At 46.7% G+C, this 288,358-nt stretch overlaps 2 protein-coding genes and 2 long non-coding RNA genes across 6 annotated transcripts; 2 read left to right on the top strand and 2 right to left on the bottom strand.

The window, feature by feature from the left end:
* Nucleotides 1-75,721: 75,721 nt before the first annotated feature.
* On the bottom strand, nt 75,722-150,886 carry LOC147737601 (uncharacterized). Its single transcript, XR_015299841.1, has 5 exons — nt 150,753-150,886; nt 133,914-133,964; nt 130,316-130,434; nt 80,120-80,276; nt 75,722-75,906 (listed from the first exon to the last, which is right to left on the bottom strand). It is a non-coding gene; the product is annotated as an uncharacterized LOC147737601 (long non-coding RNA).
* LOC147737602 (uncharacterized) lies at nt 75,900-79,567 on the bottom strand. Its single transcript, XM_086936747.1, has one exon. It carries the CDS (start codon nt 78,900-78,902, stop codon nt 77,343-77,345), a length of 1,560 nt encoding a protein of 519 aa, XP_086792873.1. The 5' UTR covers nt 78,903-79,567; the 3' UTR covers nt 75,900-77,342.
* A 427-nt stretch (nt 150,887-151,313) lies between the features above and the next one.
* On the top strand, nt 151,314-189,461 carry LOC147737600 (uncharacterized). Its single transcript, XR_015299336.1, has 4 exons — nt 151,314-151,550; nt 167,222-167,272; nt 171,194-171,263; nt 189,077-189,461. It is a non-coding gene; the product is annotated as an uncharacterized LOC147737600 (long non-coding RNA).
* Nucleotides 189,462-190,449: 988 nt separating this feature from the next.
* LOC147737599 (uncharacterized) lies at nt 190,450-199,897 on the top strand. 3 transcript variants are annotated; one of them, XM_086937017.1, is made up of 3 exons: nt 190,450-190,615; nt 190,904-191,071; nt 191,240-199,897. In XM_086937017.1, exons 1-3 carry the CDS (start codon nt 190,485-190,487, stop codon nt 192,570-192,572), a joined length of 1,632 nt encoding a protein of 543 aa, XP_086793143.1. In that variant the 5' UTR covers nt 190,450-190,484; the 3' UTR covers nt 192,573-199,897. The 3 variants fall into 3 exon arrangements, with proteins under 3 accessions (XP_086793143.1, XP_086792990.1, XP_086793057.1); XM_086936864.1 differs by having other exon boundaries at nt 190,450-190,819; nt 190,904-199,897; XM_086936931.1 differs by having other exon boundaries at nt 190,450-191,268; nt 191,353-199,897.
* Nucleotides 199,898-288,358: the final 88,461 nt, after the last annotated feature.

The raw sequence follows: 288,358 nt of genomic DNA, 5'->3' as shown, positions 1-288,358 counted from the left end.
CAGAATGGAACGTGGTAATTGCGTATGTGCCGATAAAGACTCGCAGATCTTTTATAACCGTTCTAGCGCCAGCTGAGCGCTGGGGCCACATCCATATGAACCTCGTACAGGAATCCACTGCTACCATGATAGATCTATAGTTGCCATCCCTTTGTAGGGGACCACAGTGGTCCAGGTAAACACATGCAAATGGTTTATCCGAGATGAGAAGGGGTGTCTGCGCTGGTCGTTTTACTGTTGATACTTTTATCCTTTGGCATATATCGCATTCCAATACATACTTTTTAGTTTGTATTCTCAAGCGAGGCCACCAATACCTCTGTTTTAATAGTGATATTGTTGCTGAAACGCCAGCGTGTGCAGAGGCAAGCCCTTCGTGTGCCGCTTTGATTAGTCCTAACCTGTGTTCCCTGTTTGGAATTACCCTATCCCCCACTCCAGGGATTCGAGCAAAAGGAACATTATTCGTATCTGTTGAATATAAGTACTTTTCTGGAAAGCTTTTTGGGAGTGTTTTCTTATCATTTTTTACTGACGCACTGACAGCTTGTAGAATATCGCTGTCTATTTTTGTTTGTGACCGAGTTATCGCAGCTACGGAAGCCGTTTGCACAGCTGCCTTCGCGGCTTCATCAGCCAATGAATTCCCTGCAACGTGAACGCCATCACGTTGATGACTCAGAGTGTGTATCACGTGAGTCTTTTGTAGTTCTTTCTGTAAAAGAACTACCTGTTCCCAAAGCATTTTATGCTTTATTGTGCCACCTTTTGCATCTTTGAAACCATTTTCCACCCAATTCTGCAAGTATTCATTATAAGATTGTACGCAATAAAAAAATCGCACACTATTAGTGTGGGGAATTCGCGATCGGTATTTTCTAGCGCCATCTTAAATGCTACAAATTCAGCTCGTTGAGCCGAGCAATCTCCTAGAGATTGTGTTTTGGTGACCATTGGTCTAAATTTACCTTTGTGCCAGCGACCTTTAACAATCGCGCACGCAGCACTGTAAGCTTGCTTACCCCCAACTGCGGGTTGTGCTGATCGGTCAGTATATATAATACTTCCGTATTCTTCGAGAGGCAGGATTTCAATTGGCAGAGGACATTCATATTCATATTGTAAAAATTCCTGTGTTTTTAAGTTAGGATCAAATTCGTAAACTACGTCTGTTGCAGCAAGAGAATTAACCCACTGAATCCATCTCGGATGCAAAGCTTTAGCATTCGGAATGCTTGCTTTAGTTACCGCTTCTAAAGCCGGTATAGGTGTTACGATTACTATTCGTTTACCTTGTGCTAGGGGCCTTTCTTTTGCTACAGCAGTCTGAACCGCAGTTAGAATTTTCTCTGTTGAACCGAATTTTATTTCAGCCTTTGTGTACAAATGTGATTTGTAAGCTATTGGTACCTTTTCTCCCTCATTAGAGGTTAGGTATGTGAATCCGCATCTTCCTGGGATGACTCGGATTACAAGATCGCGTGTGTTTTTTTTTTTTTTTAAATATATTTTTATTGCAGAGTTATAAACCACAGGATACAATTAATCAGCTAGTTCACTCGTGATATCCCCTCGTTCAATAAGAAATCCAAATCGTACACAGCCATTCAGCCCGCATCCCGGAGGCCGGGCGGCATATTACTTCATTCAATAGGACAACATCGCGGTGCACGTCCCATAGGGACCCTGGTTGAAAGGTCGTTTTGCGTATCTGCTTTTACCCCCCCTCCCACAACAACATTCCCTTCAGCCATCCCAGTGATAATCAGTGGTACCGCCCTCGTCGGGACCTGCCCTGGGCGCTATGGGTCTGTCACGCCTGACCGCTCTCCCCAGCCATTCCACTCTCCACACAGTGCTCACCTTCCTAGTAGGTCCAATGTGCCCTAACGGGCTACCATCTAATGGCTTCCGGCCCACCCCCAACTCCCATTAACCAAACCCCCCAAGGCCCCCCCTCCCCTGGCAACTGCTAGGTGTATGCCTTATCCTGTCGAGTTGGATGGGTCCATTACAGTGCGGGGTACAATACTTCTGTGTTCGCCCCGCGGTGTCCACCGGCTTAGTTCTCACCCTCCTCATCCTCTACCAAAGAATCACGCAAGGCCTGTACTACTAACTCCCATGCACGCGCCACATCCAATGCCTTCTCATTCCCCATCTTGACAGCCTGTTTCATCCGGAGCACACTCTCGCAGTCAGACCACCGCAGCAGTTCATTCTTCCATCTACGCAGTGAGGGTCCCCCCCTGGACTTCCAGTGCCACAATATTTCCCTCTGCGCCAATATCAGACCCAGGTCGATGAATTTGCTGGTCACCTTGGTGTTTTTCGTGTGCGGGAACCAGAGCAGCAGGCACGCCGCCATATCGAATTCCACCTCCCTGTCAGTCACTTCGTTCAGGAGTTCCCCTACCTCCGCCCAATAGGTCCCCAAGTGTGAGCACCCCAAAACAAATGGTCCATGTCTGCTCCCAGAGACGAGCACCGTGGGCATCGGGCATCCGGCACCTGAAAGTACCGCTGTAATTTCTCAGGAGTTAAATAAGCCCTATGAAGCACATAGAAATGTACTTGCTGAAAGCGCGCATTTCTCGTGCCCTTCCACGTGCGCCGCAGGATGTGGCCCCATGCCGTATCCGGTATGGGTCGGCCCACGCTCTCCTCCCATTTAGCCTTGAGCCCTTGGAGCGGTTCCAGCCCCTCATTCAACATCCTATTATGGAGGCACGTCACAGCTTTAAACGTGCCTGCCGCCATCACCACGTATTGACACGCCATAGTCGTTGTTGGTTCCGCGAGCCCCCCTTTCCAGTGTTTCTGTAAGGCAGCCACCACCGCCGCGTGTAGGAGGAACCCCCCATCAGGCAGCCCGAACTGGTCCCGGAGCGCTTCGAACGGCGCCAAAGCCCCGTCTATGTATAAGTCGCCTACTACCTGCAGTCCCGCCTCTTCCCAATCCAGCAACGGGGACCAATCTCCCCCGTGCGGCAAGGCCGTCAGCATTCCGATCGGGATCTCCGGTGCATAAGGCCGCGAAGCCTTCGCTCTCCGGAGACTCCTCTGCCAGCACAGCCGGAGCGTCCGCTCCTCCATGGTGAGGGCCCGCAACTCGAGCCTCTGTTGCATGATGATATAGGACAGCACGTGGCGTTGTATCCCCCGGTCCCGGCCCTCCTCTGGACCCCGAAACACCCTAGCTACGTTCTGCGTCAGGACCTGCAACTGCGCCGCTAGATAATACAGCTCGAAGTCGGGCACAGCCATGCCCCCTTCTAGCTTGGGGCGAAGTAGCGTGCTCAGGGCCACCCTACGGCGGCCATGCCCCCATAGGAAGCCAATAATCATTGACCGCAGGTCTCGAAAGACCCCCTGGGGAATCCAGACAGGCAGCGTTCGGAAATAATAGAGGAAACGGGGGAGCGCCACCATTTTCAACAGTGCAATCCTACCCAGAACCGTCAGCGGGAGGGTCGACCAGAAAGACAAGCTGCCCCTCAGTGCCCGGACACAGCGACCAATGTTGCCCTCCAATAAGTCCGCAGTCGCGTGGTAGATGCGAACACCCAAATAGGTGAAGCAAGAGGGCTCCCATAACACGCCCAAGTCACTGCCAGGGTCTGGCGATCCCGCTCGCAGCGGGAACACACAAGTCTTCGCCCAATTGACCTTAAGGCCCGACAGCCGGCCGAACTCAGACAACAGATCCATTGCTCCGACCAATGCCCGTGAGGTGTCAGCGAGGTACAGGAGCAAGTCATCCGCATATAGCAATATATAATGCCATTGCCCGCCGCTGGCTATCCCCGCGTACCTGTCACCTGACCTCGCATGGACCGCCAAGGGTTCCATCGCCAGAGCAAACAATAGGGTACGCCAGGTACGCCGCAGATACCAGGCCGCCCAAACGCACTCTCGCCGTTGCCGAGGCATATAAGACCTTCGTCCATCTGCGGAACCCCTCGCCCATGCCAAACCTCTCCAACACTCCATCCAGGAAAGACCATTCCAAACTATCGAAGGCCTTCTCGATGTCCACAGACAGGACCGCCGGAGCTCCCTCCTCGTCCAAGATGGCATCCATTATTCCCACTAGGCGGCGGATATTCAGCGCCGTACTCCTCGTGGGTATAAACCCGGCCTGGTCCCTGTGTACCAGGCCCGTCATATGTGGGGCCAACCTGGTGGCTAGGATTCGGCTCAGAATCTTATAATCAACCGTCAGCATGGATAGCGGGCGATAAGACCTCACATCCGCGGCATCCCGGCCGGGCTTCAGGAGCGGTACAATCAAGGCCTCCCGCATGGACCCAGGCAATGCCCCAGCTTCGAAAGCTTCCGTATACACCACCAGCAGCCTGGGGGCCAAGCTGTCCACATACTGTTGATAAAATTCAATCGGCAGACCGTCCACCCCGGGCGTTTTGTTGCGGGCCATATGTTTGATGGCCACCCGTATTTCTGTGAGCGTGATCGGGCTACCCAACTCCTTCGCGTCCTCCTCGTCCAGGACCGGAAGCTGCCTCTCCCCCAGGTATTCGGCAATGTCCTGAACCCCCACTCCCAGCTGACTCTGGTATAATTCCTCGTAATACCCCCTAAAACGTTCTAGCACCGCTGCCTGGGAATACACCATTTCTCCCTGCGCATTACCAATGCTGAGGATCGGGCAACCCCTAAGTTCCGGGTTAGCTAGTCTGGCCAAGAGGGTGCCCACCTTGTCCCTTTCTGCATGTACCCTGATGATATACTGCCGGTAGTCATAACACCTTAAACGTTCCATCTCAGTGGCAACCACTTCCTTCGCTTCCAATAACTGGGTCTGTAAATCTGGCCTAGCCGGCCTGCGGCGCTCCAAGTCCCTCAAGGTTTCTTCCGCTTTCATAAGGTCATTCAACACAGTCGTGCGAACATTCGAGAACCTACCCAAACATACCCCTCTCACCACCACTTTCATTGCATCCCATTCAGTGGACCTACTCGTGGCCGTGCCCTCATTCACTCCGAAATAGCTATCAATGCCTTGCCGAACCGTGTCGCTGAACACAGAATCCTCAAGCGTCTCCGGGTGAAGCCGCCATGTTGGTATCACTGAGCGCTCTCTCTGCCACTGGATGTGTACCAATAGGGGGTTATGATCGGAGATAGTCCTAGCCAGGTACTCCGCATGGGAAATCAATGGGGCTAGGGATCCGCCGCAGAGCACCGAATCAATCCTGACATGCAGATCATGGAGAGCAGAATAAAAGGAATAATCCCTGGCCCCCCTGTGCCGCTCCCTCCAGACATCCAGCAACCCCCATCTATCCTGCCAGTCCTTCCTGTGCGCGGCCAGCCTGCGCACTGCGGAGTCCACCAGGAGGGGATGGGACCTATCCAGAGCCACGTCCGTGATCGAATTGAAGTCCCCCCCTAACACTATCGGGCCCACCAGGAAAGAGGCCAAGGACCCCGAGAGGCTATCAAAGTATCGAGCTTGATCAGTGTTCGGTGCATACACACAGCAGAAAACCACATACCATCCATACAACCTCTTCAACTCGATCGTCTCAGGGCCAGCTGTCCCCCAGCGCCTCACCGATGGTGCCCAGCTTTCCCCTTACACTTCAGAGGGCAGGAGCGTCGTCTTCGGGTCGCCTAGGGTTCCGAAAACAGGAGAATTAGTGGGATTCCGCGCGGAGCTGCGAGCTCACGCCGCCATCCCGATCGGCGTCCAAGCCACGCCCCCAAGATCGCGTGTGTTGTTGCGTGTATCTAATTTTGTTTTTGCTAACATGTCTGTTTGCAGTGATCTCAAAATTTCTGTGTGTTTTTGAGTCCAATTGATTTGTTTAAAATCAGGTTTAATTAGTTCGTAGAGAGGTCTAACCCTCTCTGCGTAATTTAGAATGTAAGTTCTTCTGAAATTCAGAAAACCTAGGGCCTTATTTATGAAGGACTTGCGCCACTGGTGCGTCACTTTTAACATGGGAAAAAGTGACGCACCGGTGGCGCAAGTCCTTCATAAATAAGGCCCCTAGAATGGATTGTAAATTCTTCAGCGTTTTTGGAGCTTGGAGTACAGCGCACTTCTCTAAGAAGTTGTCCGCTAGGCTTTTTCCTTTACTTGATAATTCGTACCCTAAGAATAGTACTGTCAGATGGGCAATTCGAGACTTTTTAAAGTTGAATTTGTAACCCTCTGCTGCGAACCCAAGTATAATGGTGTTCACTCTTTTCAAGTGTGTATCCAAGTCATCGTCTGTGAGATAGATATCATCTACGTAAGATAATGCCTCATCATCATATATTTGTAGTCACTCTGTTACTCTAGCTGAGAATAGTCCTGGGCTGTTCTTGAACCCCTGTGGGAGTCAACAGAATTTTTTCTGCGACCCAAATGCTGAGAAAGCGGTCAAGTATCTGCTTTCTGGTGCAATGTTTTGACAAAAGAAACCATTAGATATGTCTAATGCCGTTTTATATTTTTCCTAACTATGTTATTCATTAGGGCTGCACTATGCGAGTTTTGTACTGCAAATGTTTTACAAATTGCATTAAGATGTCTGTAGTCCAAAACTAGACGATATGAATTGTCTGGCTTGGAGACAGGAAACAAAGGATTGTTCATTTGAGAGGTGCATGTTTCAATCACCCCCTGGTATTCAAGTTGATCTAAAATCTCCCTGACTTGTTTTTTAGCTTCTTGCTTAATGGGATACTGCCGTTGGGCAGTTGGTTCACTTTTTAATTGGATTTTGTGAGGAGGTGAGTCCTCATCCCATCCTACATGATTTTTATATAATGCTGGTGCCTGGGCTACTGCCCATTTCCTTGCATAAGTATATTTTTTGTGAATCGGAATGTGATTCGAGAAGGCAGGCATAATCACTTCTTCGCCACGAGGGCACTCCCTGACAAACTCTGGGGGCCAATCTTTTTCAGCTAACAGAATATCATAGCCTTTTGAGAGTTTATCCCAAAATAGACCCCTTATTTTCCTAGTCTTATCACCCTCTATATGCAATGTTATTTCGTATATTTTATGGGGCTCGCTAAGTCTGGTGTCGGCAGTTTCAACCTGAATGTATTCATTCGTGTCCACTGTCTCCAGATGACTCATCAAGATCTTGCGCGCTATACTGATTTCTGCTGCACTGTCCAACATTGTCAATGCCCACTCCCCGTTTTTCAACTGTGTCCTCAGTATTCTCGGCATGGTTGATTACTCTAATACTGGCTACCTTCTTTTTTGAAAATTGAGATTTTTTACTCTGAGCAGGTTCCTTGTCTTTGGACTTGGTGTGCTCTCCTGGGTCTGACCGTCCTCTTCTTTCCGATTTCTGCGAAAAAGATCGAGAGGGACGAGTATCAATACTTTGATATCTATCAGGTTTTTTCAAATTATCCCTATTTCTAAGGTTATATCTTTTCTCAGAGGGCTCCCTCTGGGGAGACTGGTGTTCTCGAGTCAGAGTTCTTTCCCTCCGTCGAGGAGACCTTCCTCTGGACTGGAAAACTTTTTCCTTGGGAGTGGATTGTTTATTTCCATCCCAGCTCTTTTTAGGAGTGTTTGAATTATTTTTAATAAATAATTTTATTAGCTCTCTATAAGCCTCTGTTAATTCTCTGATGTTAACTAAGAGGTCTTCCCTTGACATTTTTGCAATGTCAGGATGTGGTGTGTAGCTGGCTAGAACCGGCCACGTTGCTCCTGGTCTACCTAGTGGACCGAGCCTGGTTATGTGATCATTATGTTTTAGGGCGCCATTAAACCAGAGCAGGTGCTCTTGGAATTTTAGTGGGATTTCAGTCTCCTCGAAAGGAGCGTACTCTTCCGGTGGTTTCTCTATTTTGTAATAGTGAAACTCTTTTGTTCTAGCGTTTGCCGCTGGAAAGTTTAGTCATGAATAGAATACCTCTGTCTGCCGATATTCGTGTGCCTCTATCACGAAAATTACTGTACTACCTTGAGGTGTCAGTCCGTTTTCTCTAAGTTTTAAAGTTATAGATTTTCTCAAGTGGACCGGGATGATAATAGCATCCGGATCAGTGTGTTCGGGACCCTGCTGAGTCGCATCTGCTGCGGCCCCAGTGGTTCCGTTCTCTCCTGGCATTGTATAAATGCAAGGTTTGCAGAGTTGGTCTCCAAGGAGACAAAGATTAGGTGCACAATATTTTGGAACACTGTATCCTTCAACGTTGAATAAACCAGAGCTTTACATAGGAATCTCTTCCTACTAAGGTCGGGCGGATTTTAACCTTTCACCCACTCCAGACGTCTATTGGAGTATTTACGGGAGAAAGGGGTCTGTGTGAAATATGCACCACTGAGTTACTCTAACGTCTTGCGTTAGTTTATCGCCTTACCAAACGTTGGGCGCCATGTAGTGTAGTTCCTAGTTTCCCACTAGGCCCTGCGCATTGGAATAACATAAACAGTAGTATCGACGTAGAAGTGCGGATCTTCCAGGCCTCTACTGACTATGCTAAACTTAATTGGGTTTGTTACCAACTAGCTCAGAGGTCACTGGAAACTTTCTTCTCTGCATAGGGAGTGATCAGCTTCCCTGGCACAGACAAGAAGGGATTCAGTTTTCCAACAACCGTTCAACATGACAACTTTGCTCCTCAGATCAAGAGTCAATCTCTAGGGTCGTGTGAAACAATAGACAGTTATTTTACTCAGTCAGGTTGGTGCAGATTACTTTCACAATATGTAGAGAATAGAGAGACGGGCGTTTGTCAATAAAGGGTTAACATTTATTGAACAGTCTTTCTTCTCGTACAAGAGAAATGAATTGCCACAATTGCAAGACTTGTTATTATAAAAAGTACGTACAGTAAGATAAGTATTGCGAGATAATACTGTAAAACCATTGATATGGTTTCTTAGCCATACAATGGTTTAAAAGTAATAAAACATATATACATTCATATATACATTAGGCTAAAATACTCAACTGGTGCTTCTAACTACGCCTACCCCAGTGTACCTGACCTAAGCCTAATACGTGGGAGGGGAGTAAGTAAGTAGCTTTAAGTTAAGTTGGTTTTGCCAAGGTTTGCTTCAAGAATTCTCACTAAGGGTTTAGTCAACACCATACCTCTGAATAGAATGATGGAGGTCTGGTATCTTCTTCAGGGGAACTCGGTATCCCAGTCACCCGCAAGGGTAGACCAGAAACGCTGGAGCTGGATTTCTCGGCAGGAGAAAGGCAGCGTCTCTCTTCAGCGCGTTGAGGAGGAGGAGGGGGGACAGCGTCCGCGGGCAGCTGGCATCTGCTGGGCTCTTCGCAGAGGGACGGCTGTTCAGCTCCTAGTTTCACCACACCATCGTTCGCGCTTTAGCAGCGATAATGGTATCAGCAGCTTTGGGACAGCAGCAGCATCAGCGTACTGCAGACAGCTAGCTACAACAGGCAACAGGCAACAGGGCAGCAGACAGCGTTTGCTTAAGGCCACGTTGGTAGTATTTATACCTGAAAGGTGCCTTGTTTGACGTAAGTTTGCTGGACATAAGACGTCAATTAAAGATGTCACTAGGAAGTGATAGCTATCAGTTGCTCATTAGAGTTCCATTACTAATCAAAACATAGCAAGCGGGGATTTCCAGGTTTGCTGAGTTTTTATCTTGTTGAAGAACTCGGAGTGTTAATCTAGGAATCTCAGATAGTGACTTCTGCTCTGTCATTGCACTAATTGGTTGCAAAGGAAGTGGCAGAGAAAACTATTCTGGAATGTGGCTCTGTTCGTGTGAGGCCAGAGATGACTTTCTGAATATCGCACTTGAACGGTTATGCCAATATAGGGAATAAATGGATTTATAGCCGAATAGGGGCATAAGGTCACAGTATCGATCAGGATCCTAGATAAGCACGCAACAGGTGGTTTGATTCTTCCTTGATGATGGCCTCCCTCAATCTACAAAGGGTTTTGAGGCAGACTCCTAGAGATGGTTCCGATATCCCCGGGGTCGGTGGTTTGATTCTTCCTTTATGATGGCCTCCCTCAACCTACATCGGGTTTTGAGGCCGACTCCTAGAGATGTTCCCGATAGCCCCGGGGTCGGTGGTTTGATGCTTCCTTGATGATGGCCTCCCTCAATCTATATCGGGTTTTGAGACAGACTCCTAGAGATGGTCAGAAGATACAAGAGCTTAGAGTCGAGTATGAAAGGTCTCAGAATAGGAAGAAAAAAGATGGAGTATTAGGGACTGGGTCAGTCCTGTCGGATGAAGGACGCTACAACTTTCTGGAGGATGGTGAAGGATATTGGCTTCCTGGATGCAAGTATTGATGATGCTGTTATTACCACCATCAGCCCAGAGGCTTAGGTGCCTTATATCGCTCGGACTTGTCTCAAATGGGCCCGGAGGTAGCGGCGAAATCACCAATCAATATTAATTTTTCTATGGATGAAATTTGGGAAGTTATTGTGAAGTCTCTATCGAATAGGGCTCCAGGGCCAGATGGAGTCCCGATGGATAATTACAAAGCAGTCCCAGAATTATGGGCCCTGTTATTAAGCAACTGTTTCAAAACCGTTACTATCACTGGCCGCCCCCCACTCGTGGTACACAACCACTACCGTGCATATCTTCAACAAGGGTGATTTGTAGTCTCCTAGTTGTTATCGCCCAATCTCCCAGTTGTATTCTGCTGTTACAAATCCAGGGAGGGTGGTGTTGTAGCGTTTATTGTGTTGGGCCAGGGAGAAGAACCTACTGTTGGATGTGCAATATGGGTTCCAGGAGGGGCTCGGCACCGTAAAGCTTTGCATTTGCTTATTAGCAAATATAGCATTGCAAAGCAGGGCTCCCTTTGCCTGGCCTTTATGGACCTGTTGCGCGCCTTTGAAAGTGTGGTAAGATCTAAACTGTGGGCCTTGCTGGAGGGGAATGGGGGTGGATCAAGGGCTTGTCTAAATCTTGCAGGCCTTGCACTTTGACCTTTCTGCTTCTGTTAGATTTGGCCCTGCTGGGGAATGCGCTAGTAGTTTTCTGCTGGAGAAAGGTGTTCGGCAAGGGTGCAAATTGGCCCCTATTTTATTCTTATTGTACATCAATGTTCTTGAAGACTTGTTATCTACTAGCAACACTGCCCTATTTGGGCACAAAAAAAGTCCCAGCATCCCTTCATGCAGATGCCGCTGTTTTACTGGGAAGAACACACAAGAACCTTAATACCCTTTTTCAGGTGTTCGTCAACTTCATGGATGGATTCCTTGGGGTTAGCCACAAACTGTTCTAAAACCTTCACTATGTTTTGTGGCCCCAAATCCGCGGAGATGAAGGGTGTATTCCTGCAGGGCCGTCCTGTTGCTACTACACAAGATTTTCCTATCTGGGAGGGGTTTTTAATGCTAGAGGTAGTTGGGGCCCCTGTAAATATAAAACTTCTCAAAGGTTTTCCAGTGCTGCGGTCTATATTTATAATTTAGCCTCATGCATTGGAAAAAAACCTGTGGCTCCTTTTTTGGAAGTTTTTAGCAGGAAGTGTTTACTGATCCTCAATTACGGGGCTGGTATTTGGGGCTTTTCCAACAGCCTTGCTCTGCAGACAGAATAGGGGTTTGTGACGTATCTTAGGTGTACCCCCTGCTTGTGCTGCATATATTGTTCATCAGGAGTTGGGGGTTCAGTATGATGAAGATCATGTTAAACTGACCCCCTTGGTGTTACGTTTATGTATTTATTTGAAAGTTTTATAGAGCGCGGACAAGACCCTTGCGGGTATCAGAGCGCTGTACAGTAAATGAGTTTAGTTATGGCATACATATAAGATATGAAGGACCAAGATACATAAACATAAAAGTGAAAACAAAAAGCAAATCAAACAGGATGCAGAGCAGGAGAGGCCTGATGAGTCATGAAAGTACAATAAGGATAAGTAAGTCAAATATATAAAACAACAAAAAGCAAATCAAACAGGATGCAGAGCAGGAGAGGCCTGATGAGTCATGAAAGTACAATAAGGATAAGTAAGTCAAATATATAAAACAACAAAAAGGAAATCAAACAGGATGCAGAGCAGGAGAGGCCTGATGAGTCATGAAAGTACAATAAGGATAAGTAAGTCAAATATATAAAACAACAAAAAGCAAATCAAACAGGATGCAGAACAGGAGAGGCCTGATGAGTCATGAAAGTACAATAAGGATAAGTAGGTCAAATATATAAAACAACAAAAAGCAAATCAAACAGGATGCAGGACAGGAGTGGCCTGATGAGTCATGAAAGTACAATAAGGATAAGTAAGTCAAATATATAAAACAACAAAAAGCAAATCAAACAGGATGCAAAGCAGGAGAGGCCTGATGAGTCATGAAAGTACAATAAGGATAAGTAAGTCAAATATATAAAACAACAAAAAGCAAATCAAACAGGATGCAGAACAGGAGAGGCCTGATGAGTCATGAAAGTACAATAAGGATAAGTAGGTCAAATATATAAAACAACAAAAAGCAAATCAAACAGGGTGCAGAGCAGGAGAGGCCTGATGAGTCATGAAAGTACAATAAGGATAAGTAAGTCAAATATATAAAACAACAAAAAGCAAATCAAACAGGATGCCGAGCAGGAGAGGCCTGATGAGTCATGAAAGTACAATAAGGATAAGTAAGTCAAATATATAAAACAACAAAAAGCAAATCAAACAGGATGCAATGCAGGAGAGGCCTGAGGAGTCATGAAAGTACAATAAGGATAAGTAAGTCAAATATATAAAACAACAAAAAGCAAATCAAACAGGATGCAACGCAGGAGAGGCCCGAGGAGTCATGAAAGTACAATAAGGATAAGTAAGTCAAATATATAAAACAACAAAAAGCAAATCAAACAGGATGCAGAGCAGGAGAGGCCCGATGAGTCATGAAAGTACAATAAGGATAAGTACGTCAAATATATAAAACAACAAAAAGCAAATCAAACAGGATGCAGAGCAGGAGAGGCCCGATGAGTCATGAAAGTACAATAAGGATAAGTAAGTCAAATATATAAAACAACAAAAAGCAAATCAAACAGGATGCAGAGCAGGAGAGGCCTGATGAGTCATGAAAGTACAATAAGGATAAGTAAGTCAAATATATAAAACAACAAAAAGCAAATCAAACAGGATGCAGAACAGGAGAGGCCCGATGAGTCATGAAAGTACAATAAGGATAAGTAAGTCAAATATATAAAACAACAAAAAGCAAATCAAACAGGATGCAGAGCAGGAGAGGCCTGATGAGTCATGAAAGTACAATAAGGATAAGTAAGTCAAATATATAAAACAACAAAAAGCAAATCAAACAGGATGCAGAGCAGGAGAGGCCTGATGAGTCATGAAAGTACAATAAGGATAAGTAAGTCAAATATATAAAACAACAAAAAGCAAATCAAACAGGATGCAGAACAGGAGAGGCCTGATGAGTCATGAAAGTACAATAAGGATAAGTAAGTCAAATATATAAAACAACAAAAAGCAAATCAAACAGGATGCAAAGCAGGAGAGGCCTGATGAGTCATGAAAGTACAATAAGGATAAGTAAGTCAAATATATAAAACAACAAAAAGCAAATCAAACAGGATGCAACGCAGGAGAGGCCCGATGAGTCATGAAAGTACAATAAGGATAAGTAAGTCAAATATATAAAACAACAAAAAGCAAATCAAACAGGATGCAGAGCAGGAGAGGCCCGATGAGCCATGAAAGTACAATAAGGATAAGTAAGTCAAATATATAAAACAACAAAAAGCAAATCAAACAGGATGCAAAGCAGGAGAGGCCCGATGAGCCATGAAAGTACAATAAGGATAAGTAAGTCAAATATATAAAACAACAAAAAGCAAATCAAACAGGATGCAGAACAGGAGAGGCCCGATGAGTCATGAAAGTACAATAAGGATAAGTAAGTCAAATATATAAAACAACAAAAAGCAAATCAAACAGGATGCAGAACAGGAGAGGCCCGATGAGTCATGAAAGTACAATAAGGATAAGTAAGTCAAATATATAAAACAACAAAAAGCAAATCAAACAGGATGCAGAGCAGGAGAGGCCCGATGAGTCATGAAAGTACAATAAGGATAAGTAAGTCAAATATATAAAACAACAAAAAGCAAATCAAACAGGATGCAAGCAGGAGAGGCCCGATGAGTCATGAAAGTACAATAAGGATAAGTAAGTCAAATATATAAAACAACAAAAAGCAAATCAAACAGGATGCAGAGCAGGAGAGGCCCGATGAGTCATGAAAGTACAATAAGGATAAGTAAGTCAAATATATAAAACAACAAAAAGCAAATCAAACAGGATGCAGAGCAGGAGAGGCCCGATGAGTCATGAAAGTACAATAAGGATAAGTAAGTCAAATATATAAAACAACAAAAAGCAAATCAAACAGGATGCAGAGCAGGAGAGGCCCGATGAGTCATGAAAGTACAATAAGGATAAGTAAGTCAAATATATAAAACAACAAAAAGCAAATCAAACAGGATGCAGAGCAGGAGAGGCCCGATGAGTCATGAAAGTACAATAAGGATAAGTAAGTCAAATATATAAAACAACAAAAAGCAAATCAAACAGGATGCAGGACAGGAGTGGCCCGATGAGTCATGAAAGTACAATAAGGATAAGTAAGTCAAATATATAAAACAACAAAAAGCAAATCAAACAGTTGCAGAGCAGGAGAGGCCTGATGAGTCATGAAAGTACAATAAGGATAAGTAAGTCAAATATATAAAACAACAAAAAGCAAATCAAACAGGATGCAGAGCAGGAGAGGCCTGATGAGTCATGAAAGTACAATAAGGATAAGTAAGTCAAATATATAAAACAACAAAAAGCAAATCAAACAGGATGCAGAACAGGAGAGGCCTGATGAGTCATGAAAGTACAATAAGGATAAGTAAGTCAAATATATAAAACAACAAAAAGCAAATCAAACAGGATGCAAAGCAGGAGAGGCCTGATGAGTCATGAAAGTACAATAAGGATAAGTACGTCAAATATATAAAACAACAAAAAGCAAATCAAACAGGATGCAGAACAGGAGAGGCCTGATGAGTCATGAAAGTACAATAAGGATAAGTAAGTCAAATATATAAAACAACAAAAACCAAATCAAACAGGATGCAGAGCAGGGGAGGCCTGATGAGTCATGAAAGTACAATAAGGATAAGTAAGTCAAATATATAAAACAACAAAAAGCAAATCAAACAGGATGCAGAGCAGGAGAGGCCTGATGAGTCATGAAAGTACAATAAGGATAAGTAAGTCAAATATATAAAACAACAAAAAGCAAATCAAACAGGATGCAGAGCAGGAGAGGCCTGATGAGTCATGAAAGTACAATAAGGATAAGTAAGTCAAATATATAAAACAACAAAAAGCAAATCAAACAGGATGCAGAGCAGGAGAGGCCTGATGAGTCATGAAAGTACAATAAGGATAAGTAAGTCAAATATATAAAACAACAAAAAGCAAATCAAACAGGATGCAGAACAGGAGAGGCCTGATGAGTCATGAAAGTACAATAAGGATAAGTAAGTCAAATATATAAAACAACAAAAAGCAAATCAAACAGGATGCAAAGCAGGAGAGGCCTGATGAGTCATGAAAGTACAATAAGGATAAGTACGTCAAATATATAAAACAACAAAAAGCAAATCAAACAGGATGCAGAACAGGAGAGGCCTGATGAGTCATGAAAGTACAATAAGGATAAGTACGTCAAATATATAAAACAACAAAAAGCAAAACAAACAGGATGCAGAGCAGGAGAGGCCTGATGAGTCATGAAAGTACAATAAGGATAAGTAAGTCAAATATATAAAACAACAAAAAGCAGATCAAACAGGATGCAGAACAGGAGAGGCCTGATGAGTCATGAAAGTACAATAAGGATAAGTAGGTCAAATATATAAAACAACAAAAAGCAGATCAAACAGGGTGCAGAGCAGGAGAGGCCTGATGAGTCATGAAAGTACAATAAGGATAAGTAGGTCAAATATATAAAACAACAAAAAGCAAATCAAACAGGATGCAGAGCAGGAGAGGCCTGATGAGTCATGAAAGTACAATAAGGATAAGTAAGTCAAATATATAAAACAACAAAAAGCAAATCAAACAGGATGCAAAGCAGGAGAGGCCTGATGAGTCATGAAAGTACAATAAGGATAAGTAAGTCAAATATATAAAACAACAAAAAGCAAATCAAACAGGATGCATGACAGGAGTGGCCTGATGAGTCATGAAAGTACAATAAGGATAAATAAGTCAAATATATAAAACAACAAAAAGCAAATCAAACAGGATGCAGAACAGGAGTGGCCCGATGAGTCATGAAAGTACAATAAGGATAAGTAAGTCAAATATATAAAACAACAAAGAGCAAGTCAAACAGGATGCAAAGCAGGAGAGGCCCGATGAGTCATGAAAGTACAATAAGGATAAGTAAGTCAAATATATAAAACAACAAAAAGCAAATCAAACAGGATGCAGAACAGGAGAGGCCCGATGAGTCATGAAAGTACAATAAGGATAAGTAAGTCAAATATATAAAACAACAAAAAGCAAATCAAACAGGATGCAGAACAGGAGAGGCCCGATGAGTCATGAAAGTACAATAAGGATAAGTAAGTCAAATATATAAAACAACAAAAAGCAAATCAAACAGGATGCAGAGCAGGAGAGGCCCGATGAGTCATGAAAGTACAATAAGGATAAGTAAGTCAAATATATAAAACAACAAAAAGCAAATCAAACAGGATGCAGAGCAGGAGAGGCCCGATGAGTCATGAAAGTACAATAAGGATAAGTAAGTCAAATATATAAAACAACAAAAAGCAAATCAAACAGGATGCAGAGCAGGAGAGGCCCGATGAGTCATGAAAGTACAATAAGGATAAGTAAGTCAAATATATAAAACAACAAAAAGCAAATCAAACAGGATGCAGAACAGGAGAGGCCCGATGAGTCATGAAAGTACAATAAGGATAAGTAAGTCAAATATATAAAACAACAAAAAGCAAATCAAACAGGATGCAGAACAGGAGAGGCCCGATGAGTCATGAAAGTACAATAAGGATAAGTAAGTCAAATATATAAAACAACAAAAAGCAAATCAAACAGGATGCAGGACAGGAGTGGCCCGATGAGTCATGAAAGTACAATAAGGATAAGTAAGTCAAATATATAAAACAACAAAAAGCAAATCAAACAGGATGCAGAACAGGAGAGGCCTGATGAGTCATGAAAGTACAATAAGGATAAGTAAGTCAAATATATAAAACAACAAAAAGCAAATCAAACAGGATGCAGAGCAGGAGAGGCCTGATGAGTCATGAAAGTACAATAAGGATAAGTAAGTCAAATATATAAAACAACAAAAAGCAAATCAAACAGGATGCAGAGCAGGAGAGGCCTGATGAGTCATGAAAGTACAATAAGGATAAGTAAGTCAAATATATAAAAACAACAAAAAGCAAATCAAACAGGATGCAGAGCAGGAGAGGCCTGATGAGTCATGAAAGTACAATAAGGATAAGTAAGTCAAATATATAAAACAACAAAAAGCAAATCAAACAGGATGCAGAACAGGAGAGGCCTGATGAGTCATGAAAGTACAATAAGGATAAGTAAGTCAAATATATAAAACAACAAAAAGCAAATCAAACAGGATGCAAAGCAGGAGAGGCCTGATGAGTCATGAAAGTACAATAAGGATAAGTACGTCAAATATATAAAACAACAAAAAGCAAATCAAACAGGATGCAGAACAGGAGAGGCCTGATGAGTCATGAAAGTACAATAAGGATAAGTAAGTCAAATATATAAAACAACAAAAAGCAAATCAAACAGGATGCAGAACAGGAGAGGCCTGATGAGTCATGAAAGTACAATAAGGATAAGTAAGTCAAATATATAAAACAACAAAAAGCAAATCAAACAGGATGCAGAACAGGAGAGGCCTGATGAGTCATGAAAGTACAATAAGGATAAGTAAGTCAAATATATAAAACAACAAAAAGCAAATCAAACAGGATGCAGAACAGGAGAGGCCTGATGAGTCATGAAAGTACAATAAGGATAAGTAAGTCAAATATATAAAACAACAAAAAGCAAATCAAACAGGATGCAAAGCAGGAGAGGCCTGATGAGTCATGAAAGTACAATAAGGATAAGTACGTCAAATATATAAAACAACAAAAAGCAAATCAAACAGGATGCAGAACAGGAGAGGCCTGATGAGTCATGAAAGTACAATAAGGATAAGTACGTCAAATATATAAAACAACAAAAAGCAAAACAAACAGGATGCAGAGCAGGAGAGGCCTGATGAGTCATGAAAGTACAATAAGGATAAGTAAGTCAAATATATAAAACAACAAAAAGCAGATCAAACAGGATGCAGAACAGGAGAGGCCTGATGAGTCATGAAAGTACAATAAGGATAAGTAGGTCAAATATATAAAACAACAAAAAGCAAATCAAACAGGGTGCAGAGCAGGAGAGGCCTGATGAGTCATGAAAGTACAATAAGGATAAGTAAGTCAAATATATAAAACAACAAAAAGCAAATCAAACAGGATGCAGAACAGGAGAGGCCTGATGAGTCATGAAAGTACAATAAGGATAAGTAAGTCAAATATATAAAACAACAAAAAGCAAATCAAACAGGATGCAAAGCAGGAGAGGCCTGATGAGTCATGAAAGTACAATAAGGATAAGTAAGTCAAATATATAAAACAACAAAAAGCAAATCAAACAGGATGCAGGACAGGAGTGGCCTGATGAGTCATGAAAGTACAATAAGTATAAGTAAGTCAAATATATAAAACAACAAAAAGCAAATCAAACAGGATGCAGAGCAGGAGAGGCCTGATGAGTCATGAAAGTACAATAAGGATAAGTAAGTCAAATATATAAAACAACAAAAAGCAAATCAAACAGGATGCAGAGCAGGAGAGGCCTGATGAGTCATGAAAGTACAATAAGGATAAGTAAGTCAAATATATAAAACAACAAAAAGCAAATCAAACAGGATGCAACGCAGGAGAGGCCTGATGAGTCATGAAAGTACAATAAGGATAAGTAAGTCAAATATATAAAACAACAAAAAGCAAATCAAACAGGATGCAGAACAGGAGAGGCCTGATGAGTCATGAAAGTACAATAAGGATAAGTAAGTCAAATATATAAAACAACAAAAAGCAAATCAAACAGGATGCAGAGCAGGAGAGGCCTGATGAGTCATGAAAGTACAATAAGGATAAGTAAGTCAAATATATAAAACAACAAAAAGCAGATCAAACAGGATGCAGAACAGGAGAGGCCTGATGAGTCATGAAAGTACAATAAGGATAAGTAGGTCAAATATATAAAACAACAAAAAGCAAATCAAACAGGGTGCAGAGCAGGAGAGGCCTGATGAGTCATGAAAGTACAATAAGGATAAGTAAGTCAAATATATAAAACAACAAAAAGCAAATCAAACAGGATGCAGAACAGGAGAGGCCTGATGAGTCATGAAAGTACAATAAGGATAAGTAAGTCAAATATATAAAACAACAAAAAGCAAATCAAACAGGATGCATGACAGGAGAGGCCTGATGAGTCATGAAAGTACAATAAGGATAAGTAAGTCAAATATATAAAACAACAAAAAGCAAATCAAACAGGATGCAGAGCAGGAGAGGCCTGATGAGTCATGAAAGTACAATAAGGATAAGTAAGTCAAATATATAAAACAACAAAAAGCAAATCAAACAGGATGCAGAGCAGGAGTGGCCTGATGAGTCATGAAAGTACAATAAGGATAAGTAAGGCAAATATATAAAACAACAAAAAGCAAATCAAACAGGATGCAGGACAGGAGTGGCCTGATGAGTCATAAAAGTACAATAAGGATAAGTAAGGCAAATATATAAAACAACAAAAAGCAAATCAAACAGGATGCAGAACAGGAGAGGCCTGATGAGCCATGAAAGTACAATAAGGATAAGTAAGTCAAATATATAAAACAACAAAAAGCAAATCAAACAGGATGCAGAGCAGGAGAGGCCTGATGAGCCATGAAAGTACAATAAGGATAAGTAAGTCAAATATATAAAACAACAAAAAGCAAATCAAACAGGATGCAGAGCAGGAGAGGCCTGATGAGCCATGAAAGTACAATAAGGATAAGTAAGTCAAATATATAAAACAACAAAAAGCAAATCAAACAGGATGCAGAGCAGGAGAGGCCTGATGAGTCATGAAAGTACAATAAGGATAAGTAAGTCAAATATATAAAACAACAAAAAGCAAATCAAACAGGATGCAGAGCAGGAGAGGCCCGATGAGTCATGAAAGTACAATAAGGATAAGTAAGTCAAATATATAAAACAACAAAAAGCAAATCAAACAGGATGCAAAGCAGGAGAGGCCCGATGAGTCATGAAAGTACAATAAGGATAAGTAAGTCAAATATATAAAACAACAACAAGCAAATCAAACAGGATGCAGAGCAGGAGAGGCCCGATGAGTCATGAAAGTACAATAAGGATAAGTAAGTCAAATATATAAAACAACAAAAAGCAAATCAAACAGGATGCAGAGCAGGAGAGGCCCGATGAGTCATGAAAGTACAATAAGGATAAGTAAGTCAAATATATAAAACAACAAAAAGCAAATCAAACAGGATGCAGAGCAGGAGAGGCCCGATGAGTCATGAAAGTACAATAAGGATAAGTAAGTCAAATATATAAAAACAACAAAAAGCAAATCAAACAGGATGCAGAGCAGGAGAGGCCCGATGAGTCATGAAAGTACAATAAGGATAAGTAAGTCAAATATATAAAACAACAAAAAGCAAATCAAACAGGATGCAGAGCAGGAGAGGCCTGATGAGTCATGAAAGTACAATAAGGATAAGTAAGTCAAATATATAAAACATCAACTGAGCAGACAAAAAGCAAAGCCATGAGGTATGTATAAGACATCACCTGTGCAGACAAAAAGCAAAGCCATGAGTTATGTATAAGACATCACCTGTGCAGACAAAAAGCAAAGCAATGAGGTACGTAGCAAGGGCGGACTGTTGAAGCATGGTAATGTCCATTATCTTGGTTAGATTGACAAGTTTGCTGAAGGGTATGGAAGTTCTTGCGGAAACAAGGTACTTTGTTTAAGTGAATTTTGCCATAAGGATGCTTTTTACTTCCAATTTGAAGGATGAGGTGGAGGGGTTCAGTCTTGTTTCCGGGGAAAGGATATTCCAAATCCTGGGTGCCATTCCTGAAAAGGATTGTTTATAAGTTTTTCTCTTGTTGAATTTTTGTGGCTTCAGGAGGTAATTTCCGCACTTCTTGTGGACCTTATCCCACCGGATATTGTGAGTTTTTGTGTGAGATAGCTGGGTGCATTGTGATGTAAGGCCTTATGCATTCTATTTTCAGGTGAATTCTGGCTTTGAAGGGCAGCCAGTTTAGAGATTTTAGGTCAGGGGAGATGTGGGTCCTTCTTTTCGAGCCAGTGATGAGTCTTGCTGCCGCATTGGTAGAGGCTCTGAGGGGAGCTGTAGCAGGTTTGTGGAAAACGCATAGCGAGACACTACCATAGTCCAGCCGAGGTAGGACTAGAGCTTGAACCGCATCTTGAAGTCATTGGCAGTTAGAAAGGGTTTCAGCTTCCTTAGTGTATTAATCTGAAAGTTTGCTCCCTTCGTTGCATTACTAATGTGTTTCTGCATATTGAGGGTGCAATCGACAGGTATACCGAATGATTTAGCTGACTCCACAATGGTTGGTTGGACGTTGAATGCTGTAAGGTGTTTGATCCAATCATGCATTATGGGGACTTTGGCAGGTGGGGCAATTAGGAGGAATTCAGTTTTTAAAGCATTCAATTTGAGGTGATTCTCTGCCAACCATGTTTGGGTGGTCTTAAGAGTGGTGTTAAGCAAGTTGATGTCGTCAAGGGTGTTGATCTTAAGGTACAGTTGGGTATCGTCAGTGTACATGTGAAATTGCACGCTGGACGGTTGTAGCAGATCGGTGAGTGGCTCCATGAATAAGTTAAAAAGTGTTGGGGATAGCGAGGAACCTTGTGGGACTCCTAGCGTAACTGTAACGGGTTTGGACAGGGTGTTGTTGATCTTGAATTTTTGAGTTCTGTTTTGCAGAAAAGAGGTAAACCAGTTAAAACTGAACCTGAAAGACCCATTCTTGAGTGTGTGAACTAATTTGCTGACTGAGGGTGTACAATGCTTAACACTGCCTCACTGCTTGACCAAGCTACCACTTTAGAGAGTAAGGTTCTATCTAACTTTAACCTCTGCCTACCTCTGGAGACCCTTGGACTCTATACACACTGAACCTCACTTTGGAGCAGTATACAGAGCCAGTTTCTTACAATACCTCACTGTATGTCTCTCCCAATTTACATATGATGTTGTTGCCTAGTGGAAAGAGTAAGCTACTTCTGGGTAAACTTTTACAACGCAGGAGTTACACACTCGGATGAGGGCTATATCACTCTGCTGGGGTCTGTACTTCAGGATAGCATCTTGAAAGGTCAGAGTTATCACTACATTTTTTTAACAGGAGATTTTAACACTCATGTGTGTGGGGACATCAGGCAAGGAGGAGTGGAAGCTATGGGCTGTGCACGGCAAGCAGGCTTACACATGGAACATACTCCCCAGGGTATTGAGCTTAACTCCATCTTGCTTGAATTTGATCTGACATCTGTAAAGAATACGCTGCCGCCCGGGAAAACAGGCATTATTAACAGCCCATTTCTATCTGGAAATAATGCGAATTGGCTTGGTAGTTTGGTCTGCCCTGTTCCCATGATGCACTGGGCCAGGGACAGACTAATTTGCATGTAGCCAGGTTCTGAGCTGGGATGGTGCAGTGAGCTAAAAAACAGTGATGGATCAAGCCCTGATCTGTTGACTGGGTATGAGTGTTCTGTTTAATTCAGATACTCTGTCCATCACCACCCCCTTTTCTGAATCCCGGGAAAACAGGCATTATTAACAGCCCATTTCTATCTGGAAATAATGCGAATTTACTAGATGTCCACATCACAGAGGATAATTGGGTACATAATTTCGAGGGTATCTTCCAGTCGGATACCCCTCCAATTGAGGGGCAGGAAAGATTGGAAGGCAAGTCGGAATTTATTTTCACCATGAAAGAGGTGAGAGGTGGTATTCGGGGTCTGTCTAAAAATAAGGCCCCCGCGCCAGATGGAATCCTGCCAGATCTCTACATTGCCCACATAGAAACCTGGGTGCCTGTCCTCACAGCTGTTATCAATGCTGCAGTCCAGGTTGGCCACCGAGATTCTTGGGCTTTATCGAATATAGTCCTGTTATTTAAAAAGGGAGATCGGGACAGTACCTATCGTTATAGGCCCATTTCTCTTCTGGACTCTGTGGTGAAGGTGTTGGGCCGCATGGTACTTGACACACTTGTATCCTGGGTTGATGAAAACAATTTGTTTTTCGGATATCCAAAACAGCTTTTGCCCAGGCCGTTCCACTGTAGAACAGTGTTTAAGCCTGTACATGGTTCTGAACAAATACACTGTGGCTCGTTCCTGCCCCATGTACCTAGCCTTCATGGACCAGTCCTCAGCGTTCAACTGTGTCAATATGTCCAAGTTGTGGCAGTTGATGTCCTCCATTGGCATTGACAGTAACATCATTTTATTTCTGAGGCATCTTCATCGTGATTCAACCGCGGTTGTCCGCTATTCAAAGGACCTGAAAGTGTCCAGTCAGCTTGACATCAAGAGAGAGATGCGTCATGGGTGCATTTTAGCACCTTTTCTTTTTAACCTATATATTAATTCCTTAGAGAAGGCCCTTTTGGCCACAAATGCGGATTGTCCCCAGGTAGGCAAGCATAGCCTACCAGTCCTTCTATACGCGGATGACGCAGTCCTCTTGGCGAGGACAGCTAAGGGCCTACAACTTCTTGTAAAGCTAAACAGTTCACTTTTAAACTCTGACTTTTGTTTAATACCGAAGACCAATGTTTTCTCCTATTTGGGAGTAGTGTTTGACGATTCCTTGAGTTGGTGCCCTTTGCTTACTTGGAAGAAAGGGGATCTAGTGAAAGCTTTTGCAGCTGTTTTGAACTTTGCTAGCAGAGTGGGAGGGAAGCCAATAGGGGCTCTTTTGAAGACATATGAAGCTAAATATATCTCAAAGGTTAGTTATGGGAGTGAGATATTGGGCCACATTGGGGTAGGGGCAGTGCACAGTGCTGAAAACTCTTTCCTGCGATGGGCCTTTCAGTCCCACAAAGCACCCCATTTTATGTCGTGCATGAAGAGTTGGGGATGCCTTTCCTCTCAGATGTACTGACTTTCCCTCCCCTGGCTTTGTGGCTTAATATTTGGGCTAGGTAAGAAAATACAATTCGCAAAGATGTCCCATGGGAATGCCTTTCAATTGACCATGTCTCAAGCATCCGATGGCTCCAGTATATAAGAGTTGGCCTTACCAGGGTAGGTGGGAACTATTCGCTAACCCTGAGCGCATATGTAAGAGGGACCTTTTTCTGGTCAAAGAGTGTTTTTTAAGAATGAGCCGCTGTGATAGAGAGGGAAATGAGCTGTGTAAGCCTAGTGTGCGTAAGTACATCGTGTCAAAAACTGTACCAACCATCGAACCTTATCTTCTAGGGCTTAAAAGCACCCATGATTGTTTTCTATTGACCCGGTTTCAGCTCAACCTCTTCCATTACCTCTTGGCACACCCTTGCAGCCTTGGTTTTTTCAGTGAATATATATATATATATATATATATATATATATATATATATATATATATATATATATATATATATATATATATATATATATATATATATATATATATATATATATATATATATATATATATATATATATATATATATATATATATATATTTGCATACAAAGTGATCCTTCGAACCCTGGTTGTGCTCCACTACTGGTGCTCAGCATAGGGGCCGGATCATGGCCCAAACAGCAAACTTTACTCCAATGATGCGGCACACAGGCTTGGGTGCTTTCAGCTCGATTTATTCAACACAACACAACTCTAACCAACGCGTTTTAGTCTGACCTCGGCTTTGTTCACGGTAAGTGAGTAATCATTACTTTTTACTTTTATATCCTCAGCTACCATTATGGGGTATTGTGGGATATGTAGTGCAATGACATATTTACAAATATTTACAGTTTAATCCAGGCATTGGGTTCTTATGACATGCATAATTTTGTTTGCTTTGCATTTATATAGTTCGTGGGTGTAGTACCCATTGTTTTCCTTGGTTGACAGTCATAATGTTAATTTAATTGTTGTAATGTCTCGGGGATGTAGCATTGCCTTTTGGTCACCACCACTGTCTCTCTTCTCTTGTAACCAGCAAGTTTGTTATGTGAGATGTTGTTGCTGTTCTTCAATTACACGAGATGTACATAAAGTTCATTCGTCATTGTTCATGCCTCTCGGCACCTTGGTTTTTAATCTGATGATGAGGCGTGACTCCGCCTGCCTCAGTTTATTTCGTCTGTCGCCTCCTCTTTCGTTAGGTTTTATCATGAGAATCCCATAATATGTCATAGCTTTCCAGTTGCTGTTTTTACATGATGTCATGTGTTTGGCCATTGTGTGGGACATGTCCTTGTTCTTCACCGCTCGGATGTGCTCTAATATTCTTTTCTTTAGCATGCATGTTGTGCTTCCGATGTATTGTTTCTTGCATTTGCATTCAATAATGTATACCACATGTGTGGATGTGCAATTGATTTTTCCTTTTATTGGAGTCATTTTGCCATCTGGTTCCTCAAAGCTGTTTTTATTTTGTCCACAGGCTTTGCATACATTACATCTTCTGAAGCCTTCTTGTTGATTGGTGAGCCAGTTGGTTTTTCCTTTGGGAGTTTTTGTTTCAAAATGGCTTTTGACAAGTTGGTCTCGCAATGATTCCGTTTTTCTGTAGCTGAATAATGGTCCATCTCCTAGCATTTCTCCAATATCTGGATCATTGGCTATGAGGTGCCAATATTTCCTGATCTTTGTAGCAATGATCCCACTCTCTTTATTTTACGTGGTTATGAATCGTGGTGGGCTTTGTGTTGCCTTCAGTGTGTTGTCTTTCTGTTTTAGGATATCTGATCTATATATATATATATAACGCTCAAAATCCTCTTACTTCAAAAAGGACAACAGCAGTCCGGGGGTGGCGAATTCCAAAGCGGTCTTTTTAATTTTAATGAAAAGCAAACAAACGCGTTTCGGCGTAAGCCTTCGTCAGTGTCAATGACATTTGACACATGACCCAACTTAAAGCTCCATGGTGGGAGTAAACCTAGACAAGGGACTTTCCCAAATGTCGATTATCGACGCCATCTTGTAGAAGATAAGGTCAAGCACACATTATATGTATATGCACACCGTGCAAGACAATAGTACCGTCAATCGGTAAAAATACAAGAAAAGTATGGGCATAAATAGATATATTTACAAACTGTAACAAAATCAAGCCGTGGAACGGCATGGGTCCCTTAACAGTCAATCTACCGCACTGGAAGCCATATATGAGTCAGCGAGACATTGTATAAAAGCTAGTACATAAAAATACAGAAAAAATGGTCATCAAATTGCATATATATTCTATACATCATAAACTCCAAGGAGAAAAGGAAAGGTAACAATCTAATATCATATTATACCCTACAGGAGGGTTAATCAGTGGACCAACGCAACAGTCCCACCCATGAGAATGGAGGAAAAAGAAAAAGAAATGGAAATAATAACCAAATATATACATGCTAATGATGAAAACAAAATGTGTGTGATAATTGCAAAAAATCATCATGAAACATCCAATAAGGCCCCGCCATGAGTTTACTATGCAGACTAATCCTATACAATAAACAGCCGTACCCCAGTATCATCTGTTGTAATTCATTTTCCTAGGTGGACGGTCATTTCCTCCCCTCTGTTCAGACCCCCAGGATGTTTAGTGGCTAAATCGATGATATATCTCGATTCCAGCCGTCTGAGTCGTATTAACCTGTCACCACCTCTAGCATTGCTAGGTATAGAGTCCAACCCAAAATATTGCAGTTTCCTACGATCTCTATTGTGATTTCCGCAAAGTGCCGGGCTACAGGATAGGAAGGATCTACCTTGTCAATAGCCCGGAGATGTTCCAACACCCTCATTTTCAGTTGATTGATGGTGCTCCCGATGTAGCGGAGGCCACACGGGCACACCAAACACTACACTGCATACACAGTACTGCATGTAATGAATTTCTGTAGTTTCATAGATCTTCCTGTATCTTGGTTGTCATAATGGAGAACTCTCCTACTGGCCGCACAGGCTTTGCAGCGGCCGCACGGGTAGAACCCACTCATTTCCTTGAGTGTATTGGATTTGACAGTGGGTCTTTCTAAATGGCTTCGTAACAGCATATCCCCTAATGACCTACCTTTACTGAAGGTCATCAGAGGATGTGGAGGCAGATCCTCCCTCAATACGCTATCTGTGCGCAGGATGTGCCAGTTTTTTCGCATCATGGCCCTGAGGTGGTTAGCTCCCGAGGAGTAGGGTGTAACCATCCTAAACTTACCCTCTTCAATTGTGTTAGTACTAGCAGGTTTTTCTTTCTCTTTAAGCAATTCTACTCTAGGGATTCTCCTCACTCGCCTAAGTGTGTTCTGCAGTAGTGTGTCATCGTAACCTCTAAGTCGGAAGCGTGCCAGGCATATATATATATTCGTTCCACCACTCCCGCAATCCCCTCGTGCCCGGGACTCCACATGAAAAGAAACGAGAGCCGACCCAAACGTGCAGGTGAGAATTTTTATTTTAGTTTTTCAGCAGCCTGCCCGCATAACGTTTCAGCCTACAAAGAGGCCTTGGTCACATAACGCCCAATGAGAAGCAAACAACATTTAAAGTGCAAAGTGCAAGAGAGCCAACACGTGATTGGTTCTCACTAAAACCAGCAGCATGGGCACTGAAAAAATACTTACAGGTTGAATGAATGAATGAATGAATTTGGGATTTGTATAGCGCATGGCTGCCCGGAAGCGTCCCAGCGCTGAGATTGTAGACCAACAACTGAGGGTAGAGGCTGAGGGGGAAGAGAAAAGGTTATTGTGGGAAAAGGTGAGTTTTGAGAAGTTTTCGGAATTTCATATGATTAGGTTGAGACCGGAGTTGGATTGGGAGAGAGTTCCAGAGTGTTGCGGCGACCACCGAGAAACAGCGACCACCAGTACGAGCTCTTTTGGTTCGGTGGACCTTGGCCAGGTTGGCTTGTGCTGACCGTAAGGGCCTGTTCGGGGTGTATGGGTAGAGCATAGATTTTAGCATTGGGGGTCCTTGGTTTTGCATAGCTCTATGGGTGGTACAAAGGGACTTGAATTTGACCCTTTCGCGTATCGGCAACCAGTGCAGTGTCTTAAGGGCAGGTTTGGCTGAGACTCTACGGGGGGTGCCTGTGAGTATCCTTGCAGCGGCATTTTGTGTTCGCTGCAGGACATTGAGCGTGGCTTCAGGGGCACCCAGAAAAAGGGCATTGCAATAGTCCAATCTAGATAATATTAGACCTTGCATAAGCATTTTCTGGGAGGTTGCGGGAAGTAGTGGAAGAATCTTTCTGGTACATCGAAGTAGACCAACACAGGAGCCGGCTGTTTTTTTGGCTTGTGTTGTCTTGGAGAGATTTTGTTCCAGCCAGAAGCCTAGACTTTTGATTTCAGTTTTAGGCTGGGGAATGGGTCCTAGGCATGACGGCCACATAGCAGTGGGGAGGGATGGTGGTTGGTGTCCCAAGAGCATAAGCTCAGTTTTTGACCCATTGAGCTTAAGCCTTGAGTTAGACATCCAGGCATGTATACCTTCTAGGCAGTCATGAAGATTTTTGATTTTTTCTTCCTCGAGTGAAAATGATACAATCATTTGGGTGTCATCAGCGTAGGTGACGGCTTTTATCCCAAATGGGGAGACCACATCCTCCAGGGGGGCCATGTATGTATTAAACAGTGTGGGGCTCAGTGAAGAGCCCTGGGGGACCCCACACTGGAGGGAAAGGATATCTGATCGGACGTTCCCTTCACAAACCTGGAAGGTACGGTTTTCTAAGAAGGAGGAGAGCCAACATAGTGCCGTGCTTCTCACTCCAAGTTCAGATAATCGCTGTATTAGGATCTTGTGGTCCACCGTATCAAATGCGGCGCTTAGATCCAGGAGGATCAGTAAGACCGATCCCCCTGAATCCAAGATGCATCTAGCCTCCTCTACCACTTTCAGGAGGGCTGTTTCGGTCCCCTGGCCTGGTCGGAAGCCTGTTTGTGAGGGTCGAAGAAGATTATTGGATTCGAGGAAGGCTGACAATTGCTGGTTAACTGCCTTCTCTGCGATTTTGCTCAAGCCAGGCAGGAGAGAGATCGGTCGAAGGTTGGATAGGTCTGATGGGTCATGTCCTGGTTTTTTCTGTAATGCCTTGACCATGGCATGCTTCCAGCTGGGGGGAACCACTCCTTGGCCCAGCGAGGTATTAATAAGGTTAGTGGCCAGGTGGGATATGGTAGGTCCAACTTGTTTTAAGATTCGAATAGGAGCAGGGTCGTTGGGGGAGCCGCTTTTAAGGTCTGATAGGGCTTTCAGAAAGTCATCGTTAGACAGTTGGTTAAAGTTGTCGAGGGTAGGTCTTGGAGTAGGGGGGGGCAGCAGGGGGGTTGCTGTCTGATTTGGGCGGGAGTGACTGCAGAATGTTGGTGATCTTGCTTTGGAAGAAGCCCGCTATTTGGTTGCATCTGGCAACTGAGGGTTGTTGAAAGGAGGGAGGGGTGGGTATTTTGCGAAGTTCTTTGACTATTTTGTAAGTCTCTTGGGATGAGCTAAATGCAGCTTTGATTTTTTTGTCAAAGAATGAGGCTTGGGCTGCTTTCCGTGCTGTTTTATAGATCCTCATTGCAGTTCTATACCCTTCCTTGATAAGGGGGTCCCAGTTTTTTCTCCACTTTCTCTCGTGGATTTTACAAATTTTTCGTAAGTTCCTGAGTTCTTGTGAGAACCAGGGCGACTTAAAGGATTTATTTTTCTTTTTTTGATCTTGTTTTGGGGCGATAATGTCCAGAGTGGACGTGAGCCAGTTGGTAAAGTTTTTATCTGCATTAACCGGGTCAGGTGAGTGGCGGGGGAGCGGAGCGAATTAGCTCCTGAGTCCATTGCTCAAATGATATTTTAGACCATATTCTATTGTATTCTCTGGGAGTTGGTGTGTGGGCCTTTTATACTTGAATTTGCCAGATGAATGGGAGGAGAAAATGGTTAGTCCAGGGGAGAGGGATCGCTGGTCGAATCTCAGTTTTGGGGAGATTGGTGAAGAGAGGGTCCAAAAGATGACCTTTGATGTGCGTAGCCTCTGAGTTGATTAAATGAATATCGAGTGCTTTTAATTGTGAGGTGAGGTCCACAGCCGTTTTGTCTGTGTTGTCCTCGAAATGAAAATTTAAATCACCTAGCACGATGAAGTTAGGGGACGAGATGCAGGCGGAAGTAGTGTACTCAAGCAATGAGTTAACAAAATTTCCTGGGCTGCCGGGTGGGCGATATATCAGAGTGCCCGTAAGTGATTTGTTAGGGGTTATCTGGAGAGAGAAATGGGTGCTTTCGCAGTCATTTATTTCTCCTTCTTGTAACCTACATACAAAGGAGTTTTTGTGGACGATTGCTAGTCCTCCTCCTATTCCCTCCTTCCTGTTTTGATATTGTATAAGGTAGTCCTGGGGGAGCATGTTAACAATGTCCGCTTCGGAGTGAGATGTTAACCAGGTTTCCGTGAGGAATAGAATATCAAGTTTTGAGTCTTTGATCAGCATTTTGATCTCTATGGCGTGTTTAGGGGCTGATCTGCAATTCAGCAGAGCTAGGTTGATACCATTGGAGGACTGGTGGGTGGGTATCTCTGCAGACTCCTCATGGGGCTTAGTAGATGGTAAGGCTCCAGGGGAGGGAGTTTCCATGCTGAATTGAAGGAGGTAGTCACGTGAGTGTCTGATCCGGGGGCTGTGTAAAACGGGCATAGTGGATGGCCCTGTGCCCGGCCTGGCCCGGACGGGCCCAGACGGGCTTGCCTCTGGCGCGCCTCCGGCGCGCCAACGGCGCGCCCGCTGCGCTCGTCCGCTGCGCTTGCGTGGAAAGCACATTTGGGAAGAGAGAAAGTGGGCGTGGCCTGGCGTGTGGCCGTGGCCTCGCGTTCGAAGCGATGGCGGCCCTGGGAACTTGCCCTCGGTGCAGCATGCACCGAGGGCAAGGTTCACAGATGTATTTAAAAACCCAATATTTATAAGTAAAAAATGTCACAATAAAACCACTTATTATTAAAAAAGGCTTATAAGCATTTTTAAAAGACTAAACAATTGGAAGTATTAATGAATAAATTCATTTTTTTAAAACAATTCCTATATGTGCAAATGTAATGCAGATGTGCAAAATAGAGCAAATACAAAAATAGAACCCAAGTGGGTTAATATGTCCTACCAGTGCCCCAAATCCAAGGTATTTTGGGCGACTGCGCCTGTCTGGTACTTTAGTGCAAACAAAGTGATTTAGTGCAGAAATGTGCAAATTTAATAAAAACGTGAAAAAAGAAACTCTTTTGAAATAAGACATGTAAACAGGTATATTAAAAACAATGTGATCTGCGGGAGAAATGAGGGAGCACCATTGCCCATCCCAATGTCAGGTGGTTATCAAACAATGGGGAATTTCCAGTTACATTCAGCTAACAATGGGCTTCTGTGCTAGGGATTTAAACTAGAGACAGGTTAAAAATCTTCACTAGAGTTCAGGCCTAGAGGGGTCAATGTACCTAGTTTCTAGTGCGCGTAAGATGGGCTCGTAGTTTCCTCCCCTTCTAAGGGCGGAAACAGCATCTATAACAAAGTACTTTAACAGCTGACTTTTATGTTGATGATGTTCTTTGAAATGACGTGCAACCGGATAAGCGGCATCACTAGTGTTGATTGCCCTGATGTGCTGGAGTATCCGTTTGTGGACCTGCAATTTGGTACTACCAACATATTGCTGGCCACACTGACACTCCAGCTCATAAACCGCGAATTCAGTCTTGCACGTCAGCTGTCTGTGGATGAATCGTGGAGTGTCAGAAAAAGGAATGTTGTACTCAGTTCTGCTAACCCCATGTTTACAGGCTTTACAAATAGAGCATTTCCTGAAGCGCTTACTGGCCTGCAACCATGTTGTGTTGGCAACAACCTCAGACTACACTTGACCAGAGCATCGCTCATTGAGCGTGCTTTCCTGAAAGAGATTTCAGGCTTGACTGTCGTCAGGTCCCCAATGACAGGGTCATTGCGCACTAAGCTCCAGTTTTTATTGGTGATCTTATGGAGAGCTTGATGCTGTCTATTATATGTCAATATGAGTCTAGCTGGGTGGATGGCTGTGTTTGGGTCTGCTGCCGGAGTTTCATATAGCAGGGCCTCTTTCCTAGGGATGAGGTTGGCCTTCCTGATAACAGTGTCTACTGCTGTAGCAGTATGCTCTAACTAAAAACCATGCTTTGCTGGCCTCCTGAGCTTGCTGGCATTCAAAATCAGTGCTGCAAATGCGTCTGATGTGCAGCATCTCTCCATAAGGGATACTGCATATCAGATGAGCTGGGTGATGGCTCTTGGCATGCAGCACTGTATTGCTTGCCGTAGGTTTCCTGTAAAGTACTGTCTCTAGTTTGTTATTTTTAGCAACAATTTCTACATCTAAAAAACAGACATGTTCCTGGCTAATGTTGGATGTAAAAACAAGGTTCAGTGCATTGATGTTGATCAAGTCAATAAAATCCAAAGCCTGCTGTTTTGTACCTCGCCATATTAAAAATATGTCATTAATATATCGGTACCAATGCACCACATGTTCAACAAAAATATCGTGATAGGTGCCATGGAGGACCTGCTCCTCCCAGTAGCCCATATGCAAACAGGCATAACTGGGAGAAAAGCAGGCCCCCATAGCTACACCCCTGATCTGTTGAAAATACTGGTTGCTGAACATGAAAAGGTTATTGAGCAAACAGTAGGAGATCATGGCTAGCAACATCTTGTTATGCTCAGACATTTGGCTAGGTCTACTTCCCAAATAATGTTGAAAAGCCCTCAGACCGTCAAGGTGGTGGATGCTACTATATAAGGATGACACATCCAATGGTATTAGCCAACAATCTGAGTCCCATACTACACAATCTAGTTTCCTCAAAAAGTCACCAGAGTCCTGTACATAGGATGGCAAAGCATTGACAAACTCCTGGAGGAAAGAATCAATATACATGGTGGTGTTTTCCAAGAGTCAACTGCGTGCAGAGATGATGGGTCTGCCTGGGGGTTTCTCAGAGTTCTCGTGGACTTTGGAAATAAGGTAGAACACGGGAATTACTGGATGTTCATTTTTGAGGAATTTAATTTTGGCTTAGTAATCCCGAGCTTCTCCAAGCCAACAGTTGTGCGTAGAAATCCGCTTGAGCTTCTACAACAGTAATAACATCACACCGTGTATAACAGTGAGAGTCATTCAACTGAAGGTAAGCCTCCTCCATGTATAGAGAGCGTGGCCATAAAACATTACCCCTTTGTCTGATAGGCGGATTATGATGTTATTATCCGCCTGTAGTTTTTTGACCAATTTTGCATAGCAGTTGTTTTGTGCAGAATACTTGCGCTTTTCTCTCAGTGTTGTTGCATAAAGGTTTTTAATTCCTGTGATGGCCAGTTCATGAAAAATATCGAGGTTATTATGCAACATTAATGGAGTGAAGGTAGATTTGGGTTTAAATTTGGTGTTACCTGGAGTGCTTAAAACCAAATGTTCTTCTGACAAGCCAGAGCTGGGGATTTCATTGCGCAGTGCTTCCACATCCTGAATCAGTTCTAAATCATTAAAATTAAAGCCAGGTAACAAGTCGGTGGTTGATGTCATATTTGCTTTGGGCTGGAATTTATTACATATGAAATATTCTGTAGCTTCAATTTACGGGTATATTTAAAAAGAGTGCAGTGCAGTGCTGCCATTAAGAGTATATGGTGCTGGGAGTTTGTCTTTACGAACTCCACAGCACCATAATGGCTACACTGAAGACTGGGAAGTTTGGTATCAAACTTCTCAGCACATAAAACCCACACTGATGCCAGTCTGGGATTTAATGTAAAGTGCACAACAGATGGCATCTTAGAGATGCCCCTGAAACTCAACCAACTCCTAGTGACCTGACTGAGTGGCTGCTTAGGCTGCCACCACCAGACATGTTTCGGGACCCCTGGGTCGAGAACTTGCTGCTCTCGGGGGCCTGAAACAATGCACATCCTGGGACGAGATGCCATGCCTCCACCCCCAGGATGAGCAGGGCTCATGAAGGGGAAGCTTCAGAGGAATGCCATGCCGCCTTTGTGATCCTCTCCAGACCATTTGCCGCTTTCAGAAACTGTTCCCCACTGGTTCTACCCCCCCCACTTTGGGCGGGAGAACCAGCGGGGAAAACATGTGAGGAAGAGAGGTGTGCCACCTCTGCGAACTCCACCCCTAAGGTGGGGGAGGCGAGGTGAAGCACTACCTCGAGTCCCTGCCATCTTGAGGATGGGGGACCCAGCCAACCAGGTACAGGCTTCAGCCCCACTCCCACTGGAGAGTGGCAGAATAGAGGATGTACCCACCCCAGGGAAAGGACCCATTAGTCCCTGCCCCTTACCTACCTGTAATGCCCCCAAATTTAGTATTTAGGGGCACCCTGAACCTTCTTCCTCAGATCCAGCAACAACAAGAAAAGAAGAGAAGATGAAGGACGAGAATCCACGCAGAGCTAATAAGAGGACGACGCCCACTGACTTGGCCCCAGCCCTACAGGCCTGTCTCCCCTAGAACCTGCTCCTGCGAAACCCCGGCGTGTCCAGTAGCCAGCAACCTCACAAACCCCGGAGGACCTGTCTTCACTTTCAAGACTGTTTCTCCTGTGAACATCAGACGTGTTTAAACTGCAGCTTCTGGTGCCAGCCAGAAACCGCGAATCCAGCCCACTGTGCACCCGCCGGACCTGGCACGAGCTTGAGTGGAAAAACACCACGAGGTGGTCCCCTCAGCAATCCTGACCCGAGATCCAGTGACCCTTGACCTGCCTCAAGCCTCCAGACGACGCCTGCAGCCTCAATCCAGAGAACCCCCCTACCGCGACCAGAGCTGGTAAAAAAAACTGATGTCCAAAGGTCCCCTGCACTGGACGCCCCACGGCCCAGTGTGCCCAACCCAGCGGTGCCTAACCATCCCTCAACATCCCAACTTACCCCGCGAAGTGGTGGTCGCTCCTAGAAGATCCTCGTCCACAAGCCTGCAGTGTTTCTTTGTCCCGGAGAATCTCCATTGAAATCAACAGGGCACCCGACCTCAAAACAGCCCCCTGCGCCCGGCCGCCCTAGTGCCGCTGAGGGTGCACCTTTGGTCCCCAACTTGCCCTGAGCTAAACCCTAAGAGTTTGCTCCCACAATCCTGTGGGCCGCTTGCCAACCGCCAATAACCGGATCCCCCTATCCTCCATAGGATAACATTGGGCCTCAACAGTGTGCAACCAGCTGTCCTAGTGCCGCTGAGGGTGTAACAACAGTGCATCACTGACTCTGGGGGACCCCAGAGTCTAACCCCAGAACCTTAACTTCCACAGTCAATTACTTACCTGAGAACTGTTAACCTGTTTTCCCTCCAAAGGATAACATGGACACTTTTTCTCTAAAATGTTTTAAGTGTGGAGCCAACCGGAGGGGGGCAGGGGGCACCCTGAACCCAGTATCTTCTCAGTCTCTGCAATCTCAGGGTTTCAAAGTGGGTGGATTATACAGTCCCGATGATAGGCGTGAAGCTGGAAGACACTTTTTCTCCAAAATGTTTTAAGTGTGGAGTTTTGAAACCTCAAAATAGTCTTAATTGCACTAATAAGCAAAACATGTTTACTTACCTGTTTCTAGGGAATGTCCCAGTGCTGAATCTAGGAATCCAGCATTGAGTTAGAAAAGTAATGTGACAAGTAACTTACCTGCAATTTATTGTAGAAGACCATTCATTTCAATGTGCTGCTCCAAAAAGTTTCCAAGTGTGGAGTTTTGAAAACTGAAAATATTCTTTAAAGATCATGTGAATAACCAAAACGTGAGTGAGTGAGTGAGTGAGTGATGGTATTTCTAAAGCGCACTTATGCCGAGGCGTCTTGGCGCTGTGCAGGGTAACTGAGATTGCGCTGTCCAGTGTCCTATTGTGTAAAAAGCCAAGTCTTGACCTCCTTCCTGAACCTACTGTGTTCAACAATTTGTCTTAGCTGCTGAGGTAATGTATTACAGAGCCTGGAGGCTAGATGGGAGAAGCCCTTCCCGCCCCATCGTTGTTTTTTGATCTTAGAGACCATAGCCAGCTCTTCCGAAGCAGATCTCAGGGGTCGGGTTGGCAGGTACCTCATGACTAGATGTTGAAGATCTGAGGCTCCTACACCAGCCAGGGCTTTATGCACCAAAGTGCTTTGAAGTCTATCCGCCTCTGGACGGGGAGCCAATGTAGCTGCCTGATTGCCTGTGAGGTGGAATGGTATTTAGGTAGGTGAAGGAGCATCCTGGCTGCTGCATTCTGGATTGATTGCATCTTGGCCAGTTGAGCACACCCTGCTCCTAAATAGAGGGCATTTCCATAGTCTAGTCTGGAAAGAATGGTGGCGATGATAACCGTTTTCCTGAGATGGTAAGGAATAAACAGCAGGATCTTTCTCAGCCCCTTAAGCATGAAAAAACAGGCAGAAACCACCTGATTCACCTGGGGCTTCCATGACAGATCTTTATCAAAGATAAACCCCAGGTTTCTTGCATTAGTCACTGGGACCGGACAGATTCCTGCCAATATGGGCCACCAATTTTGATTCCAGATAGACTCTTTCTGTCCAAACTCTAGGACTTCCGTCTTTTCAGTGTTTAATTTTAAGAAATTTGAGTTCATCCATTGCATGACTTGGGACATACAGCCAGCGAAGTCAGCAGCCATGGATTCCACAGAATGGGACACGGAGACGATCAGCTGAGTGTCATCAGCGTATGACACCAGCTTAAAGCCCAGATTCTTTATTAGCTTGTCCAGGGGGGATACATAGATGTTAAACAGGGTGAGCGATAACGTTGAACCCTGGGGGACACCACCTGGGAGGAAAAATTTGTCTGACTGAAATCCGTTCCAGAAGATGGTTTGTTCCCTATCAGACAAGAAGGAAGAGAGGAGATCTAACGCTAGGCCCTTGACACCGATATCCTGCAGCCGCTGGATGAGTACCTCGTGATTTACGGTGTCAAAGGCCGCCGTGAGATCCAGCAGAACCAAAGTGACCCTGCCTCCCTCATCCATCCCCTTCCGAATTTCTTCAGCTGCCATCAGTAGAGCGGTTTCTGTGGAATAATTCGCACGACAGCCATGCTGGGTGCTGTCGAGAATATGCCATGTCTCCAGATAGAAAGATAACTCTCTGTTCATGGCTTTCTCCACTAGCTTAGCAGGCAGCGGCAGGCAGGAGATGGGACGATAGCTTTTCTCATCAGAGGGGTCTAACTTTGGCTTCTTAAGCAGTGGCCGTATACAAGCCTTTTTCCAGGCTAGTGGAAAGATTCCAGAGTTCAAAGCCTGATTCAATACAGGTAGTAGTAAACCGCTTATCTCTGCCGGTGCCAAGTGGAGTACAAAAGGTGGACAAGGGTCCAAAGGAGAGCCTGACTTAGTAGCCAGCAGTAGATCAGTCAGCGCGTTCACATCCAGTGGGGAGAACATTGACAGGACACTTTGTGCTTTACAGGTACCATTGTGCCTGCTCAGCTCGTCCTGTGAAATTTCCGCTGCTCTAGCCAGATCATTATAGACGGATTGGACCTTGTTCTGGAAATAGGACGCCATCTTGTCCGTAAATAATTGATCTGGTGTAAAGCTCACACCGCGGGGGCAGCTCTGTAGAGAGTTGACGGTGGAGAATAGTTCTCTGCTAGAGTAGGCGGCATCTTGAATCTTCCTAGAATAATAAGAGGTTTTGGCCTGAATGATTAGCTTCTTGTAGTCCTCTAGTGCCGCACAGTACATTTTCTTCTGGGCTGGATCATAGTTTACTCTCCATACCCGCTCTTGCTGTCTGCATTTAATTTTAGCGGTTTTTAAATCGGGTTAATACCACGGGGCAGACACCCGTTTTTGCCTCACTCTAAAAACCTTCTCCGGTGCTACCAGGTTGGCAGTATTTAGAAGGCTGGCTTGGAGAGCCATAGCCGCCTGGTTTGCATCTGGGCAGGTCACTACTCTATCCTAAAGAGCACCCAATAGGTCCAACCTGGTGACTAATTTCCAGGCCTGATATTTCCTAGGGGGACCTAAGTTGCCTTCTATGAGGGGAAGTGATGAACGAAATGGTAAAAAACACAACAAAGTGATCAGACCATGGCACTGGTGTTACCTTGTTTATTGCGGCATAGGGCATGTTGGTGCAAATGCCGTCCAGAGTGTGGCCAGCCTGGTGGGTGGGTTCGTTGACTATTAGTTTGAGATCATGACAAGAGAGAATGTCAAGGAGATTGACTGTCTCTGCATTGTTTGTGTCCTCCAAATGAAAGTTAAAATCCCCAAGATTGGTGTGATAGTCGTGCTCAAGAGAATTTTCAAGGTAGGTGTGGATTGCCGCTAAAAAGGAGGCTCTCGGGCCAGGGGGCCTATAAATTAGTAGGCCAGAGAATGAGGCGGTATTAGCTAACTTAAGAGTAAAGCTCATTGCCTCTGCACCCTCAAGGATATGGGGAGAAGCCTGCAGCGTGAGGGCAGATCTATAGATTATGGCTAGGCCACCTCCTCTGCCATCGGCTCGGTTGATGTTTGCAACTGTGTAGCCTGAGGGCACGCCGATATTCCAATCTGGGGCGCTGCTGTCATTAGCCCAAGTCTCTGTGAGAAATAATACATCCTGGTCTTCTGTCTGTATTAGACACTCAAGTTGGTATTTGTGTTTGATCATCGATCTTACATTGAGTAGCAGGCAGCTGATTGCCCTGTTATTCTCCCTCACTGACTTAGTGTAGCCCTTTGAATTGTTCGGAAAGGGAGAATCCCCGCAGTTTCGCAGCATGGTGTTTGGCCTCTGCCAAGGTTCTCCGTTCCGAGCAATATCGCTACCAGACCCTGTCAGCTTGTCGCTTACCTGACAGTTACACATCCCTGTGTTAATTTTTATGAGGCAGTCTTTGGTGTAAGTTGTTGTAGAGGGGGGACCAGGGGATAAGGCGCAAGGCGCAATCCGGGCGCTGACGGGCACAGACGGGCTTGCCTTTGGCGCGCCTTTGGCACGCCACTGGCGCACCCGCTGCGCTCGCCCGCTGAGCGGTCGGTGCATCACTGCTTATGTACAGGCTGGGGGAGGAGCTGCCAGGCGAGCCCAGGAACTGGAACGCTACTCTTCAGGCGGGTCGGTGAAAGAAGCCGAGCCCCGCGTTAGCGATTCCAGTCCGGTTCGAGCCTGGTATATGAATGAGTGGGGAGTCTTAAAATGCAGCAGTCTGCTAAAACGGTAGGCGCAACGAAAGAAAAACAAATTATGCTTTAAAAACAGAGGGCAGTTACATCAGCAGCAGCCCCGGTTACCTTACGTAATTACTTACCTGTTTCTAAGAAATGTCCCAGTTCTGAATCTAGGTATCCAGCACTGAGTTAGAAAAGTAACGTAAAAAGTAACTTACCTGCAATTTACTGAAAAAGCCTATTCATTTCAATGTACTGTATTTGCTAAGTGTTAGATACTACTGCTCCCCTGTAAATCAAACAAAGTACAATTTCTACTGCATACTTGAACTGTGTTCATACAAGTAAATTATTACTGCAAAGTATTTTTATGCTTACCTGTGCCAGACTTGCTTGGTTCTAGAAATAAAACAACAGTATATTTTTTTATACAAAAACAATTGGCCTCGAGTTCATTTCTTGAGTGTGTGAATTCATTTGCTGACTGAGTGTGCACATCAAATGCTTAACACTGTCCTCTGATACTGTTTTACTGCTCGACCACGCTACCCTTTAAGATAGTAAGGTTCTATCTAACTTTAACCTCTGCCTACCTCTGGAGACCCTTGGACTCTATACACACTGTACCTCACTTTGGTGCAGTATACAGGGCAAAATAACTCTGCTGGGGTCTGTACTTCAGGATAGCATCTTGAAAGGTCAGACTTATCACTACAATTTTTTTTTTTGGAAAAACTTTATTTACAATCCAAAGCACACAGCTATTCAGCCTTACATCCCTGAGGCTAGGCAGCATTGTAGAGAACGGATGAAAGGTGCGCACAAATCAGATCAAAGAAACATGTCAGGTTTAATTTTATAATATGAGAACAATAAACCTATAAAAATACTAACGAAAAAGAAACACTAAGAACAAGGAATTGGCAAGGAAAAATACAAAAGCGACAACACAAAGTCCCGGGAGGTAGGTAGGGCCAAACGGCTTCTTAGAGTAACTATACTGTAGAAAGCAAACGAACATGGGGGGAAGAAAGCCAGGATGCCAGCTAATTGAGAAGATGGTTGGAAGGGAGGGCTAGGGAGAAAGACGAACCTCTATCGGATCAGCATCGGGAGGTAAACAAATGTCGCCCCTATATTCGTTCCAGGCCCCCCAAACCACTCTCCACCTCCTGGGTTTACCCCGGGCCACGTACACTGTCTTCTCACGGAGCATGCACCAATCCATATTGGTCTTCCATAGTTCCACGGAGGGGGGAGATGGGGCCCCCCACTTCTGGGCGATATCCCGCTTAGCCACCATGTTCCCCAGCGTGACCCATTGAGTTTGGGCATTATTGTAGTCCGTAGGACCCCACACATTTAACAAGCAGCGCCGGGCCTCCGCTGGCAGGTCTACCCCCGTTACCTCACTTATCACTGCATGCACACGTCCCCAGTAAGAAGCTATAACATGGCACTCCCAGATGGTGTGTAAGAATGTGGCCAGTTCTCCACAGCCACGCCTACAAAGACCGTCTACTGAGAGTCCCATATGAATTAACCTGGGGCCAGTCACATAGACCCTGTGGAGAATCTTCAACTGAACCAGACGCAATCTAGCCGAAATTGCCACCTCTTTAGGGGAAGACACCGCACACTGCCAGTCCTCATCGTCCAGCTCAATTCCATCACGCACCCACTGGTCTCTCACACCCAGCAAAAGATCCGTGCGAACATTGATCAACTTTTTATAAATCAGGGAAATGGCACTGTCTGGCATGTGACCGTCCAGTACCCTATCCTCCAGCGGGGACGATTCAGGGACCTTCTCTCCAACCGGCAGTGCTGGCGCAAGGGCGTGTCGCAATTGAGCGTATCTAAAATACTCTGTGGCTCCCAAGTGAAATTCAGTTTGCAGAGCGCCAAAAGACTTGATCTCACCTCTGGCCATCATATCATCGACTTTGGAGATTCCAATGAGGTCCCACCGGTCAAACCCCTTCGTATGCCACATCCTGCCTAACAAGTCAGAGTCAGAGTGGAGTGGCCATAGTAAGCCTACCCTGCCACCCCTGTGCTTTCGTAATGGCCCTCCAAATGTGCACAGCAGTCTTGGTGGGGCCAGTCATACTTCCATCCAGAGATCTTGAATATAGTGCTCTGTAGTACTTCCCATCGTCCAGGAGCCACCGATCCATGGCATACCCCGGGCTATCAGCCGGTCCATAAAAGCCATGGTTAAGAGCGGCCAGTTGAGAGGCCCAGTAGTACCTCCGGATATCAGGCAAAGCGATACCGCCGTCGTACCAAGGGATCGTCAGCTTGGCAACAGCAATACGCGGCCTGCCCTCCCATAAGAGGGTCCGCTGCAAACCTTCAACCTCCTTAAAATATTTGGAAGGGACGGGGTCCTGTGTGTTCTGGAGCGCATACAAGAATCTCGGCAGAGACATCATCTTAAACAATGCCGCACGTCCGAGCAAGGACAGCGGCAGCCTTCTCCAACCCTCCACGTCGCGCCGAAGGCGCGCAAGAGGGGGAAGCAAATTATTAGAGTATCGTGTCCGGGCATCAGTTGATATATAAATACCCAGGTACTTGAATCCCTGCAGCGCGATCTGTATAGCACAGCCCCTAGGAAGACGTGGGGTCTCTCCACTAAGTACATAAAGGTAGGATTTCGACCAGTTAATAACTAGGCCCGAATATCCTCCAAAAGTACCCAGCACGTCAAAGGCAACAATCAAGGACTTACAAGGGGAGGTAAGGTAGAGCAGGATATCGTCCGCGTACAACGACACGCGGTCCTCGAAGCCCGGTGACCACTTAATCCCACAGATGTCTGGGTGGGTGCGTATCCAAGCAGCGAGCGGCTCAAGCGCTACAGCAAAAAGATGCGGCGACAGAGGACAGCCCTGCCTAGTGCCCCTGCGCAAGGCAAAGGAAGCTGATACACGGCCGTTGACCGTTACATTGGCCAGTGGGGAGGCGTATAAAAGTCTAACCCAACTGAGAAAGTCGGGCCGAACCCAAACTTAGTCAACACTGCCCACAGGTAATTCCATTCGAGGGAATCAAACGCCATTGTTGCGTCCAATGATGCCAAGACGGTCGGCTCACAAAGTTTGTTAACCCGTGCCATGGCCGCGTGGAGCCTCCTAAGATTGAGGGCGGTGTTGCGATGGGGTATAAATCTCGATTGGTCCGGGTGGACCAGATCAGCGATCACACCCACCAGCCGGTTGGCCAATAACTTAGCCAGAATTTTAGACTCGGCGTTCAGCAGGGAAATCGGGCGGTATGACCTACAAAGGTCCCTGGGCTTCCCCTCCTTGTGAATAACCACAATAGTAGCCAGTTGCTGATCCAGCGGGAGCTCACCGGCCTCGCGCGCCTCCAGGAACATACGTCGCAAGGGTACAGCAATGGTATCAGCCTAAATCTTATAGAGCTCTACCCGAAGACCGTTGGGGCCGGGAGCTTTGCCAGAACGTAAGGAGCGTATCACAAGCGCCACTTCGTCCGCCGTAATGCCTCTGTCCATGTCGTCACGCTCGGCGTCCGACAGGCAAGGAAGCTCAATCCCATCAAGGAAAGAAGCCGATTCCGACTCAGTCGAGGTAGAAACCGACATATAGACGGACTCGAAGTAGTCGGCAAAGGCCGTGACTATAGCGTTGGGGTCAGTAACAACCACCCCGTCGTCACCCAGCACCTCGGGCACCACACGGGAAGCCATCTCCTTCCTATCTAGCCAAGCAATAAGCTTGCCTGCCTTATCCCCTGCGTCGTAAATCCTCCCTTGTTCTCTGCCCATCACCTTGGCTACGTCAGTAACAGTGGCCCGGTACTCGGCTTGCTTTAGAGAGAGAGCATGTAACAGGGCAGGCGTCGGATCAGTTTCCAGTTGAGAATCAAGATCCTCAATCTCTGACTCCAACCGCACCACATCCTCATCCCTGCGTCTGCGCACCTCGGATATTAAGGAGAAAGCTTCTCCTCTCAGGACAGTTTTGAAGGCCTCCCATAGGGACAAGGCCGACGTCACCGAGCCCGTATTCTCGGAGAAGTACAGGTCAATGGCTTTAGCCAGGAGGTCACGAGTTTTAGGGTTACGAAAGTACCATGGATTGACCAGCGCTACCCTAGAGGCTGCCACGATACCAAAATCAAATGACACCCAGACCGGGGAATGGTCCGATATGCCTCTGGCCATCAGGCGGGCCCCCGAGACGGCCGAAGCCTGGGCAGCTGGAGCCAAAATGTAGTCAATCCTGGAGAGGCTACCGTGCGCACCCGAATGAAAGGAATATTGCCGTTGGGCGGGATGAAGAAGCCTCCAACAATCAATAAGTCCCATGGTACTCAGGAAGTCAGGGAGCCAAGATTGCGCACCACGAAGATCTCTGGATGGAAAACGGTCAAGGGTCCCCGACACAACTGCATTGAAATCTCCACCAACTATGAGCAATCCCTCAGGCAGGCCCAAAATGGCGCTCCCGAGATCCTGAAAGGTCGTCGATTGTAAGCCAGGGGGGACATAAACAGAAACCAAAACCAGGGTACGCCCCTCCCACCTACCCGTGACGGCAACGTAACGGCCTCTATCATCAATTACACTAGTCTCCACCTCCAACGGGAGAGACATGCGCACCATAATCCCCACCTCTCGGGACCCCGAAGAGAACCCCGAGTGTGCCACCATTTTAAACCCTTTCCTATTGAGTGCGTGGCACGTATTACCAATGAGATGCGTTTCCTGTAACAATATGATATCGGGCACACACCTTTTAAACATTTGCAACACCACCCCACGTTTTATGCGATCCCCCAGCCCATTCACATTCCAACTCAGTACGTTTAACGTCTTACCCCCCATCATCAAAGCACGGGCCCCCACCCCCCCCCAGAGAACAGTCACCGCTACATAGTATTCAGAAGAATGGTCACCTTGCCTTGAGAAAAAGGAATAAGGAAAAACACAAAGCAATCAAGCCAACCACCCCCACCCTGCACCCCTGCATTAGACTAAAAAGCCCCCCCAACTAGCAGTGTGCCTGTCGCCCCAAAAAACTACTCTACGGAAAGCCCCCGGAGGAGATAGGAGTCAGCCTACCCCCCCCCCGTATTCCCCGATCCTGAAAAAGAACAATAATAAAAAGACAATAGTCCGCGACTGATTGCATGTGCAGGCCCATCCACCGAAGGTAGTCTGAGAAAATTCGCTCACTCCTGAAGATCAGGTCCGCCCGACGCCCCCTCCGACTGATCCTCGGGGGCACTCTGTCGTTGAGGCAAAGTGTCCAGCCAGTCCCCAGCCGCCTCCGGCATGTCGAAAAACATCGCCCGGCCGTCGTGTTCTATCCGAAGTTTTGCCGGGAATAACAGAGTACTTCATCCCAAACTCCCTCAACCTACGCATGACTCCCATGAAACTTTGCCGACGTTTCTGCACTGCTTGAGTGAAGTCTGGGAAAAAGTTTATATCAGCATTTTGAAACTTTAATGGTCCACCTTTCCTCGAGGCCTGCAGGATAGCGTCCCGGTCCCTAAAATTGAAGACTCTGGCAATAATGGGGTGCGGAGAGGCTCCCAGTTTCGGCTGGCCTCCAGGTAGTCTGTGCGCCCGCTCCACCGAAAAGAACTTGCTCAGTCCACCGGGAGCTAGGTGATTCAGTACAAGGTTCTCGACAAAAAGGTTGGTGGCATCTTCCTCGGCGCCCTCCGGCACACCTATGATACGGACGTTCTGGCGCCTTGCCCGTCCTTCGAAATCGTCGAGCCTGCAGGCAAACAATGTGTTCGTGGCCTTCAGGTCCCGAATCTCCGACTGCAGGTCGGTCACGTCAGAAGTTAAACTCGACGTCTTTATGTCGAGCGACTTGACTCTGTCATTAGATTTGCCGAGATCGGCCCTGATGAGGTTGACTTCAATCACCAACGTGTCGACCTTATGCGTTAACACTTCATGTTGTTTATGCATTTCGGCCTTGACGCCCGCAATGGCTCCCATGACATCCCGGAGGGTGGGTTCCGAGTCGTCCGGTGACACATCTCGCTGCGTGTCTTTAGTGCGACCTGAAGCTCCAGGCGATCCCTTCGGGAGGGTGAAGCGCTCAGAAATAGTGGGCTGCGAAAGGGAGGGTTTTCTGCTGACCCTAGGCTTCCCTTTGTCCGGATCACCCCTGCCCGCCATGTTGGGTGACGGGGTCGCCCAGTCCGGAGAAGGACCCAGACGTCCCTGCAGCCCCAAGTCGGTAGAAATCAGTACTCGCCTCCACTGCCTCTCCAGCACTTCAATCCGCTGGGTAATCTGGTCCGGCCGCTGTTGCAGAACGGGGCAGTTTCCACCTCATCAGACTGCCACCGCGTAGAAGCACCGCCGCCGCCCACGTAATGCCAGGCTATTTTGGCGTTGTCGTCCCCAATCTTCAACACGGTTTAACTCCGCGTAGGAAACTCGGATCTTCGATCAGAGAACGGGTCCCGCATCAGCAACAGTTCAGCGACAGATTCCCACTAATGTGGGACAGGATAGATAGCAGGATTAATTCAGAGGATCGGAGGGTCTACGGAGCTCCGAGCTCACGCGGCCATCTTGGTAGCCCGCGAAGCTCCCCCCCCCCATCACTACATTTTTTACAGGGGATTTTAACACTCAAATGTGTGGGGACATCAGGCAAGGAGGAGTGGAAGCTATGGGCTGTGCACGGCAAGCAGGCTTACACATGGAACATACTCCGCAGGGTATTGAGCTTAACTCCATCTTGCTTGAATTTGATCTGACATCTGTAATGAATAAGCTGCCTCCGGGGAAAACAGACATTACTCCCACCTTTATTGGGAGAGGATCTGTGACCTTTATTGATTTCACCTTTGTATCTACCCCCTTTTACTATCTGGTTACCGATTTTTCTGTGCAGGCGAGTGAATGTAGTGACCACAACCCAATTTGTGTCTTAACAGGCTGGACCCGAACACTCGGACACACCAAGGTGGGCGAGGGGCTGGTGTCCCCCTTAAAGAGGTGGAAGCTGGAAGGAGCGTAACATGAGGGTGTATTGTCCCAGAGCTACTCCACGAGTCCCTTTTAACTCTGTGTCGCAGCGAGTTTGCCACCTGTCTTGACGATGAGGCAAGTGCTCCAGACATCATGGGTGCATTTGGATCCATGTCTACTGTCATAGTTACTACAGGCCCCGGGCGGAGGCCGTAAGCAACCAGGTCCACGATGGTTTGACTCAGGTGCTCCCACGCTTCCAGGAACCTGAGACAGGCCTTGGGTGTTAAGCCAAGACCGGGTGGCGGTCAAAGGCCTACGAAGAGCATATAAGGCTGCCCTAGCAACTCGCAAGTCTGCCCTGAAGGAGGAGGCCTGGATCGATTTGGTGGAGGCTAGTACAATGCGTAATAGTTCAAAGTTCTGGGGCATTCTAAACAGCCCATTTCTATCTGGAAATAATGCTAATTTACTAGATGCCCATATCACAGAGGACGATTGGATACATCATTTCAAGGGTATCTTCCAGTCGGATACCCCTTCAATTGAGGGGCAGGAAAAGGTGGAAGGCAAGTCAGAACTTATTTTCACTTCACCATGAAAGAGGTGAGAGGCGGTATTCTGGGTCTTTCTAAAAACAAGCCCCCCGCGCCAGATGGAATCCCACCAGATCTCTACATTGCCCACATAGAAACCTGGGTGCCTGTCTTCACAGCTGTTATCAATGCTGCAGTCCAGGTTAGCCGCTCAGATTCTTGGGCTTTATCAATTATAGTACCGGTATTTAAAAAGGAAGATCGGTACAGTACCTATTGTTATAGGCTCATTTCTCTTCTGGACTCTGTGGTAACGGGGGTGGCCCGCATGGTACTTGACACACTTGTATCTTGGGTTGATGAAAACAACTTTTTATCCGATATCCAAAACGGCTTTCTTTCAGGTCGTTCCACTGTGGAACAGTGTTTAAACCTGTACATGGTTTGAACAAATACACTGTGGCTCGTTCCAGCCCCATATACCTAGCCTTCATGGACCAGAAAGATTTTGCAGCTGTTTTTAACTTTGCCAGCAGAGTGGGAGGGAAGCCAACAGGGCCTCTTTTGAAGATATATGAAGCTAACTATATTTCAAAGGTTAGTTATGGGAGTGAGTTATTGGGCCACATTGGGGTAGGGGCAGTGCAAAGTGCTGAAAACTCTTTCCTGCAATGGGCCCTTTCAGTCCCACAAAGCACCCCGTTTTATGTTGTGCGCGAAGAGTTTGGGATACCTTTCCTCTCAGATGTACTGACTTTCAGTCCCTTGGCTTTGTGGCTTAATATTTGGGCTAGCCGAGACACTTCGCAAAGACGTCCTACGGGAATGACTTTCACTTGACCTTGTCTCAAGCATCCGATGGCTCCAGTATATAAGAGTTGGCCTTGCCAGGGTAGGTGGGAACTATTTGCTAACCCTGAGTGCATATGTAAGAGGGACCTTTCTCTGGTCAAAGAGTGTTTTTTAAGAATAAGCCGCTGTGAAAGAGAGGGAAATGAGCTGTGTTAGCCTAGTGTGCGTAAGTACATCGTGTCAAAAAATGTACCAACCAAGGAACCTTATCTTCTAGGGCTTAAAAGCATCCATGATCGTTTTCTATTGACCCGGTTTCGGATCAGATTCTTCCATTACCTCATGGCACACCCTTGTGGCTCCCACAGAGGCCAGTGCCTCACACCCTGTGGCTGCATCAGTGAGTCTCCTCAGGACATGATGCACTTTATAATGTTTTGTAGTTTTTATGCTGTTCCTAGAAAGTTATTGATTGTTCCCATTCTCAAAAAAGCGGGTTTTAGGCGGGTGAGACCAGCTCTTATCTTTTTACAACTGCTCTCTAAGGACACTGTTTTGCATACGCTTAACTTTTTACTGGTCGCTGTTAGACTCAGGTCAAGCTGAGATGAACTTCTGTACTGTAATTCATGAATTTGTATCTTGTGTTTTGATTAACTTAGACATATTATATTGGTCAATCTGTAACTTGGAAGATGTTTTATCATTTTATATATGACTTTTTTTGTTTTCTTTTATAAAACCGAATAAGGTTTGTTGATAATAATCACTAGGGGATTCATTTACAGGGTAGCATGGTATCCCTCACAATAACTCCAAGAGTCACAGTCCACACAATGTACATGCATTGTTCCCCAACTTCCAACCTTACATATACCCCCAATCACCTGCCCAAACCTCTCCCTGCTGATGCCAATGTGGTCCTCCGTCATCCCGCAGACCATATTTTTGGCCCCTTTGAAAGTGCCCATACAATAAAAATGCTGCAGTTGTAAATACATATCAACTACCATTTGTTGTGTTTGAAACATTTTATTGAATAATAAAACCTAATAAACATAAGCTGATTATTAAAGCAAAACAAAACATCAGTTGCTATACACATAAGAGACAAAAGCTGTACATAAAAATCAAAATACTGTAACATAGCAAAGTTATGTAGAGCACAATTCTTAATTTTGGGCAATCTTTAAAGTTCAACAATAGAAAAGTTCATAAAGAACAGGAAATACTAATTATTTTCCTTAAGCAATAATGTCTGCACACTAAAATACTACGAGAAATATATTGAACAATGAACATATCATGTGTATTTTGAATTCAATTTGAAAATTTTAACCCCCTCAGCATTATTTGACTCATGATTACAACCTGAATGCTTTCTGGAAAGGAACCGCTTCATGGGGTTCAAAATCACATCTTTTCCAACAATAGGATTCAAATGATAAACTTGAATTTCAATTCAATTTATTGATTTAGGCCTTTTTGGAGATCAACAATTTTAAAACTAAACAAAATCCATACATTTTTGTGAAATTGTCACCTAAACTTTAATTCAATTCACCTTCTAATCAAACACTTCCCATTCCAGCAAGCATCACAGGACCACTTGTTGTAATTTTCCTAATTAGTGATAATTATACGGATGGCTGGGTGCACCCTGATGCCTCATTATGTACGAGGGCCTTTGGTGTTCGTCTGTACTACGAGAGTGACAGAGTTAGTGGAGTGTTTATTGCTCTATATGTCACTCTACTTCTAAGCACCTAAACAGCTTGTACATTGGTTACTGTCATCTGCTCACCTACATTATGCTTAATGTAAATAGTGCACAATTTCGGCGTTTGAGTCTGCCTACAACGTGGACCTGATACAAATAGCAGTACCTACAAGGTGGATGGTACAATTCAACAAGAGTCTAAGATACTTCAGCACAACTGACTTTGCATCAACATTACAGGGCATCAGTCTTGCTGGCAAGCCAACTTAAAACTTATTAGTATTGTATACATTATTATTAGAGACTATACTTGCCTCTTGGATACCACTTTACAACGGAATTTTATTAATTTTCGTATGGTTGTGTGTGTATAATAAAACAACCTACCCACCATAAATGATCTATCTATTCATCTTTTTGGATTCTGGAGAAGCATGCTACTCGCGCTTCAACACTTCATCAGGGGTAGCAGGCGCTATATAAATGCAAACCCTTCCCTCTTCTATACCTCCGCTATCTTTTTGAATCCAACTAACAGACCAACATGTCCAGCTCTCAAATTAATTTTATATTTCCTTATACTAATTCGTCACATTTTTGGATCCTGGAGTAGTGTGCTACTCGACGAAAAAGCGCCTCAATGTTAGTCAGGGGTAGTAAGCGTTATATAATTGCCAATTCATTACAATTGCTGTTTACATTGAGCTGCACTAACACGAGGATAGAAGTAGAGAGGGGCTTAGAGTGGATCTGGCCAGAAAGTAGCATACAACAGAAAGTGTGTGAACAGTCTATATGTTGTGCGCCTGGCAGAGAAAAACACAGCATACAATATCTATCGAAGAGTCTATTGGCTCAGTCAAGGCTTGTATTATTAATACAATTCATGTCCGCAAGCACAAAGATAGGAAAAAAGCTTTCTAAATATACAAAAGAAAATTGGATGATTTTTACACTCCGGCCAAACCCATCTCCCATGTAGCAGGAAGGATACACTGTGAATGCGATATCCTTTGTGGAAATGTGCGCCTATACAGGAGTTACATCTGAAATATCAAAAACATACCTCCCCCCAAAAAGAAAATGTTACTGGGCCAACTGGAAAGTAAATTTAAAGAAATAAATAGGCACTGTATCAATACTGAAGGCATTTTGGACAAACCGTGGTTAAAAGTTTCAGAAGGCAACAATTCGAGGAACCAGGCTACCAAAGCAAAGAAATGCGGCGGGAGCTTCCAGCTCTGGGTCAGATTCCTGGAATGATGCACGCACCGCAGGGAAGAGATTTAGGGGGCACACAGCTTTCTCTTAAACTATCTTGACTTACATGGTGCAAAAATCTAGGCGCTTTCATTATTTGGTATTACAACGCATAGATATAGAAAACAGATCCCACGCTCCGGACCTCAAAAGAATGGATTCTTAGGCATTCTGAATTTTTTTTGTGCAAGGAGGGATTTAAAATTAAATATGTCGCCTGCAAAAGGTCAGAGGGCATGGCGTGCTCCGGAGTGTGCATGATTTGGTTCCCATAACTCCTTGCAGGAAGGAGCTTGTGAATTTGAGTCTCCACAGATCTGCCGTGGGATCTCTGACGGGTCAGTTTATCTCTCCAAGCTATCACGCAATTCATTTCTTCTTGGTTACTGCTCAGAAACCAGCAGACGAGGTCCATTTTTCATGGGTTTGTCGTACTCCAATCTGCCATAGCTTCCAGGCACATGGTGATAAAACAAAACGCCTTATTAAAAGAACAAAGATCGGTCAGCAGGTTTTACAGCTTTTTGTTAACCATTGAAAAGGTCCCAAACCAAGAGGGAAAGGCAGAAAAGGAGAAGGTGATAAAGAGAGACAGCAAGGATAAACAAGCACAAGCACAAGCGTGTGTTCAGAGTTGAAAGCCCTTACTAAAAGCCTCGCAGAGCAGCGCATCCGGGCTGGCTCCAGCGAGACCTAAAAATGGTGTTCGAACCAATATAAGTATAAAGAAGGGTTTTGATATACAAAACCATCCAGTAATCATATTATTCTTCATAGAGTGGTGAATTCACTGGTGGTACCTAAAAGAATACATACATAGGAAATATAAGAATGGTTTGAAAAAATCTAGGTCAGACATTTGAACAACTGTGCTAGCTTTACATTTCAAAGCTATTCAGTCCAGGACATACAAACCTGTCCGAACGGGACACAGCCATATACTGTATAGTCAATGTCTGTTATTCTTAGTATAGGTGAAAAATAAAATAATTTTCAGACAGCAAGATTCACTACAATAACAATATACTGTAGAAAGTGTTAATCCGCTGACCTCGGGAAATGTGCCTCATCTCACAGTGGCAGGCGGCTCATGGTGACTCTCTGCCCAGTAAAAGAATTATATGAAGTGGAGCATGGTAAGAAAATAAGTCTTTAATATTTGGAATGGCTTTTGGTTGAATTTTATAAAATGTGCAGCAGGTGTCTTCAACCAGTCGATCGCGGGCTACCAGTAGCTCCCAGACACCACTGGATTATCTCACAGCTTTGAGTTCATTTTTAAATAAGAACAAGGTCATATTTTCCTTTTAAGTTGGAAGGCTGTGTTTATTTTATATTATCATCAGGCTGCAGCTAGCAGAGTCTGATAATGTAAATGTTAATTTTTTTACCAAGTGCACGATTACCAAAAAGGCATCTTGGCACTAGTGTCATTTGAAACCTGACAGTACGGGATATAAAATACCTAAGCATTTGCCTAGCAGTTAGATGAGAACATTAAACTATGGGCTGAAAAGAAACGTCTTAAGTTCCTTCCTGAACTTCAGTAGTTGAGGCTGACCTCAAATGATTGCACAGAGTTCCACCATTTGGGGGTGGAGTAGGAGAAACATCTTCCTACCCAATGGACACTTTTTATTCTGGGTAAACATACCTGCCTAGTATTGCTGGACCATAGAGTACGAGAAGGGGCATGTCATTTGAGCATCTTGTAGGAAGCGAGGGCCAACCTGATGCAGTGCCTTGTGGGCACAGCATAAGGCTTTGAATTTAATTCCGGTCCTAATGGGCAGCCGATGGAAGTCTTAAATGGCTTCAAAGGCTGAGCAGAATTTGGGGAGGTTCTTCAGCACTCTTGCTGCCACATTTTGGACTGTTTGCAACTTATTGAGAAGACAACTGGGAGCCCATATAAAGATCAATAAAATAATCCATTTTAGATACAACAAGAGCCAGGATAACACTTTTCCTAAGCTTCATGGGAAGGAAGGGCAAGATTTTCATTGAGTGTTTTAACATAAGGAAACAGGAAGAGGTTACCTGATTGTAGTGGTCAATAAAAGTGAGGTTTGAGTCAAGACGACTACCCAAATTTCTAGCCTTCTGCACTGGGAGTGGAAGGGGCTTGAGACTGTGTGGCCACCAAAAGGTGATCCAGAAGGAGGAATCCTTACCAAATAGCATCCAATTAGCGATGCTAGTCATACTCGTTCTAAAATCTTTTGCCACTTTTTCAGGTTCTACAGTAACCAATACCACTATTTGGGTATCACTGGCATAAAAGAATGTAGAGAACCAACAGGATCAAACTAGTTAAATAAATTGAGTTATGTATGCATTAGGCAAAGTCAGCCTTATTGAAGATCCCCGAAACCCCACAATGAAGTGAAAATGGAGCAGAGGTCAAATCTTCCAAAGATACCAATTGTTCTCTGTTTGACAAAAAGAACCTGGTCAGTTTGAGAGCAGTGCCTTTAATGCTTACACTTTCTAAACGGCTTACCAAAGAGAAATGGTAACCGTATCAAATGTGTCCGAAAGATCCAATAGGATCAAGGCTGTATTAATCTCCTCTATCCACAATGGATCTGTTCTCTTAAGTTACTGCCGCTAAGGTTGACTCTGTACAGTAGTAGGGTCTAAACTCTACTGTTGAGTAGGATCCAGACAGTCAGTATTTTCAAAAAAGGTGGTGATCTCCTGATTCATGGCCTTTTCTTTAATTTCATAAGGAAGTGGAAAGACCAATTTGAATCAGTAGTTCTTTACATCTGAGGGATCGAGGGAAAGAGTCTTTAGAAGTGGCAAAATCGATGCCTTTTTCCAAGCTTCTGGAAAAAAGCCGGACTTGAGCACCATTGTAATAACAAAGTGAGATGAGCAGAAATGGTGGCTGAAACTGAATGGAGGGCAAGAATCTGCAGGGCTCCACATTTCATAGTGTTGATAAGATTAGAGACTTTCTCTTCAGACAGTGGGGTGAATGTACTCATTACCAGGAAATGGTAAGTTAGTTTATTCATCGTACATTACTCCACTGTATCTGTCCCTAAAGATTATCTGGTATTATCTTAAAATTCAGGAATATTTTATTTACTTTGGACAAAAGAATTTGGTTAGTTCATCACAGCTTTTTGGCTGGGAGTTGCTAAATGTTTATAAGCAAATGATGAAAGTGATTTAACTGTGTTTGAACAATAGGCTGTAATTCTTCCTCCAAAATTGTTATTGGTGCCTACATTTTCTTTTCCATTTCTTGAGATCATAGGAGTACCATGACGTGAAAGGCGCAGACATATGGTTAGTCTTCGATCTAAAAGGCCCAACTTGACAAACTGTCTGGTAACAATGCGCGAGATGATTAGCCTTGAGTAGCTCAAGATTTTCACTGATCAGAAGTAGCTCTCACTACAGAAAAGGTTTAAGATCCCTGTTGTAAACACTTAATATCCCCAAAATCAAATAATTTGAAAAATGCAAAAAAAAAACAGAAATGTGCTACAAAACAAAGAGTTTCCGTTGGGCCAGTCCTGTGAAAGGGGGCTCGTTTTTACACTTGCAATAATTGTCTAGGATAGATAGGACAGGCATGATGCAAATTGTGAAAGGGAGATGGGCACACGTTACTTACACCCTTTTCAAGTGGGAGTTCAAAAATATGGATCCAGCCCACAAGGTTATGAGTTTCCCAGAAGTGTACTGAACCTTAAAGCAGCAAGAGTATTTTGTAGATACCAGACAGCCCAAGAGCTCTAGAACCAGCAGAATCTACCCTCCAAGACTCTACACAAGAACAACAAGCATTGAAAATGCAATAGGTCTCGGATTTATTTGAGTTAGAGCAAATGGCATTGTAAATGGCAATGTCTTTTAGCCATGTGTTATGGAGTGTATGCATGTGGTGTGTAGTGGAATTATGTGGGTTGGATTGGAATTGTTAGTTGTGGAATTGTGTGGCGTGAAATTGGTTCATTGCGTACAAACCATTTCAGTATGGCATCTGTGTCCACAATTTTGATGAAGAGCAATTTGTATAAGCAGGATAGTCAAAAAGTCCACCCAGGTGTGGATATCCGATTATCAAGTAGTTACATTCCTAAAGGCAGGGGAGAGTTCACCCAGTGCAATGCAATAGGTCTCGAATTAAGTTTGAGCTATTGGCATTGCAAAATATTGCAACACCAATTGCAACAAAAGTCTATAAATTGTAGGCCAAAAAAATGTGTATTTATTTTTGTAGCAATGGTGGCATGCTGCGCTTTAGATGAATATGTTTAAAAGTAAAGTGCAAAAAAAAAAAAATGGGGTTCGCGGAGAGCACTCCTATTATCCTTGGATTAATCCTTGTATTCTATTGGTGCTGAGACTGATAAGGGGCGTCAATCCTTGAAATTGTATGAGTTTTAGACCAACTGGAGTGTTGGTCCAGTCTCGCACTGTTCATATAGTGTTAACCACACCTTGTGTTTTTGTCAATATAAACTCCAATTAATCAAATACTTTTCTTTGATTTATTTAACATTCTGTTTTTGCGATCAAATTCATGTTATATATCACATGATATTTCCAAAAAACATTTGTTATTCAATACATTTCTTATATTCTCTCTGATAATCACATTTACTATGAATAAATCACAAGCACATTTTCAATCCTTAACACATCCTAATCACACGCCCAATGCATTTCGGCACCTTAAGTGCCTTCCTCAGGGGCTGCCTCTACAAGAAAAAATAAAAAAGGAAAACCAATTGTTTATCATGTCTGCACATGGATGCTAGAGTTTTTGAATTATAATATTATGTGCTCATACCTCCTGACTGTGTTGGGTCAACGTCTGCTATCTGTAACAAATGTATGTAAAAGTATGAATTATATGTGCCTTTTGATTTCACTGTGGAGGAATAATCACCAGTTGGTCCTAATCTTACCGTTATTATTTCGGTGAATCTGCTTATATGCTGTAACGAAAAAACATATATAGGCCGTATGGCGATAACTTGCGCTGGGTTTACAATGTTTTTATTCAAGGAATTGTTCCATGAAGATGTATAAACATACCTGTGATTATGCGTCGTTTCTTTTTAACCTGGACAATAAAATGAATATGCGGAGTGACTCATGGATGTTTGTAAATCTCCATGTTATGTAGCAACAGGGTTATATTTTTATTCTTCACATACCTGTGATCGAATTAGTAGAATGTATCTGAAAAAAGATACAAAGGAGATTCGTTTAGCAAATAACCGCCTTTCTATGTGTAATGACCGCAAATGCGCCATTTGCACGATGTTAAAGCGCTCTATGTTCGTAGTTAAAACAAACCCATATAAGTTAAACTGCGAGCGTGATGGTCTCCGCTAAAAGTAAAGTGCGCCATACTGCGATTGCTACAATAGTTACTTGTGGATGTGTTAACAAATGATGTGTGCACGGATGGCTGGTGGTGGGTGTGCCTGTAGAAATTGTGCACTGATGGCTGGTGGTGTGTGTGCCTGGTGGAAGTGTGCACTGCCGGCTGGTGCTTTGTGTGCCTGGTGGAAGCGTGCACTGACGGCTGGTGGCGTGTGTGCCTGGTGAAAGCGAGCATTGACGGCTGGTGGTGTGTGTGCCAGGTGAAAGCGTGCATGGACGGCTGGTGGTGTGTGCCTGGTGGAAGTGCACTGACGTGTGGTGGTGTTTGTGCCCGGTGAAAGCGGGCACTGACAGCTGGTGGTATTTGTGCTCGATGAAAGCGTGCACTGACAACTGGTGGTGTGTATGTCTGGTGAAAGCATGCAGTGACGGATAGTGGAGTGTGTCTGGTGAAAGTGTGCACTGACGGCTGGAGGAGTGTGCCTGCTGAAAATGTGCACCGCCTAGAGCACCACTCAACCCCCAAAGCCTACATCACCACTCAACCCCGACCGCGTTTAGCACCGCTCAACTTCCAACACCTACAGCACCGCTCAACCCCACCGCATACAGCACCAGTCAACACGCAACGCCTACATCACCACTCAACCCGCAACGCCTACAGCGCCACTCAATCCCCACTGCGTACAGCACCACTCAACAAACAACGCCTACATCACCACTCAACCTGCCACGCCTACATCACCACTCAATCCCCACCGCGTACAGCACCACTCAACCCGCAACGCCTACATCACCACTCAACACGCAACGCCTACATCACCACTCAACCCGTAACGCCTACAGCACCACTCAATTCCCACTGCGTACAGCACCACTCAATCCCCACCGCGCATAGCACAACTCAACCCGCATTGCCTACATCACCACTCAACCCGCAAAGCCTACAGCACCACTCAATCCCCACCACGTACAGCACCACTCAACCCGCAACGCCTACATCACCACTCAACCCGCAATGCCTACAGCACTACTCAATCCCTACCGCGTACAGCACCACTGGCACTTTGGAGGACACCTGTTCTTTCCTGCCCGAGGGTCTGGACAAAACCAATACATCACTAGACAGCGTCTCTGGGCTGTTATCTTACACTGTGTACACAAAAATGAAAGCGGAATATTGGTTTCTACCATGCTCTCCAGACGGCCATCTTTAGTTGGGTTACGTTTCAAATGCTGTTATGCTAAGATCAGAAACATGTTGAGCAAAACAATGAAGAGCAAAAAGATGGCACTGCGAAAGTCACATAATAAGGCACAGGGAGGCTATTCCTAGCTATGATTTGACTGCATTGCCCTCTCTGACTCCAACAGCTTAAACAACATTGCATCACTTGGCTAGCATCAGTCATTGAAGCTCTGCCATGTATAATGTTAGGTTACAGTGATTCATACAGCACACATTCTGGTATTTTCAATTTAGGGAAACAACGGCTAATCAGTATCGAGAAGTGAACTGCTGTGATCCACAGACAATTAAAACCCAATAGCAAAGAATAACTAAACAGAGAATATATTTTTACGTTTTTTTTATATATATATATACATATATATGTCCACCGCTTTGCTCCCTTTCCCTTCGCTAGGCGCTCCTTTGTTCTCGGTCGCGTTACTCCTGCGGTTGAGCCAACCGCTGACAATTACAACAGGTTTTCCCCGGTCCCGGGGAGAAGTGGAGTCGCTGAAAAGACGGCTCTGACACGCTTATCTCAGTGAAGATTCAAGATTTATTTTCATCAATCCATGTGGGGGATTTCAAACAACAAAAAGCAACCAACGCGTTTCGACAGCGTCCGCTGTCTTGATCACGGTCAGTTTGGTTCGTGAAGCTCACAGTTTTATGAAACAATCAAAACATTGAAGTTCCACCCCCTCAGTCTCTAGAGCCCGCCCCTTAGTTCTGGGTGTTCTGGGACTGGTAGTCTGTGAATTGCCTGCCTTGCACTGGTAGAGTTGTTTTAAGCATTTTCATCAGCGAGTACCTGGGGATGCATTACCTTTCTTCATTATATATAGCATGCTGTCCACATTTGTTCATTTTAACATTTTAGCATAAAATAACAATTTCATCGAAAATATCATTTTTTGTTATGGGAAAGCCATAGAGAACCCATTAGTATTGAAATCCCGCCCTCCAGTGGGCTATGGTGACGGATATACCGTGTGGTGCTTGATGGGACTGGTAGTTGCCAAGAGTTTACATTTTAACTGCGTTAATCAAAAACCTGTACTATGTCCTTTGGGATTTTATACAGCTTTGGCAAGTCATAGCGTTTCCTATGGTTCACGTTAATCAAGCAACAATGCAGTGTATAAGCGGCACACATTTATCCTTATACTCGGGTTCTAGTTAACCGATTCCCATTCTATTGTCAAAAAAATACTGCAGAATGGGAATCGGTTGCCAAAGCTGTATAAAATCCCAAAGGACATAGTACAGGTTTTTGATTAACGCAGTTAAAATGTAAACTCTTGGCAACTACCAGTCCCATCAAGCACCACACGGTATATCCGTCACCATAGCCCACTGGAGGGCGGGATTTCAATACTAATGGGTTCTCTATGGCTTTCCCATAACAAAAAATGATATTTACGATGAAATTGTTATTTTATGCTAAAATGTTAAAATGAACAAATGTGGACAGCATGCTATATATAATGAAGAAAGGTAATGCATCCCCAGGTACTCGCTGATGAAAATGCTTAAAACAACTCTACCAGTGCAAGGCAGGCAATTCACAGACTACCAGTCCCAGAACACCCAGAACTAAGGGGCGGGCTCTAGAGACTGAGGGGGTGGAACTTCAATGTTTTGATTGTTTCATAAAACTGTGAGCTTCACGAACCAAACTGACCGTGATCAAGACAGCGGACGCTGTCGAAACGCGTTGGTTGCTTTTTGTTGTTTGAAATCCCCCACATGGATTGATGAAAATAAATCTTGAATCTTCACTGAGATAAGCGTGTCAGAGCCGTCTTTTCAGCGACTCCACTTCTCCCCGGGACCGGGGAAAACCTGTTGTAATATATATATATATATATATATATATATATATATATATATATATATATATATATATATATATATATATATATATATATATATATATATTACCTACTGGCAGTCGCCAGTAGGTAGTTATAGTTAGGATCTACTTTCCATAGGAAATCCGCAACATTCTATTGGGAATAACTTTGGCGCCGGTGGACGAATCTTCGCGAATTTCTCAAAGTAGGTGGCCCGCTCCGCTCTGCTCCTTCCCTGAAAATGTGGGGGGGGATTCATCAAGCGGGGGCCGAGATAAAAGGGGGGTCCCAAAACATGTTTTCTCCATGTTAATTTCCATAGGGCGGTCGAACTCACTTTTAGCCCGAACGGCTGAATGGATTTCCACCAAACTTGGCAAAATTGTAGGGACTGGTAGCCCGATGTGCCTTTGCTATGTCTCAAGATATATGCTCCAGTGGTTTTTTACGAAAATTAACTTTGAAAAAATATATATTGGGCTACATTGGGCTATATATGTTAGAGCCCAAATGTAGCCCAATGTAGCCCAAAGATGGCCACCAGAGACAAAAAAAAACAAATGTAGCCCAAATATCAGCCATATGTAGCCCAACTATAGCCCAATGACAGAATGTCCCAGAGTGTTCTAAAGAACAACTAGAGCGCTAACAGTCTTACTTATATAGTGAGACTTATAGTTAGGAATTAGCATTTAAAAAACCTTTGAAATTCACTGGGGAGAAGTGTGGCTCACCGGTTAGAGGAGGCAGACCCAGAAGCAGAGGTGGGCCCGGGACCAGGGTTCAATTCCCGATGAGGCAGGGTTTGGAGCCCAAATGTCCACGGACCTAATAATTCTCGCTTCGGTGCCTACTTGAATCAGGGGTTCACGCTCTGCAACTCTGGGCAATAGCTTGCTCAATCTCCACTACGGCCCCGCGGCGGGATGCCTGCCTTTCACCTTGGGGGTGCCCAGCTGGGCTATCCCACAGGGAAATACCAGGACGGGTTCCCAAAGCAAGCGCCGAGATACCCTTTGTGGTGATATGTGCGCTATATAAGAAACTACATTACTACATTACATTACATTACTGAAAAAACCATAGGTTTCACACCAGTTATAGTTAGGAATTAGCATTTAAAAAACTTTTGAAATTCACTGAAAAAACCATAGGTTTCACACCAGTTATAGTTAGGAATTAGCATTTAAAAAACCTATTAAATTCACTGAAAAAACCATAGGTTTCACACCAGTTATAGTTACCTGGAAATTTTTCTGACATAAAACCATTGAAATTCCCACGTTATAGTTAGTTGGACTCACTATAACTTGCGCGCCTGCAATGCACTGCTGATGACGTCACATATTACATCACTCATGACATGGTCAGTGACATCACTCATGACATTACTGATGACACCATCCTTGTGAGAAAGTGACAGATATCCTTTCAGTGTAATGTAACCCTTGAAACACATATTCAAAAATAGAAACTAACATTTTCAAAAAAATGGAGATACCCATACCAGTTACAACAACCAATTCAGTAATTCCACCATCTATATACACATCCACTCATTCACCAACAGTTCTATATAGTCACTCATACATATACTCACTCCTCATATGTAGTGATACATCTATACATCCTGTTACACACCGACAGTCATCCAAAAGTTACTCACACATGCAAATAAACTATTGAACATCCATTTATTTGCATATACAACTATACACACACTACCACCTTACTTCTAAGGAAACTTACACATACTTACTCACTTAAACAATCACTTATAGAAACACATACTTATTTAAACAGGAACTCTTACAATCTCTCACTCTCTCATATACTCACTTATATACATCAATACTCACATATACTAGATTAAAACATATCTTGTTACTGATAAAGACACTAGTGAGACAGTCATTCACTCACTAACACACACATATACACACTCATCCACCCATACAGTCCTGCACATATGCTGTCTTCAAAACACATACAAACCGTGAGTCAGTCACCAACCCATGCAGCCACTTATACACAAAGTGAAACACTGATACATATATTACAATATTTAAAAGTTACTCGCTAATATATGTATTCACTAAGATACACTTAATAAGGCAGTTAACCAATCAATTCTTTAAAAAAAAAACATCCATTTACACACTTATTTAACCATTTATTCTTCCATCGTCCTTTACAAATACATATATAAAACATATTTATTTTTTAGAAAGAGACACATTCACTGGATGGTGTCATCAGTGATGTCATGAGTGATGTCACTGACCATGTCATGAGTGATGTAATATGTGACGTCATCAGCAGTGCATTGCAGGCGCGCAAGTTATAGTGAGTCCAACTAACTATAACGTGGGAATTTCAATGGTTTTATGTCAGTAAAATTTCCAGGTAACTATAACTGGTGTGAAACCTATGGTTTTTTCAGTGAATTTAATAGGTTTTTTAAATGCTAATTCCTAACTATAACTGGTGTGAAACCTATGGTTTTTTCAGTGAATTTCTTAGTTTTTTTTAAAATGCTAATTCCTAACTATAACTGGTGTGAAACCTATGGTTTTTTCAGTGAATATATAGATATATATATTATATGTAAATTGAAAAATTGGCGTCTGCTGTTAAGAGTGCTGAAAATAACATGTCACACAAATAGATATATTTTATGAAATACAGATGCCACATTCACAACCACGTGGTGCTCTGATTCCAAAGTCGAAGATAAAAAATAATTAACTACTAAAACGCTTTGTGAATCAACAAACCTGAAGAGTGTTATTTTCAGCTTCGTTATAACTTAAAGAGTTTTTAAAGGGTACTGATTTAAAGAAGGCAGGGCACAAGGATATGGGTTCCTTTCTCAAAATAGCAAATTGTTGTGTGCCACAAACCCATACAATAACGGGGGGAGGAATTTCCGAAGTACAGGCTTAGTAACATTTTCACAGAATGTTTCAAAAAATGACAGGCCAGTAGGCAAGTTTCATGTTCTATGACAGTCCACACCACACTGGATGATGAAAAGATATTTTGAATCGGCACGGGTTTGTTTACAAAAATGTAAATAAACTGATGCCCTGGTCTGGTTTCAGGGCCCGAGGAATGCTGACAGACCCCTACAGGTAAGCAATAGATTAGCAAATCATGGTGGGACCCACGAAACCTGCACCTTGAGGTTCCGTGACAATAATAAGTGGTGCTTTCGACTCGCCAACTATAGTCGAGTCTGGTATCTATGAACTGCAAATGACGAGTTTAGCAAGTGTGCGCAGTTTCGCTGTGCTGACTTAAACCGTTCGTTTGTTATGTGGGTTTTTTCATCTGTACCCACGGGTTCCATTTTGGATACGGCATCCATTTTGTCTCTTGCCCTCAAGTAGCCAGCGAACGGACGCTGTCCGCTTCGCGACCCTGGGACTCCCAAGATATTTGCGGAAGACACATGTTCTTTGTGAGTGTCTTTATGACGAGGGGGATGCTACTGTAAGGCAGATGGCGCCGCACGAGGTTCATCTTGCCGCACGAGCTTATTGTCTCAGCCGTGCATCCCATTAGGCACGTCCCTTTGATGCCTGTATCTCGTGTTTCCTGATACCTCCCCTTTTTACACCCTTTCCGATCTCCCCACTGTCTCCGTCTTCCTCTACACCTGTCCTTTTTCCTATTTCGATCTGTTTTACTGCTGATTGGAATTTTCTAATGGTGGGAAGATGGGTTTTTACAGTTGGGAACCGCCAAATGTTTCCGCACTTATATTTCGGACCTTATGTGTTTCAAAGTGACCAACACGACCCCTCTGAGGGATAATTGTGGGAACCGGGTTGTAAACTTTTGTGTTCAATGTTATCCTATGGGTAAAAACTGTATAAAAGGAGCGATTTACAGAACCAATTTGAAGCAGTCTCCCCAAGTTGCACGCTGTGTACTTGTCGTGATCTCTGTGTTCCCTGCAGCAAATAAACCTTGAATCTTTGACGCCGAAGGAAGTGTCCCGTGTCTCTGTGACTTGTACGCCGGAGCAGGTTACCCACGAAGGTTTCAGGTGTTGTGCCCTGGCACCGCTGGGTCTTACAGAACCCAGTCCTTCAGTTGGCGCCCAACGTGGGGCTGCATCAGTGGTACCGGTCCAAGCCCGACGATCGTGAGGAACTTCGTGTGAAATCTCCGAGGGAAGGTGCACTCCGCTTCATCGATCCTGTTGTCGAAATAAGTGGCCCGAAGACTTTTCCCGCGAAGATTCCCGCCTCCGGACGGCTGCGACGGACTGCTGCCCTGACTGTAGACCTGTTTTGGCGCCTGGCGTAGACCTTGGTATAGCGAGACGATTGACGGGCCTTCCTGGTGACGCCATCGATTTTTGAGTTAAGTATTTGTGGGTCGCTCCCATAGCTCTTGGTTGTTGACACTTTAGCGAGTGTTTTTGTTGTACACGCTGTGTAAGTGTTTTTGTCGGTGACACTTTGCCAGCGTACTTTGTTGTGTTGTTTGACGACTGCAGCCGCCAAAGACCGAGGGTTTTGTTCTTTGCTGGGACTTGGTAAATCCCGTAACCCTTGAAGTTTGTGAAACTCGGCTAGTGTGCAAGATGCCTGGTCGCAGTACTTTGTTTAGTTGTTTCAGACCTTGTGGTGCGGATTCCCTGCTGGAGGACTCGTGTCCGATACCTCCGGTTGGAACTCCTACTTATGATCTATATAGCAAACATGGGCTAGGCCCGATTACCTTTAACGATTATTGGGTTAAATATACAAAGAAGGACGGCGACCTTCGTTGGCCACCTCACGGTAGCTTCGAGGCGTCGATCTTAGATAATCTAGAAATGAAGTTGTTCGAACGAAAATCAAGGCCGGCCATGTTTGATGCCTTTCGGTTGTGGCGCAAAGAAGCCCGACAGAAAGAAATCAGACAGAATAAACGTAGTCAGCGAGATAATGTTGCTACCATAGTGAAGAAAGCTGAGCAGTTCCAGCGTGATAAGGAGGATAAGGATAAGGAAGTGTTTGAGAGACTACAGTGTATGACCATAGATAAATGCTATCCTGCTTTGCCTACGGAGTCGGATAAGAAGGAAGAGGCAGTTGAGGATCCTTTAATGTCCTATCTTATGAAGTCGCCACCTCCGTACGTACAGGGTACCGCAGCTTCTGTGGTCCCTGCCGTACCTGTCCTTCCACCTATTCCTCCTCCACCTGTTCCTCAACCTGCACCCGTTCTTCCGACTGTTCCTGCTCCTTTGCCTGCTTCTATCCCTACTGCTCCTCCGCTTCCTCATACTCCTGCTCCCGCTACTGCTCCTGTTTTATTAACCCCTGCTGTTGCTACTGTTTCTACTCCTTCTCTTGTTAGCCCTGTGTCGTATCTCTCTCCCTCTACTCGTAGTCGTAATTCTCCTCTTGCAGCCAGTTTCTTTCAGTCGCTCGGACCTGTTCATGGGTCTGCTAGCTCCGATGGTCCTCAGAGACGTAGTCAGCTTCCTGGAAATAGAGAACGCGTTGCGCTATATAATATGGCGATGGGTTGGATGGTAAACCCCCTTAGAAATCCGCCTCGTGTTGTCCTCGAAACGTTTAATCAATTCAACATACCAACCCAAAGATACGTGTTCGAAGAAATGTGCAAGTTCCTACATGATCAGATAGCGGCCAATGCGCCTGACGAGGTGCTGACCGCCCTGTCTGAACTTCGGCTTCAGTTCGCAAACGGACTGATAGTAGATACTAACGTCCGACGTGCTATTGAACGGTTACTATCTCTTCGTCCTGCTCCCATACCTCATGCATTGTTTGTTGAGGATATTGAAAATCAACCAGACGAATCTGGCCAATATCCTATGCGTGAAGTTCCACCGGTTTGGATACCAGCTGATGCTAATGCTAATCCTCCGGTAGTGGCGCACTTCGAGAGAGTGTGGATACACCTCCCATGGAAACGATCGGAAGTGCTTCAGGTGAAGCAATCTTTGCCCGATCCTCGTAAAAATCCTACTGGGTATTATAAGGAATTATCGCAGCTAGTAGATGCTACGGTAATGAATCTTGCCGATATCGATATGTTGTTTGGCAACGTTGTACCGCAACCGGTATGGGCTAAAATTCGTCACCAAGATCACGCAAATGAATTAGGCGGTGATTGGGCTGCCATCACAGCGGCGGATGCTGGACAAGTGGCTGCTACTAAACCCGACCAATTGATTACTGCTCTTCCCCAGCGTATAATAACATTGATGAAGACTCTTATGCCAGCTATGAGGGTAAATTGGGACAAATTGTCAGCTTGTAAGCAAAAGAAAGATGAGAGTGTTTCCGACTTCTTTACGAGGTTTGAGGAAGCATTCATTGACCACAGTGGACAGGATATGGGTACTGAGGGTGGACAGAGGTTGTTTGTGGATAAATTTGTGTCGAATTTATTGCCCGACTTGAGCAATAAATTAAAGAATTCGGAAAGTGCGTGGGCAGTTTCTACCTTAGCTCAAATATTGGCTACAGCACAATATTACGAGAATAGAGAGAAAGAAGAGAATGACCGTGCTGACAAAAAGACGAAAGAACTTAAAACTAAAGTGTTGTTGCAACAAGCGTATCCTCCGCGGTCAAATCAGAATAATTCACAACAAAATAGATCGCAGTCGCAATCGAATCGGTCGCAGCCGCGTAATGATTCCTCCTCCCAAAGATCATCGTTAGGGTACAATCAATGTGCTTATTGTAGACAGGAAGGACACATCAAATTCAACTGCCCTGTTCTAAATGAGCGTACTAGTGGTAATTCGTCTAAAGGAGGCCGTGGTGGTTCACAGCAGGCATCACGTGGTAGAGGTCGTGGTGCTCAGAACGATCGTTCAGATAACTCATCTAATTCTAATAACTGTTTTGATCAACGTGGATCGTCGCAAGGGCGATCTGCGCAGTACAATGTAGACGATTATTACGTCGATCAGGGAACTGACGACAGTAATTACTAGGACAGCCAAAGACAAGGAGAGGGAGTGGTATCAGTTCCGGTTGATCAGAGAGGGCCTTACGTCGCAGTTGCTACATCGGGCGTCGTTGAGCCTTTTCTGTTGGACACTGGTGCAGCGAAAAGTTCTATCATGCATTCGAAACTCCCTGGCGCACCTTTGTCTGGCTTAACAAATGTTTCCGTTGGATTCTCTGGCGCCCCCGTTAGCAATCCAGTTTCACGCCCTTTGCCCCTTCAAATTGGGCCACGTGAGCTAGAAGCTCCGCTGATTTTAACCACGGGTTGTGGTGAAAATCTATTGGGCCTGGATTTGCTTAAACGTCTGTATGCAACTTTGTACTGTTCTCCTGCGGGTGTAAAGCTTACGTTAGGAGAAAGGGTTGTCTCTCCCATGTACTTGTCTCTCGACAAGCTCCCACCGGAATTGAGTTCTCTTCCTGGGTCTTTGTGGGCGACGGGTCCAAATGACGTGGGCCTACTTGATATCTCCCCTTATGTTGTTCAGTTGAAATCGAATGTGCGATTGCCACGTATTCCCCAGTATCGTATCTCCCTTGATGGTGAACGAGCTTTGTTAGCGATCATCTATGATTTGATCGAAAAAGATGTTATTGAGGAGACTCGGGGAAACGTGTGCAATAGTCCTGTACTACCCATTCTTAAACGTACAGATCCTACGAAACCGCCTGTTTATTGCTTTGTTATTGATTTACGGGAAGTGAATAAAATTGTGGTTCCTCAATTTCCCGTTGTGCCTGACATCACGGCGCTCCTGACTCTGATTCCAGCTACTGCATCATGGTTTTCGGTGATTGACTTGAAAAATGCGTTTTTCAGCATCCCGATTGCCGAAGAGAGCAGGGACCTTTTCGGTTTCTCTCTCGGTGGACGTAGCTTCCGGTTCAAACACGCTCCTCAGGGCTACTGTGAAAGTCCATCGATTTACAGTCAAGCCTTGAAGGGTCAACTGGATGCGTTTCAGTTGCCGGTTGGTGCGGCTTTAATCCAATACGTCGATGACTTATTGGTAGCTGCCGACACTCAGGACATTTGTAAAATAGCTACGGTATCATTACTGCACCATCTCTGTGAGCTAAACCATAAGGTGTCCCCTTCTAAACTCCAATATTGTTGTCAAGAAGTAACCTATCTAGGTCACTTATTGTCAAAGGAGGGAAGGAGATTGACCCCAGAGAGAATTGCAGCGATTGCGCGAATGGCTGTGCCAAAAACTCAAAGAGATGTGCGTGCCTTTCTAGGTATCACATCATACTGCAGGCAATGGATTCCTAATTTTTCATTGCTAGCGAAACCATTGGTGGCTCTTACGTGCAAGGATGTTCCAACTCCTTTACCATGGACGGAAGAATGTCAGAAAAGTTTTTCTGAACTACGTGATTCATTGTGTTCGGCTCCTGTGTTAGGTACTCCTGACTATAGCAAGCCGTTTACGCTATATGTTCACGAGAAGGAAGGTTGTGCTTTGAGTGTCTTAACGCAACCTTTTGGTGGTAAGCAGCGTCCATGTGCATATTTTTCCTCGACCTTGGACCCAGTAGCTAGAGCATTGCCGAGTTGTTTACGAGCAACAGCGGCAGCTGCGGTCTCTATCCGACAATCAGCAGGATTGGTCATGGATAATATGCTTACGGTGATGGTTCCGCATGCAGTCGATACTCTGTTGAATCGTACGAAAACTCAGCACTTGACGAGTGCGAGGTTATCTGGGTACGAATTGACGCTCTTGGCAAGCCATATTCAGATAAAACGTTGTAATGTCCTAAATCCGGCAACTTTGTTACCAATTAGCGCAGAGTCAGATGAAGTAGCAGAACATGACTGCTACTTGAGGACTGAAGAAGAAACGAAAGGTCGAGTGGACCTTAAAAACACCCCACTGGAAGATCCGGATGGCACTCTGTATGTGGATGGGTCATGTTTTAAGTTGCCGAATGGTGATGTGACGACGGCTTATGCTGTTGTAACGTTGAATACTGTTGTTGAAACTGCAAGATTGAATCAAAATTCTGCCCAAGCTGCGGAATTGATTGCTCTCACTAGAGCATGTGTGTTAGCAAAAGGTAAACGTGTGAATGTGTACACCGATAGCCAGTACGCTTTCGGTGTAGCACATAGTTTTGGACGATTGTGGCGAGAGCGTGGTTTCCTGACGTCGCATGGTACGAAGATTCAGCATGGCCAGCTTGTGAACGATCTTTTGGATGCATTGACTTTGCCTACGCAAGTTGCGATTGTTAAGTGTAGTGCGCATCGTAAAGTTACGGATGATGTTGGTCGTGGTAACGCGTTTGCAGATGAGATTGCTAAGGAGACTGCCCGGAACCTTAGCACTCGAATGTATGTGACGAGTTCGGTTAGGTGGCCTACAGAATCAAGTATGTGTGAAGATACTGTTGGCAGCGTGAAAGCAATTCAGAATGAGGCCACCGAGACTGAAAAGGCGAAGTGGAAAGAAAGTACGGGAAAGTTGGATGCAAGTGGTTGTTGGATTGATTTGTCAGATCAGAAAAGATGGTTGTTGCCTGACGCGTATGTACTGGCCGTTGTGACAATGGCACATGGGTTAGCACATATTAGCGCGAAAGGTATTTGTAAGTTGTTGTCGCCTGTGTGGAAGAATGATGGCATTACGAAATGTGCTGAACGTCTGGTGAAGAATTGTATGGTGTGTATAATGTACAATCCTGGCAAAGGAACCCCAACTCCTCCTGGCAGTTTTGCTCCCCCTTCGTATCCCTTTGAGGTGATTCAATTGGACTTCATCCATATGGAGCGATGCAATAACCTGAAATACGTTTTAGTTGTGGTTTGCGCATTCTCTCGATGGATCGAGGCCTATCCCCTCAAAGACAATACTGCTTTGTCTACTGCGAAAATCCTATTGAAGGAATATTTTCCTCGGTATGGAATGCCTAGAGTCGTGTGGTCAGATAATGGAAGTGAGTTTGTTGGAAGTGTGATGAAGAGTGTGTGTAAGGGCCTTGGAATAAATCAAAAATTCCACAGCGCCAATCATCCCCAGTCAGCTGGATTGGTTGAAGGGTACAACGGCACCCTTAAACTAAAGCTAGCAAAGATTCAGGCTACGACTGGTCTTTCGTGGCCAGACGCTTTACCTTTAGCATTACTGTCAACTAGGGCGACTGTACACTCCCGAATAGGGCTTAGCCCCTACGAAATAGTGTTCGGCCGTCCTGCGAATGTGTGGGGGGTTCCTAGGCCAGGAATATTCTCTGATCTTGAGTATCCAATGCTGATTGACTATTTACATGACTTGACTGCTAAACTGAGGTTAATTCATCAACAGGTTTACGACGCATTGCCGACGCAGACAGAGGGTCCAGGCCACCAGCTCCAGCCCGGAGACTGGGTGGTAACACGCAACTTTTCACGAAAGAACAATTTGGACCCAAGATTTACTGGACCCTACCAGGTACTCCTGGCCACGAGGACTGCCGTTCGTCTTGAGGGGCGCAAGAATTGGGTGCACGCTACGCACACCAAGCGAGTCCCTATCCCTTTGCCGGCAGACCCGTGGGTAAGGAAAGGCATTGCGTCAACAGAAACAGAAACATTGCCGGCGTTTGTGCCTTTTAGCGACGCACAGCTTGTTGGAGAATCCTCAGCGCAGCAGAAAGACACCGTTGCACCATTGCCAGCAAAGGGCTCAAGTCCAGAACAATCAACTGATCAGCAGGACGCTGTCTCTTCAACGGATCCTTTGTTCGACGAGCAGACACGTCCTGGGAAACATCGATATTCTTTGCGATCTCGCGTTAAGGACAAATAAAATATTTTTTTGCTTTGCTGAAATTGACAACTGCATTATCCCCGATTTCCCGTGATCAGTTTGACTATTCGTATCATTGAAATTTTTGTACATATTGAGTTTCCTCCCTGTATCTTTTTACTTCCACAGCTGAGAGACATTGTGCTTGTACATACATATTGTGTATTGAAGGCCGTAGGGCCGCGCGCGTACTTCCTTCTGGATAGTAGGTCTTGACGCTAGGTTAAAGGCCGTCGGTTCCTGGGAACTCCTGGGGATTGACTATTGCTACACAGAACGAAGTGCGTCAAGAAACGTTGCGGACGGTCGTAGGGAATGGCATTCTCGAAGCTGAATGATTTGGAAGGAGCTAAGGCGCATCGATTCAAGCTGCAGCAACTCAGTCGTACCAAATGTTTTATATTTCAATTGTTTGTATTGTTTTTGACTGCTTCTGCATTGTTGGCGGGTGGGGTGTACTATACGATGTCTTACTTCTTACCCCCTACACCTACTCCCACTCCCTACCCTAATCTTACCTCTACTGCTTCTCCACATTCTTTTCACATGTTACCGGAACACGAGCAGGCTAGACGTGTAGAATTCCGCAACAATTCCTTTATTCAGCTCCTCCATCAGCATCAGTTAGTGGTTAACACTACTAATTGTTGGGTGTGTGGGTTGATGCCACATACTACGGATAAGGGAATTCCATATCTGGTGTTACCGTATAGTTCCCAAGGGTCAGCTCGAGCATTTCAAACAATGTTTCGAAGCGCACTGGGTTTCCACCCCATTCGAGAACCACGTTCCCCCTACTCTGGTCCTACCTCGTATCAGAAGCCTTTGTCGATAGCCATAGAGGATTTAGATAGCGATATCTATGATCCTTCGCTTATCCCTGAAGAAGAGGTACAAGCCTATAGGGTCCTAAGTAGAGGCGAATATAGTGTGTTCACTAGCGAAAAGCAGCTTAAAAGCTCGCCTCCAATATGGGTCGTGCCCCACACTGGTAATTTTTGTCTTATGGGTCGTGGCCGAAGATCGCAAGCCCGACTTGGAGCAAGTGCTTGCACCGAAAATTACATTCTGCCGATGTTCTCATCCCCTGTGTTTCTGGCTGCCAAGGGTACATACTTTATTTGCTATGATCGTGCATATGCATGGTTGCCCGCTGACTTCATGGGCTCATGTTTCATAGCAAATCTGTTGCCTCCGACGTTCACTGTAGATGCCGATTATCACAAGACTAGAGTTGTGCGAGGCGTAATTAGCGAAGAGGACACTGCCGGTCAAGAGGCAGGAGACTTTTTCAAGGGTTTCCTCCCGTTTTGGGGACCTATGGTTAACAGTAGGAACCTGAGACAGTTGACTCGAGTGGTAGAATCGACAGCTAATATTACTGCCAGTGCCCTTGGTAATATCACCACAGAACTTCAGGCGGAGAGACTTATGACGTTACAAAACCGTATGGTTTTAGATGTCATCTTAGCAGATCGTGGTGGGGTATGTAAGGTGATCCATTCGAGCTGCTGCATTTTCATTCCAGATAATGCTCCAACTGTCTATCAAGCCATCTCGAGGTTGCATAAGATCTCCGAATCCATACACGTGGATGTAGGGGATTGGACGTTGCTAGGATGGTTTTGGGGCCTGATGTCGACTTGGGGTTGGAAAATTCTGATGATCATCGGAGTTGTGGTAGTGTTCCTGTTCACGTGTTGCCTTTGTGTGCAGTGTGGTCCTGCCTTATGTGGCCTCTGTGCTACAACGTGTATGAGACAACCATCTGTTACCAAAGGGACTCGGTTGGACAGAGCTATGCTACAGCAACATCTCGATGGTCTGATGAATATTGAGTATGATTCCGACTAGTGCTTGCCTACGTGAGGGCAAAAGGAGCGTCTGAGGTTCCGTGACAATAATAAGTGGTGCTTTCGACTCGCCAACTATAGTCGAGTCTGGTATCTATGAACTGCAAATGACGAGTTTAGCAAGTGTGCGCAGTTTCGCTGTGCTGACTTAAACCGTTCGTTTGTTATGTGGGTTTTTTCATCTGTACCCACGGGTTCCATTTTGGATACGGCATCCATTTTGTCTCTTGCCCTCAAGTAGCCAGCGAACGGACGCTGTCCGCTTCGCGACCCTGGGACTCCCAAGATATTTGCGGAAGACACATGTTCTTTGTGAGTGTCTTTATGACGAGGGGGATGCTACTGTAAGGCAGATGGCGCCGCACGAGGTTCATCTTGCCGCACGAGCTTATTGTCTCAGCCGTGCATCCCATTAGGCACGTCCCTTTGATGCCTGTATCTCGTGTTTCCTGATACCTCCCCTTTTTACACCCTTTCCGATCTCCCCACTGTCTCCGTCTTCCTCTACACCTGTCCTTGTTCCTATTTCGATCTGTTTTACTGCTGATTGGAATTTTCTAATGGTGGGAAGATGGGTTTTTACAGTTGGGAACCGCCAAATGTTTCCGCACTTATATTTCGGACCTTATGTGTTTCAAAGTGACCAACACGACCCCTCTGAGGGATAATTGTGGGAACCGGGTTGTAAACTTTTGTGTTCAATGTTATCCTATGGGTAAAAACTGTATAAAAGGAGCGATTTACAGAACCAATTTGAAGCAGTCTCCCCAAGTTGCACGCTGTGTACTTGTCGTGATCTCTGTGTTCCCTGCAGCAAATAAACCTTGAATCTTTGACGCCGAAGGAAGTGTCCCGTGTCTCTGTGACTTGTACGCCGGAGCAGGTTACCCACGAAGGTTTCAGGTGTTGTGCCCTGGCACCGCTGGGTCTTACAGAACCCAGTCCTTCAACCTGCTACACCGAAGACAAGATTCCCATCACTCCTCCCCCCAACCCACCCAGCGCAGTTGGATCCAGACTATTTTGTTACAGCCAGAATTGACAAGTCTCTCATTATTAGCATATATATGCCTTGGTAGAATAAACTAATGTATACACTACTAAATACAATAATACATCTGTAACCATAAAAAGGATATTTAAAATCAAATAGCAGCCCTTCCGTTCATTTGATGTCAACAGGTTCCATATTTCAGAATACAGGTTCAGCCACCTACAAAAGCTTTCAAATACAAAAGGCAACACTTCCGCTGATTACATGACAATATACGGGACAATGGGCGTATGCCTGGGGCAGGGAAGAGTCAGCATAATGTGGGTTACTGTCCCCTGCCCTCCGAACTCACAATCACAGAAATCAGTCCTACGGCGGCAGCTAGCAGCAAACTTGGCCAGGAGCACTCTGGTAGGGAGTATGCCCAAGCAAAAAAGCAGCCAGCAGTCGGAACCGAAAAGAGCCTGGACCCTAGCAAACCAGGAACAGGTACAGTAGTTTTATCTCTGCAGTGGAAGGGGCTATCTTCCAAAACCCACGGGTTCAAATCTAGTCGGGTGGTGCGGACCCTGCAGTGTTTTTGCTATTTCGTTTTCATCCCAGAGTATATATTCCAATTGTACATCAGGCGCGTGACATCCTCTGCAGTGACACTGTACTAGCATGATGTAAAATCTAAAACGCATTTTTAAGTCCTATAACGCACGAGAGAATCTCTCACTTTGAGCGACGGACAGAAGCTCCCACCCAGCACGGCCGGAGTGGAGAAGCTCACACGAGTCAGCCCAAGCCGGGCCTCCGCCTCCCTCCAGCGCAGCAGCTATCTGAACCCATCAAACCTCGTACACTCACAGCAGCTTAATAAACACAGACAGGCAGTAAAAGCCACCATCTTGGCTGCCAGCAGCTGCCATCAAGACAGAACTGTTTGTTTAACCCGGCTGGGACCCCCAAGAGCTCTGACAGCCCGCTTTAGATCAGAGCCACTGCACTCCCTGCACTGCAGCGCAGAACCAGGTCACTGGACGTCCGTGCTTCTGCACCGACCCTCCACACACTGTCCACATCACAGACATCTTAAACAAGCAGCAGTGAAAGCGATCGCTTTCCCGATCGCTATTGTACAAAAAAAAAGCGAAGCATATGTCTTCAATTATCTCGGCTGTGTTTGGCAGTGATAATTGAAGATATATGGCCTTTGGTGCGCGTAACAGACACCAATAGGCCATGGGCGGAGCTACGTGACCGCCCATGGCCTATTGCGTGTTCTGTTTTAAAAATACACGCATACAAAGGCCAATGAAAATGAACCTAGGAAATAACACACAGGAGCTAATTTGAATTTCCAGGTCCATTTTCAAAACCCCTGAGAAAAGGACTCTGGCTGCGTGACACTGCTGTGCAGTGTACGCTAGGCCGAAACCTAAAAAGGACTTAGACTAGCCTAGCCCTTTTCCATGTCACCCTACCCCACCCCACAGCGCTGCCACCAACCCCACCACAAAAGCCTTGAAAACCACAGCCCCTTTCCCCAAAACACTGCCATCATCTGTTCCCACAAACCACTGGCCCTTTCTGCTTGCCCTAAAGCTACTCCCCCAACACTGCAACCTATCCTCAAAACACTACATGGCTACACTGAGATCTCCTTTAGTGAGATCTCCTTCCTGAGTAAAACGTTTCTGGCTTTCCCCTACTGTATAAGGCTTTAGTCCAGTGTAAATTATCTCATGTGAAGTAACATAGTATTCGAGACTAAACCTTATCTGACATTCAGAACACACATAAGGCTTTTTCCCCCCGTGTGAGTTCGCTCATGTCATGTGAGAAGTAATTTGTAACCAAAACTTTGCTTGCATTTCGAGCACTCATAAGGTTTTTCCCCAGAGTGGGATCTCTCATGAAGCATAACACTGTCTTTCAGATTCAAGCTTTTATGGCATAAGGATTTTCTCCAGTGTGGAGTTTCTCATGGTGAGATAGCATTTTCCTCTGCAGCTTTTCTGGCATTCAGAGCACTCATAAGGTTTTTCATCAGTATGGAGCCGCTTATGGTTAGTGAGGCTGTGCCAATTAAATAGGAATTTCTGGCATTCACAACAGAAATTGAACATGAACAAAAACTAAACAAGGCAATAAAATCATTACAAATGGTGAAGCGTCCTGTGAGGAAGGAAATGCGTATCAGTTTGATACAATCGGCAATACGGGATGGGGGGGGGGAAGCAAGGGGAATTGCAAGCCAGGAAACATTATAGCTGAAACATTAGTAGGAATGTCGGTTCAGGGGGAAGGTGGAGTATCTGAGACGTCTGTGAAGGGAGGTGTACATATTTCACCACGATAGGAGTTCCACTGGCCCCAGACTTTCCCCCATTTTTTGGGTCTGCCGCGCGCCACATATACTGTCTTCTCTCTAAACATGCACCAGTCCATATTCACCTTCCATGCCAAGATCGTGGGCGGTCTCTGAGATCAGAATGTAAATGTAAGAGGAGCACTCAGAATATAATTATAAGAGCATCTATAAACTACCTAATCTAAGGGTGCAGCACTACTGAAATGTGTTGGCTAGCACAAGAAATTAAGTGACAACTAAGTAGGAGAAAACCTACTTGTAGTGCGCACTGTTCCTACTGGAAAAATTCTTTTTCCAACAATTTGAGAAAAACTACTGTTCAGATTAATCAATACTCAATGAATACTATATAGTTTCTCGTTCTATTATTTAATTCATAGAACTTTTATGCAACATGTATACATTAATACATTCTACTCATGTATATTAACGTTTATCTATTGGTTCTGAAGAACATTAAAATCTCTGTTTACATGAAAATAAGACTTTGTATACAACGTATATTGTCTTTACATGTCTCTGGGCATTTCAAATACATTGATCATGGGTGATACACGGAATGATATAAGTTGATAATCTTGAAAATCGAAGCCCAATGCATTTCGGGACCCGGAGGTACCCTTCCGCTGGGGCGAAATCCTAAAACATACAGAAGAACTAATCAGTACAAAGTGGAAAAATATTTACAGCTTTATAAGAGATATTTAGGACGTGAAAGACACTAAAGGGGAAACAATGATATATGGTGGTATTAAACATTGTACATTGGAAATAAAGTTGAAAACTGAATATGTATTCTAGCAAGCTTAATCTACATAACCAGGTATAAATCATAAAACACATCACATCATATGTTGATCACATCGAACCTTCTGAAGGGTATTGCGCTCATATTACAAATACACCATGCAAGTAAACAGATATAAGCCTAATATGTCGTGGACATGATGTCGGACCCAGTTTAAATGCGTTCAGTGCACATAAAATTCTCATCATTCAAACTCTGAGAAAACTCAATCTCATGAGGAAACCATATTATAACATGCTTATGTGATGCAAATGTTAATATAAACCCTAAAAGAATATACAGCATCAAGAATATCATCATTAAAATGCACAGGAAGCATCGTGATATACTAATTAATGTAATACTTTGTGTATGATCACAATTTCATGTATGCATCTGTAGACTGGATGAGTGTGGAAAATGGTATGCTACTACTGGGTTAACTTAACTCCCGATAAAAAACCTGTAGGAGAGTGAAAAACAGAACATTTTATTTAGGCATATTGCTCTACGTCTGACTACCAAACACGTAAAGGGAGATGAATATGTACCTGTGGCATACAGAAATGCTTAGAACCTGTTGTTGTGGTGTTCTCTGATTGTGCATTAGAGGCATTTACAGTGGAAGTGGTAGGAATTGCTGGTGATTTTGCTATGGGTTGTCGCGATGCAGAGATGTCTTGGTCTGTAGTTATACTTTCTTCACTTGAAGTCATTTTTTTTGTGGGAAAACAAGTCTCCTAGCATATATCTCTACCCACGTGTAGACCTAGTTTAATTTATAATCTATAGTATCGCGTCGATACTTCCTGATCTTGCCTTCCTGTAATTCACGATTATATCGATCCGATTTTGCATTAAGTTCTTCTAGGGTGGTATCCCAAATAGTCGGATCAATTGCAGATGATAAGTCTCTTTTGAGGTTAAAAATTTCCTCACCCAAGTCCTTGATGGTACGTGACAGTTCAGTCTCATGGATCCCCACAACTGTGCAATATCTCTCTTGGCAATCATATTCCCGAGGGTCACCCACTGAGTCTGCGCCACATCATAATCAGTCAGCTTCCAAACATTCAACAAACAACGCCTAGCTTCAGGCAACAACGCATCACCCGTGACCTCCTTCATCACAGCATGCACTCGACTCCAGAACCGCACAACCGCCGGGCACTCCCAGAGTATATGGAGGAAAGTGCCCGTTAGGCCGCATCCAAGCTTACACAACCCATCCAAAGAGTATCCCATAAGAATCAGGCGAGGACCAGTCACATAAATCCGGTGGAGGACTTTAAGCTGTACGAGCCAGAGACAGCACTGAATAATTTTGATGGTGTATTTTCTTATGGCGCTTGTAACCATCTCTACCTCTGAAACTTTTCTGGCATTCAGAGCACTGATAAGGATTTTCCCCAGTGTGGGTTCTTATATGCTGAGTGAGTCTATTTCTTTTACTGTAACATTTGTGGCATTCAGAACACTGATAAGGTTTTTCCCCAGTGTGGGTTCTTATATGATGAATGAGACGGCTTTTGTCACTGAAACATTTCTGGCATTCAGAGCACTGATAAGGTTTTTCCCCAGTGTGGGTTCTTATATGATGAATGAGACTGTATTTTAGACTGAAACATTTGTGACATTCAGAGCACTGATAAGGTTTTTCCCCAGTGTGGGTTCTTATATGATGAATGAGACTGTTTTTTTGACTGAAACAATTGTCGCATTCAGAGCACTGATAACGTTTTACCCTAGTGTGGAATCTGACATGTGCAGTTAGAAGTGATTTAAGTTTGAACTCTTTTGGGCATTCAGAGCACTGATAAGGTTTTTCCCCAGTGTGGGTTATTGTATGTTGAGAAAGACTTCTTTTGTCTCTGAAACATTTCTGGCATTCAGTGCACTGATAACGGTTTTCCCCAGTGTGGATCTTTATATGATGTGTGAGACTCCTTTTTTCACTGAAACATTTGTGGCATTCAGTGCACTGATAACGGTTTTCCCCAGTGTGAATCTTTATATGATGTGTGAGACTCCTTTTTTCACTGAAACATTTGTGGCATTCAGTGCACTGATAACGGTTTTCCCCAGTGTGGATCTTTATATGATGTGTGAGAATCCTTTTTGTACTGAAACATTTGTGGCATTCAGAGCACTGATAAGGTTTTTCCCCAGTGTGGAATCTCAAATGTTCAGTTAGAAGTGATTTACAATTGAAATGTTTTGGGCATTCAGAGCACTGATAAGGGTTTTCCCCAGAGTGGATTCTTCTATGCAGAGTGAGATTGTGTTTGTAAATGAAAGATTTCTGGCATTCAGAGCACTGGTAAGGTTTATCCTCAGTGTGGGCTCTTCTATGCTGAGTGAGAATGTTTTTTTGACTGAAACATTTCTGGCATTCAGAGCACTGGTAAGGTTTTTTGCCAGAGTGGGTTATTACATGTCGAGAAAGACTTGGTTTGTTCCAAAACCTTTTCTGGCATTCAGAGCACTGATAAGGTTTTTCCCCAGTGTGGATTCTCATATGAATAGTGAGATAAGATTTACGGCTGAAACTTTTTTGGCATTCAGCGCACTGGTAAAGTTTTTCCACAGAGTGGGTTAATGCATGTCGATATAGACTCGCTTTGATACTAAACTTTTTCTGGCATTCAGAGCACTGATAAGGTTTTTCCCCTGTGTGGATTCTCATATGCTCAGTGAGATAAGATTTACGCCTGAAACTTTTATGGCATACTTTGCACGGAGAGTGATTTCCCCCAGTGTGGATTCTCATATGCTCAGTGAGATAAGATTTACGCCTGAAACTTTTTTGGCATACATTGCACTGAGAATGGTTTCCCCCAGTGTGCATTCTGTCAAATTCTGTGAGATAAGATTTATAGCTGTATCTTTTTTGGCACAAGTAACTTTTTTCCCCAATTTCAGTTATTTTGCCTTGATTGAGGCGGGTTTGAACACTGAATTTGTTCTAACAGTCCGTGTTTTCAGAAGGTGTATTCCTAGGGTTAATATCTCTATGTTTAGTTTTCTCTTACTATTATGCCACGGTAAGAGTGAACCTGATTTTAGAGTCGGGCTTGTTTAGATATTGTTCAGCATTTATCTCTAAAAGAAATCGCGTGTAATCTTCTTAACACTTGAATTGAGCAAAATATGTCTGGAAGCAGTCCTGTAACACCTGTTGAAATTGTTCTAGTAGATAATAGTCTTTAGGTAATAGCCTCTCCGGCAGTAAATTATTTTATGACCGATGTTTCTCTCCAATCTATTTGTATAGGTTCTTAGCAATGCAGTAATGAGGTGTTGGTCTGATATTTAATGATTAAACTGATAAGTACCTTTTTGCACTGACGTAAAGGTAGTAACTGAGGGTGTTAGAACATGCACAGTACTATTGTGGATCACCAGTCGCAGAACATCAGTTCCTTTTATCCTTTCTATGTTTGGTGTAAGGTTAAGGTTTGTAGTTCTGAAGACGAGGATTTATTTACATTACCTATAGCGCAACGGTGCTCATCTAATCCATTTTTATAATTAACAGTTTTACATATCACTCATGCACAGCAGATAATGTTGAGGCGATTTACATAGAATTACAGAACAGTACACAATAAAAAGGAAACAATCTGAGATGGTCATGAACACAATAAAGTGGTGAATTTTTAAGGTTTTCGCAAGAGTGAGCAGAGTGGGCCGTGGTGTTCTATCCAGAGGCAGATAGTCTCAAACTTGTGTAACTGGTTAACAATGGTTGTTGAACAAAGGTGATTTTTCAATCTTTTGCTTGTCAATGTGTCAGCTTCAGAGTCTTCTTTCAGCATCTTTTCTTTGATGGTATGCAGAAGATACCTTTTGTTATAACTTTCTTTTATGCAGTGTGTGCGTCCTCTCTAGAATTACATGATGCTTTAGATGAACGTTATTCTGCCATGCTGAGGCAATTTGTCTTTCTGATAATATTTCAGATGAGGATGCTGAAGTGGTCTTTCAACATTATTTCTGATGCTGTGTGCACAGATATGGTTTTGCTCTGGGTTAATGAAATGCAAAATTAGAGACTTCACTTACAGGTATAGTACTTTCCTCGCCACACCTAGATTTTTGGAAATTATTTAAACGTAGAATGCTGGATGTCCTTCAATGTTTCAAAATAATCCTTCTTATGGCACTGACATTCAGTTGCTTATTGCTAAATCTTGCTTTCTTCGTCCGTAATTTCAATCCCCTATAGTATTAAAATGAAATAGTTAATACATGTACATTTCCAAAAATATAATTTACAAGCCAAATTAATGCAGAATTTGGAAAATGTTGAGCTGTTTTTCCAGACAGAGCAAAGTGTAGAATGGTAGCATGAGAGTACTTGGATGTAGGAGGGAGGATTTGTAGAATTTTCAACATTTTATTAAGCTCACAAAGGATACATGTACCCTATGAAGTTGTAACATAGAACCCCAAAGGCAGATATTAAAGTCATATGGACTGGCACCAAACAGCTAATATAAAAATATATACTATTAATTAATTTGTAATACAGATTTCTGGGACTGGAATGACTCCCCCACGGACTACAGGCATTTTCCCCTGCCCTGAGTTACCACCTACTTGTATCTGGTATCCTGACTTTTGAGTTTTGGCCTCAGCCTCAAGCAAACCTATTATGGGCCGCGAGGACTATGCCTAGACCAATCCCTCAAATATGGTCCAGAGTATGAATCAATAGCAATGAAATGAAGCCGTACTTTCATGTGTTCATTTTATTCCACCTGATTATCAGTTGTTAGGTTTTTATGCACCTGGATTCACTGGGTGCAGAAAACCAGGGCACCATTTTTTTCCAGACAGCAAAATTAGACTGCAAAGACGCATAAGACTCTGGGTGCAGCAGAAGCAGCTAAGACTTATGCTGTGTTTTTTTACTAACTGGGAGAAACACACAATTCTTCCCTCTGTTGGTTTTCACAGTCGTTGTCGGCCTGTGATTCGACATTGAGTGCAAAGCGTACCGAGTATTGCTGAGGGGCCGAGCCGAGGGGGAGTTGATGAGCAAGCGGAGCGGAGCCTGGGACGACTGCCCGCATTTGTTTTGTGACCGGTTCCTGCTCCCGAAAGTTTCTCCAGCTTCATTCGCGTCCTGTTATGCGGGCGCTTTAAGTTCTATGGATCTGCTGTGGGGGCAGGAACGGCCGCTGCCGGTACCGCGGTGCTAAGGCGCTGCTAGTGCTGCTGGTGCGGCGGCCGCTGCAGAGGTCAAAGGAGCCTTGGCCTGCGGTGCTGCTGGTGCGGTGGCTGCAGAAGGGCACAGAGGAGAATAGAGGAGCACAGAGGAGAATAGAGGAGCACAGAGGAGCCTTGGCCTGCCGCCTGATTTTACGTATTTACTAAGCATTGAGCAGAGCAGACAGAGCTAAGCCAAGGAGTGGAGGGAAGTGCCCACATCTGCCGTCTGTAGTGGGACTAGCTCTGGATTCCGCTCTTGCTCCTGAACGATTGCCAGCATTCTTCCTTGTACTCTTGTCAGAGATGAATAGCAACGAACAAGCATGAACAGTGAGTGGTGAGTAACAAGTGGCAAGAGGTGTGTGGCGTGTGACGAGTAGCTAAGATTGATCGGTCCCTAAGTCGCTGAGCCATTGGAGTCTGTAATAAGTCTGTAATACAAAATCTGAGAAATTATGGAAAGGGAAAAGTGACAATAGACTTGGACCCTCTTGAAGCACTCCTCGGCCCCTGAATTACTCTGCATACCTAGACTACAGCCCTACCCGGTGCCCGGATGTTAATCAATCGGTTAATTAATTAATTAATTAAGTAACCAGCAGTACCAGCGGATTCTGTACGGAGGTGTGCTTTGTGGGTGTTTTCCCTTGGAGGTGTTTGGTGGTGTTTTTGTCCTATCAAAGCACCCTTTGGTCTTGTCACTGGCCTGTTTGATTCTCTGAAAGGAGCAAGACTTCTTCTCCTTAGAGGGTGTATTATGAGCTCAGGAAAGGAGCGGCCACCTTTCCCTCCTATCAAAAGGAAAAGAGAAATACAACAAACACCAATATTAGATACGTTTAAATTAAAACAGGCAGTTGACATATAGTCCTTTAAATCATCTAAGGTTTATACATTTGAGAAACTGGGAAAGTCGCTGTCAAAGTTTGATTTTATGAAAGATCCAACTGATGCTATGCTAACATTGCTAACTAACCCATGTGATCTTCAAACTCCAATTAAACCACTGAGTAGAACAAATATTATATCCCCTAAGCAAGGAGTAAGTGAACCAGGCCACCCTGAGTCTAAAGCTGAAGTCGAACAAATGTCAAATTAAACTAAGGACCAAGTCAACCATTGGGGTCAAATAACGGACCTAGAGATGTTAACTATTCCACTTACTGGTCGTTCACAACAAAAGGACCCAAAATGCACAAATCTAACAATGGGAGATACTCAGCAATTACTACCAACTTAGGCAGCCAATGACAATAGAAGTGCAAGTAAAAATCAGAAAAGCTACCGGGATAGGGGAACCATCTAATTTGGGCCGAATAAATCAACCAGACCAAGAAGCTCCAAATGAACTAGATGGTAAGGTGAAAATCATAAGGGAAGCCAATACCCCACTGAAATCGGATCTTACTCTGTCTAAAATGAATTCAGTTCAAAAACAGGACCAGTCGAAATGTAATCAAAATAACGGATCTCAAATTAATAAGGATGAATACACCAGCAACCCAAAAACTCTGCAGCGTTGGAGTACTACGTATGAAAAAGACATTTTGAATAGTAGTCCACAATTCATTAATTCTTGTGACAAGGGACATGATTTTCAAGGACCACAAAAAGAGAAGTTTAAGGACCTATCATTCATAAATGGGCAACATTATAACCCAGGTACTCAGGTACCAGGAAGTGGGAACGCAGCAGCAATTTGGTATTTATTCTTCAAAACCTCGCAATTAACTCTGGAAGCTTTAACATATCAGTCCAACAAAAAGGAGGTCCAAATAGATCTCTTGAGCGCTACGGCATCCTCTGTTGCTGGAACTGAGCAGAAGATAACAACACAAAATAATCTAATAGTAAGGGCACAATCTCAACCAATATCTACGTATGCAGAGTGTAGTTGTGACCCACTAATTAAACTGGCTACCATTCCGGATATTTAAAAAACAATAATTGACAATGTAAAAGTGAATTTTCCTAATGTGGGAATTCAACCCATCAAGACCGACTCCCCCTCTAAAGATACAATAAAATGTAAAGACAATACTGTTGTTGTTAAAGAAAAAATAGATGATAAAACAAAAGATCAAGAAGTGATAAACATATGCTCGACACAATCAACAATGACAGACGCAGCTCCGGAAGTTCATCTATCAAAAAGACAGAGGAAAAAACAACAGAAAGCAAGAAATAAAGCTTCTAAAAGTTTTTAAAACAACAAATGCATCAAATATAGTGAGATTGAACACTGGAAACAACCTTGACTAAATATTATATTGTGAAGGTGAGGGTAAACACATGTCTCCAACAAAACCCTTTTACCCTCTATTTAATAAGGATCTATCGGAGGTACAAGCAGTTATGAAAAATAAATGCCTAAACAAGCAAGCTGATAGTATAAAAATTATAGAGAATGGGAACATTCAGTCCTTAGAAAAGCTGCAAGTGGAGGAATGTAATAAACAGGTGGAGAATAAGCCATCACAATTGGAAACAAATAGAGCAAAGAGTGAGAGTATCAGAGGGGATGAAACGAATAGAGATTTGTTAAAAACCTGGAAGGATATTAAATTACCACAAGATCTGGGAATCGAAACGAAGCAGTTACATAAACATTGACAATTATGGTCTCAAACTGTTAGTAATCATAATGGAAGGTTAATTGAGCATGCTGAAGGTGAAAATAGCCTGCAACAAATTAAATAAAATAACCCAGATCAAAAAGGAGTGGCGCAGGTAATTTTTGCGATGGAATATAAATCTAGGGGTAATAATGATATCTTGACTCGTGGAAAACATATTAAAATTGTGTAATGCAGTACCCTCATTAAAGGAAATTAAATGTACAGACATAGAATCAATTGAATTCCTCACAATCAAGAATAATCGTGAATCGACATTAGTAATTTGGACATCTTCTACTGCCGCCAGCCTTATTATGCAAGAACATAATCGCTTTCAGGACTGGGGAATAAAAATAACAACTCCACTGCAACGTCCTTTTGTTTCAACAAAATTACAAAATCATAACCATATGAGAACCGAGAATAATAAGAAATACTCAATATTAAAAAAAACATAGGTATGACCAACGGTCATCTTTTAAAATCATTAGAGGAACAAATAGGAGAACTATTATTTGACACTGTCAAATTAGGTTGGCTAACAGCAGCCCTCCATAATGTCAGGCAGGATTGACATCTACAATCTGAAGTTCCTTTAAGGGGGCCAACAATTGTGAATGAAAGGGTCAGATTATGTTCGTGGAATATAAATAGGGTTCAAGCAAAGCATGGACTTTTCAAGCAGGGGATCATAGGTCTAGAATAGATTATACCATAGCATCGTTGAATCATTTTCATTTTATTTCTATCAAGGAAATCAACCTGACACTGGCAAATAATGCAAATGTTTGGATTTTACTGCAATAGTATCCTAAACAGACACACTAGTTGAGCTTACCTTGCGCACGATCTGTAGCACACCTCTGGCATACCGCAGGCCCTCATTGAAATAAACCCGAGCCACTTTAAAAACGGCATTAAAAACTCACAAGCAAATATTCCAAGCTTTCTAAAATCATGAAATTTACTTTGTTTAATTCACAAGTTTTATACAGCTCCTGTTACAAAATGCAACAATATTCACTGTCCACGTCCATCAATTTGCCCTTTAAAGCCCACAGCTCTGACACATAGATAGTCTGAAAGAACCGCAATCGAACAACATGGAGGAGGTAACAAAGCAGTTGTAGTGAACAGATTAATGTAATGTTAGGAGTCCCTTTGGGAACGAGCAAACTCTCCTTTAAAAAATTCAAATACAAATTAAATTCCAGTGCTTCAAATCAACTTGTTACAAAGAGAAAACCCACAGTGTTCTGGCAAACTCAAATCTTTCATTTTATGATAAACAGAAAGTACAAACCTGCTTCACTTTAATACAGTCAACATTACACACATTTTTTATTCAAATAGTTTGTTGACTTGAAATTTTAACCAGTGGTTTCAATCTCAAACATGTGTAAGAACCAGAGTTCAACAGAATCATTTTATATTTTTTTTATCATACTCCGATGTGTGTCCAACTTGTTATCAGACTTCATAAATAATGTTTTTGTAAGCTCCTTGGCATGTTTATATTCCATATAAATCCTTGGTTATTGAAGTACCCTAATTTTATGGAAGTTACAACTATGGTGAGTGAAAGGATATCGCTAGTACACTGTGGACACTGATGGAAATCCATGCCCATTTTATTATTTGTTTTTAATATTGTTCACCTCTACCCATTACAACATACGTTATAATCTAAAGCGGAAACACATTTTAGAAACTGAAACAGAAATTTGAGGAATAGAAACCAAATAAAATATACATTATATCAAATATTTCAGTTCATGGCGGCTAAGGCTGTGGTGACACTTGAGCCTTTCTCATAGACCTCAAGGCCTTTTCTCGCAGGTGTTATTCTAAATCATCAAGCTTTTCCTCACCATCACTTTCAGAACCCTTTATAGGTAAACTATCCTCGTCCATTTCTCCTCTTTCCAACAATGAAGCAGGAGGGCTAGGTGCCCCCTCTGCATTAGAACCCCTTTCTTTCTTGTGCTTCTTGTGTTTCTTGTGCTTTTTAACCTTCTTTTTCTTCCTGCCACCTTCTTGGTCAGAAGTCCTTGCAGGAGACGGACTTGGTGAAGCACTTTGAGCTTTATTTGCTGGTGGTGCGGGTGACCACGTTGGCGAGGGAGATCGTGATCATTTTAGGTGGTGCCTCTGGTGATCCTGAGACGGATCTAGACGAATACACTCTCCTCACAGGCAGCGGACTAGGAGAAGCCCTTTTATTTTTCTTAGGTTCATGTGTCCATGACACTCTCCTGATGAGCCTAGTGATTGGAGATGGTGATTGCTGTCTTCTTGGGGGTGAAGGAGAAGGTCCTCTGCGAAGAGGGAGAGGAGGAGTTGGACAGAGACGGGGAGGTCTTGACCGAGGGGAAGGCGAATGCCTTTTGTTCTGCAGTGGGGATCGCATTTCACGGTTTGACCTGCTTGGAGGGGATCCTTTTCTATGTTTTGAAGATAACGAAGGAGAGTGTCTCTTTGCCACTAGAGAAATTCTTTGTTTTCGAGGTGGAGATCAAGAAATGCTATGTTTTGGAAGTGGAGATGAAGATAGTCTTCTTTTAAGAAGTGGTGGAGGTGGGGGTGTAACAGTTCTTCTTTTGGGAGGTGGTGAAGGAGTATACCTTCTCTGTATTGGTGGAGAATACCTTCTTGGAGAAGGGGAGCACCTCCGTGGAGGAGGAAATGGTGTCCTGCAACTGAGAGGTGAAGCTGATCGACGTCGTCGTGGAGGAGGTGGAGGTGAAGGAGTTTGGCGCCTTCTTACTGGAGGTGGGGATGGGCTTCTTCGTCGTCTTTTAGGCACAGGAGACTGACACCTCTTTGCTATTTGCTGCATTGTAGGAGAGAACTCTTTTTGACATCTTCGTGAAGGTGATGAAGTCCTTGAGCCTGAATGACGTCTGCGATGTGCCATTTCACAAATTTTCACATTTCTTTTAGGTCTCTCTTCAGAAGAGGATGATGAACCAGAATCTGTACCAGATAAAGACTGCCTATTTTGTCATTTATACTGCCGTCTTTGTCACAGAATCTGCTGCTGCCATTCTACTCCCTTCGTCATCTTCAGATTCTGACAATTCCACTCTTTTCGTTTTTGGAGCTTGGGGTGGTGAAGATCTTTTTTCTAGGATTTTGTGTTTTGGTCCTGGAGACACCGAGCTGCGACCTTTCCTTTGATAACTGGATTGCTAAGGCGAGGAAGATCTGGGTTCTTTTTGAGGGGGGCTAGGAGGTGGAGATGGCCTGTGCCGCCTTCTAGGGGGGCATCCAGAAGGAGACCCGCGGGGCTTTTGAGGAGGACATGATGAAATTCGCTTTAATGGTTTCTTTGGAGGAGGCGGAGTCTTTGAACGTGAAGAAGAGGAAGACGAACTGCTGCCAGATAAAGAAGCTGATGAATGGCGTCTTCATCTGACTGGGGTTCTACTTCTCCTGTGTTTAGGAGGAGGTGGAGGGCGCCTGGGAGGACTACGTTGGCGAGGAGAAGACCTTCGCCTTGGGCTTGAGCGCCTCCTCGGTGAATAGGACCTGGAGCGTGACCTGTGGTGCAGCTGAGATCTGGAATGAGGAGGTGAATGTGACCTTGACCGGGACTTAGAACATGATCGAGAACTGGCCCGGGGCTTCTTCTCCATCTCTGTTTTAATACTTTGCTCTGGGGATGGTTCTTGCTTGATGTCTGGGGTAGGTTCATGTTGCATAACTTTAATAATGTCACTGGTTGAAGTTGCTTCCTGAACAGAAGGCTCCCTTATTAACATAGAAGGCTCAGGTTCGGGAGGTTCTGGTTCTCTCTTTTCAGGCATAGGACTAGGACTGCGACTCTTTGATCTGTGCCGAGGAGATCGTGAATGGCTGTGTTTTCGCTCTCTTCTTCCAGGAGATCTTCTCTGCGGGGAAGACAACCTGGATTTGCGTCTTCTCGGACTTCTGGATCTTCTGTCCCAACCCCTCATTTCTCGATCTTCTTTGTCCTTTTTATCTTTCTCTTCATCTTGCTTCTTTAAAAACGCCAGCTTTTCCTGCTCAATCTCTCTCTGTTTAATTTCCTCTTTCTTCAGTTCCAGAAAAGCAGTGGGTATGCCAGCAATATTTTCTTGAGCACTCAAAAGAAGCGGCCAAAGCTCTCCCATGAATTCTCTGGCATTCTTACCATTTAAAAACCCAGTAAATTAACACATTGTCTTCGAATCCCAGAATTTCAGTAATTCGCTTAGTTATTAATGGCTTGATAACTTCCATATTACCCTTGACCATGTCTACCTTTGTTTCCAGGCATTCTGCAAATTTTAGCTGTTTCAAAAGCTTCTTCTGTTTGTTGCTGAAACGATTCTCTTGCTCTGCACTTGTACCGCGGAAGAAGCCCGCGTCCATCTTGCCTCTCTAGGAGAGCTCTCGAGGTCCCACAATGCAGCGTGAACGGGAGGCAATTTCATAATCTATTTCATAAAATTTTGTCTTATCAGATAGAGGGAATAAATATAAGCGACCACGATCAACAAATAATTGATTTAAACCTAAATGGCCTAAGATATGAAAACTATACAACACTTCCGGGTGAAATAGAACAGTAAAATATAAGAAACTTAATTGGTCAGATAACAACAAAGATTCTATTACAAACACTGCGCAGGCAATTGTTGATTTTCACTTCGAAGGAGATTATTCGAATGCTGTCGAAAAATGGTCTCTCTTCACAAAGCAATTAATTACCAGTCAATCTCAATATTATGCTAATAAATGTCAGTGGAGGAAAAAAAACAGCATGTTCATTGGTGAAAATGCTGTTTGAAAGCCATCAATTAAAAAAAAAATGTAACAGAATCCTGAGATTGGTAAAAAAGTTCCCAGTTAATTTAATTTACAGAGTAAAGCTTAAAAAGATGAATACAGGAGAAGGAGAATGGGCTGGAAGGACAAAATGAAAGAAAAGCAATAGTTGTGGGCAAAAGCTATATATGCTTGCAAAAGGAGTAATTCAAGTGCCGCTTGTGTGGAGGGAGGAGAGGGACCAGGGGAGTGACAGGAAGCCCTCCGACAGCCTCGACCCAGAATGTGACGTAGGTGGTCTGACGACCCATGTGGCGCCGCCAGGGCTGATAGACCTCCGTCGAGGCAGCCGCCTGCGTGGAGGGCCGAGAGGGGAACAAAGGGTCCCCGTCCAGCCTCGACCCAGAGCGGGACGTGGGGGGTCTACTGACACCTGTGGCGCAGCTCAGCCGTGGACAAGGCCGTCGCCTGTCTAGAGGGCCGAGTGGGGCTCGGGAATGCGACCCGAGCCCTGCGGACCTCCCGCGACACTACAGGGAATCCCGCAGGAGTTTGAGGCGAGGCAGAGGTGCCGTGGTCTGAAGGAGGGACCCCCGAAGGAGCCGAGCCAGTTGGCACTGGGGCGAAGAGGAGGGCCCTCGCAATGCAAGGGATTCGCCGACGTCCCAGAAGGGGAAGGAGGAGGAGACGCCAACGAGGCCTGCAAAGCCGCTGTATATGTCTCCATCTGGGTTCTCGACGCCCCCCTCACCGGGAAACGGTGGATAGGAGAACGACACGCGGGCCGCATCACCAGCGGAGAGCCCACGCCCCCAGCAGGCCGAACACCAGCCCCCGTGGACAAGCTGCGACACGTACCCACCGGGGAGCGACGCTCGTGCGACTTCGGAGAGGGTTGAGGATGCCGACGAGGACGGCCGCTTCTGAAACCGTCTGCGGAGGCTGATCGAGGGGATGAAGCCGATCTTGCGAGATGCTGCCGAGAGTAGTTGCTTCCAGCGCTCCAGCCGCGACTTCTGCTTCAACAATTGGCACGCCTCACAATCAGTGGTGCTGTGATCTTCCCCTAACTCCACATGCACCCTCAGCCTCCTAAAGCATTTTATTCATTCATTTGTATTTCTTTTTTCCTGTCATGGGGATGACTGCTCAGATATCCTTACAAGTAGGATCTTTTGAATTCTGCATGAACCGATTTACTAATGTTCCTAGTTGAAAATGTAATTTAGAAGTTAAATATATGTTTCTAATGTGAGGTAGGGTGGGTGTGTGAGAATGCATGCGAGAGAGAGTGTGTGTGTCTGTGTCTGTCTGTCTATGTCTGAGTGTGTGTGAGTACTTGAGCGTGGGGAGCCGGCTCTCACTATACTATACCAAAAAGAGGTATAGTGTGCAGAGAGTCCAGTGGATCACCCAGAGATTTTACAGAGGCTAAAGTAGATAATACTAATGCTCTTTTGTGGTAGTGTGGGGGAGCAGTTAGACGTATATGAGGGTAGTTTTAAGCATTTGTTGTACACACAGTGGCAATAAATGACACACACTGTTGTACACACAGTGGTAATAAATGACACACACTCAATTAATAAATCTGAGACCAATTTATAAAATGACACTTGGTTAGATTCATTTTGCGGAACCACAGAATTTAATCTTGAGTAAATACGTTTTGCAATAGAAATTCTGTTCAATATAAAAAGTGTACAAATAGTGCAATTTCCAGACTTTGCAATGTTATCCTATGGGGTGAAGAAAACATTCAACATAGATACAGGCAACATCTACTTCACAGCTTTCCAAACTTTTCATGTTGGTGACACATTTTTTGGAGCTGTATAATTTTGGGACACAGTAAGGCAGTGTAGCGAGCGAGCGTAGCGAGCGAGCCCAAAGCACTTAACGGGGGCTCGTGGGGTCTCCTGCGGAAGAAAATTTTGAAATAAAAGTGGGCAAATGGTGCATTTTAAAGCAAATTTGAGACCATGAGGTTGAACACAGGCCCCTGCAGCGGATGCCTTTTGTCCACTGAGCCACCAGACCGGCATACACACATCTTTCTCTCTCTCTGTCTCCCTCCCTCTCTCTATCACTCCCTCCCTCTCTCTCTCCCCCTCTCTCTATATCTCTATCCCTCCCTCTTTCCCTCTCTCTGTCTCCCTCTGTCTCACTCACTCTGTCTGTCTCTCTCTCTCCCTCCCTTCCTCTGTCTCACTCACTGTGTCTGTCTCCCTCTCCCTCCCTCTGTCTACCTCCGTCTCTCTCCCTCTGTCTCACTCTGACTCCCTCCGTCTCTCTCCCTCCGTCTCTCTCCCTCTGTCTCACTCTCTCTCCCTCTGTCTGTCTCCCTCTGTCTGTCTCCCTCTCTCTCTGTCCCCCTCCCTCTACCTCCCTCTGTCTCCCTCTCTCTCTCTCTCCCTCCGTCTCCCTCTCTGTCTCTCTGCCTCTGTCTGTCCCTGTCTACCCCTCTATCTGTCTCTGTCTGTCCCTGTCTCTCCGTCTATCTGTCTACCCCTCTATCTGTCTGTCTGTCCCTGTCTCTGCCTCTATCTGTCTCTGTCTGTCCCTATCTCTGTCTGTCTCCCTCCCAATGTCTCCCTCTCTCTCCCTCTGTCTCCTTCTCTCTGTCTCCTTCTCTCTGCCTCCCTCTCTCTCTGTCTCCCTCTGTCTCCCTCTCCCTCCCTCTGTCTACCCCAGACTCCCTCCCTCTGTCTCTCTCCCCCTGTCTCCTTCTGTCTACCACGGTTTCCCTCTCTGTCTCTTTCCCTCTGTCTCCTTCTGTCTACCACGGTTTCCCTCTCTGTCTCCCTCCCTCTGTTTGTCTCCCTCCCTCTGTCTGTCTCCTTCCCTCTGTCGCCCTCCTCCCTCTGTCTCTCTCCCTCTGTCTCCGGCCCTCTGTCTCCGGCCCTCTGTCTCGGCCCTCTGTCTTCTTCCCTCTCTCCTTCTCTGTCTCCCTCTGTCTCCCTCCCTCTGTTCCCTCCCTCTCTCTGTCTCCCTCCGTCTCTCTCCCTCTGTTTCCCTCCCTCTGTCTGTCTGCCTGCTTCCCTCTCTCTGTCTTCCTCCATCTGTTTCCCTCCCTCTGTCGCCCTCCTCCCTCTGTCTGTCTCCCTCTGTCTGTCGCCCCCTGCCCCTCTCTCCGTCTCCCTCCCTCTGCTTCTCTCCCTCTGTCTCCCTCCCTCTGTTTCTCTCCCTCTGTCTCCCTCCCTCCATCTCTCTCTGTCACCCTCTGTCACCTCACCCCAGCTTTCCGGGCACACACACAGCCCACCTGAGTACTTCACAGGTCTTTAAAAGACCATTCACTTTTTAATGAGGCTTGGTTGTGAATCGCCCGGCCCCCATAGAACAGAGTGTCTAGGAATGCCTCTTAATTAGCAGCAGTGCTAAGTGCCCGCGACACACCCACCATTTGCAGGCGACTCAGTAGTGTGTCGGGACACACAGTTTGGAAAGCTCTGACCTACTTACAAGACCATTCTTCGGAAGTTAAGGTTAGTATTGGACAAGGTTCAGATCAGAACCAACAGTGCACCACCAGCGGCAATGGGGCGCCCAGGTGCAGGTGCAAGTTCAAGGTTGGAAACCCAATACAAATGAAGAGGGACTGGGGCAATCGGACAGAGGCTGCTTACAGGTAAGTAACAGCGCTTGGGGGAACTAGTCTCTGGGGGTTGAGGCCAACACTGGACATGGCCCAAGGCAGCACCATGACGACACCACACCACCAGCGGCACAGGGACACAGGGTGCAAGATGACAACACAGCATCAAAGACAGGCCAAGTTGGAAAAGGTCTGCAGGCTCAGGCCAGGAGGCCGGTCGAAGGAAACCAAAAGCTGTCATGGTAAGTTTCGAATCTCGGGAACGTAGCAACACCCTTTGTCCTCTTCACCAAAGCCCAGGACGTGTGGTTGCGAGGGTGCATTTTGGTGTCAGAAAAGGCATACCAGAGCACGTCAAGGTTGAGGGGGTCTCCTTGCAGAGGCTGCAGGTAACGTTGAGTCCAGACGAGGTCAGCTCATGGTGGACTCTTGCTCTAGACTGACTGGGAGCGATCCTCTAGAAAGGAGCTAATCTAACTAAGGGCTGAGCCCTGAATGCCAGCCTCCTTGACATGGTCCACCAAGATCCAATGGTTGACCGTGTCAAAGGTGACCGAGAGATCCAACAGCACCAGGGCCTATGGAGTACCCCTGTCAGCCCTCTCTCGCAGCGAGTCCAATACCGCCAGTATTACAGTCTCCGTTGAGTGGGCAGGCCGAAAACCAGCTTGGTGTGAGTCGAGATAGTTGGATTGTTCAATAAAATTGGACAGGCACTTCACCACATGAGCCTCCAGTACCTTTGCCAGGTACAGGAGCAAAGAGATTGGGCGGCAATTCAACACGATCTGGGGATCTGCCCCTGATTTCTTCATAAGGGGAATCACAATTGCCTCTTTAAAGGCCTTAGGGACACAACCCTAGAATAGGGACTCATTCAGAAGAGAGAGGGCTGGAACTGGGAGGCTGGTGAAGGCTTCTTTTAGGAGGTGTGGTGGGCAGCAGTCCGTAGGGGATCCAGATTTTACTTTAGACAAAAGGTCCTGGAACACCTGTGTACAGTAGTTCTCTGCAATCTTCTCTGCTGGTGCACATCGGTAGTGCCCGGCTCTTCTTAGTTCATCAGGAACTGAAGTTCAGAGACTGGGGATGCTGCCTGAAAACTAGATTTAAGGGCGTTACAAGGGAGTGACAGGCAGTGTCCAATGGGCCCTTTGCCTGGGGTGTCTACGCCCTCTAACATGCCCACCTTCTGTGAGAGGAGGACACAGTCCTAGCCCTAACTGGATAAGACCCACCATCTTCAAGATGGTGGGCACTGAAAAGCGTACTTGACCTAGCTTCCAGCACCCGAAGGCTGGAGTTGGCAGGGGGGGGCACATCTCCTCTTCTATCAAAGGTTTCCCACCTGTCCTGCCACCAAAAAGAGGGTGAGGACAGGATGGAGGCCAGCTCCTTCGAACAGGAGAGGCTGGGGTCACTTTACAAAGGAGGCAAGACCTCTGAAGCTCCCCACCACGGATGGCTAGTCCTGTCCAGGGGAGACATGAACACCTCCACCCAAGAAAGGCATTGTTCTCAGCCTCAGAGTGTGCAGACACTCTCCCCTGAGGTCAGAACACACTCTGGTGGTAACAGGCTGGCTCGGGCCAGTCAATGACCACACTAAGGATTGGTAGGTTTCAGGGGACCCCTCTAAGGGGCCCTCTGTGTGCAATTTTTAATGAAAGTGACACTGGAATCTGTGCAAGTGTATTATGTTGAGATGCTTGGTGCCAAACATCACATATTTCAGTGAAGCCATCATGGAGCTGCGAACTCATAATGACGAGTGTCCAGCCTATGTACTTACTATGACTTCCCTGGTCACTCACAATATCCAGGAATCGACTAGGACAGTGATTCCCAAACTGTGGTCCGAGGACCCCCAGGGGTCCGTGGCACAATCCCTGGGGGGCCTCAGGCTGTAATTTTAAAAGCACAACAAAGTTCCTTGTATAATTTGCAGTTTTCCAGCAACAATAAAAGTGTCAAGATAACGTCTGTGATTAATGTACCTCCTGGGGAGAGATCTAGTGTCCTGAGGGCGAGATGAGAGTTTTGACAAGTGGCAGCTTTGACTTATCTAATGTAGCACAGAGGGTTAATATGCCTACTGCAAAGAATGTGTACCATGCATTTAAAAACACTGTTTTTTATGTGCATAGGTTAGTGGGTTACTGCTTTTGTAACCGAGATTCTTTTGTTATTGTGCAGTTTATAAGTGATGATCGTAATCTAGCACAGTCACCTAAAAACTGTCATCAAAGAGCTGCTTGCAACCTGCATGGTACAAGTTAGAAACATATGTTTGTTCCAAGTCTTTCGTTATCCTGATGCTGCTAAAAAGGTCTATTTGGGTGGAAATACATTTTTATTGTTAAAGTCAATGCTAACCACTGTGTTATGTTCTGAATTCTGAGTTTGTGCTTCTCCGCTTTTCCAGACCAAGGACTCTTTAAAATGCCTACCAGTGTGAATGTCAATCCTACACCTTGTACTCGCATTTGCCTTATGTAACATTTTCTATACACTGGTTTACACGTATGAATCATTGTCTCTATGGGGCAGATTTACAATGAAAGTGACTCTGTGTGTGCCGCAAGCCATTTGGCTGCGCCGCACTGAGTCACTTTCAAAGCACAGGGATGTGACATATTTACAACAATATGTCACATCTCTGTGCTTCCCGCTGTGCTGGCGCACAAACGGCTGCCATGTGGTGCATGGATGCCTGCGTTGTAGGGAGATTTTTTATTTGCAGGTAGGGTTCCCTTCCTGCACATAAACAATCAGAAATGGCGTTTTTCAACTTATATGTGTGCTGCATTAGCACACATAGAACTTGCAAAACATCATTGTTTTCCTGATTGTTTATGTGCAGGAAGGGATACCTTCCTATACATAAACAATCACCAGAGGTGATATGCTTTTTCTAAGCGTGCTGCAGAATGCAACACACATAGAAGTGTGGCTCAATGGTTAGAGTGGCAGACCCTGATGCAGAGGTCTGGCCCGGGACCAGGGTTCAATTCCCCGCCTCGGCGGCTCTTGGGCTCAATTTCCCCGGACCTGATAATTCTTGCCTCTGTGCCTATTCTAATCATGGGTCCCACTCTGCAACTCTGGGCAATAGCTTGCTTAACCTCCACAATGGCCCCACTAACACTAGGATGCCTGGCTTCACCTTGGGGGTGCCCAGAAGTGGGCACTTCACAGGGAAAGGCCAGGAAGGATTCCTCAGCGGTATTCTTACATGCGCCGAGATGCCTCATGGTGATTCGTGCACTATACAAGTACCACTACATTACATTACATAGAAAGAGGAAAAAAACAAGGAGAAATGAATACATATTCTTGTTGCACCTCCCTACGCCTTCGCTGGGGAGCATAGCATTCAGACACATTTGCAGATTTACAATTTCTAGTAAATCTGGAAATGTGTCTGGTTTCATGGGTGTTGCGTGGGAACACCCACAGCAACACCCATGGAACACCCCTTTCACGCAAAGTGCTTTGTGCAAATGGTCCATATTTAGAAGACCAGTAAAAGTCACGCAGGGTGGCTTTTCCTGGCTTGGAAATATGGGGCACTAAAATGCGCCACTGGTGCGTCACGTTTTGTGACGCACCCGTGGTGCAAGGAGCTTGTGTGTGTGATGTAAAGTGCTCTGACATCCTTCAATGGTATGAGAGATGCTATAAAGCAAATGTAATACATGTGACAGAGGGGCTATGGAGAGATGAGAGGCACTGATGGAGGGTGACAATAAGGGAATCATTGAAGAATCCCAACAAAGATTGTCGTATCCTGGTTCATAGTAAGGTCATCATTTACTATTCTTTTTTTTTTGTGAAAAACTTTATTGTGCAAAAATATCATTACAAGTATGGGCCTACAACCACAGGGGCCGGCCGCTAGGACATGGGAAGCAATTGTATAAACTCACAAAGCAGCGACCGATCTCTAGAGGTCCAGCAGAGTACAGGATACATTTTCGGCAACACAGGATGTAGGCAGGATATAGATGTTTTTAATTTTTAGAAAGAGAACAGAAAGGGAAACAAAGAAACAAAACTCAAGGCGGAAAGCGTTCTAGACAATGTCGTGCTCAGATGGGGGGGACCTACAGTACCGGATGACGAATCAGGAGGGCAATAAAGATGATCAGGGGGGGAGGCAGTGGGGAAGTCAGACAATCAGGAAAAAGGAGTAAATTGTCTCAGGAACCTCAGGATCAGGGGGACAGAGAAATGTCCGGAGTGTCTTCGAAGGGGGGTGTGCCGATGTTCCCTCGGTAAGCTTTCCATTGACCCCAAATTTTACTCCACGCCCTAGGCTTGCCCCTAGCCAAATATACCGTCTTCTCTCTAAACATGCACCAGTCCATATTCTCCTTCCATACTGACATGGTGGGAGGCCGTTGGGAACCCCACAGCTGCGCAATATCTCTTTTTGCGATCATGTTCCCAAGTGCCGCCCACCGGGCCTGGGCAACGTTGTAATCATTTGGCTCCCACACATTCAACAAACATCTACGAGCCTCAGGCTGCAGAGCGACCCCGGTGACACATTCCATGACCGCATGCACACGCTGCCAATACGCCGCCACCTCACGACACTCCCAGAGGATATGAAGAAAGGTGGCACTCATTCCACATCCGTGCTTGTACAACCCGTCAGAGGAAAAACCCATAGCAACCAAACGAGGACCCGTAACATACACATGATGAAGAATTTTGAGCTGGACGAGACGGAGACGGGCAGGAATGGCAACCTCTTTCCGGGAGGATAGGGCGGACTGCCAGTCCTCGTCATCCAACTCCAACCCGTCTCCGGTCCAGACCTCCCTGAGACGCACAAGGAGATCTGCTCGATTGTTAATTAGTTTCTTATAGATCAAGGAGATCGTACTATCGGGCAGATGACCGTCAAGTATACGGTCCTCGAGTGGGGAAGATTCAGGAACCGTAACACCAGCTGTGAAGACGGACAGCAAAGCGTGGCGAACCTGCGCATACCTGAAGAACTCCCGATCCCCCAACTCGTACTCACTTTGAAGCATCGCAAAGGTCTTCACCGCGCCCTTCACCCAGAGATCACCCACTCTGCTAATACCAATCATATCCCAGTTCTCAAAACCTTTCGTTGTCCAGAGGCATCCCAATTGTTCAGAAGCATACAGAGGGGTCGCTTACTATTCTTTAAAAGCTGATACAATTCAATATATAATGATAAATTTGTTGTAGAATGAGCCATTATTTCCTACATTTTCTTGGGGGCAGAGCCTCCCAAAGCCCCCTTTGCAGAGGTCAGGCTCGTTCGCTGCCCATGGTGTGCACTGTATCTGCCAGGGCTGCTTTGGGTTTCAAGTCTGGCCCTGGAAGGAACCTCGTACTGCAAAATAAAACCAACCATTTAAAGGTTAGTCACTGAGATGCAGCACTAACCTTTTGAGAATTCTTTCAATATAAAATACCAAAATCCTTAGTAATTTGAGTATTTGTTTTGTGTGCACGCGTGTGTTTATTGTTTTTGAATTTAATGTTTGAAATTTAAATAATACAAATTGCTTGGTGGTCCCGGCTTCCAGTGGTGACCCAATGGGGGTCCTCAGGAGTCAAAAGTTTGGGAACCACTGGACTAGGATATTGCAGAGGCATCAAGGGCCTTTCATGCAGATATGCCCTAACAGGGGGGAGAGGATGCGGTGCAGCAGTCAGAGCTGCCGCCTCGGGAACTGGGGATCCGGGTTCAAGTCTCTGCTTCAGCGCAACATCCTGTGATTCTGGGAAAATCACTGTCTCTCCGGGTGCCCATAGACAGCGTCTGTAAACCCTCACAGGTGATGAGCCGCACTATATAAATCTGCAAACTTTAACTCACTGCCTGAGATATGTGTCAGGCGCCCCTCTAGCAGCGTTCATGGGAATGGCACTCAGGGATGTGTCAAGAAATAGAAGTCCCCATAGACAGCGTCTGTAAACCCTCACAGGTGATGAGCCGCACTATATAAATCTGCGAACTTTAACTCACTGCCTGAGATATGTGTCAGGCGCCCCTCTAGCAGCGTTCATGGGAATGGCACACAGGGATGTGTCAAGAAATAGAAGTCCCCATAGACAGCGTCTGTAAACCCACACAGGTGACGAGCCGCACTATATAAATCTGCGCACCTTAACTCACTGCCCGAGATATGTGTCAGGCGCCCCTCTAGCAGCGTTCATGGGAATGGCACACAGGGATGTGTCAAGAAATAGAAGTCCCCATAGACAGCGTCTGTAAACCCACACAGGTGATGAGCTGCACTATATAAATCTGCAAACTTTAACTCACTGCCTGAGATATGTGTAAGACACCCCTCTAGCAGCGTTCATGGGAATGGCACACAGGGATGTGTCAAGAAATAGAAGTCCCCATAGACAGCGTCTGTAAACCCTCACAGGTGATGAGCCGCACTATATAAATCTGCGCACCTTAACTCACTGCCCGAGATATGTGTAAGACACCCCTCTAGCAGTGTTCAAGGGAATGGCACTCAGGGATGTGTCAAGAATAGAAGTCCCCATAGACAGCGTCTGGAAACCCTCACAGGTGATGAGCCGCACTATATAAATCTGCGCACCTTAACTCACTGCCCGAGATATGTGTCAGGCGCCCCTCTAGCAGCGTTCATGGGAATGGCACACAGGGATGTGTCAAGAAATAGAAGTCCCCATAGACAGCGTCTGTAAACCCACACAGGTGATGAGCTGCACTATATAAATCTGCAAACTTTAACTCACTGCCTGAGATATGTGTCAGGCGCCCCTCTAGCAGCGTTCATGGGAATGGCACACAGGGATGTGTCAAGAAATAGAAGTCCCCATAGACAGCGTCTGTAAACCCACACAGGTGATGAGCCGCACTATATAAATCTGCGAACTTTAACTCACTGCCTGAGATATGTGTAAGACACCCCTCTAGCAGTGTTCATGGCAATGGCACTCGGGGATGTGTCAAGAAATAGAAGTCCCCATAGACAGCGTCTGTAAACCCTCACAGGTGATGAGCCGCACTATATAAATCTGCGAACTTTAACTCACTGCCTGAGATATGTGTAAGACACCCTGTTAGACGGACCGGGAGGGTCGGCCGAGGATAAGGGGAGAGGTCTCCGGGGAGAGCCGTCTCCAGCGATCGTACAGACAAGTAACTTCCCCCCCACAGACGGACACCACACAAGGGTAAGGTTCAACGATACTTTATAGGCAATTCTTTAAGTACGATGGATTTGTACAAGGAGGTCTGGACTCAGGGGTCCCCTCGATTCTGGTCTCTGGTTTGGGAAAAGGGTAGCGGGACAGTCTTGTTACCAAAAAGTGGAAATAGCTCTCAATCCTCGAGCTCGGCGTTCTAGATGATCGGGCCGCGGCGGAGCCAGCAGGTCCCGAGATGGACGAAGGAAACGACGGTCCGCGGCGGAGCCAGCAGGTCCCGATGAGATGATGGTTGCAAACGGTCCGCGGCCACGCCAGCAGGTCCCGACGACGATGAAGGATTTGGAAGGTTACGAAGGTTGCGGCAGCGCCGGCAGGCAAGACGAAGGTGCACGAGGCAGAGCTACGGCAGCGCCAGTAGTCCGTCAAGGATGAGTTCTTCTTTGCGTCTCTCGACTCCAAGATACAACTGCCCTCCTGCTCTGGGCTGCCCCAGTTATAGGGCTGATGTTCTTTGATGTCCGGACCCTCGCACCTGGAGGTCGGGAGGTCCGGGATGAGGGTGTCCCGACACCCAGCAGGGGGGTGGAGCCAGCGCCCGAGGAGGCGATGGCCGAGCGGCACTTGGCGGGGGAGAGCCATCGACACCTCTTTCTCCCATTGACTTACCAAGTAGCCCGCTCACCTCCTGGGTGGATGGTGGTGCTGGGATGTCTGAGGCCTGGCTAGGCCCAGGGTTGAGGTCGATCGGGGGCCAGGCGGCCTCGTGGTGGAGTGTCCAAGATGGCGTCCCGGAGGGCGCGCGGGCCAGCAGTGGATCGGGCCCACGAGGTTGATATGTTCGAAGGCAGAGGTCCCTGAGGGGACGGAGGACGTGCAATGGTGGTGGGTGGTACTTGTGTGACTGGGCTCGGGCCTGGTCGGGCCGGGGGAGAGCGGCCCTTCATGTGGCCTGTCCAACATGCGTCCCCCCCAGCTGAAGGCGGGGAGAGTTACCCATCCTCTTGGGGACTCTCCTCGTCGAGGCGGAAAAACCGGGACAGGCCATCTGCGTTGGCGTGATCTGGCCCAGGCCGGTGTTCAACGGTGAAGTCCATCCCTTGTAGGGAGATGGACCAACGTAGTAACTTCGGGTTTTCTCCCCGCATCTGCATCAGCCACTGCAGGGGTCGGTGGTCGGTCTGTACCCGAAAGTGTGTGCCAAAGAGGTAGGGCCGGAGCTTCTTGAGGGCCCATACCACTGCGAAGGCCTCCCTTTCTATGGTGCTCCAGCGTTGTTCTCGTGGTAGGAGTCGTCTGCTGATGAAGGCCACTGGCTGATCAAGGCCCTCGGTGTTTACTTGAGACAGGACTGCCCCAATGCCATGGTCGGAGGCATCCGTCTGGACGACGAACTCCCTGCTGTAGTCGGGGGCCTGGAGCACAGGGGCGGAACACATGGCGGCTTTCAATTGCTCGAATGCTGTTTGACAATCGGCGGTCCAGTTGACTTTCTTGGGTTGATTTTTGGACGTAAGTTCTGTGAGGGGCCCCACTATAGTACCATAGTCTTTCACAAACCTTCGGTAATAGCCCGTGAGGCCCAGGAAGGCTCGTACCTCGGTCTGGGTGATGGGGGGCTGCCAGGACTGGATGGCGGCAATTTTGAGCTGCAGAGGGGCCACCAGGCCGCTTCCCACCTGGTGTCCGAGGTAAGTTACCGACCCTTGACCAATTTGACATTTGCTGGCCTTGATCGTGAGGCCAGCCTGCTGAAGGGCTTGTAGCACGGCTCGGAGGTGGTGGAGGTGCTCGGGCCACTGGTGGCTGTATACAGCGATGTCGTCTAGGTAGGCAGCGCTGAACCCTTCGAGCCCCGCCAGGACCTGATTGACGAGCCGCTGAAATGTTGCGGGGGCATTCTTCATGCCGAAGGGCATGACTTTGAAATGGTAATGGCCATCGGGGGTGGAAAAGGCAGAACGTTCTTGGGCCCGGGGTGTGAGGCCGATTTGCCAGTAGCCCGCCGTCAGGTCGAAAATACTGAGGTAGCGGGCAGCTCCCATGCGGTCAATCAGTTCATCTGCCCGGGGGATGGGATGTGCGTCTGTTCGGGTGACCGCATTCAAGCCCCGGTAGTCAACGCAGAACCGGAGTTCCGGTGTGGTGCCTGGTGCGGCCGCTTTGGGGACCAGTACTACAGGGCTGGCCCAGGGGCTGTCTGAGGGCTCGATGACCCCGAGCGTGAGCATTTTTGCTACCTCTTCCTGGACGCAGGCTCGTACCCGATCTGGCACGCGGTAGGCCCGGTGGCGGATAGGGGGGCTGTCCCCCGTGTCCACATCGTGCACACACCAGGAAGTGACACCTGGGGTGAGGGAGAACAGGCTGGCGAACTGTGATAGGAGGGCCCGACACTCCTGGCGTTGCTCTTGGGTGAGGGCCTCTGAGAGTCGGACCCCGTCCACGGAGCCGTCTTTCTCCCGAGTCCGTAGGAGGTCAGGGAGGGGCTCGGAGTCTTCTTCAGCCCCATTGTCTGTGGCCATCAGGAGGCTGAGTTCGGAACGCACAAAGTGGGGTTTCAGTCTGTTAGCGTGGAGGACCCGGAGGGGGTTCCGGGAAGATTCCATGTTGATGAGATAGGTGGCAGGACCCTTGCGCTCGACTACTTTGAAGGGCCCCGTCCACTTGTCTTGCAGGGCGCAGGGTTCGGTGGGGGACATCACCCATACCTGTTGCCCAGGTTCAAATTCGATGGAGGAGGCATTCCGGTCATACCACTTTTTCATGTCCTCTTGACTGGCCTCTAGGTTGGCTTTTGCCAGCTCTCTGAACCGCCGGGTCTGGTTGCGGAGGGTTAGGAGGTACCGGAAGACATCTGGTGGGTTCTTGAGAGGGGGCATCTCCCAGCCTTCCTTGACGAGGCTGAGCGGCCCCCGTACTGGGTGTCCATACAGCAGTTCAAACGGGCTGAAGCCCAGGGACTTCTGGGGGACCTCTCGATATGCGAAGAGGAGGCATGGCAGCAGCACATCCCACTGGCGACGGAGGGGCTCTTCCAACCCCCCGATCATCCCTTTGAGCGTGCGGTTGAACCGCTCAACGAGTCCGTTTCCTTGAGGGTGATAGGGGGTCGTGAATCGGTAGGTAACCCCGCATTGTTGCCAGAGGGACTTCATATATTTAGAAATAAAGTTCGTGCCTCTGTCGCTGACGACTTCTCGGGGGAAGCCCACACGGGAGAAGATCCCCATTAGGGCCCGGCCGACTACCGGGGCTGTCACAGTTCGCAGGGGAACAGCCTCGGGGTAGCGGGTGGCGTGGTCCACTAGCACCAGGATGAATCGATGGCCTTGTTTTGTACGCGGGTCCAGGGGCCCCACGATGTCGATCCCGACCCTCTCGAACGGGGTGGTGACCACGGGAAACGGTTGCAGGGGGGCTTTTAGTTTGCGGCCGCTCTTTCCACTGGCTTGGCATGTGGGGCAAGATCGGCAATGCTGGTGTACATCGTTCCTCATTTTGGGCCAGAAGAAGTGGGTCACCAGACGATTGTAGGTTTTATCTTGACCCAGGTGTCCCGCCAGGGGGACATCGTGGGCCAGGTTTAGCAGAAAGTCTCTAAAACGGAGGGGCACCACTAGTACTCGGCTGGCTCCCAGCTCCGCGATTCTTTGCTCACTGTAAAGCAGATCATTGTCCCAGTAGATCCAGTGTGTTCCGGAGGTATCCCCTGCGCTTTGGGCGAGCGCTTGCTGGCGGAGTCCCTCGAGGGAGGGACAGGTCTTCTGCTCTTGGCGAAATTGTTCTTGCGTGGGCCCCCCCTCTTGGGGCCACTGGTCGAGGTTAGCGAGGTCTGGAGAGTGAGCTGGCTCTGGGGGGGCGTCACGGTCAGTGGTTTCGGCCGGGGCGACCGGAGGCGGCGGCGCCGGCCATTCGGGTTCCTCTGGGTGGGGGTTGGCACGGGCGGCCATGGACCGGGTGGTGACACACGCCCAGTCCGGGACGCCCAACATCCCCAGGTGTTCTCTTCGTTCTACGGCTGCCCACGGAGAGCTTTCAAGGTCATTCCCCAGGAGGCAGTCTACGGGGGCATCGTCTCGGACCGTTACCTTCAACATGCCGGAGACCCCTCCCCACTCAAAGGGGACGCAGGCCATCCGACACAGGCTTTCTGAGTTATCGGCTGAACGTACAGGGCAGAGAATGTTCGGCAGATACTGTTCTGGGGTCACCAGGTGACAGCGGACGGCTGTTACACTGGCCCCGGTGTCACGAAGGGCTTCGGCCCGGTGTCCATTGATGCTCACCCATTGGCTGTACTTCTGGGTGTTAGCGGGTAGGGGGACCCGCGGGACCATGTCCTTCCCCCCTAGGCAGGCTAGAGCCATGGCGGCTGGCTCCCATTCCTGATGCTCTTGCTCATATTCTTCTTGCTCCTCGGAGATCTGTTCTTCCCCCAGGGCAGCAGCAGCCACCTGGCGGGGTCTTGGGCTCTGGTACTGTGGGCAACTTGGGTCGTTTGCATAGTGGCCGACTCGTTGGCATCGATGGCACGTAACATTGGCTCGGTATCCCGGTCGCGCCGGGGTGCTGCCCCGGTTGGCCGGGGGGGTGGTGCTGGTAGCGGGGGCGACCGGGGCGTTGTCTCTTCCTCGTCCTTGGCCCCCTCCTCCCCCTCGGGGACGGTGCTGACCGTTGTTGTTCCGGTTCTGTTCGTAGGACCCATTCCGGCCCACTCTGGTGATCTCCCATCGGTCAGCTTCGGCTGCGAGCTGCCGGGGATCGGTTAACTTGCTGTCGAGGAGGTGTTGGCGGAGTTCAATAAAACAATTGTTTGATAGGTGCTCCCATACCATCAGATTGAACAGTTGTTCGTAGGTTGTGACCTTGCTTCCTTTGATCCAGCCCTCGAAGGCTCGGCTAAAGTAGTTTACATAGTCCACCCAAGTTGTACCCGGGATGCGGGTGCAGTCTCGGAACCTTTGACGGTACATCTCGGGTGTGAGGCCATAGCGAGTGAGGAGTGCAGCTTTCATATGGTCATAGGAGGTCATCTGGTGGTCCGGGAGCTGTAGCAGGGCGTCGCGGCCCTCATTGAGGAATCTCCCCCATAGACCGGCTCCCCAATCGCTTCTATCGATCCGGTGTGCAGTCATAGCGATTTCATAGGCCTTAAACCATTGCTGGATGTCGTCCTCTCGGAAGTATTCTCGAACGACATCTTTGGGGATGTGTACCTTTTTCTCTGTTGCCCCTGGGGTGTGGGGTTGCTCGGACACCCCTACTTCTTTATTCTGCTTGCGTAGATCGATCTCAGCTAGTTTTCGCTCGTGTTCATATGCCAGTCTCTTTTCCTCGAGCTCCCTTTGTCTCTGTTTCTCCTCTCTTTCTTCTCGGAGACGCAGGTGCTCTAAGTTGATTTTTTGTTCGGCCAACTTAAGTTCAATGTCCATTTTGAGTCGGGCCATTTCCAGCTCGTGTAGTCGGGTTTTTTCTCGTTCCTGGATCTCGTCTTGCGAGAGACCCGTTCTTTGCTCTTCAGGGGCCGTGGTGGTCTTTGCTGCGATGCTTTGATCCGGGGTTCCGGCAGCCCCGGTTTCTGCCCAAGATTCTAGGGCATGCTTAAAATCGTCTTTGGTACTTAGTCCGGTGGTAGCGATACCTAGTTCGATGCAGAATTGTTTTAGTTCACGATGGCTGTACTCGTCCAATTTCTCCATCTGGAATTTCTCGGTTGCTCCGCTTTCTTTAGTCGTCATCGTGATTTCGTCGTGGGGTGAGCTACTCTCTGTACGATTATGCGGTGATTCGGATCGCGCCGCTGGCCACCAATGTTAGACGGACCGGGAGGGTCGGCCGAGGATAAGGGGAGAGGTCTCCGGGGAGAGCCGTCTCCAGCGATCGTACAGACAAGTAACTTCCCCCCCACAGACGGACACCACACAAGGGTAAGGTTCAACGATACTTTATAGGCAATTCTTTAAGTACGATGGATTTGTACAAGGAGGTCTGGACTCAGGGGTCCCCTCGATTCTGGTCTCTGGTTTGGGAAAAGGGTAGCGGGACAGTCTTGTTACCAAAAAGTGGAAATAGCTCTCAATCCTCGAGCTCGGCGTTCTAGATGATCGGGCCGCGGCGGAGCCAGCAGGTCCCGAGATGGACGAAGGAAACGACGGTCCGCGGCGGAGCCAGCAGGTCCCGATGAGATGATGGTTGCAAACGGTCCGCGGCCACGCCAGCAGGTCCCGACGACGATGAAGGATTTGGAAGGTTACGAAGGTTGCGGCAGCGCCGGCAGGCAAGACGAAGGTGCACGAGGCAGAGCTACGGCAGCGCCAGTAGTCCGTCAAGGATGAGTTCTTCTTTGCGTCTCTCGACTCCAAGATACAACTGCCCTCCTGCTCTGGGCTGCCCCAGTTATAGGGCTGATGTTCTTTGATGTCCGGACCCTCGCACCTGGAGGTCGGGAGGTCCGGGATGAGGGTGTCCCGACACCCAGCAGGGGGGTGGAGCCAGCGCCCGAGGAGGCGATGGCCGAGCGGCACTTGGCGGGGGAGAGCCATCGACACCTCTTTCTCCCATTGACTTACCAAGTAGCCCGCTCACCTCCTGGGTGGATGGTGGTGCCGGGATGTCTGAGGCCTGGCTAGGCCCAGGGTTGAGGTCGATCGGGGGCCAGGCGGCCTCATGGTGGAGTGTCCAAGATGGCGTCCCGGAGGGCGCGCGGGCCAGCAGTGGATCGGGCCCACGAGGTTGATATGTTCGAAGGCAGAGGTCCCTGAGGGGACGGAGGACGTGCAATGGTGGTGGGTGGTACTTGTGTGACTGGGCTCGGGCCTGGTCGGGCCGGGGGAGAGCGGCCCTTCATGTGGCCTGTCCAACACACCCCTCTAGCAGTGTTCATGGGAATGGCACCCAGGGATGTGTCAAGAATAGAAGTCCCCATAGACAGCGTCTGTAAACCCACACAGGTGATGAGCCGCACTATATAAATCTGCGCACCTTAACTCACTGCCCGAGATATGTGTAAGACACCCCTCTAGCAGCGTTCACGGGAATGGCACTCAGGGATGTGTCAAGAATAGAAGTCCCCATAGACAGCGTCTGTAAACCCTCACAGGGGATGAGCCGCACTATATAAATCTGCGCACTTTAACTCACTGCCTGAGATATGTGTAAGACACCCCTCTAGCAGTGTTCATGGGAATGGCACTCAGGGATGTGTCAAGAAATAGAAGTCCCCTTAGGCAGCGTCTGTAAACCCACACAGGGGATGAGCCGCACTATATAAATCTGTGAACTTTAACTCACTGCCTGAGATATGTGTAAGACACCCCTCTAGCAGTGTTCATGGGAATGGCACCCAGGGATGTGTCAAGAAATAGAAGTCCCCTTAGGCAGCGTCTGTAAACCCTCACAGGGGATGAGCCGCACTATATAAATCTGCGCACTTTAACTCACTGACTGAGATATGTGTAAGACACCCCTCTAGCAGTGTTCATGGGAATGGCACCCAGGGATGTGTCAAGAAATAGAAGTCCCCTTAGGCAGCGTCTGTAAACCCTCACAGGTGATGAGCCGCACTATATAAATCTGTGAACTTTAACTCACTGCCTGAGATATGTGTAAGACACCCCTCTAGCAGTGTTCATGGGAATGGCACATAGGGATGTGTCAAGAAATAGAAGTCCCCATAGACAGCGTCTGTAAACCCACACAGGTGATAAGCCGCACTATATAAATCTGCGAACTTTAACTCACTGCCTGAGATATGTGTAAGACACCCCTCTAGCAGTGTTCATGGGAATGGCACTCAGGGATGTGTCAAGAAATAGAAGTCCCCATAGACAGCGTCTGTAAACCCACACAGGTGATGAGCAGCACTATATAAATCTGCGAACTTTAACTCACTGCCTGAGATATGTGTAAGACACCCCTCTAGCAGTGTTCAAGGGAATGGCACCCAGGGATGTGTCAAGAATAGAAGTCCCCATAGACAGCGTCTGTAAACCCACACAGGTGATGAGCCGCACTATATAAATCTGTGAACTTTAACTCACTGCCTGAGATATGTGTAAGACATCCCTCTAGCAGTGTTCATGGGAATGGCATACAGGGATGTGTCAAGAAATAGAAGTCCCCATAGACAGCGTCTGTAAACCCACACAGGTGATGAGCAGCACTATATAAATCTGCGCACTTTAACTCGCTGCCTGAGATATGTGTAAGACACCCCTCTAGCAGTGTTCATGGGAATGGCACCCAGGGATGTGTCAAGAATAGAAGTCCCCATAGACAGCGTCTGTAAACCCTCACAGGTGATGAGCCGCACTATATAAATCTGCGAACTTTAACTCACTGCCTGAGATATGTGTAAGACACCCCTCTAGCAGCGTTCATGGGAATGGCACGCAGGGATGTGTCAAGAATAGAAGTCCCCATAGACAGCGTCTGTAAACCCTCACAGGTGACGAGCCGCACTATATAAATCTGTGAACTTTAACTCGCTGCCTGAGATATGTGTAAGACACCCCTCTAGCAGTGTTCAAGGGAATGGCACCCAGGGATGTGTCAAGAATAGAAGTCCCCATAGACAGCGTCTGTAAACCCTCACAGGTGACGAGCCGCACTATATAAATCTGCGAACTTTAACTCACTGCCTGAGATATGTGTAAGACACCCCTCTAGCAGTGTTTATGGCGATGGCACTCAGGGATGTGTCAAGAATAGAAGTCCCCATAGACAGCGTCTGTAAACCCTCACAGGTGATGAGCCGCACTATATAAATCTGCGAACTTTAACTCACTGCCTGAGATATGTGTAAGACACCCCTCTAGCAGTGTTCATGGCGATGGCACTCAGGGATGTGTCAAGAATAGAAGTCCCCATAGACAGCGTCTGTAAACCCTCACAGGTGATGAGCCGCACTATATAAATCTGCGAACTTTAACTCACTGCCTGAGATATGTGTAAGACACCCCTCTAGCAGTGTTCATGGGAATGGCACCCAGGGATGTGTCAAGAATAGAAGTCCCCATAGACAGCGTCTGTAAACCCTCACAGGTGATGAGCCGCACTATATAAATCTGCGAACTTTAACTCACTGCCTGAGATATGTGTAAGACACCCCTCTAGCAGTGTTCATGGGAATGGCACTCAGGGATGTGTCAAGAAATAGAAGTCCCCATAGACAGCGTCTGTAAACCCACACAGGTGATGAGCCGCACTATATAAATCTGCGAACTTTAACTCACTGCCTGAGATATGTGTAAGACACCCCTCTAGCAGTGTTCATGGGAATGGCACTCAGGGATGTGTCAAGAATAGAAGTCCCCTTGGACAGCGTCTGTAAACCCTCACAGGTGATGAGCCGCACTATATAAATCTACGAACTGTAACTCACTGCCTGAGATATGTGTAAGACACCCCTCTAGCAGTGTTCATGGGAATGGCACTCAGGGATGTGTCAAGAATAGAAGTCCCCTTGGACAGCGTCTGTAAACCCTCACAGGTGATGAGCCGCACTATATAAATCTACGAACTGTAACTCACTGCCTGAGATATGTGTAAGACACCCCTCTAGCAGTGTTCATGGGAATGGCACTCAGGGATGTGTCAAGAATAGAAGCCCCCATAGACAGCGTCTGTAAACCCTCACAGGGGATGAGCCGCACTATATAAATCTGCGCACTTTAACTCACTGCCTGAGATATGTGTAAGACACCCCTCTAGCAGTGTTCATGGGAATGGCACTCAGGGATGTGTCAAGAATAGAAGCCCCCATAGACAGCGTCTGTAAACCCTCACAGGTGATGAGCCGCACTATATAAATCTGCGAACTTTAACTCGCTGCCTGAGATATGTGTAAGACACCCCTCTAGCAGTGTTCATGGCAATGACACACAGGGATGTGTCAAGAATAGAAGTCCCCATAGACAGCGTCTGGAAACCCTCACGGGTGTTGAGCCGCACTATATAAATCTACGAACTTTAACTCGCTGCCTGAGATATGTGTAAGACACCCCTCTAGCAGTGTTCATGGCAATGACACACAGGGATGTGTCAAGAATAGAAGTCCCCATAGACAGCGTCTGTAAACCCTCACAGGTGATGAGCCGCACTATATAAATCTGCGAACTTTAACTCACTGCCTGAGATATGTGTAAGACATCCCTCTAGCAGTGTTCATGGGAATGGCACTCAGGGATGTGTCAAGAATAGAAGTCCCCTTGGACAGCGTCTGTAAACCCTCACAGGTGATGAGCCGCCCTATATAAATCTGCGCACTTTAACTCACTGCCTGAGATATGTGTCAGGCGCCCCTCTAGCAGTGTTCATGGGAACGGCACTCAGGGATGTGTCAAGAATAGAAGTCCCCATAGACAGCGTCTGTAAACCCACACAGGGGATGAGCCGCACTATATAAATCTGCGCACTTTAACTCACTGCCTGAGATATGTGTAAGACACCCCTCTAGCAGTGTTCATGGGAATGGCACTCAGGGATGTGTCAAGAATAGAAGTCCCCATAGACAGCGTCTGTAAACCCTCAAAGGTGATGAGCCGCACTATATAAATCTGCGAACTTTAACTCACTGCCTGAGATATGTGTAAGACACCCCTCTAGCAGTGTTCATGGGAATGGCACTCAGGGATGTGTCAAGAATAGAAGTCCCCTTGGACAGCGTCTGTAAACCCTCACAGGTGATGAGCCGCACTATATAAATCTACGAACTGTAACTCACTGCCTGAGATATGTGTAAGACACCCCTCTAGCAGCGTTCATGGGAATGGCACTCAGGGATGTGTCAAGAATAGAAGTCCCCTTGGACAGCGTCTGTAAACCCTCACAGGTGATGAGCCGCACTATATAAATCTGCGCACTTTAACTCACTGCCTGAGATATGTGTAAGACACCCCTCTAGCAGTGTTCATGGGAATGGCACTCAGGGATGTGTCAAGAATAGAAGTCCCCATAGACAGCGTCTGTAAACCCTCAAAGGTGATGAGCCGCACTATATAAATCTGCGAACTTTAACTCACTGCCTGAGATATGTGTAAGACACCCCTCTAGCAGTGTTCATGGGAATGGCACTCAGGGATGTGTCAAGAATAGAAGTCCCCTTGGACAGCGTCTGTAAACCCTCACAGGTGATGAGCCGCACTATATAAATCTACGAACTGTAACTCACTGCCTGAGATATGTGTAAGACACCCCTCTAGCAGCGTTCATGGGAATGGCACTCAGGGATGTGTCAAGAATAGAAGTGCCCATAGACAGCGTCTGTAAACCCTCACAGGTGACGAGCCGCACTATATAAATCTGTGAACTTTAACTCACTGCCCGAGATATGTGTCAGGCACCCCTCTAGCAGTGTTCATGGGAATGGCACTCAGGGATGTGCAAGAATAGAAGTCCCCATAGACAGCGTCTGTAAACCCTCACAGGTGATGAGCCGCACTATATAAATCTGCGCACTTTAACTCACTGCCTGAGATATGTGTAAGACACCCCTCTAGCAGTGTTCATGGGAATGGCACTCAGGGATGTGTCAAGAATAGAAGTCCCCTTGGACAGCGTCTGTAAACCCTCACAGGTGATGAGCCGCCCTATATAAATCTGCGCACTTTAACTCACTGCCTGAGATATTTGTAAGACACCCTCTAGCAGTGTTCATGGGAATGGCACACAGGGATGTGTCAAGAATAGAAGTCCCCATAGACAGCGTCTGTAAACCCTCACAGGTGATGAGCCGCCCTATATAAATCTGCGCACTTTAACTCACTGCCTGAGATATGTGTAAGGCACCCCTTTAGCAGTGTTCATGGGAATGGCACTCAGGGATGTGTCAAGAATAGAAGTCCCCATAGACAGCGTCTGTAAACCCTCACAGGTGATGAGCCGCCCTATATAAATCTGCGCACTTTAACTCACTGCCTGAGATATGTGTAAGACACCCCTCTAGCAGCGTTCATGGGAAAGGCACACAGGGATGTGTCAAGAAATAGAAGTCCCCTTGGGCACATGAATCTGAGTAAAAATACTCAAGCAACTTACAAAACACACTTCACTAGGTCTATATGCAGCAATCAAACATGGGCCATGCAAAAAAGTAAAATACAATCAATGCGTGTCACAAATTTATTAAACAAGGTAAACATTAAAAATGACCAATATGGTCCAAGTCAAGAAAACATATTTCATAATAAAATAAAACACAGTTTGATCATAAAAACATATTAAAACGGGACAGAAATACAAGGAAAAGTTTAGTTCCTATTAGTAAAAAAGGAAACACAGGGAAATGATGAGCACAGTAAAGCTTTGCGTCAAAAAACTGTTGTCCCTCAAAATGTCATGTGTTTTTCCTTAAGCATCGACGCCCAAGGGGACTTCTATTTCTTGACATTTGTCTTTTAGTGCCCACTCCCTTTGGTGTTTGGGTCCCTCTCTTTTATTAGAGACACAGGGATGTGTGCCAGGTCGGCTCTTCAGTTTTGTCAGTAGGTGACGGAGTCTGAATTTAATAATTGTCCCACTCAGTAAGGAGGGATCTATCACCCACTCCCCTTCTTCTCTGTCGTCGTCAGTTGTATGTGCGTCCTCCGGGTGATGAGACATCGATGCCACCGGAGGGGGCGGCCTGATGATCGATGAAGGCAGAGGAAGAGGCATCTGTGAGACAGATGAGGCCGACTCCGAGGGAGGAAATCGACGGTAGTAGTCATCAAGCACATGTTGCAAATTAGAGATGAGAGACATGGGCATCTGCACAGTTGGATTCTCAAGTGGTGGTTGAGTATTAGGCTCAGGGTAATAATCATATCCTTGGTCATCATCAATATCTTGGCATTTGATAAGAAGCTCGGAAGGAGTACGAGCAGCACGGAACCGGTCATCCTCTTCCAAAACCTCCTCATTAGCCCCATAGTCAAAAAGCTCCACAGAAAGATTTGGAGATGGTTGAATTGGCAATAGATCCAAAGAAGAGTTCCTATGTTGACATTGAAGTAGGTAAACATCCGTCGTTCCTGAAGGCGGCAAAAGTGTTACTGAAGATTTCAAGGGGACTAGAGACATCAAAGCTGAAGGTGGAATCAAGGATGCCGCCGCGGACTCAGCGGTCAACGACGAAGAGCGTGGTTGAAGTTCCGTAAGGAAAGGCTTCTGTGCTGTCGACGAGGCAACCGTCGGCGAAGCAGGTGGAGCCTTGAGAGCCATCGACTGTCTCGTCAGCGAGGAGGCATCCGCCGATGACTGACCGGAGACAGGCCTCTTTTTTGTCGACGACGAAGTGAGGGAGGTGGCAGACGAGTGAGGCTTCACCGACACCATGACAAACGTTGACGGAGAGGACACTGACGACATAATCATTGTAGGTTGAGGAGAAGAGAAGGTGGAAGTCGTCGTTGTAGCAGTGGCGACGGAAGTCATCATCGACGAGGAACCCATTTTTTAGGCAACTTTGTCACAGGAAGAGATGACGCCTGAGACTTAGAGGCAGATCTCGGAGGCGTAGAGGGCATAAGTAGTCCCTTAGAAGGAGGAGGAGCCCTTTTTGAGGAAGAAGTCTGGCCTTCATGATTAGAGGTGTGGTGTTTCTTGAGCATCTTAACCTTAGCAGATACAGTCTCTGCCTCACAAGCCCTCTTCTTAGAGATAACAGTCCTGAGAGAGGAATCACTCTCAACATCTGATAAGGGATTATCCTTGGTCTTGAGTTTCTGTAACCTCAGAAGTAGACGTCCCTCTCTGTCTCTTAAAGTCTTTTAAGGAAAAGTCCTGCAGATTTTACAATCTCTCACCTGATGTTCAGGGTGGAGGGAGTAGATACACTTTTTGTGGGGGTCTTCAGAATGAAGCGGGAATTTCCCACAAGACTCACAGTGTCTGATGAGTGACCTCTTTGTAGTAGACAAAGCAGTGAAGATATTCTGAAGAGTTTCTGAAGGGAACAGGTAGAGGTACTGAGCAGAGCTCAGGGAGACTCCCTTCACATGACGTGCAGTAGAAAATCTGAGAGCCTGAGCCTCTGAGGAGAAGGTTCCAGAGGGTGCTGTTGCCTGATTGGCTGGAGTTTGTACCATATCTAATGACTTGGACAAGTTATTAAAGTGACAAGTTTTTTCCTATTAACGTCCATGTTGTAATACTTCCTATTGCTCTTTTAGCTATGCTTTCGCTATGCTATTGCTATATTGCTATTCTATGTACCGTGGGAATCACACTTCAACGACGGGGAATGATTCAAGCATGTGAATCTCTGAAAGATACCCCATTACTGGAGAACAGCAGTTTTCTCACTACTGAAGCTCTTACCCAAGTTGCTTTAGCCTTTGTCGTCTCTCACATTGACTACACTAACTCTTTACTAAATCTATCGCCAGCCAAGAATGCAGTATGTAACCCCTCTTATGAAAAAGTTACATTGGCTTCTGGTAGTCGAACGCAGTGCATTCAAGATGGGATGCCTCCTCTTTAAAGCGCTACATGCCAACTGCCCAGTGTCTGTAACTACTCGGGTCCAGAGATATATCCACACTTGGGATCTTAGGTCTTCCCATTTAAATCCCCTAGCTAATCCGTCCTTTAAATGCTAGAAATTGGGGAGGGGGGGTCAGGGGAACTAAGATTTGCGGTCCTGGCTCCTACATTTTGGAATTCTCTCCCTCAGGACACTAGATAGATGATATCATATCCTCAATTTTGGAAACTCTTAAAGACCTGGCTATTTTGCCAGGCTTATGAATGAATCACTTAGTGGCAGGACTCCCTTGTCCGCAGCGCCATGAAACCTTGTGGAGTGCGTGCGCATTATAAGTATTTTTAACATAACATTTAATGTCGAACAGGAGGTAAAGCAGCTCACCACTCAGCCATCCTCAGGAAAGTAAGAGTAGCATAGTAAGGAGCTGACATTTGAGTAGTTGCACTCTCCCGCAGCAGGCAATCGAATTATGATCAACCACCCAAAACCCACCATCATAGGTCCATAAAACAGTTATGCCTGCCAACTTATGCACTAGGACATAGACCATCTGAATAAAGGAAAGACATAGTTAACAGTGTGCACAATGGAAATGTTGCCCCACCAAGCCAGTGGGGCCACCGATTTGTAGTACACAACAACACAGGGCCCATGTACTTCTCACATTTTACTCATCAACGTCAGACGTGGGAGTTGGCCCTTTGCAGCGCTTCTGTAGGGATCTTGCATGTTTCATCTCCATGTTCCATTGCCTGCCTCCCCAATGCGTAGCCTCACTGGGTAAAGCATGACATATGGTATCTGTTCTTGGAATAGCACCTTTTTGACATTCTGAAACTCCTTCTGGGCCGCCTGCACCTGTGCCGTAAAATCTGGATAGAACGAGAGGGTATTGTTTTGGTACGTGATCGTTCCCTTCTGGTGAGTGATCCGTAAGACAGTGTCCCGGTCTCTAAAATTGAGTAATCGAGCGATTATGGGGCGGGGTGTAGCACCTGGAGGAGGGTGCGCCGCCAAGGAGCGAATAGCCCGCTCCACCGCAGACATAGGTGACAAGTCATCCGCGCCGCATATCTCCCGCAGCATCGCCTCCATGTATTCTTCAAGGCGGCCCACATTTGTTGATTCCGGCAGACCCAAAACTCGAATATTATTGCGCCTCGATCTCGCCTTGATATCTGTAGTCATCGCCGCTACATGTTGCAGCCCATCCTCTGCGTCTGATATTCTCTGTTCCGCTTCCCCAATGCGTTCCGCATGTTTTTTGAGTTTGGCCGAAAAGTGATCCATTCTCCCATTGAAGGCCTCGATCTTACCGTCATTAGCTTGAAGACTGGCCTGAATGGCAGCTAGCGATTTCTCCAGTGTTGAGGGTCCCTGGGAGGCCAATTCCAGCTCTGTGTCAGAGGCCGCGTTTTGAGTAGGTTTGCCCCCCTTACGCAGCTCAAAGGTGAGGCGTGGTTGAATATTCTCTGGTTTTCCCATTATAGCCTCACCCTTCAACAGTCGGCAATTTGCAGACCACAAGTACTACCCCTCGTTGTATTTAAACGAGTCACTCCTAGGGGCCGGTCAGAGGGAGTAGTGATGCAATCCAGTTGGCCCCAACTACTAACTGCCCCACAATCAGTCCACAACAGCACGGAATGTTCAGCAGGAGACTGTGAGTGAGACACTTGAACACTGCGCACCACACAAACAGGCCAGAAGGGTGTAAGGAATCCAACAGTCAGGTACTTCGCGGCCCAGTACGGAGCGCTCGCCCGCAGTGCAAAGCCACAACAACAATCCAGCTGTCTGAAGCAGCGTCTGTTATTCAATACCGCGAGGAGAACCGCAAGAGGGGACCCGCTCCCAGGGGGTCAGCGCCGTGTCACCACATCCTCGTGCAAGTCCCAGCACCGCTAGCCACTCCGCGTCCCCCAAGAGGTCCGGATAATGAAGGCGCCACCTCCCGCTGCACAGAAATCGGTCTCCGAGGGCACCAACTGGGCAAAGGTGAACGCGTGCAGCGTTGCTTGTATATAACACCGGGGAGAGATGTAGATGTGGGTGGGGGCTAATTGTCTGAGCGCCTCAGCAACGAACGGCCGCTCTGACATGGCCGCCCCTCATGAGGCCTAGGCGCGGCCTAGTCCGCCAGCTCGCGCCAGCCGCAAGCATGTATCCGCAGCCAAGCACGGCCGGCCAAACCCCGGTACAGCACACACTATTGTCCGCAGCCCCCTGGCAGGTCACTTATCTGCGGTCACGGCACCGCTGCAGTCTGCAGATACTCCCTTGTGTCCCAAATGAATCTCCGCCTTCCCAGATCGCTGCCACGGGCAGTAAGGGACCACAGCGCGGCTGAGCCAGGAGAGTCATGGTGCCATTACACCCGTGCAGACGGCTCACCCCTCTCACTGCCTAACGCTCCTCCGCGCATTCGTGACGATCAAAAACAACCTCAGCCGATCAGTCGCTACATCAGCTACACAGCTCCAGCGATACAGAAAAATGGTCCAAGACCTCTATGTTTTTACAATACCTGAATTAATCAGTAAATTTTACAGTTCAACAAACTCCGAGGCTTGTCATTACGGATCAGCTCAACTCAATAAATGTATCTCATTCTACAAGACATGAGAAATTCAAAACAATTCGAAGAAAGCGGCAGAAAAAATTGTATTCGACCCAGAGTAATATTTAATATTTCTAGGTCAACAAGTTCATCATTTTGAACATTATTATAGTTAATAACAGTGGTTGCCCCAATTAGAGAGTGCAGATAGAAAAAGTTATAGGTGATAAAGTGTGTGAGAGATTAAGATGGAAAGGAATTCACAGAGAGTATTTGTGACATAAAATAATCATAACAATTTCCTATATAACATACGAAAAAATTAATTGATCGTACTGTTCAACCTGGCCAAAATAAAAATCAATTTGCTCAAATGTTTTTTCTTAAATGTTCATGACTCATCAGTGTCAACAGTAAAGTCTGCACATCAATATACAGAAACAAAATGGTCCATGTTTTTTATTACTAGGGGCGTCGACGTTTCGGCTCGTCTTTACGGCCTGTCGGTCAGTTAAGCCTTGGCCATGCGAGTCTTCATCAGGACGAAAAAACTGGAGGGGCAACCGGGGGTGATAGATGACCCTACAAAAAAAGACAATAGTTCTATAAACTGCTGCCGCAACTGCTATAAAATAAGACCCTAATCATGTCTCAAAACACAGCTCCAGCGGCAAAAGCCATGGATGGCGTGGTGAAGGCAGGATAAGTGAAGGATATTTATCGGCGGCCGGCAGAGCAACACTAAAGTGCGGCCATCTTGCAGATCGCCAGGCCACACCCCCCCTCCTTGGGGATTAGCCTTTTACTGATGGGATAGCACTGTTCCTATACCATGTTCCGAGGCATCAGTCTGCACAATGAATTGCTTGACATAATCTGCAGATTTCAGAACAGCTGCAGAGCACATTGCTTCCTTCAGTGTGTCAAAAGCCTTTAGACAGCTCACAGTCCAGTTCACTATTTTTGGGCATTCTTTTGGAAGTCAGTTCTGTGAGGGGTGCCACAATGGTGCCATAATCCCTCACAAACCTCATAGTACCAGGGAAGCAAAGGAAGGCCCTCACTTGAGTCTGGGTAGTTGGACCAACCCAGTCCAGAATGGGCTAGATCTTGGGTTGTAAGGGTGAACCTGGCCTCCACTCACAAGGTGATCCAAGTATGCAACCTTTCCTTGTCCTGTCTGGCACTTGCAGGCCTTGATAATGAGGCCTGCACTTCTCAGAGCCTCCAGTCCTTTCCTAAGGTGGATCATGCGCTCCAGCCAGATGGAGCTAAAGACAGCAATATTGTGTAGCTATGCTGCACTCAAGGATTCCAATACAGCAAGATGCATTTTTCAAACCAAAGGGCATTACAGTGAACTGATAATACCCATTTGAGATTGAAAATGCAGATATTTATTTTTCTCCTGGAGTCGTCAGACCTATCTGCCAGTACTGTGATGTGAGATCAAACGTACTCAGATACTTGGCTGCTCCGAACCTGTCAATAAGTTCATCTGCCCATGGAATTGGGTATGCATCGCTTTTGGTCACAGCATTCACGCCCCAATAGTCCACACAAAACCTAATTTCTTTCTTACCATCCTGGCTATGAGGCTTGGGGATTAAGACAACTGGGCAGGTCCAGGGGCTCTCAGAATGCTTTAGAACTCCCAATTCCAGCATCATGCTTACTTCAGCTTTGATGCTCTCTTTCACATGTTCAGTCGACCTGTATGTTTTATTCTCGACCGGTAGTCTTTCTTCAGCGTCCACATCATGGATACACCAGCTAGTCTGGATAGAGGTCAAAAAGAAAAGCTCAGCAAACTGATTTAGGACTTGCCTGCAATCAGTCTCCTGATGGGCAGGTAGGGTGTCTGACAAGACCACACCTTCCACTGACCCATCTTTTGGATTGTCGGACAGGTCAGGGCCAGGTTCACTCTTTGCTTCCCGATCCTCATCTGTAACCATGAGCATGGTCACATCTGCCATGTCATAGTAGGGTGTGAGGCGGTTGACATGGATGACCCTCTTATGACCCCTGTCAGAGCCAGGGTCTACCAGGTAGGTGACCACCCCTTTTCTTTCTAGGATAGGGTAGGGTCCGCTCTACTTACCTAGCAGAGCCCTAGGAGCCACAGGCCCCAAACCCCACACCATCTGCCCTGGCTGAGACTCAACCATCGCAGCCTTTTGGCATTACCAGAGCTTCTTGAGCACTAGGCTGGCTGCAACGTTTTTGCTTGCTTTTTCCACGTACTCATACATCCTGGAGCAAAAGCCAAACACACAGTCCACTATATCTTGCTAAGGTTCTACACAAGGTTTCTCCAATCCCTCCTTCACAAGGCACAGTGGTCCCGACAGGGAATCCCAAACAGAAGCTAAAATAAGAAGGACCCCACTCCATTCTGTGACCCTTCCCAATAGGCAAACAGCAGGCATGGAAGTAAGACATACCATCTTATTTTGAGTATTTCAGGAAGTCCACCGATCATGCCCTTCATGGTCTTGTTAAATCTTTCAACAAGGCCATTACACATAGCAGAGTGGCTTTGGCCACACTGACCAGGACGTATGCAGCGGCGGATTGGAGGTCCCACATTTCGACCCCTAATATTATGCCGTTCAATTGCAACACGCAGCTCGATGGCTCAACACAGACCCTAGTTGGGAAATGCGGCTCTCGGCGGGGATGGTGGACGCTGGTTGTCTTCCAGAGCTGTTAATGGAGGAATGAGGTACACTGAGAGAGACTTCATATATTGTGCGACAGACGGCCAGAGTATGGCAATGGTTTGTAGTGAGAGTACCTAAGCGCGCACCATTCCATAGGGAGCTCCCAATCTGGATATTAAAACCAATCAGGCAGATAGCACTCAGTATGTCCTTCCAGGCATGGAGGGAGGGGGATGAGAGCAATAGGGTGAATTGTACCTAGATGAGACTTATCGCCTTTAACATGCCCGCAAAGAGTTTGGTCTAAGGCAGGGGCAATTTTTACAACATGCGGGCTTGGCAGACACAACTGAGCACACCTGGCCATGCTATCCGACAGCTCCGCTGCATACTCAAACCCTTGAGATACTGCTAACCTATGGAGCGTGTAGAAACCTAATTATGCATCTTTACAGAACAATGCGATCAGATACAGTAGGCACTACACACGGGCCCGAGAGGCCTGGAATTTAGACTTTGACATTCCAATGGAAGATCAAGACTGACAGCGGGCCTGTGAACTAACATGCATGATTTCTAGTAATGCCCATTTTCGACTGATACATCATAATTTTCATGCATAGAACCTACTTAACGCCACAAGACCTTCATCGAATAGTCGGGTCTTGCCCAGATATATGCCTGTGCTGCAACACTGTGGGGGCCGATTTCTTACATGAACCATGGTCCTGCGACACAAAATACTCCTTCTGGAAACTAGCTGTCGAAGAAATGGTGCATTCCACACAACTAAGTATTGAGCTGACACCCAAATGCTGTTTATTAGGCCTGTTTAGATGTTATAAGGGCGCAAGATGACCTACACATTTGGTCAGTCGTCTATGGTACTGGCATGACGTAGAATTGCAATCACATGGCTGCCCCAGCATGCCCCAACGATTGCGCTCTGGCAAAGAGATGGCCCTCTTCTTCTTCGGCGGCCGCTTCTATCTCGTCTTGGTCAGATTCTTCCCCAAAGATATCCAGAGTGTGTTGAATGCTTTGATGCTGCCTCTCTCGTCATCGAGCGTGATGATCGGGTAGAGTCCTCTTGGACAGGAACGACTTACAAGCATCGCAGTCTTCCTCCTTGTGCTCCGGAGAGAGGCACAAGTTACAAACTTGATGTAGGTCGGTGCGAGGGTACTTGGCGTGGCACCCAGGACAGAAACAGAATGGAGTCCGTTCCATTTGCAGATGGCTGGCCCTACGCAGCAAGGCATGACGGTTACCCACAAGGTTTTCTATCGAAAATGAAGAGTTTGACGATTGATTTGTAACAAGGAATACAGGGAAACGCGTACTGAAACAATACCGTTGAGGGTAGAGTGGGCTGCGCACTGAGGGGAACCCGAAGAGAGGTTTCGGAGTGCAGCAATACATATCCGAACTTGTTTGCGGTAAAAAACAATCTAACAATGGAGTCGATGCCCATGCGCAATATCACAGAAAGGAAGAGTCATCTTACCTTGTGGCTGGAAAGACTTCTTCAAAGAAAAACAACTTGCAAACATCCGGACCAAACACAAGATGGCAGGAGTATGCAAAGCATGTACATCTACAGCACACATGCCTCAAACAGAGGATTAATGGCTCCAAATCCCTGCCGTGGTATCTTGTCATGTTGTGGCTGAGTGTGCCATGTGATGTGGCAGGCTATAGTTCTTGGTGTGATTTAGTCATTTTTGATAAGGTGGAGTGCTGAATGGTTAGGCAATTTTTGATTTTCTTTGTTTTTGGGATTGTGTGATATAGTGCGTTACCTACTTTATGATGTAAGTAAAGAAATTACATTGCTATTATACTATAAGAATGTGGGGTGAGTGTATTTAGGGCCGAAGCCTTGACGATTATATGCAGAATAACAGGTCTGGGAGGTCACAACTGACTAGAGCAGGTTAGCAGCTGCATAGGCCTTAGGCATTGATCCTATTGAGGATAATATGTGACGGGCCACTGGTGACTGGAGCTGGCTAGCAACAACGCTGGCTTCTGGTATTCATTACAGGCAGGGTAACAATACATGTCAATATTGACTGGAACTGGTTGGCAGTAGAGTTAACCTCTGGATTTGAATATTTGCAGGATTTAAGGTACAGGGATCACTACTGACTGGAGTTACTTAGCAGGATAATAGGTCTCAGGGAGCAAATACTGACTGAAGCTGGTTAGTATGATCACTAGTCCCAAGGTGCTACTAATGACTCAAGTTGGCTAGAATGATAACAGGTCCCAGGGGCCAGTACTAACAGGAGCTGGCTAGTAGGCTTACATAAAGGCCCAAGGGGCCACTACTGACGGGAGCTGGCTAAAAGAATAACAGGCCCAAGGGTGGTGGGGGTGCGATTGGCACCAGTGACCGGAGTTGGCTAGAAGCATTGACGAACTTTGGTATTGATTAAATACAGGATTCCAGGTCACAGGAGACACCGCTGAATACAGCTGGATAGCAGCAGTGGTGGCCTCTAGGAAGAAGGAATTGAGCATAACTGGATATACTGGTTTCTTTAATACCGATAACTGGTTATACATGAATGCCACAACGTGCATTAATATATTACATTACCAAATTACAATATTCTTATATTAATTTTATGTGTCTGTTCGTCTTAATATGCCTACAAAGTTACATGATTCTATTAGGACCCAGAACCAATTTATTTAGTGATGTCCATCTGCACACTTTCCTGCATCTTGTAGTCAATTGAATATTGACAAACAGAAGTGTTATTTCAAGAAACAGTGAATACTGCAGCTTGTCTGTGTATCTTTTATCTGCACCTCACGGACTCCTCACATTCCTCTGGAGAGAAGATCCTGCCTCCTACTGATTAGTGTTGTTTCAGTAACTGTTTCTATCACGTGTTCATGTTTCATTGACTTGTATTAGGAGAAAAGTGTATAAAAATACATTGTGTAGCATTAGCATTATATACTCCAACTTGCTTTAGGGTGGATGCTCTTGTCCATTGCAAAGACAATTGTCACTTGTTAGTTTGCTTGGCCTTTTGCTATTTTTGCAATAAATGTATGATAGATTTGTTGGCCTCCAGGTGTGTTGTATATTATTTTACATAGCACAAGAGATGCTGAGGAAAATGACAGTCCAGTATACACATTCTTCTTATAAATCAACTCACAAAATACTGTTCTGGAGGTTCAGTCCCACAGACATTATCTCTAACTGAACACCCTAGGAAGCATGTGCTTTTCAAACCAGTTGCCCTCTGATGCAGCGTCCTCGCTATTCGATAAGTCAGTATGTCCTGACCCTTAGGAGGGTTACCGTATCTAGTGCACCCTGTTAGGCAGTGCTCACCTGTAGTAGTAAGATGTTAATAGGCACCTTATCACCTATGTATGGTGCAAGGCTTGAGTTACAGAGCTCTTCACGCTGTGGAGAAGATTAGGTCACATTTACCCATTTTCCCATATTTGGTCCTGATGAAATGCCAACAGATTGCTCCATGACTACACAAGGCATGAAAAAAGTTGACCTGAAGTATAGACCCCAGCTTACCAGCAGGTCCATAGGTGATCGATACTTTCACACAGTGATAGGGGCCATTAGTTCCTCAATTTCTCTGCCACTGTTTTTAAACTCAACATGGACCATGAAGATCACATTTACTATATTGTGGCAACTGGTCAATAGTTGATCTTATATTCAGACTTCACCAATCTCACATCTTATGACACAACATCCTCTGTCCTACTATGCTCATCCAGCGTACTTAATAAAACATCTACGGGGGAAGGAGCCGAGCCGGCGACCATGATTGCCGCCTGATGACCGGCTCCGGCCGAACCTGCTTCACCGGCCTATTATCCGGTTAATCATCCTGCCCCCCGCCTTGTGCAATAGGCGGGGGAAGCCTTGCGGTGCCGGGAGCAACCATCCCGGGAATCCTGTGTGCCCCCGGGACTGCGCAGCGCCGCCTTGAATTCTGCGGCCTGTGCAGCTCTGAAGCCGGGGACTCGAGTGGCCGGGCCCCCCGACCTGAGTGAGTCAACTTCGGCCGCCGGGACGGCCTTTTGCCGCCCCGGTCGGCGACCGGCTGGCGCTTTGCCCCGAGGGCACTCTCTGGTGGCACGGGACCCCCACCGGACTGGTGGGGGGTCTGGTATAATAGTGGGGGTTGAGTTTTGTCCTCTGAGAGCCCCCGAGATCGTCATTGGAACCGGAGCAATTGCCCTCGCATCGCCGCCATTGGGGAGGGGCCCTGAGGCTTGGAGCGGACCCCCCTGGTGGCGTGGACTTGCCGGTGCTGTGCTAGGCGTGGGGTGTGGGACAGGCGGCCTCCCCCCCGTTGGAAGTTTGGCGCGGGATCACCGCTGGACATGGGTGGTGTCTTGCCTGGCACCCCCTGGGATCCTTGAGCTGGCGTGGGCCCCCGTGTGGAGTGGGCCCCGCCTGAAGATCTTGTTGGCCTCAGATTAGCGTGGGATAAGCGCTTGATCCTGGTGGTGTTTTGCCTGGCACCCCTTATTATCCTGGAGGTGGCGTGGGCCCCAGTGTGAGCCGAGCAGAACTTCTCGGCTGGGGGGCCCGGACCAGTCGGAGCTCCGCAATTTGGCTGCTGGTGAGGGAGCGGACTCGATCGGCCGGCGCCCGCCTGTGCAACGCGATCCACGGCATCCTTGGCTGGAGCGTGGCCCTGGGTTGGAGATTGTTGGGGTGAGGTGCGTGGCCCTTGGTCTGAGATCGTTGGGGAGGAGTGTTCTGCCTCTGCTGTGGCTGGTGGCCAGAGCTGCCAGCAATGGCGACGAAGACGGACTCTGAGCGGCGGGGCCCCAAGACCACCGGGGGGGCCGGCAAGTCCAGTCTAATTAACTTGATAGATATACTTTGCCTAAGGGTTCGCCGGCCGAACTTAAGAGGGGTCCGAGTGGTGGCGCCGGCGACGGTTCTGCAGCAGAGGAGCCCACACTGACGGATTTGATGGCGGCCATCACTGGAGCCCGTACATCTTTGGGGCAGCAGATGGAGACTCTGGATGCCAAGCTTGACACGGTGTCGATCGAGATGGGACTGATCAGGGCCAATCTGTTGAAAGTCAACGAGAAGGTCAAGTCGCTGGAGCTTAAGACGACTAGCCTCATTGACGATGTGAGCCTGCTCCAGCGTGAGGTGTGTGATCTTAGATCCTCGAGGGAGACCATGGTTCGGCGGCTGGACGAATACTAAGGGCGGGCCCGACGCAACAACGTCCGCATCCTTGGCATTCCAGACAAGGCAGAGGGGCAGGCCACAGACCTCTTTGTGGAGAACCTTATCCTTGACCAGCTTAAGCCGAAGGGGCTTCGCAAGTTCTTCACCGTGGAACGAGCCCACCGAGTGCCTGGTGGCAGGCCCCGGGTCGGGGCACCTCCTCGGCCGATTATTGCCCGAATGCTGAATTTCCAGGACCGTGACGCTATCCTGCAGGCGGCTCGTTCGGCAGATCCCCTGAAATTCGAAAATGCGACAATCTTGTTCTTTCCGGATTTCACCCAGGCGGTTCAGAAGCAAAGACAGAGGTTCATCGCAATCAAAAAGAAATTGAGGGACAGGGGCATGCGGTATGCAATGATGTTTCCAGCACGCCTTCGTGTGGAGCTCGATTGGAAGGCCTGGTTTTTCGACAATCCTGAGGTGGTGGCGGACTGGCTGGACACTCTTCAGCACCCGGATCAGGAGGCAGCCGATCAAGAAGAGGCTGAGGAACAATGATGTGGTTGAGTGGGGCTTAATGGGGGGTGTTGGATAGTTGTGAGGGGTGTGTTTCTCCGGGTAGAGGTGTTAGGATTTTGGGCGGAATTTGGGTTCGTGATTTTGAGCAGTAATTATGATGTCCCATTGATTGGGGGCCGGTGGGCGGGGGGTGGGTGGGTCGGTCTGTAGGCCCTCCTCTGTGTTCTACTTTTAGATTTTCGTAGTTAATTAGGGGCGACAGGCACACTGCTAGTTGGGGATTAGCGGAAGTTATATGCAGGGGTGCAGAGAGGGAGGTGGGGGGGTTGTAGGGGTTTGTTATTGTTTTTTGTATGTACATTTTTTTTGCACTGGGCGCTTATGCAGTATAATGTTTGCTTTTGCCTTTTCAATGTCTTCCGTTAAAGGGGCAGTAGGGATCTCCACGCTGAGCTGGAATGTTAATGGGTTGGGGGACAAGATTAAGAGGGGTATGGTGAGTCAATTAATCCGTAGGCATTCCCCGGACCTTGTGTTGTTGCAAGAAACTCACCTTATGGGTAGGCGTTGCATGGCACTTCACAGGGGAGGCTATAAATTGGTTGCACACGCTGGCTTTACGACAGAGTCACGATGGGTCGGGATCTTGGTCAAGAACACCTTCCCTCTCTCCATACAGGCTACATGGATCGACAACAGGGGGAGGTATGTTGGTGTCTCTGGTTTGTGGGAGGGGAGAAGTGTGACCTTTTTGTCTGTTTATGTTCCTCCGACCCTCCAGACGGACACATTTCATGATCTTTGTAAAATTTTCCTGTCCTTGCCGGTCGGTTTGCTAGTTGTTGGTGGGGATTTCAATGCTGTGATGGATGGGAATGTTGATCGATGCCCGGCTCCTGAGCTGTTATCCTCCCAGAGGTGGTTGGCTGATTTTGTGGGCACTACGGGCCTGGTAGATGGTTGGAGGCTCAAGCACCCTGATGAGATACACTATACACAAGTCTCGGCGGCGCATAAATCCCTTTCTAGGTTAGATTATGTTTTGGTGCCGGCGGCTCAGGCTGCGTGGGTCCGGGAGGTAAGGCACTTGGCCAGGGGGTTCACGGACCACTCACCTGTTTGGCTTAGTTTGGCTTAGTTTGGATCTCGGCGGGAGTGATGTGGCCCAGGTTTGCCTTTTCAATGTCTTCCGTTAAAGGGGCAGTAGGGATCTCCACGCTGAGCTGGAATGTTAATGGGTTGGGGGACAAGATTAAGAGGGGTATGGTGAGTCAATTAATCCGTAGGCATTCCCCGGACCTTGTGTTGTTGCAAGAAACTCACCTTATGGGTAGGCGTTGCATGGCACTTCACAGGGGAGGCTATAAATTGGTTGCACATGCTGGCTTTACGACAGAGTCACGATGGGTTGGGATCTTGGTCAAGAACCCCTTCCCTCTCTCCATACAGACTACATGGATCGACAACAGGGGGAGGTATGTTGGTGTCTCTGGTTTGTGGGAGGGGAGAAGTGTGACTTTTTGTCTGTTTATGTTCCTCCGACCCTCCAGACGGACACATTTCATGATCTTTGTAAAATTTTCCTGTCCTTGCCGGTCGGTTTGCTAGTTGTTGGTGGGGATTTCAATGCTGTGATGGATGGGAATGTTGATCGATGTCCGGCTCCTGAGCTGTTATCCTCCCAGAGGTGGTTGGCTGATTTTGTGGGCACTACGGGCCTGGTAGATGGTTGGAGGCTCAAGCACCCTGATGAGATACACTATACACAAGTCTCGGCGGCGCATAAATCCCTTTCTAGGTTAGATTATGTTTTGGTGCCGGCGGCTCAGGCTGCGTGGGTCCGGGAGGTACGGCACTTGGCCAGGGGGTTCACGGACCACTCACCTGTTTGGCTTAGTTTGGATCTCGGCGGGAGTGATGTGGCCCAGGTTGCACCGATAAGCACTAGGCGGATCCGAGACCCAGGGGCTAAGAGGGAGATAGTGCGGGTGGCGGACAGGTACTTTCAGGAGAACGTTGACTCGGTGGCCTCCGCATGCTCCCTTTGGGAAGCTTATAAAACAGTCCTTAGGGGGGAGTTGCTTTCGTATATTTCGGGTAAGAAAAAGGAGGGGCGTGCCGAGGTTGATAGGGTGGAAACAGATCTGCTTGCGCTGGAGCGAGAGGTGGCATTTGCTTCCACGCCGGAGGGGTTGCATCGCTTGTCTCTCCTTAAGGATGAATACAGGTCCTTGGCCCGTGATAATGCTAAAACACAATTGGCCAATACCCAGAGTAGAATATATGAGCATGGTGATAAGGCGGGAAGCTGATTGCTTGGTTGGAGAGGGGGGATTGGGCGTCCCAGCTAGTTCCGGTGCTGCGGTCCCCTGGGGCTGACAGGGTCAATGACCCGCAAGAAATTGTGGAGGTCTTCGGCAGATATTATGAGAAGGTCTACGTGGCCGAGTGTCCTTATACGGAGGTCGAGAAAGCAGATATGATTAGGGATATCCCGATGCCTATTCTTTCAGACGACGACAGGGGATTCCTCGATTCTCCCCTCACCAATGATGAGGTGGCGCAGGCGATCAGGGGGGGTTCGTTCAGGTAAAGCGTCAGGCCCGAATGGGCTTCCTATTGAGCTTTACAAAGTCAATGCGAATAAGCTGGCTCCCTTTGTCAAGGGTATGTTTATGGAGAGTAGGGGGAGAGGTCGGCTTCCATATGATCAGCGTGTGGCGAATATTATTGTCCTCCATAAGGAAGGTAAGCCAAGGACTGACTGTTCATCCTACAGGCCGACCTCTTTGTTGAATGCCGAACCTAAAATTTTGGCGAAGTTGTTGGCAAACCGCCTGGTTAAGGTGATTACTACACTGGTGCATCCCGACCAATCAGGTTTTATGCCCCGCCGTAACACAGCTCTCAACTTGCGCAGGTTACACGGGGTAATTGGTGGGGCTTCGCAGATACACGAGCCGACAATATTGCTCTCTTTGGATGCCACTGTGGCCTTCGACAGGGTGGAGTGGCCTTATCGGTTTGCTGCCCTTGGTAAGTTGGGGATAGGCCCAGAGTTCATTTCTTGGGTTCGCCTCCTGTATTCTGGTCCACTGGCCCAAGTAGTCATCAATAATCACAGGTCGTCAGATTTCGTGTTGGGAAGAGGCACCAGGCAGGGCTGTCCTCTCTCCCTGTTGCTTTTTGCACTGGCGCTTGAGCGGCTAGCGGCCTGGGTTCGTTGGGATAGGTCAATCAGGGGGCTCCGATGGATGCCAGACTGGGAGGACAAGATATCTCTCTATGCAGATGATATTCTTTTGTATTTGTCCTCTCCTCGATCTTTGCTTTTGGCATTTCTGGATGTCCTGGAGGTTTTCAGTAGGTACTCAGGCTTTGCTATTAATTGGACGAAGTTGGTCCAATTTGTATTGAGCGGTGATCCCCCGGAGGTCCCCCCGCGCTGTCCGGTTAAGTTGGAGGTCGCAGGTTTTAAATATCTAGGCATTTTTATATCCTTGGACCCCCGTAGCAGGTACTCTAATAACCTGTTGCCTCCGTTGGTTCGGCTCAGGCGTGATGTGGAACGCTGGAGGTCACTTCCTCTTTCCCTTCTTGGCCGAGCTGTTTTGTTCAAAATGATGGCTCTTCCTCATTTTCTTTATGCACTCCAGAATTCTATGGACCCGGTTCCGTAGTCGTACTTTAAGGTGGTCGAATCTCTCCAGAGACAACTTCTCTGGGAGGGGAGGCCCCGAATTGCGTATGTGAAATTGACGCTGCCGTGGTATAATGGCGGGATTGGCCTGCCCAATATCAGGAAGTATTATTGGGCATCACAGCTGGTGGCGGTTAACCAGGCTGTGTATGGCTCGCCACTAGACCCCGGCTACATTATGGACCGTGGCCAGATTCCTGGAGGGGACTTTACTAGGGCGCTGTATGCTAGGCGGGGATGTTTTCCGACGGTGGGACCAACGGCGGTGGCTGTTGGGGTCTGGCATGAGGCTAACCGCTCCCTTGGGTGGGAGGGGAAGATCACGTTGGCAACACCCCTCTGGAACTCGGAACGTTTGGGCAGCCTATGGAAATCAAAGGGTTTCGATAAATGGGACCTAATTGGGATCTCCTGAGTTGGGGATCTATGGGGAAAGGATGGTATCCTCCCATTTGAGACCCTGCAGAAACGATATCAGATGCACGGGAGCGAGAGGTTTCGCTATCTTCAGATTAGGCATGCGCTGCTAGCTAATATCCCCCTTGGCGTGGCGCCTCCGGAGGCCTCCCCGCTGGAGGATCGTGTACTAGATGGTCATCTTCCGACGAAAACGATTTCTCTGATCTACAAAAAACTAATTAACCATGCGGAGGATCCCTTGGTGGCCCTGAGAGGCCAGTGGACGGCGGATGGTTTACTCCTGGATGATGAGGACTGGAGGGAGGCAGTGGCCTCTCCGAGGGTCGTTGCCATTCAGATGAGGCTTCGGCTGGTCCAATTAAAGATTCTCCATCGCTGTTACGTGACCGGCTCCCGGTTGGTAAGAATGGGTTTGGCTGTGAGTGGCGAGTGCAGGCGAGGGGGTGGTGAGTCAGGAACTTTTTTTCATGTATTGTGGGATTGTGCTCTAATTCAGGGGTATTGGTCAGCTATTCATGCCAAGGTGAGGGAGGTGTGGGGAGTGGGGTTTGAGTTGGAAGCGAGGCGTTGCATCCTGAATGTCTGGGACCCGACTGATTTTACGTCTTATGGAAAGACGTGGGCCACACTGGCTTGTAGTATTGCGAAGCGTAATATAGCTCAGCTGTGGGGGGCGGTTCAGCCACCGACAGTCGGGAAATGGATGGATGATTTGGATTGGTGCATGTTCAGAGAGCGGGCTGTGGATGTGGCACGGGGTAGGCCCCAGAAATGGGGAAGATTTGGGGGCCCTGGAATGCTTACAGGGGTGAAATATGCACTCCCCCGGTGGCCATGGAAGACCCGGAGGTGCTGGTGGATGCCTGATCCCGAATATAAATCTTATTGTTGATCGTTATGGAACGTGAAGATGTGAACAGATTTGTAATGCAGATTGCGGCTCAGTGCATTTATTGTAAGTGTATTATTTTTGTTTGTGTTTAATAAAAAGAATTAAAAAAAAAAATAACATCTGCAACAAAGTGCCTTCTTGTGGTGCCCGCCAGGCATTGTAGCGCCGGCCTGGTGAGGAGTATAGCCCAATGATGAAGCATGTCACCTTCAGGTGAGTGAACGCAACTTGTCTTAAAAGCACATGCTTCCTAGGGTGTCTGCGTTCAGTTACGGATAATGTCTCTGGGACGAACCTCCGGAACAGTATACTGTAATTTGACTGTTTTATTTTAACAAATGTGCATAGCAGATATTGGCCCTTCCTTGTTTCACAAAAATGATCGGATACCTGCCCCAGAGCGCACTTCTTACAGACAGTATGGGGTTATCATGTTGCTGCTACAAGCTCCTTACCTGTGTGAGTTATCAGGATCGATGCAGGGAGCAGACCCAAACTAGCCACACATGGAGATCAATGACAAATACTGAAGAATTAACCGAGCTTCCAAGCTGGTGACCATTACATAATTGACCTTGAAAATAAAAGACACGTTTTTAGTATTCTGGTGACTCATGACCATAAAAAACAAAGGTTATAAATTCAATATTGTGTCAAATACTTAAAAAATGGAACTGGGTGTGCTGAATCGGATGTTGTCCCAGGTCATGTGTGACACCTTCCACCACTATTGCTTATGTGAGTTGCATTTTTTATTTATTTATTTATTTTAAAAAAAGTTTTATATAGCGCTGGCTAGACCCGGAGGTATCAGAGCGCTTTACATGAGCATCAAATCATAGTTACAGGTTACATCATTACAAAGGTTACACAGTTCTTAGAGAATGGCAACATAGTTACATGTAAGGTCGAGATAAACAATAAGCACAAATACGTAAGGGGAAAAGCAGGCAAGGTGAGAGATTCCGGGGAGGGGGGGTTGGAGCACGGGAAGTAGACAGATAATTAGGGCGGGAAAGGGGAGGGGTGGGTGAGAGACACAGCATGGGAAGAGGAGAGGAACGGTGATGGGGACACAAACCGGTAGACGAGTCAAGGCAACGTCCAAAGTCCAGTAAGGTGTGATCCCAGGGCAGACAAGGGGAGAGATTCAGGGGAGAGAGGATAGGAGCTAGGGAAGAGACAATAAGGAGAGACGAAAAGAAGTCTGCCTAAAGACCGACTGGGTAGGTGACGACCAAGGAGGGAATCCACGGCCCATCTCCTCTATAGCTAAACCAAGTAGCTCCATCGGGCGTCAGACAAAATAGTTCAGTCTCAATACATTGAGAGAGGAGGGAAGGAGAGACATAAATAGGGGGAGGATGCGGTAGGAGACGACAGGAGAGACGAAAGGAAGTATAACTATGTGGTTCAACAATAAACCAGAAAAGATCAACAAGTAAACATTATATCAAACAATCAGCAATACAATTAGGGGAGGAGAGAAAGGAGAGAGAAAGTAGTGGGGGGTAGAGGAGGAGGGAAAGTGAGGATAAGGGAAGAGACAACCGTAGAGACGAAAGGAAGTCTGTCTAAAAAACGACTGGGTAGGTGACGACCAAGGAGGAAATCCACGGCCCATCTCCCCTATAGCTAAAACCAGGTAGCTCCATCGGGCATCAGACAAAATAGTTCAGTCTCGGGTGGTGAGGGAAGAGGTTCACAGAAAAACAGGGTGGGGACAAAGGACAGGCGCAGGCGAGGGCAGAGGACAGAAGCTGGAAAGAGTAGGAGCGGAGGGGGGGGGGGAGGTTGGGGGAAGTGGGAGCACATATTTCAGCAGCCGCAGGTTCATTTCTTTTATATAGCGCTGGCTAGACCCGGAGGTATCAGAGCGCTTTACATGAGAGTCAACAATGTAACAGAAAAAGATCAACAATCACACAAACCATTCAAAACATAAGCAATACAATTAGGAGAGGAGAGAGAAAAGTAGTGGAGGGGGCAGGGGAGGTGAGGAAGGGATGATAAGGAAAGAGACAATAAGGAGAGACGAAAAGAAGTCTGTCAAAAGACCGACTGGGTAGGTGACGACCAAGGAGGGAATCGACCACGGCCCATCTCCCCTATAGCTAAACCAAGTAGCTCCATCGGGCATCAGACAAAATAGTTCAGTCTCAAATAAATTGAGAGAAGAGAGAAGGAGAGATATAGATAGAGGGAGGATGCTGGAGGAACCGACAGGCGAGAAGAAAGGAGGTGCAACAATGTGGTTCAACAATATACCAGAAAAAGATCAACAAGTAAACATAATGTCAAACAATCAGCAATACATTAGGAGAAGAGAGAAAGGAGTGGGGGGTAGGAGAGGGGAGAAAGTGAGGATAAGGGAAGACACAACCATAGAGACGAAAGGAAGTCTGTCTAAGGACCCACTGGGTAGGTGACGACCAAGGAGCGATGTTGGTTAAAATCAGAGGCCTGACGGAGATGAAGCATGACATGGCTCTGCTTAGCAGTGAGATGAATGACAGTTCCCCAGCCCTTCCATTTTTTGACCTACAGAGGCTCGTTGGCCATTCATATTTTTTTGCAACGACAAAGGAACTTGTATTGCAGCTTGTGTCAACTGAAGAGATAAAACGTCTGGGCGTGTTTCATTAACTACTGACAAACATGAACAATCAAGAACATGAGTTTCTGGAAAACTATCAAGCACCCAATCAGAATCAGCCGCCCTTCACACTCTGGAATTCTTGAGGCTTTGGAGAGGGTGAATTGCACGTGGTATAAGAGGAACACTACATCGACTCAAAGCTCACTTCTCAGGGATGTACTGAACTGCCAGCCTCATGGCACACTTAGCCAGCTCTTCACCTCCTCCTCCTCAAACTGATGACCAGCTATCAGGGCAAACGAGCCTACAGCAAAGCCTCGCTGGCTTGGTTCCACACCGGACCAGGCAAGGTGGTCAACTCCATACTCCTCCAAGTCAGCAAGCACTCTGGTCGAGCCAGTCCTAACCCACATGAATGTTCCCCATCACAACTATTTTAATGGTACTAAGTTATGTTTCTGCCAAATGATTGAGTCAAAAATTGAAAGGTTTTACTATGAAGTGCTGAAAGAGAAATCATGAAGTTTTTCAATATTTCTGAGTCTGCCACAGTACACAGGAGCATTATTTCTCTACAGCAGCAAATCATGTATGTGCCCTGTAGAAAGCACGTTTGAATGAAACATAGAATGCATTGCAGCCAAAAATCCATGCAACAACATAGAGTGCAAGATAACTTGTGTTATTATTTCAGCAGAACAAAGTGCCATTCCTAATGTGTACGACATTTTAAAGACAAACCCAGAAAAATGTACGGTCAGTGTTGTTCTTCTGCCAGTTAAAGACAATCTCCATTAATGTGTCAGGAAATAAAATACTATGAGAAATCTTACTCTATGGCAGGGTGCTGCCTGCTACTATATTGCAGGTTACTTCCAAAATAATCTGATTTATACATACATACTCCAGGGTGCTGCCAGCTATCGGGTCTGCACACAGCAGTCTGGAGCCACTCAGGAAAGAGGTAAGCTCTACATTTCATCTTAAGTCCTTAGGTTACATTCACAGCATGATGGGTCCGGAGAACTTTATCCGCGCTCCAACTGCACCGAGCAGATAGACGTAGCCCATCATAGTCTGTGTTGTGTGCTGGGTGATGCCTGGCATCCTATTTTCTTTGGCGGATGGATGAAGCTCTGATAGGAGCTACAAGAAGAGCAGAGAAACAGGACCACAGATCGCCGCAGAGCAACAACTGCCCAGAAGCTGAAGAAAGAACTCTTGAACAGGAAACCTCCTCCACCCTGGACATTTTCCAGGATAAGCAAATGATGGTAATGAAATGCAAACTGCAGCATTAAGGTCACACACTACAACATTTTTCCCTTTAAACTGAAGATAACAGCATACAATAAAAAACTAACCAAAAAGCAACAAAACTAGAAAATGCATTTCCAAATGCTGCAAAAGAGAAACAGTTAATACAAATGAACTATATTAAACTTTGTTGGTACCTTAGTAATGTGCTTACTTCTTGGCTTCACTCCATCTGCAGCAATAACGCTCTGAAAGGAGAAAATACTGCTGTGAGTCTCAGAGTCTTCAGTGTTACTGGTCTCAGCCCGAAGACTGTGGTGTCGGAAGATAACTTTCTATTATTTGGCTTTATATTTCCACCAGTCACGCCATCGCTTTTACCAGACACGCTACTGTCAGCAGCATCATAACTTCAGGCAGATAAGCAAAGCGGATATCACCACTCACATTGGGTGAACACTCGTCTCTGCTACATACATCCACTCTGTTCTCAAATTTGCTTGGGGCTGCCAAAATGCAAAGAGCTGCAATGTATTGGCCACACTTTCCTGACTACCTTGTTTTAAAAGGGTGTGACATTCAAGCGTGATTCTTGGTTCATCTCCAAGCTGAATATTTTTAGAGGTTCTATTGCCACACAATACTCGTCCCATATTCCAATTTGTCCACAGGATGCTTCAACCCTGGTAGGTTATCAACTGCCTGTTTTGCAGACAATTTCAGATAGTTTCTGTAAGAAACTGAATTATTATTTGCGGTAGATGAGGAACAATCACAACCGTTGTCAGAGTGAACTTTCAAAGCCATTCAATTAACCTAGGATCAACCCCCTGGTACCTAAGCACCGAACAGGCAGGCTTAACTTAAGGTAATATGTAAAACATTGATGCAGAAACAAAACAAGTAAAAGTCAAAATGCAAAACAATAAAAAACCCAAACCGAAATAGAAAAATTAAAGTAAAATGTATTTAACAAAATGACACTAAAATGACAAAATCCAATAAGGGGAATGAGATATGAACTGTAACGCTGTGAGAATCACAAGGTGCCAATGGATGAAGGGCCCGGGCATGGATTAGTCTCTCTGGAGCTGACTGCCAAGTCAGAGGAAACCGGAGGCCATGGCCTGCAAGCACATAGCGCAGGAATTAGACGCAGTGGTCCAAGAAGACATCTAGTGCTCCAGGCTCAGATAGGGGTGCTGGCCTACAGGGGGATTCACTGCAGGTTTGGGTGCAAAGTGCTTAGAGTATTGAGAACAAGCAGCAGATGCCCAGTAGGGCAATAGCAGACGGTCGCAGGCAGCAAGGCCCGGACCAGACTGAAAGGGAGGGACAACTCTGGCACTCACCATCATGCAACAGCGTAGTGGAGCTCAGCGGGAGGACAACCCGATGACAGCCACTGACTGGGGCTGGGACCCCCACGACAAGGCAGGCCGGTCAGGTGGTGTGGTAAGAGATATAGCAGCCGTGTCCTCAGCGAGAAGCAAGAAGGCATCTATTGGAAAATCCAAAGACTCTTTTAAGTCAGTAGGAATCTGTCTGGGGGGCTATTTTAATGCTAAGCTATCTTACTCACGGTCAAGCGAATATTCACACAGCAGCAGACAAACATGCAATAGGGGTAGAGAGCTAATGGACCATTTGAACACCCTTAACTTAATTAATGTTATGGAAATTGATGCAACTACAAAAGATAATGCCCCCCTGAACCGCCCTCAGAGGGAGTGGCTGTTCATCTGAAATTGATTATGTTTTTATCTCCCCCGCTTTAGAAGCAAGCTTGTTTAAAGGCGAAATTATGGCCACAATCTTTGGGGACCATAACCCAATACAAATAACGTTACGGATGTCTCCAGTTCCAACGCCTCAGGCAGAATGTGGTGCTCGGGATCTATCACCATCCACAGATAACCTCAGACTGGGCTGGCGAGGCATTAATAATGCAGATCGATTCAGTTCTATGGTTGGGGGAAACATGATTCTCATTAACATCTGTTTAGAGACCCTGTTCCACACCCAGTGGCTATCAGAACCTTTCCCGAACTCAGTGGAGCCATTAAATCCTTGCTGTCTAAACCCATTTCTACAGCACAGCGCAAACCTAGATGGTTCAATCAGGAGTGCTCAATTGCAAACAGGAAACTCCGCAAGGCCCTATCTCAAAACCCTAGGTGTAAAGATGTGGTCAAGTCCTTAAGGTTGACATATAAGCTGGCTATTGCTAATAGGAAGGAACAGTTATTAGGTGAGCACTGGGATGCGCTCATTAATGCTGCCAGCTTAAATAACGGGAATATATTTTGGACTACCATTAAAGAGTTAAGATCAATGGGACAACTGTTCACTCCCATCAGCTGCAACATAATGAGCACTACCAGGGAAAGTCACTTTTCCACTATTTACCAAGAGCCTGCTTTTGAATCCGACCCTTTTATTAACAGGGTGCAACCTGGAGTCTCATTATCAATAAACGAGATTGAGGAGGCTATATGTCAGAGTGCGGGCAATAAAACTCCAGGCTCTGATGGGATGTCCATCGATCTTATTAAATATAAACCAGATTTTTGGGCCCCACTGTTATTAAATATTTTTAATAATCTAACCAATGCCCCACTGCCTAAGACATGGTGTACTAGCACGATCGTTCCCGTTTTTTAAAAAGGGTGATTGCACACAACCTTGTTGCTGTAGACCGATCTCCCTCATAGATAACACCCTTACAATTTTAGGCAGAGTTTTATACACAAAAAAGATAACCTGGACAGAGGACAATCCGATTTTAGAACAATGCCAATTAGGTTTCAGGGGTAAAGTTGGCACGAACAAGCAATGCCTTAATTTTAATTTGATCATAGGGAAGTACACTTTTTCACAGCACTCGCCACTTTACTTCGCTTTTATGGACTTTTCCTCAGCTTTTGCTTTTGTCAATAGGTCCCGTCTATGGTCCATCCTTTTAGAATATGGACTGGATGAGGCCCTTGTTCATTTTTTTGCCTATCTCCATACGGACCTGAAAGCGCGGGTCTGGATTGGTGGTGGGGGAGAAGTTTCCAATGACATCAGTGTAGATAGAGGGGTCAGACAGGGATGTGTTCTGGCCCCCCTCCTATTTATCATATATATAAACAATTTACATAAATCATTGACCACACCAACTAATGATGCTCCCAGAATTTAAGGCAAACCTCTCCCAGTGCTTTTATATGCAGATGATGCAGTTTTAATTGGTCGCACACCAAATGCACTATGCACTTTAGTTTGAGGTTTCACAGATTTTATGTCCAGCCTAGATTTATGCACAAATTTAAAAAAATCTTTTATAATGCCTTGTGGGCCAAGGAAATGTCCTTGCACTGCTACTTTACCTTATCTGGGAATGGTCTTCGCTGCGAAGTGCACCTGGTGGGAACACTTGGCATATTGTAAAAGTAAGTTCTCGAGGGCTTTTAACGCAACCCTCAGTCTTCACCGCTCTAAAAGTTCGGGAACATTTGCAGCCATTTTAAAGATTTTTAAGATCCAGTGTGTACCAATAGCTATCTATGGGGCAGAGGTATGGGGTGTTGCCAAATGCTCTTGCGTCCAATCAGAGGAAAATAGATTTTGTAGAAAACTCTTGGGCGCTCCAATCTCCACCCCTCTGTACATATGTCACGGCAAACTGAAATTAGGATAGATTGAAGACATCATAAGGGCCCGCCCGCACTATTTTGGCTATCCATAATGAAGAATCCCGAGGCTTCTCTCACAAGGGACATAATGGATGATAGTCTTCGCTGTGAGAAAGGGATGGATATTCCATGGCTTGCTGGGGTAGTGAAGAGTTTGGAAAGCGTTAACCTTGGTAGACTGTTTGCCAACTCGAACACAGCTGTAACAACGAACAAAAAAGTTTTAAAGACAGCATTGTACGCACTTTATAGCGCGGAAAGACTAGAAAGGGAATTGAATAAAAAAACTGTCGCAAAATTTATATCCATTGAGTACCCTGAGCATTGTCTACCAAGTGATATCGCACTACCCATGTCCCAATGGGAGAGAGGCCTCCTATTCCGTCTAAGAGCTGGGACAGTCAGATACTTGCTTTGTTTTCCCTTTGGGTATAACGCAAAACTTGACTCCCTGCCATGTCCATGTGATGGTCACAGCGGTCAAACGCTTTTACACTTTTTAGTCTTTAGTAAATACTATATGAAATATGCACAATGGTTGTTAATTCTATATTTTAAAAAATTGTCACATATTAATTTAACAGACACTCTTGACTGCAAATTTAAAGTGGACAATGTTGCATTGAGCTTGCACATTGGCACCATTTTGAGAGTAGCTTCGGCTGCACGGAAATCTATGTGCGATCTATGAAGTCATTCGTATAGTACTATTCACAATATGCACTTCACATAGGTTTACTGTATTTTGCTACATTATGGATTGGACATTGCTATCTATTTATTTTTCTAATGTTTTTTTATCATGTACATGTGTTACTTTTATGGATATGTTGCTATCTGAATAAAGCCTTTTGGATTGGGGTTGGATTGGCTACTTTCAGTCCTCTCACTCTTGAATGGGATTAGAAGTGTTTCTTTAAGTTAGCTGCTGCTTATGTCTTTCCCTGACAGTGGTCTGTGGATAACTCATGTTCCTGCAGCTAGTAGATAATTAATTTCTAAGGTCGAGGGTTCTCTGAGAGGCACAGTGACAAGAGCTGGCTCACAACTTTTTGTGTATTAAGTTTATGTGCAGGTCAGTGGTGTAACAAAACTTACCCCCACCCCCCACTCCCCTCTGCAAAAAACATGGACGCCCTCCTTCCCCTAGACTGTCAGGACCTCTCGGGCCAGAATTAATTAAATGAACGATGTCAAGAATTCATATTGTAACCTCAAACTGCATATAGTTTTGTATTATCATGCTTCACACTCTAATCATGGCAATGTGTAATATTGTTTTAAACCTTCTTTGTCTAAACAATATAGCAATGTAACTTGCTTTTTATGCGCAGACTTTTATTCAATGCTCTGGGTAAAAGCAGCTTGTTCTGCTAATCCTTCCCTAACTTTCCAGAAGTGACAGAGGCAGACAGGCTCGCCGAGTCATTCTTGGTTACTGAGTGAGTCGATTACATTTTTGCAACATTTCTTCCATGAGTCTGTTTAATCTTAAATACATTGTGACAAGAGGCTCAGATACGTTGTTTATGTATTTGTAAGGTGCATAGCTGCCCTTAGGCTTCCCAGCGCTAAGAGAAACATAACTACGGTGGACTAAGTCAAGTTGCCTGAGATCGGGAGTTTTTAGGGAAAGAGCAATGTTTTGAGTCTTTTCCTGAATGCTAATTCGTTGGTTATCATGCGCATGTCCCTGGGTAGTGTGTTGCACATTTTAGGAACCAAGTGCTTGGAGGACCTTCCTCCCCATCTTGCTATTTTTATTCTGCCCTATTGCATAAGAAGATCCTCTGATGACCTTAGGGTCCTACTCGGTGTATAGTGTGTAACCAATTCGGTCCTCTGTCATTCATGGCTCTGTGTGCGATACCCAGTGCCTTGAACGTGATCCACGCCTGGACTGGAAGCCAGTGAAGTGTCCTCAGGGCTGCCCTGGCCGACTGCTGTTTCGGGATTTGTAGCAGGGTTCTTGATGTGGCATTCTGCACCACCTGCAAAAGGTTAATGACATATTTTGGTGCGCCCAGATACAGCAAGTTCCCCTAGTCCAGCTGTGACACGATTAATGCTTAGATCACAATTCTACGAGATTGTTCAGGTAGGATGAGGTGAATTTTACGAAGCATATGGAGTAAGCCGAAATATTTGCCTGAAAGTTTCTTTGCTTGGGACTCCATGCTTAAATGTTTGTCTAGCCAGATTCCCAGGTTTTTGATGGCAGTCTTGGGGGTTGGTGGTTCTCCCAACTGAGTAGGCCAGCTTATAAGATTCTATTTACACATCCATTCAGCTATTCGTGTCATGCACAGCCCTAGGTTGTTGTGTAGGGAGTGGGGGCCATTCGTCACTAATAATACAAGTTGCGTATCGTCCGTGTACAACACTATGGATAGACCAAATTCTTGTACAATCCCTGAAAGAGGTTGCATGTAAATATTAAAAAGTGTGGGGCTCAGTGCAGAGCCCTGTGGGACTCTGCACGGTAGTTGGAGGGTATCGGATAGATAGTCCTCTTCCAGCAACTCTGTCTTTCAGAAATGAAGTGAGCCACTTTATTGCTGTGCCAACTAGACAACGGCGAAACATCAGCTCTCATCCTCCTCTACCTGTCAGCCACCTTCGACAGGGTCTGCCATCGCACTCTAAAGACACGCCTCCTGGAAGCCGGAATTCCAAGAGAAGGCCCTTGACTGGACCACGTCCTTCCTCTCCGGCAGAACCCAGAGTGTCCGCCTCCCACCCTTCCAATCCGAAGCCACCGACATCATCTATGGCGTCCTCCAGGGCTCATCCCTCATCCCGATGCTGTTCAACGTCTACATGGCCCCCCTTGCACACGTGGCCCACCATCACGACATCAACATCATCTCCTACGCCGACGACACCCAGCTCATCCTCTCCCTCACCAAGAACCCACACACCGCTAAAACCAACCTCCACGAGGGAATGAAGGCCGTCGCCGACTGGATGAGGAGCAGCCGTCTGACGTTGAACTCAGACAAGACGGAGGTCCTCATCCTCGGACCCACCCCCTCAGCCTGGGACGACTCTTGGTGGCCGACCACACTGGGAACAGCACCAACACCCACTGACCTTGCACGAAACCTAGGATTCATCCTCGACTCCTCCCTCTCCATGTCTAAGCAGGTCAACTCCATCTCCCCCTCCAGCTACAACACCCTCCGCATGCTCCGCAGGATCTACAAGTGGATCCCGACCGAAACAAGAAGAACGGTGACACAGGCCCTCGACAGCAGCAGACTGGACTACGGCAACGCACTCTATGCAAGAATCCGAGCCAAACACCTACGACAAGTACAACGCATCCAAAACGCCTCCACCCGACTGATCGTCAACATCCCCCAACACAGCCACATCACCCCCCACCTGAGAGACCTACACTGGCTACCCGTCGACAAGAGGATCACCTTCAATCTTCTCACCCATGCACACAAAACACTCCACAACGCCGGACCAGCCTACCTGAACAGCAGACTCAGCTTCCACACCCCCACCCGCCAGCTCCGCTCCGCTAGCTTCGCCCTCGCCGCTGTCCCCTGCATTCAACGAACGACCTCTGGCGGCAGATCCTTCTCCTACCTCGCCGCCAAGACCCGGAAAACCCTCCCTACCCACATACGGCAGACCCAAGACCTACTTGCCTTCAGAAGACTCCTCAAGACCTGGCTCTTCGAGCAGTAGCAGCACCCCCCTCCCCTCAGCGCATTGAGACCCTCATGGGTAAGTAGCGCACTTTACAAGTACTCTGATTGATTGGTTGATTGCCTGTGATACATTCTTCCTTTAGCCTATTGATCAATGTGCAATGGTCCACTGTATCAAATGTGGCGCTCAGATCCAGGAGTAGAATGGCCGCTGTGCACCCCTTGTTTAACACTTTTTTAGTTCCTCAGTTACCACCAACAGAGCTGACTCTGTGCTATGTTGGGGATGGAAACCCATTGGTGTGTTGTGTGCCGTATTATTTTTTCTTCAAAGAATTTGGCCTGTGCTTGGATCATCTCCCTAGGATATTGTCCAATAGCTGCCTTATATTGACTTTTGATGGCGGGATCATAGTTTTTTCTCCACAACCTTTCCATTCTTTTACATGTTTTTTTTGTCAGAATTAATTGCTCATTCTACCATGTGGCTTTAATCCTAACATCAAGTTTACTCTGTCTGGTTTTCTGTGGGTATTTTTGTTATAGATGAAAAAGCACCGCTGCGAAAGTAAGTCTCCACAGTTCATTGGAGATTAGTAAATCGTTGAGCAATTCTCATTATACAGACGCTGAATCGTGAAAAGTGAAATTCAATGTTCTTTTAATAATCCATATAAACACCAGCCAACGCGTTTCGTTCTGTCACCAGAACTTCTTCAGGGCTGTAAATTGCAAAAAAGACATACAAAAACCACTTTAAGTGCCACAAAAGAAACCAACACATACACATACATATATAAATAAGTGTTTAAAAACAATGCTCATCCATATGAAAGTAGCTGTAAATAATACAGCATTGGTTAATGTAAAACATCATGTAACCTCAGTGTTGACAGTTGGTTTGCAAAATTGCTTGCGTATTCCATATCACATATCATTAGACAAACTATCAATCTTGCTACAATTTTGCAATAAATATATCTCAAATTCATTTGGTTTGATTAGGTATAATGTCTCCCAATCATGTTCCTTAAAACAGATTACATTTTTATTTGAGATATATTTATTGCAAAATTGTAGCAAGATTGATAGCCATGCACAATTTGATGCTGTTGTACCAAGGATATTGTGCCGCATAACTAAATACTTATAAGGTTCCAAAAGCGAGACCTATTGGCTATGCCAATGCTTGTTTAGTGTTGCACTGGTGTTTCCTTTGGCACATTGCTATAAACCGTATTTTAGAATAGGGTTAATACAGTTAATCAAATAAACGTTGCCTGTGCAAGATGGTTTCCTACTGTTTTGGTAGTGTTGCTCTGGCATTTCCTTTCTAATTATTCAAACATGTTTTTGTGTCAAGGATCAGAGCGGCAGTTGAAATATACAGTGAATCATGCCCTCTAACAGTCGGTGTAAAAATGGCATCACAGCTGTGCATTGGCATGCTGAAGGCACCATCTATGCATGTTTGTAATTCTGAGGAGATATGATATTATTCTATTCTGGCTCATGTTGCAGGCGAACCCTAGTACGAGTCTATAGTAACTGTTTATTGCTCATTTTAAACTAATAAACAGATTGAATTGGAGGACTCTGAGACTCTTAAAATGCATCTCTACCACGGACGAGACCTCTCTGGTTGTTTACTCGGAAGCAGGAGCAAATCTTGCAACAATACCTGAACTCCCGACAGTCATCTTCAAAAGTCTGAGTATAAAACAAGCTTGCAAAATCTTGCATGCGTATCTGCAGTGGCTGTCCTTAAGTGGCATTTTGTTAACTATTCAAAAGTGCACTCAAAGCGAGCTCTGGCTAATGCTTGCGCATCCACGGAGCCATCGTTGAATGAACAGGTTCTGTTTAAGTAAAGCACATTCAAATATTCTCCCTGTAGATGTGCGTGCATCAGTGGTAGGAGCAATCTTTGATGAGATTTGTTAAAGCAAGTGCCATTTGAAGATGCAAGTAGTGCCTGCATGCACTTGCTGCACGTTAGAATGTCAGCGTGGGTGCGCTCGCAGTCAGCTCTTTTTGGAAGCACACACTCATGCTTGTGGCGAGCCCCTCCTTGCACCAGCAAGGCGGATGCCGCCACAAGCACGAGTATGTGCTTCCAAAAAGAGCAGAACGACGGCTAAAGGTCCTACTATGCAGCGCATGCGCGCTGCTTATGCGAGACCTAAAAATGGCATCCTGTATGGTACCCTTTACATGGGTGCTTGTGTTTATCACTTGTTTCAGTTGCAAGGCCTCCATGTCATAAATTAATCTAACTGCTGTGGTATTAGCTGGTTCATCCAGATGGAAGTTAAAGTCCCCCAATAATGTAATGGAGCTCTTGCTGGCCACCATGTCTGCTATTAAGCTGGGAAATTCCTCTAGGAATGGAGTGGGGGTTCCTGGATGTCTATAGAGCAGTGTGCCTGAAAACGAGTTAGTAGCCGATGTTTTAGGCCGAATTGTACAGTTTCACTGTTGGTGGTGGTAATGGACGATATCATGCTTTCATAGTCGTTTTTGTAAATGATTGCTACCCCGCCTCCCGTTTTCCCATCCTACCTTGTCTTTGGATAATGAAATCTGGGGTTAGTCCTTGGATTATATCAGGGGCGGACCAGTCTTTCAACCACGTTTCAGTAACGAAGAGAATGTCAAGTTCTTCATTCTCTATTAGTATTATGATTTCTGTGCTGTGTGCTGGCAAGGATCTACTGTTAATAAGTCCCATTTCCCATTGCTCATTCCTTGTGGGCCTATCTAGTTGTAGTGGCCCTTCAATCTTGCCTGAGTTAAACTCAGTCCGGCAGAGAGGGCATGACATCTTCTTCCCTATCAAGCTTGTTGGCGCTTGAGTCATCTCACAATGGGCTCTACCCGAGTATCTCAATGAGAGCAATAATGCTCTATCATATGTGATGAGCTTACCGTTTTCTGGGACGAATCCGCATGGTTCCTTGCCCATGACCGTGTCCAGACGCAGACGGGCTTGCCTAAGGCACGACCGCAGCGTACCGCTGCGCGCCGGTGCAGCAGGCACCATAAGTGAAGTGAAGTGAAGTGGAGGGGTTTTGTAGAGCGCGGCTGCTGCCCGAGGGCGTCCAATCGCTGGTAGTGGAAAAGAACAGATTCTGAAGAAGGGCGGGGCAAGGGTGGAATTAGTTTCTGAATAGGAGTGTTTTAAGTTCTTTGCGGAAGTGTAGAAGGGTGGGGGTGGCTCTAAGTGAGAAGGGGAGCGCGTTCCAGAGTTTGGCAGTGTTCAGAGAAAAGGATCTGCCTCCTGCTCTGGCTCTTTTTATTCTTGGAACTACAGCAAGAAGTGGAGCGCAGGATTTTTCCAGGGCAATAGGGGGAGAGAAGGGAATGGTTGATTTCCGGGCTTGCTCTGTGAAATGCTTGATGTGATATGCAGAGCGCCTTGAACTTTATTCTCTCTCTGACTGGGAGCCAGTGAAGAGATCTAATCCCTGCCTTGGCTGACTCTCTACGAGGGATCTGTAGAAGAGTGCGGGCGGCGCAGTTCTGAGTTCTTTGCAGTTTTTCCAACACATACTCTGGGGCTCCTAAGTATAGAGCATTGTTGAAGTCCAGCCTGGATTGTACTAGGCCCTGAATGACCACTTGCCTGGCTTCGAAGGGTAGTAGTGGTAGGATTTTCTTCAGCATTCGGACAATCCCGAAACAGGTTGCAGCTGTTTTGGTTGCTTGAGTGTTTAGTGTGAGTTGGTTATCTAGCCAGACTCCTAGGCTCTTTATGTTTTCCTTGGGAATTGGCATTGGTCCCAAGCTTAAGGGCCACAGCTGGTGATAGGTGGTAGGAGGAGAGGGGCCGAGGATCATAATTTCGGTCTTATCACCATTGAGTTTTAAGGATGACATTGTCATCCAACGTTTGACTTCCTCCATGCATGCTGCCAGATTGGGTTGGGGGAGCATGCCGCCTTTCTGTGTCAGGGAGACCACCAGCTGGGTGTCGTCTGCGTACGATATGATTTTGATCCCGTATTTCTGGACGACACCCGCCAGTGGCCTCATGTACACGTTAAACAGCGTGGGGCTCAGAGAGGAGCCCTGAGGCACCCCGCAGTCTAAGGGTAGGTTTTTGGAGTGAGAATCGCCATCAAAGACCTGGAACGATCTGTTGCTGAGAAACGAGCTCAGCCAGTCTAGGGCGATTCCTGATATGCCGAGATCTAAGAGTCGAGCTAGTAAGGTTTTGTGGCATACCGTGTCGAATGCTGCGCTTAGATCGAGGGGGACCACTGCCACTGTCCCTCCTCGATCCAAGATCTTCCTGACTTCCTCTGTGACGGCCAGCAGCGCCGTCTCGGTGCCATGTCTGGGGCGGAACCCTGTTTGGGAGACGTCCAATAGGAGGTTTTGCTTAACTACTAGAGCGCTGACCTGTCCCCACGAACGCGAGTCCTCTCAACTGTGCTCACTGGTCCTGCCCCGCCCAACTCCCGTTCTACTGTTCGACATTTGTTTCAAAAACCTTTACATTTAAAATGTGATTGTCTTAGAAGCGTTCAGAGTAACTTTAAGAGCGTTACATTCATCATTCAAAATACTCTGGATTAAAAAGACTGTGCAAACAAGCAAGTTCTCAGTTAGTACTCTCTGGTACCGTGTGTCTGACCTGTGTCTGTTTCTCTGATTCTTCCTGTTTCTCTTGTTCAGCCATGGCAGCTTCTTGAGCTGTGCAGGGTGTGAGCATCTTGAAGGGCAGCCCCAGCTCTACCCCGCCCACTCCCCCCAATGAACGCGCTATGGCTTAGCAAGAGAAACAGGAAGAATCTGATCTGAGCCTCTTGTCACTATACATTGGGAATAAACAGACTCGCTGAAGAAATGTTGCAAAAATGTAACAGACTCGCTCAGTAACCAAGAATGACTCGGCGAGCCTGTCTGCTCTGACACTTCTGGAAAGTTAGGGAAGGATTAGCAGAATGAGCAGCTTTTACTCCCATGGGACCACCGAGAGCAAAGGAGATACAGCGGCCCCGGCTCAACCCCGACCCCTTTTTGAAGAACATGGAAATACACATGTAGCTAGGGCGGTTGCAAGGGAGGATCTAGATCAGTCATACTCAAAGTACGGCCCAGCAGCCGCATAAGGCCCTCCAGGTCTTTACATGCAGACACCCCGGCAGCAGCAGCACTCGACTAAGAACTAACATGAAAAAGAAACGTACATATACAGCAAACACTTATTTAAAGGTTAATTGCAGTTAGGAAAAGGAAGTAACTAGGCCTTTAACTTTAGGAACACCTTCATTCTTAAAGGCAGCCACTAGATATACATGCTTTGTTTCCCTACCCCGGCTTTACACCCTGCTGGCATCAGTCCATCCTCGGTCACACCATAGACCAAACTTTGCGGCCTCCGGGAAAATGTTTGTGAGTACCTGTGACCAAGATCAACAAAAGGCGGAAGTAGTTAGACTCGAGGACAAAACAGAAGCATGCATCTCTAAAAGGTACAAACAGGAACCAATGAAAACAAGCATTGGCATAGCCAATAGGCCTTGCCTTTGGGACCTTATAAGTGCTTAGCCATACAACAGTTGATGCTGTTGCACCAAGGATATTGTGCTGCATAACTAAATACTTGTAAGGTCCCAAAAGCGAGACCTACTGGCTATGCCAATGCTTGTTGTTCATGTTTAGCTACACAATAATTTTCTGGCACCCTTGGCTGGCCCTGCTGAGCACTCTATGGCCTTTTCGTAACACCAGGACTGAACTAAAGAGGGCCTGTGGGTGACAACTGCGCATGCCCTGAGGACAGACACAGCCTACCAGGGCAGAGCGCGGGTTAAAGAGGGCCTGTGGATGAACAACTGTGCATGTGCTGAGGAAAGACACAGCCTCCTGCCGCCGAGCGCTGGTTCAGGAAGGTCTTGAATTAACACAGCCTACCGCGGATTAAAGAGGGCCTGTGGATCACAACTGCAGCAGAGCACGGGTTACAGAGGCCTTGGGTGAACAACTGCACATGCGCGGAGGACAGACACTACCTCCCGCCGCCGAGCGTTGGTTCAGGAAAATCTTGAATTAAGAATCTGGAACTCACTTCCTCCAAACATTAGAAAAATTCCAAACACGGCAACATTCAAGAGGGAAGCGAAGATCTTCCTAATGAACAAGTTCCTCCCTTAGGCAAGACTTTCCATCAGTACTACTCTGCAATCCTGATGTAGAACTTAACGGCAATACACATCGGGATCATTCGGAGATGATTAGAGGTACACCTTTGTACACTAAACAGATCCTAAATGTGTTATTGTTGAAACTGCTAAGAAAGACATATACCGGACTCTAATATATATTAACACTACTATACCGTTGTACTCTAACTGTAACACATGCAACTGTGAAACGCTCTGGTACCCTTGGGTCACGTTCGCGCTATACAAAACTCTATAAATAAAAATAAATAAATAAAATATGTTGTGTGTTTTGTTTCATTAATTTTCCTGACCATATATTGATCTGCATACCTTGGTGATGTATTCTAGAACTGTCTTTTCATTCAAACAATTGTGACACCTAACTGAACACATTGTAGCCAATATCATTAGATACCCAGGTTCTGAGGGACATGTGGCAACCCCATTAATTTTTATGGTAACATTCTAAAAGTCAAATAATTGAAGAATAAAAGTGTCATTTTCAGAATTGTAATTTAAAATTCAACTTCAACATGAGTTAGGATTTTAAATTAGGATTCCAGAGACACCAAACTTGAACCAAACATCTCTTCCCATTGGGAAATTACACTTCTAAAATGTAACACAGCAACTCCAATGTTATCCTAGGAGAGAGAGATAGGCTGCGCTGTAGTAAAAAACAAACGTAAGAGCTTTTCACTGCCAGGACATGTAAAACGTAAAAGCACATGCCCAACTTTTTAAATACTGCACCCTGCTCTTAGGGCTACCCAGGGCCTACCATAGGGGTAACCTGCATGTATTAACAAGCAATGGCATAGCCAATAGGTATCACCTTTGGGACCTTATAAGTGTTTAATCAGAGCTTTTGATTTTGGCGATGTTTTTAAGCTATGTTACCCAAGTAGACAGATATGCCTAAGTAGAAAAGAGAGAGTTTGATGTACCCAACAATTGAAGATCTTGTTAGTGTGGATTAAAACGATACACAAACCCTAATGCACAAGAAGATGTTAAAAGTGCTTGTGCCTGAAGCAGAGGGACCTTGAAGTTTGCAAACTTAGTTTGGTGTGGGTGCAAATCCCGCATTGTCTATTTCTGACGAGTTGCCCTACCACTGCTGAAACAAGGCCAATGGAGGCACCAATGGGTGAGGTGGACTGGCCTCAAGGGTTATGTGACCTCAGTGCCAAAGTCACTGTCGCTATAGGGTGTGCTGCTTCATAGGCCTGCCTGCAAGACTGGAGGTGAACTTCGGCATGGATTGTGGTAACCTTTAAGGTTAACCCATACCTGCCACTGCTAGGACTTCTAAGGTCCAGTGGGGCCTTTTAAGGTCTAGCATGGGAATATGCTCCCTCAGGAGAATGGTCTGGTAATGAATGCTGAACCTGGTTCACCAGTTCCAAATTCGGCATCTCTGGCCATAGAGCCAAATTCTCACCCCCACTGAACACCATACTGCCCCACCGAGAAAAAGGAGTCCCATCACGTGGAATTTTGTGAATAAAGTAAAGCACCATCTGAATATCTTTTAAGGTGTTATTCCTCTGGCGCAGTAGGGACTACTTTATAGAGTATTGCTCTGATTTAAGAGTATACAAACTGTTTGTTTTGTTCTGAGTAGGGGAACCAATCATTGATTTATTGTTTTTTTTATTTTTGATATATGTATGTGTTTGATATATGTTGTATATATGTAGTGTATTATATATATGAGTGTGATTTAATTGTTTGTGTAAAGATGTGTACAGTGTGTATATATGAAAACTGTATATGTACTAGTTTGTTGTGACTATACTGTGTTTCTTTTCCCGTCACTTGAAACGTACACAAGCTGTAGTAGCAGAAATGAATTTGTCCTTAATAAGAATAGAGATTAGCAGGGTAATTAATTGTACTCTGGCTGGAAATAAATGTTTTTGATTGATCCCTCCATACCATTCTTTTGTGATTTTACATCACTGATGTTATTGCCCTGGTATTTGAGAGTAATTTGGGCATGACCCCTATTATGTATATACGTGTCCACTGAGAAAAACTTGCACTACCTTTAGCTGCAACCCAATTGTGCCCCGCTATAAACACCTGGATGCGACTCATTTCAAATTATGCACTCGACAAGAGCAATATGCTGCCTGAAAAAAAAAAGTAATAACCTCCTGGAAAAGCAAACACTTATAGGGAATGCAAGATTAAGTAAAGCATGTGTAATACTACCTGGAACAACATGGTTACCTTAACACTTGTACACTCAATATTTAGAAATCAAAGAGTGTTTTTGCCTGAAAAGTAAAGGACATGACTACAGGAATAGGAAGGGACCCGTTTCAATGCCCATTGCTTATATCCTTACAAAACGTAAGCAGTATGATTGAAAAAGATCACATCCCTGAACACAGAGAGCCGTGGTACACATTTTATAATCTATAATAAGGAAAACAGCCGATAAGGATTGCATTAAACGTTTTCCACTCCACGCACCAACAGAAAGACGAGGAAACGAAAGTACTGTTTCACTGGCAAACTCCGTGAAGTGGCGCTAATGTGTTTAGGTGTGAATAAAACCAATCTGGCCTCTTTGCGACCCCTCTGTTTTGCTTTACTTTGTATTTTTCTTATTTTGAACCTTTTTTTCTCTTCATCCCGAGGCTGCACTTTGGAATAGAAAAATTTGAGAAAAAGACGACATTTCCAGCAAAAGTGTTTCTTTCTCTTTTGGATCCATTTCACAGGGGAACAAATGAAGGAAACGAGAGGAAAGAGAGGGTAATAGCCGTTTCTTGAAGTCACGCTTTCATTCAGCAAGTGAGGAAGTGCGAGACAGAGAGCGGGAAGAAGAGGAAGAAAGGAGGGGGCTGCTGACCGCGGCAAAGCAGAAGTGGACACTCTCCCAGTCAGAGTAGAAGGCGGAAGTGCCTCTTTCTGGCCAGACACACCCAGGAGCGGCCTGTGCGTCGATGGGTGCGTGAGTCCAACCTCCCATGGTATAAAAAATTCAGCAACAATGAGAATGTAAATTTCCCTCAAATGTGCAGGTAAAGAAGTGTGGTGGCAAAGATTCCTCACAGTGCAGTATAAAGCAGTGCAGCGATAAGCATCTCTCCAAGTGCAGTAAACATCAGTGCAGGGTACACATTTTCACTGTGAATGCCCCCCTGTAGTGCAGTACAAAGCAGTCCATTGTGAACATAGTCCTCATAGTGTAGTAAAACGTAGTACAGTGTGCAAAGATTTCTCATAGTGTGGTAAAAAGCAGTACATTGCACAGAGATTTCTTATAGTGTGGTAAAAGCAGTGCCCTGTGCACAGATTACCTCTTTAAGCTATAAATATCTCTCACAGTGCCATGAAAAGCAATGCAATGTGCACATATTTCTTATAATTAAGTAATAAACACGTACAATGTGCACAGATTTCACACAGGATTGTAAAAAGCAGTCCAGTGTGCAAAGATGTCTCATACAGTATTACAAGTAATGCAGTGTGCACAAATGTAAAGATTAAGCTGTAAATACCTCCGTGTGCAGTGAAATGCAAAGTAACATGCAGGATTTCCCAGAGAGCAGTAAAAAGCAGCACAGTGTGCACAGATTTTTATATAGTAGGCTCTCTCCACCTCCTGGAGGGGGGTGGGGGCAGGTTTGGAGTCTGAGGGGGTGGGGGCAGATCTGGGGGGGGGGGGGTCGGTGAGGGTCTGTAGATGAAGATAGCTGCACAGACTCCCGAGAGGGGGTCCTTCCGCCTCTGCAGTCAGCTGAACACAGAAAGAAGCCGGAAGGAATCGGCATCTGATGCTTGTGCTGACTCTGTCGCCCCTGACCCGGAACACAAGTTTCACCATGATTGGGCCATACTCAACAATTGGCCGGTGTACTATCAATAGACCCTCCCCATCTGTCTTTACACCCCCCCGCGTTTGCACGCATGCGCATAATTATGCGCGACGGGGGTGCGAATTTAGTTAGAACACCGGCCAATTGTTGAGTATGGCCCAAGCATGGGGAAACTTGTGTTCCGGGTCAGGGGCCACAGAGTCAGCACAAGCATCAGAGGCTGATACCTTCCGGCTTCTTTCTGTGTTCAGCTGACTGCAGAGGCGGAAGGACCCCCTCTCGGGAGTCTGTGCAGCTATCTTCATCTACAGACCCTCACCGACCCCCCCAGATCTGCCCCCACCCCCTCAGACTCCAAACCTGCCCCCCCCCTCCAGGAGGTGGAGAGAGTCTACTATATAAAAATCTGTGATACTGTGCTGCTTTTTACTGATCGCTGGGAAATCCTGCAAGTTACTTTGCATTTCACTGCACACGGAGGTATTTACAGCTTAATCTTTACATTTGTGCACACTGCATTACTTGTAATACTGTATGAGACATCTTTGCACACTGGACTGCTTTTTACAATACTATGTGAAATCTGTGCACATTGTACGTGTTTATTACTTAACTATAAGAAATATGTGCACACTGCATTGCTTTTCAGGGCACTGTAAGGGATATTTACAGCTTAAAGAGGTAATCTGTGCACAGGGCACTGCTTTTACCACACTATAAGAAATCTCTGTGCAATGTACTGCTTTTTGCAATGTACTGCTTTTTACCACACTATAAGAAATCTCTGTGCAATGTACTGCTTTTTACCACACTATAAGAAATCGCTGTGCAATGTACTGCTTTTTACCACACTATGAGAAATCTTTGCACACTGTACTGCTTTTTACTACACTATGAGGACTATGTTCACAATGGACTGCTTTGTACTGCACTACAGGGGGGCATGCACAGTGAAAATGTGTACACTGCACTGATGTTTACTGCACTAGGAGAGATGCATTATCGCTGCACTGCTTTATACTGCATTGTGAGGAATCTTTGCCACCACACTTCTTTACCTACACATTTGAGGGAAATTTACATTCTCATTGTTGCTGATTTTTTTTATACCATGGGAGGTTGGACTCACGCACCCATCGACGCGCAGGCCGCTCCTGGGTGTGTCTGGCCAGAAAGAGGCACTTCCGCCTTCTACTCTGACAAGGAGAGAGTCCACTTCTGCTCTGCCGCGGTCAGCAGCCCCCTCCTTTCTTCCTCTTCTTCCCTCTCTCTGTCTCTGTCTCGCACTTCCTCACTTGCTGAATGAAAGCGTGACTTCAAGAAACGGCTATTACCCTCTCTTTCCTCTCGTTTCCTTCATTTGTTCCCCTGTGAAATGGATCCAAAAGAGAAAGAAACACTTTTGCTGGAAATGTCGTCTTTTTCTCAAATTTTTCTATTCCAAAGTGCAGCCTTAGGGATGAAGAGAAAACAAGCATTAGAAATGCAATAGGTCTCGCAGCATTAGAGTTAGTGCTTTTAGAATTGTTTATGGGTTTTTTTGTAAATCTTTAGCATGAGGTTGAGGGTGAGTGAGGGTGAGGGGTTGAGGGTGAGTGAGGGTGAGGCTGAGGTGTTGAGGGTGAGTGAGGGGTTGAGGGTGAGGGGTTGAGGGTGAGGGGTTGAGGGTGAGTGAGAGTGAGGGTGAGTGAGGGGTTGAGGGTGAGTGAGGGTGAGGGTGAGGGATTGAGGGTGAGTGAGGGTGAGGGGTTGAGGGTGAGTGAGGGTGAGGGTGAGTGAGGGTGAGGGTGAGTGAGTGAGGGTGAGGGTGAGTGAGGGTGAGGGTGAGTGAGGGTGAGTGAGGGTGATGGGTTGAGGGTGAGTGAGGGTGAGTGAGGGTGAGGGTGAGTGAGGGTGAGTGAGGGTGAGGGTGAGTGAGGGTGAGTGGTTGAGGGTGAGTGAGGGTGAGGGTGAGGGTGAGTGAGAGTGAGGGTGAGGGGTTGAGGGTGAGTGAGGGGTTGAGGGTGAGTGAGGGTGAGGGGGAGTGAGGGTGAGGGGTTGAGGGTGAGGGGTTGAGGGTGAGTGAGGGACCGCAAAGCTATGGGGGGCAGAAATACCACAGGAGGGGGCTATAGCATAAATACCACTGGGAGTTGATAGAGCGGGAAAACGGCCAGAGATTTGCAGGGCAGAGAGAGCACCACAGCGAGACAGCAAGGTGCGAACTCTGTGAGATATTGTGACCGGCGCACGGTGGGGCATTCCCAGGGTAGAAACGCACTGGGACAGTGGCAGGACAGAGAACCCGCGCGTAATCTCAAATGACGGGATTACGTCCAAGTCTTTAAACTTTGAATAAGCAGTGTGCCATGAAAATACGTTTCAGGAAAGAAGAATGTATGTTTCTTGACTTAGATTTCTTCTAAGAGCCAGCGGCTGTTTTTTTTTATGTTCTCGACGGGCCTGACAATGTCTTCTAAAGCACGAATTCACTTTTAAATTGTAAAATTATATAATACGGCCAATTTTTTTCATTTCTTGGTACAAAACCATGAGAAATACAATAGCTTTCTGGGGGCATTAACGTGTGTGCATGCCTACAGTAGTAAAGGGGAGCGACGAGGGAGGAACAGGGGGAGAGAGTAGACCGAAGGACCCCCTGATGAAATAAAAAGTTAATGGGTGAGAGGGCAGCCGTGAATCGTGATGAAAGGAGACGTGAATCGTGATGAAAGGGGAGGGCAGGAGTGACAGGAGGCATGTGATGATATAATGCGAGGAGTATGGAGATAAAGGGAGCCTTAAATGAAAGAAAATACAGGGGAGGAGAAGAGAAGCACCGTTGTGATGGAAACGAAAGCATAGAAAGTAAAGAAGAACAAGTCGATGGTTTTCATTACGTTGTTTTTAAGGAGGGAAGAGAGGGGAGGGGGGAGGAGAAATGCGAGACGGCGGGAAGGGGGCAGACATGGCGGGGAGGGGGCGGAGCGGGGGAGAGGGTGTGTGTGTGTTGTTAATTTTTTTCATTTCTTGGTACAAAACCATGAGAAATACAATAGCTTTCTGGGGGCATTAACGTGTGTGCATGCCTGCAGTAGTAAAGGGGAGCGACGAGGGAGGAACAGGGGGAGAGAGTAGACCGAAGGACCCCCTGATGAAATAAAAAGTTAATGGGTGAGAGGGCAGCCGTGAATCGTGATGAAAGGAGACGTGAATCGTGATGAAAGGGGAGGGCAGGAGTGACAGGAGGCATGTGATGATATAATGCGAGGAGTATGGAGATAAAGGGAGCCTTAAATGAAAGAAAATACAGGGGAGGAGAAGAGAAGCACCGTTGTGATGGAAACGAAAGCATAGAAAGTAAAGAAGAACAAGTCGATGGTTTTCATTACGTTGTTTTTAAGGAGGGAAGAGAGGGGAGGGGGGAGGAGAAATGCGAGACGGCGGGAAGGGGGCAGACATGGCGGGGAGGGGGCGGAGCGGAGGAGAGGGTGTGTGTGTTGTTAGGAGACGGACGTGCACGCGCACGCGCTTTTAAGGTCAATGCGCATGCGCATAAGCTCAATGCGCATGCGCATTGACCTTAAAAGTCACGGGCACTGCAAGGAATCGCCACGATTCCTTGCAGTGTGGATAAAGAGTGGATAACTCGCAATAGTCTCGCTTGCTCGATGCGCATGCGCATCGGCAGGCGAGACCTAAAAAGGTTAAAAATAAGAAAAATACGAAGTAAAGCAAAACAGAGGGGTCGCAAAGAGGCCAGATTGGTTTTATTCACACCTAAACACATTAGCGCCACTTCACGGAGTTTGCCAGTGAAACAGTACTTTCGTTTTCTTGTCTTTCTGTTTGTGCGTGGAGTGGAAAACGTTTAATGCAATCCTTATCGGCTGTTTTCCTTATTATAGTTTATAAAATGTGTACCACGGCTCTGTGTTCAGGGATGTGGTCTTTTTAAATCATACTGCTTACGTTTTGTAAGGATATAAGCAATGGGCATTGAAACGGGTCCCTTCCTATTCCTGTAGTCATGTCCTTTACTTTTCAGGCAAAAACACTCTTTGATTTCTAAATATTGAGTGTAAAAGTGTTAAGGTAACCATGTTGTTCCAGGTAATATTACATATGTTTTACTTAATCTTGCATTCCCTATAAGTGTTTGCTTTTCCAGGAGGTTATTACTTTTTTTTTTCAGGCAGCATATTGCTCTTGTCGAGTGCATAGTTTGAAATGAGTCGCATCCAGGTGTTTATAGCGGGGCACAATTGGGTTGTAGCTAAAGGCAGTGCAAGTTTTTCTCAGTGGACACGTATATACATAATAGGGGTCGGCCCAAATTACTCTCAATTACCAGGGCAATAACATTAATGATGTAAAGTCACAAAAGAATGGTATGGAGGGATCAATCAAAAACATTTATTTCCAGCCAGAGTACAATTAATTATCCTGCTAATCTCTATTCTTATTAAGGACAAATTAATTTCTGCTATTACAGCTTGTGTACGTTTCAAGTGATGGGAAAAGAAACACAGTATAGTCACAACAAACTAGTACGTATACAGTTTTCATTAATACACAATGTACACATCTTTACACAAACAATTAAATCACACTCATATATATGATACACTACATATATACAATATATACAACATATACAACATATATCAAACACATACATATATCAAAAATAAAAAAAACAATAAATCAATGATTGGTTCCCCCACTGAGAACAAAACAAACAGCTTGTATACTCTTAAATCAGAGCAATACACTATAAAGTAGTCCCTACTGCGCCAGAGGAATAACACCTCAAAAGATATTCAGGTGGTGCTTTACTTTATTCACAAATTTCTACGTGATGGGGCTCTTTTTTCTCAGTGGGGCAGTATGGTGTTCAGTGGGGGTGAGAATTTGGCTCTATGGCCAGAGATGCCGACTTTGGTACTGGTGAACCAGGTTCAGCATTCATTACCAGACCATTCTCCTGAGGGAGCATATTCCCATGCTAGACCTTAGAAGGCCCCACTGGACCTTAGAAGCCCTAGTGTCTTAGCACTAGCAGCTGGACCCTAGCAGTGGCAGGTATGGGTTAACCTTAGACCACAATCCATACCGAAGTTCACCTCCAGTCTTGCAGGCAGGCCAATGAAGCAGCACACGCTATAGCGACAGTGACTTTGGCACTGAGGTCACATAACCCTTGAGGCCAGTCCACCTCACCCATTGGTGCCTCCATTGGCCTTGTTTCAGCAGTGGTAGGGCAACTCGTCAGAAATAGACAATGCAGGAATTGCACCCACACCAACCTAAGTTTGCAAACTTCACGGTCCCTCTGCTTCAGGCACAAGCACTTTTATTATCTGCTTGTGCATTAGGGTTTGTGTATCGTTTTAATCCACACTAACAAGATATTCAATTGTTGGGTACATCAAACTCTCTCTTTTCTACTTAGGCATATCTGTCTACTTGGGTAACATAGCTTAAAAACATTGCCAAAATCAAAAGCTCTGATTAAACACTGATAAGGTCCCAAAGGTGAGACCTATTGGCTATGCCATTGCTTGTTAATACATGTAAGTTACCCCTATGGTAGGCCCTGGTTAGCCCTAAGAGCAGGGTGTAGTATTTAAAAAGTTGGGCATGTGCTTTTACGTTTTACATGTCATGGCAGTGAAAAGCTCTTACGTTTGTTTTTTACTACATCGCAGCCTATCTCTCTCGTAGGATAACATTGGAGTTGCTGTGTTACATTTTAGAGGTGTATTTTCCCAATGGGAAGAGATGTTTGGTTCAAGTTTGGTGTCTTATTTAAAATCCTAACTCATGTTGAAGTTGAATTTTAAATTACAATTCTGAAAATGACACTTTTAGAATGTTACCATAAACATTAATAGGGTTGCCCCATGTCCATCAGAACCTGGGTATCTAATGATATTGGCTACAACGTGTTCAGTTAGGTGTCGCAATTGTTTGAATGAAAAGACAGTTCTAGAATACATCACCAAGGTATGCAGTTCAATATATGGTCTGGAAAATTAATGAAACAAAACACACAACATATTTTATTTATTTATTTTTATTTATAGAGTTTTGTATAGCGCGAACGTGACCCAAGGGTATCAGAGCGTTTCACAGTTACATGTGTTACAGTTAGAGTACAACGGTATAGTAGTGTTAATATATATTAGAGTCCGGTATATGTCTTTCTTAGCAGTTTCAACAATAACACATTTAGGATCTGTTTAGTGTACAGAGGTGTACCTCTGATCCTCTCCGAATGATCCCGATGTGTATTGCCATTAAGTTCTACATCAAGATTCCAGTGTAGTACTGATGGAAAGTCTTGCCTAAGGGAGGAACTTGTTCATTAGGAAGATCTTCGCTTCCCTCTTGAATGTTGCAGTGTTTGGAATTTTTCTAATGTTTGGTGGAAGTGAGTTCCAGATTCTTAATTCAAGACCTTCCTGAATCAACGCTCGGCGGCGGGAGGTAGTGTGTGTCCTCCGCGCATGTGCAGGCGTTCACCCAAGACCTCTGTAACCCATGCTCCGCCGCAGGTGTGATCCACAGGCCATCTTTAATCCGCGGTAGGCTGTGTTAATTCAAGACCTTCCTGAACCATCGCTCGGCGGCAGGAGGCTGTGTCTGTCCTCAGCGCATGCACAGTTGTTCATCCACAGGCCCTCTTTAACCCGCGCTCCGCCCTGGTAGGCTGTGTCTGTCCTCAGCGCATGCGCAGTTGTCATCCACAGGCCCTCTTTAGTTCAGTCCTGGTGTTACGAAAAGGCCTTAGAAAGCTCAGCAGGGCCAGCCAAGGATGCCAGACCCACAACAGGGACCACAGCACCCATATTAAACCCCAGGTGCGGTCATGAGATGGAAAGATTGAATACCTAATTATTGTATAGCTAAACATAAACAACAAGCATTGGCATAGCCAGTAGGTCTCGCTTTTGGGACCTTACAAGTATTTAGTTATGCAGCACAATATCCTTGATGCAACAGCATCAACTGTTGTATGGCTAAACACTTATAAGGTCCCAAAGGCAAGGCTTGTTTTCATTGGTTCCTGTTTGTGCCTTTTAGAGATGCATGCTTCTGTTTCGTCCTCGAGTCTAACTACTGCCACCTTTTGTTGATCTAGGTCACAGGTACTCACAAACATTTTCCCGGGGGCCGCAAAGTTTGGTTTATGGTGTGACAGAGGGATGCACTGATGCCAGCAGGGTGTAAAGTCGGGGTAGGGAAACAAAGCATGTATATCTAGTGGCTGCCTTTAAGAATGAAGGTGTTCCTAAAGTTAAGAGCCTAGTTACTTCCTTTTCCTAACTGCAATTAACCTTTAAATAAGTGTTTGCTGTATATGTACGTTTCTTTTTCATGTTACTTCTGAGTCGAGTGCTGCTGATGCCGGGGTGTCTGCATGTAAAGACCTGGAGGGCCTTATGCGGCCCCCGGGCCGTACTTTGAGTATCACTGATATCTATCCTCCCGGCGACCGCCCCAGCTACATGTGTATTTCCATGTTCTTCAAAAAGGGATCGCATTTGAGCCGGGCCGCTGTATCTCCTTTGTTCTCGGTGGTCCCATGGGAGTAATAGCTGCTCATTCTGCTAATCCTTCCCTAACTTTCCAGATGTGTCAGAGCGATGGTGGTATGATGGACCTGGTGGTGGTGGATGCGGTGGTGGATGTGGTGGACATAGTGGTGGTGGACATAGTGGTGGTGGATGTGGTGGTGGTGAAGGTGGTGTTGGAGGTGGTGGTGGAGGTGGTGGTTGTGGACGTGGTGATGGTGGTGGACATGGTGGTGGACGTGGTGGTGTATGTGGTGGACATGGTGGTTCTGGATGTGGTGGTGGTGGACATGGTGGTGGTGGGTGTGGTGGTGGACCTGGTGGTGGTGGACATGATGGTGGACGTAGTGGTGGTGGACATCGTTGTGGTGGACATAGTGGTGGTGGATGTGGAGTTGATGGACGTGGTGGTGGTGGTCATGGTGGTGGTGGACATGATAGTGGTGGACGTGGTGGTGGACGTGGTTGGTGGTTGACATGGTAGTAGTGGACGTGGTGGTGGATGTTGTGGTGATGGAAGTGGTGTTGGATGTGGTGGTGGTGGGTGTGGGGGTGGTGTACGTGGTGGTGGTGGACATGGTGGTGGGGAATGTGGTGGATGTGGTGGTGGTGTACGTGGTGGTGGTTGTGGACATGGTGGTGGTGGACGTGGTGGGGTGGACATGGTGGTGGACGTGGTGGTGGACGCGGTGGTGGTGGACATGGTGGTGGTGGACTGGTTGGTGGTTAACATGTTAGTGGTGGACGTGGTGGTGGTGGTGGTGGTGGACATGGTGGTGGTGGAGGTGGGTGTGGTGGTGGACGTGGTGGTGGTGGACATGGTGGTGGACGTAGTGGTGGTGGACATGGTTGTGGTGAAAGTAGTGGTGGTGGATGTGGTGTTGATGGACGTGGTGGTGGTGGTCTTGGACTTGGTGGTGGTGGACATGGTGGTGGTGGATATGGTGGATGTGGTCGTGGTGGTGGATGTGGTGGTGGTAGTGGATGTGGTGGTGTTGGACATGGTAGTGGTGGATGTGGTGGTGGTGGACATGGTAGTGGTGGATGTGGACATGGTGGTGGTGGTGGACGTGGTGATGGTGGTGGGCATGGTGGTGGTGGACATGGTGGTGGTGGATGTGGTTGTGGTGGATGTGGTGGTGGACGTGGTGGTGATGGACGTGGTGGACATGGTGGTGGTGGACATGTAGCACAGAATTCCCGGGAGCTATAAATACACGCTGAAGTCAAAATCTTTGCTTTATATCGATTTTACTCGTGGACGATCCCGTCCCACGCGGTGCTAACTCCGTGCGCAGCCAGTATTTTGTGTGGGACAGGCCATTCAGTGTTACTTGCATCTCGGAGTGTGCCAGATGTTTACTACCAGATTTAAGTTTTATGGACGTCACAAATATTGGCCTTTTCATAGATCAGGTTTTTCCCAAATGTACAACTTGAACACAGCAATCCGCCACAAACAAACAATATTTCCTCGAAAAAAAGCTACTTTCTCACAAGTTCCCTTTAAAAATGCTTTCCTTCCCCTTATCAAAGCCGGTGCAGGTTAAGGATCTTTTCATATCGGAACAAATTAAAAGGTGCAGCATTTAAAATGCTAACATAATAACTGTTAGAATTGGGGGTCTCTGGTTGGCGCAAGTTTTCCCTTGTGACAAGCAGGGACCCTCTCCTCTAAGTCAGGGCAAAGGATGACCCCTTAGAATTACCCTTGCTCACCCTCTAGGTGCGTGGCGTGAGCAGTCAAGGCTATTCTTCAGGCGTTTCTGAGTTAAGCATTTGTAATAACACACACAGTAAAATGTACCAATCCCCCTACAAATGGACACCAGGCTGTGGTTATATAAAAATACGTCTTCTTTATGTAAAAATATAGATATGCAGGCAAGTATTTATCACAAGACCATAGGTAACGCTTTTCCTAGCCACAAGGTTGAAAATAGGCAGTGTTCTCCTTGTTGCAGTTTAAATGTTTAGTTCAGTTCCTTGAGTCCTCTCAGGACTCACTAGCTGCTTTGTTGCGCTTCTGTGTGCCTCTTCCGGTGTAAACAGCGAAACCCTACCGCGTCTCATGCATCTGGCGTGAGCACGGGTTCGACTCGTACCGCTCCCAGCAACGAGGCATTCGGGGCAGTCCGATCAAGGGGTACGCTTCTTGCGGCGCACGGAGGGTGAGCGCTGAAGGTTGAAGGGCAGCTCAGGTGGGGAGATCAGTGTACAAAGGCAACCGCCGCGCACAGTGCTCTCGAGGGGAAAGAAGAACGTGTGCGCCGGTGTGCGGCATCTCTTGGGGGTTTCCGTGAAGGCTGTTGCGGGGCACACGGTGGCTCTCAGCAGAGCGAGGCTGGCACCCGAGGCTCCCGAAGCTTCAGCCGTCTGTCCTCTGTGTCTGTAGGGACCAGTGGGGACGTCAGGCGGGAGCGTGGGGGGGTGCACCAGCGGGCCTCCAACGGCGGTGATACAGCGACTTCCCTCAGCGTGGGCAGAGCGGCTCGATGGAGCGGGCTCTCTCTCGGTGGGGACGGGGAAGCACAGTTCGATCACTGCCTCTAGGAGGGGCTGGGGGGCACCACAAAGGTCACGGCAGCGAGCCTCCAAGGCGAGGTGACACAGCGATTTCCCTCAGCGGGGGGAGAGCAGCTCGACGGAGCGGGGCTCTTCCTCGGCGGGGACGGGGAAACACGGTTTGGTCACGGCCTCAAGGAGGGGCTGGGGGCACCACAGGTCAAGTCTCCGGCGGGGCTGAAGTCCTTGAAATTACCGGCAGACGAGCAGAGAGCAGGTTGAGCCAGATGGTCCTGTGGCTCAGGTTAGGGGGCAAGCTCAGACAAGACCATAATTCCAGCAGCCCATCTGGCCTAAGAGAACAAGTAGCCTTACAATAGTGAAAAACGAATTTGGCTGTAATTTGGCTGTAATTCACTATTAGGACATGCCACGCACATCAGAGCATTCCTACCTTACACTTACAATGCACCCTGCCCTAGGGCCTACCATAGGGGTGACTAATATGAAGTTAAGGGAAGGTTTAGGGGCTGGCAAGTGTGTGCACTTGCCCAGCCAGCATGACAGTACCAGACTGCACGGAGGTTCTGCAATGGCAGACCCTAGACACATTTTAAAAGGCTGCTTTTGTGGGTGGCGCAACCAGCGCTGCCGGCCCACTAGCAGTATTGGCATTTACAAGCCCTGGCACTCCTGGTGCACTTTACTGGGGACTGACAGTAAATCCAATAAACCAATCAGGAATATCAATCACAGTTATACTTTACATAGGGAGCACTTGCACTGCCGCACGGAATGGCCTTGGCGCAGTGCCCTGAGCAGCGGACCCCAGCAAAAACATCTGAGGCACATCAGCAAAAAGTGGAAATGAAACTCACGCCAAGGTGCCAGGTCTAACAATAACCAACAAGCAGATATCTTGGCAGACTAGGTTCCTTAAGTGCAGTATTGGCGAAAATTACTGAAAATCTGTGAGGGAACTCAGACATTGACATTTTACTCTTGGGCAATCCCCACACACGCACGTCATCACGCACACACGCACTATTCTCTGTTCTTGATCACAGAGCTGTCTTTGGGACTTGTCAAATTAAAGTGGTATTCATCATGTGCGGCCTGCTGTGTTTTTCTGAGTGATTACACCCCTGTGCGTGTGGATTTCCCATACCTTTGAATACTCATGAGCGGTAGGAGTAAACAGCTGCGGAATAACTGCCCCCTGCTGACTCATGGCTTGCAATCCTACTCGGAGCCTCGTATACCACACATGTACTAATATAGAACAGAACACCCTTTTCGAGTGGATGACAGTGTAGGCCACATAACTTTCAAGCCAGCAACCCCCCCATGCACGCACTCACCCTGCAAACACTTTCCTTAAAGCGACTTCCTAGCTGGTGCCCCTCATGCATGCCTTCACCCTGCACACACTTTTGTCGCAAAAACTTCCTAACCAGTGACCCCCCATGCACGCACTTACCTTGCACACACTTTCCTTGCGGTGACTTCCTAGCTGGTATTCACCATGCACGCACTCACCCTGCAAGCACTCTCCCTGCAGTGGCTAGGGGCTACCTAGCTGGTGACCCCCCTATGCACACACTTTTCTTGCAGTGACTTCCTAATCAGCTGTAGTGACTTCCTAGCTGGTGACCCCCATACACGCACTCCTCCTGCACACTCTTTGTTGTAGTGACTTTCTGCAAGAAGCCTCTCTATGCACAATCTCACTGACACACTCCCTCTGATATAATGTCTGCACAATGGTTCCCGGTGCACACATTTCTCTGAAGACACGCGCCTTACATGCACTTTCCATGAGGGGCGTCACTGCGATTTATGTACCGCCAGCGCGTTTTCAGGGCACCGGTGACGTATCACGCACTGCTGGCAGACAGTTGTTCTCAGAAACTACCTGCACTCACAGTCCCCTCACAATCACGCTGCACACACCTTCAACGAGCAGCCCCTTATCGCTGCACACAGCCCGCCAGCAGACAGTCATTACACACACTGGTTCACCCTCTCCTTGCTTCCTCACCACCTGCATGGATGCAACCTTCACACGGTAATTCCATACACTCACTATCACCTGTGCACACATCCACTCTCTCCACAGTGACTTCTTGCAGTGTGCGTCCTATTCACACCTCAACCACACGCGTGCACAAACAGTCCCGATAGACAGGGACTTCCCCCACCATACAAACTCACTCCTTTCAAGATCTCCCTGTGACGGCTCACTACCAGACGCGCACCTCGGATCACTCCCCGAGTTACACCTTCAACCAGTGACGCGCCGCCAGGCCTCCCTCCATGGGGAATCCAATCTCACACCAGAGGAGCGCCCGTTTACACACTTATCACACTATCTGCTCCATCCTTTTGTTGTTGTTAGCCACTGCCATGGCACTCCTCACTGTGGTAGTGCCCCCAGCCTCCCCTCTTCAATGCCCTCAATGAAGTCTACAGTGCTCCCCTCTCGTGCACAGCTCCCAGGCACACGTCAGTGCCCTTCTCCCACCAGCAATGTCCCCTCTCCCCCCTTGCAGGGCATCCCTTGCCCCCTGCAGCCCCCGTCACTGAACCCTGTGTTACCCTTCTAACCCCCGAAGTACTGCTTGTCTACTACAGTGCCCTTTCGCTCCCTCTTCAGCATATCTGTTACCCCCACCAGGCCCTCTCTCGCTCAAGCAGTGCAGCTTTCACACCATCTGAAGTTCTTTCTCACCTCTAGCAGAGCCCCTCTCACCCTTAGCACCGCCACTCTCATCCCCAGCAGCACCCCTCACGGCGTCCTTTCACCACCCCACAGCGCCTCTCACATCCTCGCAGCGCCCATCACACCCTCGCAGCGCCCATTACACCCTCACAGCATCCTCTCACCACCCCACAGTGCCCCTCACATCCTCGCAGCTCCCATCACACCCTCGCAGCACCCATCACACCCTCGCAGCGCCGCTCTCACACCAGCTACAGTTCTCATACCTCTCGCAGCCCCCTCTCACCCTTAGCAGCCCCCCCTCAAGCTTTGAAACCATCGCTGTTGCATATTTATCTTATGCAACTAACAAACATTGACAAAGCCAATAGTCCTGGCTTGAGGTAGATGTAATGTTACTTGTTGTCTATGGATGGAATGGCGAAGCAGCAAAATACCAGTGGGGCGACACACTATGCCGAGCATAGATTTTCAGTTTGGGTTTTTAAGCCACGCCCTTCATTACATCGACCACGTCCCTCTGGGAGCCATCACAAGGTTTTTCATTCCACTTAAAGCCCTTCCTCCGGTATAGTGACTTCATGCTGAATAGGGAGAACAAGTTCAGTCAGACTTGGCAGTCAGCTCCAGAGAGACTAATCCATGCCCGGGCCCCTCATCCATTGGCACCTTGTGATTCTTACAGCGTTACAGTTCATATCTCATTCCCCTTATTGGATTTTGTCATTTTAGTGTCATTTTGTTCAATATATTTTACTTTTTTTTCTATTTTGGTTTGGGTTTTTTATTGTTTTGAATTTTGACTTTTACTTTTTGGGTTTCTGCATAAATATTTGACATATTACCTTAAGTCAGAGGTCTTCAAACTTCTGGATGCCGAGACCCCCCTGTCAACATTTTCAAGCGTAAGGACCCCCTCCTGACAAAAATTTCTAAACCTCTAGGTTATGAGGACGGTGAGGACCAAATTATGCGACAGGCTTGACTAAATTGTGTGAGTAGAAAATGTAAATAATGTTCTGTGATGTTGCGTATTTTGAGGTAGCATTGCTTTATTATTTAGAATTTTTTTAAACACAGTAATACTGAGGAAAGATTTCACCCCATCAGTACCAGTTTATAACCAAAATACAGCAATTAACATCAGAAAGATGTCTAGTCAACCTCTGTGAAGGGCCTTCCAATCCGCTGGAATACAGGCTGCCACATTAGAAGCTCACCTGGCCATTGCCGGGAGCAGCAAGGGTGAGTGCATGGTGATCGGTGTGAGTGCATGGTGATCGGTGTGAGTGCATGGTGATTGGTGTGAGTGCATGGTGATTGGTGTGAGTGCATGGTGATTGGTGTTAGTGCATGGTGATCGGTGTGAGTGCACGGTGATCGGTGTGAGTGCATGGTGATCAGTGTGAGTGCATGGTGATCAGTGTAAGTGCATGGTGATCAGTGTGAGTGCATGGTGATCAGTGTGAGTACAGGGTGAGCGGGTGAATAGTGTGAGTGCAGGGTGAGCGGGTGAATAGTGTGAGTGCAGGGTGATTGCTGTGAGTGCATGGTGATTGCTGTGAGTGCATGGTGATTGCTGTGAGTGCATGGTGATCAGTGTGAGTGCATGGTGATCAGTGTGAGTGCATGGTGATCAGTGTGAGTGCATGGTGATCAGTGTGAGTGCATGGTGGTCAGTGTGAGTGCAGGGGGGTCAGTGTGAGTGCAGGGTGAGCGGTGAATAGTGTGAGTGCAAGGTGAGCGGGTGAATAGTGTGAGTGCAGGGTGAGCGGGTGAATAGTGTGAGTGCATGGTGATTGCTGTGAGTGCATGGTGATCAGTATGAGTGCATGGTGATCAGTGTGAGTGCATTGTGATCGCTGGGAGTGCAGGGTGAACGTGAAAGTGAAGGCGAGAATGAGAAGTGAGTGGTCTGAAAGCATGGTGCATTCCCAAAAACTTGAAGCGTAGGGTTTCAGATATAAGTTAAATTATTGCTATAATGGCATTAATCAGGGTTCAAGGGTGGAGGAAATAAATAATGTGCTGATCCTGCAACAAACTTCCAGTCTAATGATTAGGGTTACCAGCTCATTATTTTGATGGCCCAGAAATAAGCAATCACCTACAGCTGTATTTTTTGCACTTATCTGTGAATACTTAGAACAGCAAATATAAATAGAAAACACGTTTAATTGTGTTCTAGGGATGCCTTAATGATCCATGACTAATAATTAAAGAGAATAAAGACAGAAAAGTCACATACCTAATTAATACATACTTTTTTATGTATAACTCAATTTAGTGTCAAGAGCAGGCCTCTGCAGGATCTTTAAACAACACATAGCAGGCATGTTTCTTTTGGCAACCCAACTTTATATTTATTTTCATTAAATGCATTCTCACACTACAGCAGTAAGTGTAAATATACAAGTGTAAGAAATAGGCAGGGTGGGGGCCCAGGGGGTACTGGAACCATAAAAAAACGAATCTTAGGTAATCCGTTAACAAAGGCATGTAAATATGCTAATGGTCTTTAAAGACCTGTGAAAACTCGGCCGGAGATAAGACTCCAGACACTGCTCAGCTGAGGCCCCAGGAGCACGCGAGCTGCACTGCAGCAGCCGGGCTGAGAGACAGGATGGGGGAGGAGGGGGGCTGAAGCCCTGGAGGCAGAAGTGACACTGTGAAGGCGAGACCCCCTTTGCATCGGTCCACGGCCCCCCTAGGGGTCGCGCCCCACAGTTTGAAGACCCCTGCCTTAAGTTAAGCCTGCCTGTTCCGTGCTTAGGTATCAGGGGGTTGATCCTAGGTTAGTTGAATGGCTTTGAAAGTACATTCTGACAACGGTTGTGATTGTTCCTCATCTACCGTAAATAATAATTCAGTTTCTTACAGAAACGATCTGAAATTATCTGCAAAACACGCAGGTGATAACCTACCAGGCTTGAAGCACCCTGTGGACAAACTGGAATATGGGAATAGTATTGTGTGGCAATAGAACCTCTAAAAAAATTCAGCTTGGAGATGAACCAAGCATCACGCTTGAATGTCACAACTTTTTAAAACAAGGTAGTCAGGAAAGTGTGACGAATATATTGCAGCTCTTTGCATTTTGACAGCCCCAAGCAAATTTGAAAACAGAGTGGATGTATGTAGCAGAGATGAGTCTGTTCACCCAATGTGAGTGGTGAGATCCTCATTGCTGGTCTGCCTGAAGTTGTGATGCTGCTGACAGTGGCCTGTCTGTTAATAGCGATTGCGTAACTGGTGGATCTATGAAGCCAAATGAGAGAATGTTATCTTCCGACACAGCAGTCTTTGTGACTGAGACTAGTAATACTGAAGACTCTGAGACTCACAGCAGTAATTTCTCCTTTCAGAGCGTTATTGCTGCAGATGGAGTGAAGCCGAGAAGGAAGCACATTACTAAGGTACCAACAAAGTTTAATATTTTTCAATCATATTAACTGTTTCTCTTTTGCAGCTTTTGGAAATGCATTTTCTAGTTTTGTTGCTTTTTGGTTCGTTTTTTATTGTAGGCTGTTATCTTCGGTTTAAAGGGAAAGATGTTGTAGTGTGTGACTGTGGCGTGGGATCAAGAAGAGACCTAAGACCAGTTCGGGGTAGGTAAGGTTTTATTTTGGAAAACGTCTTTTTATGGCGGGTTGTCAAGGTGTCTCTCTGACAAGCTCTGGGGTCCGTGATGGCGTCTGGTTATGGTCTTGTTTCCAGATGGTTAAGAAGCAGACTTCAGGGGATGTTCCATTCTTCCTAACTCCTCGTTGGACTCCGCCAGGGAAAATAAACAGGTACAGATCGTCAGGATATGTACTCTATCTGGACTCTCCCACAGGGAACCGGGCAAGTGCAGGGGACACCGGTGTTAAGGTGCTAAACACTTTATTAAACGTTCGAGGGTGCAGAGGCGTGATTACTGGTGAGGAGGGGTATATTTACACGGTGAGGACAAAGAAAGATTGGGCAGATATTCTGGCACACACGCGGCTACGGTTTAGAAGAACCCCGTCTTCCTACCCAGCCCGCCAAACGCTGCCGTACCTGTTGTAGCCACACTCCTCCCTCAGGAGTGTGGCACGGCGATTCACGAATCCGGTGGCCTCCTGGCTTACTCCTGTCGTCCCCGGGTTCACTTCCAAAAGCTCCGTTCTCTGCTCCTCCGGGCCGCTCTCCCACTCTCGATCCTCGGTAGGTGACGTCACACGCCAGGACATCTTCTTCCGTGTTTTTACCCACTAGGAATCACACGTTGTCACCATCGTCAAACAGCACGGACTCAGTATAGTATCCTACGCCCACGACACCCAGATCATCCTCTCTCTCACCAAGGACACTACACAATCGGACAACAGTACATCTACTTCACCAGTTGGGTTTTACAATAATTGCACAAAAATCTCACCTGTGTCCGGCACAAGTGCAATCTTATCTGGAAGCCTCCATCAACACTCTCAAAGCTCTAGCCACTCCCAATATAGCCAGGATTCACAATATCCAGGCCACACTATTACAATTTCAACCCAACCAATCATTACCAGTCAGAGTCTTCATGCATCTGCTGGGAATGATGGCATCCTGCGTTGCAATCGTACCTCATGCAAGGCTTCACATGCGTCCTCTGCCACAATGTCTAGCAAGTTAGTGGAATCAATCACAGGGGGCCAGATGTACGACGTTATTTTGCATGCGCAAACGGGTTTGCGAACCTGTTTGCACATGCAAAATCACTGTTGGCCATGTACAATTCCAAAGTAGCGAGTCGCAGTTTATTTGCGACTCTCTATTTAAGAATTGTAAGTCGCAATTAGGAAGGGGCATTACCTTCCTAATTGCGTCCGCAATGCTATGTGTGAATGTTTTAAGACCACAATTGCAGTCGAAAAACACTTGCAAATGACCACCCTCTTCAAGAGGATGGTAATGCAGTCGCAATTTCGAAGGGGTCCCCAGGGTACCTCTTCCACTTTGTGACTGTGTCTAAAAATATTTTTTAAGGGCCGGCAGTGGTCCCAGGACCACTGCCAGTCCTTAAAGAATGAAACAAAAAGTTTCATTTTTTTTTTATGCATCCCGTTTTCCTTTAAGAAAAACGGGCTGCATTTAAAAAAAAAAAAGGAAAAAAAAGCTGCTTTATTAAAAAGCAGTCCCAGTCATGGTGGTCTGCTGAGCCCAGCAGGCCACCATCCCTGGTAGGGCTGGCATTCCCAATGGGCTCGCAAATTGCGGGATTCTCATTAATATTAATGAGCCTCGCAATTTGCGACCCCGACCTAGTGTTTGTAGCCAGCGGAAACCATCGCTCGCTGCAGTGGTGGAACCTTCAAAATTTAGCAGAAGGACAGCTTTTCATAGACCCGATTCCACAGACACATCGTTAACCGGTTGGGGTGCCCATCTTCAACATTACAAAGTCCAGGGGCTGTGGTCAGACAAACACAAACGTCTTTACATCAACTACCTGGAACTTCTAGCAGTGTTCCTAGCACTCAGCTTTTCTCACCCAACTTGTAGGCAAGACTGTCTTAGTTCGCACAGACAACATGACAGCAATGTACTACCTACAGAAATAGGGAGGGACTCCCTCTCTCCAGCTGTCGTGCCTTGTACAAAGCATTTGGGATTGGGCGATTCGCCAGAAAATCTATCTCCTAGCAGAACACCTCCCAGGAGTAGACCATCAGATTGCAGACCTGCTCAGCAGACACAGGTAGCAAGTCCACAAGTGGGAACTTTATCCCCAAGTTCTTCTTCCCTACGTTCAAAACTGAGGTTTTCCACAGATAGATCTGTTTGCCACAGTGCGCAACGCAAAATGCCCAAACTCTGCATCCAGGTTCCCACACCCAGCATCCAAGGGCAATGCCTATGGACGATTTGGTCAGGGATATTTGCTTACGCTTTTCCGCCTCTCCTGCTAATTCCATTAATAGTTCGGAAGCTCAGACAAATGTTCCTCACTGATCTTAATAGCCCCCACATGTTCTCGTCAACCTTGGTACTCTCATCCTTAGAACTCTCAGTGGTTCCACATCAAAAGCCACATCTCACACCTTGTCTCCTCACTCCGAGCCATTGAGAAATCAGACATCCAATTCCCAGAGAACTCAACCTAGCGATTTGGCTCCTGAAGTCATAGAGTTTGGTTATTTACAACTACCACCAGACTGTATAAATATTCTCAAGGAAGCTTGGAAGCCGACTACTAGAGCATGTTATGCAGCAAATGGAAACGTTTTGTTGCCTATTGTAACAACAACAATATCAATCATCTTGATGCGTTTGTGCAGAACATCATTTGTTATCTGTTGCATTTACAGCAATGAGGATTAACTTACACATCCATTTGTTTACACCTGGGAGTCATAGCTGCACACTTGCAAAATAGACAGCACCTATCTCTCTTCAGAGTACCAGTGATTAAAGCCTTCATGGAAGGATTAAACAGGGTTATACCGCCAAGTATTCCCCCTGCTCCAGAGTGGAACTTAAACATAGTCCTTACAAGGCTAATGGGCCGGCCTTTTGAACCAATGCACAAATGTCAGTTACAATTCCTATCATGGAAAGTTGCTTTCCTCATAACAATAAACTCACTAAGGAGAGTTGAGGAACTTCAGGCATTAACTATACTAGAGCCTTTCTTTCAACTTCACAAAGATAGAGTGTTTCTACGTACCAATCCTAAATTTCTCCTTGAAGGAGTTTCTGCTTAGGGATAATTCATGTGTAATATCAAATTAAAATAACATATCATTAGCATTTTCATTATTAATTTAACCATCGTAATTCTTGTATAGAATTTATGTGCTGCAATGATAATAGAGCAAAAGACACACAATTGATGGACGGAATGCAGAACAAATCAAAACATTCACCCCCAGTCAAGAGACCTGGGTTAAATCCATCATTATTTTGCTCACCATGCCACCCCAGTTCAGACATGTCCATATGCAAATCAGTCTTGACCCTGCGCCTCATGGGAACAGTCCAGCCCAAACGGCAGTGATAATAAAAGCAGATAAAAGTAATTAGCAAAATAAGCACATTGAACAGAATCAATAGTTCCACCATCTTTCTAAAACAATGTACATATGCAAGCATATGATAACTGTACATAGCGCTTTCCTACTATGCTTTCCCGTGTGTGTGTGTGTCTGTTGGTCTCTGTGTGTCTGTCTCCCATTCCCTGTGGGGAAAGTATGTAGCCCCTCGTGGAGAAGATTCGGGCAAGAAGGAGCACACTGCATTGAATAATTTCTTGGTATGCACTTTTTATTAGTATTACAGGAAATCACAATGATTGATTGTCTCTTTTATATTCTTCTTTCCCACAGGGTCTTCCTCTTCAGTCCCTTAGGTGAGCATCGGCCGCCGTCGTCCCTCAGACAGAAGGAAAAGACTCAGGTAAGTGTTTTTGCTTTATGGTTTAGTCAAGGGAGGATGTGAGGGATAAATAATAGCTATGCATAAATATGAAGGGAGGGGGTAGAGGTTGGAGCAACCAAAAGAAAAAGAGTAGCCGATGATTTCTGCTCTTCTCTTTGTTTCCGTCTCACTTATTTCCTTTTCCCTGGGTTCCTTTCACCCCTCAGCCTCCCCTCCCATCCCTCTCTTACTCAGCCCCTTTCCAAAAACCCCGTAGACGCCCACGCACCTGGAAGAGTCATGACCCTCCGGTGCCATGGCGTGGTGACTCTGCGTCCTTCAGTGAGGTCTGGTCTTCTGGTTCGGCTTTCCCTCCTCCGCCAGGTTCGTGTGTTCTGCTCACCGACAAGCTGTGACCTCCCCTGGGCTCCGGTTCTCTCTCTCGTAAGGCTGTTAGTCCTTCTCTGTCTTTCCGGTCTTCCCCCACTGGTTTATCCGCCTCGCGTTCCCATTCCACGTGTATCTGGACCAACTACTGACCAACCTGCCGCGCTCTCCGCCCCCGCCTTCTTCAAGTGTGTATCCTCTGATGTCCGTCCTCATCTCCGGCTTAAAGGAGCCGCCTGCCGATTCCCCTCTCTCCACTTCTTGATGACAGCAAAGCGGACATCTGGTAAAAGGGGACTGTGAATATAGGAGGGGAGAAATATATGAAGGGATGGCATGGCACTCCTTAACCTCTATCCCATCGTCTACCACAGTGGCTACCTGACACACCCCACCCCCAGACACACCCAAAAATAGCTTATCCTAAAAACCCACCTCCCAAAAACAAGATACCAAACAAAAGGAGAATCTTATGAGCTTCAGGTGATGTCCCTAGTGTCTGATTACTGGTGTTTGTTTAGGTTGACAGGAGTCCAGAGGTTACATAGCAAACCTTGTCTATGCATGCTGTGTATTTTTCATTCATTATTGTAGTATTTATGAAATCCACTCACCGCGTGCCAGAAGGGAGATGTATTTGGCTACAGTTGTTTATATAGCGCCAGACTAGATCAGGTCTGTGTCTCCTGCTCCACAGCTTGTACCCGTAAAAGTGCATCAATGTCTCCTTCCCTTGGAAGCAAATCCACTTGTATTCCAGTTGAAGCATATTTATTCTCATAGAATCAGTTTCAAAATCCACTGTTCCGCAAGTAAATTTAAATTCAGTCTGCCCAATTCATTTTGGGGGATTCTCCCTTCACGAGGGTATGCATGTGAGGAATCTATGTTGTATGTTGTGTGCGGAAAATAGTGACATAAGAATTAACTTGCAATGCAATCTAATCCTACATATACATTAATGAATAGTTTGCTACATGTCCTGGTAGAGCCTAACCGTATGTCTGCGTTTGTGTTAAACGAGGGTCTCCACCTTTTCGATAGTGAGAGCTACTTCTGATCGAAGAGAATCATCCTGATCGACTGCCTTTATCACGTGGCTTAGCTAAAGGTAGATAAATGCCAAGCAACTTAATTGCTGCCCTAGAGCGCCCAGTCCTGCTGCAGTGAGCACATAGCATTTGTAGCACTGGGTTAGGAAAGGTTTACCTGTAGGCCCCCTAAGCCTTTGTAGCACTGTTAGGTTTACCTGCGGGACCCCAAGCATTTATAGTACTGGTAGGAACGGTGTATCTGTGGGGTCCCCAGGGACGCGTTATGTTCATTTTATTCTTATTAACGAATCACATATGAGAGGTGAGTGTTTCACTGAGGGTTGTGTTCTCTTTGTCATGCAATACATGGGATGGCATTGTTCTCTCTAAGTGCGTGAGAAGACAGAAGACTTCTATTATCTGGTGAGTTGTTCTCCTATTCATTGGCTCCTGTCCAGATCCGGGCCCTGCTTTAACAATTCAAGATTAATGTTCAGTAGTGGCAGTCACAGTATAAGGACTGTGAGCAAGACCTGCTGTAGAGTTTCCGCTGTCCTAGGAAATATGTCTCAATGTAGGAAAGGGCCTGTTTTGGACATGGTTAGCCTTCACTTTTTATCTGGAAAATGATATAGTATTTACTGGAAGTGAACAGGGTCCCTGCCAACCAGGTCCCCTGAGCCCGATCTCCTTCCCTTAAGTGTACCAGTCGTTTCCACGGTTGTCACCCCATTAGCTCACATATAAGTCCCTTGTAAAAGATACCTCTGGTACTAAGGGCCTTGTTGTTAAAGAGGGTCTCTAAAGGCTGCAGCACAAATTACGCCACGCTAAGGGACCCCTCACCAAGCACATACATACATACACACTTACATTCATACTGCCACTGCAGCTGTGTGTCTTGGTGCAGACAAAACTGAAGAGACGACATGGCACACATCCCTGTATGCGATGCCTACAGGGACTGTCTGAGAGATAGGTAAGACGCCCCTCTAGCAGGCCTTATAGTGCATGCTGCTTTAGGGATATCTCCTGTGAGGGCGTATCTGCATGAGCAGATATGCCCCTGCAATATCTTTGTCGATTCATGGATATTGCAAGTGACCAGGCAAGCTCTATAGTAAGCACATTGGCTGGACACTTGTCATTACGAGTTCCACAGCTCCATGAAGGTTTCACTGAAATATGGGATATTTGATACCAAACATCTCAGCATAATAAACCTATGCCGATTGCAGTGTCCGATTTATTAAAAATTCCACACAGAGGGCCCCTAGAGGGGTCCCCTAAGATCTACCAATCCTTAGTGTGATCATCAACTGACCGGAGCCAGCCTGCTACCACCAGAGTGTGTTCTGTCCTCATGGGGAGAGTGCCTGTGCACTCTGAGGTCGAGAACAATGCCTTTCCTGGGTGGAGGTATTCACACCTCCCCCTGGTCAGGCAGAGCCATCTGTGGCAGGGATTTTCAAAGGACTTGCCGCCTTTGTAATGTGACCCCAGCCTCTCCTGTTAGAGGGAGCAAGCGATCTTCCTGTCCTCACCCCCTTTTTGGCGCAAGGACAGGTGGGAAACCTTAGATATAATAGGCCAAGATTTCCAGAGATCAGTGGACTTGTTCTCAAAGCAACCCTCTTCAAAGTAAAGACTCCGTGACCTGAAGAACTGCGCAGCCTGCCCCCCGGTTTTACCTCTGCACCCGATGCCACCAGCCCGAGTTCAAGGGGCCCACCAGTTCAGCAAGGTTCCCCTGCTCTCAAGAGCCCAACTCCACCATGAGCTGACCTCTCCTGGACTCCTAGAAGTTGCCTGCAGCTTCTGCAAGAAGTCCCCTCAACCGCGACGTGCACTGGTTAGCCATTTCTGACACCAAAAGACACCCCTTCACCCGTCCATCCTGGGCCTTGCTGAAGAGGACAAAAGGTGTTCCTACGTCCCTGAGCATCATAACTTACCTCAATGGCTGTTGGTTTCCTTCGATCGGCCTCCTGGCTGGAGCCTGCAGCCCTTTTCAGATTTGGCCTGCCTCCATTGCTTTTCATTCGGAATCTGATGCTAAGTTGGCACCCTGCATCCAGCCGCCCCTGTGCCGCTAGTGTTGTAGTGTTGGTGCTGCCTTGGCCCCTGCTCAGTGTTAGCCTCAGCCCGGAGACTGGTCCTCCAAGCTACAGCTTCTTACCTGCATTTTAAAAACAGAAACAATGGTTCATGTGGGAAGATATATCTAGATGTGATACTAATATGCGTAATCACAATGCAGGTAAGGGTTACGTCGTTCTCCAAAGGAGAAAAACCATATACAACTCAATATTTGGTAATACCAATAGTTATTTATATACATCTAAATAAAAAAAATTCAGACAACAGTGCAATGTGTGCCCTGGTTCGGTCCCCTTGAGTACAGCTGTTTCAAAAGTTAAACTCTTGCTGTAGTTAGGAAACCAGTATTAGGGATTTTTTCTTTCCAAAAAGGTTCCCAACTTTGTAAAGACAATGAGTGCTAGAAGTAGTCACTCAGAAGAGCTGATACAGGTGAAGGGAATCGACCTCACACCTTATGTCTTTAAATATAAAATAGCTCAGAGGCATGGGTAAAACCTATAGGCTCAGGACTGGGTCAAACCCGACCAAAGCAAAGCTCCAGGATCTTTTGGCAGAATATGACAAAGAGCATCAGAGGATGACTCTGATCTTACAGATCAAAATACTGACCGTAAGAGTGACCGTGTGACACCCCAAGACAAAGAAGCCTCTTCAGACGAAGAGCTTGCTCTGCTAAGACTAGCCAGGAGGGCAGCTCTAGAAGCCCAACTCCTAGCTACAGAAGAGAGAGAAAGGAGTTTGGCCGAGGACCCATCTTTGGTGGCATCGCAATCATAAATAAGGAGAAAGTAGATTCCTTTGACCCTAAAACCCCAAAGGGATTATTTATGTGATGATATCACCAAGTAGTTCATTGTTTTTGAGCGGGCTTGTCGTAGCAGGCAGGTCCACAGGAAGCCGTGGAGTGCTATCCTGTGGGAAATGTTCTCAGAAAAGTGCAGGGATAGACTCCTGACACTCAGTGAGAAAGAGGCTGAATCCTATGACCTCATGAAGGGTCCCCTAAGTGAGGGCGTTGGATTCAGTACGGAGTATAGAACCAGTTTCAGGGAGGCTCGAAAAACCCATAGCCAGGCCTGGGTAGATTTTGTAGACTATTCACTGAAATCAATAGGAGGTTGGTTAGTAGGTAAGAATGTGCATGCCTTTGAAGGGCTTTATCATTTGATAATGAAGTAGCATATTTTAAGTAATTGTTACCAAGGGAAGCTACATCAATTCCTGGTGGACCTTGGTCCACTTTCTCCTCAAGAGTTGGGGAAGAAGGCAGACCACTGGGTCAAAACAAGGGTGACCAAGACTCCTGCTGGTGGGGAGACCAAAAGAAAGAGGTCAGAAAGCGACCCTAGGGAAATGGGGTAACCCGAAAAAGAAAGATTCTACTTCAGGCCCCCAAAAACCTGTTCAAGAGAGTGGGTCCAGAGACTCTTGACAGCCAAAGGGTGGGTTCCAGGGTAAGAACTGGGATCCTAAGATGGGCTTGGTGCCATGGCTGTAGGTCACTTGGACACTTTCCTTGAGACTCTGGATGTAAAAACAAGAAATATACCCCTGGTCCACCTGCAGTACCTGCAGCTGCCAATCTCCAGATGGGATCTCAGGAGAGCAATGGCCAGGCCAAGGAGCTTACTGAGGCGACTCGAGTAGGGATGTGGCCTTAGCCACCTTAGCTGCCTGGCCCACTAACATGCACATGGGGTTAGGGTGGAGGCCTTGAGAGACACTGGTGCCAGCATCACCATGGTGACTGAGCAGATAGTTTCCTTAGAACAGCATCTGCCTGGAAGGACCTTTCCAGTCATCAATGCTGAAAATGTGACCAAAACCCATCCCGCAGGCGAGGGTGACTTTTGATTTAGGAGGAGTTGCTGGCAACAAAGAGGTAGCAGTGTCTTCATCCATACTAGTTGATTGTTTTCTTGGCAATGATTTGGAACCCTTAGCCTGGGCTGAGGCAGAACTGAGGGTCCATGCAGAAATGCTTGGAACCTCACATTGGGTGTGTGTGTGAAAACCATAGCACAGAGCAGAGCCCGGGTGTAAAAGAGGTGCTGAAGTCTGGAATAATGCCCCAGTCCTCCAAGAGAAAAGGCAGGAAAACTGGAGAACCAGCTTCTAGTCAGACACCAGACCGTTCTCCTCTTGAGGAAGAAGGGTCAGCCCCAGAGACAACTGAGCCTCAGGAGCTGAAGTTTTACCAGGATGAGCTTTTGGCCCTGGGGCGACCCTCTAAGGAAGATCTGTGCCAGGGACAGAAAACCTGTCCCACTCTTGAAAACCTGTGACTGCAAGCTGCAGCACAGGAAGGAGGTGATGGCAGTGGTGCCCACGGGGCGTATTGGGAGGAGGAAATCCTTTACACTGAGGCCAAAGACCCCAAACCTTGTGCCACTAGGAGAGTGGTAGGGCCTCTGGCGTTTGGGGGAGTTCCCGCGCCTCCATTTGTGCATTATAAGCAGCCACATATACAACTTATTCTGTCCAGACTCTTTGAGATTATCAAAGAACGGACTGTTCTTCTCTGCTTTCCATGACAGAACTTCGGGTCAGAGTTGTATATGACGTATTGTTTGGCGTCTGTGCATCCACATCTTCTTTAAGATCAGTGAAAGCAACCACGAAGCATATCTGGATGAGAGTCTTGAAGGTAAGTAACTCTCAGAAGCTCCTGTTAAGCTATCTTCCCTTCAGTGGGGCAAACTTGTTTGTATCTTTCATAGAGGACCTGGTTGTGAGTGGCTGGCAGAGATTTCCAATTCCAAGTCCTTCCATCTGGCCTTCGCTCCGCACCCGAATGTTCACTAAAGTCTTGGCCCCGGTGGCAGCATATCTTGGTCAAGCTGATGTCCAAATATTTCGCTACCTCGACGACTGCCTTATAAAGGCCTAGTCGTTCACAGTCACAAGCAGACACACTCAATCATGCCTGTCTCTGTGTCTTTCCATCACTCTGGAGAAGTCTCAGTTTACCCCCTCTCAAGTGAGGACCTTCTTGGGGGCCATCATAGACACACAGCAAACAAGGGCTTTTGTCTCAAACGAAAGACAACAGCGGATTTCCAAACTGGCAACTCTCCTGCGCACATAAAAGTATGTTTTTGTTCGACAGTTCAAATCGCTTCTGGGGATGCTGTCTTCCGGTATTCCCCTAATTCCCAACTGTCGCCTCAAAATAGGACCCCGACTGGAGAACTCGACAACCAATTGCAACAAGTCTCGGGGTCCTTCGACAATGTCATCAACATCACGTCTCAGATATGAAGAGCATTGCTATGGTGGACTCGCATACCAAACATCTCTGCAGTTCGTTTGTAGTGGACACTCCAAGTTTCATCCTCACGACAGATGCCTCCCTCGAATGGTGGGAAAGTCATCTTCAAGCCCTCACAGTCAAGGGGAAATGGGACACCCACCTATGAACTTGGCACATAAACCTTTTGGAGTTACTGGCAATATTTCCGTCTCTGAAGTCCTTTTGCACCCTCATTCAAGGAGCTTCAGTGTTGATCCCAATGGACAACACAACAACCTGACCCCAGGCCACCCCCCACGCCGCTCGGCTCCTCCGCTGTGACAGAGTTTCTGCCCCCGGCGCCGCAGGTTCGCCCCTGACCTCGGTGTCCCCCTGCTGCTACCTTCTCCTTTCTGCTGCTGCCCTCACTTGTGAATTGTGCTTTTTTTTCAGGACTTCTGCCTTTTTCTGTATTTTTCGTAGTTGCTATTGTATCCCTGTCCTCTGTGTGTGCCCCCCGCTTCCTGCCGCAGCTCCCCCGCGGCCCGCCCCTTTTCCTTTATACCCCCTGCCCATTGGCCGCCCGCTCCCGCCTCCCAGCTGCTCCTCCCTCCCACTTCGTCTCATATGGAGGCCTCAAGGTGGCCGCGCGCAGAAGGCACGCCAAAGGCAAGCCCGTCTGCGCCTGGACCACGCCCAGCGCCAGGACCCCTGGCCCTCAACGATGCCTGCCCACCCGACTGACTTACGCCGCCGCCACCATCCACACATTCAACGCCGGCCGGAACCCCGCCTGCTACCGAGCCATCCCGAAACGCACCCAAGGACCCTTCACCTGCCAAGCCTGCAAATTCACCTGCCTCCAAACTTGCACCGCACCCGCCAAGTCAGCTACCAGCAACAATCACCTCAAGTGCATCCTGCTCAACACCCGCTCCGTCCACAGGCACACAGTCGAACTCTGGAACTCTGGAACCTCCTGGACACATCACCAGACGTCACCTTCCTCACAGAAACCTGGATGAACGCCTTCTCAGGCCCCGACATCGCCATAGCCATCCCGGATGGCTACAAAATCACCCGGAGGGACCGCGTCAACCAAACCAGAGGAGGCATCGCCATCGTCCACAGAAACACCATCCAAATCACGACCAACTCCGACGACACCCTCACTGCCGCCGAGCACCTTCACTTCCAGATACACACAGACCCCAAGACCAACCTCAGGGGCACTCTCATCTACAGACCCCCGGGACCACGCAAACAATTCAGCGAAGCCATCGCAGACTTCGTCAGCCCGCACGCCCTAACCTCCTCAGACTACATCCTCCTAGGGAACCTCAACTTCCACCTGGAGAACAACAATGACAGCAACACCGCCGCCCTGCTGGCCAACCTCGGACTCAAGCAACTGGTGAACACCCCCACCCACTACGCCGGCCACACGCTTGACCCCATCTTCTCCTCCAGCAAGCACATCTCCTTCAGCCACTCCACCGGACTACACTGGACAGATCACATCTGCGTCCACTTCAACTTCAGGAGAACCACGACCCACCACCACCCGCAATAGGTTCCTCGCAGAAGCTGGCGCAAGATCACCACCGACCAGCTCACCACCTCCCTCAGCCAGAACTCTCCCACCAACACGGCGGACCCCAACGAAGCAGCCCGCACCCTCGCACAGTGGCTTACCAACTGCGCCGATGAACTCGCACTATTGAAGAACCCTCCCAGCAGACCCGGCAGCAAGAAAGCCTCGTGGTTTACCAACGACCTCAAAAACTCCAAGAAAACCTCCCGCAACCTCGAGAAAGCCTGGCGCCACAACCAGACAACAGAAAACATGACAGCCCTCAAGTACACCACCCGCAAACACCACCAGCTGATCCGCACCACCAAAAGGACAACATTCAAAGAACGACTGGACAACAACACCCACAACAGCAAGGAACTCTTCAGAATCGTTAAAGAGCTCTCCAACCCCAGCACCTGCAACAACAACATTAAACCATCGCAAGACCTCTGCGACTCACTCGCCTCGTTCTTTCACCGCAAGATCGCCGACATACACAACAGCTTCGGCGCACAGACCACGCACCCTACCACCGAACCATCTCCCCCGCCACCAGCACCCTATGCACATGGACCTCGGTTAGCACCGAAGATACCACCCGAACGATTAACACCATCCACTCCGGCTCCACAACCGACCCCTGGCCACACCACATCTTCAACAAAGCGGACTCCATCTTCGCACCCCAACTCCGGGACATCATCAACAGCTCCTTCGCATCCGCCACCTTCCAGGAGAGCTGGAAACATGCCGAGCTCAGCGCCCTCCTGAAGAAACCCACCGCGGACCCCACGGAACTCAAGAACTTTCGCCCCATCTTGCTCCTCCCGTTTCCGGCCAAAGTCATCGAGAAGATCGTCAACAAACAACTCTCCGCCTTCCTCGAGACAAACGGATCCCTCGACCTCTCGCAGTCCGGTTTCCGAGCAAACCACAGCACCGAGACCGCCCTCATCGCAGCTACCGACAACATCAGGTCCTTGCTCGACAATGGGGAAACAGCTGCCCTCATCCTCCTGGACCTCTCAGCAGCCTTCGACACTGTGTGCCACCGCACCCTAATACAGCGCCTCAGCAACACCGGAATCCAAGGAAAAGCCTTGGAGTGGATCATCTCGTTCATCGCCGGAAGAACCCAGAGAGTCCGCCTCCCCCCGTTCCGATCCGCGTCCACCGAAGTCATCTGCGGCATACCGCAAGGATCCTCGCTCAGCCCCACCCTCTTCAACGTCTACATGAGCCCCCTCGCAGCCATCGCACACCAACACAACCTAAACATCATCTACGCTGACGACACCCAGCTGATCCTCTCACTCACCAACGACCCCGCCACCGCCAGAGCCAGCCTCCAGGAAGGAATGAAAGACGTCGCGGAATGGATGAAGCTCAGCCGTCTGAAACTGAACTCAGACAAGACGGAAGTCCTCATCCTGGGACCATCCCCCTCTGCCTGGGACGATTCCTGGTGGCCCCCTGCCCTGGCACCGCCCCCACGCCAAAGGACCATGCACGCAACCTGGGCTTCTTCTTGGACTCCTCCCTCAAGATGACCAAGCAAGTCAACGCCGTCTCGTCATCCTGTTGCAACACCTTGCGCATGCTTCGAAAAATCTTCCGGTGGATCCCCACCGAAACCAGGAAGACGGTCACCCAGGCCCTCGTCACCAGCCGACTGGACTACGGGAACACCCTCTATGCTGGAACCACAGCCAAACTCCAGAAAAGACTCCAGCGCATACAGAACGCCTCTGCACGACTCATCCTGGACATCCCCCATCACAGCCACATCTCTCCACATCTGAAAGACCTGCACTGGCTCCCCGTCAACAAGAGGATCACGTTTAGACTCCTCACCCATGCACACAAGGCTCTCCACGACATGGGCCCCAAATACCTCAACAGCCGCCTCACATTCTACACACCCACCCGCCAGCTCCGATCCGCCAGCCTCGCCCTCGCCACCATCTCATGCATTCGCAAAGCCCCCGCCGGAGGAAGATCCTTCTCCAACCTGACGTCCAAGACATGGAACTCCCTCCCCACCCACCTACGGCTGACCCAGGACCATCTCTCCTTCAGGAAACAACTCAAGACCTGGCTCTTCGAGCGGTAGCGACTACCCCACCCCCTCCTCCCAGCGCCTGAGACCCTTACGGGTGAGTAGCACGCTTTACAAATCTGTTGATTGATTGATTGAACAAGAATGCATTATGTGACCAAACAAGGGGGCACGAGATACACTTTGCTATCCCTACAAGCTCAGCAAATTTGGGTTTGGGCGATTCAACATCAGATCACAGCAGTCCATGTTCTGAGGGTGTCCAACCTTCTAGCGGACTCCCTGAGCAGGTCGGTCTCATCAAACCACTAGTGGGAACTTCATCAGCTGACGCTGGACCGCATCTTTCAGCTTTGGGGACACCCCAATCTGGATTTATTCGTGACCAACCTGAACCGCAAATGCCCATTCTATGCAAGTTGGCTTCCCAACTCAGAATCGTGCAGAAATGCGTTTTTGATGAACTGGTCAAAAATATATGCTCACGCTTTTCCACTGATTCCTCTAGTCGCAATGGTACTTTGGAAAATGCAGAAAGAACCCTGCGGCATTCTTCTCATAGCCCCCAGATGGCCTCGCCAGTTCTGGTTTACGGAGCTCCTCCTTCTGTCGGAGTGCAATCCAATTTGGCTGCGCCCAATTTCGAATCTTCTTACTATGAACCATGGCCTGATCTGCCATCCGAATCCTACTGGTGCCTGAGCACTATGAGTTTGCTAAATTGATTATTCCTCCGGACTGCAGGGAGGTCCTCACTAACGCTAGAGCACCTTCCTCTATCAAAACCTACAAACTCAAGTGGAAGTGGTTCTAACTTTGGTGTGAAGCTTCAAATTTTTCAGTTTAACTCTGAGAAGACAGAGATTCTACACTGTGCAGTAGATAGAATCCCTCCTAAACTTACGCTTGAGTTTTGGCCAACATCCCCTGCTACTCCATTGGCTCCCAGTAGCGTGGTACATAACCTGGGAGTCATGGTTGACAACAAATTGACATTAGAAAACTGTCAACAAAACAGCTGGAAGTGGTTTTACTCTGATCAGAGCATTTCGGAAAATCCTTCCGATGTTCTCTTACAGAACAGAGCGATGATAGTCCGGAGCACCATCCTCAGTAAGCTGGACTATTGTGATGCCCTGTTACAAGAATCCCCGCAATATCTGATTGAGAGATTGCAGAGAGTACAGACCATGGTGGCCAAAATGGTACTAGTGCAACCACGCCACTCCTCCGCCTCCCGGGCACTCTCAGATTTACACTGGCTGCCAGTCTCGCAGAGGATACGATTTAAGGCACTATGTATAGTATTTAAGGCTCCACATGGTCAAGGGCCCAAATCTCCGCAGGAGAAACTGACATGGTATGTCCCTCCATGAGCACTGCGCTCCTCATCGGCTAATCTGGTGAGGGTGCCTAGAGTTAGGAAAGTTAAATCAGGAGGTAGGGCCTTCAGTGTGGCAGCGTCCCGCCTTTGGAATACTCTTCCATTTGATACGAGACAAATAGACAAAATCCTGCAGTTTAGAAAAAGGTTAAAAACCTGGCTCTACCCTCGGGTATGCTCCTTGGCATCCTGCTAACTTCTTCCAGGCTGGGGACACTGTCTCTCGGCCCTAAGCTAGTCGCCTGTATCACAGCGCCAGGTTACCCGTAGGGTGTCAGTTGCTAACTTAAATAAATAAATAAATGTTCACCCTGTTCACTCTACGCCAGAGCAGCTTCTGTCTTTTTTCGTACATTTAGCAAAATCCGGCCACTCTCACTCTACCCTGAAGGTTTTTCTGGATGCAGTTCCAGATTCCAGCGCGATGGCTCCAATTCTCTTTATTCTTCAAGAATTATTCAACAATTTTTCAAAGGCTTATTTCAGATGTTCCCTCCAATTCGACGCCCGCCTCATCCTTGGCATCTGAACATTGTGTTGGCACAACTCATGAAGTCCCCATTTGAGCCCATTCGTAGGGCTGATCTTAAATTCATCTCCTGGAAGACATCGCTGCTTTTAGCTCTTACTTCGAGTCAGCGAGATACAAGCTTTTACTATCAAACCACCTTTTCTTCAATTCACCAAAGACGCTGTGGTGCTCCGCACTAATCCGGCCTTAATTCCTAAAGTTCCATCTGATTTCCACCTGAATGAGCCTGTCATCTTTAAGACTTTTTTCCCTAATACACAGTTGCCAGCAGGAAAGACTTTACATTCTCTAGATGTTAAGAGATGTTTGACATTTTATTTGCAAAGAACAACCAGTATCCGTAAAACTGATCAGCTCTTCATAGCCCACGGCAGGATGCGTAAAGAACCTCCAGTTGCAAAACAGACTATTGCACGTTGGATATCTAGAGCAATTTCCTTTTGCAATCAGCAAGCAGGCAAGACACTTCAAGCAACGATTAAAGCGCCCTCTACCAGAGCAGTCTCCTCTTCTACTTCTCTCTTTGCTGGTGTGCCTCTTCATCAGATTTGCAGAGCTGCGACCAAGCACTACTGTCTGGAAGCTGCCAACAATGCTGACACAGCTGTTGGGCAAGCGGTGCTACGTAATCTTTTTAAGTAAGGTGAGCCTATATTTCTGCTTTTTGCAGATGTGCCCTTGTTTACTGCTATACTGTAATATACGTATATGTATTCTCTCGTACTCTGTTTACAATGTACCTATGGCTTACTATGCACAGTTCTCGAATTACTCCTATCTACTCTGATTCAAGCATGTGAATCTATGAAAGATACCCCAATACTGGAGAAAAACATAAGTTACTTACCTGTAAACTGCTTCTCCAGTATTGATATCTTTCATAGATTCACAAGTGACTCACCCACCTCCCCTCAGAGGCTCCCCTCTTCTCCTTGGCTCTTATGCCACACTTGTGCTAAAAAAATTGGAGAGTCTGAGCCTCTGAGGTGAAGGTTCCAGAGGGTGCTGTCGCCTGATTGGCTGGAGTTTGGACCATATCTAATGACTTTGACATGACTGTCGCCCTCACTCTGTCTGTCGCCCTCCCTCTGTCTGTCTGTCGCATCACCACAGCATCACTCAGGGGCACCACAACATCACTATGCGCTACCACAGCATCACTGAACGCGACAGCATCACTCAGCGCCACCAAAACATCCTTCAGCGCCACCACAGCAGCAATCTGTGCAACAATTCAACAACTAGTTCAAATATGTTCTCTCAATGTTTCAAGCTTTATTACAAATGTCACAAAAAGATGTTAATATTTCACTTCTGTTCTTGGATTTTCGTCACAATACAATACACTGAACATAATCTTCACAAAAGTTATTTACAAACGTTTAAGCAATTGCCATTATAAATTACAATAACTTTTACTCAAGTATTAATTATTTAAAAAAAATTAAAAGCCATTGTTATTTGTAACATCAATAATCTAAGTCACGTAAATACAACACATATTGCATTACAAATGCTATAGGTGTCACATTTGCGAAAGTTAAAACTATTGGCATTGTAAATGACAAAGCTATTAATTTCGCTATTTTCAAAACCAACACATAAATAAAAAATGTGTCATTTACAATAACAATAGCTCAAACTTTCCTAATGCAAGACCTATTGCATTGCAAATGCTTGTTATAATTACAAGGGTGTGACAACACCACATAACACCGCATAAGCAACAAGTGCAGATTAAACCACAGGGTTAAAAAAAAGAACCACACACACCGTAAGCTTAAACCTGTACTAAACACACACGCTGCAATAACAGGTACATCATAGAAAGACTGATGGACATAATGAAGCGGACCTAGAGATACATGCGTAGCAGTTTAGGACACCCCCCGCGCCGCACGGCCACCAGCTGCTGCGTGTGCCCCCCGACTGCCTGCCTCTGTGCTCCGGCTGCCGCCGCGTGACCACGCCCCCTGCCTCGAGCAGCGTGGTCTCTGCTCGCTTTCCTGCCTTGCGCCACTGTTTATGTTGAACTGTGTTTCTGAATTGTACTTGTTGTAAATTGTATATTGTATCTTTTCCCCCCTTTTTGCCTGCTTGCCTGTTTTCCTTGTTCGCCCCGTCTCATCCTCCCCGCTCCCCGCTTCCCGCCACCGCCGCTAAACCCCGCCCCTTTCTTCATTCTATACCCTCCCCGCTCCCGCTTCCCAGCTGCTCCGCCCCCCCTCGCACTTCGCCATATATGGCGACCGTGCGAACGCGCAGCGGTCACGCGCAGCGGGCGCGCCGATTGTGCGCCGAAGGCGCGCCAAAGGTAAGCCCGTCTGCGCCCGTCCGCGCCTGGACCGCGCCCAGTGCCAGGACCCCTGGCCCACGAAGAACCCTGCCCACCCGCCTGACGTACACCGCCGACACCCTCATCGCACTTAACACCGGCCGAATCCTAGGATGCTACCGAGCCACTCCGAAGCACACCCACGGACCCTTCAGCTGTCACGCCTGCAAGTTCACCTGCATCCGGACCTGCCCTACACCAGCACCCGCCAAGCCGAACACCAGCAGCAACCACCTCAAGTGCATCCTGCTCAACACCGGCTCCGTCCACAGACACGCCATCGAACTCTGGAACCTCCTCGACACCACAGCCACTGACGTTGCCTTCCTCACGGAGACCTGGATGAACGCCTCTTCTGCGCCCGACATCGCCATCGCCATCCCAGAGGGATACAAGATCACCCGGAGGGACCGCTCCGCCAACCAGATGGGAGGAGGCATCGCCATCATCCACAGGAACACCATCCGCATCACGACCGACACCGACGACACCCTGACAACCGCCGAACACCTGCACTTCCAGATCCACACCGACCCGAAGACCACCCTCAGAGGCACCCTGATCTTCCGACCCCCGGGACCACGCACACAATTCAGCGAGGACATCGCCTACTTCATCAGCCAGCATGCCCTCCCCTCCACTGACTACATCCTCCTGGGGGACCTCAACTTCCACCTGGAGAACAGCAGCGACCGCAACACCATCACCCTGCTCGACAACCTCGCCAACCTCGGACTCAAGCAGCTGGTGTCCACCCCCACCCACCTCGCCGGACACACACTCGACGCCGTCTTCTCATCCAGCAAAGACATCACCTTCAGCCACGCCACAGGACTCCACTGGACGGACCACAGCTGCGTCCACTTCACCTTCAAAAGAATGACGTCCCACCACCACCAGCAACAGGTTGCCCGAAGAAGCTGGAACAAGATCACAGCCGACCAGCTCGCTGCTTCCCTGAGCCAGCACCCTCCTGCCAGCTCAGCGAACCCCAGCCAGGCCGCCGACAACCTCACGAAGTGGATCAGCAACTGCGCGGACGAACTCGCCCCACTGAGGACCCCGCCCAGCAGACCCGGCAGCAAGAAGGCCCCATGGTTCACCGACGAACTCAAGAGCTCCAAGACGAACTGCCGAGCCCTCGAGAAAGCCTGGAGAAGGGAACCAACACCGGACAACATGACCACTCTCAAGCTTGCCACCCGGAAGCACCACCAACTGATCTGCGCCGCCAAGAAAACTGCATTCAAGGAATGGCTGGACAACAACGCACACAACTGCAAGGAACTCTTCAACATCGTGAAAGAGCTCTCCAACCCCAACGCCGGAAACAACGACATCACCCCATCGCAAGACCTCTGCAACTCCCTCGCCTCCTACTTCCACAACAAGATCGCGGACATACACAACAGCTTCAGCATTCAACCGACGAACGCCACGACCACAGCAACGCCGCCCACCACCACCCTCCGCGCCTGGACTCCGATCAGCACCGAAGACACCGTCCGCATGATGAACTCCGTCCACTCCGGATCTCCGACCGACCCCTGCCCTCACCACGTCTTCAACAAGGCCGACGCTGTCATCGCACCCCACCTGCGGGACATTATCAACACCTCCTTCAACACCGCCACCTTCCCTGAGAGCTGGAAGCACGCCGAACTCAGCGCTCTACTCAAGAAACCTACAGCGGACCCCACCGAACTCAAGAACTACCGCCCCATCTCGCTCCTCCCGTTTCCAGCCAAAGTCATCGAGAAGACCGTCAACAAGCAGCTGGCCGCCTTCCTCGAGACAAATGGATCCCTCGACCCCTCACAGTCTGGCTTCCGAGCCAACCACAGGACCGAGACCGCCCTCATCGCCGCCACCGACGACATCCGAGCCCTGATGGACAACGGAGAAACAGCGGCCCTCATCCTCCTAGATCTCTCCGCGGCATTCGACACTGTCTGCCACCGCACCCTAGTGCAGCGCCTCAGCAATGTCGGAATCCAGGAGAAGGCACTGGAATGGATCGTCTCCTTCCTCGACGGAAGAACACAGAGAGTCCGCCTACCACCGTACAAGTCAGAGGCCACCGAAGTCATCTGCGGCATCCCTCAAGGATCCTCGCTGAGCCCCACCCTCTTCAACGTCTAGATGAGCCCCCTCGCGGCCATCGCACGCCAACACAACCTCAACATAATCTCCTACGCCGACGACACCCAGCTGATCCTCTCCCTGACCAACGACCCCGCCGCCGCCAGAGCCAACCTGCACGAAGGGATGAAAGATGTAGCCGAGTGGATGACGACCAGCCGCCTGAAACTGAACTCAGACAAGACGGAGGTCCTCATCCTGGGCCCCTCGCCCTCCGCCTGGGACGACTCCTGGTGGCCCCCCGCCCTGGGCACCGCACCCAAACCGACGGACCACGCACGCAACTTGGGCTTCATCCTGGACTCTTCCCTCTCCATGACCAGACAAGTCAACGCCGTCTCCTCGTCGTGCTTCAACATCCTGCGCATGCTACGGAAGATCTTCAGTTAGTAAAAAAACAGCATAAGTCTTGGCTGCTTCTGCTGCACCCAGAGTCTTGTGGGTCTTTTCAGTCTAATTTTTCTGTCTGGAAAAAAATGTTGTCCTGTTTTTCTGCACAAAAGCCTAACAACTGATAATCAGGTGGAATAAAATGAACAAATGAAAGTACTCCTTAATTTCATTGCCCTTGATTCATACTCTGGACCATAGTTGAGGGATAGGTCTAGGCATAGTCCTCGCAACACACAATAGATTTGCGTGCGGCTGAGGCCAGAGCTCAAAAGTCAGGTTACCAGATACAAGTAGGTGGTAACTCAGGGCAGTGCGAAATGCCTGTTGTCCGTGGAGGGGAAATTCCCATCCTAGAAATATACATTAAAATTAATTAATAGTATTCTATTTTAAATATCTTTTTGGTGCCAGTCCATATGACTTTAATGTCTGCTTTTGGGATTCCATGTTACAAGTCCATAGGGTACATGTATCCTTTCTGAGCTTAATAAAATGTTGGAAATTCTACAAATCCTCACTCCTAGATCCAAGTACTCTCAGGCTACCATTCTACACTCTGCTCTGTCTGAAGAACGGCTCAACACTTTCAAAATTCTGCAATTCTGCATTGATATGGCTTGTAAATTATTTTTGGGGATATTTACATGTATTAACTATTTAATTTTAATACTATAGGTGATTGCAATTACGGACGAAGAAAGCAAGATTTAGCACCAGCCAACTGAATGTTAGTGCCATAAGAAGGATTATTTTGAAAAACCGAAGGACATCCAGCATTCTAAGTTTAAAAAATTTCCAAAATCTAGGTGTGGCGAGGAAGTGGGAGCTGAGGAAAGTACTATACCTGTAAGTGAAGTCTCTAATTTTGCATTTCGTTAACCCAGAGCAAAGTCATATCTGTCCACACAGCATCAGAAATAGTGCCAGAAAGACCAATCACAACATCCTCATCTGAAATATTATCAGAAAGACAAATTGTCTCAGCATGACAGAATAACGTTCATCTAAAGGACGCATGATCTAAAGCATCATGTAATTCCAGAGAGGAAGCACACACTGCATAAAAGAAAGATATAACAAAAGGTTTCTTCTGCAAACCATCAAAGAAAAGACACTGATATAAGACTCCGAAGCTGACACGCTAACAACCAAAAGATTGGAAAATCACCTTTGTTCAACAACCGTTTTTAACCAGGTATGCAAGTTTGAGACTATCTGCCTCGGGATAGAACACCTCGACCCACTCTGCTCACTCTGGCGAAAACCTTAAAAATTCACCACTTTATTGTGTTGTTCATGACCATCTCAGATTGTTTCCTTTTTTATTGTGTACTGTTCTGTAATTCTATGTAAATCGCCTCAACCTTATCTGTTGTGCAGGAATGATATGTAAAACTGTTAAATATCAAAATGGATTAAATGAGCACCGTTGCGCTATAGCTAATGTAAATAAATCCTCGTCTTCAGAACTACAATCTTTAACCTTACACCAAACACAGAACGGGTAAAAGGAACTGATGTTCTGTGACTGATGAGCCACAATATTACTGTGCATGTTCTAATGTTCTCAGTTACTGCCATTGCGCCAGTGCAAAAAGGTACTTCTCAGTTTAATCACTAAATATCAGACTAACTCCTTATCACTGCGTTGCTAAGAACCTATACAAATAGATTTGAGAAAAACTTCAGTCACAAAATAAGTTGCTGCCGGAGAGGCTATAACCAAAAGACTATTATCTGCTACAAACATTTCGACAGGTGTTACAGGGCTGCATCCAGACATATTTTGCTCTATGCAAGTGTTAAGAAGATTACACACAATATCTTTTAGAGATAAATGCTGAACATTATCTAAACAAGCCCGACTCTAAAATCGGGTTCACTCTTACCGTGGCATATAAGCAAGAGAAAACTAAATGTAGAGATATTAACTCTAGGAATACAACTTTTAAAAACACGGGCTGTTAGAACAATTTCAGTGTTCAAACTGCCTCAATCAAAGCAAAATAACCCAAGTTGGGGAAAAAGTTACCTGAGCCAAAAAAGATTAAGCCATAAATCTCATCTCACTGAATTTGAGAGAATGCACACTGGGAAAATCCTCTCTCAGTGCTCTGAATGCCAAAAAAGTTTCAGCAGTAAATCTTATCTCACTGAGCATATGAGAATCCACACTGGGGAAAAACCTTATCAGTGCTCTGAATGCCAGAAAAGGTTTAGCTTAAAAGCGAGTCTGTATCGACATGTGAGATTCAGCCATAAATCACATCTCACTGAATTTGAGAGAATGCACCCTGGGAAAAACCTCTCTCAGTGCTCTGAATGCCAAAAAAGTTTCAGAGATAAATCTTATCTCACTGAGCATATGAGAATCCACACTGGGGAAAAACCTTATCAGTGCTCTGAATGCCAGAAAAGGTTTTGTAACAAACAAAGTCTTTCTCAACATGTATTAACCCACACTGGGGAAAAACCTTATCAGTGCTCTGAATGCCAGAAAAGGTTTTGTAACAAACAAAGTCTTTCTCGACATGTATTAACCCACTCTGTAGAAAAACCTTACCAGTGCTCTGAATGCCAGAAATGTTTCAGTTTAAAAAGTAGGCTCACACATCACATACGAATCCACACTGGGGAAAACCCTTATCAGTGCTCTGAATGCCAGAAAAGGTTTAGTTTCAAACCGCAACTTTATCGACATGCATTAACCCACTCTGTGGAAAACCCTTATCAGTGCTCTGAATGCCAAAAAAGTTTCAGCAGTAATTCTTATCTCACTGAACATATAAGAATCCACACTGGGGACAAACCTTATCAGTGCTCTGAATGCCAGGAAAGGTTTTATAACAAAAAAAGTCTTTCTCGACATGTAATAACCCACTCTGGCAAAAAACCTTACCAGTGCTCTAAATGCCAGAAAAGGTTTAGTTTCAAAGATAGTCTAAATCGACATCTATTAACCCACTCTGTGGAAAAACCTTACCAGTGCTCTGAATGCCAGAAATATTTCAGTGAAAAAAGAGACCTTACAGTACATACAAGGACCCACACTGGGGAAAAACCTTATCAGTGCTCTGAATGCCAGAAAAGGTTTTGTAAAAAACAAAGTCTTTCTCAACATGTATTAACCCACACTGGGGAAAAACTTTACCAGTGCTCTGAATGCCACAAATGTTTCAGTACAAAAAACAATCTCATTCATCATATAAGAACCCACACTGGGGAAAAACCTTATCATTGCACGGATTGCCAGAAATGTTTCATTAGCCAAACCCAGCTCACTCTGCATAGAAGAACCCACACTGGAGAGAAACCTTATCAGTGCCCGGAATGCCAGAAATGTTTCATTGACAAAAACAGTCTCACTCATCATATAAGAACCCACACTGGGGAGAAACCTTTTCAGTGCTCTGAATGCCAGAAATGTTTCCGTGTAAAATTCAGACTCACTGAACATACAAGAATCCACACTGGGGAAAAACCATATCAGTGCTCTGAATGCCAGAAAAGGTTTTGTAAAAAACAAAGTCTTTCTCAACATGTATTAACCCACACTGGGGAAAAACCTTATCCGTGCTCTGAATGCCAGAAAGGTTTCAGTTTAAAAAGTAGTCTCATAAAGCACATAAGAATCCACACTGGGGAAAAACCTTATCAGTGCTCTGAATGCCAGAAATGTTTCAAAAACAAACTCGGTCTCACCCAGCATATACAGACCCACACTGGGGAAAAACCTTATCAGTGCCCTGAAAGCCAGGAAAGGTTTTGTAACCAACAAAGTCTTGCTCAACATGCAATGACCCATTCTGTGGAACATCCTTATCAGTGCTCTGAATGCCAGAAATGTTTCAGTGTAAAAAATAGTCTCACACAGCACATAAGAATCCACACTGGGGAAAAACCTTATCAGTGCATTGAATGCCATAAATGTTTCAGTGAAAAAAGAATACTCACTCGGCATACAAGAATACACACTGGGGAAAAACCTTATCAGTGCATTGAATGCCACAAATGTTTCAGTGAAAAAATCAATCTCACTCACCATATAAGAACCCACACTGGTGAAAAACCTTATCAGTGCTCCGAATGCCAAAAATGTTTCAGCCGTAAATCTGATCTCACTGCACATGTGAGAATCCACACTGGGGGAAAAACATTATCAGCGCTCTAAATGTCAGAAAAGATTCAGAGGTAGTGATGGTTACATGCACCATAAGAAAACACACCATCAAAAATACTTCAGTGCTCCAAGTGCCAGAAAAGCGTCAATTTTAAATGCAATCTCACTGTACATGAGCAGACGCACACAGGGAAAAAATATTACCAATGCTGTGAATGCTAGAAATTCCTATTTTTTGATAGGCACAGCCTCACTAACCATAATCAACTCCATACTGATGAAAACCTTATGAGTGCTCTGAATGCCAGAAAAGCTACAGAGAAAAACGCTATCTCACCATGAGAAACTCCACACTAGAGAAAATCCTTATGCCATAAAAGCTTGAATCTGAAAGACAGAGTTATGCTTCATGAGAGATCCCACTCTGGGGAAAAACCTTATGTGTGCTCGAAATGCAAGCAAAGTTTTGGTCACAAATTACTTCTCACTTGACATGAGTAAACTCACAAGGGAGAAAAAAGCCTTATGTGTGTTGGGAATGTCAGATAAGGTTTATTCACGAATACAATGTAATTTCACATGAGAGAATTCACACTTGACTAAAGCCTTATACAGGAGGGGAAAGCCAGAAACGTTATACTCAGAAAGGAGATCTCACTTAACATGAGAAATGCACCCACATCAGGTGAAAAGTAAGGCGTATCTTGAGTTGCAGAAAAGCTTCTAATAGCCTGACTTTACATGAGAGAGCACATATTGTAGTTGCAATAGGATTCAGCAAGAAATTCTTGCCGGATAACTTAGGCTGGCCGCATGCAACCTCCAAAGAAATTTCAGGCCTTGAAAATGTTTTAATTGCAACAAAATGCACAATTTGAGTATCTGAAAGTTACAAAACTCTCAAGGTCTTTACTTGACACAGAGAAGTGTTCGTACTTGCAAACATCAACTAATTAACAAAAAATTCACAATATTAATGTCTTTAATTTTCTCCACCCAAAAGGTTTCTGCTCACACTTGTTTCTTAACATATGACTGAAATCTAAATTTTCATGATAAGATTAGGCCTAGGCGGTGTTCCGCAATGAAGAACTCCGCAAAGTGTCAAAAAAACTCAACCGCTCAACGCAGAGTTCTGCGAGCAGCGGAGTGCGTTAGGGTCAATTTGAAGCGCTTTTTCGGTGAGTAGCACGCTACTCCAGGATCCAAAAATTATTAATGGTGAATTAGTGTAGGGAAATATAAAATGTTTTTGAGAGCTGGACTTGTTGGTCTGTTAGTTGGGTTGAAGAAGAGAGTGGAGGGATGTAAGAGGGAAGGTTTTGCATTTATAGAGCGCTTGCTACCCCTGATGAAGTGTTGAAGCGCTTTTCAGCGAGTAGCATGCTACTCCAGAACCCAAAAAGATGAATAGATAGATCAATTATTGTGGGTAGGTTGTTTTATTATATAAATACAACTGTATGAAAATTCATAAAATTCTGTTGTAAAGTTGTATCCAAGAGGCAAGTATAGTCTCTGATAATAATGTATACAAAGTTGGCTTGCCATCAAGACTGATGCCCCGTAATGTTGATGCAAAGTCAGTTGTGCTGGAGTATCCTAGACTCTTGTTGAATTGTAACATCCACCTTGTAGGTACTGCTATTTGTATCAGGTCCACGTTCTAGGCAGACACAAACGCCGAAATTGTGCACTATTTACATTAAGCATAATGTAGGTGAACAGATTACAGTAACCACTGTACAAGCTGTAGTAGGTGCTTAGAAGTAGAGTGACATAGAGGGCAAAAAACACTCCACTAACTCTGTCACTCGCTTAGTACAGACGAACGCCAAAGGTCCTCGTACATGATGAAGCATCAGAGTGCACCCTCTTTCTGCGTCCCATGGGCATTTTGGCTTTTGTTCTACAGAAGAGGCTGCAGGCACTTCCATAGCCCTTTATGTAGTGTGGATCACGTTGGAGAGATTCTCAGCGGGCATGCTTTCCGTTGTATTGGGCATGGCCACATTCAAATGTGGGAAAACCTTTTGTCTTGCGACTGCACTGTATTATTGACATGGGCAAAAGGGCAAACAAGCAGTTAAGAGGCGCACTGATTGTATACCCCCCACCTGACAGGATGGTGACAGACCCCAACCACCTGCAGGGGAAACGGGCCAGCTCGTTTAATAGCTCCCAGACACTTTACTTTGTAAGCAGACTGTTGGTTTACAACTGTACCTACGTTGGGGCACCACATGCTTTTTCCAGCATAATCTGGTGTACTCCCCCTGTGTGGGATGATAGCACCCACTAAAGACTGCATCGTTGTGTAGTCTGGGATAGTGCACCTTCCATGTAATTCTGAACTGGGCCTTTAAATACGGTATTATTTTGTGTTTTAATTCAGGTATACAAAGAATGTGGTACTACTTGTATACTAGGGTAGGACAAGGAAGATTGAATTTCTACGGTGGCAGCAATGTTTTTGTCAAAGCGCTTTATGCCCTCAACACCCTCCCGTACCCTGAACATAATGGGATTACGTAGATTACACCTCTACGTGCCTAATGCTGCCATTTGCATTTCAAGACAGTGATTAATATGGCTTTATCAAGTTCAAAGCCATTAGGCTTTCCCGACCTGTCTGATACTTGCATATGGAAAATATGGGTCATTTGGAACCTAAAGATAGATAAACATATTCATAGGTCACAATTTAAGTCTGCATCTAAAATAAAACTGTAAATTAGGAGAGGTGAGAAGTGAAAAGTTAAAAGGCAGCCGTTAATCGAGCTGCATTTGTACATAGGCCTTCCTATATTATGAGATCTATTCCTGCTTCAGTCTTTAATTGCAATGAATACTTTAATACCCAGGCATGAAGTCATCATCAAGCTGTTTAAATAATCCACCTGTCTCCCACCTCTTCCCCAATGCATCCTTAACCAGTGGCCTAGCCAGTGTGCCCTGGGCCCCAAGACAAGAAAGGAAATGTGACCCCTGCCCTCTGTTTGGACTGTGGAAAACAGCAATAATCATTGTTCTGTGGGCCCCTTAGGCCTCTGTTTGAACTGTGACAAACAACAGTTATCAGGGTTCAGTGGGCCTTTAAGGCATCTGGGAGCTGGTGCCACTGCACCTGCTGCACCAATGGGAAGCTAATACCCTGCCCTTAACAGCTTCTATTCTAGCCCCACTGGAGAACCGAAACAGCCAAGTACTTATCTGGCCATATATGCAGGCATGCAGCCGCCTCTTCCACTGAAGGGATTTAAGTCGCATGAAAGCAGCATGCGGGAAACAACCATTTTCTGAGGTAAAGTCAACCAACACCTCGTCTGTTCCAACCTGAACCATTTAAAACCAGGGACAAAAACAGGTTCATCGTCATCCCTCGCTTATCAGAAGAGTAAAATAGATTCATCTAACATTACAGTTTACCACATAAAAAATGGTGGTTCTGTGTACAAATTAAAACTGGCATGCATATAGAAAGGGGAGCCTTTGGCCAAAATAGCCATTTTCCCTTCTTTGAATTTGAATGAATTATAGATAATCTCCTGTAATGTTCTCTGGGACATAGTTAAACCTGCCTGGCTCTGTAGGAACCACGTTTTTACCCTTCACAGGGCCTACTACTCCCCCTAGAGACTGTCTAACTTTTCAACAGGGGAACCGGTGGCATGTGCCCGGTGTGGTTTAGTGGCAGCCTCAGACGCACACATGTTTTATGAGTGTCCATACTTGACGTCTTATTGGGATTCAATCGGCAACAAACTAACAGCTTCAATAGGATCCACAGTGGCTATAGATCTTCGGCTGGTAATCTTTGGTGTAGTGGATCAAAAGCGATGTCCTGCTAATAACCTTTTGTATTATTTTATCTTGGTGGCCCGTAGAGAAATCTGCAAGCGGTGGAAAGAAGCTTCTCCTCTGTCGTTACATGACTGGTGTTCCTCTTTGTTACAAATATCTAAAATCGATCTCGCCAGGGCCAGGAAACCAGATAAAAGAGCCTTTTGGCATATACTCGATTGGTCCCATTAGTCCGATCTGTTTTTTTTTTTTTGTTTTTTTTTTTCCCTAGGTCCGATGATTACGAAGCCATGATATACTTTCCCTGCCAAAACATCTCCGCCCTTTTTTTTCGCCGAAATGGTGTTAACGGTAATGGTGGTAACTGGCTAATGGTAAAAATCTGAACTACTGGCGTAAGGATTGGCTGGGTGAATGACATAGCTATAGGGTTTTGGCAGATCGGTACACCATGTATACCCTTACCAGTCTTTGACTGAGACAGCCTGTCAACTCCCCAATATGCCATTCCTCCCTGTCCATAGAGATGAGGACAAAAAAAAAAACATTACAGTTTACCAGATAAAAAATTGTGATTCTGTTTACAAATTAAAACTGGCATGCATATAGAAAGGAAAATAGCCATTTTCCCTACCCATACTTTTAAAACATCTTATACAAAAAATGCTAACTACATTGTCATCCGGAAATAGTCATTAGCGCCTACTCATAACCAAATGCCACTTAGAATTGTCTTTTACTTCAAGCTTTTAAAAGTAAATTGATATAAAGGCAGTATTGAATTTTTTGACAATGTGTACTCTTACCAAAATTTAGAGCATCATTTTTATGACACACAATAGAAAGAAGGAGTTGTTTATATATACTAAACCTCCAGAAACGTTTGATTAACCAGTTATAAAGTCACGTCTAGCTTTTTATAGTCTTCTTTTTTTAATAGAAATTATTTCACATTGTTACTTGATCTGCATGGCTAAACACTTAGCCAGTTTTAACTTTCCCTCTGCTGCCCCCACTACCCTGAGCTCATTATTGTGGTATTTAGTTATACCTTTCTCTATAACAAAATATGCCTGAACTCCTTCCTCTCAGTGAGGGGGTTGTATCACGGTGCAAGGAGATTCCCAATAAAAAAATGGTGATGGATCAAGCCCTGATCTTTGGACTGGGTAGGAGTGGTCTGCTTAATTCAGATACTCTGTCCATCACCACCCCCCTTTTCTGAATCCCAATAAGGAAGCATGCCAACTATGGTGGGTGAGGGAAATCTTCCCTTTAAAGGGATATTTCATCTTAGCTAGGTCTTCATTTGCAACAGTAATCCTCATAGACCCAAGGGTTTCTTGTTTGTGATAGAAATACATTTGTACCCCTTCATTGTACGTTCAAGCACAGACCATTGCATGAAATGTTGTGATCTATGTAGGGAAAATACTCTGTGCACTGAGAAAATGTGTTAAAATAACGGAAAGTTGATAATCGCATTTAATAACTTCTCATACCTGGATTTAACTAGAAGAGAAGTCTGTTAATTCTAGCTGATTTTTGATACCACAAGGTATAAGAAATTAGGGGATCTTTATCTGATATATTTATCAGTAAATTATCTGAAATTATTGAACATAAACCTTTGCAATTATTATTTTTAAATGTAAAGTAAGTTCTATATTGGTCTTTTCTAAACTAACCCCAGTGCGTATGACTACAATAACCACCGCTCTCAAATCAATATTGTGCTTGTTTAGTGAGAAAGCTAAATGATCTAGGAGAAACCAGGAACTGGCGTCAGTATTTTTCTTAGGAAGCTTCAAGTTAGAGAATGAAAACACTTTTTAGAATGCCCCAAAAATTGTGATAAAGATATTTCAATATGTTTGACAAAAAGAATAGGTACATTTCATGACAATATTGAAATAACAGAAACACATATTTACACAACATTACAAAAATATTAGAGACTACATTTCAGCAATATAGGAAATACTGAGGTTCATGTACTAATAATCCATTTAGTAAAAAGTGGTTGCTTGTGAACTCAGCACACTACTGTGTCTGTGATTGCTTTTGAATAATGGAATTTTTTAATGCACCTCATTTTACTTTCAGATTTACAAATGTCCCCTTGGGTTACTACCTCCTGTTACTGTTTTTCAGCCCACATATGGTTTCAAAGCTTAATACATACCTTAAGGATGTATTTAATATTAAGAAGATAAACTATTAACATCCCCCTTCCAAATTCTGAATTGTTAAATGGGCTTAGTACATTTCTAAAAGGGGTATAGCATTTGCAAACTCTGTGAAATACCAAACCAGTGGATTTTTTAAATAAAACCCTTGGTACATGAGGCCATTTTTCTCAATTCCCTCCAAATTAAGTTTGATAATAATGTTAGTTGAATGATAACCTGTGCATGTACCTATTTAGTGTTAGTGTTGCTTCAGATCAAATAAAAACCATCACACGTAACTCTTACACAATACTTAAAGACAGAATTTCTGACATCCAGCTTTAATGTTTTGTTAAATATATTTGCAAATGTTGTAACTTAAACAGGAAAGCAGTCTCTGGACATAAAATAGGATGTAATCATAATCTTTAGATACATTTTCTGAGTTTCAGGAACAATGTGTGTCTTCTGGGTTTACTCTAAACCACTATAATAAACATATTCAATCCTTTTAGATTTGATTTGTTTGTACTGGTGTCTATTGCAGACAATAATCTAGATTTAGACCAAGGATCAATTCCACCCATGGCTTTTAAAATCTATTTATCAATGATCTCTATTAGTGTTATTGCAACTAAAACTGTAAAAGAACTGATCTGACAGATGGACCTTCAAGTATTATGCTCAGTCAATTTATTGAACAAACTATGGAGTTAAAATCTGAATAGATTATATCCACAAGCATTGCCTGAACACTGTATTTTTCACCAATAGATTACTTATCAGCACATTTTCACTCATCTTCTATTTTTCGCGGAGTTCGTGCTGGGTCTGTTTGAATTCTTTTGAAATATGACATTTAAATGTCCAAAAGTTCAGGAATTCTAGTTTCAAGCCTGGTCAAACCTTAATGAATGCTACACCAAAAGATGCCATTCTGTTCCTACATTTTATTGTGCACCATGATTCAGAAATGGTATGTTTTTGCTTTCGGAGGTAAAATTCTAAACATATTTATTGTTGTTGCCATCCGAAAAATTATCACTAATTAGGAAGATAACAGTGATCCTGTGATGCGTGCTGGAAGTGTTTGATTAGAAGGTGGATTGAATTAAAGTTTAGGTGACAATTTCACAAAAATATCTGGATTTTGTATATATTTAAAATTGTTGATCTCCAAAAAGGCCTAAATCAATAAATTGAATTGAAATTCAAGTTTATCATTTGAATCCTATTGTTGGAAAAGATGAGATTTTGAACCCCATGAGGTGGTTCCTTTCCAGAAAGCATTCAGGTTGTAATCATGAGTCAAATAAGGCTGAGGAGGTTAAAATATTCAAATTGAATTCTATTTCCATATGAAATGTTCATTGTTCAGTATATTTCTCTTAGTACTTTAGTGTGCAGACTTTATTGCTTAAGGAAAATAATGAGTATTTCCTGTTCTTTATGAACGTTTCTATTGTTGAATTTTAAATATTGCCCGAAATTAAGAATTGTGCTCTACATAACTTTGCTGTGTTACAGTATTTTGATTTTTATGTACACATTTTGTCTCTTATGTGCATAGCAACTGATGTTTTGTTTTGCTTTAATAATCAGCTTATGTTTATTAGGTTTTGTTATTCAATAAAATGTTTCAAACACAGCAAATGGTAGTTTATATGTATTTACAACTGCAGCATTTTTATTGTATGGGAACTTTCAAAGGGGCCAAAAATATGGTCTGAGGGATGACGGAGGACCACATTGGCATCATCAGGGGGAGGTTTGGGCAGGTGATTGGGGGTATATGTAAGGTTGGAAGTAGGGGGAACAAAGCATGTACATTGTGTGGACTGTGACTCCTGGAGTTATTGTGAGGGATACCATGCTACCCTGAAAATGAATCCCCTAGTGATTATTATCAACCTACCGTATTCGGTTTTATAAAAGAAAACGATAAAAGTCATATATAAAATGATAAAACATCTTCCAAGTTACAGATTGACAAATATAATATGTCTAAGTTCATCAAAACACAAGATAAAAATTCATGAATTACAGTACAGAAGTTAGTCTCAGCTTGACCTGAGTCTAACAGCAACCAGTAAAAAGTTGTAAAAAGATAAGAGCTGGTCTCACCCGCCTAAAACCCGCTTTTTTGAGAATGGGAATAATCAATAACTTTCTAGGGACAGCATAAAAACTACAAAACATTACAAAGTGCATCATGTCCTGAGGAGACTCACTGTTGTAGCCACAGGGCATGAGGCACTGGCCTCTGTGGAAGCTGCAAGGGTGTGCCAAGAGGTAATGGAAGAGGTTGACCTGAAACCGGGTCACTAGAAAATGATCATGGATGCTTTTAAACCCTAGAAGATAAGGTTCATTGGTTGGTACAGTTTTTGACACGATGTACTTACGCACACTAGGCTAACACAGCTCATTTCCCTCTCTATCACAGCGGCTCATTCTTAAAAAACACTCTTTGACCAGAGAAAGGTCCCTCTTACATATGCGCTCAGGGTTAGCGAATAGTTCCCACCTACCCTGGTAAGGCCAACTCTTATATACAGGAGCCATCGGATGCTTGAGACATGGTCAAGTGAAAGGCATTCCCATAGGACGTCTTTGCGAATTGTATTTTCTTACCTAGCCCAAATATTAAGCCACAAAGCTAGGGGACGGAAAGTCAGTACATCTTAGAGGAAAGGCATCCCCAACTCTTCATGCACGACATAAAATGGGGTGCTTTGTGGGACTGAAAGGCCCATCGCAGGAAAGAGTTTTCAGCACTTTGTACTGCCCCTACCCCAATGTGGCCCAATATCTCACTCCCATAACTAACCTTTGAGATATATTTAGCTTCATATATCTTCAAAAGAGGCCCTATTGGCTTCCCTCCCACTCTGCTAGCAAAGTTAAGAACAGCTGCAAAAGCTTTCACTAGATCGCCTTTCTTCCAAGTAAGCAAAGGGCACCAACTCAAGGAATCGTCAAACACTACTCCCAAATAAGAGAAAACATTGGTCTTCGGTATTGATGAAAGTCCGAGTTTAAAAGTGAACTGTTTAGCTTTACGAGAAGTTGTAGGCCCTTAGCTGTCATCGCCAAGAGGACTGCGTCATCCGCGTATAGAAGGACTGGTAGACTACGCTTGCCTACCTGGGGACAATCCGCATTTGTGGCCAAAAGGGACTTGGCTAAGGAATTAATATATAGGTTAAAAAGAACGGGTGCTAAAATGCACCCATGACACATCCCTCTCTTTATGTCAAGCTGACTGGACACTTTCAGGTCCTTTGAATAGCGGACAACCGCGGTTGAATCACGGTGAAGATCCCTCAGAAATAAAATGATGTTACTGTCAATGCCAATGGAGGACATCAACTGCCACTGCTTGGACCTATTGACCCAGTGGAATAATGAGGACAGGTCCATGAGGGCTAGGTATATGGGGCTGGAACGAGCCACAGTGTATGTGTTCAGAACCATGTACAGGTTTAAACACTGTTCCACAGTGGAACGACCTGGGCGAAAGCCGTTTTGGATATCGGATAAAAAGTTGTTTTCATCAACCCAGGATACAAGTGTGTCAAGTACCATGCGGCCCACCACCTTCACCACAGAGAAATGAGCCTAAAACAATAGGTACTGTACCGATCTCCCTTTTTAAATGCCGGGACTATATAAAGCCCAAGAATCTGAGCGGCCAACCTGGACTGCAGCATTGATAACAGTTGTGAGGACAGGCACCCAGGTTTCCATGTGGGCGATGTAGAGATCTGGCGGGATTCCATCTGGCACGTGGGCCTTGTTTTTAGACAGACCCAGAATACCGCCTCTCACCTCTTTCATGGTGAAAATAAGTTCTGACTTACCTTCCACCCTTTCCTGCCCCTCAATTGGAGGGATATCCGACTGGAAGATACTCTCGAAATTATGTACCCAATCATCCTCTTTGACATGGGCATCTAGTAATTCTAGTAATTAGCATTATTTCAAGATAGAAATGGGCTGTTAATAATGCCCCAGAACTTTGAGCTATTACGCAGTGTACTAGCCTCCACTAAATCGATCCAGGCCTCCTCCTTCAGGGCAGGCTTGCAAGTTGCTAGAGCAGCCTTATATGCTCTTCTTAGTCCTTTGACCCCCACCCGGTCTTGGTGCTTAACACCCAAGGCCAGTCTCAGGTTCCTGGAAGCGTGGGAGCACGTGAGTCAAACCATCGTGGACCTGGTTGCTTACGGCCCCCACCCGGGGCTTGTAGTAACTTCCGTATGACAGTAGACATGGATCCAAATGCACCCATGATTTTCGGAGCACTTGCATCATCATCAAAACAGGTGGCAAACTCACTGCGAGACTGAGTTAAAAGGGACTAATGGAGTAGCTCTGGGACAATTCAACCCCATGTTACGCTCCTTCCTGCTTCCACCACTTTAAGGGAGACACCAGCCCCCCAGCCCACCTTGGTGTGTCCGAGTGTTCGGGTCTAGCCTGTTAAGACACAAATGGGGTTGTGGACACTACATTCACTCGCCTGCACATAAAAATCAGTAACCAGTGAGTAAAAGGGGGTATATACAATAAAGGTCTCACACCCTCTCCCAAAAAGGTGGAAGTAGTGTCTTTTTTCCCTGGAGGCAGCTTATTCATTACAGATGTCAGATCAAATTCAAGCAAGATGGAGTTAAGCTCAATACCCTGGGGAGTATGTTCCGTGTGTAAGCCTGCTTGTCGTACACAACCCATAGCTTCCACTCCTCCTTGCCTGATGTCCCCACACATGAGTGTTAAAATCCCCTGTTAGAAAAATGTAGTGATAACTCTGACCTTTCAAGATGCTATCCTGAAGTACAGACCCCAGCAGAGTTATATTGCCCTCATCCGGGTGTGTAACTCCCCCGTTGTAATAGTTTACCCAGAAGTAGCTTGCTTTTTCCACTGGATAACAACATCACATGTGAATTGGGAAAGACATACAGTGAGGTATTGTAAGAAACTGGCTCTGTATACTGCACCAAAGTGAGGTACAGTGTGTGTATAGAGTCCAAGGGTCTCCAGAGGTCGGCAGAGGTTAAAGTTAGATAGAACCTTACTCTCTAAAGTGGTAGCTTGGTCGAGCAGTAAGGCAGTATCAGAGGACAGTGTTAAGCATTTGATGTACACACTCAGCAAATGAATCCACATACTCAAGAACTAAACGCTAGGCCAATTGTTTTTGTATAAAAAAAATACTGTTGTTTTATTTCTAGAACCAAGCAAGCCTGGCACAGGTAAGCATAAAAATACTTTGCAGTAATCATTTACTTGTATGAACACAGTTCAAGTAGGCAGTAGAAATTGTACTTTGTTTGAATTACAGGGGAGCAGTAGTATCTAACACTTAGCAAATAAAGTACATTGAAATGAATAGGCTTTTTCAGTAAATACTTAAAAAGTAAATTGTAAATTTACTTTTTACGTTACTTTTCTAACTCAGTGCTGGATACCTAGATTCAGAACAGGGACATTTCCTAGAAACGGGTAAGTAATTACGTTTTGGTTATTCACATGATTTTTAAAGAATATTTTCAGTTTTCAAAACACCACACTTGGAAACTTTTTGGAGCAGCACATTGAAATGAATGGGCTTCTACAATAAATTGCAGATAAGTTGCTTGTTGCAGTACTTTTCTAACTCAATACTGGATACTGGAGAAAAAGTGTCCATGTTATCCTATGGAGGGAAAACAGAATAACGGTTCTCAGGTAAGTAATTGACAGTGAGTGTTCAGGTTCTGGGGTTAGACTCAGGGGTGACCCAGGGTCAGTGAGGCACTGTTGTTACACCTTCAGCGGCACTAGGACAGCGGGGTGCAGAATGTTGAGGCTCAATGTTATCCTATGGAGGATAGGGGAGCACTGGTTTGTCGCGGTTGGCAAGCAGGCCACGGGATTGTGGGAGCAAAGCTCTTAGGGTTTAGCTTAGGGCAAGTTGGGGACTAAAGGTGCACCCTCAGCGGCACTAGGGCGGCCGGGCACAGAGGGCTGTTTTGAGGTCGGGTGCCCTGTTGATTTCAATGGAAATTCTCGGGACAAACAAAACACTGCAGGCTCGGGGACGAGGATCTTCGAGGATCTTCGAGGAGCGACCACCACTTCGAGGGGTAAGTTGGGATGTTGAGGGTTGGTTAGGCACCGCTGGGTTGGGCACACAAGGCCGTGGGGCGTGGAGTGCAGGGGGCCCTTTCAACATCAGTTTTTCTTACCCGCTCTGGTCGCGGTAGGGGGCACCTCTGGATTGAGGCTGCAGGCGTCGTCTGGAGGCTTGAGACAGGTCAGGGGTCGCTGGATCTCTAGTCAGGATTGCCGGGGGGACCTCCTCGTGGTGTTGTTTCACTCAAGCTCGTGTCAGGTTCGGCAGGTGCACAGTGGGCTGGGTTCGCGGTTTCTGGCTGGCACCAGAAGCTGCAGTTTAAACATGTCCGGTGTTCACAAGAGAAACAGTCTTGAAAGGGAAGGCAGGTCCTCCGGGGTTTGTGAGGTAGCTGGCTACTGGGCACGCCGGGGTTTCGCAGGAGCAGGTTCTAGGGGAGACAGGCCTGTAGAGCTTGGGCCAAGTCAGTGGGCGTCATCCTCTTATTAGCTCTTTGCAGGAATCGTCCTTCTTCTCTTCTTTTCTTGTTGTTGCTGGATCTGAGGAAGGAAGGTTCAGGGTGCCCCTAAATACGAAATTTAGGGGCATTAAAGGTAGGTAAAGGGCAGGGACTAATGGGTCCATTCCCCTGGGGTGGGTACACCCCCTATTCTGCCACTCTCCAGTGGGAGTGGGGCTGAAGCCTGTCCCTGGTTGGCTGGGTCCCCCCATCCTCAAGATGGCAGGGACTCGTGGTAGTGCTTCACCTCGCCTCCCCCACCTTAGGGGTGGAGGTGGCAGAGGTGGCACGCCTCTCTTCCTCACTTGTTTTTCCTGCGGGTTCTCCCGCCCAAAGTGGGGGGTAGAACCAGTGGGGAACAGTTGCTGAAAGTGGCAAATGGTCTGGAGAGGCTCACAAAGGCGGCATGGCATGCCTTTGAAGCTTCCCCTTCATGAACCCTGCCCATCCTGGGGGTGGAGGCATGGCACCTCGTCCCAGGATGTGCATTGTTTCAGGTCCCCGAGAGCATCAAGCTCTCGACCCAGGGGTCCAGAAACATGTCTGGCGGTGGCAGCCTAAGCAGCCACTCAGTCAGGTCACTAGGAGTTGGTCGAGTTCCAAGGGGCATCTCTAAGATGCCCTCTGTTGTGCATTTTACATTAAATCCCAGACTGGCATCAGTGTGGGTTTAATGTGCTGAGAAGTTTGATACCAAACTTCCCAGTCTTCAGTGTAGCCATTATGGTGCTGTGGAGTTCGTAATGACAAATTCCCAGCACCATATACTCTTAATGGCAGCACTGCACTTAAAGTGCCCGGGAATAGACTTGGGCACTGTAGGGGTACAGGGCTCATGCACCTGTACCCTCACCACTGGCATAGGGCACCCAGTTAGATGGGTGACTGATGTATGCCAGGGCAGTGGTTTGTGGGCATGGCACACAAGGATTGGTGCCATGTGGACTCTTCACTTTGTTCTGCATCATGACACGCAGCCTGCAAAGGCAGTGTGTGAGTGTCAGGGTACAGGGCCTCTAAGGGTGGCACAATAAGTGCTGCAGCCATTAGAGGCGTTCTCTGTCACAGTGCCCTGGGGACCTGCGGTACCATTTACCAGGGGCTGAACTATGGCCAGAGATGCCAATTGGGTTAGTTTTGGGGCAAGAACACAGATCCTGGGAACCTAATTGGCAGGGACCCAGGGTACACCAAGAAAAAGTGCATCAGTAGTCTGGCAGAAAGTGGGGTGTTACTGCAACAGAAATCCACTTTCCTACAGGTAGCGGAGCTGCCAAGGACAGCTAGAGAAACAAAGGTGATAAGCCCCTCTTGGCTCTCCCTGACCTGGACGGGGTAGCTGGAATGAAGAGGGTTTAATACCCATCCTGGTGATAATTATTGTCTACAGCCCGCGATATTCCAAGAAAGAAATGTATACCCTCCATTCACACTCGATACCTGTTCTGGGGGCGATACATTACCCTCGGATGCAGGTGCCACAGGGTCCGAGGGACCCACCCATCGTCAATCGCAATCTTCCTATGAGCTCAGAGTTTAGTTTAGTTTATTTGTTGTGCTTACTCCTGTAATCCCCTCTGCACGACCCCTATGGCCCACATCTTGGAGCCGCTCACGCTGGGACCACAGTTGGTAATACTTGGGTCTGTAGAAGTGTCAAGATTGCTCAGTTTCAACACCTGTAGTTAGACTGGGCAACCGTGCTTAAGATGCGGCTTACCATAACTGGATTGTTAAAATTGATGATAATACAGTCCCCCAGCCAGGATTTCTTGGCTCTACCAACCCACTGTGTCCAGCGCACCATGAGAATTTGGTTTTCCACCCTAAGCCCAGGGTCAGTGTTGGAATTGAGCCAGTGCACCACCTTATTGTTCAGCTGGTAAAAGTCTTCCTTGCTCCCGGGGTTGAGGCACGTTACTCCAGTTAACACTACAACAAGCGGAGTGGACTCAGGTAGGAGATGAAGAGAGCCCAAACTAGGAGAATAGTTATTCTAGTCCCCGGGGGCATGGCTTCCAGCCCTTCCCACCTATCATCAAACTGTACAATCCGCCCACTTTGAAACCCTGAGATTGCAGATACTGAAAATATACTGAGGTCTAGGTGACCCCCGCCCCCCTCTGGTTGGCTGTCCGGTCTTTAGGGTCAGTCCTGGGCATAATAGGTGGCGTTGTATCTCCTACCATGTGACTAGGCTGCTTCGTGATAGACACTGCTCTGTCTCCTGCCCCCGTGCCACCACCACTGGGATTGGAAATGGTGGTTGAGATCATAGGCCTTGTAGGAGGGATACTTGTGGAGAGAAGGACATGGTCCCCTTGCAAGGATGCGATCAGTGCAGACAGGTTGCTTTCCAGTGCAGAAAGTTGTAGTAGGATGTGGTCCAATTTAGTTCCAAGTGCTGACAGCAAGGCTGCTATGAGCATGTCTAACTGAATAGCCTCCAGGTTAGGCACTACTGGGTGGACTGCTGAAGATGACTGTGATCCAATGTTCTTTCTGCGTTTACAAGGGCCCCCAACCGGGGAACGCTTCCTTTTAGCGCCTCCTGGGCCCAACCCATTGCCAGGGGTCATGTCAGGGGCTGACCTAAAAATTGGCGACTGGGCACCGACCCGCGTGACAACAACTGGTGCAAGGAGGGTTAATACCCACAGCCTGGTTTTGAGGCATATCTTGAGGTATGTCCACCAAGCCTACTTGAGGGCACTGAGGCTGAGAATGGGAACCGGCATATGGAGCAACAGAAAAAACCACTAGGGAAGGGTGGGAAGGTGAGCAAGATAATCGTCTAATAGCCAATTCCATCTCCTTGTTCAGAACCCTAGCAGCCTGCTGCAAAAAAACTTCATATGCATGACTTCTATGGTTTTTTTGTTTTATAAAACCGGATACATTTTGTTGAATCCCCTAATGTTTAGAAGAAACATAGATTAGACAGTAATGGATCTTAAAGTAGGCCTTTTCTGCCTGCTATTGCTGCATTTGGGGAGCCAAGTTTACACAGGCTGTAACTTTATTGGTATGAAATATATTCTTAGGCATCACTATCTCCTTATTCCTTTAGTCTATTATCTGTAAACACTTTGAGTGTTTGGTAACGGGCTCTGTTAAAGTACAGAGTGCTTTAAAAAATCCTTGTGATCCCTGCAACAAGGTGTTTAGTTCACAGAGTTGGGCAGCCACAAACCTCATCCATTTATTCCTGGCTTGACCTCTTTGCCAAAATATTATGGTTGTGCACTCTCTATTAAAGGTCTGGGCAGCTCGCACTCAGTGGCATTTCCTTGATAAGAACAGTCCCGGTCAAACCATCACAGACCGTGACATCCACGTTGTGTAACAAACAAGATGGAATCTAGAAAACCAGGAGATTTGTTTTTCAGCCTCCCCTTGTGACAAATTGTGTTCTCAAGATCTATCTCTTTGTTTTTAACAGTTACAGGAATAACTTAAATCAAACTAAACATTTGAAGTAAGTTTGTGATTGAAAAACAGGACTATAACATTGGGTAGTCTTAGATGCATACTTCGTATCATCCCCCTTGTACCATACAGCAAGCAGCAGCTAAACCGCCACCCAACTGATTGGCCATCTTTAAACACTGTAAAAACGTGCATGTACACGCTGGGGCTGCCAGCTGCATCCCGCTTATGTTGTAGGTATTCTCTGCTGTGTTTCGTTAACCAGAAGCGCAGAGAGAAGCCACAATAATTTTTTTCGTTCTTCAGAAATCGAACATGGAGTTTTGAAACTTTTAATGAATATATGAATCTTTTACTTATACTTTAAGTTATTAGACTCTAAGGGCCAGATGTAGGTAAATAGTATTTACCGATTCAAAAATACCGAATTTTACCGATTCGGTATTTTAGAATCGGTAAATGCTATGTAGGTAAATATTCGGTAAAAATTACAGAATCGTTAAGATTCGGTATTTACCGAATCGGTATTTAAAGATTCGGTAATTGCCATTCCTTCCTATGGGCCTGGAGGCCCATAGGAATGAATGCCAATTACCGAATCGGTAAATACCGATGCGGTAAAATAGGGAAACATTCAAGGGTGGCAGGGTGTCACATTGACACCCTGTTGCACCCCTGAATAGTGCTTGTGTGCACATGTGGCACACATACATGCCCTAAGGGCATGTATGTCTGCCACATGGCACTGGTGTAAATGCACAGATTTGCATTTACAGAGGTATTCATATTTACCACCAACTAATAGTTGGTGGTAAATAACGAATCCTTAAAGCACTGAAGCACTCTTCAAAGTGCTTCCTACATATCATTTACCGATTCGGTAAATACCTAATCGGTAAATGATGATTCGGTAAATACTGAATCGGTAAATACCGATTCGGTATTTATCGAATCTCCCCCACATGTCAAATGGCTCAATACTGGTCGGTAAACCTGAAATTTACCGAATTTCGGTTTTACCGACCGGTAATGGGCCACCTACATCTGGCCCTATGTTCCCTGACTGATTGTAACAAAATGTAAATTTTAGCAAGGACAAGTGGATACTGTCCTTATAGAATCCCTTTGGGATCGTAAAGTAGTGCCACACTCAGCGCAACTCCCGGCAAATTCGTTTTTCTACTGTCCTGCACTGTAAAGCTAGGAAAGATTGCATCAAAGATGGCATTATGAACTTTGGCACTATATCTTGTATAGCGATCCTAATTTAATTCATTTTCCCAATTAGGTTACCTTGCCCCATGGACAAAACATTGATCTACAGTTTTCATCTCATCCCGGCTGGGAAGTGAGTCTTAACATTACTTTCTACATTTGACTAGCCTCTAGATTTAGATAACATTAGGCTACCAATGGCTTTCATTCCTATTCAAGGGCCGTATTAGGTCTCGCCTGGGTAGCGCTTGTGCTATCCCTTTGAGACATGCTGTATTCAGGATATGGGGGTGTAGCTCCTCCCACTTTCTTCCCATCTTTTTAATTGTCTCCTGTTACTGTCAATTGTAAATGGTGGCTTTTCATTGGTCAGTAGAATGCACCCTGTATATGGAATGCACTCCCTAGAGACCTCCAATGCCACTGCTCCTTCTCCTGCTTCAAAGGGAACCTGAAACTCCTCCTCAACAAATACCTTACCACACACGCCAACTGAACTAGGCTCCAATAGCTCATTCTCTCCATTACGCGACAGTTTGGGATAGTTAGTTATTTGATTGTTTCAGTGATAAAGTATGTCATTCACTTCTATAATTTATGCTGTTCTAATTAGTCCGCTCACGGTAAACACACCTTTTTTTGCCTTATTCTCTTTATCTCAATTCATCCTTGCTCGTTAATCTAAGTGTATGGCATCCTACGCAGGAGTACGTTATTTTATTTCTCATTTTATGCATCCTATGTAAAGCTGCAATCTGCCATTTCTTTTCATGTAAAGCGCTCTGATACCTTTTCGTCTAGCTTACGCTATAAAAAATTTATAAATAATAGGATTAGTACTCCCATAGAGCCACCTTTTCTCATGTTGTAACCTCCCATTGTGACTGCCCCCTTACATGTGTTGCTGCACTGTATGTTTTATTTACAATCTGGAGCACTATTTCCCTAAAAGACTTTCCCCAACCTGTTGTAGTAGGCACAACACGCTCATCCGCAATGTAATGACTTTTTGCAATGCAGCATACTCTGCGTGGACTTTAATAATGGTGGCCGCTCGACTTTTCTTTTGTTGCGTGTGTCTCACCCAACTTCATTTTTGAAACATTGTACGATTTGTTTCTCCCAGCATGGCATGATGCTAATGGAGCCCATGTGTCTTCTTTTCAAAATGTGCGGCTTTACTGACTTGTCCCTCACATGAAACTTGATACTTTACCAAAAAGTAAATATATATATATATATTTTCACACGTACAATCCAGCGCAATCCTTTCAAGATTGGACAAAAAGGAATCACACAGGAGCCGTGGCCTCTATTCAAGTGCAGGTTTATTGCAGACACAACGTCCTACGCGTTTCGGAGTGGAACACTCCTTCGTCACGGGCAAACTTTGTGAATTTCATCTTTGTTAATAAAGTAAATCAACATGTCACGTGATACAATCAACATAAACAAAATACTATTTCATATTATAATTCATATGAGTATTTCAGTTTTTAAAAAAAGGTTTTGTAAAGGGAAGGTGAATGACTAGCATATCTTGAACATTGTTTTATAGTTCCCACATGTAAAAAAGATGTCATTTCATTGTTTACGAGTAGCGCGTTCGAGTAAAACACATTAACTTGCAACAGATAAAGGTCACCTCTCATTCTTATAATCCATGTATTAAATCCAAATTAAATTGATAATGTTCATAATTCTGGACGACACAGAAATGGTAAAATAAATTACCGCATTTATGAATATGTGTCCGCCGTCCTGAGATTTGAACCCGTCATTTTCAAAAGTAATACTTTGGTGTCTTAACCAATAGTGCTACGTGCGTTTCTTATCATTCCACCCCGAAAGATGCAGTTTGTGTTGGGCTAGCTTTGTCAGTGCTACAATATAATAGTTTAGACAACATGTGTAATCAAACTGGATTCGTACTTCAAAAACATAAACGCCCAAGTGGGCAAAATTCAAAAAATAATGCTCTCGTTTTAAGGCAATACAATTGTATATAACCGTTAAGTCACAGTTTAGGAGTTATTGCAAGTAACCAGTAGATTCAAACAAGACAGGACTTAATACGTAAATAGTACTGATAATTCCTGCAATTAAAAGCAAAACTTTATCAAACATAATCAGTCATTGTTTGATACGAACCCTTCAATTCTGAAGAAAAGCCCATGCGTATGTTTGTTAAGGCACTGAGGCTACGCGCTCTCTACATCATTATGGCAGAATCTATCAAACATGGAGTATTTATGGAACATGAGGGTCCGAGGAGGACTCATACACGCTGGTCAGCACAGTTCAGTAACGCCCTAGTGGGCTAGATCATGGTTGGGAGAATTTGCTGAAGTGCTGCCCATGTGGGCAAAATGTTCAAAGGGTAGCCAATTCGTCACCTCTTCCCCGAGCATCTGTTACCTTAAGGAAAGACAGAATGTCTATTAAAATCTTCATACCGCAACAGAGGTTACTGAAGAAGGCACACAAAATTCTAAAAAACAGCAAGCAGAAAAGACAGCAGTTTGCATGGACAATTTGAATCAAACATGCATTTTAGTATAAGTGTACTGATAACTCCTCATCCATATTCAACCCATGGGGCACCAAGGTGTTAAATCTAATAATGAATTTGGATTCCAATTTCCTGAGTTCTAACAATCTGTTGCCACCTCTTACATTAGGAGAAACACAATCAATGGCAGCAAATTTAATGAGATTGGCATTACTGTTATGATTCTCTTGAAAATGCCGGGCTACTGGATATGTTTTGTCATTTTTATTAATAGCCCTCAAATGCTCTAACACTCTTTTCTTCCCTGGATGGATGGTGCTCCCTATATAGTACTTAGAACATGGACACTTGAGAATATACACCACATAGTCCGTATTACAATTCAGATGTTTTTGTATAACCCATGGAGCTTCATTGTTGTTAAGTTTCACTGATTTAATGCTGTTACTGAACTTACAGGCCTTACATTGGTTACATGTAAAAAAGCCTTTAACTGCATTCTCTTTTCTTGGATTGGGGATCATATTGTTGCACAATTGGTCTCTAAATGACTTGGGTTTTCGAAAGGTAAGTGATGGATAATCTCCTATACACTCCTTCAAGTCTTTGTCAGTTTTGAGCACTTCCCAAAACTTTTTCAGGCTCCTCCTGACTTCCCATGCATGTATACTGTATGTGGTGATAAACCTAACAGTTTCCTTGGGCTTGACGGTTAGTTCAGTTTCCGTAGGAAACAGAAGTTCTTGACGATTTAGAGCTTCTACTTTGTTAATGGCCTTTTTCACAGTTTTAGCACTGTAGCCACGTGCTAAGAAACGCTCTTGCATGATTGTTTTTTCAGTTTCAAATTTACTGGTTGTGCTACAATTTCTGCGAGCCCGTAACAGCTCCCCAAATGGTATGCTTTGTATAAGGTTATGTGGATGGCAACTGTCGGCATGAAGTAGACTGTTGCCAGCCGTGGATTTTCTGAATAGGGAACTCTCTATGGTGTTATTTTTAGTCTCAAGTTTAAGATCCAAAAATTCCATGGTATCTTTGCTAATTTGGTGTGTGAATTGGAGATTCATTTGGTTAGTGTTTAGTGTCTCTACAAATTCAATGGTTTGTGTCTCAGTGCCACTCCACACACAAAAGATATCATCTATATAGCGTAACCAGAGGACGGCATGGTTCTTGAATAGCTCGATCTTGTGGACCACCTGCTCCTCCCACCAGCCCAGGTAAAGACCTGCAAAGCTGGGGGCGAAGCAGGTTCCCATTGCCGTCCCCTGGATCTGCCTGTAGATGTTCTTATCGAAAAGGAAAAAATTATTGCTCAAACACATCTCAATCATTTTGAGCAACATCTCCGTATGTTGTAGAAAGCTTGCTGGTCTGCTATGGAGAAAGTGTTTACACGTTTCTAGGCCTAAAGTTTGCGGAATGCTTGTGTAAAGACTGCAAACATCTAGTCCTAACATGAGATACTCTGAGGACCATTCCATGCCAGATATATGCTTTAAGAAGTCACTAGTGTCACGGACATAAGATGGGAGGGATTGTACCAGGGGTTGGAGAAAATAATCTACATATTTTGAAGTGTTCTCCAAAGCACTCCCACATGAAGAAACAATGGGCCTCCCTGGTGGCCGTTGGGCATTTTTGTGCAATTTTGGAAGCAGATATAGTACAGGTAGCTTAGGGTATTTGCATGCTAAATAGGAAAATTCATCTAAGCTTATTATGCATTCATCCTTCCACTCAGTAATCTGTTTAGCCACCATAGACATTGCTTGATTATAAATTAATCTAGTGGTTTGGCAGTACCTACTGGTGTCGGATAGTTGTGAAAGTCCCTCTTGTCTATACATGTCAACAGGCCAGATAACCACATTTCCCCCTTTATCACTCTGATTGATAACAAAATCATGGTTGTATTCCAATATATTCAAAGCTTTGAGTTGATTAGGATTTAAGTTAGTTCTTTGGTGTATCTTGTGGTTTTTCAGTTTTTTTAGTTCATTGACCATCCTTTTCTCAAAACAATTTATTGCCTCACAGTTAATTTGAGGTAAAAACACCGATTTAGGTTTGAAAGGAGTTTCAGCCGTCAGATCTACAGGAAAATCTGTATTGACTATTCCTGCCAATTCCTGAGCCACTTGAAAAGTCTCAATGTCCTTTATTTGAAGATCCAATAGATCACTAGATCGTTCAATGTCCTGTTTTTTGGGCTTATTAGAAAACCATTTCTTCAGTTTCAACTTTCTTATATAATGGAATAAATCAATCCTACTTTCTGTATAGTTAAATCTAGATGTAGGGCAAAATGATAAGCCTAACATTAAAACATCTAATTCAACATTGCTTAGTTTGTAATTAGAAAGATTTACCACGGTTCGCGTCTTCATGTTTTCTTGGCAAACCTGCCCCTTGTTCTTGTTCCCACCGGGCTGTCTGATTGTATGGAATAATTTGGCTTTCTGCCTCCTCTTCCTCCTCTTCCACGACCTATTGCCGGGCTGTCGCTGGTGGTCATTGTATTTGACTTGTCAGTCAAAATATCTTTATTCGGCTCTTTAAAAGCCATACAAAGAAACGAACGATAAAATACATTACATACAAGATTTACCAAAAAATGCACATGATACAAAAGTCAAATACAGTTTTAAAAATTATTAAAAAGACAATTTAAGAGAAAAATGTAATTAACATTAATAATTATTCTTGGCTAGGGGCTTTCGCCCTGGAGGCGGCTGTCAGGAATTTGGCAACGCAATAGGTAATATGAGGGTTAGGTAGTAGTTGTAAGTAGAGCAAAGCCGGTCTCACCTGTGTGAAGCCGGCCTCCTTAAGAATTGGTAACAGGAATTTTTTCCTAGGCTCTAAATACAAACTACAAAACATAACAAAATGCATTGTGTCCTGTGGTGAAAACTGGTCACAGCAACAGGGCGGAGCTAAATCTGGTTTCTGCCAACTGGTAAAAGAACCTAAATAGTAGTGCAGCAGGTTAAATCTAAATTTAGTTAAAAGAAACCTATGGAAAGGATGTGTAACATAACTAAGGTAAGGTGCAAGTGAAGGTGAAGTAAGCAGCAGGCAATGATCCCTCACTGCCGGCTTTGCTAGTTCACACTCTTCACGGTGCATTTCTTTCATTCCCATAAAAGACTTTCTAACTAGATCAATGTCCTGATGGACTCCGGGGAGGTAAAGAGCTCCGGGCGACCTAGATCAGAGAAAACTTTTGCTAGATAGGCCAGCCAAGGAATTTTGTTGGATTTATCTAAGGCCAAGACATCGGTCAAGATCTTGTGATTTAATGGAAGTTCATCGTTCATCCATATTTTTAGCCAGAGAATCAAAGGGGCCAGGCTTAACTTATCTGAAAGAAATTCAAGACCAACTTCTTTATGTACGGAGTACGTTGGGGTGGACTGAGGTACAGAGAGCAGGGCTCTGATAAATCCATTCTCCGCTCTCTGAATAGGCTCCACATTTGCGTATCCCCACAGTGCTGAGCCATATAATGCAATGGCCACAGATTTACTATTATAAATTTTTAGGATGGCTTCCATAGGCCTAGCTCCTAGCCTACCAGCAAAGCTCAATATTGCTGAGGCTGATCGTGTGACCGCCAATCTCTTGGCTCTAACCTGTGGGCCCCATGTCCCTTTCTGGTCGAACAAGATACCTAAATAGGGAAATGTGGGTACCCTACTAACCAAATCCCCCCTACAGGTGAATGTTTTAGTTCTCTTCCTGCGGCACTCTGTGCCCACCACCATGGTGTGTGACTTGGCGACGTTTATTCTAAGATCTAGATGGTCCATAAACGTGCCAAAAGCGTTCAATAGGCGCTGAAGGCCAACTCCCGTGCGGGCGATCAGCACGGCGTCGTCAGCGTATAGGAGTGCCGGTATCTTGGTTACTCCTACACACGGGACGTCGGCATCCTGCCCCTCAAGGTGCGCACCCAGGCCATTGATATAGATGGTGAACAGTAAGGGGGCCAAAATGCAGCCCTGCCGCACCCCCCTTAGGGATCTAAAGAGAGCAGTGCACCTGCCCTCGTTGGTCACGCGTATGCTAGAGAAGAGTTCCTGATGCAGGGAGGACATAAAGGTAACTAATGCTTCATCTATGCCAATCTCCAACAGAATGGACCACAATTTAGTCCTATTGACTAAGTCGAAAGCGGAGGAGAGGTCCATGAATGCAAGATACAAGGACCCCTCCTTAGCTACAGTATATTTGGAGATGAGCAGATGTAGATTAATGCATTGTTCAATAGTGCCTTTTTTTCCCTAAATCCATATTGGATATCAGATAGTCCACCACAACCCTCAACATTCTCCCTTAACCTAGATAAAAGAACTCTCCCTAAGATTTTTACCGAGGAATCTAAGAGGGATATGGGCCTATAGCAGTCTGGGTCATCCCGCTGGCCTTTTTTAAAAATGGGAACAATGGTGGAAATATTCCATGATGCAGGTGCAGGGTTATCATTCACTGCGTTAAACACATTTGTCAGGACTTCGGCCCACAATTTTGGGGAATACATGAAGAAATCAGCAGGCACCCCGTCCGGACCAGGAGCCTTGTGCTTGGTAGTGGACATAATGGCTTTCTCCACCTCTACTTGGTTAAAGATAATGGGGCAGGTGGCTGGTCTTATCAACGGGGCGTCTGTGGTTGCGTCAGCAGAGTCCCCATAGACATTTTTAAAATGGCATAACCATTTATCATCAGGAATAACGCAGTCCATGATATCATTATCATTATCTGAGAAGAGGGGCTGTTTAATAATCTCCCAGATTTTTTTGCTGTTCTTCAGGACTGCTGCCGAAAGGAGGTCTTCCCAGGCTTCTTGTTTAATGGTGTCCTTTCGTTTTTTAACTGCTAATTTATAAATTTTCCTGAGTTTTGAAATCTCAACGTTTACCCTAGGAACACTTTTGAGAGCTGCCAGTAATGATCTATGGGCTTTAGAGCAAGCTGAATCAAACCAGCGCTTGTTTCCTGGGGTTACGTTTTTAGTTTTTGCCAAAAGGTCCTGTGACACCTGCTCACATATGGCCTCAAACGCCTCTACAGTTTCTTTGCCCTGTGCGCTAAGGTTTTTACAGACCTCAACCTGCCCCTTAATCCTTGGGAAGTTCTCTGCATAAAATTTATCTGGGACCACCTTAGCCCATTTCAAGCGTCTTCCTTGGCCAGTTGTCTTTAATGGGTAGGTGGTTACTTTCAGCGGGGAAGGTCCTATATTGTCTCCCCAAGCCACTTCTAGCTCAACAGGGTTATGGTCACTTGAGTGAAATTGTGTGGTGCGATATATATTAACCCGTATAAGAATGCTTGGGGATACAAATATATAATCAATAATAGTGCCATATGAATTACCAGTGAAAGTTGGCTGTCTAGTGTCACCATCTGGTTCATAAAGGTCGAAACTGACAAGAAAGTCCTCCAATTCTTCCCCCTCAGGGGAGTGTTCGAAGTGGGGTCCCTCAGGCCCATCATCCCCGTCAGGACTGCTTCCCCTGCAATTTAGGTTGCACGGATGGATGTTAAAATCACCTAATAAAATATAATCTATGTCGAGCGTATTATTTTGACTGACCTTATTTAAAATCTTATCCAAATTAATAATATTGCGGCCTCTGTGGTCACTGTTCCCCGAATTATAGAAATTTACAAAAATCGTCCTTCTGGTGTTTTTAGTCACTCTTTCGACCACCAGGATGTTGGGGGAGTCAGTGTCGATCTGCCTAAAACTACCTTTTAAATCTAAAGAAAGCAGAAATAGAAGGCCTCCCTTGGCCCTCCCCATGCGGCTATGAACAGCGGCTTTGGTAAAACTAATGAACCCATCCCACCATAGATTGTCGGAAGTATCCCACGTTTCCTGGAGGGCAATAATGTGGTGGCCTAGGACGAAGCTTGACCAGGATTTATCCTCACGTTTACCATTTAACCCCGCAACATTCCAACTCATTATCCTGCAGGAGTCCCTGGAAGTCTCAGTTAATAGGGCCGGAGCTGATGCCACGTCCAGTTGTTGGACCGTGGTATCTGTTCCCTGGTTCGTGGCCTCTGTAAGTCAATCACAGTCATTTAGACCGGACAGAACCCCATATCTGTTCCCCATTCCCGCTCCCCAGTCAAATGGATTGGGTACCTGGCCCCAACCATTTGCTGCTAGATTCCACGTTGGCTGCGGGGTATTTGGTCGCATTGGAAAATGTTCGTTCCCTTGCCTGAACATAGGCCCATTGCCCTGGCCCCTATAGTCATAACATGGAGTTTGTGGGCCCCACCTATTTATGTTGGGCCAAAGTGGCCCTGGTGTTCTGGCCGTTGGCCCATATGGGAAGTTATGTTGCCCTAGCCCTCGGCTACTCATGAGGCGAGGATGGTTGTTGTTGAATCCGGATCTAGTTTCCCCACCCCAATGAGCAGTTCTATCATTTCTTCTGAACCTTGGAATTTTGGAGGAAGTCTCCATCTGGCTCTCAGTGTAAAAGAATTTCAGGGTAAGGGGAATTATAGATCCAGTTCTACGTTGCGGTGGGAGGATATTAGCTAGGATGTTAGGGAGTACTTCTGCGTTAACAAAATTTAATATGACACAGTCTCCATTAAATTTCTTGGTCTTATTGCCAATCCAAGATACCCTTCTTGCCCTGACAATTTCCCCAGCTAACTGATCAGCTCCCTGATCTGCCATGCGCATGTTGTTGGTAAGCCAATATAAGGCTTTATCCTTAAGGCCTTGGGCAGATTCTTTTTGCTCCTGAGATAAAGCGGGGACATTCGCCAGCACCAGGACTAAAGGAGCAGCTTCCTGAAGAAATTGTGGGGGGTCATCCACTGGGGGCAATGGGGTTGGAGCCAAAGGTTGTGACGTGGGGGCCTCTCTAGTAACATTGTCGTTAGTGGGCACAGATGGTAGCAGTTGGCCATCCAAGATGGGCTGTTGTACGATATCCGTAGTGCCTAAAACTGCACCCAGATCTTCCTCCAGGGCGACTACAGGTTTACGGACTTCGTTGCCTAAATTCTCCAAGTCATCCGCCAACTTGCTTTGAAGCCCTCCCAACTTTTTTATTTCAGATGTTAATTTGTCAATTTTCCCGATGAGGGGCTTGATGATGGTTTTAATTTTGATGTCTATCATGTCAGAAATCCTATTAAATAGGTCATCATCAATAATTTGTTTAAGCTCGTCCACATCTACACGCTCCACATTTTTCCCTTTATGTCTAGGGGGTGAGTTGATTTTTTTCTTTCCTAGCTGTTTTCCCCCCCTTTTGGCTTGAGCTTTTCTACAGTTTCTCATAGGGCGCGTAACCGGGGAAGAAGATGAAGGAGAAGGAAACTCCTCAACAATATTTTGCTGCTGCTCAGAATCAGACGCAACATTTACTGACTGATCAGCTAACGAGTCAGTGTTTCCGTCATCTACCTCCAAATTAATTAAATTAGTTAGGTTATCGTCGGGTATGAGATTTGAAGGGTCTGGCAATGGAGTGTCGGGGATTTGTATGCTAGGGTCTGGGCTCAGTGGTGGCAAGATCGGCGATTGACTCAAGCCCAGAGATTCCCTTCTGTCATTATTTATCTTTTTAACCACTTGTACTAGAAAGGAGTCAAGAGTTTTAAGTGGGGCTGGGGTGGCGGAGGCCGATTTTTTAGACATATTTACAGGTGGATGGGGATAGATTCAAAGGTCACAAGCTACACAGGTGAAAGCTGTAGGCGAACAAAAACAGGTTATTTGGTATCAACTCTGGAACGAGTTACTGGGTCCAGTTGTACCTCCTTATTGATTAAGTCGACATGTTTCTGCTCCCTATGCCAGAAGGTCTACGGAGCATTCGTCAGGACAAAACATACATACATTTACTCACACGACTTGTGCGGTATAGGTCAATATATTCACAGCCTTTAACACTCTCGTTGACCTTGTGCGAGAATGTACTTTACTTCATCGGGCGTTCGGCTACCTTGTAGCTTGGAGCTGCACTTAGAAGGACTTCCTCCGGTGGTGCTCGCTCTGACCCGGATACCTTGGGGCATGTATATTTTGCCTCTATAAGGCCGTCCCGATATTTTTCAGAAAGACACACATTCACTGGATGGTGTCATCAGTGATGTCATGAGTGATGTCACTGACCATGTCATGAGTGATGTAATATGTGACGTCATCAGCAGTGCATTGCAGGCGCGCAAGTTATAGTGAGTCCAACTAACTATAACGTGGGAATTTCAATGGTTTTATGTCAGTAAAATTTCCAGCTAACTATAACTGGTGTGAAACCTATGGTTTTGTCAGTGAATTTAATAGGTTTTTTAAATGCTAATTCCTAACTATAACTGGTGTGAAACCTATGGTTTTTTCAGTGAATTTCAAAGGTTTTTTAAATGCTAATTCCTAACTATAACTGGTGTGAAACCTATGGTTTTTTCAGTGAATTTCAAAGGTTTTTTTAATGCTAATTCCTAACTATATAAGACCTGAAAGCCCACCAGGAATCTCCAGTATGCGCCAGGGGACTGCATTGCAGAGAGGTGTAATGAAGCCACAACCCTTTTTACACCTCTCTGCAACGCAGCCCCGTGCATGTTTGAAGAGGGGGAACTAATTCCCCTTTCATACTGGGGGCCCATGGGGGCCAATTAGCCCACCTGGAACCTCCAGTATGCGCCAGGGGCTGCATTGCAGAGGTGTAATGAGACTATGCCACTTGTTACACCTCTCTGCAACGCAGCCCACTGCCGCGTTTGCAGAGGGGGAACTAATTCCCCTTGCATACTGGGGGTCCCTGGGGTCAACTAGTCCACCAGGAGCCTACAGTATGCGCGAGGGAGCTGCATTGCAGAGAAGTGTAATGAGGCCACACCCTTGTTACACCTCTCTGCAATGCAGGCCACTGGCACGTTTGCAGAGGGGGGACTAATTTCCCTTGCATACTGGGGGTCCCTGGATCATATCTGCCCAAACACCGATATTCCGAGCGATTGTAAATGACTTTTCTTGAGAAACATTTGGATTTGGATTATCATGCCCTATACTTTTGAATTTTTGAAAGACAGACTTTGAGGATGCTATAAATTACTCGTCTGCCCGAATTGTGTGGGTAAAATTGATACCTAGTCACTTTGAATAAGAATATACTTATGTCTCGTCTAACATTTGGAAGAAATATCTAGTTATATGACAACTGGATACCGACATAACTTGAAGGAAATAAGAACGCCCTGAAGAAGTTCTGTTGTACAGAACGAAACGTTTCGGCTGGCTGTGGTACATAAACTTAAGGAAAATAAAAGCATTTGAATATACCCCAAGATTCAGCGCTTCAATAAGGACTCTAAGTGATATGATTTGATTGGACTCATTGTGAAAGTGGTGCTGTGCCAAACTTTGGAATATTCTCCACTACTCTCTACTACTTACTCTCTCCTACTCCACTACTCTCAAATACTCACTGTCTACTACTCATTCTCTACTACTCTACTACTCTCTACTACTCTCTCTCTACTACTCACTCCCTACTACTCGCTACTCACTACTCCCTACTACTCACTATCTACTACTCTCTACTACTCACTCTACTACTCTCTCTCTACTACTCACTCTTTACTACTCACTACTACTCTCTACTACTCACTCTCTACCTCTCACTCTCTACTACTCTCTACTACTTACTCTCTACTACTCTCTCTCTACTAGTCTCTACTACTCACTCTACTACTCACTCTCTACTACTCACTACTATTCTCTCTGCTACTCATTCTCTGCTACTCTCTACTACTCACTCTCTACTACTCACTCTTTACTACTCTCTACTACTCACGTTCTACTGCTCTCTACTAGTCACTCTACTACTTACTCTCTACTACTCTCTACTACTCACTCTCTACTACTCACTCTCTACTACTCTCTACGACTCACTCTACTATTCACTGTACTACTCTCTACTACTCACTCTCTGCTACTCTCTCTACTGCTCTCTACTACTCTCTACTACTCACTCTCTACTCTCTATTACTCACTCTCTACCTCTCTACCTCTCTCTTCTTCTCTCTCTACTAATCTCTACCTCTCTACCGCTACCTCTCTACCTCTACACCTCTACCTCTCTACCTCTCTCTACACGCACACATATACACATATATGCATATATATATGCATATGCATTTATATATATGTATGTGTATGTATAAAAAAACAACAAAACATTTTTCTTTTTTAAACAGCTACTTTTTAAAACTGTCATTCTTTTTCCCCATGGTACACTCCCCGGTACGCGCACCGGTGCGCGTACCGGTGCGCGTACCGGGCGCTCACCCCGCGAAAATCAAAAAAAAAATTATTTTTTTTTTTGCCCCGCGGGGCCCTTTTATGGCCCCCACATCAAACCTAGGGGGTCAAGGGGGGTCTACTCTGCCCCCTTATGGTCATTTCCCTCTTTGTTTTGGCCACCTCCCGTGTCTCGATCCTACCGAGACACAAGATGGCGGCCGCTCCGGACTGTTTAGAATGTTTACAGACACCCCAGAACCAATCAGCTTTCTGCGCGCAAGTCGCGGTAAGCGCCCGGTGCGCGTACCGGTGCGCGTACCGGAGCGCGGCTATAGATATATATTTTTTTTTGAACCTTAATTACTCAAAATCCACTGGAGGACATATCTTGAGACATAGCAAAGGCACATCGGGCTACCAGTCCCTACAATTTTGCCAAGTTTGGTGGAAATCCATTCAGCCGTTCGGGCTAAAAGTGAAATCGACCGCCCTATGGAAATTAACATGGGGAAAACGCGTTTTGGGACCCCCCTTTTATCTCAGCCCCCGCTTGACGAATCCCCCCCAAACTTTCAGGGAAGGACCGGAACGCCGCGAGGCCATTTTCAGGAAATTTTGAGGCAGATTCGTCAACCGGCGCCAAAGTTATTCCAAATAGAATTTTGAGATTTAACATTGAAAAAAATCCTAACTATAACTACCTACTGGCGACCGCCAGTAGGTAATATATATATATATATATATATATATATACATTTTTTTTTCACGTTTTGCTCAATTTCGTGGCTTGGCGCTGCTTATTTTTTTTTTTTTTTTTTATATATATGCTTCTATAGCGCCTGAATAGATCCCCGAAGGGATATCTCCACGCTCATGCTGGAAGGGAAGATAAGACCTGTACCTGAACACTACAGAGATGAGAATCATAAACTGAAATTAATTAGTGGTGAATAAATGGGTCTTAAGTGTTTTGCGAAAGGATAAGTGGTTGGTAATGAGTTTAAGTTTAAGGGGAAGGGAGTTCCAGAGAGCGGGACCTGTATGTGCAAGAGCACGACCACCCAGGCGAGATTTTTTTATTTTGGGGACCTGAAGTAAATGAAGGTTACTCGATCGAAGTGATCGACCTGGCACATAGGGTTGATATGGCTGAGATACCCGCCACCCCCTCTCAACACAATCCCCGAAGGAAGGGAAACCGGAAACAGTTCTGAAGTTTTTGGAAAAGGGAGGGAGTGACCCTCCCGGCCGTATTTATTAAAATATGAAACAAAATTAAAACATTAAATCAACAGTTTCATAATAATGTACAATTTCATTACCACATTGCGATGTTTGGCTAACCTTAACAGATTCTCTAATACAAAGGTTCTCCTAGCCGAACTAACATCCTACAAAACATTTACTTGAAATCTTGAAATTGTACATCCTAACGTTTAAGGGCCAACGGCAAGGTCGTAACCGGTGTCAAGATCCCTAACCCAGAAATATCCCCCTCACTTGTGAGGGGCGACAGCACAGAGGCGTACCTCAAGTGCAACTACCAATTTCCCTTGACTTGACGGGGGCCCCAATAAAACTCGCCGCCACTTAAAGGTCGTCCGAGGACTCGTGTGAGGTATCTAGAAGGTAGCGTAGACCCCCCCCCAAACCCCACACAACTTACCACATCTGCCGTCGCAGACGTCCTGGCCCCGGGAAATTCCCCAGGAGGGGGCTGTAACCCCTCCTACCCAGGAAGGGGCCTTGACCGCCTTTCCTTTTCTTTCGGCGACCCATCCTTAGAAGGGACCGCCTCCCCGTTGAGGGGCCAATGGCCACCTCCCCCGAGCGCTCCCATCCGTGTTGGGTGACGCCCACTCATAGGGATCTTCCAATTAGTGCTCACCGATCATGACCTTACCGCCCGACCAAAATAAATACGACAATGCTAACTAACTTACTAAACTACAAAGACATTGGCTACTACAACTGTATTAAAAGCATGCTTACCAATGAACACTAAACAGAATTTCTTTATTCGCGAAAGATAACCCAAATAGACCATTCTTTATTACATACTCAAAATCATCACAACCACACCACGACCTGTAAACGAAAATCAGAGTTAACCATCAACTTTTATTCAAAAACAACTGGCTGTCCTCAGGGGCTGGTGGGTGGGTCAAAATTGGCTCTTCGTTCCGTCTCGAGCTCACGTGCAGCGAGGAGGTGCAGCTTCAGAGCACAGGAACAAGAGGATGCCTTCTGGTCTTGCGTCTCCTTTTATCCGTCTTCAGGGCGGGCGTAAACCCGCCCCTGCCTGCCCTAAGGGCGTGGCCAGCCGCGACAGTGTCTAGGCCAGCCCCCTCTAGGGCGGGAAAAAGCGCGCCCCGGCTACGCCGCTTCGGGCATACCAGCCGAGACTCGCTTCCCGCCCAAGATGGCTTCCCGGGGGGATCGTGGTACTCCGCCATACGTTCGGGGGGACCGAGTGGTCGCCCCTTTCCATATGGCTGAGATACCCGCCACCCCCTCTCAACACAATCCCCGAAGGAAGGGAAACCGGAAACAGTTCTGAAGTTTTTGGAAAAGGGAGGGAGTGACCCTCCCGGCCGTATTTATTAAAATATGAAACAAAATTAAAACATTAAATCAACAGTTTCATATTAATGTACAATTTCATTACCACATTGCGATGTTTGGCTAACCTTAACAGATTCTCTAATACAAAGGTTCTCCTAGCCGAACTAACATCCTACAAAACATTTACTTGAAATCTTGAAATTGTACATCCTAACGTTTAAGGGCCAACGGCAAGGTCGTAACCGGTGTCAAGATCCCTAACCCAGAAATATCCCCCTCACTTGTGAGGGGCGACAGCACAGAGGCGTACCTCAAGTGCAACTACCAATTTCCCTTGACTTGACGGGGGCCCCAATAAAACTCGCCGCCACTTAAAGGTCGTCCGAGGACTCGTGTGAGGTATCTAGAAGGTAGCGTAGACCCCCCCCCAAACCCCACACAACTTACCACATCTGCCGTCGCAGACGTCCTGGCCCCGGGAAATTCCCCAGGAGGGGGCTGTAACCCCTCCTACCCAGGAAGGGGCCTTGACCGCCTTTCCTTTTCTTTCGGCGACCCATCCTTAGAAGGGACCGCCTCCCCGTTGAGGGGCCAATGGCCACCTCCCCCGAGCGCTCCCATCCGTGTTGGGTGACGCCCACTCATAGGGATCTTCCAATTAGTGCTCACCGATCATGACCTTACCGCCACAGGCCGGATAGTTGACCGGCTATCCGGACCCCCCACAAAACTCCTACCTAAAGGTCATATTATAGCGTTTTTAGCCATGCTAAGAAGTCTCCTATGAGTAACTCATTCACCACCCGAAACAAATGCACACCATCCCCCAAATACATACTGTCATCATTAATACACCCATGCGAAATATAATGCAGTGTTTTGGAACGGAACAACCTACTCATTTTGTTATTAAGTTTTCTAACAGAATGATTCAAAGCGGGAATGGAAATAGCCCCCCGCCACACCTTTCGTGGTATCATATGGGACCACGCAATCGTGCACCCTGGAACCCTCCTCGCCAACCAACTTACAGTGGAAAGCATCGCCTCAAGGAGAAGTCGTCTACCAGTGGTGACCAAATCATTGCCCCCAAGATGTACTATGACTACAGACGGCGGTGACCTCGTCCGCCCTAACAAACCCTCGAAAAATGATTGAAACTGGTCAATACAGAGACCGCCTCTTCCGTAGAAGGACACCCTGTACCCGTATTCCCCAGCTACGTGAATCATGTCACCTGCCTTGAATACGTCCGCGGCACGCCTCACGTATGAGTGGCCCACGACCCACACCTCCTTTTTCACAGCCGGTGATGTCTGACCGCTGGCCCGGTGTTGGGTCGACTGCATAGTCCGCCCCGCCTCGTAGGCTTGCGCAACTGAAAACCAAACAAAAACAAGAAGCGTGAGTACATCATTACAGCTTCACAACATGTGCAACCGCACATACCTTTTATAACAATTGGAGGCCCAACGCCCCACCCGTTTCACTTGTTCCACATTCAGACCCCTGGCTGTAGCTTCTGTAGCAGCCCCTATCCGAAAGGAATGGGTCCCAAACTCGCCCGGGTTCAAGCCCGCAGCGGCAATCGACATCGCAAGCACCCGTTGAAACTGAAATTTTGTCAGTGGGGTGGCGTCCGCGTGTCTCAACAAGGTCCCGCCCCCATGATGCCACCCTTCGTGCTAGGTAATCTTCTAAACACTTTACCGGACACATGGAGGACCCGGGAATCCTGCGTATGATTATGCAGTCACCCATCCCACCTTGGTCGGTCTTGGACCTGACAAATGAGACAGTCATTGTCTCCCCCCTGATCTGGACGTACTCCCGGCACAAACCTCCTGTCACGTCCTGTTTGTTCCTCGCCACTAGTTCGCTTACCCGCATCGCCCCGTGAAATGCCAGCGTAAAAGCGGCTCGGAACAACACTGTCTCAAACTGAGATGAACATGTGGTAGGGAGTGTGGATAACAACTGGGCCAACCTATCCAAACCTATCGGGCGCCTCTCATCTACTCTGCGACCCTCAAGGCGTTGCCACCCACGTAGCGCTTTCTGTACCACGAAAGACGCTGTCGGGTCCTGGATCCCATGGGCCCTGGCAAAAAAGGAAATGGCAGCCCGATGCCTCTGAGCCGTAGCCACCGATTTCCCAGCCAGATGTAAAGACATCAGAAAATTCACCACCCATTCCTCGTGGCCCCAAAGCCCCTCCCTATCAGTCCCCAAAAAGGCTAAATAGGACCGGAACGCCCCTTCATATGCCTTCCTCGTCCTGGGTGCTAAACTCTCTCCCACGAGGTGACGAAGTTCGGGGCACCGAGAGACCAGAGAGCTTCGGGGAAGGGTGCCGGCTCTGGGTCCGCTGTGGGAAGAAAACCCAAGAAAGCCTGTATATGAAAACGAGACAGTGCATCAGCTGCTTGGTTCATTACCCCCGGGACATGTCTTGCTCTGAATAGCACATTCAATTGCATACACAGTAAAACAATTTCTTTGAGCAGTCTCAAAATCATTTTGCATCGTGCCGCCTGGCTATTGATACACTCGACCACGGTCATATTGTCAGACCAAAATACCACAGAGTGATCTTTGAACCCTTCGGGCCAAGTTCTCAGGGCCACCAAAATGGGGAAAAGTTCCAGGAAAGCGATGTTACTTGTCAGTCCATTGTCATGCCACCATGCCGGCCACTTTTGCGCCGACCATCTTGTGCCAAAAATGGCACCAAAACCTATGCTCCCTGCCGAATCTGTCCATAGCCCCAGCTCCTCAGAGGACACGGCCGGTTTGTTCCAGACAACTCGACCATTGAAATCCGCCAGAAATGCCAACCAAATGCGCATGTCCTGGCGGACCTCAGCCGAGAGCCTTGTGCGATGATGGCCCTCCTTCAGGCCGACCATGGCTTGGGCAATCGAACGGGAGAAGGGGCGGGCCATTGGTATAACCCTCAGGGCAAAATTCAACTGTCCGACTAACTGCTGCAATTGATGCAGCTTAACCTTAGATCCACCTATACACATTTGCAGGGCTGCCCTGAACTTTAACACCTTGTCAGCTGGTAAACGAAAACAACCTTCTCTGGAGTCTAACTCGATCCCCAGAAACTCGAGGCAAGTCGAAGGACCCACCGTCTTACCTGGTGCCAATGGCACACCAAACTGATTCATTAAGACACAAAATTCGGCCAAGGCCTGACTACATTCTGGATCCCCGGCTGCCCCCAGGAACAAAAAATCATCGAGGTAATGCATTACATGTTGGAAACCCGTCTTCTTTGTGAAGACCCATTGTAGAAAACTACTGAATTTTTCGAAATAGGCACAAGATATAGAGCACCCCATCGGCATACACCTATCCATGTAATAATGACCCTGAAACATGAAACCCAGGAGACGCTGATCGTCTGGATGTACCGGGAGCAACCGGAACGCTGACTCGATATCCGATTTTGCCATCAGCGCCCCGGGCCCCAGGCGATTCAAAATGGCTACGGCCTCATCGAAGGATGCGTACCGCACCGAACACACTTCCGGGTCTAACGCTTCGTTTACAGAAAGACCACGTGGAGCTGATAAATTATGTATCAGTCGGAACTCACCCGGGTCCTTCTTGGGGACCACTCCTAAAGGAGAACAAACAAAATTATGCACTGGGGGTACACTAAACGGGCCGGCGACCCGACCTCGAGCAACCTCCTTCCGGATCTTATCCTGTACCACGGTCGTATGCTGCAGGACCGAAAGTTGATTTTTACATTTCTCCACACCCTGAAAGTCCCCTACTGGGATGCGGAAACCATAAGAAAACCCGTTCCGCAACACCCCAGCAGAAGTACGATCCGGGTATTCACTGAGCCAGGGAATCATTGCCAAGGTATCAATCGGGGTAGGTAAAGGCGCCCCTCGGACTATGTTAGACCTGTTTGGCGCCCCCTCTACCCCTGTTATCACCCGTTTTGGCTCTGCACGTGGACTCAGGATGGGATGACCCGCACCCACTACATTCGTGTTTAAATTTGCACGATCCCTGGGGCCTAGTACATTTACCCCTGTTGAAATTCCAACAAAACCCCCTTTTCCCTGTATTGCCGGCAGGCCTCGAGTAATTGTCGGTCCCCGCACCTGATCGAAAGGGCGTCCCCGCATACTGGCGGGAGGATTCGCCAACGTTACTCCCCACTAATGGCACTTTCAACATACCCGTCTCCTTCATTTTATCCCATGACACAGAATCATAACAATCCCAAGTTAAGCTTTTATCATGCTCTTTAGCCTTTCTAAAAAGATTATCATAGCAGAACCAATGGTTACCCTCGTGTGATGTCGAGTACCCCATGATTCGTGACTGATAAGTCGGCAATTCGGGTAGCAACTCGGGCCTTCGTTCCCCCAAGATCGACGTAAAAACCCCCCATGCTTTGCCCCAATTGCCAATGTTTTCATTTACTTTAAAGGCGGCCATTTTTGCGCGCCAAACACTCGGATGCATGAGGTCCTTCTGGCCCTTAACATGCTCCACCTCATAGTGATCAGTAAGCAACGAGAAGATGTTCACATACTCCCCTGCCCAAATCTTCTCTTTAATAGCCAAAGGCACATGTTGACCCAACTTTTCCCTACGAGAGGGTGCTGACTCGTCCCTCGCAATCGGCAATGGCCGCTTACCTGCACCGGACGCTGCCTCTGCGGTCGAATTCGTCCCTTGTGGCTTGTCTACTACTGCAGCCGGCGCGGACACCTTGGCTGCCTCCCGTTTCTCACGCAGTTGCTTCATCAGCGCCTGCGCGTCGACAGCCGTGGCGCCCTCGCTACCTTCGCCCAACCACGCTGCTAGTTGTGCTGCCAGCTCGGGCGGCATATCTTCCTTGGACACGGGGGTGACCACAACGGGAATCGGATTCCCCTCTACCGGCACTGGAGTTGGCGCTTCGAGCGGGGTACAGGGAACCGGGACGTCTCCCCCAGCTGCTCCCCTCCTAGGCCTCTTGGCTTTTCCTCCCGGAGCTGCTCCGGCCAAGGGACGTTTCGGTCCCCCTTCCCCCTCTCTCTCCGCCACCCGCTTCTTCAGCTCGGTCATCTCCTTCATGAGTACCCGCAGCATCTGCTCAGTCGACATTCTCTTCCCGCCTTTCTTGGGCATTTCTCCGACAGAGTATCTGCAAGACAAAAAGAAAGATTACCACGCTCAAAATTGGCTCTTTGTTCCGTCTCGAGCTCACGTGCAGCGAGGAGGTGCAGCTTCAGAGCACAGGAACAAGAGGATGCCTTCTGGTCTTGCGTCTCCTTTTATCCGTCTTCAGGGCGGGCGTAAACCCGCCCCTGCCTGCCCTAAGGGCGTGGCCAGCCGCGACAGTGTCTAGGCCAGCCCCCTCTAGGGCGGGAAAAAGCGCGCCCCGGCTACGCCGCTTCGGGCATACCAGCCGAGACTCGCTTCCCGCCCAAGATGGCTTCCCGGGGGGATCGTGGTACTCCGCCATACGTTCGGGGGGACCGAGTGGTCGCCCCTTTCCAAAAGCTTTGGTCAGATATTTGGGGCCCTTTCCTGTCAGGCATCTATGAATGGTACAGAGAATTTTGAACTTCGTGCGTTGCCGCACTGGCAACCAATGGAGCTTAGCTAGTAGAGGACGGGAGGGAGTTCTCGATGGAACATTGAGAACTAGCCTTGCCGCCGTATTCTGGACTACTTGTAATTTGTTTCGTTGGCCTTCATTAGTTGACAATAGAAGGCCATTACAGTAGTCCAGTCTACTGATCACAAGTGCCTGGACTAGGGTTTTCCTGTGACTATCAGGAATATAAGGGAACACCCTTTTCAATAGTCCGATGGCCCTAAAGCATGTGCCTGCAACTTGCCTATTGGGTTCCATGTGAATAGACAGAGAGAAGGGACTAATCTCCGGGGAGAGGCAGCAGGTTTTGTTACAGTGCGGGAGCTGCCTCGCGCGCCTTTTGAGCGCCGTCAGAACCTCGAGTCTGTCAGGAAGACGGACATCTCAAGGACTGAAGCGATGTCTCATCCACTGTAGCTTTTATGTTACAGCCGTGCGGTGTCCCGCGGGTGAGCAACCTGCTCTATATTCTCCACACTTTCCTGATGAAAAGCAACGGATCGCACCACAGCAAACTTCTTGATAAATCTCAGATTTTATTAGGTTTTTCCGTAACAAACAAACACCAACGCGTTTCGTTCTAACCTAGATCTTTATCACAGTGCCGCCCCCAAAGTACTTCCTGTATTTAAACCAATCATTACTTCATGTTAGTCACATGATTTAGTTCCTGGGGCATTGTGGTTCATATAGTTTATCTTTTTATGTTTACAATTCATTACTACAATTTTGAACCGATACGTCTGCAGCTGAGGGATGTGCTCCAGCCAAGGTGACTTGCCACATCCCTCAGCTGCAGACAGGCCCCCCCTCGTGTGTGGTTGCCTGGGCTGAGACAGCTTCCCGGGCACACACAGAGCCGCACCCGAGTACTTCACAGGTCTTTTAAAGACCTCTAGCTTGTTAATGAGGCTTTGTTGTTTTGTCACTACATCTAGAGCCTTTGTATCTCCAATCTAACTATTGCTGGGAGACCCAAAATGTTTTTCCAGCCCCCCACCCCCACTAAATGTGGCTCTAGTTGCGCCGCTGGCTTCAGGGCTTATGATTTGCTCCTGCCCCTCCCCTCCCATCACCATAAATGCACTGGTGTAATGAAAATTGAGGGGGCCTCCCTGCACGGCATGCAGAGGGGCCCCCTCCAGGCTCAATCAGGAGCTCTCTGGGCATAGTGCAGTGCCGAGGGGGCCCTCTGGAGCTTAGGGCCCCCCCCCCCACTGCGGGGGCTGCAGGGTCCTGTGTTACGCCCCTGCGTAAATGAGGTGTGAAAGGCCTGCTGGAAATGCACCAAGCAGAGGTCACATTTCCAGGCTACCTTCACAGACTGGTGAATAACAATTAGAGCAGCCCCTCCGATCTGCTGAAGGACCTGCGCCCCCTAGACTGGTAGCGGGAGGGGGAGGGTTTAAAGACACCATGCCTCCTGCCATACTCACGTTTCGCCGTAGTTCAACGAGAGCACTAGGATGAACCCAAACTGCATCTCCCAGAAAGCATTTGGCAACTATTCTTAACATGTAGTTTCTTTATAGGGCAAACCTGGCCCACAGGTATACGACAGCTTTACAAAAGAACCAGACTATGTCACTTTTTTGTCACAAGGAGATTAAATGATTTGCCCACAATCACATGATGTTGGGTCAAGGCCGAGATTTGAACATACTTTCCCATGGTCCAATGCCATCATTTTTCGTCTTTAGACCAAACTTCTCCTTCCCCAGGCAAACAGCAGCTTAAAGATTTTTTCTTTTGCAGCAACCTAAAATTGCTCCCTTTTCAAGGCTGTTCCGTCGCACTGACAACTATAAAAACCTTGTTGCAATATACAAAAATTGGTACAGCGGCATAATGATGGCTTTCTTTCAAGACTAAGGACTATTAAATCTCACCTCGACACTCTCCCTTCTCGCATAGGCTGATATCAGACCCGCCAGGTAGAGCTAAATTGCAAATGCCCTTTAGATCAATTGTTTCTCAGCGATTTCCATGGTGACTGCCTTTGTGGTTTTGATATTCTAATAGCGAGACCCGCAACACAAATAATTTTTCTTCAGAATCAGTTTGTCTTTCAATCTTTGAAACAGTTTGATAGAAAACACCATTTATTTATGTTTGCTCTGGGGCATGTCTGCGTTCAGGTTTTTTGGGGGAAAACATTGTTATTTGATGAACACAATTGTCATGCTGCATAGAGAATTGGCACACCAGCCTAATGGCGCTTTATTATTTGAAATTATCCTTCATACATTCAATAGGCTGGGAGGCATAGCGTTTACAGTTGGCTCTGTCTATAGCCCAAATGACCACCAGGAACGCTTCTTGGACTCAGCACTGGTGGATGTTACTGCCTCTCCCGACTGACATGTTATCTCAGGGGGGGATCTTAACATCGTCTTTGATTCCGTATTGGACAGGTCGGCGCAGCGGTCTCCGCAGACTGGAGAACTCTCCCAGGCTGTGAAGGCCCGGATTGTGGACATGGACTTACACGACCTTTGGCGCTCCATGCACCCCACAGATAGGGACTACTCCTACTTTTCGCATGCGCACCGTACCTACGCGCGGTTGGACTACCTCCTGGTTAGTGGGCCGATGCGCGCCGCCGCTACGGAGGCGGACATTGGGGTCCTGACTCTGTCTGACCATGCGCCGGTTACTGGCGCGTTTGCATGGCCGGCGGCCTCCCCCTCTCGGGGGATGTGGCGCCTCAGAGACACCCTTTTACACAAGAAGACGGTGGTGAAACGCATTGAAGAGGTCATACGGGATTATCAGACTCACAATAGTAATGCCGACACTTCACTGGCGACACAGTGGGCTGCATTGAAGGCGGTTCTTCGGGGGGAGTTCATCTCCATCTCCTCGGCCGAAAATAGGGAGCGGCAGCGGAAGAGGGATGAACTGACTGTTCAGGTTTGAGAGCTTGAGCAGGTCCACCGCCGCACGGGTGCTCCGAGGGTCTGGAGGCAGCTGAAAGCGGCAAGGAAGCTCCTGTCGGCGCTGGACCTGGACAGAGCAGAGTACGCTGCTTTGCGCTTGAAGCATGCCTATTACACTGGGGGGGACAGGTGCGGCAAACTCCTGGCACATCGGCTCCGGGTCGCGCAACAGCGGAACGTGGTGAAGGAACTTGTGAGTACAGACGGGGTGGTCGTCTCCGGAGATGAGGAAGTGGCAGAAGCCTTCTGCAGTTTTTATGAGGCGCTGTACGCTGAGGAACCTTCCTCTCAGCGGGACGCCGAGGAATACTTGGAGTCGGTGCCCCTTCCGGTGCTGGATCCCGCTCAGGCGGAATATCTGGAGCGGGATATTCACGTTGAGGAAGTGATCTCCGCTATTGCTCGGCTGAAGCACGGGAAGGCCCCGGGCCCGGACGGATACACGTCCCTGTTCTATAAGACTTTTTGCCCGGCTGTGGCCCCTGTCTTGACTCGGCTATTTAATTCCTTCTCCGACCCGGGAGCCATCCCACAGGATCTCCTGAGTGCGACAGTCTCGGTGATCCCGAAACCCGGGAAGGACAGAACGTTATGCGGCTCGTATAGACCCATCTCGCTCTTAAATGTCGACCTCAAGCTATACACGGGGATTCTGGCGTCCAGACTGGCCCTACACCTCCCCGGTTTGGTTGAGGCGGACCAGGCTGGCTTTGTGCCCGGCAGGCAGACGGTCGACAATACCAAGCGGGTGACGCACGTTTTAGAGAAGGCCTCGCGGGTCCCGGGAGAGCGGATGTTGCTGGCAGTTGATGCGGAGAAGGCCTTTGATAGAGTGCATTGGCCATATCTCGAGCTAGTTCTCAGGAAACTGGGAATTGGTGACAAATTCCGCACCATGGTCTTCAACTGTTATAAGTATCCCTCGGCGTCTGTGCGTGTCAACGGATGCAGCTCCCGTGGTTTTGCAATCGAGCGCGGCACGAGGCAGGGCTGCCCCCTTTCTCCACTCCTGTTTGCTCTCTACATGGAGCCGTTCGCTCAAAGGATCCGCCACAATCCGGACGCTATTGGGATCAGGATGGGCCAGTATGTCCACACGATCAGCCTCTATGCGGACGGCGTCCTGCTGACCCTGGACGACCCTAGGAGGTCCTTACCCGCCTGCATCCAAGAGTTGGATGCCTTCGCACGGGTAGCCGGCTTCAAAATGAACATGAGTAAGTCGGTGGCTTTAGATGTGTCTCTGGCTGCGGACACTAAGAGGGACCTCCAGAGACTCTTCCCTATGCAGTGGTCTTCATCCCTTGTATCATACTTAGGGATCCTACTAGCACCCACGCTGCCAGCGATGGTGACGGCCAATTACACTGCTCTCAGTAAAAAGATCAGGGAGGAGCTTGGCCGCTGGAGTAACGGCCTGTTGTCCTGGCTGGGCAGGATCGCGGCGGTTAAGATGACTGTACTGCCCCAGATATTATACCTTTTTCGTGCCCTGCCTCTCCAGCCTCCAGTGGGCTGGATCCGGCAAACGCAGGCCGACATCTCCCGCTTTGTCTGGCAGGGTCGCAAGCCGCGTATGAAGAGGGTGCTCTCCACGCTTGCCCCGGAGGCGGGGGGCCTTGGTATTCCGGACCTCCGTAAGTACTTTCAGGTGGCGCAGCTACGAAACCTGGTGGAGTGGAGCAGGTGGGAGTCCGACAAACACTGGCTTTTTCAAGACCAGGCGGTGGCAGGCCGAACCCTACAGGAGGTTCCATTTTTGCGCCGTGCCCATCGCCCCCTAACCTCTACGCTTCTTTTGTTACGCGGGTCCCCTTGAGGGTGTGGGATGCGGTCTGCGAGGCTCGGGGCCTTACCACCTTCCCTTCACCGTTTACGCCCATAGTGGATAATCCTGACTTCTCCCCGGGGACAGAACCGGGCGCTTTTTCCCATTGGAGGACGGCGGGTTGCAGGGCGCTCTTCCAGGTCTATGGGCCGGAAGGCGTGGTTCCCTTTTAGCAGCTTCGGCAAGACTTCGGCCTGACGGAGCGGGACAGACCACGTTACATGCAGGTCCGGCACTGGGCCCTCCAGCCTCAGGTGCGGGACACCGCCGATCGTCAAATTACACCGTATGAGCAGTGGCTTGTGACCCGAACCTCTGACGCTAAATTGATCACGGATCTTTACAAGCATCTACAACCCCCGCCGTTCCACTATTATAACCCAGGGAGGGAACGCTGGCACAGGGAACTGTGTAGGACTCTCAGCCACAAGGAATGGGACCAGATCGCACACCGGGCACGACACTCTGCTTACCATACCGGCCTTACGGAGACATTTACCAAGGTGTCCACGTACTGGTACTACACCCCAGAGAGACTGTATGAGATGCATAGGCACACTGACAGGGGGTGCTGGAGAGGTTGCGGACAGGTGGGGACCCTCTCGCATATTCTTTGGGATTGTCCCTTGCTGTCCGCCTATTGGAAGGAGGTTCTGGATGAGGTGGATAAGCACTTTGAAATCGAGCTCCCGCGCTTTCCGGCGTATGTCTTACTAGGCCTTCCTAATGGCTTAATGTATCCACTGAAGTCCCGCAGGGGCAGGCAGATCGCAATTGCGCTGGGGTCTGCGGTCCAGAATATCCTTATCCATTGGCGCACCACCACTGTCCCCTCCATTACGGGTTGGTTGCATAGGCTCTGGCACGTGTTGGGAATGGAGAAGCTGTCACTGACGGTGGCGGGGGAGGTAGACCAATTTGATGAGCTGTGGCAACCCTTCCTTGCGCTGCTAACCACCGAATTCAGGGAGCTCACCTGCCCGAGGTACCTCAGGCTCTTGAGGATGACGCCGCCGGTGACCCCAGCAGAATAGGATGAGTGGGAGGCGGGTTCTGGGGTGGGTGGGGGGCGCTACTTGTGGGCGGGTAGTATTAGTAATGGGCTTTCGGACGGGGTGGTTGGGGGGAGTTGGGGAGTTGTTTCCTTTTTCTTGGGGGGGGGTTCCGGGAGGGGACGGGTTGTTCTTTCTGGGTTACTCTCATTGCTCTCCCTGCTTAGCCTTGGGGTGATGGATATATGCAGAGTGGAGTTATAAGTTGCATTTTGTATTTTCATCTACCGATGCTTCTCCTCTGGACTGTCGAACTGTTCCTTGAATTCGCTCCTGACATTGCGCCTTTCTTTTTCTTTATTGTACTGTATGTAACCCTAACCTCCTGCTCCCTCCCCCCGTATTCTTTTGTCTTAATAAAAATGCTTTAAACCCAAAAGCTGAGACACCAAACGATTTTATAAGCTGTACCAAGGGGCGGAGGTACAGATTAAAAAGTATACGGCTGATGGCCGAGCCCTGTGGAACCCCCTGACCTACTTTCCTTGGTTCAGAGCAAAATGGAGGAAGCGAGACCAATTGTTGCCGGCTGCCAAGATTAGTCCTCACTGTTTGCACTGCAAACCATCACATGCACAGACCAAGGTCTGAGCGCTTCATGTGGGAGGGTGCAGGACACGGGGGGGTAGGGGACAGAGTGGGGTGGAGGGGGTGGGAGGGGAGGTAATGGGGGAGAGGGAGGTGGGGGGAGGTAAGGCAGAACATTTTTAAAATTAGAAATTCTGGTGCTATGCAGTTTTGTTTTGTCTTTTGCTCGGTCTGGGTAATGGTATAGTTAAGGTTCTAATACAAATGCTTCAAAAGAGTGAAGGTGTTAATTTAGAACAACTGAATGTTGAACATTAGAATCTGTACATTTAATGTTGGGGGTTGAATGACTGGAGGAAGCGTCAAAGGTTAGCTCATTTTGTTAAATATAATGGAATTGATGTACTTTGTCTCCAGGAGACCCATCTACCCTGGACAAAGAGGAATCTGATGAATATCAGAGGTTTTGAGATGTTGGATTGTTCGTCGTAAACCTACTCAGTCAGGGGAGTTGCAATCTTAGCAAGATCCTCCTTGTGGGGGGCAAGCGGTGTAAAGCAGATACCCTAGGGAGATGGGCAGTAGCTGAGCTATGTATGGGTTACACACTTTGTGTAATCTATGGGTCTAATCAAGATGATCCCGAGGTTTACGATGCTTTGGAAGGAGACTTGGTCAGCTGGCCCACCCCAATTATAGTTTGTGGTGATCTAAACATTTCTGTTGATTGGTATAATCAGTCTTCATTTGCAGGACGGAAACCTAGAGTGTTCCGGCTATTAGCTGCCCTCATAAGCTCGAATGGGCTGAAGGATGTTTGGGGGGATAAGGAGCCGAACAACCCAGGTTTTACATATTTTTCGAACCCTTTCCAGAAATATACCAAGTTAGATTATTTTTTAATTTCCTCTTCCGAAATAAAGAAGGACAGTATTAGGAAACTTCTGAAAGTAATCTCGGATCATAACCCATTGATACTGTCCGATGAGCTGGATAAGGTAGCAAGGAAAAAAACTAGTTGGACATTCCAAAGAAGGCTATTAGCGGACAACAGATTTGTAGAACATTTTAGGAAATGGACAGTGGAATTTTTTGACGCAAACCGGTATAGTACATCGCGAAATGGCATATGGGACGCATTTAAAGCTGTTCTAAGGGGGAAAACCATAAGCTGTTCAGCACGGCTAAGGAGAGAAGATAGAAGAGAGGTAGAGAGACTTACGGGGGAATTAGCTGAAGCAGAAGAACAGCATGTCAGAGATATTGGACTCGGAGAGGAAGGTGTAGAGAGCCAACTTAAATTGATGATCGTAAAAGCAGAACTTCAGAAAATGGTAACTCAGAAGGCACCTAGCGACTATCAAACCTCAAGGGCCAAGCGTTATTAAACAGGGGAGCAAGCGGGTAGGGCACTGGGGTTACAAATTAGACAAGATAAGGTCAAGAATATGATCTCTAGTATACAGGAGGAGGGTAGGGATTATACAGAACCAGAGGATAAATTACGGGTCTTTAAGAACTTTTATCAATGATTGTATAATGAGGAGGTGTATTCTAGCTGCCCTAGTGAGGAGAGTGCTGATGAAGGGCCGGTACTGGATGAACGGGGGAGAGAAGAGCTGGATAAGGATTTAACGATGAATGAGATTAGGGCGGCTCTATAGAAGCTAGCCGCCGGCAAAGCTGCAGGTCCCGATGGCATTCCTCTGGAGGTATACAAAAGCATTGAAACAGAGATTGCCCACTGCTGCTGGACCTCTTTAATGGTATATTGTGTTCAGGTATAATTCCAGATTCCTGGAAAGAAACAAACATAATCGTATTTCACAAGAAGGGGATACCAAAAGAAAACCCTGGGTCATATCGCCCAATCTCACTCATTAATGCCGATACAAAGTTGTATTCAAAAGTTTGGTCCGAGAGATTGGGAAGGATCATTGGCGGTCTTGTCTCTCTGTGGCAGCATGGGTTTGTTCCTGGACGAGGTACGACTGATCACACTAGACGAGCTATAGCACTGTTTGATGCCCATGATGCCGCGGGGGGGAGGATGGCCATGATCCTCCTCAATGCGGAAAAAGCCTTTGACCGTGTGGTATGGAAATACCTATGGGGTATATTGGCTGGCAGAGGTTTTGGATCTAAGGTTATGAGAGCTCTAAGAGCAATGTATCAAGATCCTGTAGCCCGAGTTCAAGTAATGGGGGAGAGCTCTGACAAGATTTTAATTAAGAGGGGGACACGTCAAGGGTGTCCCTGCTCTCCGATTCTCTTTTCATTATATATTGATCCTCTGATTCAGAGGATTTTAGGTTGTCCGCAGATCGGCCCAATTGTGCTCAATGGCTATACAAATAAAGTGCTGCCTTATGCCGACGATCTGGCAGTAATAACCTCTGATCCCGAGCAGGCGATGCCAATTTTGGCTCAACTTGCAAAGGATTTTGGCAGCCGGTCAGGGTACCTACTGAATGAGGGAAAAACGCAAATGATCTGCACTAAAAACATCATTAAGGCAGATGCTAGATATGTGGATTCGGCTGTATATCTTGTTTATAAGCAAAATACCTAGGCGGTAATTGCTTCCGGGTGGGTATGGCTACGTGACTAGGCAATCCCTTAGGGCTTATAAACAACAAACCGATCCCACCTCTACATCGTCGGGGTCCGGCTCGAGGGCGACGTAGGCATACTGAGGGTGCTAAGCGTCGAGGGCGTAAGTGGATTCCACCTACCAACCTAAAGCTAAGTAGTGATTACACTCCAAAGTACCGAAGGGTATTATATTGATTTTGCCTTTTTTTCCCCATTTGTTTTACCATGTTACAGGGTGTGCCGAATACGCTTCCACCCCCCTCCTGAGACCCATGGTGTTTATTCCCAACACCAATTAAGTGAGACATTTTTAATTTTAAAGCGATCCTACTAGAACACTTACTTTGATCGCTTAGCTGACAATCTTCTATGAAGATTCTCACCTTTTTAACCCATAGTCACAACTAGCCCTTGTCACGAATAGCACACCGCACTTTTCCTAGTTCATCTGAACCCAGGGCTAAGAGGTGGTGTTAAACATAGCGCTATTCAACCACGGCCAGTACGACTATCACGTCTGGAGCACGTATTTTACAGTATACAACAACCAGGTTAAAATACTAACTGTTTGTTTCATCCTACTTGTTTGTCTCTGTCTTTTATTTTCAGGTGCAGAAACGATAAGTAGAAGCCTCCTAAACCAGGAGTAATTAGGAATATTTTATTCATTCCTAATTTTAATTTTTTTGCACTTTTTCACTTAATTTCTTATTTTTCACTCTCACGCCCCTAGGTAAGGGTGGGCCTTAGCGTGCCCATACCGCCAGGGTTTTACCACACGCAGTCCTGATGAATTGATTAACACCGTTTCGATGGCAAGAAACATGTTGACTCACTCTTAGGAACCCCCACTCAATTAAAGTGGACTGTTTCCTCACATATTTTAATTCCTGAGTCTTTAGTGGTCACTTAATAAAGTTTTTTGATACACTACTGACTATTTTAAATACCCCCAACACTCACTAAATCCCAATTACATTCAACACGCCCTTATCTCACGATCCAGCTCCGCAGTAATCCTGGCGTTGCAGCACACCAAAGAGACACAATGATGAAGCATGTCACCACCAGGTGGTGAGTGAGGGCTTTCTTCAACAACTCAGTGTGGTTGTGTTTGTGCTCCCTAGAATGGCCTAGCCTGTCGGATAGGCAGATAAAAGATACACAGACAAGCTGCAGAATTCACTGTATCTGGAAATAACACTTGCTTGTCAATATTCAATTCACTACAAAATGCAGGAAAATGTGAAGATGGAAATGACTAAATAATATGCTTCTGGGCCCTAATAGAATCATGTAACTTTGGAGGCATAGTAGGGCGAACAGACACATCAAATTAATATAACAATATTGTAATTTGGTAATGCAATATATCAATGCACGTTGTGGCAATCATGTGTAACCAATTATCGGTATTAAAGAAACCAGTATATCCAGTTATGCTTTCTCAATTCCTTCTTCCTAGAGGCCACCACTGCTGCTATCCAGCCGTATTCAGCAGTGCCTCCTGTGACCTGGAATCCTGCATTTAATCAATACCAAATGTCGTCAATGCTTCTAGCCAACTCCGGTCACTGGTGCCACTCGCACCCCCACCACCCTTGGGCCTGTTATTCTTTTAGCCGGCTCCAGTCAGTAGTGGCCCCTTGGACCTGTATGTAAGCCTACTAGCCAGCACCTGTTAGTACTGCCCCCTGGGACCTGTTATCATTCTAGCCAACTTGAGTAATTAGTAGCACCTTGGGACTAGTGATCATACTAACCAGCTTCAGTCAGTATTGGCCCCCTGAGACCTATTATCCTACTAAGTAACTCCAGTCAGTAGTGACCCCTGTACCTTAAATCCTGCAAATATTCAAAACCAGAGGTCAACTCTACTGCCAACCAGTTCCAGTCAATATTGACATGTATTGTTACCCTGCTGTAATGAATACCAGAGGCCAGCGTTGTTGCTAGCCAGCTCCAGTCACCAGTGCCCATCACATATTATCCTCAATAGGACCAACGCCCAAGGCCTGTGCAGCTGCTAACCTGCTCTAGTCAGTAGTGACCTCCCACACTTGTTATTCTGTATATAATCAGCAAGGCTTCGGCCATAATAACACTCCCCCCACATCCTTATGGTATATTAGCAATGTAATTTATTTACATCATACGGTAGGTACCGCACTATTTAACACGATCTCAAAAACAAAGAAAATCAAAACTTGCCTAACTGTTCAGCACTCCACCGTGTCAAAAATGACCAAATCACACCAAGCACTATAGCCTGCCACATCACATGGCACACTCAGCCACAACATGATAAGATACCACGGGCAGGGATTTGGGGCCATTAATCCTCTGTTCGGGGCATGTGTGCTGTAGATGCACATGCTTTTCATACTCCTGCCATCTTGTGTTGGGTCCGGATGTTTGCAGGTTGTTTTTCTTTGAAGATGTCTTTCCAATCACGAGGTAAGGTGACTCCACCTTTCGGTGATAGTGCGCATGGGCATCGACTCCATTGTTAGATTGTTTTTTACCCCAAACGGGTTCGGATGTGTATTGCTGCACTCCAAAACCGCTCTTTGGGTTCCCCGCAGTCCACTCTACCCTCAACGGTATTGTTTCAGTACCTGTTTCCCTGTTCTCCGCGTTTCAAATAGATCGACAAACTCTACATTTTCGATAGAAAACCTTGTGGGCAACCGTCGGGCCTTGCTGCGTAGGGCCAGCCATCTGCAAATGGAACGGCCTCCATTCCATTTCTGTCCTGGGTGCCACACCAAGTACCCTCGCACCGACCTACATCAAGTTTGTAACTTGTGCCTCTCTCCGGAGCACAAGAAGGAAGACTGTGATGCTTGTAAGTCGTTTCGGTCCAAAAGGACTCTACCCGATCATCAGGCTCGATGACGAGAGAGGCAGCGCCAAAGCATTCAACACACTCTGGATATCTTCTGGGAAGAATCTGACCAAGACGAGATAGAAGCGGCCGCCGAAGAAGAAGAGGCCCATCTCTATGCCAGAGCGCAATCGTTGGGGCATGCTGGGGCAGCCATGTGATTGCAATTCTACCTCATGCCAGTTCGAAAGGCGACTGACCAAATGCATAGGTTATCTAGCGCACTTCTGGTATCTAAAGAGGCCTAATAAACAGCATTTGGGTGTCAGCTCAATACTTAGTTGTGTGACATGAACCATTTCTTCGACAGCTAGTTGCCAGAAGGAGTGTATTTCATCGCAGGACCATGGTTAATGTAACATATCAGACCCCAAAGTGTTGCAGCGCAAGCATATATCTCGGCAAGACCTTCGATGAAGGTGTTGTGGCGTTAAGTAGGTTCTTTGCAGAAAATAATAATGTATCAGTCAGAAATGGGCATTAGTAGAAACCATGCGTATTAGTTCATAGGCCCACTGCCAGTCTTGATCTTCCATCGGAATGTCAAAGTCTAAATTCCAGGCCTCTCTGGCCCCTTGTGTAGTGCCTACTGTATCTGACCGCATTGTTCTGTAAAGATGCATAATTAGGTGTCTACACGCTCCATACGTTATCAGTATCTCAAGGGTTCAGTATGCGGCAGAGCTGTCGGATAGCATGGCCAGGTGTGCTTAGTTGTGGCTGCCAAGCCTGCATGTTGTAAAAATTGCCCCTGGCTTAGACCAAACTCTTTGCGGGCATGTTTAAAAGGGATAAGTGTAATCTGGGTACAATTCACCCTATTGCTCGCATCCCTCTCCCTCCATTCCTGGAAGGACATACTTAGTGCCATCTGCCTGATTGGTTTTAATATCCAGATTGGGAGCTCCCTATGGAATGGTGTGCGCTTAAGTACTCTCACTTCAAACCATTGCCATACTCTGGCCGTCTGTCGCACAATATATGGAGTATCTCTCGGTGTTCTCGATTCCTCCATTAACAGCTCTGGAAGACAACCAGCGTCCACCATTCCCGCCAAGAGCCGCATTTCCCAACTAGGGTCTGTGTTGAGCCATCGAGCTGCGTGTTGCCATTGAACGGCATAATATTCGGGGTCCAAATGTGGGACCTCCAATCCCCCGCTGCATAAGTCCTGGTCAGTGTGGCCAAAGCCACTCTGCTATGTGTAATGGCCTTGTTGAAAGATTTAACAAGACCATGAAGGGCATGATCGGTGGACTCCATGAACAATTCCAAAGAAGATGGGATGTCTTACTTCCATGCCCGCTTTTTGCCTATTGGGAAGGGCCATAGAAGGGAAAAGGGGTCCTCCTTATTTTAGCTTCTGTTTGGGTTTCCTGTCGGAATCACTGTGCCTTGTGAAGCAGGGATTGGAGAAACCTCTTGTTGAACCTTAGCAGATATAGTGGACTATGTGCTTGGCTTTTGCTCCAGGATGTATGAGGATGAATGAGTACGTGGAAAAAGCAAGCAAAAACGTTGCAGCCAGCCTAGAGCTCCAGAAGCTCTGGTAATGCCAAAAGGCTGCTATGGTTGAGTTCCAGCCAGGGCACATGGTGTGGGTTTTGGGTCCTGTGGCTCCTAGGACTCTGAAAGGTAAGTGGAGTGGACCCTACCCTATCCTGGAAAGAAAAGGGGCGGTCACCTACCTGGTAGACCATGGCTCTGACAGGAATCATAAGAGGGTTGTCCACGTCAACCGCTTTACATCCTACTATGACAAGGCAGATGTGACCATGCTCATGGTTCCAGATGAGGATCAGGAAGCAAAGAGTGAACCTGTCCCTGACCTGTCCAACAATCCAAAAGATGGGTCAGTGGAAGGTGTAGTCTTGTCAGACACTCTACCTGCACATCAGGAGACTGATTGCAGGCAAGTCCTAAATCAGTTTGCTGAGCTCTTCTTTTTGATATCTAGCCAGACTAGCTGGTGTATCCATGATGTAGACGCTGATGAAAGACTACCTTTCGAGAATAAAACATACAAGTCAACTGAACATGTGAAAGAGAGCATCAAAGCTGAAGTAGGCATGATGCTGGAATTGGGAGTTCTAAAGCCTTCTGAGAGCCCCTGGACCTGCCCAGTTGGCTTAATCCCCAAGCCTCATAACCAGGATGGTCAGAAAGAAATTAGGTTTTGTGTGGACTATTGGGGCATAAATGCTGTGACCAAAAGCAATGCATACCAAATTCCATGGGCAGATGAACGTATTGACAGGTTGGGAATAGCCAAGTATCTGAATATGTTTGATCTCACATCAGAGTACTGGCTGATAGGTCTGACGACTGCAGGAGCAAAATAAATATCTGTATTTTCAACCCCAGATGGGTATTGTCAGTTCACTGTAATGCCCTTTGGATTGAAAAATGCTCCTGCCACTTGATTGGAATCCTTGTGGGCAGCATATCTACACAACATTTCTGTCTTTAGCTCCACCTGGCAGGATCACCTGATCCACCTTAGGAAAGTACTGGAGGCTCTGAGAAGTGCAGGCCTCATTATCAAGGCATGCAAGTGACAGATAGGGCAAGGAAATCCCCAGGGAGCAGCATTGAACTGCCATTGAGATGGACCCCTTTGCTGTGGTTTGGTCCCTTGAGAAGTTTAGGTCAAACCTGTTTGGCTCTCACTTCCTAGTTCAAACCTACCACAGGCCTCTCCGATGGTTAATGCAAATGAAAGGTGGAAATCCCAAACGGCTAAAGTAGTCCATCTCCCTACAGGGAATAGACTTTGAAGTGAAACAGAGACCTGGGACTGCCAATGCAGATGGACTTTCCAGATTGTCCCATTTAGACGGTATTAAATGTTATGCTATGTTAAAAATACTTATAAAGCGCGCGCACACCACAAGGTTTCATGGCGCTGCGGACAAGGGAGTCCTGCCGCTAAGTGATTAATTCATTAGCCTGGCAAAAGAGCCAGGTTTTTAAGAGTTTCGAAAATTGAGGATATGATATCATCGATCTAATGTCCTGAGGGAGAGAATTCCAAAATTGAGGGGCCAGGACCGCAAATCTTAGTCCCCTCAATTTCAGCGTTTAAAGGACGAAGTAGCTAGGGGATTCAAATGGGAAGACCTAAGATCCCGAGTGTGGATATATCTCTGGACCCGAGTAGATGCAGACAATGGGTAGTTGCCACTTTAATAACTTGTTCAAGTCATTAGATATGGTACAAACTCCAGCCAATCAGGCGACAGCACCCTCTGGAACCTTCTCCTCAGAGGCTCAGGCTCTCAGATTTTCTACTGCACGTCATGTGAAGGGAGTCTCCCTGAGCTCTGCTCAGTATTTCTACCTTTTCCCTTCAGAAACTTTTCAGAATATCTTCACTGCTTTGTCTGCTACAAAGAGGTCACTCATCAGACACTGTGAGTCTTGTGGGAAATTCCGGCGTCATTCCGAAGACCCCCACAAAAAGTGTATCTACTGCCTCCACCCTGAACTTCAGGTGAGAGATTGTAAAATCTGCAGGACTTTTCCTCAAAAGACTTTAAGAGACAGAGAGGGACGTCTACTTCTATGGTTACAGAAACTCAAGACCAAGGATAATCCCTTATCAGATGTTGAGAGTGATTCCCCTCTCAGGACTGTCATCCCTAAGAAGAGGGCTTGTGAGGCGGAGATGGTATCTGCTAAGGCTAAGGTGCTCAAGAAACACCACACCTCTACTCATGTAGGCCTGACTTCCTCCTCTAAAAGGGCTCCTGCTCCTTCTAAGGGACCACTCGTGCCCTCTACGCCTCCGAGATCTGCCTCTAAGTCTCAGGCGTCTTAGTCTATTCCTGCAACAAATTTGCCTAAAAAATGGGTTCCTCGTTGACGATGACTTCCGTCGCCTCTGCTACAACGACAACTTCCACCTTCTCTTCTCCTCAACCTACAATGATTATGTCGTCAGTGTCCTCTCCGTCGACGTTTGTCATGATGTCGGTGAAGCCTCACTCGTCTGCCACCTGAAGTACCGAAATTTTCACTTACCCCTAAAAGAATTATACTTACAATTACCAAATATCATTCATCAATATTCAGTCGATTGGCAGTGTAGAAAGTTCAAGCGTTTATTAAACAAATAATACTCTGCCAGAGGAGCTCCCAACGACCTCACACCCCGAGGTCTGCCGAGAGACTTCTGGCACATTGTCAGGTCAATACATATATACTATCACAATTTGCAACCGTTGCCTAAGATGGAAAAGTACAAGTTGGTACAGGAGGTGGCAAGAGATATGCCCATATATGGCATACCCAGCTTCCACCTAAGCTCAGTATAGCAAGGTCACGCTGGTCGACTCCCTTCTGGTAGTTTCGGTGAGAGTCCGCACAGCGCTTGCAAGAATGTGCTTATCTGGCCGGCTCCCTCCTACAACCTTGATGGGCCCAAAAGCAGAAGCAGCTGCTTGCTACATGTTAAGCTATTTCTCATGAGAACGGGGAGACGTGAAAATGCAGCCCCATGGAGGTTTGAGAAAACCGTATTACGGGTTGGCTAGTACAAAATGGCGTCGGTCCTGTTTGAGTGAAGCTAACCTATTCACAAGGAGGAACTAGAGTACGATTTTCATAAAAAGAGGACAGAGTATAACTAAACGAGGGTCTGGTGCCATAGAAACGTACATAACATGTTAATTAGCTACGTCACGCTGAGTACTGACTAAGAAACTACAATCTATGTCCCCGTATAAGGCCTAATTGAATTCCTATTCCTCAAACCCTACTTTTAGCGTGATGAAGCTAATAACAGAGGACACTAATCGTCGTAGAGATCTTCGTCGATTGCCATAAGTTCCTGGACCTCCTACTGGAGCATCTGAGCTTTGGTGGGGGTCACAGAAGGGGTGACAGCCACTGTTAGTCTAGAGGCACAATAAGAGCAGCACGCAGGACCGCACTGTAGACAGAGACAGCAGACTAAAAGGACACCTGCCGCTCCTCCCAAAATCAGTAATACCTTCCAACCCCAAGTACATAGTAGACCCCAAAACCACCCTGACAGGGGCCAGGACCCATTTTCCACATGCATCTCTGCTGCTATGCGATGGAGCTTCTGAATGGCCAAATGAACCTTAGGGGCGGAGTCTGGAATGTAAACGCAGCAAGAGCTGCTGATCACCCGGCATGCACCACCGCGATCAGCTAAGATAACGTCCAAAACCATATGGTTTTGGAGCGCAACGAGTCTGGTCGCCTGAAGCTCAACTGTAACATTGGTCATAATATAAGTAGTGATGTTAATGACATTTTCTACTATTCTAGACAACCTTCTTATTTCTCTGCTATTAAAGATCGGTCCCCAGAATGGGACCAAGCCTTTGCTGAAATCCGTGAACTGCTGCAAGGAGGTGTCGGTCTGATCAACTTCTGTTGCTATGAGCTGCCTACGTTGCCTATTGGGTACTGCTCTCGTTGAGTGTAACTGATGTGTTCTATGATAGTAGGATGGTGCTATGTATACAGGCGGGTACAAGAAAGACAGATAGCAGTGCCCAGCCCAACCACGGGGTAACCAAGTATAAGCATTTTCTCCGCATACGAAATACCCATTGGGTGGCGTCAACAAAGGAGGACTGCTAAGGATTTTCATACGATAGGTATAATTACAAACACTGTCACCAACCTGTACATGCCCCATCCCCTGTACACAGAAATCAGAGGAAGTATTTAAAATAGGAATAGGTACAATGCGTTCGCTTGTAACATTTCGATCAACAAAGAGCTGGAAATACTGAGAAGAATTAAATTGGTTAAAATCATAGAGTTCATCCTGTAACCAAGTACTATTCCAAATCCACATATACCTGTTCATACAAGCCTGAGGATCTAAAGATCCCCGTCCCCCATTACCTTGTGGGTTAAAACCCTGATGTTCCTCAATGTATGCCAAAATCATATTATAGTCTTTCTCAGTATAAGTGTACTGCCTGTGGTTTTCTATATAATGATTGTACATGGCAGAAAACAATTTGAACCAGGCTTCACAGCTCCCTAAATAGGAGAGAGGTAGTGAGAGGAACAGATCATGATTGTGCACCACAGAAGGCAGAAGTCCACAAACCCAGCAGTCAGTGGTGTTGGTGGAGCTGTGTGTTTGGTGAAGCATTTCTACAAATACATTTTTCGCATAGGTCTGGCGATGTCGTTCTTTGTGGGATGCTAAGGTATACATAAAATGCTCAGGGGGAGCAACAGTCAACATCATCATTGATTGCATCGGGTGCCTAAGTATATGAAAACACCCATAAAAATTGCTAAAATAACTGCTATTGTAACTACGAAAGCTATTTTCACACGCATGGTCCAAGTAGAAAACATTGGTTCGTAAAAAGGCAAATATCTAGGAGCAAAAGGGAGTTCCTCCTCAAGTACAATACAACCAAAAGGGTACATTCCTTGCTAAAAGTCCAAAAGAGCTAAGCTCGGCCAAAACAACCTTCCTGCAGAGGGTTCTTCTCCCTGTGTCCGTCAAAGCCTCACAGGCAGACTTATATGCACATCCAACGACGTCCCACGATGCAGATCCTCCGAAAGAAATTTTTACTCAAACAACCTGGCCAGTTGACAAGAACAGAGTCTTTCTTTCTGAACAGAGCACAATATCAATGTTCTAGCTCTCAACGAGTTCAATCTAGTGTCCCGCTCAGTACCATAGATTAGAATCTAGCAAGCCCTACTTTTATCCAATTCTTTCCTTATCTCCTAACAGTGTCATCTGAGGTACTGTGAGGTTTTCTTGGCCGCAGGTTGTATCGGACATGACCGGGCACTTCCTGATCAGAGAATAACAAAGGGGAAGGTGCAATACCTTCATCAGAACCGCTGCCAACCAGATCAACACGGACAGGGCCAGGGGCGATTGCTGATTCTCCAGGGACTGCCCCGTCCGGCTCTATCCCTCCTTCAGCTCCAATTTCACGAGCATCAGAGAACGGTATCAAGGCAACAGCTCTCTCACCCTCTTCGGTCAGGATTCCATCAGGGTGTCGCCGGTCGTTTGGAAGTGGAAAAGGAATTCTTTTTAGGTGCGACACATGGATCCAGTGTCGTTTTCCGTCCACCTTCACTGCCGTCCGTGTGGCCAAGAGTATCTAATGTGGCTCAGACCATCTCGGAGCCAGGCTGGAATCCCAATCGCATATCTTGACCAACACCCACTGGCCGGGTTCCAAGTGATGTCCGGGGCCCTCTGGCAGGGGTTGCAGCACAGACGCTACCTGCTGATGAACAGAACGAAGGTCTTTAGTCAGAGTGTACAGGTAATCAATCAACATAGGATATTCAACATCAGTAAATGATCTTGGTCTAGGCATGCCCCAACATTAACGGGTCGCCCAAACACTATCTCATAGGGAGACAAGCCAGAGCGTGAATGAGGGGTAACCCGTAGGGACATAAGAGCTAATGGGAGGGTGTCATGCCATTTTAAACCAGTGCTCTCTTGTATTTTTGCCATCTTTAATTTTAGTATTCCGTTATATTTCTCAACTAATCCTGCTGACTGGGGGTGCCTAGCCCCACTGAAACTTTTGTTTTATCTGGAGCCCTTTGCATATACATTGCACAAGGGCCCCATGGAAATGCCCGCCGTTATGAGACCAGATCAAGCGAGGCAATCCGAAGCGTGGGATACACTCCTTTATAAGGCCTTTTGCGGTGGCTAGGGCAGTATTTTCTTTCGTAGGGTACGCCTCAACCCATTTGCTAAAGGCGCATACCACCACCAATACATATTTCAAGTTATTGACGCGCTCCATATGGATGTAGTCCATCTGGAGTACCTCAAAGGGCAATGTCAGGGGTGTAATATTCCCACTTAAAACAGGTTCTCCTTTACCCAGGATATGTTGCAGACAAATCATGCAATATTGAACAAGACGTATAGCTGTTCTCTGTATATTGGGGTTATTCCAAACTGGATCCAACATGGCTCAAATGCCCTTAGCTCCAACGTGAGCTGGTCCATGGGCCATAGTAACGACAGCCTGTACCATAGCATTGGGCAGCAACCATCGCTGCTTATCTGTCAGATCCACCCAACAGTTATGTTCATCCAATCTTCCTACTTCCTGCTCCCATCTGTCTAACTCCACTGAAGTTGCTTCTTTCTGAATTTCTCGCACACTTTCAATAGTATTATCAAACAGGTCGGACTCCTCCACCCACCTTGCAGAGGAGCTCACATACATGGAAGACACCATGGATTGGGCTGTTTGTTTAGCTACCTGGTCTGCAAAAGCATTGCCCTCTCCCACTTCATCCACCACTGCCTTATGTGCACTACATTTTACAATTGCTACTTTCTTAGGAAGAGTCAAGTCTGCAAGTAATCGTAACACCCAGGGTCCATTCTGTATCTTCTGACCATGTGAGGTGAGAAATCCCCGTTCCCTCCATAACCTCCCAAAACTATGGGCCACGCCAAAGGCATACTGGCTGTCCGTGAATATGTTGACCTCTAATCCCTCACTCAACTCGCAGGCTCGTAGTAAAGCCATCAACTCAGCAGCTTGGGCTGATCGATGGGGTATTCGGAATGTTTCAACTACTGTTTTTAGAGTTGTAATTCCGTATGCAGCTGTCGTTGTGCCATCTGCTAATTTGAAACAAGAACCGTCCACATACAATTCCCCTTGGGGGTCAGATAAGGGAACGTCTGTGAGATCGATTCTTCCCTTCGTTTCCTCTTCTGTCCTGAAAATACAATCTTGGACATCATTCACCTGTTCCCCCGAAGGGAGGGGTAACAGTGTAGCCGGATTCAATGTGGCACAACGCTTAATGGTCTCATGTGGAGCAAACAAAGTCAATTCATAATCCGTGAGGCGCGCGCTTGTCAGATGCTGTGTCCTGGTTTTATTTAGTAATGCATCCACAGCATGCGGCACCATCACGGTCAAATTAGAATTTAGAACAAGCCCTTCTGATTGCCTGATGGCCGCCGCCACAGCCGCCATGGCCCTCAGGCAACTGGGAAGTGCTCTAGCCACGTTGTCCAATGTGGCCGAAAAATAAGCACACAGTCTTTGCTTACCACCAAAACCCTGTGTCAACATTGAAAGCGAACAACCGTCGACCTCGTGCACATATAGTACAAAAGGTTTACGGTAGTCAGGAGTGCCAAGGACAGGAGCAGAACATAGAGCAGATTTCAGAGAATCAAAAGCAGACGGACATTCATCGGTCCAAGGGAGGGGTTCATGCACATCTTTAGTGGTTAAGTGTAGCAAAGGTTTAGCAAGAAGAGAAAAATTAGGGATCTATTGACGACAAAAAGAGGTAATGCCAAGAAAAGCACGGACTTCACGTTGCGTACAAGGTACAGGCATGTTAGAAATGGTAGTAATTCGCTCAGGTGATAGACGCCTACCCTCCTTCGATAGTAAGTGGCCTAGGTAGATCACTTCCTGCCGAAAATATTGGAACTTTGACAAGGAAACTTTATTACCTCTGTCTGCCAGATGGTGCAACAATTTAACCGTCGCTTCTTTACAACCCTCTTCAGTGTCAGACGCTATCAATAAATCATAAACGTATTGCAAGAGCACGCTACCATCTGGCAATGACAGGTCATCCAAGACCACCTTAAGGGCTTGGCTATAGATGCTAGGACTTTCGGTATAACCTTGATCAGCGCAACGAAATCTAAAGTTTCGGCCAGATAATGAGAAACCGAAGATCTACCTGCTATCTGGATGGATAGGGATACTAAAGAAAGCGTTCTTCAAATCTATTACAGAGAAATACTTAGCTGTGGGAGGTATCATAGTAAGGATGGTAGTGATGTCAGACACCACTGGGAATTGGGGCACCACTATCTTATTAACTTCTCGTAAGTCAATCACAAAACGATATACATCAACACGTTCAGATGTCCCTGTCTCAGGAGCTTTTTTCAAAATAGGCAGGATAGGGCTATTACAAATGTTCAATGCAGTTTCTTCTACCACCCCTTTATCAATTAAATCCTGTATTGTAGAAAGCAAAGCTCGCTCTCCCGCTGGGGAGATCTTGTATTGGGGTATGCGAGGCAACTTAGCACCGGGCTTTAATGTAATGCGGACAGGAGGGATATCCAATCTACCAACATCCGCATCTCCTGTCGCCCACAAGCTGGGCGATATGCCTGCAAATTCAGGCGGCAATGGGTCATTCTTAGCAAAACACTGCCTCCCGCTTACATCAGGATCTTGAATAGTCAAATAAACACCATCTGGAGAGCAATGTATTTTTGCGTTCAGTCTTTTTAGCATATCCAAGCCCAAAAGATTCTCTCCACAACTGGAAGTTAAAAGGAAAGGAGAGTCCATGGTGAACGGGCCAATCGCAAAGGGGAGAGGCTGAGAGATGGGGCTTATGACAGGAACTCCTGAAAATCCCACTGAAACGTTATTCTGCCCAGACAGAGCGGCCCCTGGGACCAACGAGCGAGCAACCGAACTATTCATTGCTCCTGTGTCAATTAAGAACTTATCAGTGGTCCCCATCAACTCCCCCGTCACATAGGGTCCTTGTTGATTGACCGGTATCGACACTTGGCCTCCACTCTGTCCTTGGCTGTCCTATACATCTCCGAATCTATCCTGATCTTCGTACCCATAATCTTCATTGTAGTATTGCCTACCTTGGGGTTTATCGAAATAATTTCGCCCATGATCTCCATGTACTGCTTCTTCTCTGTGCATATCGCTACGGTCCGGGCCGCCTCGTCCTCGACCCCTTCCTCGGACAGCTCCGTTCTGTGCTAACAGCAACGGACACTGCTCTCTCCAATGGCCCTCCTGTCGGCAATATGTGCACTGATTGGGTCCCCATCGGGAGGTCTGACCCCCTCCTCCTCCTCCTCTGGAGACCGGCCCGCTGGACACGGGCCCTCTGGCTCCTCTCCCTGTTCCTCGATCCCTCATGACTTGCTTTAACAGTACTCTAGTTTTAAGGTCCTTAGCTTTCTTTTCAACTTTATCCTTACTCTCGTTTTCCCTGTGTTCGTAATTCTGAGCCATGCTTAATATGATAGAAGGGGAGGACGTAGTCCACGTACTTTCAGCAGCTTGTAGTCGGGCTGAAATCTCAGGCATCAGATTTGTTACAAATCTATTCACGAACAATCGTATTCCCCCCTCCCTAGCGAGGTCCTGACCACTAAAATCGATGAAAGTTCCCTCGAATCTGTTAAAGAAATCGGAGACACTTTCATCTTTCTTTTGCCTGCAAGCAGTCAGTTTATCCCAATCCACCTTCTGCGGAGGAATCAAGGTATGCATTTGGGCTATAATCTTTGCCGGCAACGCAATTATTTCAGCCTTCGGCTTATTCCCCGGCTTATGGTCTTGATCCCACGCCTTAAGCTCCTCCCAGGTACCCCCCAACTCGGCCGCATGGGGAGTATCATGGACCTGCCGCCATATATCTACGGGAACCAACAATCCGAAAAACAACTCAATATCTGCTAGAGTCATGACAGCGGAAGACGCTGCTTCAGTTAGTTCCTTATAGTAGGCGGTGGGATTCTTACGGGGGTCTGGAAGTTGGGCTTTTAAAGCCAACACTTCACTTTGTTTCCATGGCGTATACACCCATGTTATGTTATGTTATTCGGAATTTATCAAGCGCACGGTCACCCAGGGGTTTCATGGCGCTAAAGTGAGACATATGGTAAACAATACCCTAACCGTGCGCTTGCTTGAGTAACCAGGTCTTCAGAGCACCCCTGAACTCCGCCAGCTTAGTACAGTTCCGGAGTGACAGGGGGGAGGAGTTCCATGTTTTTGGGGCAAGGTAAGCGAATCGGGATCCACCACGTTGTTTCTTTTTGAACATAGGCAACGTGAGGAGGGACAAGTGGGCAGAACGAAGGTTACGGGTCGGTTCGTATTTGTTTATCAGATGATTGACGAACCTAGGGCTTTTGCCATGGAGGGCCTTGAAAATTATGCAGCCTACTTTGAAGGTAATCCGGTGGGCTATAGGAAGCCAATGAAGGGAGGCCAACAGAGGTTTCGCCGTATTCCTGCGATTGCTTTTAAATATTAATCTAGCAGCTTGATTTTGAACAATCTGCAGGCGTTTAGAAAGAGCAAGGGGGAAGCCCAAATAAATGGAGTTGGAAAAGTCTAGTCGGGAAAGGACCAAGGCGATTACCACCTGAATAAGAGCAGATTGTGTAAGCAGGTGGGCAATGTTGGACAGGCCACGTGAAGGGCTTGCTCCCTCCCCGCATGACAGGGCCCGAGCCCGGCCCTCCAGGTGTTACCCACAGAAGCCACCCGCTCCCCGTCTCATACGGGACTCCTGCCCCCGGACATCTCTGCATCATGGGGCCGAATCACTACCGGCCCCCTCGCCCGGCCTGGCCGCCATCTTGGACACTGCACCACGAGGCCGCGTGGCCTCAGATCGACCCTAACCCTGGGCCTGGCCAGGCCCCGACATCCCGGCACCACCATCCACCCAGGAGGTGAACGGACCACTTGGCAGGTCAATGGGAGAAAGAAGTGTCGATGGCTCTCCCCCGCCAGGTGCCGATCGCCCCCAGCTCCCCCAGGCGCTGGCTCCACCCCCCTGCTGGGTGTCTGGACTCCCTCATCCTGGACCTCCCGACCTCCAAGTGCGAGGGTCCGGACATCAAAGGGCGCCAGACCTATAACTGGGGCAGCTCCAGAGCAGGAAGGCAGTTGTATCCTGGAGTCGAGAGACGCAGTGAAGAACTCATCCTTGACGGACTACTGGCGCTGCCGTAGCCCTGCCTTGCGAACTATTGTCTTGCCTGCTGGCGCTGCTGCAACCTTCTGAAACCTTCATCCTCGTCGGGACCTGCTGGCGTGGCCGCGGACCGTTTGTAACTACCACCTTCACCGGGACCTGCTGGCTCCGCCGCGGACCGTCGCTATCATCGATCATCTCGGGACCTGCTGGCTCCGCCGCGGCCCGATCATCTAGAACGCCGAGCTCGAGGATTGTGAGCTATCCATCTTATCATCGCATCTACCAGATTGGTAACAAGACTGTCCCGCTACCCCTTTTCCCAACCAAGAGACTAGAATCGAGGGGACCCCTGAGTCCAGACCTCCTTGTACCATTCCACCGTACTTAAAGATTGCTTATAAAGAACGTTAAACCTTATCTTTGTGTGGTGTACATCTGTGGGGGGGAAGTTACTCGTCTGTACGATCGCTGGAGACGGCTCTCCCCTTGTCCTCGGCCGAACCTCCCGGTCCGTCTAACATTGGTGGCCAGTGGCGCGATCCGAATCAACGCGTAATCGTACAGAGAGTAGCTCACCCCACGACGAAACCACAATGTCAACCAAAGAAAGCGGATCCACCGAGAAATTCTAGATGGAGAAATTGGAAGAATACAGCCATCGTGAGTTGAAACAATTCTGCATTGAACTAGGTATCGCTACCACCGGTCTGAGTACTAAAGACGATTTCAAGCACGCCATTGAGTCATGGGCAGAAACCGGGGCCGTCAGACCCCCGGACCAAAATGTTGCAGCATCAGAGAGGAACACCACGGCTCCCGAGGAACGAAGAACGGGTCTCTCGCAGGAAGAGATCCAAGAGCGAGAAAGAAGCAGACTACATGAATTAGAAATGGCCCGGCTCAAAATGGACGGCGAACTCAAATTAGCCGAACAAAAACTGAACCTAGAACATCTGCGGCTCCGAGAAGAACGGGAAGAAAAACAGAGACAAAGAGAACTCGAAGAAAAGAGACTAGCGTATGAACACGAGTGCAAGCTAGCAGAAATAGACTTACGTAAGCAGAACAAAGAATTAGGGGTGCCCGAGCAACCGCGCACCCCGGGAGCGACAGAAAAGAAAGTACACATCCCCAAGGATGTCGTTCGAGAGTATTTCCGAGATGACGACATACAACAGTGGTTCAAGGCCTACGAGATCGCCATGACCTCCCACCGGATCGATCGAAGTGACTGGGGAGCCGGTCTATGGGGGAGGTTCGTCAATGAGGGCCCCGATGCCCTGTTACAGCTCCCAGACCACCTGATGACCTCCTATGACCACATGAAGGCTACCCTCCTCACCCGCTATGGGCTCACACCCGAAATGTACCGCCAGAGGTTCCGAGACTGCACCCGGATCCCGGGTACAACTTGGGTGGAGTATGTGAACTATTTCAGCCGAGCCTTCGAGGGTTGGAACAAGGGAAGCAATGTAACGACCTACGAGCAACTCTTTAATCTCATGGTGTGGGAGCACCTCTCTAACAACTGCTTCGTCGAGCTCAGGCAGCACCTCCTCGACAGTAAATTGACTGATCCACGGCAGCTCGCCGCCGAGGCTGACCGGTGGGAAATTACCCGAGTAGGCCGGAATGGGCCACTTGAACAGAACCGGAACAACCAAGGTCAGCACCGTCCCCGAGGAGGAGGAGGCCAGGGACGAGGAAGAGACACCGCCCCGGCCGCTCCCGCTGCCAGCACACCACCCCCGGCCAACCGGGGCAACCCCCCGGCGCGCCCGGGGTACAGAGCCAATGTCGCGTGTCACCGATGCCAGCGAGTCGGCCACTACGCAAATGACCCGAATTGTCCACAGAACCAGACTCCGAGACCCCGCCAGATGGCTCCCGCCGCCCTGGGGGAAGAACAAATCTCCGAAGAACAAGAGGAGTGCGAGCAAGAACACCAGGAGTGGGAACCAGCCGCCATGGTTCTAGCGTGCCTAGGGGGAAGAGACATGGTCCTGCGGGCCCCCCTACCCGCCAACACCAGGAAGTACAGTCAGTGGGTGAACATTAATGGGCGCAGGGCCGAAGCCCTACGTGACACAGGGGCCAGTGTGACAGCCCTCCGCTGTCACCTGGTGACCCCAGAACAGATCCTGCCGAACATTCTCTGCCCTGTCCGTTCAGCCGACAATTCGGAGAGTCTATGCCGGATGGCCTGCGTCCCCTTCGAGTGGGGAGGAGTCTCCGGCATGTTGAAGGTAACGGTCCGAGATGATGCCCCCGTGGACTGTCTCCTGGGGAATGATCTTGAGAGTTCCCTGTGGGCCGCCGTAGAGAGAAGAGAGCACCTGGGGATGTTGGGCCTCCCGGACTGGGCGTGCGTAACCACCCGGCCCATGGCTGCCCATACCATCCCCTGACCCGAAGAACCTGAATGGCCGGCACGTCCTCCCCCGGTCGCTCCAGTAGAAGACGCCGACCGTGCCGACCCTCCAGAGCAAACCCCCGAAGGGCTCGCTCAGCCCCAGGACCTTCCCGACCTGGCTCAGTGGCGTCAGGAAGGGGGGCCCACCCCGGAACAGTTCCGTCAAGAGCAGAAGACCTGTCCCTCACTCGAGGGACTCCGCCAGCAAGCCCTCGCCCAGAGCGCAGGGGATACCTCCGGAGCCCATTGGATCTATTGGGACAACGACCTGTTGTACAGTGAACAGAGAATCGCGGAGTTAGGGGGCAGTCGAGTGCTATTGGTGCCCCTCCGCTTTAGAGACTTCTTGCTAAACCTGGCCCACGATGTCCCCCTGGCTGGTCACCTGGGTCAGGACAAAACCTACAGTCGCCTGGTGACCCACTTTTTCTGGCCCAAGATGAGAAACGACGTACTCAATCACTGCCGGTCTTGCCCCACGTGCCAGGCCAGCGGGAAGAGCGGCCGCAAACTTAAAGCACCTCTGCAACCTTTCCCAGTTGTCACCACCCCGTTCGAGAGGGTGGGAATAGACATTGTGGGGCCCCTGGACCCCCGTACAGCACAAGGACATCGGTTCATCCTGGTACTGGTGGACCACGCCACCCGCTACCCCGAGGCTGTTCCCCTGCGAACTGTGATAGCCCCGGTAGTCGGCCGGGCCTTGATGGGGATCTTCTCCCGGGTGGGCTTTCCCCGAGAAGTCGTCAGCGACCGAGGCACAAACTTTATTTCAAAATACATGAAGTCCCTCTGGCAACAGTGCGGGGTCACCTACCGATTCACGACCCCCTATCACCCTCAAGGAAACGGACTAGTCGAGCGGTTCAACCGCACGCTCAAAGGGATGATTGGGGGGTTGGGAGAGCCCCTCCGTCGCCAGTGGGATGTGCTACTGCCGTGCCTCCTCTTTGCATATCGAGAAGTCCCCCAGAAGTCCCTCGGTTTCAGCCCGTTCGAACTCTTATACGGACACCCTGTGCGTGGGCCACTCAGCCTAGTCAAAGAAGGTTGGGAGATGCCACCCCTAAAGAACCCTCCAGATGTCTTCAAGTACCTCCTGACCCTACGCAATCAGACCAGGCGATTCAGGGAAATGGCAAAAGCGAACCTTGAGGCATGAAAAGGTGGTACGATCAAAATGCCTCCTCCATCGAATTCGAACCCGGCCAACAAGTGTGGGTGATGTCCCCCACCGAACCATGCGCCTTGCAGGACAAGTGGACAGGGCCCTTCAAAGTGGTCGAGCGCAAGAGCCCTGTCACCTATCTCATCGATATGGAATCTTCACGGAATCCCCTCCGGGTCCTCCACGCCAATAGACTAAAACCCCACTTTGTGCGTTCGGAGCTCAGCCTCCTGATGGCTACAGACAGCGGAGCCGAAGAGGACTCCGAACCACTCCCTGATCTCCTACGGACTCGGGAGAAGGATGGTTCCGTGGACGGGGTCCGACTCTCAGAGGCCCTCACCCCGGAACAGCGCCAAGGCTGCCGAGACCTCCTACTGCAGTTCGCAACCCTGTTTTCCCTCACCCCAGGGGTCACCCCCTGGTGCTTGCACGACGTGGACACTGGAGACAGTCCCCCTATCCGACATCGGGCCTACTTCGTACCAGATCGGGTACGGGCCTGCATCCAAGAGGAGGTGTCCAAAATGCTCACGCTCGGGGTCATCGAGCCCTCAGACAGCCCCTGGGCCAGCCCAGTGGTACTGGTCCCCAAAGCTGCCGCCCCCGGCACCACTCCTGAGCTCCGATTCTGCGTCGACTACCGGGGCTTGAACGCTGTCACCAGAACCGACGCACATCCCATCCCCAGAGCGGATGAACTAATCGACCGCATGGGAGCTGCCCGCTACCTCAGCATCTTCGACCTGACAGCGGGCTACTGGCAGATCGGTCTCACACCCCGGGCCCAAGAACAATCCGCCTTCTCCACCCCTGATGGCCACTACCACTTCAAGGTCATGCCATTCGGCATGAAGAATGCCCCAGCAACTTTTCAGCGGCTAGTGAACCAGGTCCTGGCGGGACTCGAGGAATTCAGCGCCGCCTACCTGGACGGAATCGCTGTGTACAGCCGCCACTGGTCCGACCACCTCCACCACCTCCGAGAGGTCCTGCAGGCCCTCCAACGAGCCGGCCTCACAATCAAGGCCAGCAAATGCCAAATTGGCCAAGGGTCTGTGACCTATCTCGGACACCAGGTGGGAAGCGGTCTGGTGGCCCCTCTTCAACTCAAGATCGCTGCCATCCAGTCTTGGCAGCCCCCCATCATCCAGACCGAGGTCCGCGCCTTCTTGGGACTCACAGGCTACTACCGGCGGTTCGTGAGGGACTATGGCAGCATTGTGGGGCCCCTCACGGAACTCACATCCAAAAACCACCCAAAGAAGGTCAACTGGACCCCAGACTGTCAAGCGGCCTTCGAGAAGCTGAAGGCCGCCATGTGCTCCGCCCCTGTGCTCCAGGCCCCCGACTACAGTCGGGAATTCATCGTCCAAACGGATGCCTCCGACCATGGCATTGGGGCAGTCCTTTCCCAGTTGAACCCCGAAGGACTTGACCAACCAGTGGCTTTCATCAGCAGACGTCTCCTGGCCCGAGAGCAACGCTGGAGCACCATCGAGAGGGAGGCCTTCGCAGTGGTGTGGGCCCTCAAAAAGCTCCGGCCTTATCTCTTCGGTACCCACTTCCGGGTGCAGACAGATCATCGGCCCCTGCAGTGGCTAATGCAGATGCGGGGGGAAAACCCAAAACTATTGCGTTGGTCCATCTCCCTGCAGGGGATGGACTTCACTGTGGAACATCGACCTGGGCAAGACCACGCCAACGCGGATGGCCTGTCACGCTTTTTCCGCCTCGACGAGGAGAGTCCCCAAGAGGATGGGTGACTCTCCCCGCCTTCAGCTGGGGGGGACGCATGTTGGACAGGCCAGGTGAAGGGCTTGCTCCCTCCCCGCATGACAGGGCCCGAGCCCGGCCCTCCAGGTGTTACCCACAGAAGCCACCCGCTCCCCGTCTCATACGGGACTCCTGCCCCCGGACATCTCTGCATCATGGGGCCGAATCACTACCGGCCCCCTCGCCCGGCCTGGCCGCCATCTTGGACACTGCACCACGAGGCCGCGTGGCCTCAGATCGACCCTAACCCTGGGCCTGGCCAGGCCCCGACATCCCGGCACCACCATCCACCCAGGAGGTGAACGGACCACTTGGCAGGTCAATGGGAGAAAGAAGTGTCGATGGCTCTCCCCCGCCAGGTGCCGATCGCCCCCAGCTCCCCCAGGCGCTGGCTCCAACCCCCTGCTGGGTGTCTGGACTCCCTCATCCTGGACCTCCCGACCTCCAAGTGCGAGGGTCCGGACATCAAAGGGTGCCAGACCTATAACTGGGGCAGCTCCAGAGCAGGAAGGCAGTTGTATCCTGGAGTCGAGAGACGCAGTGAAGAACTCATCCTTGACGGACTACTGGCGCTGCCGTAGCCCTGCCTTGCGAACTATTGTCTTGCCTGCTGGCGCTGCCGCAACCTTCTGAAACCTTCATCCTCGTCGGGACCTGCTGGCGTGGCCGCGGACCGTTTGTAACTACCACCTTCACCGGGACCTGCTGGCTCCGCCGCGGACCGTCGCTATCATCGATCATCTCGGGACCTGCTGGCTCCGCCGCGGCCCGATCATCTAGAACGCCGAGCTCGAGGATTGTGAGCTATCCATCTTATCATCGCATCTACCAGATTGGTAACAAGACTGTCCCGCTACCCCTTTTCCCAACCAAGAGACTAGAATCGAGGGGACCCCTGAGTCCAGACCTCCTTGTACCATTCCACCGTACTTAAAGATTGCTTATAAAGAACGTTAAACCTTATCTTTGTGTGGTGTACATCTGTGGGGGGGAAGTTACTCGTCTGTACGATCGCTGGAGACGGCTCTCCCCGGAGACCTCTCCCCTTGTCCTCGGCCGACCCTCCCGGTCCGTCTAACAGGCAATTTTCTTGATCTTTCGTAACTGGAAAAAGCTGGAAGAGATCACCGTTCCGACCTGACTTTTCAGTGAAAGGTCGGAGTTAAGAGTGACCCCAAGGCTCTTCACGGACTGAGAAGGAGATGGAGGAGAACCCATCGAGGACGGCCAAAAATGAGGGCCCCAACTCAATGCACTGTTACCTGGGAGTACCAGCTCGGTCTTTCCAGGATTGAGCTTTAGATGGTTCTGATCCATCCAGCCCTGAATGTGCAGCATAGTAGTCTGGAATTCCTCAACAGAGTCCGTTTCAGAGACCCATTGTTCCTGAAACCTGGCTTCTACTCTGTCCCGTGTTACTACATTCTGATCATTGCGCAGCTCAGTTATCTCGGGGTGATAAATGGGGTGCACCTCCCTCATGGGGTGCTGAGAACCCAACTCAGGGAAACGCGAAAATAGTCTGCCTCGATAACCCACCAGAGTGTCAACATTCTTATACACCTCTTCTGGGCTTAATTCAAATCTATGGGCATGGTCCTTAATGTCATACAGAATCCTCGGGCCAATCCTTTTTCCCCAAAACACTGTTCCCAGATCTCAATAAGTAATCGGGACATGCTTTGCAGGGCAGTCTGTTGCATCACTGGCTGAAAATCTTTCATAGTACTCCATATATCAGTCAAAGTATATATATCCCTGGACATCCATCTAACTGCTTGGTCGGCTATGGCTTCCTTTTCTCCATAGCCCACAGACCCTCTCGTAAATAGTCGCCTAATGTGTGAGCCTTCTGAATCTCCAATCTGAGCTCGATTCCTACTTTCGGGGGTCGCGCTGGCTGACTGGGAAGTCCCTATGGGGCTAGGCATTGTTAATACCATTGGGGAGCCGCCCGCCGTCCCAAGGGACTGGCGTGTGTCGGGGATCAGAGTGGCTAAGTTCCTAGCAGAGGAAGCAATGGTGCTCGGTACCTCTGTGGGAGCCCGGGGCCGGGCTCCTCCCTGTGCCGGCACTACAGGTGCTGTGGGTGCTAAGAGAGGCATCGCTGGATATATACGCTGTGGGGCATATGGCGGAGGAGGGCGAACGTCCAACAGATCTTCTATCTCATCTTCGGCTTCCTTACGTGCAACATAACTCTTATCTACCTCCAACTGAAATTGTCTATCCAGGTACTCAATGTTCTGCTCGGTCTGGTTTTTGTCATGCTCAATTACTTTCTGAGTAATGATATGTCCTTGCTTTATTTTTACTAATTTCTCAGCTCTCATTCTTCTACGGGTGGCCTCTTTCTGCCATGTCCTCAGGGTATCGAACATGGACTGTCTGCTGCGTTTCGCGAAAAACGTTCCTGCAAATAATTGATCTTTTTCTCGTCGAAAGACCCTATTCATGGCCACTGCAATTCTACATTACCCTTGGTGTATTTGCGCCATAGACGATTGATCACCAAAGGTCCAATCCCGTGCTTCCAGTATAAGTCATGACTGGGAGCTCCCTCCGGAGGGGCTGGCTGACTTTTATCTAATCTAGTACTATTTCGGCTGGTACAGCCAAAACATAGTTTACTGAAGCACGGCATTGTTTTTCTACGTTCTAATTGTAGCTGTAGAAGGAATTAGATAAGTTATTGTTTACAATATTCTCACACACACACACACATGGCCATGTTCAATTATTCACTCAATCACTTATTCATACCCCAAAAGACATATGACAATCCTGAACGCAAGTAAACGAAAACAGAACACAGACAAAATACATACAAAACGAACCAATATGAACCAATGCTAGCCCAAATCAAAAACGGAGCCCGTCGACTCTCGTCTGTGGAGAACCGGTATATTCCAAAGTCAGAGAACCAAAGATCAAAACAGCCTCACCATAAGGGCTGCCTAGAGATAGCCACACAGGTTTTTCACAACCACAGACCGACCTACCGACCATCCAATGGCCTTCTTGGTTCACCTCCCGGACTATGCTGGCTTAGCCCGCTTTTTCAAGCACCGCTCCAGATCTGTCCGAGTGCTACCCAAGCATGACCATCAGCATTTCAGAGGGCGATCCGGCCAGGTGTGAACTTTTCACAGGTCACACGGAGGCGTGGTAGTCATATCTCTATCAAATACAAAAATAGGGGCGTCCGCCCGTGCAGTCTCACTACTGCCCCGTCAGACCCCCTTCCAAAATACAGAGATCTCCATGGTCTATGACCACCAAATTCCAAAACCAAATGCAGAACAATATCCTACACAAAACCAGACGAAACACTCACCTGGTGCACTCAGGTTCGATTGCAAATTTCTCCACTGCCAATCGATCTGTTCTTCCGGGTTTCCGGCGAGGGGCCACTAGCAGCCGAGGCTTCTCCCGATCGGAAAAGCGGAGCAACTGTTTTTCTTTCTTTGGTCAGTCCACCCCCCGACCGAGAACACCCCTCTTAATGTCCCGTTATTTTCCAGATACGGAGGGAGACCCCAACGCAGAGTCCCGGCGGAGTCGCCAACTGAAGTACCGAAATTTTCACTTACCCCTAAAAGAATTATACTTACAATTACCAAATATCATTCATCAATAATCAGTCGATTGGCAGTGTAGAAAGTTCAGGCGTTTATTAAACAAATAATACTCTGCCAGAGGAGCTCCCAACGACCTCACACCCTGAGGTCCACCGAGAGACTGCTTGCACATTGTCAGGTCAATACATATATACTATCACAATTTGCAACCGTTGCCTAAGAAATGAAATGAAATGAAATGAAATAAAAACAGATTTATATAGTGCTACTTAGCCCGATGGGCGTCAAGGCGCCTAACCAAAAGAAACTAGCTATTACAAATATACTCTCACTGTGGGTAGGCCTTGATAAAGCACTAGATTTTGAGCGCTTTTTTAAAAAGGGAAAAAAGAAGGTTGGATCTTGATCTCCAAAGGGAGAGAGTTCCACAGTCTAGGGGCAACAATGGAAAATGCTCTACTACCCCAGCGTACCTTTCTAGCACGAGGGACCACAAGCAGATTCATCTCCGATGATCTGAGGGATCTACTAGGCATGTAGCGAGTTAGAAGGGCACCTAGGGGGTCCAAAGGACCATCTGCAAGAGCTCTGTAGGCCAAGCATAAGATCTTAAAAGAGATCCTCAGTTGTATGGGGAGCCAATGCAGGCTCCTTCTGGCCATTGTGGCAGAGGATGCATTAGGAAGAGCCAGAACAAATCGAGCAGCCGCATTCTGTACGACCTGAAGGCGTTGAATGAGTCCCTTGTTGGAGTCTGCATAAAGTGCGTTGCAGTAGTCCAACCTGGAACCCACTAATGCAACCACCGTCTGCTTGCGTGCTATAGGAGAGAGATAGTGAAGAATTCTTTTGAGGATTTTAATGACCCCCCCAACAAGTGGCCACTGTTCGATTGACCTGTAGAGTCATGGACAATGATGTGTCGAATATTACGCCGAGGTTTCTGGCTGACTGGGAAGGAGATGGACAAGTTCCCAAAGCTGAGGGCCGCCACTCACTGGACCAAACATCCTGGTCTTTGCCAAAGACCAGAATCTCAGTAAGTAAGTAAGATGGAAAAGTACAAGTTGGTACAGGAGGTGGCAAGAGATATGCCCATATATGGCATACCCAGCTTCCACCTAAGCTCAGTATAGCAAGGTCACGCTGGTCGACTCCCTTGTGGTAGTTTCGGTGAGAGTCCGCACAGCGCTTGCAAGAATGTGCTTATCTGGCCGGCCCCCTCCTACAACCTTGACGGGCCCAAAAGCAGAAGCAGATGCTTTCTACATGTTAAGCTATTTCTCATGAGAACGGGAAGACGTGAAAATGCAGCGCCATGGAGGTTTGAGAAAACCGTATTACGGGTTGGCTAGTACAAAATGGCGTCGGTCCTGTTTGAGTGAAGCTAACCGATTCACAAGGAGGAACTAGAGTACGATTTTCATAAAAGAGGACAGAGTGTAACTAAAAGAGGGTCTGGTGCCATAGAAACGTACATAACATGTTAATTAGCTACATCACGGTGAGTACTGACTAAGAAACTACAATCTATGTCCCCGTATAAGGCCTAATTGAATTCCTATTCCTCAACCACCCTCACTTCGTCGTCGACAAAAAAGAGGTCTGTCTCCGGTCAGTAGTAGACGGATGCCTCCTCGCTGACGAGACGGTCGCTGGCTCTAAAGGCTCCACCTGCTTCGTCGACGGTTGCCTCATCGACGGTTGCCTCGTCAACAGCACAGACGCCTTTCCTTACGGAACTTCAACCATGCTCTTCGGCGTCGACCGCTGAGTCGGCAGCAGCATCGTTGGTTCCACCTTCAGCTTTGATGTGTCTAGTCCCCTTGAAATCTTCAGCAACACTTTTGCCGCCTACAGGAATGACGGATGTTTCCCTACTTCAATGTCAACGTAGGAACTCTTCTTTGGATCTATTGCCAATTCAACCATCTCCAAATCTTTCTGTGGAGCTTTTTGACTATGGGGCTAATGAGGAGGTTTCGATAGAAGATAACCGGTTCCGTGCTGCTCGTACTCCTTCCGAGCTTCTCAGCAAATGACAAGATATTGATGATGACCAAGGATATGATTATTACCCTGAGCCTAATACTCAACCACTACTTGAGAATCCAACTGTGCAGATGCCCATGTCTCTCATCACTAACTTGCAACATGTGCTTGATTACTACTACTGCCGATTTCCTCCCTCGGAGTCGGCCTCATCTGTCCCACAGATGCCTCTTCCTCTGCCTTCATCGATCATCAGGCCGCCCCCTCCGGTGGCATCGATGTCTCATCACCCGGAGGACGCACACACATTTGACAACAACAGAGAAGAAGGGGAGTGGGTGATAGATCCCTCCTTACTGAGTGGGACAATTATTAAATTCAGACTCCGTCACCTACTGACAAAACTGAAGAGCCGACCTGGCACCTATCCCTGTGTGCTATTCCCATGAACACTGCTAGAGGGATGTCTTACACATATCTCAGGCAGTGAGTTAAAGTTCGCAGATTTATATATTGCAGCTCATCAACTGTGAGGGTTTACAGACGTTGTCTATGGGCACCGGAAGATACAGTGATTTTCCCAGAATCACAGGATGTCGCGCTGAAGCAGAGACTTGAACTCGGATCCCCAGTTCCCAAGTCGGCAGCTCTGGCTGCTGCACCACATCCTCTCCCCCCTGTGAGGGCATATCTGGATGAAATCTCCCTGATGCCCCTGCAATATCCTAGTCGATTCCTGGATATTGTAAGTGACCAGGGAAGTCATAGTAAGTACATAGGCTGGACACTCGTCATTATGAGTTCGCCAGCTCCATGATGGCTTCACTGAAATATGTGATGTTTGGCACCAAGCATCTCAACATAATAAACTTGCACTGATTCCAGTGTAGATTTTATTAAAAATTGCACACAGAGGGCCCCTTAGAGGGGCCCCCTGAAACCTACCAATCCTTAGTGTGGTCATTGACTGGCCCGAGCCAGGCTGCTACCACCAGAGTGTGTTCTGACCTCAGGGGAGAGTGCCTGCGCACTCTAAGGCTGAGAACTATGCCTTTCCGGGGTGAAGGTGTTCACGTCTTCCCTGGACAGGAAGAGCCATCCGTGGTTGGGAGCTTCAGAGGTCTTGCCTCCTTTGTAATGCAACCCCAGCCTCTCCTGTTCGAAGGAGCTGGCCTCCATCCTGTCCTCACCCCCTTTTTGGCGGCAGGACAGGTGGGAAACCTTTGATAGAAGAGCAGATGTGCCCACCTCTGCCAACTCCACCCCTCGGAGCTGGAGGCTAGGTCAAGTACAGTTTTCAGTGCCCACCATCTTGAAGATGATGGGACTTATCCAGTTAGGGCTAGGACTGTGTCCTCCTCTCACAGAAGGTGGGCATTTTAGAGGGCGTAGACACCCCAGGCAAAGGGCCCATTGGACACTACCTGTCACTCCCTTGTAACGCCCTTAAATCTAGTTTTCAGGTGTCATCCCCAGTCTCTAAACTTCAGTTCCTGATGACCTAAGAAGAGCTGGGCACTACTGATGTGCACCAGCAGAGAAGATTGCAGAGAACTACTGTACACAGGTGTTCCGGGACCTTTCGTCTAAAATCTGGATCCCCTACGGACCCCTGCTCATCACACGTCCTAAAAGAAGCCTTCACCGGCCTCCTGGGTCCAGCCCGCTCTCTTCTGAATGAGTCCCTAGTCCAGGTTGTGTCCCTAAGGCCTTTAAAGAGGCAATTGTGGTTCCCCTTCTGAAGAAATAAGGGGCAGACCCCCAGAACCTGTTGAATTACCGCCCAATCTCTTTGCTCCCACACCTGGCAAGGGTACTGGAGGCTCATGTGGTGAAGTGCCTGCCCAATTTTATTGAACAATCCAACTATCTCGACTCACACCAAGCTGGGTTTCGGCCTGCCCACTCAACGGAGACCATAATACTACTCCCTGTGAGAGAGGGCTGACAGGGGTACTCCCCAGGCCCTGGTGCTAATGGATCTCTCAGTCGCCTTTGACACTGTCGACCATGGTATCTTGGTGGGCCATGGTGTAGATATCTTCCTAGACAGTCAAGGTTGCTAAACGTCTATGATTCATTTGTCATTCCACGGGCTTAATAAATTCCATGAATCAAATAATGTGAGAATAGTCAATACTGGCGTTCCTGATGTAAGGATGTAAGTACGCCTAATCTCCGGACAAAAGTTCTGTTCCTGGCTGCAGCCAGGAACAGAACTTTTGTCCGGAGATTAGGCGTACTTAATTGATTCATGGAATTTATTAAGACATAAAAGGAATACCCTGTAGTGAATCAACTTATTTATCACATAAGAGTTATCAAGGCCTTCTTCTCCGTGAAGTGTTCCTGCATTACTAAATTATAGCATCAGAGACCCTCATCGAAAGGATGTATATATCAAGAATATTGAAATCATATCGAAACGTACAATATAAAATCCTCTAAATCACAAGTATTGAAAAGATTTCCATATAAAAAAGAAGTACCAGCTCTACAACACGTAGACCGCCGGTCCTTATAAATACAGGAATCTGTGGCTCGATTCCCAGAAGAAGGCGCTGCTAAAGCGCCGAAACGCACGTCGGAATTAACCCCAATCAATCTCGCCATATTACTGTTTATTGGATTAGATAAAGACATCCCCTTATTTTTAACTGTGATTTTGATTGATTGTATACTTTGTGTCAAAAATTAATTGTGAATTTACTGTGTTTTTACTCTCCTATTTTTTAATAAACATAGATCTTTTTATATATAAACCCTACTTGCTTGACATTGCATTTTCTCTCCTTTGGAATGACAAATTAATCATAGACGTTTAGCAACCTTGTCTGTCTAGGAAGATATCTACACCGTGCTTTACCCTGTCCTATGATTTCCTTACTTTGTCAGGGGGTCCTTGTTATCTCATACATCTTGGTGGACCATGTCAAGGAGGCTGGCATTCAGGGCTCAGCCCTTAGTTAGATTAGCTCCTTTCTAGGGGATCGCTCCCAGTCAGTCTAGAGCGAGCGTCCACCATGAGCGGACCTCGTCTGGACTCCTCGACGTTACCAGCAGCCTCTGCAAGGAGACTCCTCAACCTTGATGTGCTCTGGTATGCCTTTTCTGACACCAAAAGGCACCCCTGCATCCACACGTCCTGGGCTTTGGTGAAGAGGACAAATGGTGTCGCTATGTCCCAGAGAATCAAAACTTACCATGACAGCTTTTGGTTTCCTTCGACCGGCCTCCTGGCCTGAGCCTGCAGACCTTTTCCAACTTGGCCTGTCTTTGATGCTGTGTTGGCATCTTGCACCCGGGCGTCCCCGTACCGCTGGTGGTGTGGTTTTGTCATGGTGCTGCATTGGGCCATGTCCAGTGTTGGCCTCAACCCCCAGAGACTAGTTCCCCCAAGCCGCTGTTACTTACCTGTAAGCAGCCTCTGTCCGATTGCCCCAGTTCCTCTTAATTTGTATTGGGTTTATAACCTTGAACTTGCACTTGCACCTAAGCTCCCCGTGACGCTAGTAGTGCACTGTAGGTTCTGAACTGACCTTGTCCAATACTAACCTTAACTTCCGAAGAATGGTCTTGTAAGGAGATGTTCCCTGTATGTATGTTGAAGGTTTTCTTCACCCCGTAGGTTAACATTGCAAAGTCCGGAAATTGCACTAATTGTCCACTTTTTATATTGAACAGAATTTCTATTGCACAACATATTTATTCAAGATGAAATTCTGTGGTTCCGCAAAATAAATCTAACCAAGTGTCATTCTATAAGTTGGTCCCAGATTTATTCATTGAGTGTGTGTCATTTATTGCCACTATGTGTACACCAAATGCTTAAAACTAGGCTTGTTTTTGTCTAACTGCTCCCCCACACTACCACAAAAGAGCATTAGTATTATCTACTTTAGCCTCTGTAAAATCTCTGGAGATACACTGGACTCTCTGCACACTATACCTCTTTTTGGTATAGTATAGTGAGAGCCGACTCCACACGCTCAAGTACTCACACACACTCAGACTTAGACAGACAGACACACATACTCTCTCTCTGTCTCTCTCTCACACACACATTCTCACACATACCCACTCTACCTCACATCAGACACATGTATTTAACTTCTAAATGACACCTTCAACTAGGACCATTAGTAAAAAGGTTCATGCAGAATTCATAAGAACCTACTTATAAGGATATCTGTGCAGTCATCCCCATGACAGGAAAAAAGAAATTCAAATGAATGAATGAAATGCTTTAGGAGGCTGAGCACTCTTAATTTGAGAAATGAAAGAAAGATAAACCAGGAATAGAGAGAAACAGAAAAAGGAGTAAGAAAGAGAACAAAAAGAGTAAAATAAAGATAATAAAAACAAAAGAAAGAAACAAGGCTCCCCTTTATTATATTCAGTAGTTCTTGTAATACGGCGGCCAGGATATCCGTCACGTTTGTGTCTGAATAACCTGGCCAGCGAACTGTAAATCAGGCTCTTGACACTTTCGAATGTTGCTGCTGTTTACTGTGAACCATTACTTTCTCAGAAGTCACGGGCAAGAGACACCTAGTAGCATACCTTTTATAATTACAAGGATGTGACAACACCACATAAACAACAAGTGCAGATTAAACCACAAGGTTCAAATAAACCCACACACACACCGTAAGATTAAACCTGTACTAGGCACACAAGCCTCAGTATTGGATAGAGACTACTTGCCGCAGATTCCTTAACGTAGAATTACGTTGTCGTGCCAACAGTTGAAGCCAAAGTCGCGACGGGAGCGCTGGAAGAAACTACTCTCGGCGCGTCTCTCAAGATCGGCTTCACCTCCTCGATCAGCCTCCGCAGATGGATCAGAAGCGGCCGTCCTCATCCCTCTCCGATGTCGCACGAGCGTCGCTCCCCAGTGGGTAAGTGTTGCAGCTTGTCCCCGGGGTCTGGTGTTCAGCCTGCCGGGGCATGGGCTCTCCGCGGGTAATGCAGCCCTGTGTCGTCCTCCTATCCACCGTTTAACTGTGAGGGAGCGTCGAGAGCCCAGATGGAGACATATGTGGCGGCTTTGCAGGCCTCGCTGGCGTCTCCTTCTCCTTCCCCTCCTAGGACGCCAGTGGATCCCTTGCATTGTGCGAGGCCCTCCGTGACACCTTGGCACCGCCTGGCACATCTCCAGGCTTGGAGGATGTGGTGCTGTTGGGGTTTGGCCCTTTGGGTTTCCCTTCTTCGGACCACGGCGCCTCTGCCTCACCGTAAACTCCTGCGGGAGTCCCCGTGGTGTCGCGGGAGGTCAGCGGGGCTCGGGTCACATCCTTGAGCCCTGTTCGGCCCTCTAGACAGGCAACAGCCTTGCCCATGGCTGAGCTGACGCCACTACGGCGCCGGTGCCTGTTGGCCCAGGCGGCGCCACAGGGGTCGGTAGACCTCCTCGTCCTGCTCTGGGTCGAGGCTGGACGGGGACCCTTCGTCCCCCTCCGGGCTCCTCTCGGCCCTCCATGCAGGTGGCTGTCGGAGGTCGAGTTGGCGGTTTAATCGACCCTGGTGGCGCCGTATGGGTCAGCAGACCACCTACGTCCCATTCTGGGTCGAGGCTGGTGGAGGGTTTCTTGTCACTCCCCTGGTCCCTCTCGTCCCTCCACGCAGGCGGCTGCCTCGTCAGAGGTCGAGTTGGTGCCGTTCTGGCACCGCCCCTTAGCCACTTTGGCTCCGGTCCCCGGCGCTGCGTGACTTGGAGGAACCCTGTCCGGCGTCTCCTTTGGTGCCGATGGTGATGACATCCTGCCTTAGGCGGCGGACTCTACGGTGCCGGACAGGCGTCGAATCGCTGATTCGTCTTCGGACGCTCCCTCTTCTCCGAAGGTTGGTGGCCTCTCTCCACACCCTTACCACTGTTTGGCTACGAGTAGGTAGGGTGCCCTCAAGCTTTCTTCGATACAACACCGGGGTGGGGTAACCTCTCTTGCCCATGGCCAATCTATCTACCCGGTAAGCAGGTTCCTCACAGTCCTCAAAAACCCAGTTGTTGACTGCCACCAGCTGCGTGGGCCAGTAATACTTGAGAATGCTCCGGACCGCCAGCCCACCTTAATAAACTCCCCTCTGCACCTTACTCAGCGTGACGTGTCACCATCCCACAACAGGAGCAAAAGTTCTCAGCCTATCTTTAGAAAGAAAATGTCTGGTGGGATCTTAAAGGACTTTTTTTTGTACAGGAGGCCCTGGAGGGTCATCACTTTAAATAGGGCCACCCGTCCCAATAAGGAGAGCTGGAGCGCCCGCAATTGTGGGGCATCCCTGCGAAGCCAGTCTAATTTCGGGAGTATGTTCCTGCCTGTGGTTCTCTTGCAATGAACACAACCAAATATTTAAAGCCATGTAGTGCCACCGAACTGTGCACCTAGAGTGCAGCCGCAGGGTCCCTGCCTCCAGCAGGAATATTAAGGACTTCTTCCAATTGATCTTATATCCTGCATATTCTCCAAATATGTGAAAAATGTGTAGGGTTTGTTCACTCGAGAAGGCTGATTACGTGTCCTACAGCAAAACGTCAGCATAGAGGGAGATTCTCTCATCCCACTCCTGTTCAACTGGAATACCCCTTATGAGAGGTCCTGGCGAACCTACGCACGTGTGAAGAGCATAGGAGACAAGGAACATCCCTGTTGGACGGCAAAGACTCGGGTGACTGTGTTATTGGCGTGCATGCACACTAGAGGGCCACATACAAGAGCAAAGGAATCCCCTGTTGCATGTGGTACTCCATTAAGGTGTAGGAGATTTAAGCGCGTTCCCTGGTGTGGTATAAAGCTACTGTCCGCAGGCAGATCGCCAGGGCCTACGCAAGGACCTTAGTCTCAAAATTAAGCAGAGTGATAGGTCTATGAGACCCAAACTCAGTTGCTGGTTCTTCCTTTTTTGGGATGACCACCACCTCAGACATTCTTTGGGCCTCTGGGAGACACCCTTATTTTCAGGCAGTCTGAAATCTACGCTGGAGTCACTCCCTGATTTTATCCATCATGCTTTTATATAATTCTAAGGGGAGCTCATTAGGCCCCGTCGCTTGCCCTGTTTGCAAGGTTCTTATTGTCTTATTTATTTAGTCTACTGTCGGGTCTTGCTCTAGTGCGTCTCGGTCCTCATTCGTTAGCATTGGCAGGGTCAGGTCTTTCAGGAAGTCTCTCCCAGTATTTCCGTCCCCTTGTTGTCAGTGTCCTCAAGGATCACTTGCTTGAATTCATCCTACAGCACGCAAGCTGATTCAGCAGGCAGCCTGTTCTCCTTAAAATAGAAGTCTGCTCCATCTCTCATACGAGCTTTGAACGTCTTGTCTTATAAACATCATGGATCAACACTTGGGGGTAGCATGAAGTCCACAACCGGACCATCGAGTTGCACCTCCACCAGCGAATGGTCTGTGATCACACTGCTATATGCGTAGCAGCTCTAAAATAATCTTTATGGACAGTCTGGGTGAAAAGATAGTGCAGGCATGCCAGACTACCATGTGCTGCAGACAGGTGCGTCCGGTTCTGATCACCTCTTCCCCTCTAGGGGCATTTAGGAGTATCATGAATATAGTATAGGTGCAGTTCTGTCACTCCAGTCACCCCAATGCGTATATGCTCTGTCGTAAGCGTCTTACCCTTTCACAGGATGAGTCAGTCTTGTATGGGTTTCTTTCCTGTTTCCCGACACTTGAATGGCATGCCCGAAGACTCGAGGGAGCAGTGACCCGCCAGCAGGCTTTTGTGGAGTGCTTTTGTCCTGGGTGTAGGGCTGCATTCAGTAGGGAACCAACTCTGTCTTTTCTTTGCAGTTGCCTGAAGATCAGCAGTCCCAAGGTAGCAGTCACAGCTGGCCTGTCTGTAAGTGCAGCCCCCTCTGGAGGCCTGACCATCAGCTATTGAGCCCACATTGTGGCCGGTTGGACCACAGGCGTAAGCTCAGACAGGGTGTTCGACACTGGAGTAGTTGTAGTCCCTCATGGACCTCTGACACAGAGTAGTCAGAAATTCAGCAGCTAAAAGCCCAACACAGGCTCTCCAGGAAGTCAGTAGATTCAGACTCTGTTATGTTATGTTATGTTATTTATTTTTTGTATAGCGCACGGATGCCGCAGCCAAGATGCGTCCCGGCGCTTGGAGAATTGGATAACACAACACATCTGAGAAGGCGAAGGCAAGAAGACAAGACTAAACTGTGGAGAAGAGGAAGGTATTCAAAGCCTTCCTAAAAAGAAGCAAGTCAGGGATTGAACGGAGTGGAGCTGGCAGAGAGTTCCAGAGGGCAGCCGCCAGCACTGAGAACGAGCGTCCACCCATTCTAGCTCGTTTGAAACGCGGCACCATGGCAAGGTTCAATCCAGCAGAGCGAAGAGCTCTAGCAGGGACATAGTGCAGGATAGTCTGTGAAAGAATAGGAGGGGAAGCTAGTTTAAGAATTTTAAAAGTTAAGCAGAGGGCTTTAAACTTAACTCTTTGCTCAATCGGTAGCCAGTGGAGATTCTGGATAGTTCGGCGAGCTGAGACAAATTTCGGGAGGCCGACAAGCATCCTAGCTGCCGCATTTTGGACCCTCTGAAGGCGGATAGTTCGGCCTGATTTAAACCCAAAAACAGAGAGTTGGCGTAGTCCAATCTGGTAAGAACCAGAGCTTGGACTATAATCTGTCTTGTCTCAGCATCAAAAAATTTAAAAATAGGTCTCAGACATTGCAGAGTACCTAGACATACGCCAGCCACGCGTTTAGTATGGGAGGTAAAAGAAAGCTTATCATCAAACCACACCCCGAGGTTTCTGACTTCGCTCACGGGGGTGGGAGCAGGGCCAAGATCAGTAGGCCACCATTGATCTCCCCATAGCCCACTTTCCTTGCCAAAAATAATGACCTCGGTCTTAGAGGCATTAAGTTGAAGTCGGTTGTTCGCCATCCAGCCAGAGACAGCTTTTAACGCTGACTGGAAGGTGGGGGAGTCCATGTTGGAGTCACCATTGAGTGCCACCGCCAGCTGCGTGTCATCGGCGTACGACACTAAGGAAAGACCAAAACTATGGGCTACCTCCGCCAAAGGCTGAACATATAAATTAAATAAAGTGGGGCTAAGCGCCGAACCTTGGGGAACGCCCTGAATAGGGCTTGAAGCAGAGACAAAAGGAGGTGTAGACACTTTGAAACCTCGATCCTTAAGAAAAGAGCGGAACCACTCAAGTGCCATCTCTCCAACTCCAGCCTCCATCAGACGATGTAAGAGAATCTGATGGGACACCGTATCAAAGGCGGCACTAAGATCCAAAAGGATCAGTGCCGCCGTCTGACCCTGATCCAACATCTTCCTGATGTGCTCCACCACAGCCAGAAGAGCAGTTTCGGTGCTATGACCTGCACGGAATCCGTTCTGGGAATTATCCAGTAGATTCGTTTCTTGCAGGTGAGCTGATAGAATGCGGTTAGCATGCGCTTCCGCTAGTTTGGCTGGCCAAGGAAGAAGGGAAATGGGCCGATAGTGTTCTGGCTTAGTCGGATCGAGGGCAGGTTTTTTAAGGATCGGAATGACCATCGCCTGTTTCCAAGCCTTGGGAACGCTGCCCGTACTGAAGGACAGATTGATAAGATCGTGCAGGGCAGGATAACAGCATTCGGCAAATTCCCGGAATTGAGCGGGTCGCATGGGGTCGTCCGGAGAGCCGGATTTGACTTTTGTCGTCAGAGCTAAAAACTCATCCCGGGTCGGACTAGGAATAGTTAGCAGTGGTTTGAGAGCCAAAGATGTAGACATCTTCTCCCTGATGGGAAGCTGAGAAAATGATCTATAAATGGCCTCCACCTTTTCTACAAAAAACGAGGCTAGATCCTCGCAGTGTGCCATGGAGGGTTCAATAGTAGCAATGTCTGTCCTCTTGCTTGTAAGGTCCTTGCACACCCTGAAGATGACCTTAGAGGGGTTTGTACTATTCTTAATCTCCTGAGCGTAAAAAGCAGCCCTAGCTGCACATATGGCCCGATGATACACTCTAGTGCAGGCCCTGTAGGCCGCCTTGAGGTCAGTATCATAAGTTTTACGCCATGCGCGTTCTGCTTTTTTACAGGAGGCTTTAAGTGTTTTGAGAGATTCATCATACCAAGGGCTAGAAGGACTGGATCTAGTCTTACTCCACTTGGCCGGAATGAGCATATCTAGTGACTGATTGAGCCATTCACAGAAACTATCATAGCCACGGGAGACTTCAGTAGGAGGAGAAGGATGGTATTTCATCAATAGCTGGTGGAAATGCTCTAAATTCAAATTTCTCCAGGGGCGTCTGAAACTGGCTGGGGTGTTGTTTCTCGGGGGAGGTAAAGTAGTGACGATACGGATATCAATCAAATGGTGATCAGTCCAGGCCATAGGTCTGGGAGGCAGCACTGAAATATTAGTCGCAAGATTCGTCAAGACGGGATCTAATATGTGGCCACCAGTATGGGTCGGTAGTTGTACCATTTGGGTCAATTGAAGCGCTTCAAGATCAGCTAAGAAGCTATGGACCGAGTTGGAGAGTGGAACGTCCATATGCAGGTTAAGGTCGCCTAAGATAGTAAAATTAGCAGTTTTTAAAACTAGGGAGGAAATCACCTCCGGAAGGCTTTGGCGAAACGCGCCATCAGGACCAGGGGGCCTGTAAATTAGGAGTCCCGTAAAAGTGAACTGGGGATTCACTGAGATATTAAAAAGGGCACTCTCACATCCTGCTATGGTGATAGGTTTCCAAATGCAGGGGTAACATGATTTTACCGCAACTGCTATACCTCCACCTCTAGCATTGCGGGGAAGGGAATGCATGGTGTATCCCACGGGCAGGGCTAGATTCATGACCGCCATAGACTGATCATGCAGCCAAGTTTCCGTGAAGAAAAAGATATCCGGATCATCGTCAGTTATCAAGGAGAAAACTTCTTGAGAGTGGCAGGACAATGATCTGACATTCAGATGTAAGACTTTAAGAGTAGATTGGGTGGGAGAGTCTACAGCATTATCTTGTTCGCTGTCAACTGGAGGCCTAGATTGAAGACCCTTGATAGGCAGAGGCAAAGGTAATTTAAAAGAACAGGTGGGGCACTGAAACGGCCCACTAAGAGGATCCAGAGCGCCATGTTGGCAATCTCATACCTGGTGACGCAGCAAGCGAAGATTCTCCGCAGATATGATCATGAGTAGGTCAGAGTCCCCTGCCCTAGCCCTGCCTTAGCGCTGACGGGCGCAGACCGTTAGGTTAGGAATTTGGCAAATGCAACCTTGAATGGGCCTGTTGGCAGCACACAATCGTCCTACTGGGCCTCAACAATCACGTTGTCGTAAAGTTTTATTTTCTGCCTTGAACTGTTGGGAGAGTATTGGCGGGGGGAGGGCTTTCCGGCCCGCCTTACAGATAATGGGGAGTTGTTGGACCTTGCTTCTTCCAGGACAGCCTTGTCCTCCTGCTGGATAGTCAAACTCCCTTCCCTTTCTCACCAGACAGGCATGCTTCGAGGCAGAGTTCTAGGCTCTGCAGGACAGGTACACAGCGTCTCCATTAAGTAATTCAGCCTGCAGGTGATGTCCCTTCAACTTAGATAGACTGTCAGGCTGACACCATCCCTGGTGGCACAGCAGGCACCTGAGTACTATGTAGAGCACATTTTTCCTTGGTAACAGAGGACTTTGAACTAGAGTATAAAAGAGGGATAGATGGTCCCACTTGCATACACAGCTGGCAGGCAGGAGATGCAGTTTACTCTGTTGCACTCTCACATTGCATTTATGCTACCCACACCAACACCCTAAACACGCCCTTGATGTTAGCACAAAGTCTGTGCACAGGCATAGAAATGGAGCATTACATAAGTGTGTCAGTAGAAAGCCACTCCAATGACCATGATGCAAAGATCTCATCAGGCTATTGATCCTTACAACAGGGTGCATTGCCACCACCGCTCTATCTGTTAAACCCATGACAGTCCTCTGCCTTAAATAAGGGCACACTTGGTGTGACCCTCCAGGTCACAGGACCGGTCCAAGACCTCTCATAGTCCCTTGTTAGAAGTTGCACAGTACTGGGGTGGCTGAAAAGTCTCATGTAATTGTTTTGTGGTACATTTTCCCTAGTTACGAGCAGTAACTAGTTTGGCGCTATGGACTGGGGAGTTGCCACGAGGAACAGATTCTCCTGCCTGTCATACCACATGCCATTCACTATTTCATAGTGTTTTTCTGCTTTTATTTACCACTTGTTTTAAGCAGGTGGTATATATATATATATGCATGTGGTTGGTTGGGGGGATATGGGTGAAGCAGGGGAGGGAAGAGGAAAGTATTTTCTAACAGGGGGAAGAATTGTGTGTTTCCCCCAGTTAGTAAAAAAACAGCATACGTCTTGGCTGCTTCTGCTGCACCCAGAGTCTTGTGCGTCTTTTCAGTCTAATTTTTCTGTCTGGAAAAAAATGGTGTCCTGTTTTTCTGCACCCGGTACATCCAGGTGCAGAAAAACCTAACAACTGATAATCAGGTGGAATAAAATGAACACATGACAGTACGCCTTAATTTCTTTGCCCTAGATTCATACTCTGGGCCATAGTTGAGGGATAGGTCTAGGCATGGTCCTTGCAACACACAATAGATTTGCGTGCGGCAGAGGCCAGAGCTCAAAAGTCAAGATACCAGATACAAGTAGGTGGTAACTCAGGGCAGGGGAAAACACCTGTTGTCCGTGGAGGGGAAATTCCCATCTCAAAAATCTACATTAAAAATTAATAGTATTCATTTTTAAATATCTGTTTGGTGCCACTCCATATTACTTTAATTTCTGCTTTGGGATTCTATGTTACAAGTCCCTAGGGTACATGTATCCTTTCTGCGCTTAATAAAATGTTGGAAATTCAACAAATCCTCACTCCTACATCCAAGTACTCTCAGGCTACCATTCTACACTCTGCTCTGTCTGAAGTACAGCTCAACGTTTTCAAAATTCTGCAATTCTGCATTGATATGGCTTGTAAATTATTTTTCGGGAAATTTACATGTATTAACTATTTAATTTTAATACTATAGGTGATTGAAATTACGGACGAAGAAAGCAAGATTTAGCATCAGGCAACTGAACGTTAGTGATATAAGAAGGATTATTTTGAAAAACTGAAGGACATCCAGCATCCTAAGTTTAAACAATTTCCAAAATCTAGGTGTGGCGAGGAAGTGGGAGCTGAGGAAAGTGCTATACCTGTAAGTGAAGTCTCAAATTTAGCATTTCATTAACCCAGAGGAAAGCCATATCTGTGCACACAGCATCAGAAATAATCCCAGAAAGACCAATCACAGCATGCTCCTCTGAACTATTATCAGAAAGACAAATTGCCTCAGCATGACAGAATAACGTTCATCTAAAGCATCATGTTATTTCAGAGAGGAAGCACACACTGCATAAAAAAAGATACAACAAAAGGTTTCTTCTGCAAACCATCTAAGAAAAGTCTCTGAAAGAAGACTCCGAAGCTGACACGTTAACAACCAAAAGATTGGAAAATCGCCTTTGTTCAACAACCGTTTTTAACCAGTTGCACAAGTTTGAGACTATCTGCCTCGGGATATAACACCTCGACCCACTCTGCTCACTCTGGCGAAAACCTTAAAAATCCACCACTTTGTTGTTTTCATGACCATCTTAGATTGTTTCCTTTTTATTGTGTACTGTTCTGTAATTCTATGTAAATCGCCTCAACATTATCTGTTGTGCAGGAGTGATTTGTAAAAACTGATTAAATGAGCACCGTTGCGCTATAGCTAATGTAAATAAATCCTCGTCTTCAGAACTACACCTTACACCAAACATAGAAATGGTAAAATTAACTGATGTTCTGTGACTGGTGAGCCACAATAGTACTGTGCATGTTCTAATGTTCTCAGTTACTGCCATTACGTCAGTGCAAAAGGTACTTCTCAGTTTAATCATTAAATATCAGACTAACACCTTATCACTGCATTGGTAAGAACCCATACAAATAGATTTGAGAAAAACTTCAGTCACAAAATAAGTTGCTGCCGGAGAGGCTATAACCAAAAGACTATTATCTGCGAGAAACATTTCGACAGGTGTTACAGGGCTGCATCCAGACATATTTTTCTCAATTCAAGTGTTAAGAAGATTACACACAATTTCTTTTAGAGATAAATACTGAACATTATCTAAACAAGCCCAACTCTAAAATCGGGTTCACTCGTACCGTAGCATATAAGCAAGAGAAAACTAAATGTAACTCTAGGAATACACCTTATAAAAACACGGGCTGTGAGAACAAATTCAGTGTTCAAACCCGTACTCAATCAAAGCAAAATAACCCAAGTTGGGGAAATAAGTTATCTGTGCCAAAAAAGATTCTGCCATCAATCTCATCCCACTGAATTTGAGAGTATGCACACTGGGAAAAACCTCTCTCAGTGCTCTGAATGCCAAAAAAGTTTCAGCAATAAATATTATCTCACTGAGCATATAAGAACCCACACTGGGGAAAAACCTTATCAGTGCTCTGAATGCCAAAAATGTTTCAGCCTTAAATCTAGTCTCACTGCACATGTGAGAATCCACACTGGGGAAACGCATCAGTGCTCTGAATGCCCAAAAAGTTTCAGCTGTAAATCTCATCTCACTGTACATATGAGAATCCACACTGGGGAAAAACCTTATCAGTGCTCTGAATGCCAGAAAAGGTTTAGTATCAAAGCACTTTTTTATCGACATGCATTAACCCACTCTGTGGAAAAACCTTTCCAGTGCTCAGTGTGCCCAAAAAGTTTCAGCAGTAAATCTTATCTCACTGAACATATGAGAATCCACACTGGGGAAAAACCGTACCAGTGCTCTGAATGCCCAAAAAGTTTCAGCAGCAAATCTTATCTCACTGAACATATGAGAATCCACACTGGGGAAAAACCTTATCAGTGCTCTGAATGCCAGGAAAGGTTTAGTTTCAAAGCGAGTCTGTATCGACATGCATTAACCCACTCTGTGGAAAATCCTTATCAGTGCTCTGAATGCCCAAAACATTTCAAACGTAAATCACTTTTAACTGCACATTTGAGATTCCACACTGGGGAAAAACCTTATCAGTGCTCTGAATGCCAGAAATGTTTCATTGACAAAAACAGGCTGACAGTGCATACAAGAACCCACACTGGGGAAAAACCTTATCAGTGCTCTGAATGCCAGAAATGTTTCTATTTCAAAAGATGTCTCATTCTGCATATAAGAACCCACACTGGGGAAAAACCGTATCAGTGCATTGAATGCAACAAATGTTTCAGTGATAAAAGCCGTCTCACTCGTCATATAAGAAACCACACTGGGGAAAAACCTTATCAGTGCTCTGAATGCCAGAAATGTTTCTATGACAAAAGAAGTATCACTAAACATACTTGGACCCACACTGGGGAAAATCCCTATCAGTGCATTGAATGCGACAAATGTTTCAGTGAAAAACGCAATCTCACTCAGCATATAAGAACCCACACTGGAGAAAAACCTTATCAGTGCATTGAATGCCAAAAATGTTTCAGTTTAAAAAGATGTCTCATTCTGCATATAAGAACCCACACTGGGGAAAAACCTTCCCATCAAATGCATTGATACACAAACTTCAAGGCAGACACAAGACTGCCTCTGCGGTCTTGGCGTGTCTCCCCCTAGTGTTCAACACCATTATGCTGCCAACTTGTCTCGATAGACCTTAGTGACATCTCAATAAATGCTTGGGGAACCTATTAGGAACCTATTGTGGTTTGCTGTCTTACTGCTGGCCTACTTCACAGCCATACGAAAAGACCTCAATCACTATTGCAGAAACCGCCTATAAGTATTTGGACGGTTTTTAATCTACATGGGCACACTTTATCTTTACACTTGTTTGTGAAATGCCTAGAACTGTTACAGCCTTCCAGAAGACTTATTTTCTTACCATGCTCACCGTCCTATAAATATTTTATAGGGCGGAGAGTCACCCTAAGCTGCATGCCACGGTGAGTTGAGGAACATTTCCCGACATCAGCGGATTAACCCTTCTACAGTATATTGTTATTGTAGTGAATCTTGTCTAAAATTATTTTATTTTTCTCCTATACTAAGAATAACAGACATTGACTATACAGTATATGGTTGTGTCCCATTCAGACGGTTTTGTATGTTCTGGACTGAATAGCTTTGAAATGTAACGCTAGCACAGTTGTTCAAATGTCTGTATTGATACAATGCTTATTTATTCCTTTACATTTACTTTCCAGTTTTCCCAGTAACATTTTCTTTTTGGGAGGAGGTATGTTTTTGATAATTCAAATGTAACTCCTGTAAAGGCGCACATTTCCACAGAGGATATTGCATTCACAGTGTATCCTTCCTGCTATATGGGAGATGGGTGTGGCCGAAACGTTTTTCAAACTCATCCAATTTACTTTTGTATATTTAGAAAGCTTTTTTCCTATCCTTGTGCTTGCAAACATGAATTGTATTAAAAATAGAAGCCTTGACTGAGCCAATAGACTCTTTAATAAATATTGTATGCTGTGTTTTTACCTGCCAGGCGCACCACATATAGACTGATCTCACACTTTCTGTAGTATGCTTAGTTCTGGGCAGATAAACTCTAATCCCCACTCTACTTCTATCCTCGCGTTAGTGCAGCCCGATGTAAACTGTAATTGTAATGTATTTAGATTTACATAACGCTTACTACCCCTGACGAACTATGAAACGCTTTTTCGGCGAGTAGCAAGCTACTCCAGGATCCAAAAATGAGTAGTGGTGGATTAGTATAGGGAAATATAAAATGTATTTGAGAGCTAGACATGTTGGTCTGTTAGTTGGGTTAAAAAAGATAGTGGAGGGATAGAAGAGGGAAGGTTTTGCATTTATATAGCGCTTGCTACCCCTGATGAGGTGTTGAAGTGCTTTTCGGCGAGTAGCATGCTACTCCAGAACCTAAAAAGATGAATAGACAGATCAATTATGGTGGGTAGGTTGTTTTATTATGATCACACAACTGTAGGAAAATGTATAAAATTCTGTTGTAAAGTTGTATCCAAGAGGCAAGTATAGTCTCTGATAATAATGTATACTTTTAAAAATATATTTTTTTATTTGCATTTATAATCAACATAAACACAGTTGGCAAGTCACAGTTAGTTATCCACACTCCCAGGCGTCCCCCGCTCCTCCACCCACCATCCGTAGTGACAACGTCATGAACAGCAAGTCAACAAGATCCAGCCCTCTCCCACAATACATACTTCTGCCACACTCCGTCATCCCCCAAGAATGCTCCATAGGTATAGGTCCCACAGCCCGCCTTCCAGCAATATGAAATTTAGCTTCAAGCAGCAGGACTCTCAGTGCGTCAATCTGGTCCCAGACCCCCATCGAAACAATGCTACTTTCTCCATTTTTCCCATACTCTGCGGAATTTCCGGGGAGAACCCATGGCTTTGTAGGTGACCCTTTCAGCCGCCATGTACATATCCATCCCCCTCCTCAGTCTCCCACTAGTGGAGGTGATGGTGCCCCCCACGCTCGTGCTAGCTCCCTTTTTGCCACCACCAGGGTCAGCATCGCAAAGATCAGATGTGGGCGGCTCAAATCCACATCAGTAGTTATCCCAAATAAAACAAATTTTGGGTCCACTGCGAGCGTTGCCTCAAAAAAACCTTCTCAGTTCTCCCAGTATCTGTGTCCAATAAGTGTGAAAAATGGGGCAGTCCCAGATGATATGATACAAGGTCCCCTGTAGGTGTCCACATCCGAGACAACAGGGGTCACTGGCTCTGCCCATGCGATGCAACCTGGTCCTGTCGTAGGAGACCCTGTGGAGTATCTTATATTGGATGAGGCGCAGCAGGAATTTAATCCCGACTTCTCTATGGTGCATCAGTCCAATCTATTGTGTCCATATCGCCCATGTCCTGTTCCCATACTGCTCTCAGTTTCCCTAATCTATCTGGCTTGTTATTATTCAGGGTCTTATATGTCAAAGATACTAATTTATTAGGTACCTGTTCTTGTAACAAACGGCCCTCTAACGGGGCATATTCTGGCAATGGGGAGGTGAGCGATGCCTCAGCCTTCCGGGGCATGGCGCAGCTACGTATATTTGAGGAACTGCGCAGGACATAGTCCATACTTCACCGCCAGGGTCCCGTATGTTTTAAGCTCTCCCCTTGCCTCCAGGTCCCCCAACGTTGAGATCCCCATAGCATCCCACCCTCTAAAACCCGTGAGTTTGTGGAGTTCCTTCAACCACGTGCAGGTCTATATTGGCGTCTGCTTGGTCGGCTTATGCGACCACCCCATCATCCTAGTCACCCTATCCCAGACCTCTAGAGTTGTCGGCGTGGCTGGGAGTAACCTTCTCTTTCCGACCCCCCATATAAATAGTGTAGGCTGGTACGGTGTGTCATGGTGGGCCTTTCCAGTCTATACGTCCGGTGATCCGCAGGTGCATGGAGCCACTCCTTTATCGGCGCCAAGTGTTCAGCCCAATAATATGCTTCAACATCCGGGAGGGAGGTCCCTCCATTGTATTGATATCTCTCAAGCGTATCCAGAGCTATTCTTGGTTGTTTCCCTAACCACAGCAAAGCGCGTAGTTCTGCATTGATCACCTTAAACGTCTGTCTGGGAAGGGGGAAGTATTCATTCTGTAGGGCATACAGGAAGCAGGGAAATGTGATCATCCTAAACATTGCGGCTCGGCCTAATATCGTGAGAGGGAGGGTCTTCCATCTAAGGGCATCATCTATAAAATTCCCTAGCACTCGTTGGATGTTTGTTAGATAGGAAATGTGTTTGTCTGTAGTCAGGTAGATTCCCAGGTATGCGAACCCCGTCTGAGTGACCTGGAGGGCGCCCGGTAGAGGGGGCCATTCCTCCTCCCGACGTGGGCTATATACGACCGATTTATGCCAGTTGTTCATGTATCCCGAGAAGGAGCCATACCTGTCCAGGAGTTTGAAGAGTGCAGAGACTGTAGTGGCTGGTTGGGCCACATACAGCAGGATATCATCTGCATAGAGCAACATTTTCTCCTCCTGCAAGTCGGCCTCTGATATATGAAATCCCCGTATCTCGTCTGTCTGGCGGACCTCACAAGCCACAATTTCAATAGTGACGGCAAATAGCAGTGGGAACAGGGGGCATCTCTGCCGGGTCCCCCTCCTCATGGGAAAGTCTTCAGATAGTATCCCGTTCACCTTAACCTGGGCTCCGCATATAGAAGTCCCACCCATTTCCTAAAGTTGGGGCCGACACCGTATTTAATCAGGGCCGCCTCCAGAAAGGGCCAGTGGACCGCGTCAAACGCTTTTTCAGCAGATCCTCCCGTCCCTGCACCTCCATGAGCCAGTTATGTGTCCGTCTTAGATTTTGCCTAGTCATCCTGTCTGGCAGGAAACCCATCTGGTCCTGGTGTACCAGGCCTGAAATCATCTGGCGCAGGCGAAGAGCCAAGATCGTCGCCAGAAGCTTAGCCTCCAGATCAGGAAGGAGATCGGTCTGTAAGATGCGCAGTCCTCAGGGGCCCTGCCCTGTCTATATATAGGCACGATCGTGGGCATACGCAAGTCAGATGGGAGGATACCATCTTGGGCAGCGTCCTTAAAGAGCGCCAGGAGGCGGGCCGTCAACAGATCAGCACCTTTTTTTAAAAATTCAGCCGAGAGTCCATTTGGACCCGGGGACTTCCCTGGCCAGAGCCTGGTTATCGCCCATCTAATTTCCGTGACCGATATGTCAGCCTCAAGGGTCTCCTTGTCTTCGTACGTTAAGGTCGGAGTGTGAACATTAGACAAGTAGGTGGCAATTTCGGCCGAGCCGCCCAGTTCCCTGGCTTTATAGAATTCCTGGAAGTAGGAAGCAAACACCTGGACGATCTGGAGGTCCCCCCTCTGCAACCGTCCTTGTCCATCAACCACACCTTCAACCCATCTGTCGTCCCTTTCCTTTCGGCTCAGCCATGCCAAGAGCTTTCCGGACTTGTCCCCATCATCATACAACCTACGCAGGGTCGCAAGTGCCTATGCTTTTGCTTTGTTCGTCACTAAGGCTTTATACTGCTGTTAAATATCAGTCAGGCGCCATAGCACCTGTGGGTCCCTTCCTGAGAGATACCATTGTTCTAGGTCTATTATTTGGGTTTCCAGGTCATGAAGTTCCTCTTGGGCTTTCCGTTTCCCCGAGGATATCCGGTTTTGAGCCCTATCTCGGAGCACTGTCTTGTATGCTTCCCACACAACTCCTGACTGCACTGGGCCTATATTTTCTGCAAAGTATACTTTTGTGTCTGCTCTTAAGCCCCGCATTATTTTATTATTTGAACAGATGACAGTAACCACTGTACAAGCTGTATTAGGTGCTTAGAAGTAAAGTGACATAGAGGGCAATAAACACTCCACTAACTCCGTCACTCGCTTAGTACAGATGAACGCCAAAGGCTTCGTACATGATGAAGCATCAGAGTGCAAGTAGCAAAATTAATGGGACCCCCTCAAAACTACAGCAGGTCAGGGAAAGAGGGGAGTGAAGAAACACAAGAAAAACACATGTCCCTCATTGACCACAATGATTTAGCAAAGATATAATTCTCATTTACTTTATAACATTCATTTGAACAGAACATGGGTGACAAACACACAATATTCCCTTATCCTTTTTATAAACTTTTATTAATTTTTTCTTTCACAAGATGTTCTCTTTTATTTCTTTTCATATATCATTTATTCTTCTTTCTTTTTTCATAGAGGTTTATACCACCTTGTGTCTATGTTCATAAATAATTCATATATATTGAACATAAAATTTCATTACAGATTCAAAGATAAGCATTTAAATATACACATAATGAAAAACACACCAATGTACAAAAAAGATTACATATCATCAAACAATTTCACCCCTGGATAACACCACTCAGCATCATTCAATCTCACACAATCATACCCTCACTACACACATACAAACAAAATCCGTACAAGGGCTGGATCTAGTTGGCAAAGAAATCTCTGCCAGTAGATAAATCTCAAACCACAGTATGAGATTCCGCACTTGGTCGACGTGCGTTTCGGTGGTAAAAGCCACCTTCTTCAGGACCTCTTCCAGATTACACAAACACACTTGCCCAGGGGACAAAAAATAAAGAGCCACTATTCTTGTCCAATATCAGTAAATTCAGCAGTTGGACCCCGCTACAGTACACAATCTATAGGCCTATAGAGTGTAGAGAGAGCTACCCTAAATAAAGCGGTATGGCCCACTTTTTATGTCACAAAATCAGTGCAGGCTCGGGGTACAAACATATGTCTCATTAGCTTTTATCTCCCATTCGTTTTGATATCCTATATCTGTCCATATGGCCCAATGATGTGTTGCTCCTAAATATAATGCCAGAAGCGTGGCTATCGTCCCAACCTTTATGCCACCTGATCAAAGATTGTAGCGGCCGTCATGTCTGACAACTTCATGACATTTATCGAAGCATCAGAGTGCATCCTCTTTCTGCGTCCCATGGTCATTTTGGCTTTTGTTCTACAGTAGAGGCTGCAGACACTTCCATAGCCCTTTATGTAGTGAGGATCACGTTGGAGAGATTCTCAGCCGGCATGCTTTCCTTTGTATTGGGCATGGCCACATTCAAATGTGGGAAAACCTTTAGTCTTGCGACTGCACTGTATTATTTACACGGGTGAAAGGGCAAACAAGCAGTCAGGAGGCGCCCCCCACCTGACAGGATGGTGACAGACCCCAACCACCTGCAGGGGAAACGTGCCACCTTGTTTAATAGCTGCCAGCCGCTTTACTTTGTAAGCAGACTGGTGGTTTACAACTATACCTACGTTGGGGCACCACATGCTTCTTCCAGCATAATCTGGTGTACTCCCCCTGTGTGGCATGACAGCACCCGCTGAAGACTTCACCATTGTGTAGTCTGGGACAGTGCACCTTCCCTGTAATTCTGAACTGGGCCTTTAAATACGGTACTATATTGTGTGCCTATTTAATTAAGGTACACAATGAATGTGGTACTACTTGCATACTAAGGTAGGGCAAGGAAGCTTGAATTTCAACGGTGGCG

This window comes from Lissotriton vulgaris, chromosome 1_1, assembly GCF_964263255.1.
Source record: "Lissotriton vulgaris chromosome 1_1, aLisVul1.2, whole genome shotgun sequence".
NCBI classification, from domain to species: domain Eukaryota; kingdom Metazoa; phylum Chordata; class Amphibia; order Caudata; family Salamandridae; genus Lissotriton; species Lissotriton vulgaris.
Note: the sequence above shows the minus strand (reverse complement) of the source record. Positions and strands in the feature narration are given on the sequence as shown.

Coding starts and splice junctions, on each gene's coding strand:
- LOC147737599 (XM_086936864.1), top strand. CDS start 190,485: ATGCACACTGGGAAAATCCTCTCTCAGTGCTCTGAATGCCAAAAAAGT. Junction 190,820..190,903: donor TGCTCTGAATGCCAGAAAAG/GTTTTGTAACAA, acceptor ATGCCAGAAAAG/GTTTTGTAACAAACAAAGTC.
- LOC147737602 (XM_086936747.1), bottom strand. CDS start 78,902: ATGCACACTGGGGGAAACCATTCTCAGTGCAATGTATGCCAAAAAAGT.